The following is a 250665-nucleotide window of genomic DNA, read 5'->3' as shown; positions in this document are numbered from 1 at the left end:
ATGATCAAATATTTTCCTATTAATGTGTCATATTGCAACCATGTCAACTTAAGCAAAATAACCACCAACAATTTAATACATAAATAAGCTAATATGTAAACATAAACATCCTAGAAATATTTTATCTTGATAAAAAGGGCAATTCCACCTGTAGATCTGGTGACAGTATGTAACAGGTAAATGTATGAGTTGACAGCTGTCTCTGTTGTGTAATCTCTCCATCTTTACCCATAACTCCCTGTGGCCAGTAGCTTGTATAATCAGACTTGTGTTGTTGTCATATGGGTTTGAGAGTCAGTGTATGTGTGTTTGTCAGTGAGTGTGTGATTTAGGAGAGTCTAATGTGTTTCTCTTGTAAGGGATTTGATGGGTCAGTGTGTGTGTGAGGGTTCAGGAAGGTTAGTGTGTTCCTCTGCAACTGTAAACCTACTTTCAGCTGCTGCAAACTGTCATCTATTCAAGGGGTCTGTTGATGTGCATGCACCTGTGTGTGTGTGTGTGTGTGTGTGTGTGTGTGTGTGTGTGTGTGTGTGTGTGTGTGTGTGTGTGTGTGTGTGTGTGTGTGTGTGTGTGTGTGTGTGTGTGTGTGTGTGTGTGTGTGTGTGTGTGTGTGTGTGTGTGTGAGAGAAAGAGAAATGATACAAGGAGGTCAAACTGAGGTTGATAAAACAAATAGCTCTCGGTTTTACTCCTACTGTCTCCTACAAATCAGCACGAGGTACAGGTGCCATCAGACACTCAGAATATTTCTGCAGTTTGCTTAATTTTCACTTAATTTATTGGTTAACAAAAATGTAATAATTGAACATTGCTTTCTAGCTTAACTGTCTGAATAAAAAAATGATTTACCAAAAATAAAAAACACATTAAAAAAATCATTAATAATAGTAATATTAAATACACTTATTGTAATTTATTATTATTTTAAAATTAATATTACATTAATACATTTTAATAATAAATTATTATATATATATATATATATAATTTCCTGTGTTGATGTATTTCATATTGAAATCTATTGCGAGAGTGTATGTAATATAATAAATGCTACTACTACTACTGATCATTATTATTATTATTATATAAAATACACTTATTGTAAGATATTATTTATTATTATTATTTAATGTTTTTAAAAAGATTGATGTATTTTATTATTTAGTGATTTATTAAATGATTATTTATATATTATAATGATTTAATCATTTACAATTATTTTATTTTTAATAATATATTTAAAATGCATAGTCTTCCTCAGACCTAGAAGGCCACAAATATTTTTTACACAAATATAAAATATTTTTTTAAAGCATTACTGTCATTAGTAATAGTAATAGTAGTGTTGTTGTTGAAATAGTAATTTAATTCTTAAAATATTTAATAATAATTCACATATGTTTAAAAAAGATTTGGTGTATTTTATTGTTTAATGATTGATTAAAATATTATTTATATATTATAATGATTTAATAATTTAAAATTATTTTTTTTTAATAATCTGTTTTTTTATTTTATTTACAGTCTTCCTCAGACCTAAAAGGCCACAAATATTTTTTTATAAATATCATTTTTAAAAATATTAAATATTAAATATTTAGTGTATTTTATTATTTAGTGATTTATAAAATTATTTATATACTATATTGATTTAATAATTTACAATTTATTTAGTTTTTTTCAATAATCTCTTACTTAAAGGTCCTTCCTCAGACCTAAAAGGCTACAAATAATACTTTTTTAATTTAAAAAAATAATATTTTAAAAGCATTATTGTTGTTGTTAGTAGTAGTAGTAGCAGTATTGTTGTTGTTGAAATTTACTAATTATTATATTATTAAATAATTTAATAATCATTAAGATATGTTTTATAAATTATTGGTGAATTTAGTATTAAGTGATTTATTAAATTACTATTTATATATTATAATTATTTAATAATTTTTTTAAATAATCTGTTATTTAAATTTACAGTCTTCCTCAGACCTAATAGGCCACAAATATATATTTTTTTATAATTAAAAGAAATATTAAATACCTAATATATAAATATTTTTTAAATAATTATTGTTGTTATTAGTAGTAGTAGTATTGTTGTTGAAATGTAATAATAACTTAATTATTCAACAATTAAATAATCATTAAAATATGTTTTAGTACATTATTGGTGTTTTTTTGTTATGTAGTGATTTATTAAATTATTATTAAATATATTATAATGATTTAATAATTTACAGTCATTTAAAATGTAGTCTTCCTCAGACCTAATAGGCCACAACTATTTTTTTTATAATTTAAAAAATATTAAATATTTAATATATAAATATTTTAAAAGCATTATTGTTATTAGTTGTATTAGTAGTAGTAGTATTGTTGTTGTTGAAATTGAATAATAATGTAATTATTTAGTGATTCATTAAATTATTATTTATATATTAAAATGATTTAATAATTCACAATTGTTTAACTTTTTTTTAATAATCTGTTATTTAAAATTTACTCTTCCTCAGACCTAAAATGCCACAACTATTTTTTTATAATGATATAAATATTAAATATATAATAATGATTTAATAATGTACACTTATTTAATTTTTTAATAATCTGTTACTTAAAACATACAAACATACTTCCTCAGACCTAGAAGGTCACAAATATTTTTTTATAATTTAAAAAATATTAAATATTTAATATATAAACTTTTTAGTACTACTAGTAGTATTGCTGTTGTTGAAAGTTAATTCTAATTTAATTATTAAACAATTTAATAATAATTCAAATGTTTTAATAAATTATTGGTGTATTTGATTATTTAGTGATTTATTTTTGTTTTTTTATATATAATATAATGATTTTATGATTTCCTCAGACCTAAAAGGCCACAAATATGTTTTTATATTTTTAAAAATATTAAACATTTAATATATAAATATATTTAAAGCAATATTGTTATTATTATTAGTAGTAGTAGTGTTGGTGTTGGTGTTGTTAAAAAAAAAAAAAAAAAATATATATATATATATATATATATATATATATATATATATATATTGCATTGTAATATATTATAATATATTATATTCTACTTAATTTTTTTTTAAATAATATATATGTCACAAACTGCCGTGGGAGATGAGCCAGAGGAACTTGGAGGAAACCGGAGTAAATAATAAACGGATATTTCTTGAAAACAAAGTGAACACACTAAACAAAAACCAGACCGAAGTAACACTTAATCACCGACAATGGGAGTGAGACACAATGAACATATATACAAGGAACAGGGGTGTGGTTACAAACGAGATAACAAGGGGGAAATACAAATATGGGCAAGACTATACCAAATGGATACAAAACCAAAGGGGACAACACGGACTAAACCAAATGCATAGGAAACATAGTGGGAAAAACCCTCCTGACAATATAACTAATATATTATTTAAAACATTTTATATTTAATATAACAATAAAAAATAATAATAATCCAAACAACCCAATATAATAATTTAAACAACCTAAAAAAAATTGCAATTTTATTATTATTAGCTAATAACTGGGTGATTGTTGTTGTTGCTGTTCTTGTAATTTCCTATGCTGATGTATTTCCTATAGAGACAGCAAGCAAATAGCAAATTCAGCTTTTCTGGCAACAATTTCTTGTGGTCTGTAGTATTACGTGTTCTTATATCGCTGAGTTTGTATCATACAAGCACAGTCATGGTAAAGGAAAGAAAACTTTTTTGAAACAAGAAACAAAAGCGCATTTCCTTCCACAAAACCAACTCCTTCAGCTCTCTCTTACTTTCTCTCTCCTCTTTTCACAACCCATTTCTGTCAGAAAGTGCCCCACCGTGTGTTGAGTGTGCGTGTGCGAGCATGACTCCAGAGACATGCCACGAGTGTGTATCCAGAGAGTAATCAGGTAATTGATCATACAGACAGGTAATCATTCCTGTGCCAGACTCTCTGGCTGCGAGTGGTCGGGCAGCATTAGAGAAACATGTCCTCAAACACAGCACACAGAGAAAAACAGTCGGGCAGGCCGGCGGCAGAGAGAGAATTAGATCGAGGACACATTACATAAATAGAGTCCCTAGAATGTTGCCAATGATTTGCAAGGCCACAACAATTCTAAGAATTCTACATGTGCAACTTCAGTTCTTAATCACCACAGTGATTCATACAGCGGATTTGACACCTTTTCTGTGTAGTGTGCTCAGCAGATGGCTGGTGAACCTAAAAAACTGACTACGGTAATATTTGTTTCTTATACTACGGCCGTTGTTCCAGGCAGCACTTGACCGCATTACATGTCTGTATCACTTCGCCACACGATTTCAGTTATTTCAAAGGTCCTTACAGCCTAAGGCCCCGATCAGACAGAATGTGTTTTTGCAGTGAGAGACGCCTTTTTTGAATGGTTTTCTGTTGGCAGTGAGCGTTCTGCGCGCTGCTTGTGCGCTCCAGGCGCCTCGCGTTTTAACCGCCTGCTGCGCCTCACGTTTTTGCAGAAGCGCTCTGAGCGCCTGAAGTTGAAAAAAAAGCAACTCTGAGCGGAAAACCGCTGACGTCATTCGCGTTTTTTTCTCATTGTCCAATCAATTGGCCTTCTGTTGTGGTGACGAAAGTTTACCGTTGCTTAGAAAGTAGGGGTTCCGTTTCGGTTCCGTTTTTTTTGGAGTCGACTCCGACTCCCGACTCCTAATTTTGGAGTCGGTGGAATCGACTCCTCGACTCCATTTACTTTGAATTAAAATAGGGTCAGGATTCAGAAGGTGCGTCTCAATATGCTTCCTCGTTTCCTCACTTCTCGCTCGTATGTCCTACGACCCTAAAAAATGACGCATTTCTATAGACAAAATGCATCTAAAAATGCATTTGAGATGCTGCAGGAGAGTTACCTGATCCAAGCTGGCCAAAACATGAGAATTTATTATTTTAAACTTGAAGTTTATAGCGTAATTGCTTGCCCTGTGATGCGCTTTGAGATCCGTTTGTAACCCTTAGCATGAAAACTTTCAGTTTACGGTCATATCCTTATCTGTAAATGTCATACATTCACACAAGCATTTCCATTTATGCATAAAAGTCCATTCTGGCAGTCTGTGTTAAGTTTAAATCTTTAGCTACTGAATGAGCGAGTCAGACTGGAACACAGAACACAGACAGGGAGACAATTAATACTCAGAAAAAAAAACATTCATTGTACTGAAACATCTGTCGTTGAATGTTAAATTTAGATTTAAATTCAACATGTAGTGCACGAATTTATGGAGGGTAGGAACGGCTGTGACGGTGGCAGATTTTTACCATCGCCGGTGATGCGGTGTTTTATATAAATAAATGAGGCTCAAACATTATTCACAATCATGCATGTTTATTTTAGCAATTCCGGTGAACAAGCAGCCCACAAAACGCTAAAATAAAAGAAATAATACATTTAAATAAGAAAGTAGCCTAAATAAGTGTTAAATAGGCACGTTAAATATAAACAAATATTTGTTGCAAAAATTCCTAACCTCGACAGCTCATCTGAATTACTGGCCGAGTTCTCTTTCTCTTGTTCTTTGTTTTCCTGGCATTACTTATTTTTTCCTCTCATTTCTTTATCTTTTTGTTTTAATTTCTGTATCTTTACATTCATTATAATCTTTTCGTTATAATGAACTGTTGCTGTGTTGAACTTGAAAAAAACACTCGACACTGGGAGTCGATTCCTGACCTGGAGTCGATTCCGACACTAGGGCTAGTGAGAGTCGAGGAATCGACTCTTTTGGAGTCGACTCCCCATCTCTATTAGAAAGTCCGGAGACTGCAATAACGGAGGAGAAACTTTTGGTATCTGTTGCGGGTAACCCGGAGCTGTATTTTTTTTTAAGGTTTCTACTAATATGACAGTTTACTTAACAGCAAAAACCAAAGATTTTAGAGCGCTGGCACTATAATCCTTTGATTTGACTGACAGGACAGCTGTTTTGGTCGTTGCTTAGCAACATAAAAAAACGCAGCACACTGCTCTTTTTTAAAAGTCACCAAAAAAAGGCAGTGCTGTGCGCCTCGCGTTTTCAGACATAAAAAACGCGTTTGGTGTGATCGGGGCCTTAAACAGCAAAATAACCAAAACCCACGGTTCTCCCTCACTCTTGCCGTCTGTCGGCTTGTCTGTCGGTCTGTCTAAACTTCATTATTAACTGCATTCGTTTGCTATCAACGGCTCAAGTGTCGTTGCTAGGTCTAAAATTACGTTTTGGAATTAGTAATGAAGGGATTGGATGAGCTGCGTGAGAAATTAATCCAACTCACAGTAGCGGTTTAAGGACCAAAAACGGACAAATGTCATGAAATATATAATCTGATCGATGTCTTGAGGTGTGGTAACCGGAAACGGAATAATTGACTTTGGTCCGTTGATTTCAACGAAAATAATGCTCCGCTTCGCGTCGCGGCCGCATCACCACCTCGGGTGTGCATTATTTTCTAAGAATTCAACGGACCAAAGTCAATTATTCCTTACTTGACACCTTTTCTGTGTAGTGTGCTCAGCAGATGGCTGGTGAACCTAAAAAATTGACTGTGGTAATATTTGTTTCGTCGAATGTCGTGCACTTCTTTAAAACATTTGCTTGGACGAACCCGAACAGAAGGCGAGGTTTTCAATGAGTGACTTGCGGGAGGGATCTTTAGAGAGCTGCTTAGACCCGTCAGTGATTTACATCGATCGATATTCTAGCAGAGGTTTATTTTAACAGCTGCATCAAACATTCCCTTGGATGATGATAATGTTTTATGTTGTGGTATCTCGACAGTCGTTAAATATAGCATGTTTTATTTCTTGAGCAGGACAGGACTGTAATGGAAAATGATCTCACCGAACTTGAGTGGCTGGTAAACCTGCTTTTACTTGTGGAGTGATACTCAACACACCCCAGTGACTAACATCTGCCAATGTTAAATTTGTTATGTGCAACAAAAAAATATATAATGTAAATAATGGATGCTGTATTTCTGCAGAATCTGACATTTAACTAGGCCTGTTCTCTTCCTCTCCATCAGTTCTTCCAGAATATAGAATTTAGTAATTTAAGCATATTTTATTAAATATTATTACTAAAATATGATATTTTATTCTTTTGTTACATTAATAAATAATCCAATTATGTACTTTTTTAAATATATAATTTAATATTTATGTTATATTAATATTACATTTATTATTTTATGTTTTATAAATATGCTGTTTTTAATTTTAAGTATTTAATCATTTAATTTATTTTAGTCATTTCAGTCATTTTATTTCAATAATAAATAACTTTTAGGATTAAGGCAGTTATTTAGGAGATAATAATAATAATAATAATAATAATAATAATAATAGTAGTATAACAATAACAAAGTTCTTTAAGGTTTTTTGTTATTACTAAAAACTATATTTTATTACCTTATAAAATAAAACTTATTTTGTTTAATAAATAATTAATTCATTTATGTAATTTTAAATATTTACTTTAATATTTATACTGATTGTTAAAAATGTAGTTATTTCAATAATTTAACAAATGTATGTAACTTCAGTAACTTAACAAATAACTTTTGTTTTGTTTTTATTTCATTTAATTTAATATTTAAATTTGTTTAAAATTGTTTGAATAAATTATTGATGTATTTTATTAGTTATTTACTAAATTATTATTTATATATTATAGTGATTTCATGATTTTTAAAAAATATTAAACATTTGATATATATTTAAAAAGCAATATTGTCCTTATTATTATTATTACTAGTAGTAGTAGTAGTATAAGTAGTATAATAATAATCATAATAAAATTGTAATACTGTATTACTATTACTATTGTATTACTATTGTTGTTATTATTAGTAGCATTAAGTATTATAAAATAAATTTAATGTTTTTTTCTTAAAACAATAATAAAAAATACAATGAGTATTATTTCTTAAAACACTTCATTTCATTCATAAATAACTGTTTTAAGTTTGAATATTTAATAATTTAATTTAGTATTTTATTATTTAATATTAAAATTAATTAAAAAATGAAGTAATGTTATAAATTAACAAGTAACTTGTGTTTTATGTTTCATAAATAATTTTATGTTTTTAATTTTGAACATGTAATCATTTAATGTAATATTTAAATTGATTATTAAAAAATAAGTAATTTGAGTAATTTTTAAAGATTTTGGCATTTATCTAGGAGATAATAATAATAATAGTAACAAAGTTATTGTTAATAATAATAATAATAATAATAATAACAAATTTGTAATACTGTATTACTATTGTTATTATTAGTAGCATTAAGTATTATAAAATAAAATTTAATAAAATGTTTTTTTTTTCTTAAAAAATGTAAGTTCATTTATAAGTAATGTTATACAATTGTTTAAATTTTGAATATTTAATCATTTAATTTAATATTTAAATTGATAAAAAATGTAGTAATGTTATTTCAATAAATTAACAAGTAACTTTTATGTTTAATGTTTCATACATAATTATATGTTTTTAATTTAGAATATTTAATAATTTAATCAACTAATTTTATTATTTTTTTCAATAATAAATACATTTTAAGATTAAGGCAGTTATATTAATAATAATAATAATAATAAATGTATTATTATTGTTTATACAATTTTTAGTGATAAAAACACAAATATGTTATGTTTATTATTATTGTTATTGTGTTTTGTTTTGTTATTATATACGTTTTATAAATAAAATTTAATGTACAAATTGATTATTTAATATTAATAATTTAATATTTAATTTAAACGTAAAAAGTCATTTTATTTCAATAACAAATAACTTTTTAAGATAGTTTAAGAGAAGTTTCTATTCAAAGATGTATTTTATGGCCAGTACTGTACTTCTCCTTTTAAAAGCAGTCTCACGCTGCCATTTCCCCTGTGGCCTTAGGCATTAAAGAAGAGATCCACTGGTTTCTCCATCAACCCACATTTGCCCTGCATTTTTCTAAAGGTAAGTGACAGAAGCAATCTCAGCACATACAGTACATTCAGGCCGCCCTATGCCTTATTTACGAGCCGCACGAGCACAGCGCCTCGTCCCATTTGTTTCTTGTCATTTCACTGTCTGTATACTTCAGATGCCTTTATGTTCTTTTAGGAATGATTCAGTCCCTGGTAAAGGGCTTTTACTCTTACTGTCGGCAGCAAGGATGTATTGTGCGCACCATAAAAGACTTACTATGAATTTATAGCATATTCCCAACTACTAGTTGCAGTTCTTTTGCACTTCACATAGTTTTAAAGAAACAGATTAGAAGAAGCTAGTTTGTTCAGGGCTTTCTAATGAATGTTTGTATATCAGAGGACTATTTTTCTGTGGTGTTTTTCATCTTATGAGAGTTTTTCCTCTTTCTCTTCTGGCACAGATTCCCACTGGGAGCATGTTCTTACAATATTTGACTGCAGGATAAGATCACTGTCTGCCAAACCGAATTGCCAAGTCTAGCATGAAACCGGGGCTATGGACTAATCACGAAGTTGAAAAGCAACAAAGGAAAATAAAGAAAGAAAGCAGCGCCGCCAAATTAATTTAGCCTCAGCATGCCGCCGCTGCACACAGGAGAGAGTAAGACTTTAGGCTTCGACAGGAGGAGAAATATGGGCGAGAGAAAGAAAAGGAGGGAAGATGGGAGATATTGAAAAGGAGGCAGAGAGAGAGAGTTGCTCCTCCTTTGTGTCTGTTGAGCGTGAGACGGGGGGAGAGGGCACCGGGGGGTCGTGCTTGTGTGTGTTTGTGTGTCATGAGAAGCCTGCAGACGCTGCCCGCTGGGGGTCTGAGACAAAGTTGAAAGGAGTTATTCCCTGTGTGTTCAGAGAAATAGCACACTCTTCATTAATTATGTATTTCTCCCATAGAAAACCTGGCAAACTCACTCCGACACCCAGCAATAAGCCGGCTTCCTCTAGCCATTTTCAAGGAAATAAAGGAAGAGAAAAGAAGATCACCAGAGTTGAATTGGAATGTAAGGAAAGTGACTTTTGTAAGATTTTAAACACGTGAAAAATGACAAGTCATTGTGGTACAATATAGTTTGCCATACTTTTTTATGAATTGTGCAATGCAGATCCACTATGCAAAAGTCATTTTAAGCCTCTTGGCACCAACTAGCTGGAAAACACACTGCTGGGAAGATGAATTGTCCCCACAGAGGACGTGTTTCACCATATCCCCGACATATTAAAGCTATTTGCTTAAGGGTTATTAGAGGTTAGACTTATCAAGGAAACCTGTGTGTGATTGCGCTGGCCGTAGCTGAAATATGGGTTGACTGCTGTTCCCATATCTCTAAGCTGCTCTTCATGCTGGAATGTGTGTGTGTGTGTGTGTGTGTGTGTGTGTGTGTGTGTGTGTGTGTGTGTGTGTGTGTGTGTGTGTGTGTGTGTGTGTGTGTGTGTGTGTGGGGAAAAGCCTTCGAGCAAAAGTATTGTTATGTAATCATCAGTAATGTGTGATTGAAATCAGCAGAGCCACATTAATGGTTTGAACATGATCTGGAGATCCTGGCACTGGACCCACATTCAAGAGACACACTGAACAATTCAGTTCTTCATCAAAACTATTGGTGGTTCCAATCACACACTGATTACGCAATGTTTTTGCTTAAGGGCTCTCAGACTCACAACTTTCACTGAGCACGAGGTTATGAGCTGTATGTTTTGTGTGGAAATGCATTTGAAACGATCAAAACATGATAAACATCCTCATGATGCAAATGGCAGTGACAGTTTTATAAAAAACACAAAAGGAGGAAATGCTGAAAAGAGAGAAGTTTTTTCTTACCTGCTTAAACAACAACAATAATATTAATAGTAGATATTTATGTATAATTAATATTCATAAAATATTAGTTATTAACATTATTATTACTACTAATATTAGTAGTAGTAGTTATAATAATTGTTGTTATTGTAATATAATAAATCATATTAATAGTAATAATACAAATAAGAGTAATTATTATTCTAAATATTAAATCTATTAAGAATTAATTGTCATTTTAATTATAATAATAATAATAATATTGTATAATTATATATTAATAATTATAAATATGTATTATTAATATAGTTTATTTATGTATATTTAAAATAATATAAAAACAAATAATAGTTATTATTCTAAATATTAATTTTAGCAATAATATATTAATTGTTATAAATTATTGTTTTTAGTATTAGCATTATAGGTTTTCTTTTTGATCTTGTTCAACTATAATGCAATAGGGCTGGGTAAAAAATATCGATTCTCCGATTTTAATCGATCTTCAGTTTGACGCAACGATATCGATTCGGGAAATCCCCGAATCGATTCCTAATGCACGTGCTTCACGTAAGAGGATATGAATATTCTCCTCTCCTCCTGAAGGTGTCACTAGTGTTCCTGCTGAGAGAGTTTTCTCAACTGCTGGTGATCTAATCACAGCGCAAAGGAGCTATCAGAACATGTTGATCAGCTGCTTTTTTTGCAGAAAAATCTGGTGATCAAAAATGATTAGGCTGTAGTTAAGAACTGTTAGTTTTATGGACAGTTAGAATGTTTTGTATACGCAGACAAGGGCTTTATGATGGGCCTGTTTTGAATTTAGAAAAATGTTTTATTTCTTAAACATGTTTGAAGTTCTTAATAGATTTCACTGTTGCACATTTAGTCTTTTTATTTTTTACAGTAATGTGCATTTTGCAGTTTGTTTACATGGTGTACAATGGATGCACATATTTATGACTTCTTGTTACAGTGTTCATTTAAAATAAAAGTTGTTTAAAATAAACCCTATTATTAATGTAGATGTGTATTTCAGTAATAAATTTAAGTAGGGGAGTTTCAGTTACCAGCATTTATATCAAAATATGGATCCCATGTCTGCAAAACTAACATTTTAAATGAAATATTGATAGCTAATCGATATCGAATCGAATCGAATCGAAATCGAAATCGAATCGAATCGAAACCATAAAAATAAGAATCTAATCGAATTGCCAAATTGGTCACAATACCCAGCCCTATAATGCAAATATAAATAATGAGCATGATTATTATTTTTATTGTAAGCAGGTAAAGTCTATTATACCTGTTTATAAAATTATAAATTATTTTTTGTTATTACTGTTGTTATTATTATTGTTGTTGTTGTAATATTTTAATAAATAATAATAATAGCAATACAAATAATAGTCATTGTTCTAAATGTTAATTTTATTAGTACGTATTATAAAAATATTATTGTATTATTATTATGTTAATAATAAATATTTATTATTATTAATATAGTTTATATTTAGAATAAAAATAATATAAATACAAGTTATAGTTATTATTCTAAATATTCATTTTATTATTTAGAATATTAATATATATAATATTAATTATTAATATATTAATTATTATCAATTATTTCTAGTAGTAGTATTAGTATTGTACTTTTTTCTTTTTGGTCTTGTTAAGCTAGTAGTATTAGCATATTAGATTTTTTTTCTTGTTAGTCTTGTTCAGATATAATGCAAACATATAATGCAAATAAGTCCATAAGCATTAGGGGTGGGAATCTTCAGGCACTTCACGATCCGATCCGATTCCGATTCTGGGAGTCACGATCCGATTCCAAAACGATTCTTGATCTACATTTTTTCCCTAATTAATTCTTCTGCTGTGCAAATACAACTTTACAATTTTAAAAACATGTAAAATTGCAGTTTCTATGCTTTTTGTTTATAGTTGGAATCTCTGTAAAAGTAGGTGTGTCAATCTTCACCGGTTTCAAGATTCAAGTTAATTACTGTTTTCATTAACAACTAAATATCACGATGAACACATTCTCAGTTTTCAATAGTACTGCACATGGCTACATTTTCATATTTGTTTTATATCAAATTTAATTTGGGCCAACTTTACTTTATTTTTTAAATTATGTAAGCAAGCTACTTTTTAAAACAATTACTTATTTAAAATAAGTTTTCTTCAGGTATCCGAAAGTTTACAGACAATAGTTGAAGTGACACTTTTATTTACCAGGTATGCTGAGTGCTAAAACCACCAGTAATACCAAAAATAATAATATCTTTACATTATTTAGACACCAATAAAATCAGAGACGAAATCATATTTTAATATTTCCTCTTTTTCCTGTTTATTATTATTTTTAAAAATATATATATACATTTTATATAGGCTATTTTTTTCTGTGGACTTTAAACTTTTGAATTGTTGAGAAATTATGAAAATATACATATTATATATAATATACAAAAATACAATACATTTTTGGCAATCAGGATCTGGCAGCAACAGCGCGTTTTTCCGCTTGGGCGAGCGCTTCTCGGACAGCTTACCCCGCGAATGAAATCACGCGCATGACAGCAAAACAGAATGCGCATCAATTCTGAGGAGTCAAGGAAGATCCGGAGAATCTGCTTGCTCAGAAGATTCAAATAAGGGATTCATTTATAAGCATGTTTATATTATTTAACACGTGAACGCATTCTCTCTGACAGCCTGAGTATGCAGGGCATTAGCAGCTTACTGTATATGGACGGAACGCCAATGATGCACAGATCTATTTCGATATATCAGATGTTTTGTCCTGCTCTGAAAACATAACTGACTGTATGTACAGTTTCGTTTGAAACTATTCCAAAATGCAAGTGCATTTAACCGCATCCGCAATCGAGCTTTAGGACGAACAAACACAAAGCGCACGTGAGTCTGTCAGTGCAACAGTTTCTTGCATTCCAGACGGCAGAAATGAAGGCATATCTAAAGTAAAACACGACGGATGGAAGCACACTGTCAAGCATTATGCGCACGTGTCTCACAGTGCAAATTCTGTGCGCTGTAGCCAGCCGCGTCTCTAGCGCGCACACGTGCCATATGCAGAAAAAAAAAACAAGCTCAGAATCGATTCTGAAATATTAGGAATCGATTCAGAATCGTTGAAGAGAGAATATCGATGCATCGATTTTTTCTCCCACCCCTAATAAGCATAAATAAATGAATAATAATAATAATAACAATTATTATTATTCTAAATATTAATTTTATTCATAATTATATAAATGTTATTGTTATTATTATTATTATTATTATAGTTTATATTTGCTATATTAGAATAATATAAATACAAATAATATTTATTATTCTGAATATAACATTTATTCATAATACATTAATTATTATAAATTATTTTTAGTAGTAGTATCAGTATGATATACTTTTTCTTTTTGCTATTGATAAGCTGTAATAGAAACATAAATAAAATCATGATGATTCTTATTTTTTATTTTTTAGTTGTAGTAGTATTAGCATTTCTTGTTAGTCTTGTTTAGATGTAATGCAAATATTAATAAAATGATTATGATTATTGCATTTATTATGTAAACTGGTAAAGTCCATATAATAATAATAATAATAGTTGTTGTTGTGGTGATATAATAGATAATAATAGTAATACAAATAATATTTATTGCTATTCTAAATATAAATTTTACTCATAACTATATAAATGAGGTTATTTTTATTATTAGGTTCAAAGTAATTATAAATATTTATAATTATTAATTATATGGTTTATATTTAGAATAATATAAATACAAAATATAGCCTATTCATTATTATAAATTATTTTTAGTTAGGTAAGCAGGTAAAGTCCATGATAAATTAGTAAAATTAGCGTTTAAGATTTTTCCTTGTTAGTTTGGTTTAGATATAATGCTAATATAAATAAAATGATTATGATTACAGCTTTTATTATGTAAGCAGGTAAAGTCCGTAAAATAACTACAGTTATATAGTAAAATATTATTTAATATCATAAAGATAAACTCGGATAAGTCAGACACACACATACTTCCATATATCTGTCAAGTAAGTATGAATTAGTATCAAAGGTGACTTTACTCATGCAGTTATTAAAGCAGCTTACAGTACAGCGCTCTGCTGCCGCACTGATATGAGCATGCATTATTCATAAGCACTGAGCAAGTGTGTAAATTGCTTTGCCAGGGTGCATGTAGAAACAGTTTATGGTATATCTCTCCATGGCTAATGCTATAATACCCATATTGATTCCGAGCGTTTTCAATTTTACACTCACGTGCGCGCACACAGCGCCAGATTGCACATCCTCGTCATATCCTCCACAGAGCGTATTACTATTTATCACCACTGTTTATCGCACACTTGTCGCACTTTATAGCTCTTTGTGTTAACACCCGTTAAATTGTGCCTTTTGCTATTGCGGTTTCACTCCTTCCTGTGGCCTGCCTGACGCACAAGAAGTGTTTCAATGATTCTATGTGTCCACCGGCCATTCTGATAAGAGCCAGTCTGTCACACGCAAACCATCATCTGCCCCAGTTAGGTTAACTCCAGAAATACTGATAGAAACTACAAATGTAATGTAACAATCTCTATGAATGATATTTATAGACTAAAAATGTGAAATTTGCAGTAAAAAAGGCAGCTGTGGTTCCCAAAACTTTACCGTTAAAAACAGTAGGATGTTAAACCACGCCTACTTTGATTTGATTGGCCATCTCAGTTATTTTGACATTGACGAGCGCTGTTAGATGAGGCAGAGCAGGCTGGACATGTAGGCTACTTTTTTAAAAGATTTTTGTCAAAAAGCGCTGTGTGATAGAGTGCAGAAGATCAGTGCAAGAATTTCAAATTCTGTGGGGGACAGTTTGGCCATTTCTAATTATTGTCTGACTCCTCCCAATATCTATAGTGGTTACGGCCCTAATTGAAATGATATTTACAGTAAAAAGAATATATTTAATTAACTGAAAAATTGGTAATATGCTAAAATACTAACTTTTTTATAATATACTAATAACAACCTTTTACACTACCAGTCAAAAGTTTTTGAACAGTAAGATTTGTAATATTTTTTTAAAGAAGACTCTTCTGCTCACTAAGCCTGCATTAAATGGTCCAAAGTACAACAAAAAAGATTTAAAATAACTTAAAATATATTTTTAAATGTAATTTATTCCTGTGATCAAAGCTATTTTTAGCATCATTACTCCAGTCTTCAGTGTCACATGATCCTTCAGAAATCATTCTAATATACTGATTTGCTGTTCAAGAAACATTTATTGTTATTATTATTATCATCAATATTTCAAGTACATGCATACATTTTCTTCAGTATTCTTTAATGAATAGAAAGATCCAAAGATCAGCATATATCTGAAATAAAAAGCTTTTGTAACATTATACACTATACCCTACCATTCAAAAGCTTGGAGTGAGTTTTTCGGGTTTTTTTTTTTTTTTGTTTGTTTGTTTTTTTTTAAAGACATTTATAATGTTACTAAAGATTTCTATTTCAGATAAATGCTGTTTTTCTGAACTTTCTATTCATCAGAAAAACCTGAAAAAGAAGCAAATCAGAATATTAGAAAGATTTCTGAAGAATCATGTGCTAAAAATTCAGCTTGTGAAATCACAGGAATAAATTACATTTAAAATATAATCAAATAGAAAACAGTTATTATAGATAGTAAAAATAGTTTGAGTCTTCTTAAAAAAAACTAACAATCTTACTGTTAAAAAACTTTTGACTGGTAGTGTAACACACTGAAAAAACTTTCACAATTTTCACTCAGAAATTGCTAGTAAATTTTACAAACAATTACAAAGAAACAGCAAGTTGCTTGAATTAACACGCATTGAATTAAAAATGAACTTTTTAAGAAAAATAAAATTATATTTTCTTGTCAAATATACTTTGTCCCCCCCCCCCAAAAAAAATGGTTTATTTTTTTATTAATTAATTAATTTATTTATTTATTTTTATTTATTTTATTATTTGTTGCTAACCCACAACACTAAACTATTCCAATAAACATTCATTTAACAACAGGAGATAACAAAAAACCCTAATGTACATTAAAATACATAAATAAAACATACAAAATACCATCAGAACTTTTGTTTACTTCCTAAAATTGTAAATTTAACACCGTTTTACTGTAAAATTACTGAAAAATCTATTTTATTTTATTATTTATTTTCATTTTATTTGGGAAGTACAGGTTCCTGTCACAGTTCTGTCTGTTTATGTCTTTGGTTTCGCCCATTGTCTCCCCCTGTTGATTCTGTGTGATTTGGTTTTTCCCTCGTTTGCCCTGATCCCCGTCACCTGTGTTTGATAATTAGTCTGTCTTTATAAGTCTGTTTGTTTCTTGAGTTCTCTGTCGGTCTTTGCTTATGTTATCTGTGATTTCGTGTGTGGAAGTATTCTGTGTTCTTGCCAGTTCCTGTTTGTATCTCTGAAGACTTTATTAAATGTATATATTGTTAATTGTTCATCTCGTTTCGTCTCGTTTCGTCCAGCACGGTAAAACCGTAACAGAAAGACCGACCGAAACAGTTTGACCGGCACCTTCCCCTACGTTTATTTTTTCGTTTTGTCAGCCTCAGTGTTTAGTTTTTTTTGGTTTTCATCTTTCTTCATGGACCCTACTGTTCTCCTGATCCTCCTGAGGCAGGGGGAACGCTCTCTTGAGGACCACACACGTGAGTTTCTCTTCCTGGCAAACCAATCACACTTCCCGGATAGCAGCCTATGCGTCCACTACCGCCTAGGACTGAACTCTGCCACCAAGGCGCTGCTATCCGGGGAGGGTCCTCAAGAGAGCCTGCCGGATTTCATCGAGTGGGTGCTGGCGTCCTGCCAATCATCCTGGACTGTTGACATCGTCAAGGAGGACGTCAGCCCCACTCCAGACCCAGAACCCAGCCAACCATCACCCCGACAAGCGGAGTTACAGCCCGAGCCCACCGCAGATGGAGTGCCAGAGCCGAGAGCGACAGAGCCTGACCCATCTGACCAGGTGCGAGAGCCGGCATCAACATCCGTGACGGTGGATTGTCACGTGGAGCAAGAGAGGGCGATAGAGAGCCCTGCCCACTGCACCACCGCTGAGGGTGAGCTTGGACTAAATTCTGGGGATTTAATAGACTTTTTCTCGGATCTCGTCGAAGATAACTCTTGTGACTTAATTGACTTCAATATGGAAATAGCCGTCTGTCCTGTCTGCCCGGAATTCCCACCCACCCACCCTCTGTCATCCGATGCCATGTTCGTCTGGCCGCCGCTGTCCCCTGACAGCCCCTCAACTCACCCTCAGCCCACCACCTGTGCAGTGGGCTCGCCGCGGGACTGCCAGCTTCCATCGGCGTCTCGGCTGGAGGATCCCTCAGCTCCGCCTCCAGCCTCCGAGTCCAGGACTCCGCCTCGGCCCTTCGACCCCGCGGTTCCACCACGGCTCTCGACGCCCTCCTCTTCACCGTCGCCCGTCGATCCACCAGCTCCACCGGGCTCCATCGTCTTTCCGGCTCCGCCCTGGTCAGTCGTCACCCCATCGGCTCCTCAGGACTCTGCTCCTCCGGCTGTGCCTCGTCGCGCCATCCCACCGGCTCCTTGGGACTCCTCCTTCCTGCGGGCACAGCCTCCATCCTCTGTCGCTCCGGCTCCGCCGCGGATCTCCGGGACTCCGCCTCCGCCTCGGGCGCCAGAGCCTGTTCCACCTTGGCCCTCCGGATCCTCGGCGTCACCCCGGATCATCGGCTCTCCGTCTTCGCCTCTGGCTCCTTCTCCATCTGCTCCGCCTCTGTCGGTCGGCCCCATGGAGTCGGCACGCCTTCGTCCACCATGGTTCCTCCCTCCGTCGGCTCCACAGTGGGCTGTCATCATGGCTGCGGTCTGGGTCTGTTCCTCCTGCCTTAAGCCCCACCCATGTCCTCCCTGGCTCCTCCCTCCGTCGTCGCCCCTCTGGACTGTATTGTCTGTCACCTGGACTTTTGTTTTGGTCCCCTTCCTGGGGTGGCGTCCTCCGCCGAAGCCTCCATGGACATTTTCTGTTTTTTTCGCCCCTCTTTTTCTACGGCGCGAGGACGCGCCTATTCGGAGGGGGGCGTAATGTCACAGTTCTGTCTGTTTATGTCTTTGGTTTCGCCCATTGTCTCCCCCTGTTGATTCTGTGTGATTTGGTTTTTCCCTCGTTTGCCCTGATCCCCGTCACCTGTGTTTGATAATTAGTCTGTCTTTATAAGTCTGTTTGTTTCTTGAGTTCTCTGTCGGTCTTTGCTTATGTTATCTGTGATTTCGTGTGTGGAAGTATTCTGTGTTCTTGCCAGTTCCTGTTTGTATCTCTGAAGACTTTATTAAATGTATATATTGTTAATTGTTCATCTCGTTTCGTCCAGCACGGTAAAACCGTAACAGTTCCAAAGTAGCTTTTCCAGAAACCGAGGTAAATATTAATATAAAAAAAAGTGTACAGTGTCATACACACAAATACAAATCATGCTAACATACAACACTAAAAAATCCAATAAACATTAATTTAACAACAGGATATAACAGTAAACCTTAATTTTCAGTGAAAAGAACAACATTAAAAATGACCATCAAAACTATACAGAGAATTCTGGGTCAATTTAGGTTTATTTACTGTGAATTATAAGATTGAATTTTTTTTACTTCCAAAAATTATACATTTACCACAGTTTTACTGTAAAATTACATTGTATTTCTTTTATAAATACATTTTTTGAAAGACTATTTTAGTTTTACAAATTGAAATTACATTTACAGTAAAAAAGAATATATTAAGAATATATAAGAATATATTAGAATATATAAGTGCAAAACAAACAGTGTTGTGGACTTTCGCTCTACCTCCCTCACATCCCTGCACCAGTACGAAAGTCCACAACACCAACCCCCTGACGCTGATTGGTTGGAACACTGTTTGTTTTGCTGTGGAATCGTTGGTAGCACCGATTGTTTTTTTGGCATATCTCGGACCCTAGGCTGACCAGAGAGACGCGTTTTTTTCACAGACAATTTATGGGGCAGGCAGCGAGCGGATCATGAAGAAAGGTCAGCTGAATTTGACACTTTATGTTTCAGCCTAGAATCGCTGATACAACCTTTAATGTACATAATTTTCTATTAAAAAAGTCAATTTAAGTTTATTCACTGTAAATTAAAATATACTTTTTTTATTCCAAATATTTTACATTTACCACAGTTTTACTTTTAAATAAAACTTTTTTTTTTTTTTTTTTTTTTTTTTTAGAAAATACTATTTCAGTATTGGTACTTCAAAATGTCATGTTTAATTTTGTGTATTACTTGCTGTTTCTTTGTAATTATAAAATTTACTAGTAATTAATTTTTCAGTGTACGTGAAATTAACATGAAATGTCCCATTAAATCTATAACAGTTTTCAACATACGGAGTGAGAACTTACCTTTAATTTGTATTATTTCTTTAACAGTTGAAATTACAATCATTTTATATGATGGATGTTGGGGATTTCCCATTGTATTGGCTGTGTAAATGGCTACATAATCTCATGTTGAATTATTGTACGGCTGTGGTCAGATGGCCAACCTGTGGCTGTGTCCTCTGTGGCAGCATCCGAGCCCCTCCTCCTATAGGCCTGCCTCTGTGACGCCTGTCCTTGATGATAACCTGGCAAGGACACGGCTACCCACTGCTTCATGTCTAATTGGCAGCCCCTGTACCCAGACGCAAGGTGGAAACTGCAGCGTGTGCACGCTTTGATTTAAAGGAGGGCCGTGGTTTTCATTTGTCATTGATTCTGTCCTTTGAGACGAGCGGAGGGAAAGCAGGGCCAAATTGTGTGGGTGGCTGATTTCTCAGTGTCTTGTTGGTTGTGGACGTCTCAGCATGTTTGGACTTCTGCAGGCTTGCTGAGGTGATGCTCACGGGTGTTATTTCTGGATTCCACAGAATGCTTGATGCGTATCTGTTACCGAGTCCCTCGAGAGACACTTGTCAGAAATGTCAGGAAATATTCTAAATTTGAGGTTGTGCTATTTTAATCTGTTTTATTTGACATCTTTCAGTGCTTTTACTTTTATATTATATCTGTCATGTGTGCTGCAGATTTGACTGAATGTCAAAAGGATTTTAATCCTAGGGGCTCTGTCCCCTACCTGAGCATATGCTGATAGAGCTCAGAGGAATATGTCTTGCCTTCCGTGTAAAAGGTGACAACTAAGTATTTCACACATGTGTTTGTCAGTATGTACACTTGTCATTCAAAAGTTTGGGGTTAATGTTTAAAAAAAAGTCTCTTATCCTTGTTGAATTAAAACTATTAATTTATTTTTAAAAATTGTAAGGCCTTATGTAAATCTTATGAACACAGCTATTTTTTATTTTATTTTATTTTATTTTATTATGATTTCCCTGGAACAGAAAGTGAATGCAATGTGTTTATTGTAGATATACTCTGAGATACACTGTAAATATAAAAAAAAGTAAATATATTGCAGATATTATTTTTATAATTTGCTTTGGCTTTAGTACAATGACAAAGTGGGGGGAAAAATGTTAAGGCCCCCAAACTTGTAGACATAGCTATTTTATTTTATTTATTTATTATTATTATTATTTTTTTTTTTTTACATAGCTGTGTTTTATTATTTTATTTTATTTTATTTTATGATTTCACTGGACCAGAAAGTGATTGCAATGTGTTTATTTTAGATATACTTTGAGATTAAGTAGTATTAAGTAGTACTTTGAAAGTAAGTAGTACAATGATAAAGTGAACAAAAAATGCATCCTTGTTTAATAAAAACGCCCCCAAATTTAATTTAATTTTATTTTATTTTATTTTATTTTATTTTATTTTATTTTATTTTCACTGGAACAGAAATTGATTGCAATATATTTATTGTAGGTAGATATGTACTGAGATACACTGTCTTAAAAGTAAATATTTTCAAGATTTTATTTTATTTTTTATTGTATTTTATTTTATTTTACACTGTCTTAAAAGTAAATATTTTCCAGATATTATTTTTATTATTTACTTTGGCTTTAGTACAATGACAAAGTTAAAAAAAAAAACTTTTAGAATTTTTTTTTTACTTGTTTTATGTTTTTATTTTATTCAATTTTTTTTTTTTTTTTTATTATTTACATAGCTGTGTTTTATTATTTTATTTTATTGTATTTATTTCACTGGACCAGAAAGTGATTGCAATGTTTATTGTAGATATACTTTGAGATGTCTGTCTTAAAAGTAAATATTTTCCACTTTCATTATTTATTTATTATTTTTTTTACTTTTCTAATTTTTTTATTTTTACAATTACTTTGGCTTTAGGACAATGATAAAGTGAAAAAAAGCATACTTGTTGAATAAAAAGCCCCCCAAACCTTTTTAACATAGCCGTGCTTTATGTTTTTATGTTTTTTAATGTATTCTAATTTTTAAATAATTTAATTTAATTTAATTTAATTTAATTTAATTTAATTTAATTTAATTTAATTTAATTTAATTTAATTTAATTTAATTTAATTTAATTTAATTTAATTTATTTTAATTTTCACTAAAAAGGAAATTGATTGCAATATATTTATTGTAGATAGATATAAACTGAGATACACTTTCTTAAAAGTAAATATTTTCCAGATATTATTTTTATAATTTATTTTGGCTTTAGTACAATGAAAAAAAAAGTAAAAAAAAAAACTTTTTGAAAATTTTTTGACTTAACTTTTAAGGCTCTTTATACATAAATATATGTAATTGTCTATATGTTAAATTATATTATTTACTAAAGTGAATCATATAAAAACAGAAATTGCTAGTAAATCTCACAATTAATTACAAAAGAGGCACACAACACTGAATTAAATGTCAAATTTAGTAGAAAGTAGAAAGATTAAAATAATATTTTCTTGTAAAGTGAACTCCAATAATCATTTACAGTGAACATGTGGGGAGGATTTGTGGTTGCAAAAGGCTTGAAAAAATGTCCCAGTTGTTTTTTCCCTCATAATGCAATAAATTAACTTTATGCGATACTAGTTTTAGAGTCAAATCATGTACAAGTGTTTGTCCTTTGACTGCAAAAATGTGTTTTTGTGCCCATATTGTGTCAGATGTAAATGTTGATGTGTTTATTGGTAGGAACTGCAGAGAAATGACAGAGTGAGCTGCCACAGAGGAATCTGCAGAGGTCAAAGTCTGTCTGCGATCCAGGGGCTGTTTCTGCTGACTCCTGCTTTTCAATGGTGCTACTTACATTCTCCTCAGACGGCAGAAAACACAGCTGAAAGCGAGGGGGAGAGACTCCTTTCATTAACTCTCTATTCATATTGAATTTATTAATCTCATGCTGTTTCTGCAGCTTAACTAAAAGAAGCCGTGATACCGCCGCTTTTCATCCATCTGCTCGTGGAGAGAGGGGAAGGGAGAGAGAGAGACGAACAGAGCGACACAATTTCTAACAGTGCTGAAACGCCAATAGACTGCAGAGAGAGGGAAAGTGTGTCAGATTATTTAGCGGCAGGGATGTTCAGTTGTAGTTGTGTGTCGCTGGGAGAGGCAGCAGCCCTGCAGAACACCCCTCCCCGCGTCAGGTGCACAACAAAAGCATCTGTCATGTCTGCATTTGTGTACGGGGGAATGTTCCTGCTAATCTCCTGTGTGTTCAACAGTGCTTTCCAGTCTTGCAGCCCTGGCCTCTACTGTATACCACAGCAGTATCACACAAGCAATCCCGGCTCCTAATGCTAAGTGATAGACCCAGATGGAATCTGCAGACTTTTTTCAGACTTTCTGCATTGACCTAAGAAGTAAATCTGTTTATATTTTGCAGAACATGGTAAAATGTGTCAAAGAGAGCTAAAATACATTACACTGAGTGCTTATTTTGTGTCCCTTCTGTACAACATTTCACCCAAAAATGTATTCACCCTCATCCACCTAAGATGTTTCTTCATCTGAACAGATTTGGACAGATCACTTGCGCACCAATTGATCCTCTGGAGTGAATGGGTGCCATCAGAATAAGAGTCCAAATAACTTATAAAAACATCACAATAATCCACACAACTCCAGTCCATCCTCGTATGAAGCAAAAAGCTGCATGTTTGTTGAAACAAATCCATCCTTAAGGTATTTTCACTAAATTTTCAGTTCATATCCTTTCGTTTAAATAGGAAAAATACAATTCATAGATACCATGAAATGTATACAGCTCAAAGATGAGCATCTTTTACATTTCTGAAGTAAAATTTTTTTGAGATTTTTTTTAGGTGTGCATAAAGTACACCTAAAAAAATATCTGTATAATGCATTTGTCCCGATATCCTAAGAAACAACAACAACATTAAAGAAACTTTGGCATCTTTAGTATTATTTGTAATAGAAATCTTTTGTAACATTATAAATGTCTTTACTGTCACTTTTTATTAATTTAATTCATTCTTGCTAAATAAAAAGTATTACTTACATGTTTTTTTCCCAATAGTATTATATAGTATCCTCCAATAGTATTATATAATACTAAAGAATAGTAATATGTTATTACTATGTAATTAATATGTAATGTAATTTATTCCTGTAATTTCAAAGCTGAATTTTTAGCCTTATTACTCCAGTCACATGATCCTTTAGAAATCATTCTAATATTCTGATTTGCTGCTCAAAAAAACATTTGTTATTATTATTATTATTATTATTATTATTATTATGATTTTTTCAGGTTTCTTCGAAGGTTCAGAAATAGAAATCTTTTGTAACATTATAAATGTCTTTATCATCACTTTTGATCAATTTAAAGCATCCTTGCTAAATAAAAGTATTAATTTCTACAATAAATAAATAAGTGTACTTTATAATGTCTTTTATTTCAGATAAATGCTGATCTTTGGATCTTTATATTCATTAAAGAATCCTAAAAACAATGTACTCAACTGTTTAAAATATTGATATTAATCATAAAAAAGTGTTTCTTGAACAGTAAATCAACATATTAGAATGATTTCTAAAGGATCATGTGACACTGAAGACTAGTAATGATGCTGAAAATGTATCTTTGATCACATAAATAAATTACATTTTAAAATATATTGAAATAGAAAGCAGTTATTTTAAATAATAAAAATATTTAAGACATAAACTGCAAATAAATGCAGGCTTGGTGGAAATTTTACTGTTCGAAAACTTGACTGGTAGTATAGTAGAGTTTAAGGTGAATATACTCTGTATATACATGTATTCAAAGTGTAAGAAAAGTATGTTGTTTTTTGTGTGATTTTTCATGTTTTTATTGTAGACAAATATTGAATAAAAAAAATAAAAAAACAAGCTAAAAGACAGACAAAACAGTGACCGTTTTTCCTCCTGCTAACAACCTGCTGAAAACTCCCTGTGTGAGTAATTGAGCTTGTGCTATATTTTTTTTCTTAGAGCAACAAAAGAGAAGGCTTTCCCAGAGTTCAGCTGAAAAGGTATTGAGCTTGACTGACACAATCTTACACGGTTCAGGGGAGGTTTATGGTCAGAGGCAGCTTCCGTCTGTGGTCAGCAGGTCCTCTCTGCAAACAGAAACAGCACAGGGCATTTTCCGAGATGAGAGGGGCAGAGATGCTTGTTCAATCCTTCAGTGTTTCTAAACAAGGACATCCAGCGGAGAACTCAGCCAGGGCCACAATTACCCCCTAAATGACCCATTCAGTGGTTTGGAGCTCTTACCAAAATAACCGTGAACCCTTACTGTGTACTCTGGTTCAGCTTGAAGAGCTAACAGGGTATTAGGCTGATTGTAGTGGTGGGAAGAGCAGAGAGGTCCTCAAAGACTCCTCGTACAGGGCGTCTCTGGTTGCTGATCCGCACACCTGTGATGATAGGAAAGAGTGCAGCTGAGATCTGGAACCAAAATCAAGAATAATGTTTGAGAACCTTCTTTGGCTGAAGAATTTGACCAAATGATGGAAATTATTTAGTTATTTATGTGAATTTTTTTTTTTTTTTTTTTACATGTAAACTACTGAATTTTTTTGAAATGAGTCTCCTATTCTCACTAAAGCTGCATTTATATAATCAGAACTGCAGTAAAAATAAAGTAATAAAAGTATAAAAGAAATGAATAAAGAATAAATGTCACATGATCCTTCAGAAATCATTATCCACCTTATTTTTCCTGTAAGAGCAGACACACCCATTTGTAAATTTTAAGGGTCTGGCTTTTGATCTCATCTGCATCTAGCTATTCTTAGCCATACAAATCATTTTGCTGCTTATTGCAAATTGGTGTGTCTCACCATATTATTTTAATGTGTAATATTTCAGTGGAAAAACAGTGATACACGACCTTTCAAAAGTTTGGAGTAAGTAGATTCAAAATATATATTTAGGGGTTCAAGCGCATAGCACTAAAACCCTATTGTAATTGTTAGAATGGTCACGGATCAGCAATCTCCATGTAAAACTGATTGTGCAGACCAAACTGTAAGTCGGAGAGACTTGAAACTTGGAGGTATGGTAATACTCCCACCATCGATAATGTGACCAAGGCTCGCCCTAATTGGCCTTACGGGGGCGCTACAATGATCTAAAGTATAAAATCGCTTATAACTCACAAATCGTCAGTCGTAGGCTCGAGTGTTTTATGTTGTTGGAATCCTTGGCTCACATCGTTTTTTTCAGGTATTTTGAATTTTTTGCAAAACTTACTTACGAACTAGTCCTAGGTTTTTCACCTGATCGGAACCGAACCAGTGCAGAAAGATACACTGGAGAGCGAATATCAGAAATAATCAAAAAAATGTCTAACTTTCGACTTAACATCTAAAAGGGACGCCAAACATTCAGGGGCAGGAACACTTTTAGTAAAATGCCTATAACTCCTGAACGGAATGAGATATCTTCAGCAAACTCAGAAACTTTATGGACAAAAATCGCAAAGCTTGGCCACTTGGTGGCACTATAAGAGGGAAAAGACTTAAAAATAGCTATACCTAGATAACTATTTGTCCTATCAACATGAAAATCGCTGTGCACAGTCTTGGTCCAAAGTGCCACAAGTGTCTGTAAGGACATTTGTGTATCCTAAAAAAACATGGCCGCCACTGGCCGATGTAGTTTGAGTACCTATTAGACATGGTTAACGGAGGCTGATCAGAACGAAACTCGAAGGGCCTGTTTGACTCACGGCCCCAAAGATCTGTGAGAAAACAAATCGGCCACTGGGGGTCGGAATCGCGTTTTTCAAGGGCGTAAATGACTGCATTGTGCTGTTTTTTGCACATACACATAATATTCGTATAATATGACAAAACTCTCCATTCCGGACAACTTTGCCTCTAGAACCACTGTTGTCAATCAAATCGTTTAATAAATAATTGAGAAGATGTAAAAAAATAATAATAATACTTTTGCGAACTAGTCCTAGGTTTTTTGCTCAATCTGAAAAAACAAACAAACATGGCAGTACATTTCTCTAGACTCTCTAGGCCAATAATTATCAAAAAAAAATGAAAACTTTGGAAGCTATAATGGGGTCATTTAGAAAAAGGGCCTGTCCAAATTTACCCAAAAGCCTATAAAGCCTTAACGAAAACTCAAAACTTCACAAAACCTAGTGAGCCCATGCAACAGGTGATTCTAAACAAGCATGCAAAGTTTTAAAGAGATCGAACCACAGTTGCCGCTATAACAGTCATAAACATTACAAAACACAATATTTTATGGTAAATTACCTGTATTTGCAAAAAAAGCCTTGCTACATAATGTATTTTTCCATATGTGCTTAAATGCCTTAAAGTGCTTGAACCCCATTAATCGCTGTTCGAAGCTTTATATATGCTTCTATAAGGACGCTTTAAATTAAAGTGACAGTTAAAATGTTTACGTTCCAAAAGGTTTCTACAGCAGATAAATGCTGTTCTTTTGAACTTTCAAATCACAAAAAAAAAAAAAAAAAATTAATAAACAAAAATATTAATCAACAATGTTTTCAACACTGATAATGATTTTGAAGAATCATGAATTGCTGAAGATTGCAGTAATGGCTGCTGAAATTAAAACATATTCAAATAGAAAACTAAATGTAGCCTTGATGAATTCTTTCTAAAACGTTCAAAGTGATGACCTTATGATCAGTAATGTAGTTTATGGTAATGGTATTAACAAATTGTAATTTTTTTTATATTGTTAGTACTGTGTTGAGTTGTCATTTAACATCCACATGTGTGTTTGTGTGCTAGTGAATGCATGTCTGCATATATTCTTATGTGTGCACTGAAGGAAGCAGTCAGACTGCTCCTGTATTTACACGCATTGCCCTTTTTGAACCTCTGAATCCCTCCTTGACTCCACTTTTGCTGAAAGGAGCAGGAAGGATATCACCACTTAGCCTGTGTAAACAGCAGGTCTGCTGTTGAACTGTGGCCCTGCAACTCCTATTGACACACATTCCACTGACCACTGATGAGTCCTGGGTCTGCTAGCGGCATGTCTTATGTGCCCCGTGCGACAACGTGTGAAAGTGTGGGTGTGTGTGGCTATCAGACAAACTTTAAAAGGAACCTGTCAAAGAGGTGGCGAGTCAGCTTTGCAGGCAGGCCAGTCAATGGATAAAATGCATCTACTTATTGATTGATTAATTGATAAAAATGAACTGAAAATGAACAATTTTTAAATAATTGTACAAAACAATTTACGTAGTGGGTGAACAGTGGAAATATGCAAGTGTGTGAGGGAGAGATGTGCATGGCATTCTTTGACAGATCTATTGTGTGTTTAGGCATGACCTTGTAAATCATTGCAGCCATCAATCCACTTAATTCTGTTTGGATCCATCCTTCCCCTTCACATCAAAAGCCTTTATAATTTTACCTCTGACAAATATGCATTATCTAAAGTAAAAGTGTGTCATTTAGTGGATGTATTATTTGAATATTTGTACAAATCTATAGACCTGAAGTAATTTATTGTGAAGCACCAATGTGGCTAATAGGTTGTGCGCTCGTCAATGAAGTTTTCATTTTCTAAATGCACTTCAGCCAGACAAACCCCCGCTACCATTAGAAAAGCAGCGAATGAAGCTGGCATCTGATTATTACATCCATGGGAATACATCTCACTTAAACTCTTGAGTGAAAGTAATCTCATTCAAGCCAGCTGCTTGTCTAACTATGCCTAACACTCTAGTGTGTATTACATTTTCTTGAAAAAATGTCATGGAACCGCATAAAAATGCAAAGACATTTTCAAAAAGGGTAAACAACTTTATTGTGCAGTTACTTCAGCCTGTTATGTTTACATGTGTGAAATTAGTTAAAGTTTCTTATAAATAATATTGATTGATTTTTACAAAGAGTATCAGTACAAGTCAAGTCTGTTTTGATTTCATGTGAACATTGCTGGTTTAAACAGTCCTATACATATGTGTAACTACATATTGGATACTTTTAAAATTTAGAGTTATCAACATTTGAAGTGGATCAAAACTTTTCATCAAAGTTGTCCTAAAACCAAAACAATATCTGTTTCAGTCTTAGGACAACTTCAATGAACTTTTTTGATCTACTTCAGATGTTGACTACTACCAGAAAAAAGTTTTTGAACAGTAAGTTTAAAGAAGCCTGTATTTATTTGATCCAAAATACAACAAAAACAGTAATATTGTAAAATATTTTTACTATTAAATAAAAACTCTGTCTATTTGAATATATTTTAAAATGTAATTTATTCCTGTGACCAACGCTAGATTTTCAGCCTCATTACTCCAGTCTTCAGTGTCACATGATGCTTCAGAAATCATTCTAATATGCTGATTTGCTGTTCAAGAAACATTTTAATTATTATTATTATCATCATCAATATTTAAAACAGTTAACAGTTAGTACATATTTTCAGGATTCTTTTATGAACAGAAAGATCCAAAGATCAGCATTTATCTGAAATAAAAAGCTTTTGTAACATTACAGACCCTACCATTTAAAAGCTTATAAATGAATACTTTAATATTTTTATTTAGCAAGGATTCTTTAAATTGACCAAAAGTGGTGATAAAGACATAATGTTACAAAAGATTTTTATTTCAGATAAATGGTGTTCTTCTGAACTTTCTATTCATCAAAAAAAAAAAAAAAAAAAAAAACCTAAAAAAAGAAAAACTCCGCTGTTTTGTTTTTTGAGCAGCAATTTAGAATATGAGAATCATTTCTAAAGAATCATGTGACTAGTGTAATGATGCTAAAAATGCAGCTTTGAAATCACAGGAATAAATGACATTTTGAAATATATTCAAATAGAAAACAGTTATTTTAAATAGTAAAACATTTCAAAAAGTTACTGTTTTGCTGTACTCTGTGCAGACGAGACTTATTTAAAAAAACATTAAAAATCTTATTGTTCAAAAACATTTGCCTGGTAGTGTATCCCAAGTGTATCAAATATATTATAAATATTTGAGATTTATTTATTTATTCAAAATATGTAGTCGTTGGGCTATCTATCCAATGAGTAAACAAGTTCTCAACATACTTAGCCTGGGAATAACTTGGCACTAAATGGGTTAAATGACCACTAGATGGCGCAGGGTTAAAGTCTGCCAGGCGTAATTGTATTTGCTCGGCGGCGCCTCTAGCGGCAGCGGCCGTCGCTTACAGTGTTGTTACGCCCCTCATGACCGCCGAACAGCCAATGGGCTCCGGGAGGCAGAGTTCTCCCTGTGGCCGCCATTAGAGAAAGGAATCCATGAATTCAAATGGAAACCAGCAGGAACACAGACCGAGTATACGCTTTTAAATGAAAATGAGCCATTTCATGTAGTTTCTCGTCACCTTTCGACGCTTTTACCGCGGAATGTTTTTCGTTTTTAAGCCGCTTTCGGTGGGGATGGAGCTATAAGAGAGTCGTTTTTAAGCTAAAACCGTTTTTAAGCCAAGGGGGAGGGGGGAGAGTTGCCTCTTTTTGCTCTCCTTTTTTCTATTTTAATAACACATTGCTCCTCTATTTTTACATGTAATCTATTCCCTCGCAGCCTCGTCGACGGTTGAGGCCGTGCTTTTTTTCGATTCTAATTCGGGCCGAACGCGGGAGGCGCGAGCGATCGAATGGGGCTGTTGAATTCCATTCCCCCACCGATTGTTTAAAAATAATTCCGTTCACATTCGACTCGAATTCGGAGAAACCTTCTTTTTCTTTTTCCATGGAAAGCCCGATGATGGGATGTTCGAGCCCGCAGTGAAAGGATGAGTTCTTGTTTCGTACCGAACGGGGCCAGCTTGGAGGACTGCCATTCCAATCTATTCTATCTGGTAAGAGATTTAAAAACTAAAAGGAAAAAGCAGCCATTTTTAGCCGCTTAGCATGCTAACATCAGCCCCAGTGGAGAGAGAGAGAGAGCGAGCAGGATCAGGGCCCAGTGTATGTATGTGTGTGTGATTCAAACACACGCTGCTTGTTTATTTGCTTGTTTGTAAGCTTTTCTAAAGAGATTACACGTTTGTAGTGTTTTGCACCAGATGGCTTAACGCAAACCGACTGTGTTTTGTTTTTATGTGTTTGTAAATTGCACGCAACCAAGAGCGTTGGCAGAATGAAAGTTAAAGTTTCATTTTAGCAGTACTTTGTGCAAGTATAAATCACTCTGCTAATGTTTTTTAAACATACTGTTTTAGGAGTTGTGTAAAACAAAACGTTTAGGCTTCAGTTCAAACTCCACGTTCTTATGCTCGGGGTGTTTACATGAATGTTTACACGCTTCTCTGCAGGATTTTTTTGAGTCATTCCCCGAAAAAGTGCACTGTGTGCCCCTCTAGTTTAGCAATTAAAACGCATTTTTAACAAAACACAAAGATTTTTATTTTAATCTTTGTTTTCAAGTTTTTGCTTTATTGGAAAATATATATTATTGATTGACAGAACTTTCTTTATATTCAATAATGAAGTAAAATCGAGGACGCAACGTCTTTTTAATAAAATGCTATCAAAAAGTTAGCTGTTTTCATCTTATTAAAATGAGGTCTTTGTCATAATGACATCTTTTAATTATGTTTGTCAGTACCCACGATACCTTAATTTTGTATACTAAGCGACTAGATATTTGCATTAAATTCTGTTTTACAATAATAAACATTTTGCACAGTCATGACCTTGAGCCAAACTCTAAAAAAAGCTAAATTATACTGAAAAACTTTGCATGAAATGCATAATTATATTCCAACATTGCATTTAGGTGGCATGGTATAATCTATCAACACTTGAAAGGATGTTCTTTAAACACTAATTATGGAATCGCTCTTTTACCTGATAGTTTTTGCAGATTTGATGCGTTTACATTAATCGTGTGAGCCACGCATCAGTTGTTTGGCTTAAAATAACCAGTGCTTGGTTTGGGGTTTACCTCATGTCTGCAATAAGAGACATGGAGTTTGAAATAGATGGGGCATTCCTGAAGCCTGCAGGCTTGTTTACAGCACTTTTCTGCTCCTAACACACACATACTGGCGTCCCATTGACTCCTATTGTTCTTAGATGAAGCTAATTATAATTACTATGGAGCTGCCCTGCGTTTTTAGATTCAAAAGCAGACGTTATTTTTTTTTCTGTGTGTGCAGGTTTTGCTATATTTGACATTTCCAGAACCTTGTCCTTCGCTAGTACAACAAAACAAGTACACAGACGCACTCTCACGAACAGTGTCAAGGCCTTGTGGTGAATTATATAACTTCAGCTTATCCAGTTTAATGCCTGCTCTGTTTTATTACTGCCACAGCACAATCTCTGATATTGTCTGAAGATGGATGGCTCCACTGAGAGCTTGTTTGCACACTTTGTTTGAATGTATTGCTTGATGATTTGAATATGAATAGTTGCAGTTTTCCAGAAACTCGTTTGCGCTTTCAGTCTCGAAGAGGCGCTTTTTTTTTTGTTATTTAGTTACAGGTGTGCCAAGTTTTTTTTTTCCCTCGTCACATTTGTCAATTACTTTTGTTTTACATGAGGTGTGTGAAACATTCAGATGATAGGAGCTGCACTATATGATCATGCAGAACAGCCCATCTGCATATTTCTCTGTACGTGTAAGCTGTTAAAGTGTTTGACCCCGTTTTGTTTTGCTTGGTGTAATTTTAGCACACCACTGTAAGGCTCGGCTCATGGGAAACTCTGTCTCACCTCAGCACACACATTTGCTGCCTCATAACACACGCTCATCTAAGTTTTAGTGCATAATATTAGCCAAGCAGGTGGAGTAAATATGATTTCAAAATTGAGCGAGGAACTTTAATAAGCATCAGCCAACATCTTTTACCCGAAGAGATTTTATTAAATGTTTGTTTATTTACATCTAGCGCAAGAAAATGCTTGCCAGATGTTGTGGCATGCATATTTTCATGCAGTAAGTTGCAGATAAAATGTGGCTTCCTGAGATTGACATTTCACGTTTTGTTACACTAGTTAGGTTAGTGAGGCCTTTATGCTTTTTGAAGATGAAATCTTTCAGTTAAATGGATTGAAACAGTCACACGTTTTATCTGTAGTGCATGTGAAGCTATTTTCCTGTCATTGGACGGTCTCCAGGGGCTATTGGTCTTCAGGCGCTGATTGACTTTTTTGAGTGGCTGAAGCAATGTGAGACAGACGCTATTGATAAGCATCTCTTGGGAGCGAGAGCACCAGAGAAGGCGTCCGATAGTTTGGGGCCGTGAGATGGAGTGTGTCTCAAGGAGGTTGTTGGTGTCACTTCACCTGTAGCTCAGCTGTTTGCTTTGATTCTCACGAGAAGCATCTGCCGTCGTTCCTGGCAGCGCTCGGAAGAGTTCTTGTAAAACTTTTGTGAGAAAGGGAGAGAGAGAGGAAGGAGAGATGTTGTGACAAAGGAGGAAGTTATGTGGAAGGCCGTGACCCAGCAAACCACTCAAGTTTAAGTGGAAAGTCAAAGGCGCCAGATTCTTCAAGGCGAACATGACTCCTGCCCTTAAAACACGCAGTCTTTCCGTTGATGTTTTTGCATATTGTGGTCGTTTCTAATTTTAGAACATTGAATTCCATCAAAAAAAAGTCTTTTTGGAAAACAAGAATGTTGTGCTGGAAAAGTAGACCGCTTCGTGAGGTTGTTTACTTTCCTTTTACGTTTCTGCCAATTTCGTCTTCATGACTTTAAGGTCATTCTAACTTTTTTTTCCTCCCCCCTCGTCAGCTGTCAACGGTTGTCGATTTGTCCCATTTTTAGTTTCACTAACAAGTGTGTAACAGCTTTTGCTGCTGTACTTTTTTTTTTTTTCTGTGCATCCTCTGCAGATGTTCTCTTTGCATATTTTGCAGGTGTTTGATCTGCACTCCTAAGTCAGATGGAAATATTTTCCAACAGCTGCAACAAGTTTCACTTTGCAGCAAATGAGCATTATTGTGAACATGACCATAAACGACGGTCTTTTTCCATCTCTGATTTTAACTGGCAGTGCACATGAGATAAAGACAGTTTTTTTTAGCTTGACAGTGGTCCAGATTTACAGTTTACAACTATTAATAATTGTTTTTGTCCTGATCAGTTTATAAATGCAGTTGTCCAGTTTATAAAAGCTAAGGTCTGCATGACCTGTTCTGCAAAGTCAATTAAGAATGTGCAAAACATCACTCCATGCTTTATTTGTGGCCCTGGACCACAAAACTAGTCATAAGGGTCAGTTTTTTTAAATAAATAAGCTTTCCATATATGTTTTGTTAGCATAGGACAAATTTGGTCTGAAATACAACTATTTGAAAATCTGGAATCAAAATATTGAGAGTTCTTAGCAATGCATATTACTAATCCAAAGTTTTTATATATTTTACGGTAGGAAGTTTACAAAATATCTTCATAGAACTTGATCTTTACTTAATATCCAAATAAAAGCAAAATCAATCATTTTGACCCATACGATGTGTTATTGGCTTTTGCTACAAACATACCTGTGCGACTTAAGACTTTAGTTTTGTGGTCCAGGGTCACATTTAGTAATTTGTGCTCATAATGTGGTTTTTATGCCTTCAGAAACACAATTTTATTTAATTTTAAGCCATTTCTTTTGATTCCATGCTTCACTTATTGTTTTTCTGATCTATCTGTATCATTCTGAGTATGGCTGATCTTACAGCGGATCATTAAGGCAGGATTAACTCCTGGGCTGGGGTCCATTAAGTATTTCATAGCTTGAGTGCTGCTGGTCCAGCGTCTGTTCCATCACATCAATGCCGTTTATCTTCGGTCTTAAAACCAGATAATAGATCAGCACTAAGATTTTAGATGCTGCAGAATATGTGTGTCTTTTCGCAGGTGGTGAGCGGTCGTACTTACAGTAGCTAACGTGGTGATGTCTCTTTCTCGCAGGCTGATTTGACAGGAATAAAATGGAAGAGGTATGTGTGGCAAGGTCCGACCTCGGCGCCTATCCTGTTCCCGGTCACCGAGGAGGACCCCATCCTCTGCAGCTTCAGCCGTTGTCTAAAGGCGGATGTGCTGAGCGTGTGGAGGCGGAGCCAGAGGCAGGGTCGCCGGGAGCTCTGGCTCTTCTGGTGGGGCGACGATCCCAACTTTTCTGACCTCATCCACCACGAACTGACAGGTAAGCTTTTGAGCGAAACCTACCTAAATAGCAAGTACTGGTGCAAAAAAAAAAAAGATGTGGCGATAAGGTATCAAGTACCTTTTCATGCTTTCTAGGTAGGCAGCTCACTGCGTTTCACTGAGTCTAACGAAAAGTCCTTTTGTTTTGTGTTTTTCAGTTTCTTTTTTCCTTTTCGCCCACTTTATCTCTCTTTCTCTATCGACTGTGGTCTCTCTGAATTTCTTCCTCCTTCTTCCTCTCTCACACCCACACACTCTTTGAGTGTGCATTTTAGTTACTTGTCATCAAAATGTGCCGTAGGCCCAAGCAAAGATCTTCGGTTATTGTTTTTGCAGTCCCAGTTTAGCAGTCAGTGTCTGTCGCTTGCGGATAAACCTAAAAAGTGTGCCATTAAGTTTATACACGCTACAATATTTTTAATGTTTACAAGAGCTGTTAGAGTGATAAATATAGATCAAGCTCCTTCTGTTGTGTTTGAACTGACTGGTCTGAAGGTGTTTTAGAAGTGATCACCTGTGGATCTGTGAGAAATGCCTTTATAATTGTGTTTTCTTTCAAGATCAGTTCTCGCTCTGCTAACTCAGACCTGAGGGTTGTTGTTTTGGGTTAGTGTTGCGTTGTGTGAAACAGAGGAGTAGAGTCTGTGTGACGCCGTCACATCTCATACGACGTGTGTGAGAGCAAATCCCTCGGTTTGATAAAAGACAAAAGAAAGGAATAGGAAATATCGAAGAAGTTTTGGCTCATTTTTATTTCTTAAGCCCTTTGAAGGATGGAATAATGAAGAGCATCGAAGCATGAACGAGCAGAAAGCATCATGGATGTCTGCGGAAAAGCTTTCATTTTCCACCTTTTTTTCCCCCCGTTCCTTTATGGACCAAGGAGATGGACCTGTCCCATCTTTATTCATGCCTTCTTTTACAGTGAGAAACAGTAGGAATGAAAAATGGGGTGATATAGAGAAATTGGAAGAGGCGATTTATTTTTTTTTCTTTTGTCCATTGACCCTTCCTCATTACCGTTCATTGTGCTGGAGGAGGGACAGAAATGGAGCCTTATGGTCAAAACAATGACCAATTCACCCATTCCATAATATCCCTCTCCACAAAAGATATTGCTGTATTTTTCATTCGTTTGTGGGGATGTTTGCTATAATGGCTGCATCCCGGTTGTGCCTCATGACTCTCAGAGGAGAAGTCTGACATTTGTGTCTCTTCCTCTTGACACCTCTTCTTTCTTCACGTGTTGGTCTCTGGAAAATTTCAAGTGATTTCAAGACCTGAATAAGTGATTTTTAGGGTGAACATAAATTTTTCAAGTCAAACCCAGCTTTAAAATATTTATTTGGGAAGAAATTGCTGATCTTGAGCGGCCAGAAAAGTCAAGGAAGACTTTTAATTGCTTTTAAGGTGTTGGGAAAACTCTGGAAAGAGCGCTAAATTTATTGCAGATGAAATCGTGTTTCATTTGATCTAAGTGCTGTGTACTTTTAATTTGTTCATCTTGTAGGCATCTGTGGTTCTCTGTTTGTCTAATTCAGGATCAGATAAAGTGTCAAACAGCCTGTGTTTCAGGACTAAATGTTATGCCTGCGGTCGTCTTGAGATCAGCAGGGTCATAACCACTTGACCTTCTCTCCTTGCAACAGACGTGTGAACCTGCTGCTCATTCGACATCCCCTTGACACGCACTTCTTGATGTCTTTCTCACAAACACGCATGCGGTCGTCTTTCTTCTGGCCCTCGTACAAACGCAGTGGAAGCCCATGGGATGCAATAAAGATTAAGCTCTGAAGAGACACACACGCATAAATATATTCACCCGCGCTGGACCGTGGAGCACCTGATTTAGATCCCAACTGGCACCCTGGCAGTGAAGGTGTGAATCAGTGAACAGCAGGTCCAGGGAGACTTTAAATGGGATGGAGAGAGAATGAAAGATGGCACTATCTCTGTTGTACGCTTCACTTGAGGAACACATGTCTCAGAAGGTTTCAAGAATGAAAGTGAATGGACCAGACTTCATGTGTCCTGTCATAATTAAGCCTTGTCAAAAATACAGCACAGGAGACGTAAAAAAGCTTGGATGTCTGAAGATTTGCATTGGAAGTAGTGGCTAGAGCTGCGGAAGTTTTCAACACCATATTCTCCACTCTGTCTCAGATGTTAAAACTGTTTACACCTCAGGTTAACATGCATCTCTTGTGAGCACTTGTCACACATTTTGGCAGTGTTACTTAATGCTGATAGTCAAAACATACACTACCATTCAAAAGCTGAATTAATTTTAATGAAAAATACAGTAAAACAGTTTTGTAATTATTAAAATTTAAAAACAATACTTTTCTATTTTATTATATTTTAATATACAATTTATTCTTTTGATGGCAAAGCTGAATTTTAAGCATTTCTCCGTTTCTTACAAATTTTTCGAGTGATTTTTCAGTGATTTTAGTAACTTGACGTGATGTGTTAAAGTAATCAATCCATTCAGATCTGCAGTGTGGTCACATTTTTTTGACGACTTTTGAGTGTGGTTTCAATAATGTGATCCACAAATGTTTTATACCACATTTACCCCAGTATTCAGCTTCACCCACTTCTGATTGGATGTTAATCCTAGGGATGTAACAATATCAAAATATCTCGATATGAAGAAATTTGTTTTAATTTTGTACATTTTAAAGTTATTTTATCAAATGCACTTTGAGAGTTAAAAAATAAGATGTTTTTAACTAAAAAAAAAAAACTTAATTTAGAAAAAAGTCAGTGAATTGACTTGTACCTGAACTTTAAAAGGGAACTCAAACCTCCTTTATTTGTGGTATACTGTCTCAGTCTCAGTTATGTTCACACTGGTGTTTTAGGATGCCAAACAAATTAGAATATAATAATATAATAAAATTTTTAATATTTTTGTTATTCCTATGTTAGTACTAGCCATATATCGTAGAAAAGTTGCACTGTGAAATAATTAAAAATTGATATTTCATAACTATATTTTTTTTAGGGATGCACCGAATATTCGGCCACCGAAAATGTTCGGCCGAAAATGGCCCAAAAGGGCATTTTCGGTGTTCGGCCGAAAGACTTTTATCACCAAAACAACACGGCCGAAACAGTATGTTGACGCAAACAGAAACCGCAGCCTGCTCGTGCTTGTCTGAAGCAACACATCTGCGGTGTGGACGTATATCAGCGTATCCGAGAAAGACCCACAGATAGCGATTTGCAAAACATGTAATGCCGAAGTTTCAAGAGGGGTGTGTCTGCAGTCGTGCGGGCAGCCAGTGATGAGAGCAGAGAAAGAGACAGATGTAGCTTTCAGTGAGTGAAAAACAATGGCTTTACGTTGGTGTTACATCACAATATTTTAAAGATTTGTCCTTTCTATATACTGTATTTTTATAAATATTTATGTTTTAAACCATGGAGGTGAGCTAATGGATATCACACAAGCAACGTGAAAACTGCGCTATATGTGAAAGTGAAAACTGACAGTGCTTTCAGCATCTGACGTGCATTCTCTCAGAGACAATAAGAGGCGATTATACTTTATATGCTGATATTAATTTAGTCCCCTAATATTTTTCTTGTGCCCTGAACATGGCGGGAAAAAAATAAAAAGAAACGTATTTTGTGTAAGGTTTGTTTTTTGAAAGACTTAAATAAAGCTCTTAATTTTCATTGATGACTGCAGTTTTATTTAGAGGTTAAGAAAGTCTTAATTATGAGTTCAGGTGGTCTTAAATGTGGGGACTGAAAGACAAGAATTGCGATGAAACTTCAAAAGGCTATCCATTGAATAAATATGAGCGCTGCACGTTTCAAAGTCATTTGCTGCGCTGCTTTGTGTAATATTATTCTGACAGCGCCTCCTGCTGGAAGAGAAACGCATAGAGTTGTAAATGTGAACTGATGGATCCACAAGATAATGTTATAAAAATGTAAACAATTTAAACAAAGGCAGTAAAATATATGTATATGTTATTTAAGTAATATAGTATTTGATTGATAACAATTGGTTAAATTAATATAATTGATTTATTCTTTGAAACTTTAATGTTAATTTCTAGTAAAAATATTAATATTAAAAACTAGTTCAGTGTTAAATAAATATTTTGAAATTGTATTTTTGTCATTTTATTTCTCTGAAAAGCAATGCAAAATAGTAAAAAGCAAATTTTTACTATTTAATTATTGTAATGGTGAAAAAATTGGCAAAATAAATGGAAAAAAATGCGAAACACCACGTTCGGTATTCGGCCTTCGGCCAAGCATTTCATTATTATTCGGCTTCGGCCAAGAATTTCATTTCGGTGCATCCCTAATTATTTTTGCTTTACAGTAGGGAATTACAATACTTCTGTCATAATTACTACACATTTGGACTTAAGTAACGTTACCCGTTTAAACCGGAATTCCTACTGCATTTTTAAGCTTTTATTTTGACAGAAACTGCAGTAGAATTTTTATTTTAATGGAAAACTCTAGCTTTAGTGAAAACAGGCTTACAAAACTGCATCTCACTACAGATCTACTGAAATGCTGTAATCATTTGCCGCGAAAATAAAGCATAACTGGTGGCTGTTGTGTTCCCAAACTCATGCTAAACTTATGGCACATGCAATAAACGAGTTCACTGCATTCACTGTGAACTGAGCCGTTCTGAAGTGCAGAAAACACCGGATCATGATGTTTAGGCTAATCGCCTAAACGAAGTGCGGAAGCAGACTTGAAGAAGGGATTAAGCCATATTGTGCTTTTGGTTTTAATTCGTTTGACAGATATTGTGCCAAAACATAATAGCCCTAATAACTACACTTTTTGCCTGAAACATCTGCCGTTTCATATCATCATGTGACCACGATGATATCGAGACAGTTTTGCTATCGCAATACCACAATATTGCTTATATTGTTACATCCCTAGTTAATACAATGATGTAACACTGAGTCTTTGTCTGGGGCTGTTTGAGCTCATATGTTGGTGTCTCCACATGTTTATCCATCCATGTTTTGTTCCCTCTCATAGTTTACCCCCTCGTCAGAACTACAGCTTGTTAAAGTCTTAAAATTTTGCGGCAAGTGCCATTCCTGTCTGCTAACTAATCACTCCTGTCCCAAGGGAAAAAGCAAGTGAAGGAAGAAGTTGACGGATCTTCTGAAGCCTTGTATTTAATCACCGAGCGAGTGGAAGAAAACAAGGAGTGCTGTTTGGGAGATGTAATGAGACAGGAGGCCATTTGGCTGATGTTGGAGAGGCAACTTTACCCGACTCTGAATGGAACGCGGGAGAGAACCAATCCCAGCGCTCCGCTTACTCTGTGATGGAATGATCTGGAATAACCGAACTGCCATTGGAGTAAATGAGCATCTCCTCGGTAGACCACGGCCCTCTATTTTTATGTAAATGTCCGATCGCCTCCCCTCCCCCTTCCTGCTCTCTGTTCCCGTCGGTGGCGCTTGCTGATGTCGGTTCTATCCAGGGGCATCCACAGAACGAGACATGAATAAGGTCTTTTTTCCCTCCTCCTTTCTGTCTCTTTCTCTCCCTCCCCTCTGCTTTTCCTCTCTCTCCCTTTTGCCTCCCTCTTTCTCTTTTTTTTCCTTTCCTCTCTCTCTCTGATCTTTTTTGCATAGAAATTAAGGAGCTGTAGTCTGTCTGTAAGGGTAATTGCTGTAGGGCTCATTTCTTCCTCATTTTTCCTCCTCTGACACTCGTCTGCTACACTCTCTCGCTCCCTCCCCCGTCTGCCAGTCTCCCTGTGGTGCGAGTTGTGCTGGCAGCTTTTCTCTCCCTCTCTTTTTCTTCCCGTTCTCTCCCCCGTTCTCTCTCTCCCTCCTCTGGGTTTTTTCGCGAGGGCTACCTGTTTACCGCATAGCTCAAAGACAGCTGCTGGTGATACCCATTATGCTGAAGGCTGACGGGCTTTCAGGCTACAAAATTAAGGCTCATAGTCATACTGACTTTTTTTTTTTATTCATGATTTGAGGAAAAAGGAGGGCACAGTCTTTACTAACAGAGTATTGTCTTCTGTTTATTGGCTTACGACATAAAACGCTAATTTTTTTTAGGTTTAATGTGTTAAAAATGAATAGAGATGCACCGATCTGGATTTTGGGGGCCGATCACCAAAAGCAGTATCTGCCGATCCCGATATTACCGATCACAGCGTCAAATCCATAAATTCTTCAATATTGTTGTCTCATGTACAAACATTGTCATTGTATTATTAGTATAAAAAGTAGGAAATGAGAAAGTATCATGAATTGACCAGTTTTATTGCAGGTTGAGGCAAATTTCAATATTTAACACTCTCGAGACTCTCAGAGACAACTTGGACTCAGCTTACATAGAGTAAAACTGTCTTTTGGCAGTAATTATGTGTACAACACATTTCACTCTTTTAGAGTTGACACAATTTGTAAACTATAAACCTTAGTTTTCCTGTGGAAAAAGGAGTTAAATCTTAAAATAAAAAAAATTATGTGCAAAACACACATGTGCACCATAATAAACATTTAACTCCCAGGAGGCTCTTTCTTAGAATCACAATAGCAGCAAGCTTTTTGTGGAAAAATAAAATAAATATGCCATACATATGCATATAAATATACAGGGTGCGACAGAGGGGGGGATGCTTTTGAAAACTTTTTTTCTTTCTCTCCATAGGCAGAGGTTGACCAAACTGTTAGTGTAATCTGTTAACAACGCGCATTATATACCCGTCTTTTGAGGCAAGAACCAGATAATGAGTGTTAGGTCATGAAATGTTTTTAATACGACGGAAGCTGTATTATGTGATCACAATTTAATAAAAACATCGTAAGTTAGGCCTATTAATAGTAATGATTTAATTTCAAACAATGAATACATTTTATAGAGAAGGTGAACAAAGTACCAATGGAGCTTTTTGGAAACTCCGAATCAGTAAACCACTGCGTCGCAAAAAGATTCACTGTTTCGAAGCGCTCCAATCGGATCGCGAATCATTTGATTCAGAGCGTTCAACTTCAAAGTGCGTATGGCGAATCATTTGATTCAGACGACTTTAAAGCGCGTATCGCGAATAATTTGACTTAGATCGGGACGTAGGAGCGGCTTCACGGGACGTTTTATCCCCACCGTGGATAAAAATAATTCAGCAGAGGCAGGGATGCATAGACCAGAGGGTGGGAAATCCCCCCATCCCCCCAGGCAAATCGCACCCTGTACATATACATGCACGCCCCTTTTTTTTTTTTTTTTTTTTTTTCTCCTTTCTCTGCCTTATCAGAAGCTAAATTTGTAAACTCGGTATACTCTTTAATGTGAGAAACTTTCAAATGTCGTATCATGTTCGTTGTGTTAATTCTTTTGTAGCACTCCTCCTCGGGGTTAGCCTGGGTTTCCCCATCCTGCCTTGCGCAGCGCGATTTTATTCACGCTGCTAGTCTAGTCTGGAAACCATGGACCTAATTTTCACCTAAGATAGGGAACCAATCACAGAACGGGGAGGGAGCAGCAAGACGATGACGCCTTCTATGCGACTCACCGAAGCAGTTTGTTACTATGGATCCAGCATGGCAGCAGACGCAAAGTTATCTTTCGTGTCTACACTGGACGCGAGCGGCGCGACCAGACTCAACAAATGACATTAGAACCTATTATGCTGTCTACACTGGATGCGGCGCGACACGGCAAATCTCTGACAGTAATCTGCTGCCGCGTTCTATTTATGACGTGCTCACACAAAGTTTAAATGATTTGCAACGGTCGCCTTGTCGCGTCCAGTCTAGACAGACTTTAGCTGTTGCGGCGCGGCAACTGTCGCGTCCGGTGTAGACACGGTATAGTGTTCTAAGTAGTTTAGAACGCAAGTTTATTTTGAAAAAATAGCAACATTTGGCGTTCGCTCTACATACGTCATCCGGTATAATTGAAACGATTGGCTATGAGCTACGCACAGGCGCTTTTGATACACATTCGTATCGCCCAATAAACGGCTCTGGGCATTCGTAAACCACGCCTCAAATACGAGAAAATGAACATGTGGTTCCCAGACCACGAATCATGACGAAGTCATAACGTGGTCTGGCGTTAGCCAGGCTACCTCGGGGTATCTCCTTTGCACACACCTTGCAAGCGGCAAATTTGTTGTCCTTCTCGGACATGTTGTAAAAAACCCATACCGGCGACGCCATCTTCAGTGTTAATGCGTTGTAGAGACAGCCACGCCCATTAGGAGACCCTAGTCTGAGAAGTGGGAATGCATGCTCTGGCGGCTGTTTGTTGTTGTAAACGTCATCTGATCGGCCTGCTCTGATCTATTTTGAGAACTCCGATCAAAACCGATAGCGCCCCTATCGGTCGATTGCGATCGGATGCCGATCGATCGGTGCATCTCTAAAAATGAAGTGTGTTTTATGAGACACTAGCGGCTCAGTTTTTTTTAAAAACTATTACTATTCTTACTGGTTTTTTTGTCTTTTACAACCTAATTTTACTTACTACTTAGATTTTTAGTAAAAAAAAAAATTGATTTCTCGATTTAAATCAATTCTCATCTTTACAATACAATATTGATTCTTAAATTCCAAGAATCGTTTAGTCTACCCTGTTTTCAGTTAAAAAACTAACTTTCTAGCGCACCTCCTATTCAATAAATCTCAGATTTTAAATTCTTACCATTTTATTACAGTATTCAAACAATAAATGCCATTTTGGCATTTAATACCGGTTTCAGCACGAAAGAAACTTGAATGAACATCCGAAGGTATGTTAAAAGAAAGTACAACTTACCGAAATCCATATCATGTCTCATGTAATCGCTCAATTAGTGTTTAAACCATGGAAAGACGTCAATAACAGCTTGTTATGCTACACAATGTCATGTAACGTCACATTTACCTCCGAAAAAAACATTCAGTAACCATATATTTGTTAGTCAGTTAGAAAAATTAGCTCCAGCGAGGAGCATTTTGCTAAATATATGCACCATATAACATATTATAATTTTAAGACCATCAAGTTTTTATGACAGCCACCATTTAAATGTTTATATTTAAAAACAAAATGAATTGGAGTAGAAATATAATTATGTAGTTGTAACTTTATTATTATAAAAATATCATTGAATGTAATTTAAGGGTTTGCATACAAATCAGTTAATTTTAACCTTCAGTATTATAGTAATGTAGTAGCAAAGGACACTTATTTATATTTTACAGCAGCTGTGAGATTTTTTTTTTTTCCTTTGAGAAAATTTCCCATGTATTGTACCTGATATACAGTAAACCTTTCATCAAAGTTGTCCTAAAACCAAAACAATACCCGTTCTTGTCTTAGGACAGCTTTGATGAACTTTTTTGATCCACTTCAAATGTTGACTACTGTATATCCAAAATAATCAATATCAAATTGAATCAGAAATCGAATCGTAAGATTGTGAAATTTGTCAACCTAGCCCTCATCATTTATTTACAACTAAATCAACCAATTATTCATTAATAACAGTCAAAAATACTGGGCAAACTTATTTTGAGTCAGTCTTTAATTTTTGCTGTGTGGGGCCGCTATAAAACTCACTGTGCCGTGCAGTATAGAAATTACACACTGCACCTTTAATATGTGTGCAAGTGTTAGTCGGAGCAGTAAGCCAAGTACACCGAGAGCCCGTCAGTCGTAGTAATTACAGATTGGCCTCAGAGAGTCTCCCACCAACATAATGACAGAAGTTGTGATGAACACACTTCATTTAATATTTGTCCTGGTGTCCCGTAGGCCATGACTCTCAGGGACACTGGTGATGTGCTTGCGGCTTGACTGGAGCTGCTTGTCAGACACATGAGCTGTGCATTTAAGAGCAGGAATCTTCTATTGGCAAGCTGTGTGTAGTGTGAACCCTCGGGCCACAGAGCTGAGCCGCTCAGAGAAAAGGTTCTTTGAAAACATGTTGGATCCCATCGACACCAAGAGAACTGAGTGCGCTGGAGGAGATGATGTCTGCTGCTGCCTTTCCCTGACATCACTGCGTGTCTGAAGACCGTAGGGGCGGTTGTGAGTGAGATCATCCCCGGAAGGCCATTTGTAAACCCTCGACTCGCTGCGACCTTTGACCTGTGGCTGGAGAGCTTTGCCTCCAACAGGAAGTGATGTCCGATACAAAAGGAAATAATACAAGTTCTTTTGCTTCAGAAGGTGCGTTGTTGTCGTTCTCAATTTCCCCCGACCTTCCGCTGTTTCCTCAGTTTTAAACAGACTTCGGATACCATAACAGTTGAGAAACGTGATCAGACGATCACACATCGTGCCAGATGCCTACCAGAAAACAGCATGGGTCTTGTACAGACACATTCTGTTTGGTAATAAAAAGACATTTCTGGGTCACCTGAAATTGGTGTTATTTCATTTGTTTTATTGAAGGAGAAAGATTTGGGTTGATTTACACTGCTGGTGGTTTGCTGCTCGGCATAACGCGCAAAGCTCCTCTTTGTTCTTCTCGCCGCGTGTGTGAGGTCTGATTTGTATTTTTCTCCCTGTTAATCTTGTTGTGCCGTTTGACAGGTTAAGGGCTTTGTTGCAAGACTGTGTGTTATTTCTGTAATGCAGGGCTTTGGTTGTTTCTGTTGAAATGTGCAATTGCTGTTGTCAATAACAATCTATTTTATGCCCTTACCGGTAATGCTTGCAAACATCAGTTTACATTGTGCTTGAAAGTAGCTTGTGTTTGGCTTAATGGTCAAGACCTGCAGACATGTGAAATGGATCAATGATTATCTGTCGCTTTTAGTGGGAAGGAACCTGTTCATGGTGGTTTTTAGATAGTCGATGAGAAGCATTTTCAACAGGGATGCACCACTAGAGAATTTTTGGTGGTGATGTTTTTTTTTTTTTTTTTTTTTTTCCCCTCAGGATTCTTTCAATATAAAAAAAGTTAAAAAGAAAAGTGTTTATTTGAAATGTATACTATGGGGCTTTTAAAGGAGTAGTTCACTTCCAGAACAAAAATTGACAGATATTGTACTCACCCCCTTGTCATCCAAGATGTTCATGTCTTTCTTTCTTCAGTTGTAAAGAAATAGTTTTTTTGAGGGAAAACATTTCAGGATTTCTCTCCGTATAATGGATATCTATGGTGCCCACAAGTTTGAACTTTCGAAATGCAGTTTAAATGCAGCTTCAAAGGGCTCTAAACGATCCCAGACGAGGAAGAACGGTCAGTTATTTTCTGAAAAAATTGACTATTTATATACTTTTTAACCGCAAACGCTCCTCTTGGTCTAGCTCTGCGTGAACTGTGTGTATGTATTCCTGATTATGACAGTTGGGGTAAGTCAAAAAACCAACTCAAAATTCAAAATAGTCCTACATCGCAGCAGAAGTACTGACCCAGTGTTTACAAAGTGAACATGCAAAGAAGATCAAACACCCTTAACAAAAATGGTAAAACAGCGATGTAGGGCGATTTTTGGGAGTTTTTCGGCATACCGTAACTGTCATAAACTGTTCACGCATTTGTTGTTAAGTTTATAAATTGTAAAGATAAGCTATAAATTGTTGCTAGATAAGACCCTTCTTCCTCAGTTGGGATCATTTAGAGCCCTTTGAAGCTGCATTTAAACTGCATTTTGGGGCACCATAGTTTTCTATTATATGGGCCCGAAATCCTGAAATGTTTTCCTCAAACAATATTTTTTATGACTGAAGAAAGAAAGATATGAACATCTTGGATGACAAGAGGTTGAGTACTCTGAATTTTTTCAGATGTAAATTTTTGTTCTGGAAGTGAACTACTCCCTTTAAATAATCTGATTGGTTGATGAACATTCTAAGGTTTGCAGTTATTTTCAGGGAAACTCATGGCTAAAGTAGTTCCAGGCAGGTCTTGACCGCATTATCATTTCACCAAATGATTTCAATTTTTTCAGAAGTTGTTACAGCTTAGAGCAAATAAACCAAAACCCACAAAGGCACTGACCACTGAATATAGCAAACAATATTATAAATGACACATTATCACAAGTTGCGTTTTATTCTGTATGGAAAGCACATACTCTGCCTTTAAATGTCTTTAAATACAACATCTGAACAATATTTGAGGTGTGGTAACCATAGTATAATGGAATAATTGATTCTGGTCCTTTGAATTATTGGAAAATAATGAACAGCTGTGGTGTAACTTGCCATTGCCACATCACCACCTTGCATTAGTGAAAAATAAATATACCAAAATGTATTTAAAATACAATTATTTCATACATTTACATATTATATACTTGATAAAAATACCCTGAAATTGTACTTTTAGTATACTAAACTGGTTTATTTAAATAAACCTGTCTGCTAAATTGGAACAACTAATTTTGTACTTAATGCTTTGTGCAAAAGTAGTGCTGAAGTACAGCAAAATATATATACTTATGTAATTAAGTAATTGTGTTAAAGTGGAACTATTGCAAGTATGCTTAAGGTACAATTTATATTTTTTGCATTTAAAGACTGATAATATTTAAAGATCATACACTCCTCATCAATAGTGACATTAAAACATATCATACATCAGTAAGTCTCAAGCGATATGCCAGCAATTGTTAATCGACTTGAACTATACTTAGTATAAAATTAAATTACATATTATTTTGTAACAACAAAAGTCTGTACAGTCACTTTAGATAAAATTATTGCGTCTTTGTTGAATGAAAGTATTAATTTCTTTAAAAAAAAAAAAAAAAGCCTTGCTAACCTCAAACTGAGCGGCAGCTCAAACTAACCGAAAACTTAACTACATTTATTTTAATGTGGTGACAAATTAGAAGTGTTAAGTTTCGTAATTTATTAAATATGCTCATAATGTTAGAACTGGAAGAAATGTCATAAGTGGTATTGGCTGTAATCAGTATTAATGATTATTGTTCTCATTAATCTGTCTCTGAAATGCACTTACAATTTTTCAGCGAGTGCTGTTTGTTGTGTCTGCGCCGCTGTAACTATGGTGTGGTCAGACTTGTTCACCCTGTACTGATGATGCATTGGCTTTTGTACTTAATTCCCCAAACCAGGGAAGAGGGGGAGCCCTGCCTTCTCTTCCCTCCATCTTTATGCTTCTTTTCTTTGCGTTCTTGCTGTGCTCTTCTGTCATCTTTGGAAATAGTCATTAATTAGTAATTGAAGCTCTCTGGTCCTTGTATGGCTCTGCTCTCAAATTCAGAGGAAAAGAACAAACGAGAGCAAGAGAGAAAGAAAGGAAAGCCAAGGGCATGAGGAGAAGAGAAAGGGATGGAGGTGCATATAGAGAGAGAGAGAGAGGGAAGACAGATTACAGCAGAGGATGAAGATGAGCTAGAGAGAAATAAAGAAAGATGGAAATGGGAGGGGGGAAGAGACAACACAGAAAATAAGCATGGAGAAAGAGAAGAGGCTCCTGTAGCGCATGGCTCTGGCTCTTCCCTGGTCTGGCTCAATCCCCTGGGGCCAATGGTTGAGCAGACATTAATCTCTCTGTTTAATGACCCTACAGCTGATCTAATGACTCCTGCATAGGAACCTGTGGCTGTAGGGAGCAGCTCTACACTAAGGGGCAGGGCTCGCTGTCCTGCTATTATGAGCCCATGTGTCTGAGGGATGATAATATGGTGCTCACTGCTGGTGTACTCAATAATACAGGGAACTGCTGAAAAGACCAGCATGTTCTGGCCTCATGGATGTGGTTAGGTTAGGGTTAAGCTCTGTATTTCTCTCACCCTCTCTACACATGGAATGTATATATTTGTAGAGCCCTATGATTTAAACGCAGACAGAATCGCGGAATCCAGTCATAAAAATGGAATTTACTGTAGAAGGCAGATTGTCTCGGAATTTGCTAAATTTGGGATGAGTAAATCAAAAGTAGGTCAGTACACTTAAATCAAAACGTGATATGACTAGTATCTGTAAATATTAACCTGTAAATATACTATCCTGTCTCTTTGTGAATGAATGGCGCAGATGCACGGTTTCATTGACTACACACTACTGAAGTGCTCATGACGCAGTGTTTTTAGCATTTGCCACCTCAAAATATAAGAGTACATGAACACATCAACTCACTTGATAAGCATTTTACTGTCGTCATGTCATATACAAACAGAAACTTAAAGGTCTTCACTAGGGCTGTGCAATATGGACAAAATAATCATATTGCGATTTTTTTTTTTTTTTTTTGAACGAATATTGCGATTGCGATTTTATTTGCGATTTTTTTTTTTTTTTGCTTTTTCAAACAAGCTACATACATACATTCTAAATGTATTCAGTGCAACATTTCACAATGAAATAACATAGTATTAAGTTTAATAAACAAAACTGTAGTAAAATTGTCTTAAAAACAGACAACATAAAATAAATTAGCCATGTTGCTTTTTTCCCGGTACTTTAGCCTACTTTGTGTAATAACAAAAACATTCATTTCAGTGGAAAAATAAGTCCAAAACTCTGCAATTTTTTTTTTTTGCGATTGCGATTAATTGCACAGCCCTACTGTACACAATGAAACTTCACGACAACCTGTCAAAATTAAAGTATGGTTTAACATGTAACAGAACAATATTAGTCTTGTATTACTTTTGTACAGTATAATGTACAAAACATACATAAAACAATATATGATAAAAAAAATTACAACAAGATTAACCACTTAATTGTAGAAAAAAACTACAATTATTATTTAAACATTTTAAACTGAATATATTTTTTCTTCCATGTATTGATTTTAACAGTAAACTTCTGTTTGTTTGCCAAAAATTAAAAGGGTTTATTTTTCATTTGATTAAAAATTATCAGAAAAATTAAAACACACAAGAATTTCTAAAAAAAAAAAAAAAAAAAAGCAAAAGTTTGTAGAGCCCTCAAAATGTTAAAATGGAGAGTTTTGGACTTATTTTTCCACTGAAATGAATGTTTTTGTTATTACACAAAGTAGGCTAAAGTACCGGGGGAAAAAAGTAACATGGCTAATTTATTTTATGTTTTGTTTATTAAACTTAATACTATGTTATTTCATTGTGAAATGTTTTGTTATGCACTTCTTGTGCACTGAATACATTTAGAATGTATGTATGTAGCTTGTTTGAAAAAGCAAAAACAGTTGCCAAAATCGCAAATAAAATCGCAATATTAGTTCAAAAAATCGCAATATGATTATTTTGTCCATATTGCACAGCCCTAGTGTACAGTATGATATGATATGCTAGTTTTCTCAAATGAAACAGTGAAACTCACAGCAGGTTTGGAGATTTTATCTGTTCATGTGAGATGCAAATGCCAAAAATTAGCGGGAGCGTCACGTGTGCTTCAGTATGAGTGTAGTAAAAAAATGAAACGCGTCTCCACCATTCATACATACAGAGGCAAACGGAACATGCAGGATTCATATTAAAACGGTCTTTTTGCATTTCAGTTTTCACAGACACTATTCAATATCGCGATTTGAATTAAGTGACAGACCAACTTTTGATTTATTAATCCAAAAATCGACGAATTACGTGGCATTCCGCGCTATAGTAAATTCGTTTTTTATGAATGGAGTCCGCGATCCAGTCCGTGTTTTCGCGGAGGAGACATTGTAAACGTGCGACCATGTAGACAGAAATGACATGCCTTCGTGTAAATAAGATAAATAACATAAGGCTATTTAGTTTGTTTAATAAAAGAACTGTGTATAGACCTGTTCTATAGGAAAGATAACCTTAAATGACTTCTATTGTGATCTGGTGCTATATCGAAAATAAAATGAAGTTGACGTTCAAGGGGGGCGGGGTTGCAGTTGGGGGGGATAGGTTTTTGTTAAACCTTTAAATTGCTGTTAAATTGTGTATGTTTCATGATTTTAATTAAATAGACATGCTTTTTGATTAATAAAATTTAATGTAACTTAAATCGTGATCCAGAAAAATTTAAACAACGATAAATTTGAAAAATAAATAAATAAAATGGAATTTGGGGAAAATAATAAAATAACTGATTTCATAGGGCCCTATATTTGCAATAATAATTATGTTTATAATGTATATGTGTAAGTGTATAAATGTATAATAATGGCTGGTTTTAAATATTAAAATTTTAAATGATATTTTATTAAATCATATGCTTTTTATTTAAAATTGTAGGAGTGATAGTCTTGATTCATTTTCCATTTACACTTGCTTTTGCAGCCTAGTCTAGATATTTTATCTAGTAAAGTTACATTTATATTTGTAATTGGAATTATTTTTTATTTATTTTCCCTCTTTCTTATATGTATTTAAGTTGACCCATGATTACCCTGGCTGGACTGTGGGAACCATGTGGTTTGTGTGCAACTCTTACACTGTTACGGGTGTTGTCCTGAAAGTCGAGTCAGTTGTTTCCTCTGATAACTTGAACTTTGAGTTCTTAAAAAAAAAAAAAAAAAGTGTTCAGTGTCTTACCGTTACAAAACAAACACAGTCACCGTCAGTTTAACTGCTTCTGTTGCAGCTCAAATTCCATGCATTTAAAATTAAGATTTAATGTGTACTCTTAAAGTAAATTCTATTCAAGTATGCATTTATCAGTGTAAATATACTTTTAGAGGCAGCACTGTTTATGCATTTATTTATTATGAATTACTCCCTAATGTTGTTTGCTCTCCAAGCTTAATGTGTTTATATTTCAAGGGTGTTTTAGTGCTGTTTACATCTTGCAGTTTTCTGTGCGCATGTTTCTTTGTAAGTCAGCTATCTTCCTCTCTTTGTGTCTCACGCTCTGTGGGCAGTGGTTAGACCATAAGAGACAAGGTCATAGGGAACGCTTGATACAAACCAGGTGCCTCCTCCCCACAGTAGAAATAGTGAACACGATGGTTTGGTTTAAAGGAGGAGCAAGTTGCCATTGATGCTTAAAACAGCAGATTTTACGGCAGCTGTTTATATAAAAAAGTAAGATGCATGATTTGTGTTATCTAAAGTGAAAGTGACAGTGATGCCTTCATCAGTTTTCCATCTACTTGCCTGATGTCTTACAATCTGAGAAAATGTGTCACATATAGCTGAGATTTCATATTAAAGCATATAGTTTTAAATCTAGAAAAGTTAGTAATTTCTACACCATTACTACATCATTAAACCATCTTTTTAAACGGGTTTCCCAAATACCACTCCTTTCATCCATTGGTAGGCCAAAGGCTTATAGTTGTCATTTGCATAATCAACCGGTTTTATGAAATTATCACCTTTAAGTGGTAGGCATATAATGATTAATGCCTTTTTTTGTAGGTGTTACATGAATGTGAGATTTTCATAGACTCTGATGTTAACATTTCTTAGCATGAATGATTCTGTCAAGCGCGTGTGTCTGTGTACAGGTGAAAAGTAGCTGGCACCCTGTACTTAAGAGTATCAAAAGATGCATGAGACAGCCAAAACCACCTCATTTTCTCTCTCATTCTCTGCCTCTCTTTCTGCTTTGACAAAAGACAAGGTGTTTCATTGTTGCCAAGCTGTTAGTCAAATCAATGACATCCTTTAAAAGTGAATTGTGCTACTTGCTGCCTTTTCAGAAGACATCAACGAATTATAGATTAGCCTTCTGGCCTGATTCCAGGTCTTCAGCTGCGTTCAGTCTGTGCTTATTTCACCATATGCAGAAACACTCTGACTGAATGACCTTATGATTTGGATGACAATTATCTTTTATGCTGAATTTGTAGGAATGAGCTGAATGTACTGTACTCTTACTGTTGGCTGATGGGTTGATGATAGCCATGAATTACAAAGATTTGCGTTTTAAATATACACACATGGCCAGAAATATGTGTGGAAGATGTGGTTAAAAATTCAGCTTCTTTCTAAATGCAAATAATCAAGTCAGTTTTGTTGTCACCTAAAATGAAACGTGTCTGATTTGGGACACAGTGGCAGCAAATGTGTTGTCAGACGTCTGCGGTGTCGGGGAATCCTATCTGAGCTGTTTGTTGCTGTTTTATCAAGTGGATTTGCTGTGTTTCCATCTGCAGACCAGCGGGCGGGCAAGTGTGGGTGGGTGTGTGGTGTAATGCGTGCAGCCCCTGGGTGCTCATGGGAGCTGTGCTGCACAGAGACATGTTTGAAAGGAGCTTAAGAGCTGCCAGGTTTAAGCAGTGACTCCTAATGAGATTACTGAAGCATGGAGGCCACAGCCGAACGTGATCCAGAAACAAACCAGCGCTCGGATTTACAGCCCCGTTGGACACTGTACCTGTAAGACTAGCCAGTGCAAGGCAAGATGGCGTTTGCTAGAATCAGTGCATCAGGTTAATTAAGACTCGAGTCAAATGAGAAAGACAAGTCAAATTCAAAGCTTCACTAGATATATCATTTTCAGTTTTTTTTTTTTTTTTAACCACGGAAACAGAGGCTGCTTTCAAAATCAGTTGAAGGATTACTCCACTTTCAGAATATAAATTTTCTGATAATTTTGCAGAGAAATTTAAGGTTTTTGAGGAAAACGTTCCAGAATTTTTCTCCATATAGTGGACTTCAATGGTGCTCAACAGATTAAAAGTTGAAAATGCAGTTTCAGCGCAGCTTCAAAGGGCTCTACATTAGGGGTGGGCGATATGACCTAAAATTAATATCACGGTATTTTTCATCTTTTGAACGGTGCCGGTATAATATCACGGTATTACTTTTTTTGGTACATTTTCGGAGAAGTAGCCTGTCCTGTCCATTTAGTATGTGAATAAAGTTAATCTTTTCATAATATAATAAGTATATGGTAGGTATCCTTATCAAAAAGAGACATGGGAGAGCATGTATTCTCAACATATTTATTTTGCAAACAACCTAAAGATCTTACTTAACAGTGTACAACAAAACAAAAATTATTTTTTTAAATTTAATTTCTGCAATATTTAAAACCTTTAAATAACTGGGGGAAATCAACCCATGGCAACAGTTTAAAAGTAGACCAATTCTGTGGGGAAAAACGCGGACTTGGCAACCCTGCATCCAACATGAGCTGCTGGAGTTAATAGGTGCGTTCGACTTCATGCGGCGCCGAAAGAAATCGGCTGCCGCCTTACAAAACAATGCATTCTGGTAAGATCATTTGTCCGACTTTGATCGGCGCTGCAGCCGCCTTTCGATCACGTGTGCCATCAAAGTACCGTGAGAGCAAAACGAGACCAGCCGCAGAGGTCAGGCGCTGCAGCTGCTTAAAACCGGCTGCGAAAGCCTTGATGACGACACACTTTATTCTCATTGGTCAGATTATGTGACGACAAGCACGACGTGTGCTGCGTGTTTATCTTAAAAAAGTTAATGTATGTAATCAATCTTTATATAGAATATCTGATATTCAAACAAAACATTAATGATGAAAATGAAGATTAGGCGATATGGTAAATATATATTCTTATTGTATAAGAGTTAAAGTTTGGAAAAAAATTGTCAACCAGAGGCCGTTTTTTTAATGGATGCTTTGCTTCACTACACTGAATAAACTGCTTATATTTGAAAAATGTCCTATAGCTAACTACAAAACCAAGATGCAAATAATAAACGTCATATTGCATTACATTAAAGTAACTCACGTACCTGATATGATCAACAAAAAAAGCAAAACGATTGTATAGAATAAATGATAGGGAAACGTTTTTCTTTTATTTATTTATCTCATGTAGTTTAATTTCTTAATTTTTCTTTATTCCTTTTTTGTGTATGTTTGGAATACAGTTTCATCCTCTATAAGTGTCCGACTTGACTGCCGTCTCTTTACTCCTCCCCCGACTGCAAGCGGCTGCTCTCGCCAGCCGGCGGCAGGCTAGTGTAGTGCATCTCGAACGCACCTAATGTCTTTGCACACGTGAGTACGAAATTTTCGTCCGACATTTTTGCACGTTAAAAAAAATACAGGTTATGTTAATCGAGTTTACACACTGCCTCTGAAACTTTCATCCGTCATAAAAAATTTGGATCATGTTTGATGTTCTGCATTTTCACATCCATAATAAGCATTTTGATAAGGATGGCGAATATGAGAAAACTAAAAAAAAAAACATACGAAAATCGGACTCAGTGTACAATGACCTTTAGATTTGAACGATCACGGGTCGAAAGTAAAGAGAGATGACAAAAATAGACTGGAGGATTTGTTGCAATCTTGTACTCACTGACAAATATCTATTATAAGATGTGCTGCTCCCTTTACAAAATCGAAAGTAAAAGTAAACAGGCCGGTCGCGTTCGCCTCGCGCCTGCTCAATTTGTGATCCGCTGTGTAAATCCTTTGGCCGGCCGACCGGGAAAAGTCCCGGTCGTCCCGATTGCCACTCCGCCCCTGGTATAGGCTACAGGGCCGACCTTTCTTCACGATGTTTCACCAGCCGTTTAATGGCCACTCCCCTTTTACCTACCACCTGCAAAGCTGATACGAATATGTTTTACTTTTTTATTTACAACAAGATATATAGTATAAGGACAGGTATTCAGACCACAACTGAACGTTTGAAGAAAATTTAATGTTTTAAATATACCGGTATTGACGGTATTAGAAAATCCATGTCGTGGCGCTATCTCACACCGGTGATGACTATGACACCGGTGTACCGCCCACCCCTACTCTACATGATCCCAGCTAGTGTTGTCACGGTACCAAAATTTCAGTATTCGGTACCAATACCACTGAAAATCCACGGTTCTCGGTACCAATTTCGGTACCAAAGCAAAACACAATAACATATTAATTGAGCAACACACTATTTTTTATTAATAAAGTTAAACAAAAATAAAATGTACAAAAAAAACTTGGTAAAAAAAAATTCTTTATACTTACGCAAAATTTTGTTAGATTTTCCACAGGTTAAAAAAGTATTTCAAGGATTGTAAACATTTTAGTAGTTAAATAACATCTAAATAAATTACAGGCATAAAAAATGTAAACAAGCTTCACCCAAAACTTTTTGTCATATTTCTGCTGCTGCGGAAAAACATCTGTAACTGTTGTCTGTTTTAGAGTTCGCTGGGGTCTTTCATGATCTTCTGCAACTGTAAAAAGAAAAAATAATATACTTAAGTAAAGCAGTGTGCTAAGTCTGACCAGATGTGACATTAGATCATTGACACCAGCAAAAATATTAATTTTCAGTAAATAACAAACCTCAGCTGTTATAATAAATTTAGATAAGATTACATATATTAAGACCAGTGTCTATCACAGATGAAAACTGCAGTATTTAAAACACTTTACAATTTCCATTAGTTAGATAGCATTGCATTGCCTAACAATAAACAGTAGTTACATGGCAATTATTCTTCGTGAGTTTAGGCTAATTTCAACATTTACTAATGCATAAAATCATGTTAATCTGTTAAATATGAACAAACATGAATGATCATGTGTTTGTATTAAATAACATTCACAAACATGAATTAATGTTGTAAAAATATATTCACTTACTTTAAGATTATGTTAGAATATGATGCATGAATTTGATCTTATTGTAAAGTATTACCAAACTAAACAGGGAATAAAACGTGTTTTATTTGATTGTACTTTTATTCAATCCAAACTGCATTCATATTTATTATTAATAAGCTTTTTAAACCTGCTAGAGTTATCCAGCCAAGAACGTTTTCTGACAGACTGATATTAAGGACATAAATCAACGTCACATTTGTACATTCTCTAACACACATATTTTGGATACACGGGTCATTTGTGTGTAAAAAATAGTAAATACATGTCCTTATTATTATTTTTTTTTTTACTCTAACAAAAGTTATAGGAGCGTTGTTTCAAATTCATTAAGGCCCAGCATTATGCGTTAGCCGCGCTTATGCTAACGATTCACTACACAAACGGTGATGTTTATTTCAGTCTGACATTCAAATTAAAATACGCAACAATGCTCTAAATATGAAATTAAAATGAAACTTACCTTACTTGAAATCTTTTATTTGATGGAGTCGGTCTTTGAGGTGTTTTAAGTTTGATGTGTTTCCTCCTTTCGAGAGAACCTAGACGACATCCTTTGCAAATAGTTTTTTGATGATCTATGATGTTCGCCTTGTTCAGCCGCAAATCCAAACTATTTGGAGCAAGCCTGGCTCTTCTTTGTAAACAAGTGGAGTCAGAGCCGCGGCATCAGCAGCAGCGCTGGTGTTTTAATAAAGAGAGCGCAACTGCGCAGCGCGCACCTTTTGTATAGCGTATCAAGAACCGGGTTGACCGGATAGTCGATACCACCGGTACTTAAGAAAACCTGGTACCGTAACGTTTTATTTTTTTTAGTACCGACTTGGTACCGAAGTACCGGGACTTTTGACAACACTAATCCCAGCCGAGGAATAAAGGTCTTACCTAGTGAAATCGATTTGGTTATTTTCTATTTTAAAAAAAGTACAATTTATATACTTTTTAATCTCAAATGCTTGTCTTGTCTAGCTCTGGGATGCGCATGCATATTCTGTGTACTCCAGTTCAATACAGTTAGGGTATGTCGAACTCCAATCTTATTTTCTCCTACAATTTCAAAATCTTTCTACATCGCTGCAAAAGTACCGACCCAGTGTTTACAAAGTGAACCTGCAAAGGTGGTCAAAAAGGAGTTTTTCAGCATACCCTAACTGTCTTGAACCGGAGTAGGCATGCACATCGCAGAGCTAGACGAGAAGAGCATTTGTGGTTAAAAAGTGTATAAATGAACATTTAAAAAAAAAAAAGAAAAGAAAATGACTGATAGTTTCACTAGATAAGACCCTTATTCCTCGGCTGGTATTGTGCAGAGCCTTTTGAAGCTGCACTGAAACAGCATTTTTAACCTTCAATCCGTTGAGCACCATTGAAGTTGACTATATGGAGAAAAATCCGGCAATGTTTTCCTCAACAACCTTAATTTCTTTGCGCCTAAAGAAAGAAAGACATGAATTTCTTGGATGATATGGGGGTGAGTAAATATTAGGATATTTTTATTCGGGTAGTGGAGTAATCCTTTAATGGCCCAAGCTTTTAATTAATTTAAATTCAGCAAAATTGTTTCATATTTGAGTGATTAGTTGTTGCATTGTTTGTTACTTTTGGATTAATGTAGACTTAAGAAACAGCCCAGTCCGGCTGGTGATGTAACAAAAGCATTCATCCTTTTGCTGTATCGGAGTAAAAGAGATGACTTGAAACCTTTAAGGTGCGTTCACACCGGACGCGAATGAAGCGGCAAGCGCGAGTGATTTACATGTTAAGTCAATGCAAAGACGCGAATAGCCATCCTGCGGCGCGAATAGCGAGAATGAAGCGGCACGCATTGAGCGTTTCAAGTGATTGCCGCGCCATTCGCGCGAAACGCGCGAGTACAAAAATCTGAACTTTGGCGAAAATCCGCGCCGCGTTAACCAATCAGGAGCTTGCTCTAGTAGTGACGGAGGCAGAAATCAGAAACAACAATGGAGGACAAAATCACCGTTGCTGTCTGTGGTTACTCGGAGCTGTACGATACATATTTGGACTTTTGTAGAAACAGGAATAAAAAGGATTTGGCTAGGAAGAAAGTGGGTGAATAGGTCGGACAATCTGGTTAGTTTTAAAAAACGCTCTTTACTCAATTTGACCTACATATACATACATATTGAGACTACAAGCAAGCTAAAGCTGGCAAATTGAGCTCATTCACCTATTTTACAACTACTTTCCCGCTGACGAGTGGCAGAAGCCCCTCCCATGACGCGAATTCGCGTCTGTTGTGAAGAAAATGTCACGCGCGAATGACGCGAATTTTACCGCGCGAGTAAACTCAAATGTTCAAGCTTTCAACTACACGCGAACAGCGCGTTTTTTTCCGCGCAAGTCGCGTCCGGTGTGAACGCACCATTAGAATGTGTGTTTTTTTTTTTTTTTTGCCCTGGCATTGAAGAAGGATCTTGTTTTTCTTGTGGCCTGTTAAAAATGTCAGATATTTTTCTCTATTCTGGTGAGTGGGGTTGGAAATTAATGAGGGCTTGTGTCAAAAATGCCACCAAAATGAACAGAAATGCCAAATAAATTCAAGACGAAGCGGGAAAAAATGACCCTGTATAATTAAACTATGTATTAGGGCTGCTCGATTTTGGCAAAAATCATAATCACGATTATTTTGGTCAATATTGTAATCACGATTATTTAAACGATTATGACAGGCTCCAAAACTTTACATAGTGATTAATTTACAGATAGCAATACAGCGAGAAAAAGATACAAATAAAAAAACAGTGCTTTAAAAATACTGAATACTTTTATGCAAGTCTAAAGTAGTCTAACAATACTACAGAAATTGAATTTGAATATAAAATAAAACAATGTCTTCACTCTAATAGTTAAACATGCTTTGTTTCTTATTAAAACTAAAAACGTCCTTCATTCAAGAGCAGTGAGTGATGTTTCTCGTATAAAACGTATTTTTACGTTTTATTCATATTAAGCACAGAGACGCCAAAAGGAATATTATGTGTTGCCGCTTTAACCACACGGACCCATTATACTGTTACACACGGATTTTCATTCTCAACGGTTTATGTTCATTTAAGACATAACTGACAAGAATTTACATGAATAATCACCAAGCCCCTCATTTTGAAATATTTTTGCATGTATTTGACCGTTTAGGTGCGCACCTTGAGCTAAACTTTCATGTCCGTGTTCCGCTCCATCTCTGAGCGCATTAACAAAGGACGCGCAAGTTTTCTTACGTGCTATTAAAAACACAACATCAAAGAAACATTAACAAATCAATCACGTCCCATTTTATGAAAGCCACCTTACATGATTTAGCTGATTTGCATGTGAAATTTGGCTTTTATGGAGGAGCGAAAGCGCACCACTGGTAAAAGGGCAGAATGGGGCGCAATAATCGTTTCATCTCGATTACTGCATTTTCATGATTGTTTGAAGCAGAAATCGAAATCGAAACCAAATTTCGATTAATTGCACAGCCCTACTATGTATTATGGCTGTCGCGATTTAAAATGAAATGTGAAAATTAATGAAAAGTGTCAATTCGTGGGATTACATTTAGATTTGCTCTCACTGAATTAGCTTTTACATGCTGTTTTGTGCAGCGTTGTGCCTTATAACCAATCAAACGCATTTCTGTTAAACTTAGGAATGCATTGGCCAATCAGAGGCACTTAGATTACTCAGCGGCGAAAAACGCCGAAGTTGCGTGCAGTGTACACACTTGCGAATTCTCTCATTATAACACAGTGCAGATACGATGAAAATAAAGATTAATTTCATAGCTTCAGTGATTATAACAGAAGTTTTTGCATAACTTGTGCTAGACTACACTAACGTCATGGACCGACATGTTTGTCTGTGAAGCCAGAATGTGACATGCTCAAAATGAAGACATAAACAAACTTTTTTTGTGTGTTTTCTGTATCATTATTAATAATCATTATTTGGATATAAAGCGCAGTAATCTACAATAACGCTTTTTTTTTTTTGTTGTTGTTTGGTTGTGTTCCTTCGCTCACTTCTGCAAACTGCTTTTCTGTACTAACGCCATTTCAGATGTTTATAGACAGCAGCAGGTTGGTGACCGGGTCTCTGTGTGTTTGTCTTCTCCACAGGCGAGGATGACGGCGTGTGGGAGAGCGGTCTGTCTTACGAATGTCGAACTCTTCTCTTCAAGGCCATTCACAACCTGCTGGAGCGCTGTCTGATGAACCGCAGTTTCGTACGCATCGGAAAATGGTTCGTCAAACCCTACGAAAAGGATGAGAAGCCCATTAACAAGAGGTAAGAATACTATTTTTGTTCAGATGTTCTTTCATTTACTCACATTGTCCATAATTGATTTTCTTATTTCTAAGGATAAGGGTTAATTTGATTACATCTTTTTGCAATTTTTGCATCCTCCACTGAGGAACTTGCCTCAGAGTAAGATCTAGACCAGGTGGCCTCAAATCAGCCACACTTTCTTCACAGTCTGACACCGTAATGTGAATATCATTGCTGTCATAGCATATTTACACACCATCTCAGTGGGGATTTGAATATAGACCTGGATGCATATCCAGAGATTGGCTACTTGCGCGACAGTGCAATAATAATTTTATTTTTAATGCCGTTCTCAGGCTGCACTATGCTCTTGTGTGTTTGTGTACATTAGCTTCTTGCAAGCGTGCAAGTGCTCTGTCTCCAGCGCTGGATTTCTCCCTGTCAGCATCTGTGCTCTTTGATAAGAAACTGAGACGACGTGTGTAGAGGTAGAAAAAAAAAAAAAGAGCAGCTTGGCTTTACTCTGCCCTCTGCCACAGTTCTCTCCTCACAGTGTCATTTATTTGCGCTCTTCTCTTATCTTGCTCAAGGTCATTTATACACTCTATTAGCACAGCCAGACAGCTTTCAAGTATGTTCAGAATACTTTCTTTCTTCGTCATGCTACAACTCGCAGGAAAGGTTGATCGTTTTCAAATGCAAAGGAAGATATGATTTTGAGATCTTTAATACTGAAATTAATTTTAATCCTAAAGTCCTTGATTTTTCTTCTTCTTTTATTTCTTTAAGGATCAGAGACTGTTTGTTAAACATGGTTAAAACTCACATTCCTTTGAGGTCTGTTAACAAGGCTCTGACTGTGAGTCTGTGTGTGTTATAGCTCTGTCTGTCTGCAAATCACTGTGAAGTGACACAAAAAAGGAACAGCAGTGTTTCCTCCTTCAGCTCAGCCTCTTTCACTCACACACAGGCACTTTCCTTCCCTCCCTCCCTCTATTAGTAGTTTCCTTTAGTGTTGTGTGTCTTGAAGATCCAGCAGTCATAGTCAATTTCTCTAGTTTTCTAGTTTTTTTCGCTACTAGCATTTGAAACCAAATAACTGCCATGCCTCGACATGCATTAACCACAACGTGCAGACTCATTATTTATTAATTGCACACTTGCAAATTTACTACATACTTTTAACACTTTGTCTCTCTTTCCTATTGTAAACTGATAAAACATATAGACTCCTTCATTCATTAGATGTTTGAAACAAAGTTATGGTAGAAATTTAATGTGGGGCTTGTAACATTTGCTTCTTACATTATCGTTAAAATGTTTGTGGTCTGTAATGTTTTTGAAAAGTGTGTTATGCTTGCCAATGCTGCATTTATTTAGTCAGAAATAAAGTGAAAACAGTAATATTGTGAACTATTACAATTGTAAATAGTGCTGTTTTCTTTTTAATGGTGTAAAATTGCATTTATTTCTGTGACAGAAAAGCAGTCCAGTTTTCAGTGTCACAAGATCCTTCAGAATTTTTTTTTTTCATTAATATCAATGTTAAAAATTGTTTTGTGCAGTTGTGCTGCATAATATATTTGTGGAATCTGTGATGTGATTTTTATTTTAGGATTGTTTGATTAAATAGAAAGTTAAAGAACAATTTATTTGAAATAGAAATCTTTTGTAACATTACGTGTCAGTATGTGTCTTTACTGTCACTTTTGATTAATTTAATACACCTGGCTAAATAAAATAATAATAATACAGACTTTTGAATGAACAATTTATACATTTAGGCACAACATTGAAAGGGATAGTTCACCCAGAAATTAATATTTTATTTACTCACTCTCATGTCGTTCCAAAGCTGTATGAGTTTCTTTCTTATGTTAAACTTTTATATTTTGAAGAATGCTCATAATCAATCAGTTGATGCTCCCCATTGGCTTCCATAGTATTTCTTTCCCTACTATGGAAGTGAATGGAGACCAACAACTGTTTGGTTCTTCAAAATATGTTTTGTTTAACTTCTACAGTAAATGATGACAAAATGTTCAAGCACTGGTCTGTGTTCAGCTTTAATTCATAACACCTAATTTCTGGTATTGGGAAAATCTGATTCCTCATGTTCTCATTACGAGTCAGACTATGTGGTAAAACATCTTAATGCGTATAAGTGGTCGTTTTGTACGAGTTTTCACTCCCTACATCCCTATGACAAGATAATATGAACTGAAGGGATCTGATTCTCAATCGGTGCTCACTGAGCCTTTTAAATAACAGACTCCGAGGCAGAGGAGCGGAGAACACGGTGCAGTAATGGGCTGTATGGTGATTAGCATTTCTGCCTGCTACACTGATTCCCAAAGCCTGCTTGCGTTTCTCTTAGTGCCAAATCCCTCAGTGATGGTTTGTGTGTTCAAGTCTTAATCATGTGTGGGTTTTTTTCCACCAAGGAGGTGTTTAATTTTGTCCCAGAAGAGCCACCTTAGCAGAACACGCATGTGTCCCTTAGAGGATATCACCTGTCACAAATATGGCAGTGGGTTCCTGCGTGCCATAGAAACTCAAAACACCTGATTCCTCACAGGACTCCATTCATAAACTGGCAGGGGCATCTTAACTGATTGGCCACAACTTTGCATTCGTTTTTGAAATAGTTTGATTTTCTTTTCTTTTTTTCTTTTTTTTTATTAATACTTTTAAATTAATCAAAAGTGACAGTAAAGACACATACTGACACGTAATGTTACAAAAGATTTCTATTTCAAATAAATTCTTCTTTTTCAACTTTCTATTCTAGGGCTGGGTGATTTGGCCTAAAATCAAAATCTCGATTAATTGAACATTTTAACCCGATTACGATTAATGAACGATTATTTTATTCATTAATAAAATTATATTTAATTATATTTAAATATTTATTTTTTTTGCCCTCATAGTTCACTGACAAGTTTTGTACAGTAAATATGCTCACATATTACAAGTGAGAGCTATTTGAATGAAGGGTGCACACACTATCTACTATCTATGATTATTTATTGAACATCAGTGTTGAACAACTGAAATTAAAGCACACATTGCTTAAAACAAAAAGTCACATTTTTCTTAAATTAGTGAAAATAAATAACTTGCACTTTTGGAAACAAAATAAATTATGTATAAAACAATAATAAATATTAAAAGTAGAAAATAAGCAGTATCTCTTCTAAATAAAATTACTCTTGTATATCTTGTAAATACTTTTTACTGTATAAATACTGCTTAAGCTCTCCATCGACATGTTGGCAGAATAACGTAACGTAACGTAACGGGGTCACCTGACTCCACACGCAGTAGTGTTTTTAAAGGGAAAGTAATTGAAATAATTGACCTGGAAAAATTTGATCGATTATAGGTTCTGAATGTCGATTTCGATTACTTTTCGATTAATCGCCCAGCCCTATTCTATTCATCAAACAATGAATACTTGTATTTAGCAAGGACATATTAAAATGATCAAAAGTGACCATAAAGAGAAAAAAGGTGTTTTTAAACAAATGCTGGTCTTTAAAATTTTCTGTGCAGACAGACAGATTTACAGACAATTTACTACCCCCCTTGTCGTCCAAGATGCTCATGTCTGAGGAAAAAGGGTCTTATCTAGTGAAATGATCGGTTATTTTAATTTATATACTTTTTAACCTCAAATGCTTGTCTTGTCTAGCTCTGTATGTACTGTGTATTTCCGTTCAAGACAGTTAGGTTAGATCGGAAAAAAAGCTGAAGAAGGTTGGACATGTGTTAGGAAATTATCTTTTTATTATTTTTTCTTAAAGTGAACTTATCCTTTTAATAAACAAGAGTTTTAAATTGGTTGAAATAGTTTAGTTATTATAAATTGTATTATTGGTTTTACTGTATTTTTGATCAAATAAATGCAGGCTTAACAAGCAAAAGAGACTGCTTATAACTTTAAAAATTGTTTACGGATCCTCAAACAGTAGTGTAAATGTTTTATGATTGTTGTTTTTAACCTCTGTGGACTGTTTAGATTAGGTAAAGGTGTGTTTAAGGAGTGGAGCTTTACTCGCGGCGCAGACATTCACGCTTGTGTTCTCTTTCGAGGGATTACCTTAGTAAACCTGTTAGACTTCAGGCTTGTGTTGTCCCCACCTTTGCTTGTCCTGACGCCCGCCCTCTAGATCCTTCCGCACGGAAAACACAGACAGCCTCCGCAGCGCCGCTGGCTTCCTCTCCCTCTCTGTGTCTCTCTCTCTTTCTCTTTCTCTCTCCCCGCAGGTTTTTTAAGAATTCCAGCTCGTGAATAGACCCAAACCCTTCCTGTTCTGTTCTGCGCTGTGTTGTCTTGCGTATGAGCACACAGTGTCTTGTGGTTTCGCTATAATTAGAGGATCTGTGGGGAAGGGAGCTCGGAAGCCAGGCTCCGAGGAGCGCCAGAGAGCTTGTTATGTTGTATTAAATTATTTTTTTATTTATTTTGAAATGGTTAGCACACTCCAGCCTATGTAGTTTATGCATGTGTTTGTTGTAACTATGCTCAGTCACTAGGCGGTTCTCTCATTGGCTGGCTGTACTGTCACACGGCGCTGCTCTGTAACCAAACCCCGATGTGTTTTAGCTGCTTACATCATCCTTCATACAGGTCAGAGCTGTGATCGTGCGCATTCTCTTTCTCTCTCGCTCACGCTCTCTCTCTCTCTCTCTCTCATGGTGGGTGTGAGCAGCAGATCTGTTACCATGGCTAATCCACAGATCCAGTGTGTTCTTTTATGGGCAGTGTTCACAGGGGAGCTGGGTGATGCGTGAGCCAGTGCAGAGCATGATGCATTCCCTGCTCGTCACTGCACATTACTCAACAATTATTGTGGCGTAATGTCGCAGTCATACTGTAAAGGGTATTTAGGATGCGTCTGTGATTTCTGTGTTTAGTAGGGCGGCGGAGGAGATAGACTGCGGCTGCAGCGCTGAATATATCCATCAGGGTACCTGCCTGTGTGAAGCCGCACACATTTCTGCACATCTGTACACACCCACAGAAAGCTCACGTAATAAAATCATGCGCTCGTGTAGGCACGAAATCATTTGCATGCAGAAAGTCTCCCTTGACATGCACACCTATGACAAACTACTAGCTGGGATGCTTTTATAGAGGTTTGCACACAACTGTCACAAATGCATTCTCACACTGGTAGATGCAGCGACAGGATTCTGCAGAGAATGAAGCGGCATGCGATCTGGTGTGTTTATCTATTATGAATGAACTTGCTGTAGCTATACTGCTAAAAGGATGAATTTGTCCACACCAGGTTTCTTTGTCTCGGTCACAGCCAGGCCCACACAGAATCCTTGCTCTCATGTGACACCTATAATTTGCAAAGTTCAAATCATCCAGACTCAGGTCAGACATTAGTGATGCACTGAAATGAAAATTTAGGACACACTTAGCTGAAACTGAAACAGAAAATACATATTATATAATAATCATTTTATATAATACATATATAGAAACTATTTATATAATAAAGTAATGAATCAACTATACACTACCAGTCCAAAGTTTTTGGATAGTAACATTTTTTTTTTTGTCTCTTCTGCTCACCAAGCCTGCATTTATTTATTACAGCAAAAGCTGTAATATTGTAAAATAATTGTACTATTTAAAATAACTGCTCTCTATTTGAAAATATTTTAAAATGTAATTTATTCCTGTGATCAAAGCATCATTACTCCAGTCTTCAGTGTCCATCAGAAATCATTCTAATATGCTGATTTGCTGTTTAAGAAACATTTATTGTTGTTGTTAATATTATCATCAGTATTTAAAATAGTTGACTCCATTTTTTTTTCAGGAATCTTTGAATAGAAAGATCCAAAGATCGGCATTTATCTGAAATAAAAAGCTTTTGTAAAGTACGCTATACCATTTAAATGCTTGGAGCCAGTATAATTTTTTTTGGCAAAGAAATTATAGAAATTAATACTTATCAAGGATGCTTTAAATTGATCAAAAATGATGGTAAAGACATTTATAATGTTACAAAGCTGTGTTGTATTCATCAAAGAAACCTGATAATATATTTATAATGTTTTTTGAACAGCAAATCAGAATATTAGAATGATTTCTGAAGGATCATGTGACTGGAGTAATGATGCTAAAAATGCAGCTTTGAAATCACAGGAATAAATTACATTTTAAAACATATTAAAATAGAAAACGGTTATTTTAAATATTACAAATATTTCACAAGATTACTGATTTTGAGCAGAAGAGACTTGACTGATAGTGTATGTATGTATGTAATAAACATTTTAAACAGTGGATGTAGTAATTTTGTGACAGATTTGTTAACATAGGCTACATTAAATAATGAAAACAACAGCTCAAAATATTCATTTAACATCATCTCATTTTCCAGCAATTCTCAAATGATTAGTTCGAAGCAGTTCAAAGATTCAGTCTCACTAAATGCCGTTTTTTTCCCGTGAGCCTACTTTGCTCTGATTGGTCAGACATCCCAGTCTGTTCAGAGTCTATTCTTTTTTTTTTTTGGGGACCATAACAACTCTCTAGCTTGAGAGTAAATCACCCATGTATGCGACTAAATCTTCACTCTGGTCGACCAGATATCTAATATTAGCCAGTGGCTAATAAATTCTTAGATTTTATTCGCCAGTGTGTGAGTTGCAGTGTTAATTTTGTTTATACAACGCGTGATCAGTTCTCAGTGCTCAGATACACACAGTAGTCAATGTCAATCGTATTGAGTATCTCACATAAATACAGTCAGTTATAAGTTAAGTGAACGTAAACAAGTGGGTGAAAACTGAATGTGTGTCAGTATTACATGCATGCCTTCCATCTTAAAGGGACAGCATTCCTAAAAAATACCAATCTGTGTCATTAATGTTAACCAACAAAAGATGGTAAATAAATGCATGCATGTTAAGTAAACCTACTGTATCTAAAAAAAAATTTGTTTAATTTGTTTCTCTACCCAGAAATTAAAATTGATCATTTATTCCATTTTTTCCAAATTCAATCATTGATTCAAATTTCCCATAAGCTTAATTGATTTGGTCTAAAGTGAGAAGAATTAATGACTATTTTTGTTTGAAGACTATGAAATAGCCACCAAAATAAATGTTGGTAACTGCAGTTTGACTAAAAGTAATGACTAAATGTTGACAAAAATGCAATGATTTTTGGTATAAAAGATTTAAATGACTAAAATGTGACCAAGACTATTAAGCATTTTCGTCTCAAGATAGACTAAATCAAAAATGTCTGTTGGAGGCTAAGTATAAGTTTAGCGCAGATATATTTTTACTCGCCGAACGCGCTAATCGCTTTCCGAGCCTTTTTTGTGTCATTGCAATATGGATGGGAAACAAACAGTAGATCCAGTTTGTGCTCACGCAATTGATTCATGCTAAAACTTCAAAGTCGTGTCCAGATTATGTCATTTATATCATCTGATAAACATTTTTCTACCCATCAATCCTGGACACCTTCAGATAAACTCTTTCTATAGTAAATCTAGGCTGTTGTAAATCTAGAATCATGCTCATCTTCTCTCTGCAGCTCTCTGAGCTCAGTTCCACAAGACTGATGTGAGATTCCTGACATTCCTGAACTCCTACTCTCTCACTTCCCATTCCTGTTCTCCACACACACACACACACACACACACACACACACACACTCACTCACTCGCTCACTCGCTGACACTACATACTGGTCATAAATATTGGTCAGTGCTGAAATGTCAACTCGCTTTCTCCATTTTTATCCGTGCTTCTCTCGCCTTTTCTTTCTCATCCTTCTCGCCTTCCTCTCCTCAGATGCTCGCTACACTCTGGCCTTGAGCTGTAGATTGTCTTCATCAGAAGCTCCTATCTTTGCTCTAAGGGGGTGTGTGCGCATAGTGTGCAAAGTATCCGTTGTGGAGAGATTTACAATCCGTGGAGATGTTCCAGGGTCTCCGGTCCGGCACCTCCCCCTCTTTTAGAAAATCATGTTGATTAAAATAGTCCTTTTTTCCTGTAAAGTTTAATTTTGAGGGTGAAAATTTATGGGCGGTGCATTGAGGAAGTCAGGGTGGACTGGCCTGCTTTAGAGGGGTGTGTTGGCTCAAGAAGCATTATGGAGTAAATCTACATTTTGGATGCCAAAAATCAGTCTAGGTGTGAAAAAATAAGGAAAAAGTAAAAAGTTATCTATTTTTGTGGCTTGAAAAAGCTAAATACAGTATCTAGGGAGCATCGGTATTGATTGTTTTTTGTTTATCAGTTTTGAAAACAAATTTTGCATTAAAGTGTGGTTTAAAACCTATCCGTGTGTGGCTGTTGTGATCATCTTTGTAAAGATTGAAAATCTCTGAGGCATGCTTCAAATAAATGCGGAATTGCTGAGCAGAAGAGACTTCTTTAAAAAAAATTACAAATATTACTGTTCAAAAACTTTTGACTGGTAGTATAAATGCCTTTATTGTCTCAGGGATAAGGTGTCTTAAAGGAATAGTTCATCAAAAAAAATTAAATTTTGTCATTTACTCACTCTCATGTTGTTCCCAACCTGTATAAGTTTCTTTCTTATTTTAAACACAGTAGAAGATATTTTAAAGAGCCTAACAGTTACTGGTCCCTATTGACTTCAGTAGTAGAGAAAGAAATAGTATGGAAGTCAGTGGGAACAATATACCTTTTTTTATGTTAAGCATAAGAATAAAACTCATACAGATTTGGAGCGACTTTTAGGATGAGTAAATGATGGCAAAATTTTAATTTTTGGATTAACTATTACTTTAAGTTGTGACGAGTGTTGCTCCCTTTATTTTCTCTTAAGTTTAAAGAAGCATTATGAAGTAAATCTACATCAGCTTGGATTCAAAAATCAGTCTAGATGTGAAAAATAAGTAAAAAGGAAAAAGTTCTCTATTATTGTGGCTTGTAAAAGCTAAATACAGTATCTAGGGAGCACCAGTATTGATTCTTTGTTGTTTATCAGTTCTAAAAACGAATTTTGCATTAAAGTGTGGTTTAAAACCCATCCGTGTGCGGCTGTTGTGATAATCTTTGTAAAGATTGAGAGTCTCCGAGGCATGCAGCCAATCAGGTCCTCTTTTAGTTAGAAAGTTGGCTTTGTGTTTAGTGAAAGCCTGTTACATAAGATCAATAAACATTTAATTAGCATAAGTGACTGTTGACTAACAAACGTTTTGTTTGAGAAAAGTCTCGCTGGGTTTGTTCAGCTGTTATGACGAGGCAAACAGCTAAAGCGCAGAATACGAGCTCTAGTCATCGAGTCTAGAGGCTTTTTAAGTTCTGTTATTGACTCTAAGCGCTTCGTTTAAAGGCCACGCTTTGTGAATGAGTGAGAGGATGTCCTCCTCTGTGTGTATAAAGGCTTTGTTTGGAGGATCTTTGATGGATGCAGCAGACCGTGTGTGTTTGTGTGTGTTAACTGTCGTTGCCCTGTGGTCGACTGCTTTAATCTGAAGGTATTTCAGAGAGTCTCAGTTCTCTATTTGTGGTAAATACTCTGCTCTTAGCAATGCACTTCAGTACTGTGGCTGACTTCTTCCAGGGGTTCGGTTTGGAGAGAGGGTGTGTAACGGCATGTTCAGTTGATCACCTGATCTTGCTACTGCTATTGGTCAGGTGATGGAAGACAGACAGTTTGTCATGTGGCTTAGAAACGTAATGTCTTGAAGGGATAGTTTGCTCAAAACTAAAAATGGCATGTGAGGAATAAATGACCACATCATTTCTCCTTTCACACTAATAGACCAGTGATTTTTAGTGTTATTTATATGCTATTACAGCATTTGTTAACATTTTAAATTAGCTTTTATTTTTATATGTCCTTTATATGTTTCCATTTTAATTTGAGGTTTTTATTTCCAGGTTTCATTTAGCCAGTTTAAGTACGTACTTCAGTTATGTTTTTCCTCTAATATTTATATTTTATTTGTTAACAGCTGCTTTTGATGGTTTAAACGGTTTAGCTTTAGTTAAAAATAACACTCATATGACTGAAGCGGGATCCAGTATCTCTTTCAACGCGCAACATGACAGGACAGTTAAATGCAAGACAATTAGATGTAAAGCATTTTGGATGCTTTTCAAAGCACTCGGCCTAGGGGCCACAGACACCACCTGTTTGTGTGCCTGGGTGTGCTACGTCTATAAAGTCGTTGAGATGTGAAGAAGTGTGTTTGTGGGTTTTGTAGTAGGAGTTTGCTACGCCCTGACCAGAGCCACTGCTTTCAGGAAGTCAGTAACAGCCCAATACTACAGCTGTGGAATGTTTCCTCTCTTCTCTTACTTTCTCATGCTGTTTTTCTCACCACAAGCTGGTCTTAATTTTGTTAATGCTCTTTTTCATTAGTCTGGTTCTTTTTCCCCCCCCTCTCTGAACCTTACAAATAGGGTCATGTTACCTACTTGTGACCTTATGCTCTTTCTTTTCTTGCTTTTTTTCTGGAAATGCGCAGTCATCAGGAGTAGTGGTGTCCTGAGCTCTATTTTTGGCCTCTGTTGACTAGTGCGGAGACTATAAAACTGTTTTGCACTTGCGTTTGTTAAAAATACACTGCCGTTTAAAAGTTTGGCATTGGTACTGTTTTTTTTAATAAAAGTATTTCGTGCTCAAGACTGCATTTATTTAATCAAACACACAGCAATAGTAATATTGCAATAGCTTATTTTTTTTTTTGCATTGAACATTTTTTTTTTTTTATTTGTCCTGTGATGGCAGAGCTGAATTTTCAGCATCATTACTCCAGTCTTTAGTGTCACATTATCTTTTAGAAATAATTCTAATACGCTGACTTGCTGGTCAGAAAACATTTGTTATTATCAGCATTGAAAGCGGTTGTGCTTCTTAATGTTTTGTGGAAGCCATGATGATTTAAGGTATTTTTTTGATTCAAAAGTAAAAAAGCAGATCTTTTGTAACAATATTCACTACTAGTCAAAAGTTTTTTAACAGTAAGATTGTAATGTTTCTTCTGCTCACCAAGCCTGCATTTATTTTATCTAAAGTACAGCAAAAACAATATCATTTTGAAATATTTTTTACTTTTTAAATTAACTTCTCTATTTGAATACATTTTAAAATGTAATTTGCTCCTGTGATCATCATCACTCCAGTCTTCAGTGCCACATGATCCTTCAGAAATCATTCTAATATGCTGATTTGCAGTTCAAGAAACTCTTTTTTTATTATTATTATCATCACTATTTTAAACAGGTTTTTTTTAGGATTCTTTGATTAGAAAGATCCAAAGATCAGCATTTATCTGAAATAAAAAGTTTTTGTAACATTATACACTATACTATTCAAAATCAGTGATGCTTTAAATTGATAAAGTGATAAAGACATTTATAATGTTACAAAATTTTTCTATTTTAGATGAATGCTGTGCTTCTGAGCTTTTTATTTATCAAAGAAACATGAAAAAATTCTAACCTGAAAAAAGTGTTATTGACCTTTAACATAATAATAATAATAATAATAATAATAATAAGAAGAAGAATTTATATTTGTTTTGACTGAAGGATCTTGTGACTGGAGTAATGATGCAAAAAAATTTGGCTTTGAAATCACAGGAATAAACTACATTTTAAAATATACTAAAATAGAAAACATTTTTTTTAGTAAAAATGTTTCAATTTTACTCTTTTTGCTGTACTTTGGATCAAATAAATGCAGGCTTGGTGAGCAGAAGAGACTTCTTTAAAAAACATTTCAAAACTTTTGACTGGTAGTATAAATGTCTTGTCTCTCTTTACCAATTTATTACCTCTTTAAATATATATTAAATATATATTATAATAAAAAATATATATACTGTCCCTACACTTTTGAATAGTAGTGTATAAGTATTTTTATTTGGCTGTTGATGAGTTGCACAGGGATAAGGTGTCCCTTATCCCTGTGCAAAGGAATGGTTCATCAAAAAATGTTGTCATAATTTACTCAGCCTCATGTCATTCCAAACCTATGTAAGTTTCTTTCTTGTGTTGAACACAAAAGAAGATATTTTGAAGAACCAAACAGTTGTTGGTCCCCATTGACTTTAATGGTAGGGTAGGTAATACTATGGAAGTCAGCAGGAAGCATAGAACTTTTTTTATGTTCAACATAAGAATGAAACTCATACTCATAAGTTTGGAACGACATGAGGATGATATAATAATGAATAATAGCAACATTTTCATTTTTTAAAGGAGGTGAAGTGAGGCCAAGTATGGTGACCCATACTAGGAATTTGTGCTCTGCATTTAACCCATCCAAGTGCACACACACTGTAGTGAACACACACACACCGTGAACACACACCCGGAGCAGTGGGCAGCCATTGCTGCGGCGCCCGGGGAGCAATTGGGGGTACGGTGCCTTGCTCATGGGACTCACCTCAGTTGTGGTATTGAGGGTGGAGAGAGTGCTGGTTATTCACCTTCCCCACCGACAATCCCTGCCGGACCTGAGACTCGAACCCGCAACATTTGGGTTACAAGTCCGACTCTCTAACCATTAGGCCACGGCTGCCCCCGTAAAAAAGGAGGTGAACTATTCCTTTAAGTTGCACAAGTTGCGATGAGTCGTGCTCCCTTTATTTTCTCTGAAGTTTAATTTAGTGAGTGTTACTTTTGGATCCTGGTCTGGTGTGAACTCAGGGAGGAACAGTGGTTACAGGTCATGTTTTTGTTTTGGGGTTGGCCAGTGATACACACACTGATTGCTCTGTCTGCTGCTGAATGGAGAACTTCAGGAGCATGCTGTTATTGAGCACACTGTGTGTAGACCATGTGATCAAATGTGATGGTGCAGCAGTATTAAGCTCGCTCAGAGCCTCCTTTTGTGCGCGTTGTTGTTGAGAAAGTTTAAGACCGGTGTGCGACTGAAATAGCGGATCGCAGTTGCGATAATATCTCTACAGAGGGCAGCCTGCTGCAGAACATTCTCCCTAGCAAAGTCCGAGATCTGTAGTAATGCATGGGGTCAGTGTGGCGTGTTTACTCTGTTCAGATGTGACGTAGTTGCAAATCAGTGTCTGTCTCTGTGGGTTAGTGGCTGAACCTCTTCTATGGTTCTCTCGCTCTCTAAATGCAGATGTTTGACGAGTGTCCATACTGATGGCACGCTGCCTATACTTTGTTTTTGGAGAGACTCTCTTTGGGTTTATGACCGTCGTTTAAAAGCAGTCGGAGCAGCTAACACTGTACTGTACAACGGCTTTCTAATATATTCACATCAAGTGTTGTGGTAGTTAGGGGTCAGAAAATCAGAAAAACCCTAGATAACATGCAAGTTGTTGTCATTTCAGCATGTTTCTGGGATGAAATCCGATTGCTTAGAAAACAAATAGCACACCTCTTCTCAACAAATCTCAAAAAAAGTTTAATACTTGGGTTTAGGGGCTTGTTCAGATGTCTAACCTTAAGTATGAGCAATAGTAAATGCGGAAATTGTTGTAGTAAGCATAATTAATTCATGCAGGAACTTGTCTTTATTTTACAAACGTTTCCTTTTAAAGCTTAATGCAATGACATTTCATGGAAAACTAGAGGGTTTTTCTGGTTTAGTTATTTTGCCAATGGACTAGTTCTGCTTTAAGATGCTTTAATGCCTGCAATGATTCCAGATCAGCAGGGCAACTCTAATGCAGCGTGGAACGAAGGATTTTAAGCACATATTAGGAAGCTGGCGTAGTTTAGACTGATTTTCACAGAGCTCAGGCTTTACAAAGCTCAGAGTGTGACTAATGTAGAAGAAGTGTTATTGTCCTTTTACATATATTAAAGGTCCTCATGCATATTCATGAGGAGAAGGGTCAAACACAGTGTAATCCTTGAGGTCAAAGAGCAGACACTTGCTTCTCAGTTACGTGTGATGTTTCTCACGCGTTTGAGATATTGACAATACTGTTTTTAGAGTTACACATGAATCAGATTCTGTTTTAAGCATTTCATGATCACATCAGATGGCGCTGAAATGATTCACGAGAGTTCACTGGTGCTGATTATATGACTCACAAAGTATGTTCGAAATCCAGGCAGATGATCCATAGTTGTTGGGTCTTTATGGTTAATCAATGTTTTGTTTTTTTTTCTTTTTGAGGCACATGTGCTGCTGCTTAACTTAAACACCTGTCTTTCTTTCTTTCTTTCTTTCTCAGAGAACACCTGTCTTGCTCTTTCACGTTCTTCCTGCATGGAGACAGCAATGTGTGCACCAGCGTGGAGATCAACCAGCACCAGCCCGTGTACCACCTGAGCGAGGAGCACTTGACACTAGCCCAGCAGGCCTCCAGCCCATTCCAAGGTGATAGAACACTCTTTTCTTGATATGCTTTTTAATTTTTTTTTTCCTGTCGGTCCCCTTCTTTTGTTTCTCCTCTCCCGCTTTCTCTTTCTAGCATTTCCTTTTTTATCAAAAATATGAGGGTTTTAATTAGCAAAGCCCAGTGGCATCCTGTCTGCCCCCTCTATCTTGAAAAATGTAATAAATAAAGTACAGGAATAGTGTTAGAGACCTTTTCCTGTTTTAGGTGCTTGAGGAAGAGGAAAGTGTTCTTCATTACCGGTAACATGAGCCGTGCTCAACGTACTAATGGTGATTTCATAAATATCTGCACATCCTTAAACATGACCCTGGACCACAAAACCAGTCATTAGATTCAGATTTTTTTTGTTTGTTTTTTAATTAATTAATTCACCTGAAAGCTGAATAAATAAGCTTGATGTATGATTTGTTAGGATAGGATGATATTTGGCAGAGGTCTAACTATTTAAAAATCTGAGGGTGCAAAAAAAAAATCTAAATATTGAGAAATCGTGAGAAAACTAATCAAAAATTAGATTTGATATTTACAGTAGAAAATTTACAAAGTATCTTCTTGGAACATGAGCTTTACTTAATATTCTAATGATTTTTGGTTCACCCAGAAATAAAAATTCTGTCATTAATTACTCACCCTCATGTTGTTCCAAACCCATAAGACTTTCATTCACCTTCCGAACACAAAATAAGATATTTGATGAAATCTGAGAGTTTTCTGACCCTGCATAGACAGTGAAGAGGCGCTTTCAGTGCGAGCGCTTCGGGTGAGGAGCCTGGTTTATATTTTTTGTTTTTGTGCACAAAGACAAAAAATATAAACCAGTCTCCTCACCCGAAGCGTTCGCACTGAAAGCGCCTCTTCACATGATCAGTAAAATCTGACTTCTGTTACAATGTGCTTTGCAACGCACACTGTCAAACAGCTAAGACCATGCATTTGCACAAATACAACCACATCAAATTTAATGCAACCTTTTTGGTCACAGTCTAGAGCTCTGTAGTTGTGTTGCTGTCTATGCAGGGTCAGAAAGCTCTTGGATTTCATCAAAAATATCTTAATGTATGTTTCAAAGATGAACGAAGGTGTTACGGATTTGCAACGACATAAGGGTGAGTAACAAATGTCATTTTTGGGTGAATTATGCCTTCAAGGACCACATTTTGCCGTTAATCATCATGTGTATCATCTGAGTGGGAAATAGTTGCACTTCAGGAGATTTAGGCCTGTTTAAAGTCACCATAAAATCGAAATGGACAATTCTCATTTTCTCAATCACATCTCAAAATCTTCAATAAAAACATTAACAGCATCATCTAATCTCTGATGACTTGTGTTGACTGGTGTGAGGGTTAGGCGGTAAAGCCTTCCCTCCAGCAATCTGTCACTCACATGAGATTGCAGCAATTAGCAAAAGACAACGATCCAATCCATTCCCGAGGGACAAAATCAAGACCCACCCTCCTCTTTTTTTCCCCCCTTTCTTTCTTGTTTGGGAAGCCACTTGGATTTACGTCACTATAGGGAGGAAAATTCGATCGCAATTTACATTTCATGCTGACTTAAGGACCTTACCTGGGATTTCAAAGCCCTCAACTGCTCTTCTGTACCCATCAGTGGGAATTACTCCTTATAGTTTTAATGCTGTGAAACATACTTTTGAATGAAATTCATCCAGTATCATTCAGTTCAGCTTAGCTGGAATGCCATATTGACCAATCTACATTATCCACAGCAGTGTTTTGCATAATTGAGATTGTTTGCAGTTCCTGCAAATTAACGTTTTAAAACACAATTCATCCTTCTGATAGGGGAATAACCTTTGCAGTGAATCAGGAATGTGTGATGTGTCAATTGGAACCAGCTGACCTTTTTCTCGCTCGCCCGCTCTCCCTCGAACTCCTTTGGTCTGCTGCTCACCGTTTCTGACAGTCTCGGATTAGTGAGCGTGCGAGTGTTGCGACTATGACCTCGTAAAGAGCAGTGAGAGGGGTGTAATGAACTCATAGCTCACTTAACCGAGCAGAAGAGAGAGAGAGAGACTGGTAGTGCAAAGATTGCTTGACAGAATAAATGTGAGGTGAACAGTGATATTGGAATACATTTGTTTGGCTGTTTGTCTGAAAATTGCTATTATATCTGTGTGATGCCCCCAATCAAATGTGTGCCAGAGCAGCAGACCCCTTCTCTAATGATGGCCGACATTTAGTGGATTCGATGCTTTGAACTCCCCTGCCATGCAAATTCAGATCTTCTGCTCAACGATGGCTTTCTTTCTGTAAATACGAGCTGGCCATTCTGAGGCAAAATGAATTCTGCCCTCCTCACCTTGGCTCAATCAGATATTAAAGGCCGTTTTTGCCTGTAGAGTTGATCTACAAACAAACCCTGTATGGTCAGCTTGTTTTTTTCCAAATAATGCAGGATAACGATCCCTGTTAAAGCATTTAGATTTAAGACGCCGTAACCCATTAAAGATGAATCGTGCCTCCTTTCCATTTGTATAGCATCCCCCTGCCCCCATTCCCTCTTCCCATACCTCTTCCGGATGGACGGAGGTGTCCTCTGTCATTGTGGCTTTTATGGATTTGTGTGATGAAGGCCATGGAATGAGCCGACTAATGGAAGGACACAGGATGGATTCATCCACTCCCCCCTTTTTTCTCCCTGGAAGCTCCTTCCTCCTCCTAACCCCTAATATGTGGATCAATATATCAAGGCAGTTAAAGAAACACACAAGTACAGAATGAGATTTCCTTGGGAAAATGTGTTACTACCTACCTCAGTTATTTTTTTAGGCGCTCTTGAGAAACTGAAGTGTTTTGGTAAGATACCAGTAATGTGAAAACCGATGCCGTTGCTTCCACCTTGTCTTGCGCGTTTTCCTTGTCTTTTTCTTCCACTCGTTTCTGTCTCTCTCCCTCTGAGTGACCTGTTTATTTAAGTTGGTTTATGGGCTCTGAATGAGCGCTGCTTGGCAGTAACTGGAGGCTGTGTTGATATGAAAGGCTTTTGGAAAGTGTCTGAGAGAAAGGAGGAAGGAAAGAGACCCGGCTGCAGTGGAGGAGTCATTTAAGACCACAGTTAATGAGGAACAGAAGTGGAGGGAGCGGTTGAGAGAGAGCCAGGCGGGAGTGTTTGTACAGTGTTCCCCGCTTCATAGACTCATTTGCTTTGGCCCTGTTCTGATTACACGCTCCTTAGTCTTCATGTGTTTCTGCTACATATGCTGGGCTTTCTACATTGTAAGAAGCAGTTTGGGGCAACTTTCCAAGGACAACTCCAGATAAATGCCACTTGATTGTATTTTGTAGTTCTTGTGACACTATCATGTTAACACAAGTGCTTGAATCCGTGAACAAAAACTAATTAGGATCCTAGGATAGGTGAATTACTCAAGAGCAAAAATGGTTATTCAACGGTGCATGTTACACAGTCTTGGTGACTCACCTTGTGTACCTTTATTAACTATATTATTATTTATTAAATATCATACAGTTAATTGCACTTAACAATTTAATAGCCTTTTTGCTCACGTCTTTCACAGTGTAAGGATAATGCACATTTCCTTTTTAATTTTATTTTTTGTCTTCTGTACAGAAATAGTTTGAAATTAGAATGGCCTAATATGTTAAATGTTTATGTTAATTGTATTGTATAATATATACATATTAATACTTAACATTAAATTTATAGTAATATATTTGTATTTATTTCAGTTTAAGGATAATACACAAACGTTTCCTTATGGGGTTTTTTTTGTCTTCAGTACAAAATGACAAAATTAGAATGACCTTATATGTTAAATGATTATACAATTAACATATAAATAATATATAATATACACAACCAGTCAATTGTTTTTGAACGGTAACAATTTTAATGTTTTTTTTAAAGTTGTATCTGCTCACCAAGCCTGCATTTATTTGATCCAACGAAACTGTAACATTTGTACTATTTAAAAGAATTATTTTCTATTTCAATATATTTTAAAATTTAATTTATTCCTGTGATTAAAGCTACATTTTCAGCAGAATTACTCCAGTCTTCAGTGTCATATGATTATTCAGAAATCATTATAATATGCTGATTTGCTGTTCAAGTAACATTTTTAATATTATCATCAATCATCAATGAGTAAATTGTTATTGTTTTTTTATTCAGGATTTTTTTAATAGAAAGATCCAAAGATCCGCATTTTAAAAAAGCTTTTGTACCATTAGTCAGTGTAATTTTTTTTAGGATAAAGACATTTATGATGTTACAAAAGATTTTTATTTCAGATAAATGCTTTTCTTCTGAACTTTCTGTTAGTCAAAGATCCCTGAAAAAATAACTTGTTTTTTTGAGCAGCAAATCAGAATATTAGAATGAATTCTCAAGGATCATGTGACTGGAGTAATGATACTAAAAAGTCAGCTTTGAAATCACAGGAATAAATTGTTTTAAAATACATTCAAATTATTTTCAATTGAAAAATATTTCAAAATTGTACTGTTTTTGCTGTACTTTAGATCAAATAAATGCAGGCTTGTTGAGCAAAAGAGACGTTTTTAAAAACACAATCTTACCATTCAAAAAACTGAGTGTATATCAATATTTTTACATGTTAAGATGTTTAAAATTACTTAAAATATATTGTATAATTTGTGCTAGTAATTTATTATTTTATCTTTTCATGTTTTGTTTCGATTTGATTTTTTTGTGTGTGTGTGTGTGTGTGTGTGTGTGTGTGTGTGTGTGTGTCTGTAATAACTCCATTTCTGTTTGAACTGTTGTTTTGTGTGGCCTAGTCTGTTTTAATTCTATTTATATAAAAATAGTGATAATAACAAAAAAGCATCTTAAACTGAAGATATATTGATATTTGTATAAAATTTCCTTATTTGAGTGGCAATCTGTGATTGGGATTAAAAGAGCACAATGATTATGAATATATCAAATAATCTCGATTAGATTAGATAATCGTGACAGGCCTGCGTCCCAAATTCTTGTCCATTATGCCAATGCTACCCAGTATCTCTTGTGTTTTGTACTGTACATAGGGTGTATGACTAAATCGCTTCTCTTATTCTCACTGTAGTGATTCTGAGTCCATTTGGACTGAACGGGACATTGACCGGTCAGTCCTTCAAACTGTCTGACCCTCCGACGCAGAAGCTCATTGAAGAATGGAACCAGTTCTATCCCATCAGCCCGACTTCCAAGGAGAGCACAGAGGACAAAATGGAGGACATTGACTGGGAGGACGACTCCCTGGCAGCAGTGGAAGTGCTTGTTGGTGAGTTGGACCAAAATGTATTTTACTTAAAAGGCTGGTAAATAAACCTATTGCGTTGTGGGAGCAATACGATTGCTGAAAATACTGGAGAAATCATGTTTTTTTTTCTTTCACCAAAAGTATAACATTTATAAGATGTTAATATGTGGCCGTTTCTCCAGGTGGGGTGCGCATGGTGTATCCTGCATGCCTGGTGTTAGTCCCACAGTCAGACATCCCCACTGTAACACCAACGGGGTCCTCGCACTGCACCGCTGTCTATTCGAACGGCCATCAAGTGCCTGCTTCAAACCGTGATCCCGCCATTTCTTCAGTGACCCTGACTCCTCCCACCTCACCTGAGGAGGCTCAGACAGGTAAACATGCCCCAAACTCGACTCAAACCCATGCCCATCTCATTTTACGGGCAGCATCCGTTACACTCTCAAACTTTTCGTCTTTTCTTTCTTTCTCTAGTTCACTCTCACTCGGCACAGAAGTGGATGCGGTTGCCGGTGGCGATGGATGGATTCAGTGTTGACAGCACCAGTCATCACGGTGGCAAGATTCCACGCAGGATGGCAAGTCAGGTGGTTGAAAGCGTTTGGCAGGAGTGCAACATCAACCGAGCTCAGAACAAGTGAGTGTGCTCAGACATCCTCAGATGAGCTCAGAGTAAATCTGAGATCAGATAATCCCATTTCACAGTTGTGATAAATCAAGCGCAGAGCAACAATGCACTGTTGAAACTGGTACAATGGATATCTGAACCACAGAATGTTTTATTACTGAATATTGAAGGGGGGGGGGCAAATAGGAGTGATCAAGATTAGTTGTCTTTAAGGTTTTGAGTCAAAACTTGCACAGATGTGATTGTTTGATGCTTTTAACATCAGTTAACCTCAGACGTCAGTTCAGTCCATCTTGGGAACAGTTTTTGGACACTGTCCAAACTAAAATTTCTTTAATTTTAGGTCACGTTGTCACTTTATTTCAGTTTGTTTACTTTATTTGAACAATGTATACGTTTTTTTTTTTTTTTTTTTTTTTTTTTTAAGTGACTTTTTTACATTTCATACTTGTCTTATTGTTGAAATTAAGCTGATAATCTTATAATTTTAAAAAATCTTATAACTATACTACCTATAGTGGCATATCTGCCTTTACTCAAAAAGGTCAATGCGTGTTCAATAAAATAGTTTTTTTTCCTGGGCAATAACAGTGAAAATATTCATAAACATTTGTTGTAACCACAACTTACCAGATGTATACTATTGAAGCCCTTTTGTGGCTATGAATAAAAAAAATCTGAAAGTTATTGCTCACAATTCTATTCAAATTTTATTCTCACAAATTGCAAATTTACATCTCACAATTCTGACTTTTTTTCTCAGAATTGTGAAAGGTAAACCCGCTGTTGTGAGTTAGAAGTGAGTCAGAATTGTAAGAGATAAACTCGCTATTGCAAGTTATAAAGTCAGAATTGTGAGAAATAAAGTCAGAATTGTGCGATATAAACTCACAATTATGAGTTACAGAATCAGATTTGTCAGTTACAAAGTCAGAATTGCAAGATATAAACTCACTGTTGCAAGTTATAAAGTCAGAATTGTGAGATATAAACTCGCTACTGCAAGTTGTAGTCAGAATTGTGAGTTGTAAAGTCAAAATTGTGAGATATAAACTTGCTATTGAGTTATAAAGTGAAAATGGAGATATAAACTCCCAATTGTGAGTTATAAAGTCAGAATTGTGAGATGTAAACTTGGAATTCTGAGAAATTAAGTAGGAATTGTGCAAGATATAAACAGTTGTCAGTTACAAAGTCAGAACTGGAAGATATAAACTCGCTATTGCAAGTTATAAAGTCAGAATTGCGAGATATAAACTCACAAATGTGAATTACAAACTCGGAATTGTGGGATATACAGTCAGAATAGTGGGATATAAAGTCAGAATTGCGAGATGTAATCTCAAAGTACCATAGATTTTGTGATTTAGAAGCCATTCAGAAGATTCAGAGTTTGATTCCAATCTTGTTTTATTGTGTGTTTGCAGACGAAAATTCTCTGCCACAGCCTCCAATGGGACCAGCGAGGAGGAGACGCTGATAAAAGTGGGCACCTGGGACTTCGTAGACTCCACACAGAGATCAAGCTGCAACTGTTCGAGGTACAGACTGTGTACATTCTCTCAGTCCTGTATTCTCATAGGCCGCTGTTTAACCATCCCACACTGCTGTTGCCACTAATCGCTTTTCAGCTCTTGTAGTGTCATCTGTCACTCTGTAAAATGACAGGCAATACATTTGTCATGGAGTATTAAATAAGCTCTTTGTGAAAACCGGAGAAACCGGTTGTCTGAGTGATGGTGTTAAGGTGTCATAAGCCTGCTCTGATTCTGATAGACAGGAGAAATTAACTTGCTTAGACATTCAGAGCCTACATGTGTTGAATGTGTACGTGACCATCGGCCACAAAATCAAATTTCCTACCGTAAATATATCAAGTATATATATATTTTTTTGATTAGTAATATGCATTGCTAAGAACTTCAGATTTTCAGATAGTTGTAAACAAACCTTACGTCCTAACAAACCATACATCAATGTAAAGCTTATTTATTCAGCTTTCAGAAAATTGATCCTTATGACTGGTTTTGTGGTCCAGGGTCACATATCTGTATGTAATGTATCAGGCTGTACCTAGTCTTGCAGCTCATTTTAGTCCTTCCACTTGCATGTTATTGTGTGGTTTTTGTGACTCATGAGTATTTTACACACTCCTACATGAACTCTTTCTGTAGTCAGATTTAGAAGTATCTGGAAACTTTTTTAAAGAGAACTTTTGGTCAGATATATTCCAATGTAGCTTTGCAGCATAACAGCTAAAATGCAATTTAGAATTTGATTTTGACATCAAGCATGATCAAAGAATTCTGAGTATGTATGCATTTCATAATTAAAGAGGGCAATATCACCTTGAATGAATGTTTATATGAAGTATTAGGTTAATTCTAAATGAAAGCAAAATATTTAGTATTACAAAAAACATAAGGCTGTCATCTCTTATAAGAGTCTGCAGATATTCCTATTGAGTTTAATGATGTAATTAATCTCTGACAGACTGTTCATTCTGTCACTGGTTACATGCTACTAATAAAATGATATCTTGTGTTTAAAGATTATAGACTAGCTTATAGATTCACTGACCAATTCAGTGGTAGATTTCTGGCTTGCAGTGATGGGATTTGAAAGTAGATGGACCTTTACTATCGACATAGTCCAGATCTATCAGTGTCCACTTTAGGTAGATAATGATTGTATAAACCAGAAGCAAGTACTAAACTGAGCCCAAACACTCATTGAGCATTGTAAGTAGCATTAACAGAGACTACCGTCACATAGCGCTGTGTGGTCTTGCTGTTAGTCGTCTTCTCTTTCTCTTCATTGAGTAGCTGTTCAGTTCAGGCCAAGAGAAGGCCAGGCGCCATGGGACTGTTGTCATTTGCCAAATATGTTTTTTGGAAGAGACCCAGCATGAGAGGTGTGATGAAACTCGGAGTCCCCCCGTGAAGTGAAAATGACCATGCGTCGACCAAGAGTTTTTCTGCTTGTTTAGCATTCTGCTTGTGTGACTGTGTTGTTGTGTGTACATGTGAAATTGTTTTGAGTGTGTGTAAGAGAGGGTGTAATTTTATCCTCGACTCCCCTGTGTTCTGGACATCTGGACGTAACTGTTTTTAGCTCTTAAGTTTGTGCTGTTTAAGTTTGTCAGAATATACCACTCTGCGTATGTACTATATGTCTTACTGACTCCTAACTGTCACACAGGTCTACATGCTCACACCATCTCAGTTCCAACCTCAAAGTACCCTGTGGTTTCTTTGTTTACATACACAGGCTAAATTAAGTTCCTTGGCCCCCAAAGTGCTCACACTACATGTGAACTATGTGACCCTGAACCACAAAACCAGTCATCAGGGTCAATTTTAAAATTGAGATACAACTATTTGAAAATCTGGAATCTGAGGGTGCAAGAACAATTTTAAATATTGAGAAAATCGCCTTTAAAGTTGTCCAAATGAAGTCCTTAGCAATGCATACTATTAATCAAAAATTAAGTTTTAATGTATTTATGGTAGGAAATTTATAAAATATCTTAATGGGGACTTTATTTAATATCTTAATTATTTTTTGGCATAAAATAAAAATAGATCATTTTGACACATGCAGTGTATTTTTGGCTATTGCTACAAATATACCCAGGCTACTTAAGACAGTTTTTGTGGTCTAGGATCACATATGGTTTAGCCTCTCTCTTGAATGCTAACATGTGTACTTGTACAGCACTGTAAAATAGCTGAAGCAAACTAAAGTTTCCTGGCTTTGTGACGTGAGTGGTTGTAGTGAAAGCCTGGCATTTTTAAGGGAGGGATGAAAGCTGTGTATTTAAAGCCTCCGTTTGTAGCTACAGGCTTGTGTGTTGAGATACTGTGGCGCTTGAGATGGTGACTGCCTCTCAAGAACAACATTATAAAAGAGAGACACTGTACAAGGAAACCCACAGGGTAACTCTGGCAGCTGTTGTGCTTTACATATCTCTGAGAAAGTGTGGACACACGTTATCAGGTCAGACAGACTCTGATAGGAGTGGAGCGCTTGTTGTTAAAAGGGTGGTTTCTTAAACCTGTCCTTGGACTCGACAAGCAGAGAATCTTGATTCAAAGAGTGTTTTTTCACAGATCCAATAATAGTTAGAGAATTCTAAATAATGAGCTAATTAAGAAACTGTTACATTTCTCTGTTACGAGTCTCTGAGGCCTATTAAACCTGAAAAGAAATGTTATGAACTCTCACAGTGAAAAGAAATGAATAAAAAATATGGTTTCTGGTAATGGGCTTTCTTATTAATGATGTCATCAGTTCATAACTCATCTATCTGTTGTATTAAAATACTTCTTTATCTTACCAGGCACAAAACGCAGAAGCAGAGAGCAGGCAGCACGCCTGGTCAGCCGCCCACCGCCGGTCAGACGCAGCAGCCGCCCATCAAGCACAAAGCGGGGGAGAAGCCCGAAAAGGGCGACAAACAGCAAAAACGTCCGCAGACGCCCTTCCACCATCGCAACTCAGTCTGCGAAGATGTCTCCTCCATGGAAACCGACGCTTCTGCAGGCCAGCGCTTGGCTCTTAGAGGTCAAGAGGGTGGACGGTTTCCTGGGCTTCGCTCATCTGATGTGAGCTCCAGCTCGAAACCTCCACAGCTACACAGCGGAGGCGGAGCTACCGTGGGCAGCAGCGGCCCAACGGAGATGGGCGGCTCTCCTCAGCCCCCGCCGCTGAGTCCTCACCCCTGCGAACGTGGTGAGGAAGGCTCAGATGCCATTAAGAACCCCTCCACACCACACAGCCAACATTTTTACCCTCCTTCAGCAGAGCCATGCCTCCTGCCCCAAAAGGGCCCAGATGATGCCCGTTTGGAGCCCCTCACCCAACCTTTTCCCCCTGCGTACCCCGAACCCATGGAGCCCACCCCGTACGTCAGTGCAGCAGTAAACCTGGATGACGACGGGAGTCACGCGCCGTGGAGGTTCTTCAACCTGCCACGTAGGAAAGATGCAGAGTTTCCCACGCCGTCACTGCCAGGAGACAAACTCAGAGAAGAGGCGTCACTCGGAGCTGAAGGGATTATGTCTGTTACTGAGTGAGTATCGCACATGATTTCATGCGTCACACACAATTTAATGCAGTTACTTGAAGGCAAATGATGTCATTTCTGAGCCACCAGGCAAAAATAAGAGAAAACACCTCCCTCTGTCTTCCATTGTTTGGATGAATAGGGTCCTATGAAATCAGTTTTATTTTTTCCCAAATTCCTTTTTTTTTTTTTTTTCCCTGGATTCCTTTTTCTTTTGTTTTAATTTGTGTAGACTATTTTAATTCCTAAATTAAATTGTATTAATCAAAAATCATGTCTATTTAATTGAAATCATGAAACTTACACAATTTAACAGCAATTTATTAAGTTTAACAAAAATCTAATTTTTAAGGTCTACACATTTTATTTAATTTAACAAGTTCTGTTTTAAATTATAATGTTTCCATTTTAATGGTTATATTAAATTAATTAACAAAAGCATTTCTGAATAATTTTTTTTTTTTTTTTTTTTACAAAACTATGGTTTTATTTACAGCGACATGTTAAAATAAAAGACGAAGTATTTCTAGAATAAAGTCAGAATGTTTTGAGAATAAGGTCGAAATGTTTCAAGAATTGAATCGTAACAATTAAAGTTATAATATTTTGAGAGTATAGCCCGCGCATGCAAATGGCCCGGATTGAGAGCACCGGGAGAAGTTTCTGGGCTACTGTAATTTATTTGAATATATGTGGGATTATTAGCAGAAATCATAACTTGTTATACTCTTAGGGACAGTATGCTTGAAAAAAAAAATTTCACATCTGCGATTGCATTAGGCCTATTTGTAGTGCACCAGGCACCCAATAAACTGTGCTTTTGGCACTTTTAATATAAAACAAAGTCTTATCTTTATAGCGAAATACAAACAATGCAATAATGTTGAGATTTTGAAAGATGAGACTTTGGAATATCTCCTGGTGCTCTCAATCCGGCCATTTGCATGCGCAATAGGCTAGAATATATTCTCAAAATATTTAATTTAAAAACTTGAATCTTGTAATTGCTACAAATTAATTCTCAATTTCTCAAAATATTTCTCAAAATATTTAATTAATTCTCAATTTCTCAAAATATTTAAAAAAAAAATTTTCCCAAAACACTTCAACTTAATTTTGATTTTATTGTCGAAATATTTCGACTTTATTCTCGTAATATTTTGAATTTATTCTTGTAATTTCGACTTTATCCTTGAAATATTATGACTTTAATCTTGTAATATTTTTTTATATATTTTTTTTAATGTGGCACTACAGCAAAATCATAACTATTACATTCAATAATATATTTCTGTCACATTTCCTTTAAGTTAAACTGAACTTTTATTTTGACGCTTTGCTGTGAAGAAATTTGAGTTTCTGTTTGGATATGTCAATAGTTTTTGTCACAAGAAACAGTAAATTGCTTATGAAGTGACTCTCAGAGCAGTTCTAGAGATTGTTTGTGTTCATGTTCTCATATACTGAGACGGCAGAGGCTGAAAACACTTTGAGCGTCACACGCGCTTCAGTTTGTAGTAAACTAAACGTGTGTCTGTCATTCACACAGACATGCAGAGCATGCAGGATTCATATTTAAAGTCTTTTTATGGTTTATTATTCACAGACACTAGTCCATATCTCATTTTGATTTAAGCATACTGACATTGTTCAGCAGGATGGGCCAGTTTACTGAATACCGAATAGATGTTGATAGGCAAATTTGGGTCGTCATACCCATAACCTGATTTCTGAACAACCCATTTTTGCAGGTTAGTTTAAGTGAGCTTTTTGACTGGAGAGAGATGTTTTGTGATTCAGCTGCAATGTTTTCAAAAGGAAGCCAGTTTTTTTCTTCATATGTCCCATTTAAGACACAATCTGTTTACATTCTCTTTTAAAACCTTCCTGAAGTCTCTAACAATGCAGTGAACTGAAAGTACATATCTTTAGAATTTAGAGCTCTCCATAACCTGTAAACAGCCAGGAGGATTGCATTGTGCATTTGTGTTGTGTAATAACGGCTTAAGTAACTGTGTTTCTAAAGTGAGCGTGGGACCACCCTGTGGACCCCCTTAATCCCCTCCGCTCACGGCTTTTTATTTCCAGCAGCCAGAGTTTGTTAGCGAGAGCCCCCAATACAGAACCTCAAATGTCCTTGTCTGTTTGTGAGCTGTGTTTGGAAATAGCTGTGATGTAGCCTCGTGCACCACTCACTCAGACACATACATAAACACACACTTGTTCTGTGTCGAATGTTCTTTCTCTGAACACACAATCTGTTAATCTCTCGCGATGTGCCCTTTGACATCATACTTCACTAATGTGCAGGCCCAGCACTGTTGTGAACTAGGAGATTATGAGTCCATCTCACACGTGCATACAAACACTCAGGGGTTTAAGTGGGGATTTAGAGTAGAAATTAACATGGTATACTGTTTAAATCCAGCTTGTGGAGTTTAAAGGGATAGTTCACCCAAAAATGAAAATTCTGCCATTAATTGCATGCCTTCATTTTTTTGATGAAATCCTAAAGCTTTCTGACCCTGCATAGACAGCAATGCAACTACCATGTTCAAGGCACAGAAAGGTAGTTAGGACATTGTTAATGTAGTCCATGTGAATTTGACATTCATGAGTTTTAAAATGAGATTGAAAAGTCACATGAGTACACAGGCAGGATATGTGTGAAATAGACCTTCACAACCTACGGTAATTACGTTGTTAATATTTCTGTGAAACTGTTTATATTAATACATGAAGGGTGAAATAAGGTTGCGTTCATATCCACACATGTTCAGCACTGACACTCTTGCGACATGCACAAACCCTTCAGACTTCCAAGAAAAGCTCCAAGGGAACTTGCCTCCCATGTGGCTACCTTGATTTAAAAGCACAGTCATTTGACACCGGTGCCAGTGCTGTTTGATGACAGTCTCCAACCAAGTCGTGATGTGTTCACTTGTGTGAAGAATATCTGCTAAAGTGTATGTCTTATCTGCTTTCTCCAGAAACTTAAAGGATTACGAAACCCCAGACAACTTTTTCTGAGATTTTAGCATAAGTGTTTGTGTTGCACATCATAGAAAGCAACGTTGGCATCTGTTAATATTGATTGTTAGAGATAACTAGTTAATTTTGAGCTTTTTTGCGCTATTTTCATCTTCCGGGTTTAAAATCTACATTGGGCTGACGTCACCGTTTGTGACGCGGCGATGGACTATAGTACATCGATGATACGTCGGTGTCTCATAAATATTCATGACGCTGCATGTTCTTATCCTATGAGAAGTTGATTCGCTTAATTATTCACGACAGTGTGTGCTGATTTGCTGTGGCAGGCGCTTCAGACTGTGAGATTGCATACATTAGCTGAGAGGAACGTTCATGGATGAAAGAGAGTGTGTGAGTTCGGCACACGCGATTCATTCATAAAGTAAGTGTAAGCGGTTTTCCTTGACGCAACCCATCAAAAGGCTTATATAAACGCGGCAAAATAAGCCTTAATAAAAATAATAATAATAATATGTTTTCGATGCATAGTGCAAATGGATGTGCTTTTATTTGTGTTTTAAACTCGTGGGGAGCGAAATGAAACCCAAAGTTGTCTGTGTTGTTATTCTCCCCTCTCCTCCACGCAGCGCAGTGAGCGCGCCACGCCCACTTTTGCAGCATTTTTCAAAACTGTGGTGAGAGTAGCCAGTGCTGAAACTGGGGGGATTCATTACCCCTCAACAAACGGTTACCCACACTGCTTCCAATAGACGTAAAATTGTTGCAGTTTGTTCAGTATTTGTGCTAATATACATGTAGGTCATGCCTACACTACCAGTCAAAAGTTTTTGAACAGTAAGATTTTTTTATGTTTTTAAAAAAGTAGTCTCTTCTGCTTACCAAGCCTGCGTTTATTTGATCTAAATAAATAGGAAAACAGTAAAATTTTGAAATATTTTTACTATTTAAAATAACGGTTTTCTATTTGAATATATTTTAAAATGTAATTTATTCTTGTGATTTCAAAGCTGAATTTCTAGCATCATTAATTACCAGTCACATGATCCTTCGGAAGTCATTTTAATATTCTGATTTGGTGCTCAAAAACCTTTATGATTTTGAAAACAGCTGAACAGAACTTTTTCAGGTTTCTTTGATGAATAGAAATTTCAGAAGAATAGCATTTATCTGAAATAGAAATCTTTTGTAACATTATAAATGCCTTTATCGTCACTTTTGATTAATTTAAAGCATCCTTGCTAAATAAAAGTATTAATTAGTAAGTATTAATTTCTATAATATCCCCCCCTCCATCCTCTCAACTGTTTAAAATATGACTGATAATAATAAAAATATTTATTGAACAGCAAATCAGCATATTAGAATGATTTCTGAAGGTTCATGTGACACTGAAGACTGGATTAATGATGCTGAAAATTTAGCTTTGATCACAGAAGTGAACTAAATTTTAAAATATATTTATAAAGAAAACAGTTATTTTAAATGGTAAAAATATTTCAAAAATGTACTGTTTCTGCTGTGCATTGGATCAAATATCGCAGGCTTGGTGAGCAGAAAATAATAATAAAAAAATTACTGTTCAAAAACTTTTGACTGGTAGTGTATGCTGTTAGAAAAATGCACATTCATCGCTTTTGCGACTTTGTGTCCTAAAAACGCAAACATTTGGTTTTACATGTAGTCCATAATGCCACATCTGTTAACATGAGATGGCGTTTGTTGAATCTGTTGAAGGGGGAACATTTGTTGGTCTTACTGATATTTGGCTCTGTGTGAGAATGTTTGGACACGTTTGTGTGAATGATGTTCGTGTAGTATGAACTTTTCCTCTAAACCCGTTGCGGATGAGAGCTATTGAAAGCAGTGACTTTATGCCTCTCGTAAATTCACGAAGCAGCAGTGTTATGACAAAATATAGTGTACACATCGCTCAGCCGTGCCGTTGTCTTCCTGGAAGAATGCTTGTTGATAGTACTAAGTTAAAAAATGTGCGCTCCTAATCCTTCACTAGAAACAAAAATGTCTGGTTTGAATATGTTGTTTTAGTGTGGGTTCTGGACAAATATTTAATGTTTTAAATAATGCAACAGTTTTAGACGCACGTGAACATTCCAGTACTTTGCATCTGTGATGTTTTCACTCAACAATAGTTGTTTGCCTGGAGTTGCCCAACATCAGGAAAGAGAGGTTTAGAGGTCTGTCTCAGTTGGCTACAGTGAGATGTAATGGTATGCAGTGCAATACCAGTATGCACTTGGCTGGTGTCCTCTTGTGTCTTTTCTGCTGTTGTGGCCCAGTGTAATCCCTGTGCTCTCTAGGGCCTCAAAATGGGTTTAATCTCTGGCCAGCACCACTGTGCGCTGTTACCCCCCATCAGAGCTACAGTGGTCTGATCTGTGTGAGAGGACAGTGGCTGGTACATACCATTTAACCAACACAGAAGGGTTTTATAGAACATACACAGAAGTAAAGATTTGAAACTTTTTTTGATAGAAAGTGTGTAGATGGCATTATAATTTATTGTACTAATATAGGTTTCTATTATGCTATGAATGTTAATTTCACTTAAATAATCTTTCAATCCCAAATATTGCCCACTTGATTGGTCAGGATATATTTATCTCTAAACAGTATAATGTTCTGAAATTTTAGTCATGGTTTGACCTATTTTTCTTTCGTCCTATCCAGGTTAATGGTTGCCTCCAAAAGGCCGCTCAAGGTCTCAGATGAACGGATCCAGACGTACCTGCAGCGACAGAACCAGCACCTGGCTGCAGCCATCACAGACGGCGACCACGAGCCTGAGGTCGATCCCTATGCTTTTGTCGACGGAGATGTTAAGTTCACCTTCTCGGATAAGAAAGACAAAGCTGGGGGAGATAGAGAACCGGGAAAGAAACACAAGGTAAGCAAAGCAAATCCCATAATGCACTGCTATTTGTGCAAAACTAATGTTCAAAATTTTGGGGTTGGTAAGATATTTTTTTTTTTTTTTTTTTTTTTTTTTTTTAGTGTTTCTTATGCTCACAGAGGCTGCATTTATTTTAGGGCTGTCACTTAAAGGGATAGTTCACCCAAAAATGAAAATTTGATGTTTATCTGCTTACCCCCAGGGCATCCAAGATGTTCGGTGACTTTGTTTCCTCAGAAAAACACAAAGATTTTTAACGAAAACCGGTGCAGTCTGCCAGCCTTATCATGGACGTGGATGGGCACCAAACCTTTAAGAGTAAACAAAAACATGCACAGACAAATCCAAATTACACCCTGCGACTCGTGACGATACATTGATGTCCTAAGACACGAAACGATCGGTTTTTGCGAGAAACTGAACAGTATTTATATAATTTTTTACCTTTGATACACAGCCACGTCCAACTGTCATGAGCACGAGTTTGGCATCAGTCACGTCACATGTGCACGCTCTCTGGCGTAGAATACGCAAACGCCGTAAGGGGAAATCAGTGAAAAGTCCCGGATGCAAACGTAATCTTTTAGCTTTAAATCGGTTTAAACAATCAGGATACGTGCAAGTAATTACCATTTTGAATAGCCGCTATACCCACAATCTCTGTGCTCTGTGTAAACAATGAGTGTCGTATAAATGCAACAGATCGCTTCCGGCGTTTGCGTATACTACGACAGTGCGCGTTCACATGTCACCAGCCGGATGCAAAACTCATGCTCATGACAGATGGACGTGGCTGTGTATCAAAGGTAAAAAATTATATAAATACTGTTCAGTTTCTCACAAAAACCGATCGTTTCGTGTCTTAGGACATCAATGTATCGTCACGAGTCGCAGGGTGTAATTTGGATTTGTCTGTGCATGTTTTTGTTTACTCTTAAAGGTTTGGTGCCCATCCACGTCCATGATATGGCTGGCAGACTGCACCGGTTTTCATTAAAAATCTTTGTTTGTGTTTTTCTGAGGAAACAAAGTCACCTACATCTTGGATGCCCTGGGGGTAAGCAGATAAACATCAAATTTTCATTTTTGGGTGAACTATCCCTTTAACGATTTTTTGACCGAAATGCTACAACCACTGTAATTTCTTGAATATGTGGATATCGAAACGTGTAAACGCGAATGAGGGTTTGAGCTTTTATTTTGAATTTGCGATGAGCATTTAGCATATTGAGAAAGATAATGATGTATTCTCCTGTTTTTGAGTTGCTTTATAAATGATTTTCCTTACAAATCTGCTGAAATGGTGAACGTTGCATTTCTAAATGAACGTTATAATATGCAGAGATGGAGCTTGAGATGCTCCACACATGTAAATGTTAACTGTTCGTTTGTTTGGAGCAGCATTTACTGTGAACTAGTGTTGGGTGATATGCTCAATTTTCATATCGCCCTATCATCAGCCTGTGAGATTGCCGATACATGATACTATCGTGCTAATTTATTGAATTATCTGTGTACTTATTCGTTTTGTAAGGGTAGTCTTTTTGTTGGGCATGTGACTTGTTGACATGTTGTGTGTGTACAGAGCGCTGACGGTAGTTCTGCCAGAGAGGTTCCAGGTTACTTTCAGTTTCGTTCTCTGCTATCCGCTGTCTTCAGTGAGTGGTAAATGCGTGGTGTGCGCAAATGAATGTAAATGAATTCTTTCTTTACCCGTCATATTGCGATAATTTTATCGCTGTATGTCTGATTGTTGTCATCGGTTCATGTTGTAGTTTAGTTCATATAAAATGTGGAGAAGCGATGCACGTCTAATTCACATGCATATTTTAGCGCCATTTTAGCGCATCATCTATTGGCACAACTATACTCTGAACGGAGCTGCTCTGAGACGCACATAGGTAAAGTTGGCTTCAATAATGTGCATATGTTAAACTTGCATCGCATGTATCTATTTAATTGAATTGTAGCGTTTGTGAATTCACAATAGCACTATGCTTTTTGATTTAAATGGGTTTAAAATGTGCAGCCTTGGAAAACATTCTAATAATGTGTTTCATGGATTCTCGTCTGTGAAATTTCTGGTAATTTGCTGGTTACTTGACACAGGCTAATTTAGAGTCAAGGATTTTTAAGTAGAGTACTTGAATTGAATTAAGGAATTGTGACAGCCCTTATTTATTTGATTGAAAGTACAGTGAAAACTGTAATATTGTCAAATGTTATTACAAATTAAAATAATTATTTTCTCTCTTAATGTACATTTTTTAAATATAGTTTATTCCTGTGATGGCAAAGCTGAATTTTCAGCATAATTACTAAATTCTTCAGTATGACATGATCCTTCAGAAATCATTGAGAATTGAATTGAAAATTGGTACTTATCATTGATGAAAACGGTTCTACTACCTTGAAGAATTTCAAAAGAACAGCATCTATTTAAAATATAAATCTTCTGTAGCATTATACGTGTCTTTACTAGTACTTTTGATCTATTTAATGTATCCTTACTGAATAGAAGTGTACATTACTTTAAAACAGGGGTGTCTAGTAGTAGTATTAAATAAAGTCTATGTAAGGGTATTCGCGGCAATATTATCTTTGGTTTTATAAATTTTTTATCTTAACGTTGAGTGTCTCTAACACGCATTCTAAAGCAGCACGTCGGCTAACTGAGTAACTGAGCGTGGCAAGCACCCGCGCGCATGGTAAAGGCAGCGGAGCTTGTGTGTCCTGAGAAAAAACAGGCTTTTGCCAGTATTATCTTGTCAAGAAATACTGTGGCTAAAAGAATTGAGGACCTTGCAAGAGACTTGAACCGTCTGAAAGACAAAGTTACTTGTTGCTTGGACTGACGTTAACAGCTGGTTGCTGAGGTTGATGCACTGTTTTCCTTTTATTTGATGATCGCGCATGATGTGCCCGCGCCGTCCGGGAGGCGAGTGGTAAAATAATAATTATTCTTGATTACTAATTTTAATCAGTACATTATACCTAAAACAATACCTTAAAAACAAAAACTTAATTTTACGATCTGAAATTACTTATACTGGTGAACCCCTTTTAGTCCAAGGATCCAGTATGCGATCATATAGTAAGTTCAGAACGGCTCTAAAATAGAGAAAACCTGACCGATTTCATCGGAGATTGCGGAGAGTCACGTCCATATGTCAGTTAAAGTTATTCTTTTCAGCATGGATTTGGTTTAAAAGCAGGGGTGATTAAGCTTATATAAGTGTGTGCAGCGATGTGCAGATCAGCTGTTAAAATGAACCATCCATTCATCATACCATCATGCAAAACTAAGAATTAGAATAATTGTAATAGGAAAATCGGGTACAGTTAGCTAAATCAGAGAAATATATAGGTGCGGGTGGGTGGCGAGCAGTTGTGGATTCAGGTGACGTTTGAGCTCATCTGCGCATCTCTAGTACGTTTGTATACGTATGTCAAACTCAAACCTAATGCATTACAAATGCATTCTAGATTTTTATTTGTTAAAGTTCTCATTTCTAGTGTACAGTTCATATCCGAAGTATTTTTTTTTACATTTAAGCTTTTGAGTTGGAAAATATGTTAAAGGCAATTTTTTTTTTAATTGTGAAGTGTTATAGTTTCTAAATTATACTGTAGCATATAGCTTTATATTTAATGCAATTGTCTGTACACATAAACTTTAGCATTTGTTATTTCTTATTTTCTCATTACTAAAAAGTATCTGACAAATAATATTGATGTTAAAAGGAAAGGGCTTGCCATTACTTAGACAACTTTGTTTTCCCAAAAAGGAATAAGAGTGTTAATGAACCGTTTCTTAGGACTTATTAAATGCAGTTGTACAGAATATTGTGTCTTTCTAGTGTTTCTTCTTTTTTTGCAAATTAATTGGTAATTTGGTGAACTATGATTTGAAAGGAGATTCTATGAAAATATGGAGTTTCGGCCCGCACATGGTCACATTTCTTCTCATCTGGCCCTCACCCTAAAATGACACCCCTGCTTTAAAAGAAACATCTTGAAGACCCCAGACTTTTGAATACTGAATGTCAGGGTGCCCTTCACTTTTCACAAGCTGGTTTTATTTTCACTTGAAATGCAAAACGTTACAGAAGTACAAAGATTGTGAATACCGTTTCACATGGACTCTTGTTCCATGCGAAAAGGAATTTTAGCCACCGCAAGATTCTCCATTGGCACTGTAGCGTGTAATGTGCTGGCATCATGTCTGCTGTCTTCAGCTCATGGGAGATTCCCATCTGAGATCTGAATCTGACACCCTCAAACATGGAGGAGAGAGCATGAATAGAGGGGGCGAACACAGTCTCTCCTATTCCTGTTGGATTTTCACACATACTTTAAGTGTCTTTTTGGCAGATGCGATGGATTAACAAAAATCAGCTCTGTCCTTCTGTACTCCGTTACTTCATTGTTTCGTAAGAGCTTTTTTGGTACCTACTCTCAGAATCACACGTCATTTGTGTGTCTTGGTAACCTTACAGCCACTTTATGCTGTCACAGGAGAGGTTTAAATAATGTAGGCCATATGGCGCAGCACAAACTCATTTATAACACACGTGTCTGTTACGAGTAAACACGCAGCCGCATTCTTTTGTTGTAAAATACATAGTCTACATAGAAAATTGCCTTCGTAACTCCTGTACTCCACTCCAGGGTTCTGCTATCGATTACGGGGCGGAGTGATTTGCATGTACAGGCGTTTATTACAGAGTTGGTCATTAGGATGTGAAGTGTGTGTACGGAGGAACAGATTACACTCTTTATGCAGAGAGACGGCCTGCAGCGTAATGAAATTATGCACGGCGTAATGAATCTCTGCATAGCGTGCGGCTTGCATTGTAATGGTGGCTCTGAGATGTGCAGGTTGCATGAGGGGCAGGTTAAGGGTCTGGGGTGGGTTCGTAAGACGCAGAGGGAAAGCTGCAGTCCCATTAGCCTGTGCCATAATCTTATATTACAATGTTATTTATTATTCTGTGCGTGGAAGATATCATTTGGTGGTAAAATATAAATATGCTTCCACACTCACTCTGCTGTTTCTTTCACACTCTCCCTCACTCTTCTTTTGCCGCCACATTTTCTGATTGGTTGGCTGCTTCTAGGTGATTGTTAACCAACATGAGATCATGAACCAACGCACTCTGGACTGTTTTCGTCTTGTGTTTTGAGGAAGTTAATCAGAGTGTGCCTGATTTTTATATATCACCTTAAAATATAATATAATGAAATACACTGCTGCTCAAAGTTTGGGATCAATAAGACTTTTTAAAAGTTTTTAAAGAAGTCTCTTAAGCTCATCAAGGCTGCATTTATTTGATCAAAAATACAGAAAAAACAATATTGCAAAATGTTATTACAATATAAAATAATGTTTTTTATTTTAATATACTTTAAAATATAATTTATTCCTGTCATGCAAAGCAAAATTTTCATCAGCTGTTTTAAGTGTCAAATGATCCTTCAGAAGTCATTTGAATATGCCAAATATTTTTTTTTTTTTTTTGGAACGTGAATTTTTTTCTAACAATGTGAATCTACGCTATCGCTTTTTATTAATTTAACACCCTTGCTGAATAAAAGTGTTATTTTGTTCAAAAAATAAAAATGTACTGCCCCCAAACTTTTGAACAGTAGTGCATATTGTTAGAAAACCATTCTATTTTTCTTTTCTTTTTAACATTTTATTGAATCCTGAAAAGATATCACAGGTTCCCAAAAAAATATTAAGCAGCACAACTGTTTTCAACATTGTTAATAAATCAGAATATTATAATGATTTCTGAAGGATCATGTGACACTGAAGACTGGAGTAATGATGCTGAAATTTTTTTCTTTGTATCACAGGAATAAATTACATTTTAAAATATATTCACAAAACAGTTATTTTAAATTGAAATAACATTTCGCAATATTACAGTTTTCTGTATTTTTGATAAAATAAATGCAGCCTTGATGGGCATAAGAAACATTTAAAAGCCATTTAAAATATTACTAATCCCAAACTTTTGAGTGGCAGTGTATATCACTGAAATACATGAATCCGTACCAAACAGAACTATTTTAAGGGTTTAATCTAGTAGAAATAGTTCTTAAAGGTAGCATTTGCCTCAACCCATTTGCGATATACACGTGTCAAAGTACGTTTTGGACCATGCATATCTAATCTAACATAACCTTTGTGTATCTCTGCATTACATATTATCCATTTTTAAACATTTGCTATGTTATTTTGCTCTCTTACAGGGAGAAGATGGCAATGCTGCACTATCAGATGGTAAGGACTGTCCTATTACACTCCAGTGACTTTCATGAACCCCTCTCAAATCCTGAGTCCATTTATTTTATTTGAAATAGTTTCCCTGTTGACCAGCCTGGGTCAGTTTAGTGTATTGTTGCCCATAAAGGTTAAATGTGTTCGCTGAGGGAGGGAAAGGGCTCGTCCTGATATTGTCTCAAGCCCAGGCTGTGGTTACGCTGGAGAAGAGGCCTGTGTGTTAAGCTTTCACTCTCTTTCTCTCTCTCTCAGATGCTCAGCGGGCTGCGGCCCATAACCGTGCTGCTTCCACCAGCCTCATACATGATTCAGACCTGGCAGTCTCCTTCAAAGACCTGGACAACCTGTTCAACTCAGACGAGGACGAACAAACAGTTAGTATCAAGCTGTCTTTCTATCATCTCTGTCTATTTTGTGTCCCCTTTGCGTCACTGTGTGAAAATAAATTCTGTTGGTTTGGCAAATTTTTACAATTTCGGGCTCGGAGGTGATTGCCGTGCATAATTAGATGTTAAAATGCATCATCAATATGTAATTACTGTTAAAATTACCATTGGAATATAAGGGCATGTTGCAATGGAAATTATTTTTTTTTCTTCTTCAGAAAAGAAGCTGTAATTTTAATGGAATCATAGCACTGATTTTTGGCTAATTTGTGCGTTTCTCCATAGCCTGGGGCGCGGAGAGCTGTAAATGGAGCAGATGAGAAGTTTGGCAGCAAGGAGTCGAAGCCAGCCACACTGGACCCTGTCTCCTGTATAAGTGAGCACAGTCTCTGTCTCTATAAATATACAGGGTTTGCTTCATCATTCAAACTCAGTATACTGCTCCCTGCTGGTCACTGTGACAATTTTTACATTGCCTGCAAACAGGAACATCATGCACATATTTCTTTGAGTGGGAACAAGGTGTTATTTTTTCTTAACATGCAAAAATGACTGGTTCTTAAATACTATATGCATTTTAATAAACCAATCAAAGCAAGTTCTTTGTATAGCAACTTTGACATTTTAACAATAAGTCCTTTTGATTTCCACAAGAATAAGTAGGAAATAGGTTTATGAGATGACTTGCATGTATTGTACATCATCCCCTGCATCCTTCCACTTACATGTCATCTTTCCCTCTGCTCATGCATCCCTCAGGCTCGGCTGATCTACACCAGATGTTCCCTACGCCTCCGTCTTTAGAGCAGCACAACATGGGTTACTCTCCCATGAACAAAGAGTATGGTTGTATGGAGCCCGGCTCTGGCCTCAACACTCTAGATGGCCCTACTGCTCTGAGTGGCCAGTTTAAAATCGAGGTGGAGGAGAGTTTCTGCAGCCCCAAACCTTCTGAAATCAAGGTGAGACGAGTAATGCATTCATCAATACAGTCATATTTTCTGTCCTCACTGAAAGCAAACTGCTGTGCAAAGCAACACTCCAAATCACAGCCAATCAGAATGCACTTCATCTTTGATAATTTACTTATTAAGATCATTTACTCACCCCCCTTTGTCATTCAAGATGTTCATGTCTTTCTTTCTTCAGTCATAAAGAAATTGATTTTTGAGGAAAACATTTCAGGATTTCTCTCCATATAGTAGACTTCTATGGTGCCCGTGAGTTTGAACTTCCAAAATGCAGTTTAAATGCAGCTTCAAAGAGCTCTAAACTATCCCAGCTGAGGAAGAAGGGTCTTATCTAGTGAAACGATTAGTTATTTTTTCTAATAAAGAAAATTGTCAATTTATATACATTTATCTGTTATTTTTTTGTTCTGGAAGTGATCTTCTCCTTTAAGCATTTTTTAATAGCTAGATAAATGTTCTGTGATTTTCTAAACTTGTGTTGAAAGCTCTAAACTTGTGTTTTCTTTCTTGTTAATCTCTCTCCCCAGGACTTCTCATTTGTGTACAAGCCTGAGTTGTGTCAGCCGTTTGTGGGCTGCTCCATGTTTGCCCCCCTGAAGTCTTTGCCCAGTCAGTGCCTGCCCCCTATCAAACTGCCTGATGAGTGTGTTTACAGGCCCAGCTGGACAGTGGGAAAACTGGAGCTACTCAACTCTGTACCTGCTATGACCATTTTCAGCAAGGATGGGTGAGTTTCACATCTGGGGTGAAATGTACTGAACCTACTCTATGAACAACACCGATGTCTTTACAAAGACCTTTACACAGGATCTGGTCCCACTTTATATGTGACCCTGGACTACAAAACCAGTCTTAAGTAGCATGGGTATGTTTGTAGCAATAGACAAAAATACATTATATGGGTCAAAATTGTCGATTTTTCTTTAATGACAAAAATCATTAGGATATTAAGTAAAGTAATATCCTATGCATTAGTAATATGTAATAGTAATATGCATTGCTAAGAACTTAATTTGGACAAGTAGAAATTTTCTCAATATCTTGATTTATATATTTTTTTGCACCCTCGTATTCCAGATTTTCAAATAGTTGTATCTCGGCCTATCATAACAGACAGCTTATTGATTCAGCTTTCAGATGATGTATAAATCTCAATTTCAAAAATTGACCCTTATGGCTAGTTTTGTGGTCCAGGGTCACATATTAGGTGGCCTTAACTACTATGTACTTGCATCAAAAAATAAGTACAATGTACTTATTGTGTTCATATTGTATTGCAAAACATTTTTGCTGCTATTGAGGTGGGATACGGGTAAGGTTAGGGACATGATTGGTGGTAAAGTGATGGGTTAACAGTGTAATTTTAAGTGTAATTACATAAATTAATTGCAGATGTAATTACATGCAGGTTTTTTAAAATATGTGCAATGTAAAAACATGTATGTACACAATAAGTGTATTATAAGTACTTAGTTAAGGCCACTTAATATAAATTGGGACCGAGGATCTCACGAAGAAATGTCTGTGCCATATTTCACCCCCGATTCAAAACAAAAATGATAAAATATACTTTGCAATTAAAATTTTGTTCCTTCTGACAGTAAAGCACATTTCCTTGACATTTGCAATTCTCATAAATTATAGAACAATGCAAAAAAGTTTTTCAAAGTTTATCAGATGTCTTTCCCTTTTAATTTGTGGGGTGAAATATAATTTTCTGCAACATTCACCCAAGAACTGTAAGTACAAACCCGTGTTCTGTGGAATCAGTTACACCCACACACCTCTTGTTCTTAGTAATGGTGAATAGAGAATAAAAGCGAAGAACAGGTGTTAACACACTGGTAATTAGCCTGTCAAATCCATCTGCTGCCACTGTCCTTTTATTTTCTTATATTTAGAAGCTGCTTATCTCAGAGCTTCTTCAGTGTCCACACTCAAGCTGCTCTGTTTCTCATGGACTGGTTTATTTGAATAGCCGGTGATTGCTCAGACGACCACATCTGATTGTTATTCACATTGTGGTATTCATAATCTTGTTGTCTGGTTTGATTTTTTTTTTTTTTAATTGTGGCGGTATGGACCTGTGTCAGATTGAACTTCAGCAACACTCTTTCATTCTGTTAGTCTGAAGTTAGAGTTACGCTGCTTGTATTGTCTTTTTACACTGATGCTGTATTGAAACAGATGAAAAAATAATCTGATAAAGTTATTTTCATACATTAATCTCAGAGAGCAAAAAGAACACTGTGTTCTTCAACGTTATATTTGGTGTCAGTAGAAATTTAGTGAAATCAAGAGAGGAGAGGGTGTTGCGAATAGTCGATGACAGGGCGATAAGTCTAGTCGTAAAGTCCACGTTTGTTTAAGTCAGTCCAAAAGCCCTTTATGAGCTGGTTAGGCTTCTTTTATAACCCGCAGCAGCTGGGGGAGAGGGCCACGTCTTCAAATGGGGGACCTTCAAACGCCTGCCTGTTTTTAAAGGCCACCGGGAGCCACACTCTGCATTCTCACACTCACACAAACGCACACACGTATGGTCCATGTGGCACAAGCTGTGCTTTCATTTCTTGCACAGCTGCCTGTTGGACCGTCTGTCTAAAAATAGTTTCTCCCTTCCTCCCCCCTAGAGGTCTTCTTAGGATACAAGTACAATACTGCAGCTCATGATATATGTCCACTGTTTAATGTCCAATAATCATCAATGGTAGTAAGATTAGATGAGATGTTTTAAGTATAGTCCCAATTAACCTCACCTTTCTGTTTTTTGCACTCTAGTGAAAACAATGCTATGGAACAAGAGTACATCCAGACGTACACCCCTCAGACCCACACGCCATTCTTGTCTAACAGCGCTCCGCCCAGCAACAGTGGCACGAGCATCCTTCCATCTCCTGCCACGCCTCGCTTCTCAGCTCCCACCCCTCGCACCCCACGGACGCCCCGGACCCCCAGAGGCCCAGCCAGTGTGCAAGGTTCCCTCAAATACGAGAACTCGGACCTGTACTCGCCAGCCTCGACGCCTTCCACCTGCAGGCCGCTCAACTCTGTTGAACCTGCGACGGTTCCCTCCATCCCTGAAGCCCACAGCCTATACGTCAACCTCATCCTGTCGGAGTCTGTCATGAACCTGTTTAAGGACTGCAACTTTGACAGCTGCTGCATCTGCGTCTGCAACATGAACATCAAAGGCGCCGATGTGGGCATCTACATCAGCGACCCCAACATGGAGGCCCAGTATCCCTGTGGGTGCGGCTTCAGCGCCGTCGTCAACCGGCGCTACGGAAATGGCTCCGGACTCTTCCTGGAAGACGAGCTGGATATCATCGGACGGGGGTCGGACGTGAGCCAGGAGGCGGAGAAGCGCTTTGAGACAATACGAAGCATGTCGCTGGAGAAGACAGGGGGTGGAGGCAAGGATCGAGTCCCGGACGAGCTTATTTTGCTCCTGCAGGATCAGTGCACTAATCCCTTCTCCCCCATGCTGCCATTGGACCTGGAGGGACCCTCTTCCCAGGGGCCAGGGGGCGCCACTGTACCACCGTGTGTGCGTGTGGAGGAGAGGGACTTCCACAACGACTGTTACATGGCTCTAGAACACGGGCGCCAGTTCATGGATAACATGTCCGGTGGGAAGGTGGACGAGACGCTGGTGAAAAGCACGTGTTTGCACCATTGGGCCAAACGCAGCGGTGAGAGACTAGAGCATGTTCGCCATTTGTTTATGCTTCATTTCTATTTACAGTAAAAACCAATGCTCTTCATTAAGCGGGTACTTCAATTATCACACATATTACCATAAAAGAAGGAAGACATTCATATTTACTAAAGAGTAGATGATAACGTGAGGTTAAAGTTGACCCTACTTACTTTAATATACTTTCCTGGTCTTTATGTGAGCAGTTAATTGTTCTCGGTCCTTCCTTTTACAGTTTTAAGAGTGTGCTGACAGCCTATTACCATTTATGTGTTCTGCTAGTGATGCCCTGACAATTCAGAAACCAAACATATTCAGCCAAAACCGCAAAAATCTATTAGAATTAGAGTTCTTGGTAGGGATGTAACGATATTATCAATATCGTGGTATCACGATAGCAAAACTGTCTCGATATTATCGTGGTCACATGACGATATGAAACAAATAGGTGCCGAAAGCACAATATGACTTAATCCCTTCATCAAGGCAGTTTTTGCTGCATGTTCCAAAGCGAAGCAATGCGTTTTTGTAAGCCTGTTTTCACTGAAGATGGAGTTTTTCTTTAAAATAAAAGCTGTACTGTTGTTTCCATTAAAAAAAGCTTAAAAGTGCAGTATGAGTTGTTGACAGCTAGATGGGTAATGTTACTGCAGTCCATATTCAAAACAGTAAAAATAATTTTCATTTATTTTACAGTGCAATTGTTTACAATATATGACTATTTCTGTCATAGGAATAACAGTATATAAAATTGTTATTATATTCTAATTTGTTTGGCTTCTAAAACACCAGTGTGAATGTCATTTAGACAGTATATCATAACTAAAAAGAGGGTTGAGTCCCCTTTAAAGTTCACTGACTTAAGTTTTATTAGTTAAGAGCATGGGTTAGAACTCTTAATTTTGAACTCTTAAAGTGCATTATATAGAATAATTTAACTTTTAAAATGTACAGCATTTAATATCTTTATCACGCATTATGAGATTTTGATATTGGTACTAGGGGTGGGCGATATGACCTAAAATTTATATCACGGTATTTTTCATCTTTTGAACGGTGACGGTATAATATCACGGTATTATGTTCCTGGTCCCTTCAATGCTGACAAATAAGAGTTGGTAGAGTGAATTCACTGAGATGTGGCTTCTCCAGTCAAGTCAATTTGCTTCATTGAACTGAAACCCCTGTGAGGTAGTGCCAATAGTTCAGCAAGTAATAATCATCAGCAAGATTTCTGTCTTTATTTGTATAGTGTCGTCCATGAAAATGAGGCTCAGAGGTGCCATGAATGCAATCAAATTTATAAATTCATGTTGAGATTTAGTTTTTTTTTTTAATAAAATTTGGAATACACAAGTAGTATTTAAGATTTCAATAACTGAAAGGATCTGCCAGCAGGTGGCGGCAAGACACTGAAATTAATTACTGAATCGTATTGTTCATTTGATTCGTTTGAACACATGGTTCATTTAAGTGACTCTTTATGAATGCGAAATTGAATCATTTCACTAGATTAGTTTAAAAACGCACGTTCACTTATAAACGAAACACCGTTGTGTTTGATTGGAGAACGCATCTTCATTTAAACACAGCGGTGTGACTTATTCCAGAATAAATTTTGAAAATGAAACTGAGCAAAATCGGGTATAGTGTTATTCTCAGTAATGTAAGTCACTTAATAATAACTTCTTGTTTATTTAACGGCTGTAGTAAATTAATATCTCATTTACAAACTCCCATAAAAATATTAAAAGCTGTCCCTCATCTTAGTTTGCGATATCACAAAGCTCTATTATAATAATCAAAGACGCTCTCTGTACTGCAATCAATCTCTTATTTACTCTCTCTACACTTTGTTGATAGAAGGAATCGTGAGATATGACTGTGATACATTACTGTGCTGTGAACCTAGACAGGTCGGTCGGCGTTTGGCTTTCCGGTGCATTTAGAAATTACACAACAGGAACAAACCAGCGATCGTATTTATCTCCGCCATGGTCGATCGCACCAGTGTTGTTATTCGCGCGAGTGATGGGGAAACCTCCCGCGGATAAACTAGTGAGTGACGCCATGCGCATGGTGTGAACGCACCGACTATATGTGCGCACGTAATTGACAAACGGTCACAGGCAAATTAAACTTAGGTGTAGCTTATTATTTAGAATTAGCTATTATTGATGTAAATGCAGCCGTTCAAGGCACATAATTGATTTATTACGGTATTGACGGTATTAGAAAATCCATATCGTGGCGCAATGTCACACCGGTGTTAACTATGATACCGGTGTACCGCCCACCCCTAATTGGTACATCTCTAGTTTTTGGACAAAATTGTCTTAGAGGGTTGAAATCATACACTGAAATAGTGTTTTAGCAGTGGAAGTGTCTATTTTGTGCACATAATGTAGATAAGCAACATCAGGTGAACATCTCAGCAGTGTAGACACACTTCACAGAGACCAAGAATGATTGTAGAGTAGCAATATGTAAAATTAGTTTGGCTGAAATTTCGAAAGAGGCCTTGTTTCTGAACTTTATTATTTACTAAGTTTCTTATTTTTTTGCCTAAATGAAAACTCAGTTTTGATTTTTTTTTTTTTTTTTTGATTCAAAGATTTCGGTGCAAAATCTGTGTTCTACTCATGCTTACATATGGTAGTAAATGTTGAATATTGACAGATTTGATTATATGTAATAAACCCTCCCTCTCTCTTTCTTTCGCTTTGTAGCAGTGGATGTGAGCGGACTGTGCTCTCAGGATGTGTTGAGGGTTCTCCTCTCTCTTCAGCCTGTTCTTCAGGATGCCATCCAGAAGAAGAGGACTGTTCGCTCATGGGGAGTCCAGGGACCTCTCACCTGGCAGCAGTTTCACAAGATGGCTGGAAGAGGGTCTTATGGTGAGCACTTGTTGAGCTAAAAGGCCATCTTGGTTTTTGGAGTGGAAATGTTCAAAATTACACTTTGACAAGATTGTTAGTGGACTTTGAAATTAATGCCAGGGGCCACCTTGATACTACTCACCTCTCAGTCTGACTGTAACTTAATTTCCTTCTTTGCTCCTCTCCAGGCACTGATGAGTCTCCAGAGCCACTGCCCATTCCTACCTTCTTGGTTGGATATGAGTATGACTTTGTGGTGCTGTCTCCCTTCGGTCTGCCATACTGGGAGAAGCTACTGCTGGATCCCTTTGGCTCCCAGAGAGATGTGGGATATCTGGTCCTCTGCCCGGACAGCGATTCTCTCCTCGCTGGAGCCAAAAGCTTCTTCAGAGAGCTGACAGCAGTCTACGAGGTAAGAGAGTTCATGAATTTTTAGTTTTTCAAAAGACGTTTTATCTCACACTTTCCACCTTATTTTTCAACATGGACGTTTTCCTTTAAATGGACGAGACTTCCAATTCATTAGCCAATATGGGTAAATAACTAAAAGAATACAGTAAATGGTCAAATATTTTAGCAACAAACCAGTGTTCTGGTTACAATAATGAATTCAAATATGATGTGACTGACAATGGAAGCCTGGCAAATCCCAGTTAAAAATTGTTGCACCTGCTGTTACATTAAAAATAAAGTGGACCACAAAACCTCATATGGGTCAAGTTTTTGAAATCATCTGAAAAATAAGCTTTCCATTGATGTATGGTTTATTAGGATAGGACAATATTTGGCCGGGATACAACTTGAAAATCTGAAATCTAAGGGTGCAAAAAAAATCTAAATATTGAGAAAATCGCCTTTAAAGTTGTCCAAATGAAATTCTTAGCAATGCATATTACTAATCAAGAATTAAGTTTTGATATTTATGGTAGGAAATTAACAAAATATCTTAATGCAACATGATCTTTACTTAATATCCTAATGATTTTTGACAAAAGAAAAATCTATAATTTTGAGCCATACAATGTATTTTTGGCTATTGTTACAAATATACCTGTGCTACTTAAAACTGGTTTTGTGGTCCAGGGTCACATATGATGTACAATGATTTTATGTCCACTGCACTTTTTTTTTACATTTCCTGGCTTCTTTGTCCTGCTTTCTGATTAGTGTCTTTCTTTTTCTGCCCAACAGTCTTGTAAGCTCGGTCAGCATCGACCAATCTCCAAAGTGCATGCTGATGGCATTGTTACGGTGGGTGGAGCTGCTGCCAAGAAGCTCTCAGAACAGCCAGTCAGTGATTGGTTCCTGAAAGCAGCTAGTGGCGGCAGTGATGCGTTCGCCAAGCTGAAGCTGTTTGCCCAAGTCTGCAGACATGACCTCGGTAAGACCCATCTCTCTCTTTCTCCGTAATCCCTGCTGTCACAGAAATATATCAACGAGTACTTGTCTCACTAATCTTCATCTTATGTTTCTTCAGCTCCATACCTCGCTACACAGTCATTGGACAGCTCTCTTCTCATTCAGCCTGTCCCTTCTTCCACCCAATCATCCTCTTCGCAATCCTCAGGCTCGGCTTCCTCCAACTCCCAAACCTCAATGGCCTCCGGAGGCTCCGCCCTCAACAACAACAGTGCTGCCAGCAACAGTGGCTCAGGCCTGCCAGGCAACACCAATAACACCCCCTCCTCCGCCTCAGGCCCTCAGGGCAGCAGCATCCAGTCTGCCAAGCCCAGCTCGTTCCCTCCCTTTGGAAGCATGGGAGTCCAAGGTAACAGCTCCCAGTCTGGGGCTCTGGGCCAGCAGGCTGTCACCCAGAACTCAAGCCTCCCTGGAGACAATTCAGCCGTCAACAGCCAGACTCAGGGGCCATCTGAACCACCAGAGAGGTACACAATGTATTCATTGCCTTTTCCTGTCATAATAGTAGCATCATGTATCAATTAAAGTCCTGTCAAAATGTGAAGTTGTAAAACACATTAAAAACTATTTTTTTCCCTCTTTCATCAGCACTATGGAGAGAGAAAAGGTTGGAGTTCCTACAGATGGAGATTCCCATGCCATCACCTACCCACCTGCCATCATGATCTATATTGTGGACCCTTTCTCGTATGAGGAGGCAGAGCCAGGAGCGTCACAATCAAGCATGTGGACGCTGGGACTCCTCCGCTGCTACCTGGAGATGCTGCAGGGCCTTCCAGCTCACATCCGCAACTCTGTGTTTGTACAGGTAGGTACAGAAGCTGATGCATGACATCCTTTACAGTGGACACATCATTAAAAGTCAGTTTAGCATTTCAGGGTGATGTTCACATGCATGCAAGTGGAAGCCGATAGAGCAAAAAAGTCTAGCACAGTGGTTTTCAACTAGGGGCACCAAGATGTCTTAATTATTGGAAAGAAGACAAAACAAGTAGGGATGCACCGATATGTATCGGCCGATCACTTGCGCGTTTTGTCAGTAAAGCCGGTTCTGTAATCAGCGGTAAATGCCATCAGGTGCGTGATTTCACGTTGAGCCGTATATACTACACACAGCCGTTGTTCACTGAGGAGCTGCGCACATTCACACTGATAATGAACATTGATTTGCGCAGCTCGTCGGTAAACAACGGCTGTGTGTAGTATATACGGCTCAACGTGAAATCACGCACCTGATGGCATTTACCGCTGATTACAGAACCGGCTTTACTGACAAAACGCGCAAGCATGATTGGCCGATTCGTATCGGTGCATCCCTACAAACAAGCATTAAAATCTGCTATTAAATTTTTTTTTCTTTGAAGAACCAGGAATCCCATTGTCTTTAACCTGGATATATGAAGAACCCCAATCATAAAAGTGTGATTTCTAGATCTTGAAAAGTCATTTGATTAATTAATAATCCTAAAATCATAATTTCCTCTTTCCTCCGCCATTCATAAGTTCTCGTCTTTAATGAAAAAACTCTTCTCCATCAAAGACGAGATTTTACAGCTTTCCGTGTTTTCAATGTTATACGCGCAGGGCGTAATTATGCATCTTCTATCGATCCAAGACGCTCCCGGTCAAAAACACAGGCAAGGAAGACAGAAAAAGCTATCTTAAATGTGACCCTGGACCAGAAAACCAATAGCATGTGTATATTTGTAGCAGTAGCCAAAAATACATTGTATAGGTCAAAAATATTTGTTTTTCTTTTATTCCAAAAATCATTAGAATATTAAGTGAAGATCATGTTCCATGAAGATATTTTGTAAATTTCCTACCGTAATTTTTGATTAGTAATATGCATTGCTAAGAGCTTCATTTGGAAAACTTTAAAGAGGATTTTCACAGTACAGTAGTTTATAAAGTAGTTTGCTAACTCTCGGCCAAATTTCGTCCCATCCTAACAAACATATGAAATAACATACATCAATAGAAAACTTACTCATTTAGTTTTCAGATTATGTATAAATCTCAGTTTAAAAAATTTGACCCTTATGACTGGTTTTGTGGTCCAGGTTCACATATATAAACTGAAAAATAATGCAATCAACAATAAAAAGCATATAAATGAAAACTGCCTGATGTTGCCAAGTAAAATATTGATCCAAGAAGTGCTAAAGGACTGTGAATCTTTGACTGAATCTTTGATAAAACTTGCTTTCTCAGCTCAATATGTTGCTTTTTTTAATGAAACTTACCTACATTCGAGTTTTAAATTAAAAAAAGAATGCTTAAAGCTAGAATAAAACTTTTTTGTTTAAAAGTAGAGGCTCTTTTTTTAAGTATTGCATGTTCAGATATTCATACAACTAAATATTCTGGGGGCCATAAATTTGTCAAAATGATCAAAAATGCTGGCAGTGGTTGGCAACTTAAAAAAAAAAATATGCTGGTGGGAGAAGTTAAATTATTAAAATTCCATGGGCACTTTTATAATCAATATCCCCTGGTTTCACAGACAAGGCTTAAGCCTAGTCCTAGACTAAAATGTAAGTCTGAGCTGTTTCAACTGAAACAAAATTGCACTGATTGATCTTAAAATATATTGGTGCCTTTGTTTTGTCTCAAGATTCACACCAGTAATGTTTTTTTCTAAGCATGTTTATAAAAATTACTTAAATGTCCTAATTGAACTATGGCCTAATCCTGGCTTAGTCTAAGCCCTGTCTGTGAAACCGGGCCTATATTTTTTTGTAGTTACGCCATGTTCCCAATTTTTATCAGGTCGTGAATTGCGAGTAAAAAAAAAAAAAACTTTTTATCCAGTAAATTAATCCTAATCCTACGGTTTAATGTATAGAAACTAGGGGTCTAGAAGACCAAAAGGTTGAGAACCACTGATCTAGTGTGACTTCAATTCCTCTGGTGTCAAACAGCAGATATGATGTAAAGACAATAGTGAAACAAATCACTGTTTTAACATCAGTGCACTTTGTGTTCCTAGATTGTCCCCTGTCAGTACTTGCTCCAGCCTGTGAGGAGTGAAGAGAGGTACCTCTACGCCCAGCACCTCAAGTCTCTGGCCTTCTCCGTCTTCACCCAGTGCAGAAGACCCCTCCCAACTTCCACCAATGTGAAATCACTGACCGGTTTCGGTCCCGGCCTCGCCCTCGACACTTCCCTCAGGAACCCAGATGTGAGTTGAGGGCTCAGCAGATTGATTGGTTGACAAATACAAAAGCTATTCTTTTTTGTGTATAGAAATGGGTAGCTCAGACAGTCTTCAAAATAATATACGTTAGCATTGCGGAAGCTCTGTCAGTGCTCTAGACTGACAAAGCTTTCGCTCTGCCATGTTAAAGTGCTAGTCTCCAGTGCCAAAAGTGTCAAAATGAACACCCTTATTTGAGGCTCCCAGAGCCCACGGTTCTGACCTCCTCCATAGAGCTCCCACTCTGGCAGCCCATTCAGGCTCTTTAACGGCTCTCAGTGCTGTATGAGAACTCGGTGACGTGTGGAGACTGTTACACTGACCTCCCTGTCCTGGAACAAAACCAATGGGGACTCGCACAACCCAACAGTTCTCTTTCCATTATCTGCTTGGGCAGCTCCGTGAGACCTCCCTAATGGGATCCGGCTTGCATGTTTTGGCAGAGGAATCCGAAAGCTCCACTTGCTCTCCTTTCTTCACCGAGCTATTTGTAGAATCCAATTTTCTCGCTACGCTCACTAGCACTGTTTCTCCCACCCCACTTCCTTCCCCACTCACAAAAGAGATGTGACTACTCGGTGGGGTTTATTGATTTCATAAGGGAGGAAAAGGTTATGTTGACGTGCCCGGGTATGGCCACCATTAGTCTGAGGTTGATGCTTCGACCTTAGCTCTTCACTTTTTTCCTCTTGTCCTGATCTTTGCTGTTTTTATAAGGGAAAAATTCACTATTTTCTATTGACATATGACTTTTTTTGTCACAGAGACCGGAGTGTCTGCGATTGTACACGCCACCCTTCATCCTGGCCCCAACGAAAGACAAGCAAACGGAGCTGGGTGAGACTTTCGGAGAGGCGTCACAGAAGTATAACGTCCTGTTTGTGGGCTACTGCCTGTCACATGATCAAAGATGGCTGTTGGCCACCTGTACGGACCTTTTTGGAGAACTGCTTGAAACCTGTATCATCAGTGTAGACGTACCCAACAGGTGAGCTACGTAAAAACTCCTCACTCATGCAGGTGGTGTAAACTATGCAGGATTAATTATTCACTCAACACTTCAGAAAAGTGTAATATCTGGAATTATTATCACTACCATAGCCATGACAAGTGAAAGACCTGACACCTTTGTAACACTTTTATTTGCATCCCCATGATGTTCCTTTCAAGTATAACAAATTTACACATTTAACTAGTTTCTTATCAAATTATGGGTGTTTAAAAAATATATTTAAAGCATTTGTGACTAGAGGATTTCAGGGTTCTGAGAGATACTTGAATAGTGCTTGAATTATTGAAAGACAATGTACCTGAATTTTTTCATTTTGTCAGTGAGCACATCTTTTCATGCAATTCAAAAAAAAATCTACCTTTTTCGCTTATTTCAGTTAATGTCAGAAAACAGTCAAGCTAAGCAAGTGCTGCTCTAATTGATTCAATCTCGTGACTCGTTTTTAATTTCAATCGATTCACTAGCAAAAACTAGATCAAATTAAAAGAGCCATTAATTTTCGAATTTCAACATCGCTTGTAATGATTTTAAAAAGCTCTTAGTTATGGGTGAAACAGCTCTTCGAAATTCCGAATCAGTTAAACCATTGTGTCGCAAAATGATTCACTGTTTCGAAGCACTCCAATCGTATCGTGTATTGTAAATCATTTGTTTCAGATTGGGAATTCAAATCGTGTATCGCGAATCATTTGATTTAGATTGGAACTTTTGTTCATTTGTTTCAGATCGGGACTTCAAATCGCATGTCGTGAATCATTTGATTTAGATCAGAATGGGTTCATGAATCATTTTGTGAATTGAATGATTCAAATCAAATGATTCGATACAAGATTTGAAGTCCCAATCTAAATCAAATGATTCGTGATCTGTGATCGAGTCCTGATCTGAAATGATGGTTCGCAAATCATTATGCAGAAGAGGACTTCAGAGCGTGGATCACAAATCATTTGATTTAAATTGGAACTTCGGAGTGGGTTTGTGAATCTTTTGTTTTATCGTTTCTTCATAGTGCAGATCGCAAATCATTTAATTCAGATTGGGACTTAGGTGTGGATTCGCCAATCATTAGTTTCATATGAGGTTTTCAGAGTGATTTCGTGAAATTCTTTTGTGTTTTATTTTTTCTTAAACTGTAGAAAACATCAAACCATTAAGGCAATACAGTTATAAAAACAAAACAAAGAAAACTATTGTTTTACTATAGTAAAAGTGTAGTATACTTTGTAATACTTTAGTAGTGACACTTTATTTAGCAATTTTTTTCGAATTTGAAATAGAAGACAAAAGTGAGATTGAAGTCCTTAAAAATCAAAAAAGTAGTCCTTGAAAAAGTCCTTGAAAAGTAATTTTACAGTATCTGTTCGAACCCTGGGTTTTAAATGTTTTGCATTTGTCATCTTAGAGCAAGAAGGAAAAAGGGATCTGCCCGGAAGCTGGGTTTACAAAAGCTCTGGGATTGGTGCCTAGGTTTGGTTCAGATGACATCATTGCCATGGAGAGTGGTGATTGGCCGGCTTGGACGAATAGGGCATGGAGAGTTGCGAGGTAATGCTCATGTCAATGTTTTTTAGATGTTTAACCATGATGATATTAATAGTTCTAACTCCATTTTCTTAATGCTTTTGTAAAAATGATTGCTACATAAGTTTATTATTATTATTGATGACATTGTAATTTTATTTATTATTATTATTGATACCAATCTAGTGGACGCACTGTAGTTTTTTGCACATAGGAATGAATTGGATTTTTTTTCTTCCTCTTGTCAGACTGGAGTATTTTACTGAGCAGACGGAATCTGCAGTCAGTGTCTCGGAGACTGAAGGAGAACTGTAAGCTGTGCGGGATCTCAGCATCTGACACTCCCAGCATCCTTAGCGCCTGCCTGGTTGCCATGGAACCCCAGGGCTCATTTGTCATCATGCCAGGTAGAATCACACTTCCTGTTACTCTCCGTATGGTGTGCATGTTGTCGTCCTTATTTTTATGGCTAGTTTGATGCATTAGCTGTAATTAGTGTGCATAGTTAGTTAGTTAGTTTCTGCTCTATTTGTGGCACAAAAGGGAATTGTAAAAGTAATGACTCTTTAAAAACAGGTTTTCCGAAAACTCTCCATTTGTTCAGAGTTCAGACTCATTATTAAAATGCCCATTAAACCAAACTGGATTAGGATAAAATAGTTAAAGATCAAAAAACACACTTTATCTTTAAAATATATTCCTTCACTGCTGTAGTCGTGCGTGTCTTTGCTGTGGATGTGAATGATAGCCCCAGCGTGTCATAACGCATGTGTCTGCTGTCCCAATCTGATATACACCCCTGTGTGTGTCTCGATCTCATAAAACACTTTTCTGCACTCCTATTGATTCCTGTGCTGGTGTGATGATACTGAAGATCGATGACTTTATTTGACAAAAGCTTTTCATTCTGTCATGGTATCAAGATGTATTGCATCTGATGGATTTTGCCCATCACTCCTAGAGCTTAGAGAGTGACAGCATTTTTTTTATCCTAGGATGCCTATGCAAGGAAAAAAACATGCATTTTTGTATTGGTTTTTGAGTTATTAAAAGTGAATGTCAATTTTAGTCAAACCTGATTCACTAATGAAAATAACAGCTAATAAAAGCTTGTACTTCCATCAGTTTTTAATCTTTTCTGTCTCTTTGTTCAGACTCTGTGTCAACAGGTTCAGTGTTTGGTCGCAGTACGACTCTGAACATGCAGACGTCCCAGCTGAGCACCCCGCAGGACACGTCTTGCACACACATCCTGGTGTTCCCCACCTCTGCTTTTGTGCAAGTCAACAGCTCCAACTACCCACACGAGAACATTGACATTGCCTTCAACCCTGGCAATGGTGAGGAACAAGAGTTTATTTTACTTGGTAGCCTGTGTACTTGGAGATTTTGCCATGTCAATACAAATAAATGATACTGAATCCTCACTTCGTCTCCAGATGGATCAGATCCAATGGGAGGAATCTTTGACCTTCTGGAGCAGGAGAATGACCTGGTTGATCCTGACCTCATAAATATCCTCCCTGCCTCACCCACCACGTCACCAGTCCACTCACCTGGATCCCAGTACCCCCATGGAGGAGATGGGAGCAAGGTAGCGGAGATTCATCACTAAAAAGCAACAAATAATTAGCATGTTTTCTCACAAGAGCTTGTAAAGAAAAATGGCATGACTGAGTAGCAGACATTTTAGTTCAAATAAGTTCAAATAAATTTACTCGCCTCATTCTAAACCCAGACGGCAATGGCAAACAATAGTCTTTAAATTAAGACTTTAATTTTACAGCGTGATCTAATCCTTGTTTAATATTAACTGAACATTTAATTCAACTGTCCACTTTATCTTAAATATATGGCCATTTCTTATTACAGCCACTGTAATTTTGTGAATATGTCGACATCAAAATGTGTAAACTCAGAGCAAGGGTTTAAACCAGGGGTGCCCAACCCTGTTCCTAGAGATATACCTTCCTGCAGAGTTCAGCTCCAACCCTGATCAAACACAACTGAACCAACTAATTAGGATCTGAAGGAACGCTTGATAATTACAGACAGGTGTGTTTGATCAGGGTTGGAACTAAACTGCAGGAATGTCAATCTCCAGGAACAGGGTTGGGCATCCCTGGTTTAAACTTCTATTTTGAAATCATAATGAACAGTTCGCATTAGGGCTGTCACTAACGATTCAATATTGACTAAACATTTAATTCAACTGTCCACTTAATCTTTAATATTGGGCTATTTCTTACAATAGAAATGCCACTGTAATTTCTTGAATATGTGGACATCAAAACGTGTAAACTCAGAGCGAGGGTTTAAACTTTTATTTTGAAATAGTGATGAACAGTTTGCATATTAAGAAAGGTATTTATGTATTCTCCTGTTTTCATAGGTTTATAAATGATTTACCTTACAAATCTAATGAAATGGCACACGCTCAGTTTCCAAATAAACATTACAATAAACTCACAACAATATGCAGAGATGGAGTATGAGACGCACTACACTTGTATATGATAACTGTTCTTGTGGAGCAGCGTTTCTTTTGAACGCAGTTGCTCTACCCTACACGCATGTAAATAATTAAAGCGCATATATTTATTTTATTTAATCATGGTGTTTGTGAGTTCACAATAGTATTGATTATTATGATTTTAAATGTTTAATTATATTATGCCGTCTTGTAAAACAGTCTGATATAGCGTTTTAATGGATACTCGTCCAAAAGTGCCATTTCCGGTAAGTTGATGGTTACTCGACACGGGCAAAATGCAATTGAGGATTTTTTTAAATCGAGTACTCGAACTGATTCAAGGAATTGTGACAGCCCTATAAGTGTTATTTTTGCTTTTTTGTTTGCATTTTTGACGCTCATCTCCATATCTTTTCCTCTTTTTCAGGGTCAAAGTACAGACCGCATGGAGTCTCATGAAGAAGCTCCCAATATCCTCCAGCAGCCATTAGCTCTGGGCTATTTCGTGTCCACGGCTAAAGCAGGTCCACTGCCTGACTGGTTCTGGTCCGCGTGTCCTCAGGCACAGAACCAGTGTCCCCTTTTCTTAAAGGTAATTGCTCCTTGCTCAAAATGCAGAAATTTTTCTCTTTGGATTTGTACAATATTGTATCATTTCCTTAGGAAAAACTGTGCAAAACGGCCATTTTTAACTGGTGCAGAGCCAACGAAATGTTGTCCAGAATGTAATTTTCTTTAAAAAGAAAATGACACCCATCTACCTGTCATGCTTTATACAGGTCACATGACCTTTTGTTTCCTCCTCATGCAGCATTTATAGAGAATCCTGCAATGGGGGATTTTTAATAATTCAGTACTCAGGGATTGGGCCAGACTGCTGTTGGTGTGTGTAAGAAAGAACAGGAGAGAAAACAGACCGATATATATGGAGGGGAATTGAGCTCGCAAAATTTGTCAACATGAATTAAGGCAAAGCGTTTGATTTGATAAGCAGCTGTTTATTGCTGACTTGTTGACTTGTACACAATTAAAAAGTCTGGAGCAAACCGTTCCCTAATAAAGGAAACTGTAAACAGGGGTATGAAAGTTTCTGGCGTCTCGTGTTTACTCGTTCATGGGCTTGTCAATTTAATTCATAACAGGCCCTGACAATGAGAGGAAATGCTCGGCTTTGTAGCTTGTTTCGGGTGGGCGTAGATTAATGGATTCTGTCGACTGAAAAAAATATCTCTCTTTCTCAACTCGCAGGCCTCTCTACACCTCCATGTGTCTTCAGTGCAATCGGATGAACTTTTGCACAGCAAACACTCTCACCCTCTAGACTCCAATCAGACCTCTGATGTTCTCAGGTAAAGTGTCCATCTTTTAGTGATTATAATTCAGTTTAATTTGAGCAAATACTGAATATTCTGAAATGATTTTCCATCACAGATTTGTGTTGGAGCAGTACAACGCCCTTTCCTGGCTGACCTGTGACCCTGCGACCCAGGACCGCCGCTCTTGCCTGCCCATCCATTTTGTGGTGCTCAATCAAATGTACAACTTCATCATGACCATGTTGTAACACTCACAGAGCAGAACTGAGAGCAGGACCTTATCAGGGAACGAAAAAAGAGGAGAGTGAAGAAAAGGTGGATCTGAAAACAACCCAACAGATAACTACAGTGCTGGACTTTATACGTACGTGGGTAGGCCTTCACTACACCTGAGACCCAGCACTGTGGAGGAGAAAATCAGGCGTTTGGTGTTCATAACACTCACTCGAAGAGAAAGGGAGGAGAAACGAAGGCCTCGTATGAGTTTTTCGGCAACGCGGAGGCCAAAGAAGGAAGACGGAAGTGCTGACTGGTGGTGTTCTACATCCCTGGATCCACAGCCGCTACGACCATAGCGCACGGTTCCTCGGTTAGCATGGATTCGGCCAGTTCTATAATCAATGTGTATGGAGAAGAAGTAATCTGTATAGAATCTGATGGAAAGGGACTTTGATGCTCTATGAAATGAGAGAATGAATTCTTGGTTTTAAAACCTCTAATTCCCTGTTTCTTTTGGATGGGATTATATCCAAATGAAATGCCTGCATCTGTCTTATTTATTGTAAGTTTTTAAATGTATAATTTGTCTGATTTCTTAACCTCTTTTATATATAAAAGTTCTAGAAGGTTTGTATCGCCTTCCTGCTTTAAAGCAATTGGTCAAAAATATATGTAATCGTCTTAATTACAAAAACAAACCAACAAAAAAAACCCACTAAAAAGATGAATAAAATAAAGTTGCGGTAGGATGCTTTTAGAGTATTATTTTTTGTAAGGGAGACAGATTATTTGTATTGTCACGATGTACAGAGGAGACCGGATAGGGGGTTTCTGTCCGCGCCTTTGCGTGTGGACACTATTACAGCTAAGCTTTAGCTGCACGGGACTTGTACAGCAATGAAGTTCACTGTGTTTAAAAATAAAGAGGTACATTGTCGTATATTGTATTTTATACCACACATTTAGACACAAAAACGAAAAACTGCAATATATAAATAATTATATATGAATGCCGCACCAGCCTTGGGTGGCACTGCTTCTGTTTTAGGAATAAAAAGAGTCAACTTCATGTTTTTCCTGTGCTTGTGTTTTTTGGGGGGGAGGTACTATGATGTGAGACTTGCAGCTTTGATGAAGATAATAGAGACCTATAGTCTATAAGAAGTTCATCCATTTCACTTCACCTCGCCCTCCCTGATTGGCTCTCATTCTGAGTGATCATGGACACTTTTAGACCAAAATCACTTTTCTTTGAGTGTGACAAATAGACTGTGTGGTGTAAATAGACTTTACAAAGCTGATCTGATGCAGTGTTTGTGCACAGAGAAAGATCTAGTTTCTGTATCTTACTCTGTTCAGAATAAACTGTATGCTGATATTCAAAGACCCTGGGATTTCTCTTATCTCCCACACCAGTTCCACATGCTTTCCAAATGTACAGCATGTAAAGAGCTATAGGGTCAAGCACTCCAAGGTCAGAGTTTACACTGCATGTGTGACCCTTTCACAGTTTAACCACAGTTTGAAAATCAACTAGAGACAGAACTTTAGTATTTTAAGGGAAGCATTCATATTTTAAGGAAATATGTGACCCTGGACCACAAAACCAGTCATAAGTAGCACAAGTATATTTGTAGCAATAGCCAACAATACATTGTGTGGGTCAAACTTACATTCCATGAAGATATTCTGTAAATTTCCTACCCAGATACATCAAAACATAATTTAATGAATTTTGATTAGTAATATGCATTGCTAAGAACTTAATTTGGACAACTTTAAAGGTGATTTCCTCAGTATTTAGATTTTTTTTTTTTTTTTGCACCCTCAGACTCCAGATTTTCCAATATTTGTATCTCGATAAAATATTGTCCTATACTAACAAACCATACAAAAATGGAAAGCTTATTTATTCAGCTTTCAGATGATGTATAAATCTCAATTTCAAAAATTGTTTTGTAGTCCAGGGTCATTTTTGCAAACTTCCTCGGTAAAAAATCTTGACATTTTTGTGTAGGTTGCATCTGTTTACTGTGGTCTTACTAGGAATGCTACATTTAAAATATAGTTATGATAACTAGTAAATCTAAACACATAGTTAGGCCACATTTACTGTGCTAAAACTATATAATTTAATAAAAACAACTCATTAAAGGTAAAACTACATGTTCTATAATTAAAATAATTATTTAAAATACGATACATATAGTTGAAAGGGACAATATGAATGAGAAATTGACCTTGCTATTTGCAGCTACCTTTTAATGGTTAAATACGTCTCCGTTGTCCTTTCACGTTTGTGTCTCAAACCCCAGAAAGCTGTTTACATAGATATAATTTTTGGCCATCACAGACACGTTGTAGTTTTATTTGTGTAAATATTATTATTTTTTTAATCTTTACCGTAATGTGCTATATTTGTTGCGCTGTTGCCATAACTTAACTATGAACGCGTCTGTGGTGGTCAAACAATGGTGTCTAGGTAGGCGGCTCACTAGGTTTTGAGACGCAGTCAGAGTTCAGCATGCACACTGAAGGCAGATGAGCGCTTGTGCTAAAACAATTCTATCCATTCTACCTTTTAGCTTGCTGTCAGTAAACAGTCTGGAGGATACAGATGGTTTTATACAGAATAAGTAAATTATGTGAAGCACATAAATATTAATATTGGAATTACAGTGCTTCAGATGGTTAAATCTTGATGAATGGATCTCAGTTTAACAGCTCTAGCAGCTAGCCTGTTAGCTCACCGGTGAACTCTACTACCTTGACCGACGACGCGCGACTTCCTGTGGGCGTGAGAATCGCGAAAGACCGCGGTCTCGCGGGCCTCATCGGGGCTTGTGTTTCTATTCTAACCAGCGGCTCTGGTTAACTTAAGGTAAGTCGGTTCCATTACTGTTCCCTTGTGATACAAAACATAGTTTATCAGATTCTATTTAGTTATCGCGCAAGCTAAAGAGTTTGATATATTAAGTATAAGTTTGTATTTGGTTGTGCTGTGCATCTAAGGGCGGTTCTTTCCATAGTGAGCTTTCAGAAGTGTTTTAAATAGTGTTTTTAAACATTTTAGAGCGACAAATGTTAAAACCGGACCATTCTTACAAATACACCAACAAATTCAAGAAAATTCACTGTTATATCATGGGACTGCTCTATTACCATATGCATATGCTATAGTATTTACAGACGTTTGCTAAATACTTTAAAAAAATAGCATAGTATTACCATAGTGCATGTCCAGAACCTAGTTTTACTATGGTAAGTCTAAAAAACACGTTAAAAATATATGACACAAAATGAGTTATACTGTCATTTTTATTAAGATTTTATAGTAAAATCAATAGTTGTATTAACGAATACTGTGTAAAATATGGTTATTATATGTTTTTTTAATGTAAAACATTTCTTTCTCTGTCTTTTGCCTTTATTCCTTGCAGCAGAATGACGGACAGTGCCAGTCTTCAGTTTGTGAGCCCATTTGCATTTGAGGCCATGCAGAAGGTAGATGTGGGCAGACTAGCAGCTTTAAGTGACCCAGAGCTGCGGCTTCTGCTGCCCTGTCTGGTGAGGATGGCTCTCTGCGCCCCTGCGGATCAGAGTAACGCCTGGGCTCAGGACAAGAAGCTCATCCTGCGACTGCTGTCAGGCGTGGAGGCAGTGAACTCCATCGTTGCGCTACTGTCTGTGGATTTCCATGCTCTGGAGCAGGACGCTAGAAAAGAGCAGCAGCTGAGGTGGGTTCAGAAGCAAGAAAGCTGAGGTGGCTGTTCTGTAGATTCAGTTCATTGGCATAGTAAATCTGATAAGTTAGTCTAAACTAAGAGGTGTTTTGGAAGGGAGTTTTGCTTAAATATCTGATGATTCTAATCACATTTTCTCCATAAAGGCATAAAGCTGGAGGCTCTAATGGCGAGAGCATCCTGGTCTCTCAGCTGCAGCATGGTTTGACTCTGGAGTTTGAACACAGTGATCCTCTCAGGAGACTCAGACTGGCTCTCAGTGAGCTGCTGGCCATTATGAACAAGGTGTGCTTTTATTTATGTCTGGATAATGATCATTGTTGCCAAGTCTGCGGTTTTCACACAGAATTGGGCTACTTTCATACTGTTGCCGTGGCATGTTTCCTGTCCGTGGGTTCAAGCGACCACAATAATGTAATATTTAGGTCATACAAATGATAAATTTACCAGAGGAACCCCACCACAAAACGTATATTTTACCCCTGGGGACCACCCTCAAAACACAATTGGGCTACTTTTGAGCAATTGGGCAGGTTGTTGTGAAAACCTGGCAACCCTGATAATGATCTGTCTTTCAGTTTAACAGCAAAGTGTGTTATTTGTAAGTTAGTCCAGAAATGTGAAATTATTTTAATATATTTATTTCAGATAATCAAAAAAAAACACAAAATTTGGGATCAGAAAAAAACTAATATTGTGAAATATTATTACAATTTAGGATAACAGTTTTCTATTTTAATATACTATAAAATATAATTTATTCCTGTGATTAAAGCTAAATTTTCATCAGCTGTTACTCCTGCTTTCAGTGTCACATGATCCTTCGAAATCATTCTAATATGCTGATTTATTATCAGTGTTGAAAACAGTTGTTCTGCTTAATATTTTTTGGAACCTGTGTTTTTTCTTTTTTAGAATTCGTTAATAAATAAAAAGTTAAAAAGAACAGCATTTATTTAAAATAGGAATATTTTGTAACAATATAAACTACCATTAAAAGTTGTATTTTTTTTTTTTTTTTAAGAAATTAATATTTGTTAAATTGATAAAAATTGATAGCGAGGACTTATATTGTTAGAAAAGATTTCTATTTTGAATAAGTGCTGTTCTTTTTAACTCTTTATTCATCAAAGAATCCTGAAAAAAAGAATCACAGGTTCCAAAAAAATATTATGTTAAATATAAACGTTTCCAACATTGATTTTTATAAAAGTAATAAATTAGCCTATAATGATTAAATGAGCTAAAATGATTTCTGACACTGAAGACTGGAGTAATGGCAGATGAAAAGTCAGCGTTGCATCACAGGAATAAATTACATTTTAAAATATATTAAAATAAAAAAAACATTTATTTTAATTTGTAATAATACTTTACAGTATTACTGTTTTTTTTCTATTTGATCAAGTAAATGCAGCCTTGATGAGCATAAGAGAATTATCCAAAAAAAAAAAAAAAAAAAAAAAAAAAAAAATATATATATATATTAGTGGTGGGCCGTTATCGGCGTTAACGTGCTGCGTTAACGTGAGACTCTTATCGCGCGATAAAAAAAATATCGCCGTTAATCTATTCTCAAATTTGGGTTGGGAGCAGGGTCTAAACTACGCAAACTATGATGACTTTCACCTTGATAGTTTAACGCGGATGTATACCGAAGACTGTAGAATATGCTCGCGCGTTTAAGTCTCCTCCGCCAAAACACAGACGGGGGTCGCGTCGTCCTCCATTCATAAAAACCGAATCTACTATAGCGAAATGCCACGTAAATTCGTCGTTTTTTGGATTCATAAATCAAATGTTGGTCAGTCACTTAATTCAAATCGCGATATGGACTAGTGTATGTGAAAACTGAAATGCAAAAAGACCGTTTTAATATGAATCCGATATGTTCCGTTTGCCTAGCTGTATGTATGCATTGTGGAGACGAGCTTTTACTACACGCATACTGAAACACACGTGACGCTCCCGGTAATTTTTGGCATTTTCATCTCACATGAACAGATAAACTCAATCTCCCAAACTGCTGTGAGTGTCACTTTTACCGTTTCATTTGAGAAAACTAGCATCATATCATACTGTATACACAGAAACTTCACGGCAACCTGTCAAAATAAAAGTACGGTGTAACATGTAATGGGCTGGGTAGGTGTTGACGTTAAAAAAAAACACAATCTAATAGGGAGAAAAAATAATTTCATTGTTAGTTAGTTAGTAAACACAAGTACATCTAATTGAACATAATTTATTTTCATCAACAAATTATCATAGAACAGCTTTATGAGCTTTATGATCCATTCTCAAAGACTTTAAGTCATTTTTTGGGTAGCACACATATTCTGAATGCCTTCTGCAATTCAAATTAGCCATTTTAATCTAGATTAATCTAGATTAATTCCAAAATTTAATCTAGATTAATCTAGATTAAAAAAATTAATCTATGCCCACCCCTAATATATATATATATTCATTCCACAAAAATATTTAGCATTACAACTGTATGCAACATTGATGAATTTCTGCTCAAGAAATGCATGTTAGAATGATTTCTGAAGAATCATGTGACGCTAAAAACTGCAGCAATTAATGGGTGCTGAAAATTCAGCTTTTCCATTGCAGGAATAATATGTAAAATAATATCAATCAAAAATATATTCAAATAGAAAACAGTTATTTTAAATGTAAATAATGTTTCAAAATATTAGTGTTTTTTTTTTCAACTAAATGTAGCCTTGGTGCACTTAAGAGACTTACTTTCAAATTATTACAAATACCAACCTTAAATAATATAGGTATTATGATCCTTTTAGCAATCTTAAATACAGGAAGAACTAAAGTAAAAGGCTATAATATAAAAGGCAATATTTCTTAAAGATTATCTTTCATTTATTCTTTCACACTTCAAAATTGTATTTTAATATTTTCCTGTGTTCAACAGGTGGTTGACTCTAATGGAGAGTTTTTCCTCAAGTCTTCTGAGTTGTTTGAGAGTCCCGTATACCTGGAGGAAGTGGCCGATGTTCTTTGCATCCTACAAGCAGGTGAATGATGTAACGTTTTTATTACACTGTTCTACGACACAACCATCTTTATATCAGTAAACATTTTCTTTCAGCATGTCTACAGTAAAAAAAAAACTTGCTAAAACTAAACTTAGCTTTCCCTGTTATTTGTCTCTATCTGATATTTTGTTCTTTATTTACTGTCTTTGAAAATAAAACTATAAATCCGTCTTAAACAGAAAATTATTTGCTGATTTATCTGCTCCCAACAGAGCTGCCTTCTTTGCTGCCCATCATTGAGGTGGCCGAGGCTCTGCTTCACGTGAGGAACGGAGAGTGGTTCCTGTGCCTGCTGGTGGCAAATGTCCCAGACAGCTTCAGTGAGGGTATGTCCATCATCTGCTGAAATAAAACAGTTCAAAAATGTAACTTTTAATCCATTTGCTTTCCTATCCTATAAAGACAACTTGAAATCAACACTTATTAGATGTACTTACTAATTACATGTTAAATTAGAAATATTCCAAATTATGAAAGTTGATTGATTTGTTTAAAATAGTTATACATAGTTATATATAAATAGGTTTAAAAAGTTGCATTCAGTGTGTTTTTTGGGGGGGTTTGGATTAGGGATATGTACCATTTTTTTTTTTTTTTTAACATACCAAAGTATATTTTGTTTTCCTTCATTGACTATTAAGCTTCATGAAGTTTTACTTTACGTTTTATCTGCCTTATGTGGCCGTTGCACGATCAACAAAGAGGTGTGAGTTTCCATTTTGATGAGTTTGCCCGCTTATTATTTGCAGTTTGGGCATGGGTGTGTTTGTGCACCTCGTCATGTGTATATGTGGGTTTTCCACAGAGTTGCTCTAAGTGGAAATAAAAACATCTCTGAGGCTATGCTATCTTTTCATCACTCCCAGGTCCTTGTTGAGTCAATAGCTTATTTGTGTGAGGCTCCATTCAGAGCCAGTTTGAAATGTTTCGTATTATTGAATGGCCAATTCTCAAGGCTCATTACCTAGACAGGATCTTTCATTGGGAGAATATTCTGCTCAAGGCTGAATCATTAAGGGAAAGAGCTTGTCTATAGAGATGCACTGTAATCAGATGCAGCATGAATTGTGATGCGTTTTCTCTCAATCAGGCATTGAAACTAATATAATTCTGGCACTCAGTCAGAAAAGATTCTCTGTAATTCTAATCATTCTGCTAGGCGAAATGTCACCTGTGGTTAAAATCACATAATAAAAGGTAAACAGATATTTTAAATCAAGGCGAGAGCTCAATTCTAAGCTAAATAAAGAAAGATATTTGTGGAAACTGTTTTAAAATAATCTCACTAGAGCCATAACATAGTAGTTAACACAATTCAGGCAAGTTCAGTGTTAGCATTCCTATTTATCTAAGTCAATTAAGACTGAATCATGCTTATTCTTGATCATTTTTTGTCCTGATCCAATGAGTCTTTCAATAAAAAGTGTAAAAAAAAAACAAAATTAAAAATAAAATTATATATGCAATACCAGTCAAAAGTTTTTGCACAGTAATACTTTTTGTTTAAAAAAAAAAAAAAAAAGTTTGTAACATTTTAAATGTCTTTATCATCACTTTTTATTAATTTAAAGCATCCTTGCTAAATAAAAGTATTAATTTATATAATTTCTTTCCTAAAAAAAGTAACTGACTCCAAGCTTTTGAATGGTATAGTGTGTATAATGTTACAAAAGCTTTTTATTTCAGATAAATGCTGATCTTTTGTTCTTTCTATTCATCAAAGAATCCTGAAAAAATGTACTCAACTGTTTTAAATATTGATGATAATAATAATAATAAAAATGTTTCTTGACCAGCAAATTAGCATATTAGAATGATTTCTGAAGGATCATGTGACAATATTCAAATAGAAAGTGGTTATTTTAAAAAGTAAAAATATTTCTAAATTTTACAGTTTTTGCTGTACTTTTGATCGAATAAATGCAGGTTTGATAAGCAGAAGAGACTTCTTTAACAAAAACATTCTAAAATCTTACTGTTCAAAAACTTTTGACTGGTACTGTACATACATCATTTTTTTTAAACAATTTTTTTTATCATATTTACTGTCACTTTTGATCAATTTAATGCATTCTTCCTAAATAAAGATATGAATTTAATCATTACTTATCTTACTGACCCAGACCTTTGAACTGTACTTAGTCTGAAATGATAATATAACAATAGTAGTATCTTTTATGTGGTTCATAGGCTGCTTAAAGTTAAAAGCAGCACATTTAATCAAAATTGCTTGTGTGTCTTTATGTCTCCAGTATGCAGGGGATTGATAAAGAACGGAGAACGGCAGGATGAGGAAAGCGTGGGTGGGCGGCGCAGGACAGAAGCTCTTCGGCAGCTGTGTCAGATGAACCCTTCTCAGGCTCTGAACATCAGGGCCATGGTGGTGAGTCCCCAGCCCTAGACCACCTGTCATGCTTGGTAATGGACCGCAGCTAAATTGATCAGAACGATGTGTCATATTAAAGTCAAGCTCTCGGTCCTTCCACAGGTGGAAGAGTGTCATCTTCCAGGTCTGGGCGTTGCTCTAACGCTGGACTATAAGCCAGACACGGCAGATGAGGCGGTCAGTCCTCTTGTGTCTTATGTCAGCGGCCTACTTCTGGGCACTAATGGAAAAGTGCGCACCTGGTTCAGCATGTTCATTCGCAACGGTCAGCAGGTAAGAAGTAACAACAGTTGTACTCAGACACTTGATGATTAGCTGCTTTGTAAATGCATGCAATTCATGTCTTACTTCAGAGGAAAAGAGAGAGCAGCTCAGTGCTGTGGCAGATGCGGAGGCAGCTGCTGTTGGAGCTGGTGGCCATCTTACCGCGTTCACGCAGTACCCACGTTCCCAACGACAGTGACATGGACTCGGAGAGCAGCTCGGGGTACTCTGGTCTGCGAGAGGAGCACGTGGTGAAGGCCAGTGCGCTGCTGCGGCTCTATTGTGCGCTTATGGGGATAGCTGGTCTTAGGTGTGCTACAAGCTTTTAACTACAAGTAGACAAATAAAGGAATAGTTCACCCCAAAATGAAAATTCTATCATTGATTACTCACCTTCATGTCACTCCAAATCTGTAAGGCCTTCGTTCATCTTCGGAACACAAAATGTTTTGATGAAATCCAAGAGCTTTCTGACCCTGCACAGACAGCAACACAACTGACATGTTCAAGACCCAGAAAGGTAGTAAGGACATTGTTAAAATAGTCTATGTGACATCAGTGGTTCAATTGTAATTTTATGAAGCTACAAGAATAATTTTTATGCGTAAAGAAACTTGAGGGTGAGTAATTAATGACAGAATTTTTGACTAAACTATCCCTTTAAGGAGCTCAAGCTAATTTTCCTCTGTGAGAAGTTCCTGGCATACAGATTATGGAAATTAGTTTGATTATATTTAGTTTCTGATGACACTGAATGCCTCGTCCTAGTGTCGCAAAGTTTTAAAGGTGTATACCAATGTGTTTTCTCTCCACAGGCCCACAGATGAAGAGGCGGAGCAGCTGTTGCAGTTGATGACCAGTCGTCCACCAGCCACGCCTGCTGGAGTGCGCTTTGTCTCACTGTCCTTCTGCAAACTGCTGGCGTTCCCTACCCTCGTTAGGTACACGCTTTGACACTAATACTCTACTAACTCCGCCTATTCAGATAAATTATGATTTAATGTTTATCATATCATGTATTAGGGCTGGGCCATTAATCGAAAAGCAATTGAAATCGACATTCAGAACCTATAATCGATCAAATGTTTCCAGATCGATTATTTCAATTACTTTCCCTTTAAAAACACTGCCGCGTGTGGAGTCACGTGACCCCGCTCCGTTACGTTAATCCGCCGACATGTCGATGGAGAGCTTAAACAGTATTTATATAGTAAAAAGTATTTACAGGATATACAAGAGTAATTTTTAGGGCCGGGACTTTAACGCGTTAATTTAGATTAATTAATTACACAAAAATAACGCGTAAAAATTTTTTAACGCATTTTAATCGCACTTAGTTTTACACCGCGGAACATTTCTCTCTGGATGAGATTCGGTGGACCGATTATACTGGAGCACCAACTAGCGTTCAGACAAGCTGCGTCCGTCCTAAATAGTATTGTATGTCCCAAATCGTAGTATGTTTAAAAAAGTATTCCAAAGATTCCCGGATGGTCTACTACTTAACGATCAATGCACACTCTAACGGCTAATATTGCAGTCAATACACTGCGCCGTGAACGAGGATTCGATTAGAACTACAAACACGCATAAAAAGTGTTAAAAAACTACAAACATGGAGGATATGCGCGACCAACGGACAGGTAGAGAAAGGGGTTTGAGTGATAAATAATCAGTGTGTAACCTGATAAAAAATATTTTTTAAATGTAATCCGTGTTATATTCCATGTGCAGCAACATTTATAATGATAGGTTTGGTCATTAACGTTTAAATGCATAATTAAGCAAACACAAGAGCAGAGTTCTCGGCATGAAAGACTCGTTAAAGAACGTGCCTCTTAATTTCTCTCTAATACGGTAGGAAATTAAATTTAAGGAAATGTAGATAATGTTAAGCTATGCAACAAGGAAATCGCATATCACCGCAGCACATCGAGCCTATTGCTACACTTAATGGCAATATTGCACTGGTCTGTTGGACTTGGTTGAACAAAAATAAACAATATTTTGTTGCTTAAGCTTATGTATTCAGTCATTATTTAATGGTATACTAAAAATCCATATAAAAAAACTTACTTCTCACTGTTCTCAGGTCAAATATTTATATGCGATTAAAATGCGATTAATTTCGATTAATTAATTACAAAGCCTCTAATTAATTAGATTAAATTTTTTAATCGAGTCCCGGCCCTAGTAATTTTATTTAGAAGAGATACTGCTTATTTTCTACTTTTAATATGAAAAACATTGAAAATAATTTTTGTTTCCAAAAGTGCAAGTTATTTATTTTCACTAATTTAAAAAAATGTGACTTTTCGTTTTAAGCAATGTGTGCTTTAATTTCAGTTGTAGATAATGTGTGTTTCTTTCAATTATTTTAAAATCAAGTAAGGCACCCTTCATTCACAAATCTCTCACTTGTAATATGTGCGCATATTTACTGTACAAAACTTGTCAGTGAACTATGAGGGCAAAAAAACAATTATTATATAAATATAATTAAATATAATTTTATTAATAAATAGAATACTCGTTCATTAATCGTAATCGAGTTAAAATGTTCAAATAATCGAGATTTTGATTTTAGGCCAAATCACCCAGCCCTATCATGCATTTAGTTTTTCTCCTTGAGATCCGGTTGTAATGTGGCAAAACAACATTTTACGCCTTCATTTTAATCTCTGACATCAGAAACCCATTATTTCAGTTCAATACATTTTAGCTGCTGATCTTTCTAGACTTCTGAAAGGTTATTGGGACTTTTTGTTTCACAATTCTGACTTTTATTCTCAGAATTGCGTGATATAAACTCACAGTTGTGAGAAATAAAGTCAGAAGTGCAAGAAAAAAACCTCACAATTCAGACTTTTTTTGTGAATGTGAGTTTGTATCTTGCAATTCTGACTTTTTTCTCACAATTCTGACTTTTTTTAATCAGAATTGTGAGTCCAATTTTGAGGGGGAAAAAAAGACTGATATGTTCTTAGAATTGCGAGTTTATATCTCACAATTCTGACTTAATAACTTCCAATTGTGTGTTTTAAAATCAGAACCGCAAGATATAAACTTGCAATTCTGAGAAAAAAAGTCACAATTGCACAATATAAAGTTGCAATTCTGAGGGAAAAAAGTCAGACTTTTGAGTTTATATCTAGCAATTATGACTTAATTTCTCAGAATTATAACTATTTCTCAGAATTTCGAGTTCGTCACGCAATTCTGACTTTATAACTCGCAATACTGACTCTATAACTCACAATTCTGACTTTATTTCTCAGAATTAAGTTTATATCTCACAATTCTGAGAAAAAAGTCACAACTGCGAGACACAAAGTTGTAATTCTGAGAAAAAAGTCTGAATTTTGACTTTATTTCTCAAAATTGCAACTCTTTCTCAGAATTACAACTTTATTTCTTAGAATTACGACTTAATTTCTAAGAAATTTCAAGTTCGTCACGCAATTCTGAGTTTATAACTCGCAATTCTGACTCTATAACTCGCAATTCTGACTTTATAACTCGCAATTCTGACTCTATAACTCGCAATTCTGACTTTATAACTCGCAATTCTGACTTTATAACTCGCAATTCTGACTTTATCTCTCAGAATTGAGTTAATATCTCGCAATTCTGACTTTATAACTCACAGTTGCGAGTTTATATCTCACAATTCTGTAAAAAAAAGTCACAATTGTGAGATATAAAATTGCAATTCTGAGAAAGTAATTATTTTGCATGACATGACCTCCTTAAATATAAGTACTTTGTATTTTCATTAAAATGTCAAGATCAGCATTTTAATGTTCTGTCACTCAGTTATGTTCGATACAAAGCTCAATTCAGTTAAACTCATCTTCAGTAGTTTAATTTACTCAAAGTCCGAAGTAAAACCCAGATGCGTCTTCAGTGCTGTTGTTTCTTCTCTCTGCAGTACTCCAGAACAGGAGCAACTGATGGTAATGTGGCTCAGCTGGATGATAAAAGAGGAGGAGTATTTTGAGAGGTACAGAAGGCTTGGATAAACAAGCCCTTCAAACCCATAACAACCAATAAATGCATTTTACAACATACTAAAAATGCCAGTTATTTTATGATCGGCGAGAAGGAAATCTTCTGGAGGAGTTTACAGGAAACAAAATTGTTCTGCTCATGTACCAAACGTCTGTTTATCCTTTAATCCAATTAGTTTTATTTCAAAGAGAAGTATTTGGAATTAAGCTTTGATTTATTTTCACATTCTTTATGTCTGCAATTACTAGTCCTCTGAGGTCTGCCCGATCTGGAGCATTCAGACCCACTTCTGTTCTAGACATGGGCTGTATGCATTTTACCATCAGGCCTTTTTTTTTTCTCTTTTTGTGCTTAAAGGCCACTTTGTTAGTAAACAGGGACAAAATAAAATGTGTTGTGCAAGCACAAAACATTTGTAGTAAAATGTGCTCAGTTTTCAATATAATACTTAATTTTAGAGGGAAGAGGGAGGGGAAGAGCACAATGACAAAAGGAAAACAGATGGGGTTATGCAGAGGTTAGGCAGTGACAAGCCTTTTCAATTTAATAACTAATAAGCAGCTAATGGGTTATAAGTCATCTCTACCGTAGCTTGTGCTCCTCGTGACCCACTGTGATTGGAGCGCTTATCCACACTCTATAAATTTGCAGATAAATGTCCATTGATGTACAGCAGTGCATGTTTGCGCTTAGTGTTATCATATATGTGAAGCCCACTGTAACCCTGGGGGTTGGTATGTGTTTGGTATCAGTTTGTTCTGTATAAAAGATGTATAAATATGGACTCTTTTAATGCATTTTCCCATTATTCCCTCTATTTTGCTTCTCAATCTTCCTCTCCTCCTCCTCTTCTTCTCCCTTCTCTAATTCTTTCCAGTGCCGCCGGTGTCTCTGCCTCTTTTGGAGAGATGCTATTACTGGTTGCCATGTATTTCCATAGCAACCAGCTTAGTGCCATCATCGAGCTGGTTTGCTCCACCCTTGGGATGAAGGTGAGTTTAAACAATCAGTTGGTCAGCATTAGCAGCCTATAAACACAATAATAAAGTCACTTTAGCACTATTCTTGGGGGGAATAGTGAATGTGAATGTCACAAAAGTTTTTGGTGTATATACATGTGCCACAAAACCCACTGAAATAAACTGGACTTATATATGTGATTAATTATATTAGTATAGTAGGTATAGTAAGGTTTCTTATGCTTACCAAGGTTGTATTTATTTGATCAAATATTCAGTGAAAATAGTAATATTGTGAAATGTTATTACAATTAAAATTAGTAATATATATATTTTTTATTTAAAAGGGATAGTTAAACCAAAAATTAAATGCCAAGTTCTTTCATGAAACTCTAAATGGCGCAAGCTGATGGGTTGTTAACGTAACTGATGATATTCACAGCCTTCCATGACTTGGCACAAGCTGATTGGTTCATGTCGCGTACGCAGCCAATGAGTTTGCACCGTAACCTTTAAATGGCTTGTCAACATTCACTTGAGTTCCTCTGAAACCCTTCATCTTCCCCAGCTCCACCTGTATATATCTGCTAGGGGTTGTTTTATATGCTTCTTGTGCAGCAGCAGTATGTCTTAAATACTCACAGCACTGTATCGCCATATGCTTTGGCAGCAAGTTTCTGTACTTGCCTGCAGCAGCAGCAGCAATAATCTACAACTACAGCAATAACCAACAGCAGCAGCAGCATAGTAGATCTATTCTGCCAAGACCAAAAACATTAACATTGTCATTTCCATTATCATGCTAACATCTTCCGAGAGTTGTCATGACAGAAATGTATTTATTACTCACCCTCATGTCGTTCCAAACCCATAAAACCTTAGTTTGGTTGTGAAGCTACGTGAACATGCCTTGACCATCTATGAGGGGTCAGAAAGCTCTCAGATTTCATCAAAAAGATCTTAATTGGTGTTCCAAAGATGAACGAAGATCTTACGGGTTTAGAACGACAAGAGGGTGAGTAATTAATGACAGAATTTTTGGTTTAACGATTCCTTTAATATATTTTAAAATGTAATTTATTCCTATGATGGCAAAGCTAAATTTTCACAAGTGCTCAAAAGAGTAAAATTTTTTATCAACTTGATCCATGACACCTGACATGATTAGTCAACTAATTACCCAATCATCCAATAAACGAAAACGCAGGGGGAAAAAAGTAAACTACCAAATCACAAAAAAAATTGTGTTTTCACAATGCGCGATCAGTCGGCCATATTGGTGGCACTGAATGTAAAACAATGACACTGAACCGAATAAAACTTGCATATTTTGCTGAATGTGTCTGCTGAAAATTGTCATTTATTGTCATGTTTTGGGCTGTACTAATTCAGACTAGGAAAAACATTTGGAGTACTGTAGACTGTCAAACGATATAACAAATGAAGTAGAAGAGTGCTAAAAACTGTGTGAGGAACAAAAGGCATTTGTGGTTGGCCAAACTGAACCAGGATTTCCACAGCAATAATCTTGACAACATTTGTGTTTGTTCTTATTATTTCCGGTCAGATAGGTGAAATATTAAACTAATATCTTAATTAATACTGCTTGTATGTATCTTTACCTCTTATTAACTTTAGTTTATATATAATATTAAATATTGTGTCCTTTCCTGCTTACTAAGTCCTTCCTTATATGATTTAACAGCTTCCACACATTTTTTCCGTGGTTTAGACAACATAAATTAGCAGAACAACATATTCAGTAGTACATTAACCATGCAATCCATGCTGTTGTTTACATCCGAGTATCGCCAATATGGCTACGCATCCGGGTAACTGACCAAATTGTGACATAAGTACAAACCCTCTATTCAAAAATACACCTGCCTAAAGTTTATGGATGTGTGCTTATTACATCATCTTCAGATTTAAATCTGAATTTTTACATTCTTCAGAAATCATTTAAAAATGGTGATTTCATTTAGGATTCTTTGATTAATTGAAAGTTGAAAAGAACAGCATTTATGTGAAATATAATGTCTTTTTGGTCACTTAAAAACAATTCAATGTGTCCTTTCTAGATTTCTGCATGTTTCATACTATCCCTAAACTTTTTAACAATAATGTATATGATTAGGGAATACTATAATGAATGTGCACTAGGTAGTGCATTTAGTGAGAGTTGTCCTTTTAGTATACAGTAATGAGTGTATAAATAAATGAGCGTTAAAAATACATTCCACAATCGCAGATGTTTCTGTCCCGGTGGGTTTAATTTCACAGAGGACCCTGAAGATAGCCGATGACAAAGTAGCTAATACACGCTGTAATTTTTTACCAAAGTTGTGTGAGGACAAACAGACTGGAATTGAAATCATAAAGTACATCTGTGAAGCACATAATTCAAACAAACCCACCTTAATAGGGATTTTAGCTGGATTTAACTAGACAGCCACTTTGCAAATTCTGAACATTTGATTTTCACTTATAATGAGCAAACATGCTTTATAATTAAGATAATTAGTTTTTGGTTAGACAAAATCATTTAATGCTAGTGCCTACAGCAGTAGGTCAGTCTATCCATCAGTAGTTCACTCTAGAGGTATTGGGTTTTTGCTTGTCTTTTTATACAAACAAGTCAAATTTAGAGCCAAACAAAGGGGGTACTTAGTCCTGTTTACTTTGGGGCTTAAATGCCAACATGGGTTAAATTCCAGAATTAGTCCTCTAGGTGTAAACATCCATTATACTTGGCTTGCACTGTAAAAGTCACAGAAGAGAGGGTGTTAATTGGTGGATTTATTGATTGTTAGTGTCTAGGAACGTGCACATCCCAGAGAAGGCTAAAGTACGGCTGTGTAATATGTAATTGCCCTTAGCTGAGTCGTGCTTTATTTATGTGGTACAGATAGATGACTCATGGAGGGTTTGTTTAGCCAGAATGAGTCACTTTTGGCATTAAAAAATGTAATATTTTGTTGACATTTGTCAAAGTTTTTAAATCTTGCACAGAGTTATGAAAAAAGCATATTTTGCTGAATTAAACTCCTCATCCTTCCACAGATTGCTATCAAACCCAGTTCGCTGAGCAAAATGAAGACCATTTTCACTCAGGAAATCTTCACAGAACAGGTGCCTCTTTACTTACAGTGGATCGATGGTGTTTTAATGAAATACAGTCGTTAGCCTCTTCTAATAAGAACAGTGTTTTTGTGAAAATAATTGTGTGCCTCTGAGTTTGTGCAATCTATTTGACATATTGCAAGAACTGTCTAGGCACCAGAGCAAACATCTTAATTACTAACAGCTTGTCATATTATTACGTGCACTATTATAGATATCCTGTCCTAGCAGATAACTTTGAGAACTGTGTGCTTGCCATCTGTTGAACATGGCGGTCTGACGAATGGAAACATAGCACGTTTTGTCATTATGGATAAGACATCTGCTGAATATCTTAAATGTAAATGTAGCTGCACAATTATGGCATCAAGATGGATATAGTGATAAGTGGATTTTTGTGTTGTCACAGGTGGTCACGGCACATGCCGTGCGAGTGGCCGTTACTAATAACCTCAGTGCCAACATCACAGGATTCCTCCCCATCCACTGCATATACCAGCTCCTGAGGAGCAGAGCCTTCACCAAACACAAAGTGTCCATAAAGGTAACCCTAAGGATATTCTTCTGACTGTGCTGTTTCTGTTCTGTTGTGTTGTATTCTTTTTTTCATCTGCTATGTTTTTTGCACTCTGGTGCTGTGTTCCAAACTATTTTCTTGCATTCTCTGTTACTTTATGATTTAATTTGATTCTATTCTTTTTGTTTCTGTGCTGCTCTTTGAAAGCAAACTTCCAGGGGCAGCACTGAATGACTTAAAGGGCACCTATTATGCCTCTCTTTACAAAATATGTGACCATGGACCAGAAAACTAGTCATAAGGGTCAATTTCTTTAATAAATAAGCTTTCTATTGATGTGTGTTTTGTAAGGATAGGACAATATTTGTAGTCCAAAACACATTTTTAAAGAAGCCTCTTTCTGCTCACCAAGCCTGCATTTATTTGATCCAAAATACAGCAAAAGCAGTAATATTGTGAAATATTTTACTATTTAAAATAGCTGCTTTCTATTTTAATATATTTAAAAATGTAAGTTATTCCTGTGATCAAAGCTAAATTTACTGCATCAGTACTTCAGTGTCACTTCAGGAAGAAAGAAAATATAGAAATGAATACTTTTATTGAGCACGAATGCTTTAAATTGATCAAAAGTGTTAATAAAGACATTTATAATGTTACAGGCAATTTCCACTGTAGATAAATGCTGTTCTTCTGAACGTTCTATTCATCAATTTCTATTTATCTTTCTATTTCAACATAATAATAATAATAATAAATGTTTTTTGAGCAGCAAATGAGAATATTAGAATGATTTCTGAAGGATCATGTTACTGGAGTAATGATGTTAAAAATTCAGCTTTGAAATCACAGGAATACATTACATTTTAAAATATATTCAAATATAAAACGGTTAATTCAAATAAGAAAAATATTTCAAATATTTGTTTTTGCTGTACTTTGGATCAAAAAATGCAGGCTAGGTGAGCAGAAGAGACTTCTTTAAAAAAACATTAAAATCGTAGTGTCCAAAAACATTTGACTGGTAGTTTATGTAAATTAGATTGTATAATTTTGAAATATGAAGCAAAAACAGAATGGTCTTACCTTAACTTTGTAAAATTATGCTGAACAAAACAAAAACAATTCACTTTCACTTTTTAACAGCAGGTGGCGCTTATGGAACAGCAGCAATACTGCGTCTCATTGGTTACTGCTGTAAACTGTAAAATCTTTATGATAGATTCGTATAAACCTTTCACCCCAATTCAGTATTTAGAATTTTCTTTCTATGTTTTGTGCATCGTGAACAGTTATTTTGATCTGCCTGCTAGAGTATTTTCTTCTCTTTGCATTATTCATTCTTCTGTTAACGGCTGTATACAGTTGAGTTATTTGCCCAGTTAAAGAATTAGTTGTTTGTTATTAATAGTTCTTAAAGTTCTCAAACCATTCGTGAGAAGCGTATGCAGTTAACAGGGTTCATTCATGACGCTGTCTACTGTAATTCTGTAATTCTGGTTTGAACCGGTATATCTCCCAGCACTATACAGTTCTGTTTTCTTTCCTACATGGTTTTGTTTTTCCTCTTCTGTTCTGTTAAAACTCGCTCCTCAGTAACTACACTACATTACTCTGTTGACTCTGTTCAGCGCTAGTATCGACTTGAATCCATTGGGTTCTATTATCTGTTTGACTGGCTGGCTCCTCTCCTGACTCATGGAAAGACACTCCATTGATTTAATTAAGGATGTGGTTTTTGAATGTGGTAGTGCATCGGCCGGCTGATCAGAATGTTTCCTCACAATTACATCGTCAGCCTTAAAGACTGGAATCTGCCTCCTCTGGAGTCAGTAAGCCATGTTATAGCTATTGATCTGCTCAGCTGGAAAGATGATTTAATCACCAAAGTGCCAGAGGTAGATGATTGGATAATTCACTTATTCTGAATGATCTCTGAGTGTCTTACTCTTTTCCTTTCTTTGGATTTTTTTCCTCCTTTTTTTTCTTAGGACTGGATTTTCAGACAGCTGTGTGAGACGACTACTCCACTCCACACTCAGCTGCTTCCGTTAATTGATGTTTACATTAACTCCATCCTGACCCCTGCTTCCAAGACCAACCCTGAGGCCACCAATCAGCCAATCACAGAGCAGGAGATCCTTAATATTTTCCAAGGCTTGGCAGGGGTGGGTGGAGCTTAAGCATCTTTTTGATCATGATGAATGCAAAATCTCAAAACAGAAAAAAATAACTGTGATAAATGACTGCCCTGCAGTAGAAAAAATTGAACTACTCGAATCAGTGGCATAGATATTATTGAAGGTTATTTTTAGATCATCGTCATCTGGATATTGCGGTATGCACAAGCCAAATATTCCGATTTTAGAAGACTGATATATTTATATCAATCAGAAGGCACTTTAAAACAGATGATAAAAAAGTAATATCAATTTAATTGCACTGACACTATTGGATGAGAGCAAAATTTGAACTGAACTGAGCTGAAAAAAGAAACTAATTTTGCAACATCTACACCTGTTTTTGAACTAAATTGAATCAACTTTGAACCGACTTAAGCTTAATAATTACACTGTTGTCTTATTTAGAGCTGTTTATAGAAAAATTATACTCATTTCAAAGTGAATAAACTGTGCATTACCTTGACTGAACTGAATTGAAACATTATTATCTTCTGCTGCTTTATAACTCAAATTTAATTTGTTTCATAATTGATGAATTTTACATGAACACTGTTTTATTTTCATGTTTATTCATGTGAAGCTTCTTTGAAACTTTGACACTATATAGCTCCAATTCTGTCCGATTTAGATCAAAGCCATTTATTTCTGTACTGTTGCATTTAACCTCAGTTTGACGTCTCTTCATCTCCCCCTCTAATCTTTCTGTCTCTTTCAGGGAGATGGAGGGAAAGTCCGTTCTCAGTACACCATCACCACCCAGTTGCTCATTCTCTATTACATCCTGTCGTACGAGGAAGCTCTGCTCGCTAATACAAAGTCGTTGGGTCAGTATATTAAACATAGATATTTGAAATCCCACCTTATATTAAATTAACTTTTGATTTTATATGCAATTTTTTTTTACTTTATTTATCATACAATTTTATTTACTTTTACCTAATTTATTTATATTGTAATGTATTTAATAAATTTCATTTCATTTTGTTGGACAAGGATGGAAGAAGACTTGAATGTTAATTGAATATTGTTGAATATTATTCCCTGTTTTACATTTCCTTAAATTAGAATTAGAATTCACTCATTCCAATCAATCCATTCTATTCAAATTCCAGTTTCAAAAGTTGAAAGTTGTGCTGTCAATCAACTAAACAAATTAACTAATTAATCGCACATTTTTTTCTGAAATTAATCACGAATAATCCCACCTAAAAATTATTTCACATACAGTCTTCAAATTAATGTTGAAACAACATAAAGACAGTATATTTTTAATATTTGTTAAACATTTTTCTGAGTATCACTGATACCAATATTACTTAGACATTTTTCCTAATATTTAACCATTGACTATAGCCATTCAACATTACAGTATAATTGAGAACTATCAATTTTTATATTTATTTTATATTTATTAGACCTGTGCCCTTCAGCAAGTAGGAAATATACAGAAATGGAATGGAAAATCAAACACTAAATACAACTTAATATAGACAGATCTTTTAAAGCTACAAAAGTTATTGATTTCCTCTTTTTTTTATTTCTTTGATTAATAGACATCACAGCAGCTGGTTTATCAGGTTATTTACAGAGGCGGACAGTAGTGAAGTATTTTTACTCTGCTTTGAAAGTTTTGTAAGTGTTTGTACTTTATCAGAGTGTTTTCTTTAGAAAACTTTACTTCACAACATTCCAAAACATAATATTGTATTTTTTTTACTGCACTACATTTTATATTATATACAGTTCAATACTAGCCTGGAAAAATCCAGACCCTAATCTATTAAGATTAAGGGTCTGGCATCGAGCAATGAAAAGGGTCTAACTCGAGGGGCGGCACCAAGCGTGCATTTGAAACTCTCACTGCACGCAATTGGATAATGTAAGTTTTCACTAAGCCCCACATGCTTAGCTACCAGTGGAGCTAACTGATGGATTAAACTCTTGCCGTATCCAGTCGGCAAAACAGCAAAAAAGTCCTTCTTGCAAAGGGACGATTCGAGCGTGGTTTTCTGTTCCTCTTTTATATGAAAAGCCAAGTCTAACTCGTTCATTGTAGCGGCCAAAGCCGTTTCAAACATGTGCTCATCTGTTTACTAAATGATTCCGGACGTCGGAGCGCTGTCGTCATCAGTTTAGCTCTCCTCTGACCCGCCTATATCAGATACACCGATTTGATTGGTTCCCAGAACTGCTTACGTAATGCAGTAATGTGGATCATTGCTCGATGCCAGAGTGTCTTGCAGAGGCAATTCAAATTGTGCTCTCGCGAGACCTCTGGATTTCCAGGGTAGTTCAATACATAATTACATTAGAAATCTAGTACTTTCTTACTTTTACTCAAGTGAAAGTAATTAAAAGATTTACTTGAGTACAAGAAAGTACTACATTTTTAATGTTCTTAAGTATTAAGGGTAAAAAAAAACAGCTTTTATTTATGAAATATAATGCAATAAAAAGTATGATATTATGCTTTGGAATGCAGTGAAGTAAAAGTTTTCACACTGATCAAATACAAATACTGTCCACCTCTGGTTATTTGGCTGCTATTACTTTAAGAGCTGCCTCTGCTGAACATGACACGGATCAGCTCTCAGTTTCTTTTGTGCATTAATATGAAATGAAACAGACTAAAAACGTGCACTGCTGTATTTGTGCATTCAGTTGAAGTGTGTGTGCTTCGAGCGGTTGTGTGGGGTGGCTAACCCAAGCCTGGCCCCTGCGTTAATTCATTTTAATGCCGTTAAACTGGAAAAATTAAATGCCTGTGTTAACACACTAATTTTGACAGCACTAGTTAAATTTTCTATTGTTTTGTGTTTTTGTGTTTTCTTACAGCCTTTTTCTTTTGTTTAATTTTAAACACTTCAATTATTAAATGCTAGTCTCTGCACAACAGGACTTAATCATTTTATCTGCAGTTAATCTGGTGTATGCTCGCTTATGTAAGTTCCTGTCTTGCCACCCAGAGTACTGTTATAATATTAGGATGAGAGCGATACAGCTTAGCTTCCTGCGCTCTCCTCTGCATATTAAATTGCTTCAAACTTACACCAATCACCTGCAGTTTGACTTTGCTTTGGAAGCCTCTCATCGGTTATTAGAGCGGTTACTCTCTACTGTTTATGCACACAGCTCTTCCCAGAGTGCTGTGCTTATTTAATCTCTCTCTCCCTCTCTTCTCCTCTATCATTCTAGAGTAATGATGCCCTTTGGCTGTGCTAATGAACTGGAATACAATGAAAAATCACCTGTACATGAGCTGCACCACAGAGGCCTATTTTTAACAAACAGCCTGATAACCATGCGTTCTCTCTCCTCCCAGCACTTATGCAGAAGAAACCAAAATCCTACTCTCCTGCCCTCATGGACCAGATTCCCATTAAACACCTCATCCGCCAGGCCCAAGGACTGCAGCAGGAGCTAGGAGGTAAAGGACACCTATTAACCCTCTTTTGCACTTCTATTCAACGGAGTAGTTTTAAAATATGTGATAATACAGCCATATTTAGTTGCATCACTAGATGCAGTTCTTTATGTGCATTGATTTACAGGTTGTATACTTGCAAACAGTGAAATGTTATAGTTCTGTTATGCTAAATAAAATAAAATGAATATCAAAAAAAGATACATTTGGTTTTGTACTTAAAGGAGAAGTTAATTTCCAGAACAAAAATGTACAGATAATTTAATCACCCCCTTGTCATCCAAAATGTTCATGTCTTTCTTTCTTTTCTTTTTTTTTTAAATTAACCGATGTTTCGCTAGATAAAACCCTTTTTCCTTGGCTGGGATCATTTTGGGTCCTTTGAAGCTGCATTTAAACTGCATTTTGGTAGTTCAAACTCATGGGCACCATAGGAGTCCACTATATGGAGAACATTCCTGACATTATCTGAGATTATCTGTAATTTTTTGTTCTGGAGGTAAACTTCTCATTATTATTATTATTTTTTTTACTTTATTTTATTTCATTTTTTCAGGCCTACATTCTGCTCTTCTGCGTCTACTGGCCACAAACTATCCTCACCTGTGCATGGTGGAGGACTGGATCGGTGAAGAGGAAGTGACTGGTACTCTGCCTTTACTGAGGAAGATGTTGTTGACATCCTCATCCTGCAAATACTCACAGACACAGCTACAAGAGGGTACAAGAAACTCATTCAAACTCCAAATCTCCCATTTAGTTAAGGGGCGAAATGTGGAAATCTTATTTCTGATGTAACAGAGTGCATTAAAGATTTTTTGCCGTTTACTTAATTTTCAAAATTTTACTTAAATATAAAATGATTTAAATCGTTTTAATGTATTAAAAAAAACACAGTAAAGAATATTAATAGGAATAAAAGTGAAGAAAAGGGAATATATCAAAAGTCAGTTTTGGTTATATCGTCAAAAAGTCAAAATATGAAAATCAGTAAGAATTTAAATGTTTATTAAAGAATTCTCTTGTGCTTGTCAAGGCTGCATTTACTTGATCAAAATACAGAAAGTAATATTGTGAAATATCATTACAGTTTAAAATAATGGTTTTCTATTTTAATGGATTTTAAAATATAATTTATTCCTGCAATGAAAAGCTGAATATTCATCAGCCATTACTCCAGTCTTCAGTGTCACATCAGTGTCACACACTTCAGAAATCATTCTAATATACTGATTTATTACTTTTATCATCAATGTTGGAAACGGTTGTGCTGCTTAGAATTTTTTTGGAACCTTTGATTCTTTTTTTTTTTTAGCATTCTTTGAATGAAACGTTTAGAAGAACAGCATTTATTTAAAATATAAATAATTTCTAACAATGTAAGTCTTTGCTGTCACTTTTTTATCAATTTAACACATCCTTGCTGAATAAAAGTATTCATTTCTTTAAAAAAAAGAATAAAAATGTACTGACCACAAACTTTTAAATGGTATTTTATTTATTAAAGAATCCTGAATAAAACATTAAGCAGCACAACTGTTTTTAACATTGATATAGCATATTAGAATGATTTCTGAAAAATCATGTGACACTTAAGACTGGAGTAATGATGCTGAAAATTCAGCTTTGCATCACAGAATTAAATTACATTTTAAAATATATTCACATAGAAAACACTTATTTTACTTTTTAAATACATTTTTTTTAATTTGTTGATCAAATAAATGCAGCCTTAATCAGCAGAACAAACTTTAAACATTAAAAAAAAAACATTAAAAATCTTACTGATCCCAAACTTTTGGAACGGCAATGTATGTCTAAAATTTACAGCCATCATGGATAAAAATAGAAAAGCTGTCACTCAGGTGGATTCTACAAAAGCAATTAGCACATCTCGGCTGTACAATGTATTTCTCAAGCAGTTTTCACACTACAGTAAACCAAACCACTGAACTCTACATTGAGACTCATAAGGCCCTTTGGCACTGGAGGAGATCACAAGTGTTTATTATGGTCCATGATATGAATAGTTTGTTGTTGTAGTCTGACCTTTCATGTGCATGACTCAGTTTTGCACCTACGGAGTAATGAGCCTGAAGGTGTTTCTGTATTCATACATCGCTGCTCTGACAGGCCTTTTTCTCCACAGGACTCTTGTATTCACAGAAGGTGACAGGCTTATGCTATATTTAATGAAATGGAAATATAGCAAACAAATATATTGTCGTCTGAAGTCTTTGAATTAAATATAGTCAGATATTTAATATAAGCAATTATTTCCTTTTTTTTTTCCTTAGCTTTCCAGAATGTTCTCACCGGCGGGCCCCGACTGCTGCGTATCCTGGAGCACCTGACGCTGCTCTCTGCGGGAGACCTGATCCCATACGCAGAGACTCTGACTGCCAGCATGGGGTTGCTCTTAGAGGACGGCATGTCTCGCAGGGTCTTACAGACTGTTAACAAACTCTGGATGGTACTTAATACAGTCATGCCACGCAAGTAAGACTTCCTCTGTGTTTTCATACTATAGTAAAAATGGAAGGAAATCTTGCACTTCAGCACTCGTACTAAGTCCCTTTTCTCTGTCAGGCTGTGGGTGATGACAGTAAATGCACTGCAGCCTTCAGTAAAGCTCCTGCGACAACAGAGATACACTCAGAATGATCTGATGGTGGATCCTCTCATCGTCCTGCGCTGCGACTCGGGAGTCTTCAGGTATTACCTGCTTAGAAATACCTGATAAGACCCTAAAGAAATACTATAATTCATGCTAATTGTTATGTGGTTAATATAATTTGTAAAAAATAAAAAATAAAAATAGGAAATAAAGTATTTAAAATATTACACTACAGTTTAAAAGTTTGGGGCTGGTAAGATTTTTTGTTAACACTTTAGTTTAGGGACCAATTCTCACTATAATTTAGTTTCTTATTAAAATACACATTACTAGCATATTTGCTGTGTATTAGTTCTTATAAAGCGCATATTAATGCCTTATTCTGAATAACCATATTTTAGATCCCTACTTTATATTTAAACTACCTTTATTAATTATTAATAAGCAGCAAATTAGGAGTTTATTGAGGCAAAAGCCATGCATAACTAGAACTAACCCCCAAACTAAATTGTGACCAATAATTTTTTTTTTATGTTTTTGAAAGAAGTCTCTTATACGCATTAAAACTAGAGATGCACCGATCGATCGGCATCCGATCGCAATCGACCGATAGGGGCGCTATCGGTTTTGATCGGAGTTCTCAAAATAGATCAGAGCAGGCCGATCAGATGACGTTTACAACAACAAACAGCCGCCAGAGCACGCATTCCCACTTCTCAGACTAGGGTCTCCTAATGGGCGTGGCTGTCTCTACCAAAGAGTATAGAAGTACTTTTTGTCTCTACAACGCATTAACACTGAAGATGACGTCGCCGGTGAGGGGATTTCCTCCCCTCTGGTCTATGCATCCCTGCCTCTGCTGAATTATTTTTATCCACGGTGGGGATAAAACGTCCCGCGAAGCCGCTCCTACGTCCCGATCTAAATCAAATTATTTGCAATACGCGCTTTAAAGTCGTCTAAATCAAATGATTCGCCATACGCGCTTTGAAGTTGAACGTACTGAATCAAATGATTCGCGATCCGATTGGAGCGCTTCAAAACAGTGAATCTTTTTGCGACGCAGTGGTTTACTGATTCTGAGTTTCCAAAAAGCTCCGTTGATACTTTGCTCACCTTCTCTATAAAATGTATTCGTTGTTTGAAATTAAACCATTACTATTAATACAATGTTTTTATTAAATTGTGATCACATAATACAGCAGCTTCTGTCATATTAAAAAAAATCCATGACCTGACACTCATTATCTGGTTCTTGCCTAAAAAGACGGGTATAATGCGCGTTGTTAACAGATTACAGTAACAGTTTGGTCAACCTCTCCCTATGGAGAGAGAAAAAAAAGTTTCTAAAAGCATCCCCCCCTCTGTTTTTTTTTTTTTTCACAAATTGCACCCTGTATATGTATATGTATGTGTATATGCATATGTATGGCATATTTATTTTATTTTTCCACAAAAAGCTTGTTGCTAAACTCTAAATTGTGATTTTAAGAAAGAGCCTCCTGAGAGTTAAATGTTTATTATGGTGCACATGTGTGTTTTGCACATAATCATTTTTTTATTTTAAGATTTAACTCTTTTATTAGATTTAACTTTTTCCACAGAAAAACTAAGGTTCATAGTTTACAAATTGTGTCAGCTCTAAAAGAGTGAAATGTTGTGTTGTACATAATTACTGCCAAAAGACAGTTTAAGATAGTAAGCAACACTTACTCTATGTAAGCTGAGTCCAAGTTGTCTATGAGAGTCTTGAGAGTGTTCAATATTGAAATTTGCCTCAGCCTGCAATAAAACTGGTCAATTCATGATACTTTCTCATTTCCTACTTTTTATACTAATAATACAATGTCAATGTTTGTACATGAGACAACAATATTGAAGAATTTATGGATTTGACGCTGTGATCGGTAATATCGGGATCGGCAGATACTGCTTTTGGTGATCGGTGATCGGTGATCGGCCCCCAAAATCCAGATCGGTGCATCTCTAATTAAAACTTTTATATGATCATAAATACCGTAAAAACAATATTGTAAAAAATGTTGCTGTTTGAAATAACAGAATTTATTTGAAATAAATTTTAAAAAGTTTAGAATAAATGTTTTTGTAGCTGAATAAAATATTTAAAAAATATATACAGTTGCAATCAAAATTATTCAACCCCCCAGACATTGCAGTACTTTACAAATAAAAGCTTGTCTGAAGTTTCAGGACTTTATAAAAATTGCATCTACAACAGTGTACTGGCATATTATAAGTGACAATGTCAATATGTAATGTAATGTGTTTGAGTTCTAGGATTTTTTTTAGTAACACAGCTGTCATAATTATTCAACCCCTATTCAACATTGCCGTTTTAAGTCATTTATTTTTGTGGTAGGGAACAAAATTGTCCTAAAACACAATTAAGCCTTTAGAAACTATTAAAAAAAAACTGAATCAGCTTGAGATGTTACACATCTATACATTTATCCCATGCATGTGCTGAAGTTGAGTAGCAAATATGGTAAAGTCAACAGAGCTTTCACAAAAGCTATAGAGAAGAAATAGTTTTATTGTATTAGAAAGTCTAGGGCTACGTGAAGATTTCTAAGACATTAAAAGCCTTATTCCTTAGTTTAAAGTGTGTTGTACCAGAAAACCTTTGAGGGTGTTGAACCAAAAATGCACAATTTCATAAAATTTTTGATCAGAGCAACTGAGAAAAACCTGCAATGTACAGCCAAAGACTTGCGAGATGACCAGACGAAAGGAGGAAAAATATTTAATTCCAGAGTAGAAGATGAACATAAGACAGGCATGGCCTTCATGTTGGGGCATCTTGGCGAATACCATTCTTGATCAAGAAGAACAAAAAGGTCAGCTTGAATATGCTAAAATTTATTTGGATAGACCTGTGGAGTTCTGGAAGAATGTTTTATGGAGTGATGTGGCCAAACTAGAACTTTTTGAACGTATAGTTCAGCGGTATGTCTGGTGCAAAAAAGGGAAAACTAATGAGCAGAAGAACACTATCTCCATGGTCAAGCATGGAGGTGAGCTGATCCAATTATGGGGTTGTTTTACTGTAGCATGAAGTGGAAAACATGACCGTATGAAGGAAACCATGGATTCTTCGAAGTATCAGGCCATTTTGCCAAGAATTGTGATGCCTTTGGAAAGGAAGGAAAGGGAAAGGAGATGACGTGAGGCCAAGTATGGTGACCCAGACTAGGAATTTGTGCTCTGCATTTAACCCATCCAAGTGCACACACACAGTAGTGAACACACACACACACCGTGAACACACACCCGGAGCAGTGGGCAGCCATTGCTGCGGCGCCCGGGGAGCAGTTGGGGGTTCGGTGCCTTGCTCAAGGGTCTCACCTCAGTCATGGTATTGAGGGTGGAGAGAGTGCTGTACATTCACTCCCCCCACCTACAATCCCTGCCGGACCTGAGACTCGAACCCGCAACCTTTGGGTTACAAGTCCGACTCTGTAACCATTAGGCCACAGCTTCGGCCTTTTGGTACAAAGACCGAAGATGATGATAAATGGACTTGCCTGCAGGACAATCATCCCAAAGTAAACATCCAAATCTACTTCTGCTTGGTTCAGGGATCAGTCACAGAATGTTCTTGAGTGGCCTGTTCAGTCTCCAGATTTAATTTTCATTGAAAATATTTGGTTGAATTTGAAGAAAGCAGTGGCAAAGTGAAAACTAAAGATTATCTGTGATCTAAAAGTTTTTTCATCCGAGGAATGGTCCAAGATTGCAGTAGAGAGGTGATCAACGTTTCTAAACACTTTCAAACAGCGTTTATTCGTGGTTTTAAATAATAAAAGATTCTGCACCAAATTTTACTTTTGGGGGTTGAATAATTTTGAACATGAACCTTTGAGCCAATTTGATTTGATCAATTTATGTTCTCAGAATTACTCAAATGTGTATTAAAATACTTTATCTAATAGTGTCCTAATGCCTTTGTAGATTTGTTTTTAGAAAAACAAATTATCTGGAACAAAATGTCTTGCATGTCAAGGGGGTTGAATAATTTCGATTGCAACTGTATATTACTGACCCCAAACTTTAAAATTGTATATTATATTATATTTAGTGCTGGGCTACGATTAATCAATTAATCACGTACAAAAAAAATTACCATAAATTGTGTACGTAATATATATGTTTGTACTGTGTATATTTATTATGTATATATAAAGACACACACATACAGTACATATTTTAAAAATATTTACATGTATATATTTATATTCATACAATTTATAATTATTTATTAATATATAAATGTAATATATAAACATAACATATTTTTCTTATATACATGCGTGTGTATTTATAAATACATAATAAATATACACAGTACACAGATATTTTGTACACAAAAACTTTTATTTTGGATGTGATTAATCAGAAAAAATAATAATTAATAGCACATTTTTTCTAAAATTAATCATGATTAATCGCAATTAATCCCACCTAACATTAAAGTTTTTAAATATACTTTTATATTGCAATATTTCACATTAAATCTTCCAATTAATGTAGAAACAACATAAAGACAGTATATTTGTAATATTTGTTTAATGGCATCTTTTTTATGACTAAAGGCGAGTATCACTGATACAAATACTACTGATGTCTCTAGGATTTTTTTTCCTAATATTTAACCGTTGTCTATAGCCTTTCAACATTACAGTATAATTGAGAGCTATCAATTTTAACATTTATTAGACTTTTTAAATAAAACAACTTCTAATTTAAGTGAATTAAAAATAGTCAAAAACCCATTATTTACCTGTACACTTCAGCAAGTAGGAAATGTACAAAAATTGAATAAAGTTATCAAACACTAAATTCTAAATTAAATATAGATGAATCCTTAAAGCTGCAAAAGTTATTGAGCGCATCTGGAAAGTCTCCCATTTGATGTGGTTGCAAAGATCTTCTGTGTCTAAATAAATGCAATTCTTGTCAAGAAAAAAGACACAGAATCAGCAGGGGTGGCCATCCCTAGCTCCCACCCTATGTTAAAGGATAACTGTTGCCAAAAAGCAACCTGTGCTGTTTTTTTTACTGTAAACGAGACAAACTTATATCTAAAAGCATAATTACGACAAACGAGCCGTTTTTGAGATTGACCGTGATTTAGTTTTGTGGTCAGTGACCGGTGAATGGGAGTACTAGGGGCATACATTTGAGCGCATTAAAAATCAATATTTTTACAACACTAAGAAGGCTCGACACACCATGACACTTTGCTCGAAGTATCATCTGGGTCTCTACACATGAACTCGAGCATTGAGAACATTGTTCGTGTACACAGAGTTTACTAAAAAGAAAGGTTTTGAACAACTCACTTTCACTGTTTGAGTTTCTGCTCTCGCGGCCGTCTTGCCAGTCAAGAGGTGTCGATCTCCGAGTGCGAGGATGGATAGCTCCTAAAGCATATTTCCATATAAATGCACGGCTAATTCGTTGTTTTGTCGCAAGTTGTTTTGTTACAACTTCTAGTTGTAAAAAGAGCCTCATATAAGCCTAATATTTTGTCCTATGGAGTCCATTCATTCTCATTCGGAGATCGACACCTCTAGACTGGCAAGACGGCCGCGAGCGGAAACCCAAACAGTGAAAGTGAGTTGTTCAAAACCTTTCTTTTTAGTAAACTCTGTGTACACAAACAATATTTTCAATGCTCGAGTTCATGTGCAGAGACCCAGGCGATACTTCGAGCAAAGTGTCATGGTGTGTCGAGCCGCCTTAGTGTTGTAAAAATATCGATTTTGATGCGCTCAAATGTATGCCCCTAGTACTCCCATTCACCGGCCATTGACCACAAAACTAAATCACGGTCAATCTCAAAAACGGCTCCTTTGTCATAATTATGCTTTTAGATATAAGTTTGTCTCGTTTACAGTAAAAAATAAAAACAGCCCAGGTTGCATTTTGGCAACAGTTATCCTTTAACTTAAATATTTTAAACACTTTTAAACTGGGAAAGTTAATTGTTTGCGTTAACACGCTAATTTTGACCGCACTAATTATATTATGATGTATCGTACTCTTACTGAAGGAATGTGTGTGTTTGTTCTAATGAAGGTGTCCTCCACTGATGGACATCACTCTTCACATGCTAAACGGGTACTTGCTGGCATCTAAGGCCTACTTGAACGCCCACTTGAAAGAGACGGCTGAATTTGAGCGACAAGCTCAGACCGTATCAAACCTTGGGATCAGTGGCCAACCTGACACCCCTGAGGTCACCAGAGAGGAGCTGAAGAATGCTCTGCTGGCTGCTCAGGTAGACACATGCACATACACATCTCTAATACTGATCTCTGAATCATCATTTTGAATTTGGCATATTTGTGTTGTTTTTGTCCACCTTCAGGACAGTGCAGCGGTACAGATCTTGCTGGAGGTGTGTTTGCCATCCCCTCAGGAGGAGCTGCAGCTGGGAGGAGGTGGAGGAGCAGACAGCCTGTTGAGGAGCGTTCAGTCTGCTCCAGGTATTCCCATGCGGAAGCAGGTGGGCGACGCGGGGGCTGGGCGGGGGGCCCAGGGGGAGCGCGAAGCAGAGGGCGGGCTGCTCAGTGACCTGAGGGAGGTGCAGTGTCTCATCTGCTGCTTGCTGCACCAAATGTTCATCGCAGACCCCAACATTGCCAAACTAGTACACTTTCAGGTAATGAAGTCTCTGTTACTGTAGTCATCACCGTTATGATACATGCTTTATACATGCATACAAAATTATCAGTGATTTAACATTTATGACATTTATTTCAGAGTGAAACAGGATATTCAGTGGGAAAAATGTGGGGCGGAATTAAATTTTATCCAATGGGAATTGATTAGATTAATTGGTGACAAGTGGTCTCTGTATGACAGGTGGTTGGAGGGGAGGGTTGGTTAGTCACTAATATATTTTTTAAAGAAAAAATACATTGTATGGGTTAAAATTATCGATTTTTCTTTTATGCCAAAAATCATGTTCCATGAGGATATTTAGTAAATTTCCTACCGTAAATATAACAAAGCTTAATTTTAAATTTGTAATATGCATTGCAAAGAACTTCACTTGGACAGCTTTAAATTTGATTTTCTCAATATTTAGACTTTTTTTGCACTCTCAGATTCCAGATTTTCAAATAGTTGTATCTCAAATATTGTCCTATTGTAACAAACCATGCATCAATGGAAAGCTTATTTTTTAGCTTTCAATTGATGTATAAATTACAGTTTCAAAAAATTGACTGACTGGTTTTGTGGTCCAGGGTCACATATTACAGTTTCCACAAAAATATTAAGCGGCGCTGTTTCTTAAGCAGAAAATCTGCATTTTTAGAATGATTTCTAAAAGATCGTTTGACACTAAAGACTAAAGAGATGATGCTGACGATTCAGCTTTACCATCACAGGAATTAATTACATTTTAAAATAAATAAAAAATAAATGTTTTATTGCAATATTTCACACTATTACGGTTTTAATGATGTTTAATGAATCCTGAAAACACACATCACAGTTTCCACAAAAATATTAAGCTATGCTGTTTCCTGAGCAGAAAATCAGCATATGTAGAATGATTTCTGAAGGATCATTTGACACTGAAGACTGCAGAAATTATGCTGAAAATTCAGCTTTGGCATCACATGAATTAATTACATTTTAAAATGAATTTTAAAAAGCAGTTCTTTTAAATTGTAGTATTTCACACTATTTCTGTTTTTACTGCACATTTGACATTTGATAAATGCAGCCTGGGTGAGCATAAGATAATTATTTCAAAAACATAAAAAATGTTCCCAACTCCAAACTTTTCAACGACAGTATAACATTTTGTGACACTATGAAGGCTTCTTTTTTTCAATTATGTGCACCAGTAAATAGTTAACAAATATAGCAGGAACATGTATTAAGAAATTAAATGGGGCATTTTCATTTTGAACAATTTTAAAATAAAGTCAACTTGAAGTAAGTTTTAAAGAATAAAACAACTATTATCTTTATGTGAATTAGTTTCAGGTGAAGAAAACAAGTTCAGAGAAATCTCTAATTGTGTTCTAAAGCTCTAATTGAGTTCTGAACGTTCTTTAAATGTTTCTTCAGGGTTATCCTCAGGCTTTGCTCCCTCTGACGGTGGCAGGAATTCCTTCTATGCACATCTGTCTAGACTTTATCCCAGAACTCCTCGCTCAGCCACAGCTGGAGAAACAGGTAAGTAACTATCAGTTTGTCCATCCATATTAGGGGCTTTCGCACCATGTAGTTCTAAGAACTTAGTTCTAGGAACTATCCAGCAGGGTGGTTCCTAGAGAACCAATTTCCCCCCTCTGGCCCTTTTCCTGATTGCATTTAAACCAGCAGCGGGAACTCAGAAGATAATATTTTTGCATGGCTTTTTAAAAATGTTGGTGATTCTTATGTGTTTGGCCGCATACTCTTATGTCACTGGTAGTTCCCTACTCTGAAGTAGGAGCTAATTTAGTTCCCCCAAACAGAGTTCCTAGAACTAAATACGTTCCTAGTTTTTGCAGTGCGAACACTCCTTAGAACAGAGGTCTCAAACTCAACTCCTGGAGGGCCGCAGCTCTGCAGAGTTTAGCTCCAACCAGCTCCAACTCACACCTTCTTGGAGTTTCTAGTAATCCTAAAGACCTTGATTATCTTGATCAGGTGTGTTTGATTAGGGTTGGAGCGAAAATGTGTGGAGCTGTGGCCCTTCAGGAATTGAGTTTGAGACCACTGCCTTAGAAGCTTGAATTTCAACCAATAGTTCTAGGAACTATGAAAAAGTTCCTCTGGTGCGAAAGCCCTTATTATGAGTCAGTACTAAATTGATAGTTGCCACTCCCAAATTCTGGAATTCTGCATTTACACTGAATAAAATCACTCCTGAACCCTTTATGGTTAATAAAACAATGTTACTACAACATAATTTTGAGCTGTACAGCTATAAGTTGAAGTATTAAGAGCACATATTATGCCAGTCGAATCACAGACACATGGTGAGCCCTCAGGCTTGACCTCTGGGCTTGATGCTAATGGCAGTTTTGTTTTGTCTGGCACAGATCTTCGCCATACAGCTGTTGTCCCATCTGTGCACCCAGTACGCCCTGCCCAAATCCCTCAGTGTGGCACGTCTTGCCATTAGTGTGATGGGTACACTCCTCACAGGTAGAAATAACTCTTTCATCTGTTGCTTTATCTCTTTCTTCCATTTTCTCTTTACCTTGGTCTCTGTTCTTATTCATTTATTAGGGTTGGCATTTTATTAAAGAGTGTCTAAAAATAACATTGATAATTGAAGATATTAGACCATTACCTTGACTTTTTTTGTAATAAAAACCAATGTGTGCAAACTTGTCCCATTATCTTTGTGCACACTGCCCTCTGCTGGCCACTTTGTACTGTCAATGACGAACCTTCATCTGCAGTGTTTATAAATTATGCATCAGCCATCCATTTATTGTTTTATTGAATGAAGTCTTGAGTACTGTTAAATCCTGCAGTTCCTGTGAGATTTTGTATTGGATCGTTTAAGTTATCTTCCGTTAATCGTTCTGCTAATATCTAGTGCATCTGTTCTCAAAAACAACCAAAGACTGCATGTGATTCTGTAATATTTTCAATTAAGTAACTAATTTTTGCTATCTTTCACAGTGTTGACCCGTGCCAAGCGCTTTGCATTTTTTATGCCGACGCTGTCATGCCTGGTTTCGTTCTGTAAGGCTTTTCCCCCACTCTTTGATGAGGTCATGTCCCTGCTGATTCAGGTGGGACAGGTGTCCGCTGCTGATGTGACCACCAAGGCTAGAGATATTGACCCTCTCATTGCCAGTGAGTGTATTCTTGTCTTATTTGACTTAATTTTGTAACGATCAATGACTATTGTGTAGGATAGGGGCAGGGCGAGATTTTTTCAGGTTAAAAAAGTCTTAAGAGCTGAAGAGTTAAAAGCCAGGAACGTGATGAGATTTTGCCCTCAGCCAAAACTATTTGCTCTGGAACAAATAAGAGATTAATGAGACTAAAGACTGCTTATTAGATTTATCCAAAACAAATTATATCTAATGTTTAACCACTATAGAGACATCAGATACAGCTGCAAATTCCAGTAGATCTGGCCGAAGTAAGGCTGCTTTTGGTGGGTTTATGAGCGTTGAACGGCCGCTGATGCCTTGAAGCTCACATTTCTGAAAACATTGACGCTAATTTTGATACAAATTGTGAGTCGGTTGGAGTTCTGATATTATTAGAATATCATACTACTTTCAGCCAATCAGATTGTAGGACCAGAAATATATATACAGTGGAGGTCAAAAGTTTACATACACCTTGCAGGATCTGCAAAATGTAAATTATTTTACCAAAATAAGAGGGATTATACAAAATGCGTGTAATTTTTTTTTATTTAGTACTGACCTTAATAATTTACATGGGATTGCTTCTTAATACTGTTATAATACTTTTTGAATTTGAAGATCAGGGTAAATTTCACTTATTTTGTCTTCTAGGAAACATCCAAGTATCTTCTGTAGCTTCTGCAGGGCAGTACTAAATGAAAACTGTTCAAAAGTTTTCACTCCTGGTTCTTAATGCATTATTTTTCTTCCTGAAGCATCAGTGAGCGTTTGAACCTTCTGTAATAGTTACATATGAGTCCCTCAGTTTTCCTCAATGTCAAAAGATGCATCTCAAAATCTTACAGTCATTATTGGAAAGGTTCAAATACACAGAAATGCTATAAAAACAAATAATTTGTGGGACCTGAAGAATTTTTCTAAAGAACAGCGGGCAGTTTAACTGTTCAGGACAAACAAGGGACTCATGAACAACTATCACTAAAAAAAAAAAAAAAAGCTGTGGATCATTCAGGTAACAACACAGTATTAAGAATCAAGCGTATGTGAATTTTTGAACGGGTAATTATTATTTTTTTTAATAAATTTAACTATTATTTTCTCTTGTGGACTATATGTAAATGTGTACTGTATATGGTCTTATGTGATTATTAAACAACAAAAAGCCATGATTCACATTATGATTCACAAGCCATGATGTCAAATCAAGTCAACTTGATTTATATAGCGCTTTTAACAATACAGATTGTCTTACAGCAGCTTTACTGTATTAAATAGGAAAATACCGTGTCAGTAATGCAAAAATGTGGTTAAAAAAAGATGTAGACATTTGAAATATATTGAAGCACATATTGAAACTACATATTGAAGCTCAAAGGCCTTCCTTCAGTTGTTTAATTCAGAATATATGAATTATAATAATATTAATACTTGTTAGAGTAAAATTGCATTTAAATATTAATTATATTAAAACTTTTATATATTTTATTATTATATTACAACCGCCTGAACCAAATTCAGGTACCCCATGAATCAAAAGTTAACTAGGTTTGTTTTCACTCACTTCACTTTTGGGTCAATTAAAAAAGATCTGAGATTAATTTTCTAGAGTAACCGTTTCTGCACACTTTGTCAGACAAACACATGACATTCTTTGCCAGTTTATAGTTTTTGCACATTGTCTGTTGAGCATGTAAGCTTCTGTTCCAGAGTGTTCTGTGCCTTTTTGTTCTTTTATCTTTTATCCAAGCATCAGCAATATGAGGTTATCTTCTCACAGTTCATTTCTCTGTATTTATCAAGATATGATGACAATATTTTGTGGCCAAATCATGTAGTCCTAGATTTAGATCTAATGTGCTGTGCTCTGTGCTTGTGTTTAGGGCTCCAGTATCTGAGAGAGAAACCACAGGAAATACCACTGTCAGAATCCAAATACTCTCTACGCAAGAGGTCTGCGGAAGAGCTGGGTGGAACCGATCCTGATGTACAGCTGTGCTATCAGATAGAAGCCACCTTCATGGACATCATCAGCTCGAGCACACAGGCACTGTGACAGCACAAATAGACAAATAGAAATGTTAACAGGACTATGCATAGATTGAGTTTTTTTGTCCCATGTGAAGGTTAAGCCTCATGTTACAGGACTCTGGGTTGTAGAACATGCAAAGCAGTATAATGATAGATGACTTACAGCTGTTGGACTAGTTCTGGGACCATTTGAGTTTAAAGTCAGTCCACTCGAAACACCGAACATGAATTTTCTCCTCCAGTTTGACATCCCAATACCACAAGTTATGAAAACATCTGGAATGAAGGTAACAAAAGAAATTCTAATTTGATATAGTTTTACCTAAACTGTACTTATATGGTATATATGAATCGTCAAATCACGGGGTACCATTTTTCAAAACAAAGGACATAATGTACTGAAAGATCAAAATACAGATTGCAATTCCATATTCTGTTGCCAGTGAAACCACCATCTATATATTTGACTCAAAATAATGTTTGCCCTTCTAGAAAGCATCTTTTGAGTCTTAAGTGAATTGGACATTCATTCTCTGGCCTGTCCTAAAGGATTGGAGTAATTCTGGTCACAAAGCAGCTTGCTGTAGAAGTAGTAGACATTTTCTAAATAGCGTGCTAGTTGAATGTGTATTTGAGTGTGCGACAAAATGTGTGTCCAGGGCACTTAACAGTGATATTATTGGTCTGTTTTCTAGACCACCATTTAAAAGAGGCTCAAATTCATCTTTTCTTAAAGCGTGATGACTGAATTTTGTTTGTTACTTTGGTTTTGAATACATCATACGTTTTGAACATTTGTATTAAAACATCTTTTTGGAAACTCTTAGTTTTGATTATAGCTTACTTATAGTTGTATATTGAGTTGGGATTTTAAAATTACACACTGTGGGTTTATTTAGCACAAATCAAGGACATATGGACCACAAAAGCAGTCTTAAATAGCACCGGTATATTTGTACCAAAAATCATTCGAATGTTAAGTAATAATCATGTTCCATGAAGATAATTTGTGAATTTCCTACGGTAAATGTATCAAAATGTATTTTTTGATTAGTAATATGCATCGCTAAGAACTTCATTTGGACAACTTTAAAGGCGATTTTCTCATTATTTTGGTTTTTTTGCACCCTCAGATTTCAGATATTTAAATAGTTGTATCTTTACCACATATTGTCCTATCCTAACAAAACATACATCACTGGAAAGCTTATTTATTCAACTTTCAGTTGATGTGTAAATCTCAGTTTTAATAAACTGACCCTTATGACTGGTTTTGTGGTCCAGGGTCACATATTACTGCTTCCACAAAAATATTAAGTTGCACTTTTTTTCCTTGAATAGGAACCAGCATATTTAGAATGATTTCTGGAGGATCATTTGACACTTAAGAATGGTGAAATTATGCTGAAAATTCAGCTTTGACATCACGAGAATTAATTACATTTTAAAATAAATTAAAAATATAAAAACATTTCTATAAATATCAATTTCCAAAAATTGACCCTTATGACTGGTTTTGTGGTACACCTTAATTTATTTTTTTATTTATTCATTTATCTCTTATCTCTAGTGCTAAAATAACATTTAGATCCATGTGGGGGCGCTCTTGTCACATATACAAACACAGGTTCCACAGCCTGGAGTACACATGGAAACGCTTACGCATGTTCAATGATGACATGATCAATGATTGAAACATAACAAAAAACTTGGCCAATCACATGCTCCTTTTGCTCCAGAACAATGGTTTTCTGTGTTATGAGAGCTTTAGAAAATGCTCTCATTTTAGAAAATGCTTTCATTTGCAATCAAATTTGGCTCACAATACTTCACATTAAAGTAGAGGAATCCAGTAAATACAAAAATGTACTTTTTCAGAGCCAAATTACACTATAAAGCTTGACCCAACCTTCACATTACCTTTTTTGGGGTGGTTTAATGAAATTCTGTCATTTGTCATTCTTCCCCATATGTTGTTCCAGACACGTTTGACTTTCTTTCTTCTGTGGAAACCAAAAAAAACATGTTTTGAAGAATGTTGGTAACAATTTTGGTTCTAATTGAATGACTGGTTTTGTGGTCAAAACATGTAATGGAAGTCTCTTGAAGGTCCTTCAAGAGGAGGCGGGTGAATAAATGACAGAATCAGCCTCTGATATTTTTAGATTTTATGTGATTTTATAACATTAATTCATACATATTTGTACTGTCCCTTTAAGAAGCTGTGAAGTTTCTCTTGTCTGATGTGCTCCTATAGAAGAAAACATAAAAATAACTACGCCACCCATGGCTTCCAAAGGCACTACTGCCTATAGGGTGATCGTAGATGTTGTTTTGTGTGATAAAAGTTAAAGAAAAGGCTCAAAATATGCATCCAGAGCGTGTAAATGCTTTTCACCGCAGGTCTTTTGCCTCTACAGAGCTCTGACTCTGAGCCGCTGTTAACGGCCTCAGGCTAGCGAAGGCGAAATCACAGCTCAGTTTTGTTTCTCCTTTCAGGCGCTGTCAAGTTTAAACACCTTTTTTGCAGACAAAACTTCAGTGCTCTTTTCTCTCTTTCACCTTTCCTTGCACCTCTATTCTTGCGCAAGTGTGCGCGCCAGAGAGAAAAGGAAATGTTTATCACCTCCCCAGCAGAGCCTACTTTTTTCTGTTCTGGGGCCATTTCTCGTTACTTGCTCATTTGACCTGCTATTGAGTTATTTTCCTCACTTCTGGATGTCTTGAGTGGGAAGTTTGCCGTTGCGCGCATCAGTAAATCGAATTGTGAGACAAAGGTCTGCTGAAATCTAAAAGCGTCGATAATGTAATTCACGCTTTGATTTGGTAATTGACATCTGTTTAGTGTTGTGCTCCTCGCTGCACCGCATCCATTTGTGAAATCCGCCGTGGCGAGTGCCAGCTTTCCATCTGGCGGTGGCTGGCGGGCATGTGCGCGATACAGATCTTTACAGTAAACTTGAAGATTGTAGGTTGCGACCGGTCAGGCTATCTTTCCTTGCATCTTGTTGCAAGCGCTCAAAGATGGAGGCGATTTTTCAAAGGAGTTCAAACGGGAATGTCAAGCAACTTTGTAAATCCTGCCAGTTGGAAAGGCGAGCGAAACTGAGCGAATTTGTCTCTTGCCCAGATAGTTATATCAAGTCTCTGATCTCGGGGACCGCAGCCTTTGGTGAAATTCAAAACATCTCGCTTCAGAACGCAAAGGCTCTGCAGTGAGTTTGTGTGTTTTATTTCCCACTGAATCAAAGCAAGCTGTGCTGCAAATCGTGTTGTCAGCGTAGGCCGACTGAACTGGCAAAAGCTATTTACAGACGCTTGCAATCAAATCACCATATTTCAGCTCCGGCCCCACGGGCTCCATCTAAATGCAATATGCCTCAGCGTTCATGGCACCCTGGAGCCTTACATCATGTCTTTAGTATTGTTTATGAGATTAGAGATTGCACCATGTAAAATACTTCTTCCTTTGTTAGCTGCGGGCTCACGGTTGAAAGGTACCATATGCCGGCATGCGGTCTGCGGCGCGCTCGATCTAATTACCCCCGCTATTACAGGCCGAGCTGTGTGGCCCTGGTATGTAACCCCTCTGCTCCACGGTCGACGTTGTGGGCAGAATGGGATGCGGAGAAACCTTCAGGGCTCTTCAATGCTATACCATCTGGAGAGACGGGAGAGTGTATTACATCCCACACCTGGTGAATGTGTGATTAGCTTCTGCTCTGAAGCATAAATCATTTGCAGCCGCTTGCTCTGGGCCCACATTGACTTCATCAGTCGCTCTGAGTGACTACGTTAGTAAAGGCAATAAAGCTATTGGATAGATGGTCTGAGGTTACAGCCGTGCGTTACAGGTGTTTATCAGACAGAAGAGGCTCTCTCATATATATGAGCTTAAAAAAGCAGTATTGTGAACTGAATTCACAATGGGAGCAGGGAATGACTGATTTAGCAGCATTTTGCTGTAGCATCTCAATATATTTTATATTTTTGTTCATAAAATGTAGTAGTGGGATGTTTGTTTACTATATACTGGTTTAGGTTTCCAATATTCATAATTCTGCTGTTGTTTTATGTGCCATATTTGCTTAGTATGGTGCTGTCAAATTGATTAATTAATTAATCATGATTAATAATTGATTTAACTATTAATAAATAAATAATAAATTACCTTAGTTTCCATTGATGTATGGTTTGTTAGGATAGGACAATATTTGGCCGAGATACAACTATTTAAAAATCTGAGGGTGCAAACAAATCTAAATATTGAAAAAAATCACAGTTAAAGTTGTCCAAATTAAGCTTTTAGCAATGCATATTACTAATAAAAAATTAAGTTTTGATATATTTACGGTAGAAAATTTACAAAATATCTTAATGGAACATGATCTTTACTTAATATCTTAATGAATTTTGGCATAAAAGAAAAATCAATAATTTTGACCCATGTATTTTTGGCTATAGCTACAAATATACCCGTGCTACTTATGAGTAGTTTTGTGGTCCAGGGTCACACATTATGTGAACACAAACTTTTATTTCGGATCCAATTAATCGCGATTTAATCGATTTGACAGCACCTAGCTTATTTCTTTATTTATCCCGTCAATTTTGTGTTAGGACAGAAAATTATCTAGTACAGTGATTCTCAACTAGTCTTTATTAGGGCATTGCATGTTGTCGCGACAGTAATGTAATTGTTTATCACACAAACGTGGACAAAAATGTTCATAATATTATATTTTTGAAGGTCTCTTTTTTTTGTTTGTGCTTTTGTTTGATTAAATAATGTTAGTTTATGTATAACATATTATATATTCAAATTTACCTGTGTAGTTTAAGTATATAAAATGTTTTTAATATACTTTTTAAATATTAGATTGTAGTTTATAATAATTCATTTAAATTCTAAAATATGGTTAGGGTTAGAGTAAATGAGTAATGGTAATTCGTGAAAATAATTTAAACAATATTAATCTTTGTAACCTATACAGTTAGTCAAAAGTTTGCATACACCTTGCAGAATCTGCAAAATGTAAATTATTTGACCAAAATAAGAGAGATCATACAAAATCCATGTTATTTTTTATTTAGTACTGACCTGAATAAGATATTTCACATAAAAGACGTTTACATTATAGTCTACCAGAAAAAAATAATAGTTGAATTTATAAAAATGACCCTGTTCAAAAGTTTACATATACTTGATTCTTTGGTTTTTCAGCATTTCTGTGTATTTTAACCCTTTCCAACAATGACTGTATGTTTTTGAGATCCATCTTTTCACACTGAGGACAACTGAGGGACTCATATGCAACTATTACAGAAGGTTCAAACGCTCACTGATGCTTCAGAAGCAAAAAACAATGCATTCGGGGGGTGTACATTTTTTGAATTTGAAGATCAGGGTAAATTTAACTAATTTTTGTTTTCTGGGGAAACATGTAAGTAGCTTCTGTAGGGCAGTACTGAATGGAAAAAATATATAATATTTAGGCAAAATAAGAAAAATTTACATATTTTCATTCTGTTCAAAAGTTTACACCCCTGGCTCCTAATGCATTGTTTTTCCTTTTGGAGCATCAGTGAGTGTTTAAGATGTGTCTCAAAATCATACAGTCGTTGTTGGAAAGGGTTCAAATGCACAAAAATGCTGGAAAACCAAAAGAATTTGTGGGACCTGAAGGATTTTCTGAAGAACAGCAGGCAGTTTAACTGTTCAGGACAAACAAGGGACTCATGAACAACTATCACTAAACAACAACAACAACAAAAAACAGTGTGGATCATTCAGGTAACGACACAATATTAAGAATCAAGTGTATGAAGTGTATGATTTTGGTAAAATAACATTTTGTAGATTTTGCATGGTGTATGTAAACTTTTGACTTTATATTTCACTTTACAAAACATATTGTGGTCAGTACAAGTCATGTTTTTTCTTATAAGTAGTCATGAATTGAATACACAACCTATTCTTGTAGGTGTTGCCTTATTTGCTCTAAATTAAATCAAGTGACAGACGAATTTGCGCTATAACACTGTCATTTAAAACGGATGCAGAGCTTTCGACTTCAACAACAAAAGATATTGATAGTGTTTTCTCCTAACTTTTTATAAGCCTGTTTATTTTATTGCTTTTTATATTATATGGTTTGTTGCACTGAATTATTTAGATTTAGCATAGTTTTCCCACGAGAAAGAACTGATTCACCACTGCATTGATTTTATAATAAAATTATGACATCAGTATATTATTGTTCATTTGTTTACCTAATAAGTGGGGTAAATTAGATTTTGATTAGCACTATATAAATGGCCTTATTGAATTTTTTTTAAAAATGACAAAAACAAATCTTTGTCATTTGTCAGAACCAGGGACCATCGTTGATGTCTCCAAAGCTGACTTAAATACACTGTAATCTTTAATTACCAGTGCTGACATGGCGTATTACTTTTCACTGTTTCCCCTCAGAGAGTAAATTGCTCTTAACCAGCCAACCAGCCATTTAACGCCCTCATTATATACACATTTGACCTCATTCCTACGGCTGTAAGCTGTGTAACACGTCCTCTTAAAGTGCTGAAGAGCCTTTGAGCACCTCTCTCTCTCTCTCTCTCTCTCTCTACACAACAGATGGCTGCAGTGCTGAGAGAGTATACATATTAATAGCACAATTACAATGCTCTACATCAAGATTGTGTCATTATCATTGTGATTGAAAAAGCAATTATGGTTCTTGATTATCATCAGCCACTGTAAATCTCTGTTATTTTGTTGTTGCCTCTGGGCACGATCCCCCATCCGCTGTCAAAAAAGCGATCTCTGTGGTGCAGGGTTTGGGAGACGAGCACTCCTCTTTGACTGCCAATTAATTAGCTAGCCTTGCATTTGCATAATCGGCTCCTCGGGTGGTTTTGGGAGATTGCTCAGCCTCGTTCTGAAGATGTGGCGACAGTTTGAAGGTGTAGATACTGTTCAGGGATCAGCTTGCCTGGCGCAGGAAGTATGCGCTTTGAAATCTGCTGTCTTTGCTCGGGGTGGTGGCATCGTTTACGCAGGTTGTTTTAAGGCAATCACTTGAGCTATAAATGCTGAACGCCTAATAAAAGAACAAAAACTAATTAAAAAATGTACTAATACATAAATAATAGATATGAATAATAAAAGGAGAAAAACAAAAGCTTGTGTATAATCTAACAGACACACAATATGCATACTATATACTATATATATTATATAATATACAGTCGAGGTCAAAAGTTTATATACACCTTGCAGAATCTGCAAAAATAAGAGGGATCATACTAAATGCATGTTCTTTTTTATTTGGTACTGATCTGGATAAGATATTTCACATTACGATTACAAATAGTCCACAAGAGAAAATATTAGTTGAATTTATAAAAATGATCCTGTTCAAAAGTTTACATACGCTTGATTCTTAATACTGTGTTGTTACCTGAATGATCCACAGCTGTGTTTTTTTGTTTAGTGATAGTTGTTCATGAGTCCTTTGTTTGTCCTGAACAGTTAAACTGCCTGCTGTTTTTCAGAAAAATCCTTCAGGTCCCACAAATTCTTTGATTTTGCAGCATTTTGTGTAGTTAAATTGTTTCATCTTTTCACACTGAGGACAACTGTGGGACTCATATGTAACTATTACAGAAGGTTCAAACGCTCACTGATGCTTCAGAAAGAAAAACAATGCATTAAGAGCTGGGGGTGTAAACTTTTGAACAGAAAGAAAATGTGATTTTTCTTATTTTGCCTAAATTAAATTTTTCTTTACTGCCCTTCAGAAGCTAAAGAAGATACTTACATGTTTCCCAGAAGACAAAATAAGTAAAATTTACCCTGATCTTCAAATTCAAAAACTTTTCACCCGTCTCTTAACGCATTGTTTCTCTTTCTGAAGCATCAGTGAGCATTTAAACCTTCTGTAATAGTTGCATATGAGTCCCTCAGTTGTCCTCAGTGTAAAAAGATGAAACGGTTCAAATACACAAAATGCTGAAAAACCAAAGAATTTGTGGGACCTGAAGGATTTTTCTGAAGAACAGTGGGCAGTTGAACTGTTAAGTACAAACAAGGGACTCATGAACAACTATCACTAAAATTTTTTTAAAAAACACAGCTTTGGATCATTTTTGGAGCATAGTATTAAAAATCAAGCGTACATAAACTTTTGAACGGGGTAATTTTTATAAATTCAACTATTACTTTCACTTGTGGACTATATGTAAACATCTTTTATGTGAAATATCTTATTCAGGTCAGTACTAAATAAAATAAAAAATAACATGCATTTTGTATGATCCCTCTTATTTTGGTAAAATAATTAAAATTTTGCAGATTCTGCAAGCTGTATGTAAACGTTTGTATGTAAACAATTCTATTTTATAATTTTACATTAACATTGTAATCAATATTCTGTTTATTAAAGCCAAGTATGAATCTCATCAAGTTAGTGTTTTTAAGCATTTTACATTTATTCCAAAATAATAACTCAAGTAACAATATAAACAATATATTTTCTTTGTGAACTTATGTTCAGCTATTCTTTTTAATATTTAATTTATCATCATTCATTAGAGATCTTAAATATTGGTCACCAAGCTGATTACTCACTAAAAACTCCCACAGATCATGTTTTCAGGTCATTTTAAGTCTTACTTTGACGTAACAAAGTGGTTCTATGTAAGTGTTTGAGTTGTTTGTTTACTTTTTAAAATCATTTTAATGAATAATCTTCCCATTAACACCATATATTGTTCTTTCAGACTGAATTACAGATGCGGAATGCACACAAACACAAGAGGCGGCATTTATCACATGAACCAATCACAGCCGAACATAACCTGTCTCTCACTTGACTTTCCCCCATTCATTCTCAATTATCCCCCAACAAACTCACCGCATGCTTTAGGGGGTCTGTTAAAACTCAGTGGGCTCAGGGGAGGTGAAAGAGATTCCCGCTGTAACTTTCCTTGCTGGTTTCACTGTTGGACAGTGTTTCTTTAGAAAAACCAGTGATTTATAGACTTTTTAATGTTATATTGTGTAATACATCTAATATGCCCCTGACAGCATCTACCAGAAGAGACTACTATGGCTGTGCTAACCAGTCAAATTGTAAATTTTGTGCTAAGATGCACTGTTTGTACTGATCCACATGTTTTAGTGCTGGTAAATAAATCAATGTGTTTGCTTTACCAGCACAATCATTCCCAGAGCTGCATCTCCATCACATTATCCAAACGATTGGTGTAGATCCATTGAGGGGATATGTACTCTTTTGTTAGGGGAGGCGGAGGTTGCTCAAGGGGAGTGCGCATACCTTCACTTTGTAAAGTCACAGATCCAATCTGTAACGCTATTGTAACCTCAGGTGTGAAATCTCGTACAGCCCACAGCTCAGTGGCTTTAGCAGCTCAGCTGTGAAATTGTATCTGTTCTACCTCTTGAGAGCTCCAGAGAGGTGGGATGTGTGTGCGTGTGCATGTGTGTAGAAGACTGTTAGTGGTCTTTGTGAAAAAGAACAGAGAAGAAAAGAAGGAATAATAAGCGGTAGGCCAGATCAAGAGTAAAAGCTGTTTAAAATCCATATGTATTCCTCACCGCAGGCCTTGCTAGTGCTTTCCACAACTGAGTGATTCTCAGCCTTCAGCTACTGTCTCTGTGTCCTTGGAACAGCCCAACAGAGGAACAGAAACAAGCTGTGAGGTTAAAGTTCTCACCCAAGGTGGCTTGTACTGCCAACACTGCTTTTGGAAAATGGCAGAGTAAAAATATAGTAAAGAGGCAAACAATTTGGACACTCTAGTCAAACATTTCAAAGGGATAGTTCACCCAAAAATTGAATTCTGTCATTAATTACTCACCTTTATGTCGTTCCAAACCCGTAAGACTTTCGTTCATCACGGAGCACAAATTAAGATATTTTTTATGAAATCCGAGAGCTTTCTGACCACCTTCAAGGCCCAGAAAGGTAGTAAGGGTAGTAAAATAGTCCATGTGACATCAGTGGTTCATCTGTAATCTGTAATTTTATAAAGCTACGAGAATACTTTTTGTGCACAAAGGGGGAAAAACGATTTTATCTGTATGCAGGTGAAAAGGTTCCTGTAAAAGGTTCACAACAGCGATGTTAAGATCCGTTGCATGCAATGATGGCTAATCGGTTGCATGACTGGATTTTGGAATGCCAGACACAGCTTTATAAAATGAACCATGAAAGCTAATTAGATTTTTACTGCAAGGATGATTTCATTTTGTGCAGAACCAGTGTGGTGATTAACTCCAAATTGCATTAAAAAGGCTGCTTCACACTGGGGATAATGAAATATGAAATCGGTAGTTTTTCAGTTGATGGAGAGCGTGTAGGTGGATGGGAAGATGAAGGAGAAACTCTGTGGATTTTGGGAGCACTTATTTGGAAAGCCTTTGTTATGATTGGAACGTCTACCAGCTGTCGTCACCTTTATTACCACCTGTTTATTGTAGCTCTGGGAGTGATGAGACAATTCAATTTTTTCCTTCCAAGCACATAAACACATGAAATGGGCTCTTTATGACACTTCTAATCCTTTATGAAGTGCACGAACAGACTGTCTGGACAAAAAATATTAGGTTTAAGGCCTCTGAGAGACAAAGAAAAGGGGAAGATTGAAAAAAAAAAACCTGTTGTTAGTTTTTTCATTCAGGTTTGCTTGTATCCGTGCCCTTTTTGTAATCACTTTAAGTGGTGTCAGATGCAAACAGACACATGAAACATGATCCAAGCCTAATTGCTCCTCAGCTCATTTAAATCGCTAATGGGATAACTTGAAATCATTCCCATGCTGAGGTGAAGAAGACAACCAATTCGATGAGGGAGAAGAGCAAAGGCCCTTTTATGTACAGTCAAGCCCGAAATTATTCATACCCCTGGCAAATTCTGATTTAAAGTTACTTTTATTGAACCAGCACGTTTTTTTTGACTGGAAATAACACAGGCTTCTCTCAAAAGATAATAAGATGATGTACAAGAGGCATCATTGAGAAAAAAAAATGAGGCTCCAAATAAGGCACACAAAAGCCCACTTGGCTTTTGCAAATGCTCATCTGAAGAATACAGAAGTAGACTTCTGGTCTTCTGTTTTATGGTCAGATGAAATGATGTAGCCTTCATTTAGCATAAAAAAGGAGAAGCCTTCAACCCTAAGAACACCATCCCCACTGTCAAACATGGTGGTGGGAACCTAATGTTTTGGGGGTGTTTTTTTTAGCCGGTGGACCAGGGAACCTAATCACAGTAAACAGCACCATGAAAAAAGAGCAATACATCAAAATTCTCATAAACAACATCAGGCAGTCAGCAGAGAAACTTGGCCTTGGGCACCAGTGAACATTTCAGCACGACAACGCCCCAAAACACACAGCAAAAGTGGTGAAGAAATGGTTAGCAGACAAAACATTAACGTTTTGCAGTGGCCCAGCCAGAGTCCTGACATAAATCCAATTGAGAATCTGTGGAGGGAGCTAAAGATCAGGGTGATGGAAAGGAGACCCTCCAACCTGAAAGAGTTGGAGCTCATGGCTAAAGATGAATGGGCAAAAATACCAGTGGAGACATGCAAAAAGCTGGTCAGCAATTATAGGAAGCGTTTGATTGCTTTAATAGCCAATAAAGGCTTTTCTGTTGATTATTGAGAAGGGTATGAATAATTTTGCACATGACACTTTTTGTTCAAATGTAAATAAAAGCTGAGAAATATTTCCACAATGATGCCTCTTGTACATCGTCTTATCTTTTGGGAGAAGCCTGTGTCATTTCCGGTAAAAAAAAACTTGCTGGTTAAACAAAGGTAACTTAAAGTCAGAATTTGCTAGGGGTATGAATAATTTTGGGCTTGACTGTATATATGGGCCAGTTTACAGAATTGGTGCAAACTGCTGTCCCACAACCAAAAAAACAAAAAAACATTTAAAAAGCATTTAAGTATTTAAATCTTAGATGTTTACTAAGATCCTTCTGTTATCTATTGAAACCCACAATAATCTTTAATATATTTGTAGACTTGATATGTTTAAAATCATCATTTATTAGCTACTTTCAATTGGGAGATGGCTGTCCCGAACCCTAACCCATAAATTTCAACTTATGAAAAAATTTTCCATTGTTGTTTTTAAAAATATCTTTTTTAAATCTTTTAAAAAGTTCAAATTATTATTTATTATTATTTGCATTATTTTATATTTTCTTTGTAAATTAGGAAACTCATTAGGTCTCATAATTTTGAGGTAAATGTGTTCAAAAGTATGAAAACTCTTGTGTGTAACTTTTAATGGAGCGTCACTACTGAACACCATTTTTCTATTATTAAGCACACTTTTTTGGTAGTTATTCCGTAACATTTAGTTTTTATATGTGTACAGACTGTTCAGAACTGCACTAGCTAACCATGTGCTGATTAGCATCTTTGAGCTAGGTTCAAAAGTATCTAAAATTGTCACTACCTAAACAGTCACAACCAAAATATTTGGTGATGTTTTGGTTGTGTCATCTTTGTTTTTTTGGATGTTATCCCATACAATTATCACTACCTTAACAATTTTAGTACAGTTATGTAAATTTTTAGTATTTTAGTATGTTTTAGTAGTGTTTTAGTTAAAAGTTTGTAATGTGATGTGGTCGCTACCAGAACATTCCTGTCACAACCGAAACATACCGTTTTGTCAGAAATAAAATATTCTGAATTATCAACTAAGATGTTATGATAGTTTTTGGTTCAATGTACATTCAAACTAATCAATCCTTAACTTTGAAATCAGTATAATTTTTTTGCCTTTTACAAAGAAAAATTGGATTAAAAATATCATAAATTACACTTGAAATACTGTTAAAAGTGTAATTTGTTATTGATTTACCTCTGAATTGTTTTTTATAAAAATATTTACAATGTAGATGTAAGCAAAGTCAATCTTAATCAAAGTCAATATAACCCTTCTAATTAAATTAGTATTACTATGTTTCGATTGTGACAAATTTGGGGAGAGGACAAATATTCCAAAATTAACTGCACAATTACTAGAAATGTGTACCGTGAATATTATACAATTTGCATACATACAAATCTTTTGGAAAAATATAAATATATTTTTAAAGACATTTTCAACTCTTTGGACTTTGGATCAATTCTGTAGAGTGGCTCATATACGATAACAGGTTATGAAAAACAATAATACTTTTCATTTTAACGACGTTAATGGTATTTATGTTTAATTTTAACAACACTGCTTTCTATACTTGTGCTAAGACCGCTATTCTACACCAAATATTTCTCTGTATTATTGCGCTGTAATTCTTTGTCTTCTAATACCCGGTGCAGACAGGATATGCCCCTATTAGGTGAAGGTGTGGGGGTCGTTTCTTTTTAAGAAAAACTGTGTGCGCTCTTTAAAACCTGCAAATGAAATTCCCAGGTTTTAGTGTGATAAAAAGTCTGTTAATCGGCTTCTGAAAAATGCTCTACATTTGTCTTCATGAACTAAGCCGGCGTGTAATTGCTCTTTTGACACATGAATGTGTATGTGTGTGTGTGTGTGTGTGTGTGTGTGTTTGTGTGAAAGAGAGAGAGCTCTTTAGCGGCCCCAGAGGTAATTTTCACCCGTCTTTGCATGATTTTCTCTCCTGGTGAGATGTAGAGTAACACGGAAAGTGTAATATCACCTTTCGGAGGTATCAGGGCAGCTTTTATTTAACACTCAATAAATAGCACCAACAATTTTCAGCATTTATGTGCTACTTTTTTATCAACAGTGCCTGAAAATCATCTCAGATTTCTTTTTAATAAGCGTTCACACGTAATAATAATGGCATAGCTGATAAATTGTTACATGTTGAAATAGGCAAGTAAACAAACAAACATAAATGAGCATAGCAACTTGTAATTTCATTGTAGTTAAAAGAATAGCTCACCTAAAAATGGACATTTGCTGGAAATGTATTCACCCTCAGGTCATCAGAGATGTAGATGAGATTGCTTCTGCATCAGAACAGATGTGGAGAATTTATTATATATTATATTAGAGTATATTAGAGTTTATTGCTTTGTCCAGTGAAAATGATGTCTTGTCTGAATCAAAAGAGAAATATACACAGATCAAGCACTATTAACAAGAAAAAACTGTTCTAAACAAATATGCCAGTGGATTTTGATAACAGGAAATAGGAGCATTATTATGAATTATGGACTTTTTGGCCAGAAGTGACGGTTTGAGGTTAAAATGCCTTAATGCTGGATTTTTTTTTCTCACAAACACACAGCTTTTCACTTCACAAGATGTTAGTTGATGGATTGGAGTTATACTGCCCTCCAAAAGTTTGGACACGCCCTAGAAAATGGACAATTTGGACAATATTGGCATGAATCCTTTTTAATTTGTGATAATTTTGCACTAATAAGGGACAACACAAACTACGAAAACACATTTTATTACATAAACATAGAAAAAACGTCAATATGATATAATCAAAATATCCACCATTAGCAGCTATTAAAGCTCTGCATAATCTGGGCATCTGAGCTGTCAGTTTATTCAGACATTGACTTGATATATTACTCCAAGTTTCCTGAAGGATTGCCCAAAGATGATTCACACTGTGCTGATATCATCCAAAACCACACTTTGCCAAGGGGGGTTCCAAACTTTTGGAGCGCAGTGTATGTGGATTATTATGTTTTCATCAGCTGTTTTGACTATTATTCTGACGGCACCCATTCACTGCAGAGGATCCATTGGTGAGCAAGTAATGTAATGCTTAATTTCTTCACATCTGATCAGATGAAGAAACAAACTCATCTACATTTTGGATAGCCTAAAGTTAAGTAATAATTTGTTATTTTTTGGGTGAACTATTTCTTTAAAGAGCAGGTCATGTTTTTTTTTTTTTTTTGACAGTGTCCTAATATTGTGTTGGAGTCCCCTACAACAGGTTTAAATGCATCTAAGGTCAGAAAACATTCTAATTCTCTCAGAATGTACATTTATACATAGTCAATTGTCAATGCTTTCGAAATGGCTTGTTTGAGCAGCTTTGAGCATAATGTCTGTAAACCCCTCCCTTCCATAAGCCTACTCTGCCCTGATTGGTCAGCTGGCCAAGTCTCTTGTGATTGGCACAGAAAGGAGTACTTGAGCAAGTTAGTGAGCGCTACCATCTGCGTTGCCAAGTCTGCGGTTGTTTTTGATGTCCGCGGGTTGAAGTGAACCTAGTAACGTCATATTTAGCCCCTGGAGTGCAAATTTACCAGACGGACCCCGACAAAAACCCCGGAATGCAATTTTTTAACGGGGGACCTCCCTCGAAATGCGATTGGACTAGTTTTGAGTAGCAATTGGGTGGGTTTTGTTGTGAAAACCTGGCAACCCTGAGCACCTTTACATAAAACAATAACATAGTGCTCCAATCCATTCTTAAAATAATGACATAAAAACATTTTGTTTATCACTTATGCAAGCAAATTATGCCCACAGCTAAAGTTTAGCTGCTAAACTGTAAACACATAACAAAACAATAATGGTGGATATGTTAGCTGAGTGCTAATGTGACTAACTGATGAAACAACACAGTTTGTAAACCAAAATATATGTCTAAGTTACATTCTTTATTATTAAACGAAGTAATTAGAACACAATCTACATTATTCAACACATTCTTAGGAAATACAGCGTTCTCAGCGAATTATCAGATCTATTCCGGTAAGACAGTAATATCGTGGTTTACCTCGAAACCTAAAGCCGCACTAGTTAAACATCACATATTAGCACAAAAAAACTTGATATTTTGAGCACTCAATTGAAAATGGACAGATAACGTATCAATCGTACTTATAGGTTGTGGTTCGGAAGCACTTGTTGGTCCAAATAAAGAAGATTAGAAGCCAAAGAAGATAATAGCCAAAAGAAGTAGTCCTTGATAAATTAGCAAGCACACAACAAACGTTTAATTGTATTGCTGTGGTATCTGGAAAAAAAATTATTTTAATCACTGATTATCATCTTTCAGCAATGAAAACAAAACAAACAACTCGTTAAGGCGATTCTGAGTCGACTTTTTCTTTTGAGAGACCTTATTTTTATGTATAATGCACTTTTTGGATTAACAGCTTTGCAGACATTGAAGGATAGCTACGTTACAACCTGCAAAAAGATATTTTTCGAAAATCCATATGACCTGCTCTTTAACAGTGCAATTTGTAGCAGCTTTCAAGACATTATTGCCTTTGAATAACTGGTTGCCTTTATATTTTGGGCTTTCTGTTCTTTGTGTGTCTTACTGTAAGAGGAAATGAGCTCAGTGGTGTGTGTTTAGTACCCCAACTGCTGCTGTAGATCAGGCTAGTGGCTCTCCGAGGGGCCGTCAATATGTCCTGTGCAAAACAGCATCCCGTCTCTAGCCCCCGTGACTCTAACCCTGATAGCTCATGTCTCTCACAGTTCATTCGCAGAGCTGTGGATGAAAAGTGTGTATGTGTGTCAGGTATATTCCAGCAAGGGTGAGTGTGTTTAACCAGGAGTCAGTCTGGTAATGATGCATCCATACACAGTATATTTTCTGCACTGGGGTTGTGATCACCCTGTCTCAGCCCAGGCTACAAAGGCAATATCTGCGAGGAGATTGCAGGTGACCTCACATCCTCTGACATTACGCATTCCGCCACAATAAGCCGTTTGTATTCCTCTCGTGTATGAAACTCCAGGCTGGCGAGATTACTTCCATCCAAATTATTTTTGTGACCCAAGGATATCCTATCAGTCCTTACCTTTTTAAGCCACTCTTTTTCCCTCCTTCCCTCATCGCAGGCTCCAGTGAGCTGGCAAAGGGAATGTGTGTGTGAGTAGTTTGACTTTTCCCCCCTCTAAGCCGTCTGTTTCCTTTGGCAAACACTGCCGTGTGCTTTCACTGTTTATTAACTGCCTCTCGGGTGCTCTAACTTTTTCTTGGAGCCCTGTTCATGAAGTTTAACAAGAGCTCTCTGTTTTAAAATCAGCTTGATTTAGTTTCCAGACGCTGCGGGGAGGCTGCGACCCTCCTCAGGCTCTGCTGGGTAAAGTTTTGTGTCCTTTAGTCAAATGGGTAACTTTCAAGGGTGAACAATTTATATACATGAGCTTTGGAGGGTGAAAGAAAGAGAGATTAATAATTTGCATATAATTGTCAATGTGGAACTTTAGTATAGTTAATCATTTAATATTTTGTAAGTATTTAATGCTCACCCAGGCTGCATTTATTTGATTAAAAATAAGTAAAAACAGTAATATTGTGAAATATTTTTACTATTCGAAATGATTTTCTGTTTTAATATATTTTAAAATGCTATTTAGTTCTTTGATGGCAAAGCTGAATTTTCAACAGCCATTACTTTTGGACAGTAGTGTATTTTAACATGTGGAATTAATTAATTAATTAATTTAATAAATGAACATTAATAAATGAAAAAGTTACACACATAAGCCATTTTTAAATAAATAGAGACAAACAAACAAACAAAATGTAATAAATATTTTATTAAATAAATATATTTAAATAAATGAATATATTTAATAATAAATTAATTCAATAAATACATTTAAATAAATTATGAATTTATTTAATAACTAAATAAATGTAAATAAAGAATTTATTTAATAATTATGTAATTAAACAATTTATTTAATAAACAAATTAATTAACTAAAAATGTAAATAAAGAATTGATTAAAAACAAATTTAAATAAAGAATTTATTTAATAAATAAATACAAGCAAACCAATTTAAATTTTAAATGTTTTATTTAATAAATGTAATAATAAATTAATTCAATAAATACATTTAAATAAATTATGAATTTATTTAATAACTAAATAAATGTAAATAAAGAATTTATTTAATAAACAAACAAATTAATTAAATAAAATGTAAATAAAGAATTGATTAAAAACAAATTTAAATAATGAATTTATTTAATAAATAAATACAAGCAAATCAATTAAAATGTTAAATGTTTTATTTAATAAATTAATTCAATAAATCATAAAGAATTTATTTAATAACCAAACAAATTTAAATAAAGAATTGAATTTTTTTATTTGATAAAATGTTATGTATTTTATAACATAAATACATTTAAAAAAAATAAATAATTGTAATTAATAAACAAAATTAAATATATAAAGAATGTATTAAATATTTTTTTAAATAATGAAATAAATAAATAATAAATAAAGATTTTAATAAATAAATAATTTTAAATAAAGAATATTTTAATAACTAAACAAATTTAAATGAATAATATATATGTAATAATAAATTAAATAAATAAATACATTTAAATAAATAATTTATTTAACAAGTAAATAAATGTAAATAATTTCTTTAATAATTAATTAATTAAATAATTACCTTAATAAGCAAACAAATTAATTAACTAAAATGTAAACCAACAGAATTTATTTAAAAACAAACAAATAATTTCTTTAATAAGCAAACTAATTAATTCAGTAATTTAAAATTTAAATAAATAATTTATTTGAAAAAACAAATATAAATAATTTATTTAATAAATAAATACAAACAAATGTAAATAATTAAATGAATTTAATAAAAGATTTATTTATTAACAAATGAAATTTAATTAAATATAAACAAATAATTTATGTAATAAATTAATAAAATGATTAAATAAATATTTTACTTAACTAAAGAATTTAAATAAATTTATTATTTAAAAAAATTAAATTAATTTAATAAATTAATTAATTTAATTAAACAAATAACTTCTTTAATAAGCAAACACATTAATTAATTAACTAAAAATGTAAAAAAAAAAAAAATAATTCAATAAATTTAATTAAGAATTTATTAAAAATTTAAATGTAAGCAAATAATTTAGGTAATAAATTAATTAAATTAATAAATAAACAAATAAATATTTTACTAAACTAAATAATTTACTAAATTTAATTTAATCAAGTATTTAACTACATTTTTATGTCACACAAATGGAGACATTTTGAAGAATGTTCATGCTGCTCTTTATACACAAGTTTGTAGAGTCCCTACAGGTCAGCATTTGGTTAAAATGACATTAGGGTGAATAAATAGAAGAATTTATAGTTTTAAAGGATTGTTAACTCTCCTTGAAACTAAACTCGTCCACTTTTTATTGCTTCTAACAGCTTACACAAAGCTTTCGTTCAGTTTAAAGCCGCTAAAACATTTTAGATTACAGCTAAATTGAGAATAAGCCCAGCAAACATGCTAAACAGCAGTGACAGCTCAGTTTTACACAGTCTTGTGTTTAATTCAGAGCAAAAAGAGCGAGAAAGACATATTGTCAGCGTGGTGTTGCTTTATAAACAGTCCCAATTAGCATGACGGATGGTCCCTGCCTTCCATTCTGTCCCACGAGAACGCGAATATACAAGCCCTGTAATGCTACAAACAAACAGGAATTTTTCATTCTTGCCGTCTCTGTGTTTGCCTGCTGTTTTTTATCATACCTGACAACGGTGTGCTATTTTAGGGAGAGGGCTTGTGGGACAGATCGACAATGGATTGCATGAGTAGGTGTGGTGGAATGATGAGCCGGAGATGGAAGTGTGTGTGTGTGTGTGTGTGTGTGTGTGTGTGTGTGTGTGTGTGTCTGCACTTAATATTGAGCAAAGCCTCTTGTGGGATAGAGCCGAGACGTGCAGTGATGTTTTCTCTTTTCCCAGGGGATCTTTCCACATCCTTCCTTTCCTTAGCCACTAACCAGACAGGATGCTCCTCTCACAGCCAATCTGCCTGACAAATGGGAAGCAGAGTTAAAAAAAAAAAAAAGGAAGTGCTCTATTTCATCTTATTCCAGCAGGTTTGACTTTGATATGCAGCAAAATAGCTCTGTCTCATTAAGCCCTGATTTTCTCTTTGATTTCTCTTCTGAGCAAATTCCAGCATATCTTGGCATCAAAAATTTAAATCCATAGCATTCAGTTTGTATCAAACTGATATTAATTTAAACAACATATAATGTTTTTTAACTTTACCAAAGTAAGAGTAAAACAATGCATCGATGTCTTAAAAAATAGTTACACTTGTACAGATCACAGTCAATAATGACGGCATAAAAAGTAGATCCAAATCATGCATTTTGTTTTCTAATATTTTTTTATTATTTTAAATAGAAATAAATAGTGCGTAGTTTAGAGGAATATTTGGTACGATGAAATCCCCTAAAAATTCAGACTATTAAAGAAATGTATTATAGAGCTAAAGTACAGTACATTCATTTAAAAACATACATACATTTTTTTTTTTTTTTTTGTATTTGGTCTGTTTTAACTGATAGTAATAAACAAGTATTAAAATTGTATACTGTAAATATTTCATACTTGTCAAGAAACTTTATTTAGAATATTTTATAATTAAAAATAATAATTTAATAAATACATGACTTTAAATAATTTATTTAATAAATAATGAATTTATTTAATGAAAATAAATAAACGCATTAATTAACTAATTGAATACATACATGTAAATAAAGAATTCAATACAAATAAATTAAGTAAATTTAAATTAACAAATAAATGATAAATTAAAAAATAATTTGTTTAATAAATAAATACATTTAAATAAAAATATTTAATATGAATAATTTATTTAATAAATACATTTAAATAAATAATTTACATACAAATCATTTATTAATGAATTATTATTTTATTTTTTTTTAAAAACAAAATAAACAGCACCAGATAGTTAATTATTAAAATTGTATTGCTGTAAATATTTCATACCAGCTAAGAAACTGTATTTAGAATATTTTTAATAAAAAATAATAATAATATATTTATATAATAATTTATTTAGTAAACACAAACAAAATGTAAAAATAAACAGGATTAAATAAATAAAAAATACTTTTAAATAAATAATGTGTTAAATTTAAATAAATTACTTATTTTAGTAAATAAATGTAAATAAACCAAGAATGTAATAAGTACATTTAAAAAGATTTAATACAATATTTTTTTCTAATATTTTTATTATTTTAAATAGGAATAAATAGTGCATAGTTCAGAGGAATATTGTTTAGTACAATGAAATTCCCTAAAATACAAAATATTAAAGAAATATATAACTAAAGTACAGTACATTCATTAAAAAAAACACAAAAAAATGTTTTGTCTTTGGTCTGTTTTGACTTATAAACAGTATTTGTGACCTCAGTCACAAATAATAATCAGCACCAAATGGTGAAGTATAAAAACTGTATTTAAAAAAATAAATATAATAATAATAATAATAATAATAATAATAATAATAATAATAATAATAATAATAATAATAATAAAAACATTCTGAAAAAAAAAAAAATATTTGAAACCTTTGTCCTTGTTGGAATTTTTAATAAAGTTACCAGCCACGTTTTACTCTCATTTGGCGTGTGTTAATTTTGGATCCTGCTTCAAATGCTTCATAATTATGCTAAGAAACTCATTATTAGGAACATACCCTGAGGACAGTAATGAGTTTGCCTTTTGTCATTCTATATTTATAAATTAATTTTGCTAGGGTCAAATTTAGCCCTGAGGACATCTGTTTCCACAGCTGTAAATCAGGATGATAATTGTGGTAAATGGCAAGTGATTCATCACGTGTGTGTGTGTGTGTGTGTGTGTGTGTGTCTGTGTGTCTGTGTGCGTCTGTGTGCATGCAAATATCTATCTACATGTGTGTTCTAAAGCATCTCATGTTAATTGGACGACTCAGTTTTATCATCATACAATCAAGTGTGTTTATACAATTGATTGAACTGAAACACACACCAGTGCTGTGTTTCCCATAAAACCACACTCATCCTTTTGACTGCTCATCTTGAGGTCGGATGCTTGATAAACAAGAAAGGAGAAGAAGGAAGAATTATCTTTAGTGATGACAAGAATTGATTTCCAATTTCCTCCAGAAAGCCTGCATTATTGCGGGCGACTCAGGCCATTTGGTCTACATTACTGCGCCAGCCCGAGGCTGTAGATCAAGCCGACAGCTGTCGTAACCTGGACTAGTGCTCACACTGACGACGGACTGAGAAAGATATGCAGTCTGAATAGCTCTATCAAACACACTCCGGAAACAGACCCTCAAGAGAAATAGAGAACTATTAATGTCAGTTTTTTTTTTCTTCATTTGCATAATAGGAGCTGCATACAATTATAAGAAGCTCTTATAAAGTTTTCTTTGGAACTTGCAGACTGGAATAATAGCCAAATATAAATTAGGTGTCATTGCAATTGACCCTTTGCAAAAACTCGCCTTCCTGAGTTATTGTTGCGATGTCCAAGTCCGACAAACAATGCCGCTCTTACACTGTTCATCATGTTCTCACATGTACATCGCAAATATGGAAACTCGTTGGTCATTTTTGAACGTGATGCTATTGGTCTAATAGGATTCAATGATCTATGCTAAGCTATGCTAAAAGTGATATCGCCAGAACAGGAGAACGGCTGAATGGATTTCAAAACGGTAAAACTCAACTAATTAACTCGGGGGGAGTTGGAGAATGAGCCTATTTCCAAAAAAAGTGGAGTGTTCCTTTAAAGCATGAAATAAACATGAATGAACATCAGAATGTATTTTATTTCAACCTTGGAAAGACATCAGCACACACAATATTTCATGTTTAAGTCCACGAAATTAATCTACTCTCCTGTCTGATTTGTTTGTTAGACAAAACGGTGAATTTGGCGTTATGATTGGTTAGATCATCTGTCAATCAAGCTGTTTGCGAAGGGTCAATCGACCAATCAGATGCAAGTATAATTGGTTAATCAAAGAGTCTGGTATTTTCTAAAATAATGGCGTCTGTGTGACTGAGGTACTCAAACTTTAATAGAACAAACTAACATGTGAATATGTCATTAAGTAATAATACATATTACACACCAGTAACACATAATACATTGTTTTTTACTCTAAAATATCATTTTTAATTTTAATTAATTTAATGGCTTTTGTTTCTTTCCCAAGCTCCACACCAAACATTTATTGTGGGAGTATGTATCCACCTTATTCTTCAACGTGAAAGTAAGCCTATGGGCAAGACTTCCAGTTCATTAACTGCTATTGGGAATTAAGAGAAGAATAACAACGTGCAGTGAACGGTAAAATGGTTTGCTCTACAAACCAATGTGTTCATAATGAAGATAATACATTAAAATAATATGATAAGATACACCAATTTGCAATATCAAGCAGCAAAAAATAGCTAGATGCGGATGAGACGGAAACAGACCTATAAAATGTACATAAGGCCATGCCCGCTCTTATGTGAAAAATACAACAGGGTTACCACGTTGTCACAACAAAAAATGGACAATTGCTACTCAAAACTAGCGCAAAACTAGGCAAATCGCGTTCCAGGAGGTTCCTCTGGTAACATTCATATTCCAGGTGCTAAATATCACGTTACTGGTGTTGCTTCGACCCGCAGACCTGAAAAACCACCCATGGCAACAGTGTTAAAGGTTTAGTTCACCCAAAAATGAAAATTAGCCCAATATTTACTCACCCTCCAGGCATCCTAGGTGTATATGACTTCCTTCTTTCAGACAAATCCAACTGGAGTTGTATTAAAAAGTATCCTGGCATTTCCAAGCTTTCGAATTGCATGGGCGGGTGTTTCTCTTCAACAGTCCAATAAAGTGCATCTATCCATAATAAAAAAAAAAGTGCCTCACATGGGCCCGGGGGGTGAATAAAAGCCTCCTGTAGTGAATCGATGCATTTTTGTACGAAAAATATCCACATTTAAAACGTAAGTATCACGTTAATCTAGCTTGCGCCAACTGGTACACAGAAACAGTTCAGGGCGGATGGCGTAAGACGGCGGCATGCGCTGCTTAGAAGTAGCAAATGCGTTGTGGAGAGATCAAAACAACGGTCACAAATTAGATGTACAAAACAAGGATTTGTAAAGAAAAATGTTGGAGGATTTCAATATAAGCCAAGAGCAGACTGGTTTTTCACTGCTAAAGTAAGGACACTTCCTTCCTTTGCTCCTGTAAACAAACGTTGCTTTGTGCGAGACTCACAGGCGCATGCGCAATGGCGCCGTCCTACGTCATCTGCCTGGAAGGGCTTCCATGTATGACCAGCTGGCGCAAGCCAGATTAAAGTGATTATCACGTTTTGAATATGGATATTTTTCTCACAAAATGCATCGATGTGCTACAGGAGGCCTTTATTCACCCTTTCGGAGCCATGTGAGGCACTTTTTATTAAGGATGGATGCACTTTATTGGACTTGTTTTGGACCGATGAAGAGAAACACCCACCCATCCAATTCTAAAGCTTGGAAATGCAAGGATAATTTTTAATATAACTCCGATTGGATTCGTCTAAAAGAAGTCAGTCATATACACCTAGGATGCCTGGAGGATGAGTAAATAATGGGCTTATTTTCACTGTTGGGTGAACTAACCTTTAGCCCAATTCTGCAGGAAAACCACGGACTTGGCAACACTGGTAAGTGGGTACGAAAAACCGTAAAAATGGCGGAGGCAACAGATGCGCTAACCTCCACTCATTTAACTATAAGCTTTAGTCAGGTTAGACATCATGCCACATTCACACAGCAGCAGAATAGAGTTGTCAGTCCTGTATTTTTCACACAGCAGCAGAATACAGTTGTCAGTCCTGTATTTGAGTCCTTAATGCGGTTACGTTCACACAGTACGGTTATTTACGGGTGTGACAAATGCATTTTATAACCGAACTCGCACCTTTAAATTTTCAGGACTCACAACCGCAACTTTCGGAACACGCGCACTGTGTAAACGAGACATGACTGGACAACTAGTTGCAAGAGAGCCGCTCTGCCGCACAAACGTGTGCCTACCGTGCTTTCATGTGTGGTTTAAGAATCTTACAGTGACGGAGAAATTAGCTTTGTGTCTTCTTAAAGTTTCACATCCAGTTTCCACCGGAGCCACTCCCGTCAGTTTTGCGTTCTGCCAGTGATTAAAGAGATAGTTCACCCAAAACTTTGATGTTTATCTGCTCACCCCCAGGGAATCAAAGATGTAAATATATCATTTACCTCTAAACCACCGGAACGTTCATCAGTATGGAGCGTGTTCACGTGACGCTGCAATGTAGTCGGTGAAAAGTCGACACTTCCAGATAAGTTTGCACAAGGAAACATAATCTTTTAGTTTTTAATCGGTTGCCAGAATCAGGATAAGCACAAGTAATTACCATTTTGAGAAGCCAATATGCACTATGTAAACAATGAGAGACGTAGGCATGACAGAACGCTTCCTTGCGTGCATCTACTATGGCAGATCACATTGACGCATCAAGCACTGCCTGTTGGAAACGCGCTCAGGCCAGTAGAATTTTGTGGTGAATCAGAGGTAAATAATGATATAAATACTGTTCAGTTTTTGCACAGACCGATCGATTTGTGTTATAAGACCTCAATGTATCGTCACAAGCCGCAGGGTTTAATTTGTTTTTGTCTGTGTATGTTTTCTTTACTCTTAAAGATTTGGTAACCATTGACTGCCATTATATGACTGACAGACTGCAACAGTTTGAGTTAAAAATCTTTGTTTGTGTTCTACTGAAGAAACAAAGTTATCTACATCTTGGATGCCCTGGGGATAAGCAGATAAACATCAAATTTTCATTTTTGGGTGAACTATCCCTTTAAAATGCTCTGCTCTCCACCCAAATATAAAAGCTGCTGTCGGTTAATGATACTGCTAAGGAATACGGGCTTGACTCCCATTGCACATTAATGCAGACAGTATTCGAGACGCTTCTGTTGCTGTGTAAACAGGACATTTCGAGACTCACACCCTGTAAGTAAATGCGCTTGTCAATCTCAAAAACGGACAGTGTGAATGTAACCTTAGGACGTTTCGTCAGGTGAACAATCGATATTGTAAAACAACAGTACAATCCACTGAACCCACTGTAGGCTACACAGTTTAGTCTTCACAGCAATGTTTTCATTCTTGTCAGCAATTAAATATAGTGCTACCCCTACAGGAGACTCCAAAGTCACAAAAAGTAGGCTACTACACAAAACTACATGTGGTATCTTTAATCTATTATTAAATTCACAAAAGTAAACAAAACTATGAAATGGTAAATTACAGCTATTTGCAAATCATAATATTTGAGTTTGAATGCTGCCGTTTTTCCCCATAACATCTTTCTTGTGTTCTCTTCTTTAGCTATCATTTCCAGGGGCAGCATATCAGGTCAGGCGTCAGAGTCAGATAGTGGCGCTCTATTAGAGTCTATTCTATATAAGAGTGTATTTTTATCTTGGGTTTTGGCAGGCAGAATAAATGGAGGCTCATTAGTTAGCTGTAATGTCTCTCACTCTGTGGTCCGTGAACACGCCGTTGTTTGGCATATTGAGGAATGACCTGAGCAGGGCTGTGTGTGTACAGAGCTGGAACTGAATACCGGCTTGTCTCTGTGTTGTCGCATCAGGGGGGGATTTAGAGTTGATGCAGGGATTTCGTGGCAGTGGATAAATGTGTGTATGTGCGCTTCTGTAAAAGCACTTTAACCTGGCTTTTGGGAAATTAAAGGTTGTATCAGCGATTTCTAGCCTGAAACACAAAGTGTCAAATTCAGCTGACCTTTCATCACGATCCGCTCGCTGCCTGCCCCATAAATTGTCTGTGAAAAAACCGCGTCTCTCTGGTCAGCCTAGGGTCCGAGATATGCCAAAAAAACAATCGGCACTACCAACCTTTCCACAGATAAACAAACAGTGTTCCAACCAATCAGCGTCAGGGGTTTGGTGTTGTGGACTTTCGCTCCGCCTCCCTCACATCCCAGCACCAGTAGGAAAGTCCACAACACCAAACCCCTGACGCTGATTGGTCGGAACACTGTTTGTTTATCTGTGGAATAGTTGATAGCGCCGATTGTTGTTTTGGCATATCTCGGACCCTAGGCTGACCAGAGAGACGCGTTTTTTTCACAGACAATTTATGGGGCAGGCAGCGAGCGGATCGTGAAGAAAGGTCAGCTGAAATTGACACTTTATGTTTTAGGCTAGAAATCGCTGATACAACCTTTAAGTATGTGTGCCTGATACAGCGCTTCTGTCTCCACAACTGTTTGAACTTCTGTTCTGAATGTCTGAACTTGTTTGAACACTAGTTTGGGACATTGGGGTGACACTAAGGGCCTAGCTAATAAACCGTTCTACAATATTAATGCAAAGTGGACTAAAAACACTTTTAAAACATAAATGTTTTAAAAATAATTAATAAAATAATATAGAAAATAAAATACATTTTTTATAATTTATTATTAAATTACTTGTAATTATATATCAAATAAAAACTATGTAAAAATATGTCTGTAATTTATTATATAATATCTTTACATCATTTTTATAATATAATATAAAATAACTTATGTAATGCATATATAATTAAAAAGTTAAAAGTAAAAAAGCTGTCTATTATATAAAATTATGTAAAAATGTATTTTATATAATAAATGATATATCTATAATATATATCTATATTATGTTTATTTATTATATAATACTTTTTACATCATTTTATATAATATATGCTAAAATATTAAATGTATAATAATACACATGTAGAATATATTATTTAACATTTACACATTTTATGTATATATTATTTTAGAAATTGTACATAATTTTATGTAATATATTTTGTTAGAAATTATAATAATTTAACTTCAATTTAGTCATAAGTAAATGACAATTATGTAAGAATGTATTTTATATAATATAAAAATACAAATATATTAGATATGTTATACATAGGTAAATATATTATTTAATATGTACATTTTATGTACATATTATTTTAGAAATTGTAAATAATGTTATATTATTTTATGTAACATCATTTTTATTTCTTAGAAATTATAATAATTTAACTTCAATATTATAAGTAAATGACAATTGCGTAAAAATGTATTTTATATAATTTATAAATTATAAATTTTTTACGCCATTTTAGATATGATAAAATAATAAAAAATATAATAGATAAATTATAAATCTAGTTACGTTTTATACCATTTTATATAATGTATAAATACAAATGTAATATATTATAATACATATTTAATAAATAATATATACATTCTGTATATATTATTTTATAAATTGTAAGTACTTTTATATAATATATTTTAATATATATTATAATAATTTGTAATAATTCAGTATTAATTAATTTATAATTATACATTAATTAAAAAGTAATGTAAAATTTAGTATATAATCTTTTTTAATGTTTTATTATATTTCATATATATATGATTTAACTTCAATTTAATTATAAGTAGTTGACTTTTAAATCCCTGTTCACAAAGTTTTGACAGAAAAGTGTTCATCCAGTGTCTTTCTGATTTCTCTATATGACTTGTTTCACTCCTGTAATCTAATTTTATGAGGTATAAAAAAAAAATTCTTCCACCCAACAGGCATAAAACACAAGCCAGATAGTTAAGAAAAGAATTATGACACCTCTGCTCAAAAAGCCACATTTACATCTGTAAAACAAATGGTGCACGACAAGTTAAAAATGTACTTAATATGTAGCTTCCAAACTGCCCTGTATCCTTTTACATCATAAATATCATCCTGAAACCTCAAAGGTGAGACAGGGCCTAGCAGTGTTTTTTATCGCCATGACTGAAAATAAAATCTACTGATATGTGAACAAAAGCACTTTCCATTTTATCAGGGAAATCTTATTTTGGAGGGCACATCAGGAGGGACATTTCCCTTAATGTCCTCGCCTCGCGACAGCTGCGATCTGATATATTCCCATATAAACCGATAAGACACGGACGATTCCTCTGTAAACCCTAGAGCTTGTCTGATAATGGCATTGCTGATGAACAGGCCTCTGTTAAACCGGTCTGGACTGTTTGCCACTTAATTCAAGAACATCAGCATAACCCATTAGTTTCTCATTTCAAAGGCTCCTATTTGTGTCGACAAGCATCTTGTGCGCAGGCTGTAATTTCCTGCAAAATGTCTGCCTGAATTTTACATCGTTTCAAATAATGACAGCCGCATGATGCATGAAAAGGGGAGAGTTAATACACAGAGCCTTTCAAATGTCAAGCAGTCTGCTGTTCACATAAACACAATGCCTGAGTCACTGCATAAAAGATTTTATGAAGGCGTCTAATGCAAATCCCTTAGATATTAAATCCTGTTAATTTTTAAGAGCATCCAGGGGGCTGCATTTAAAACACTTTCTCCTTATAATGTGTTTACTTTTATGGATCATTATGGATACAGCATTTACAATTGATAAATCCTAACCTCACAGCAGAATACTGCTTCGAAATGGACTTTCTTTTTAATAGACCCCGTTCGTATGTTACTTCAATTACAGCGGAGCTGCAGAGTGGCTGTTAACTGCAATGTGCACACTGACCTCGCTTAAGAGCACTTCATTAATGGAAGTTGATAATGGACACAGACCAATCTACCATCTGAGCTTTTTAAATAAAGAAGCCCTATGAAGGGGCCCTGAAAACAGAAGTATTGTTTTAGGATTTAATTTGACACCGAGTTCACAGTTCATTGACACTTTTGCCAGCCTGTTGTCATTTCTCAGTAGTGCTTATGCATATAATAATAAATGAGTTCACAAAACAGGTGGTACTACCGTGTTAGTTAGTGAAGTGAGATGTGCAAATGACAAAAAGCACATTAGAAATAGAAATGGAATGCATTTTTAGTGCATTCGTACATATATTTACAGTTATGCTGAAAAATAAAATGTGTTACTCTGTCGTGCCAAATAGCTAGTTAATTCACCTCATAAGAGGAAAATAAAGATTTATTATGCAACAACCTCTAATGATTGTTAGGTTATGAATTATAAATATAAAGAATACACAGAATTAAGATCACACACAATTACACACGTGACCCTGGACCACAAAACCAGTAGTAGCATGGGTATATTTGTAGCGATAGCCAGCAATACATTGTATGGGTCAAAATGACCGATTTTTCTTTTATGCCAAAAATTATGTTCCATGAAGATATTTTGTAAATTTTCTACCGTAAATATATTGAAACTTTATTTTTGATTAGTAATATGCATTTCTAAGAACTTCATTTGGACAACTTTAAAGGCGATTTTCACAATGTTTTGATATTTTGCACCCTCATATTCCAGATTTTTAAATAGTTGTATCTCTGCTTTTGTCCTATCCTAACAAAGCATATATCAATGGAGAGCTCATTTATTAAGCTTTCAGGTGATTTAAAAATCTCAATTTTAACCCTTATGACTGGTTTTGTGGTTCAGGGTCACATATGGTTGCATACTTCGAGTAAAAACAATATCATGGTTATTAGTGGTTCTTAGTATTATTAACAATTGTTTGTATTTACCCTTACGAAAATTAACCACGGTTTAAAAATAAAACCAAAAAATCATGGTTGTTAAACCATGGTAACCATGGTTTTGCTACACTAACCATAGTTTAATGATTTTTGTAGTAAAAATCTGGTTATCCAAATGGTAATCAATACACCAAATCCACAGGTACTCTGCTTTTACTATAATAAAACCATGGTTAATTTTCGTAAAGGTAAGCAATATTATGGCAAGCCGTTTTAGCCTAAAATATACTATGTGTTACTCGTCGTAATTGCATTTTTACTAGTAACAATTCAATTAGAGAGCTCTATAATTCAATTCTTACTAGTAACAGTTCCAGTTCCAGAGATCTCTAATTCAAATCTGACTAGTAACAATTCCAATTAGAGAGCTCTCTAATAGGAATTGTTACAAGTAAAAACTGAATTAGAGAGCTGTCTAATTGTAATTATTACTAGTAAATATTGATTCAGAGAGCTCTCTAATTTTAATTGTTACTAGTAGGAATTCAGTTGCAGAGCTCTCTAATTGGAATTCCTACTAGTAAAAATTCTGTTGTAGAGCTCTGTAATTAAAAATGAATGGAAGTCAATGGACACATATGACTAGTAAAAATTCATTTGTAGAGCTCTCTAATTGGCATTGTTACTAGTAGGAATTAAATTATAGAGCTCTCTAATTCAATTCTTACTAGTAAAAAAGCAATTACGACGAGTAACACTTAGTATATTTTAGGCTAAAACGGCTTGCCATATTACAGGAGTGAGAATGCTATTGTTTTTTAAATATCTGATACTCAGCGAAAACAGCATGATTACAAGTGTTGTATTGCTTTTTATACAAAGACAATAATAATCAAAACATTAAGATTAGGTAATGTTTATTTTAAACTTAAACTAACCGGTTATTTACTATTTTTTTGCTCCTCCAAACAACTCTAAACCGAATAAATTATATCTGAGCAACACACAACTAGTTTCTGAATAAAGCAGCGTTTTTAACAAATCTGTTAAGTGAATGAAAATGACTGGAACGACTTAAATACAGCAAATACAAAAATGTGCTGTTCACACAGACAACGACGTTCTGTCTTCTTTCAGTAAAGCACTATTCACACATGCGTTTCAAAATATCAGTAAATTCTGTGACATCAGTAACCAGAAATGACCTCTAAACGGCTGCACCTCCCGGTGTCGTGCTTGTAAACTTGGAGAGATAAACGCGGTCAGTGATCTTGTCAATATTTTTATTTTTGTGTCAAACGTTTCCATTCATGCAGCTGCTTTTGGCTAAGAGACCAATGTGTGAAAAGGGCTAAAGACTCACCATTATTACTAAATGAATCGCCGTTCAAATCTGTTAAAGGAATAGTTCACTTCCAGAGCAAAAATGTACAGATAATTTACTCACCCCCTTGTCAACTGAAATGTTCATGTCTTTCTTTCTTCAGTTGTAAAGATGTTTTTTGAGGAAAACATTTCAGGATTTCTCTCCATATAGTGGACCACTATGGTGCCCACGAGTTTGAACTTCCAAAATGCAGTCTCAATGCAGCTTCAAAGGGCTCTTAACAATTCCAACCGAGAAATAAGGGTCTTAGGATCTAGTGAAACGATCTGTCATTTTCTAAAATGATTTTCTGTTTTGACTCAGATCAGACTCTTGTGAGCCTTTCTAATGAATCGTTTTAAAACAAATGCAAACATTTGACTTTATCCAGCTTTTTCTTCCTGTAAGAGTGGGCGCATTTGTAAATTTTATGGGTCAGGCTTCCGGTCTCATCCGGGTCCAGCTATTTTTAGCTGTACAAAACACACGTTTTGCTGCTTGATATTGCAAATTGGTGTCACTTACCATTTACTCCACGTTGTTATTCTTGTTATTTCCCTATAGTGGCTAATGAGCCGGAAGTCTTACCCATATGCTTACTTCTGTGTTAAAGAAAAAGGTAGATACAAAAGAAAAGAAAATAATTTGGTCTTTAGATAATAGTAATGAGTATGAATCTGATATGAAAAAAATGTTGCAATGACTCAAATGAAGGCCTTGTAGGGGGGTCTCATAATGGAGGAAACAGCTCTGATTATTGAGTGATGATTTAGCTTATACGGCCAGCTAACATTGGATCGATCGAATAATAAAGACTGTGAGATTAAATGAGGGGCATCACACAGCCACAGGCAAAAAAAAAAAAAAGATAAAGTGAGAGACTAAAAATCAATGGAAAGAAATTTATGCTCAGCTGTATTTTTTAAAAGCATGTTAAAAACTCAGAACGGCAGAAGGAGCACTTATCACACAATGACTGACCCGCAGATATATGCCCGGTTTAATGGGGTGTCTGGGAAAGCCATTAAAAGTGCCCAGCCATCATTAATGGAGATCTCATATCATGTCAAATGGGCTTGTTCAGGCATCAATTCACACATTGTAACTGTTACAGCTAAATTCAATCAAAATCCAAATAACCTCTTTTAGTGGTACTTAATCAAAACACAATCAGAATATGGACAGGAAATCATCAACAAGTGTAGAAAAATGACTAAAAATACAGTTTACTCCTTGATCTGGAAATATCAGAGTTGTGGAGTTATGAACAGAAAGCTCCACAGCATTGTAATGTGTGTTATTTACAAAGTTGAACACATCCTTGTATGCTTATGAAATGTTTTGGATAGTGCTTTCATTTACCAATAAGAGAGCATTACTTTCAGCTCCATTCTAAATCCATTAGGCAGGTTTCCCCTCAAAATAAGCACTGAAAATGTGGAAAAATCCCACTGATTCGGTCTGGGCCTGGATGTGGAGTGCTGATGGAAATGAAGTCTGAGCTGAAGCTGTTTTTCACTGCGAGGGAATGTCATGGCCTGAGTTTGTAGCCTAGCTATATCCTCATTTTTTTTTGTTCTTGGCTTATTATCATGCAATTTATAGTGTCATATAAATGCTCTCTTGGTTTTAGGCCTGGTACTAAACACAATTAAACTGCCAGTTAGTTAGAGGTTGGAACTGAATGCTGTGTGACCACTTTTTCGCAATGATATTTTAGAAGTTTTTACAGTGGTGAGATAATGAGCACAACTCCTCTGAGCATTTCAGATCAAAAACCAAACATTACCAGTCTCAATATACTCTGGGTTACTTGTATGATGCATGAGGAGAAGGGGTAACAAAGATGAAAACTACCTCTATAGAGTGTTTTCACAACGCGTCATCAATCGGCCATATTGTCGGCACTGAATGTGAACAATGCCACTGAACCAAATGAAAATTTTGATAATTGCTGCTACAAAATTATGGACATGTTTTGGGTTGTACTAATCAGTTGGACCTAGAAAAACATTTGGAGTACTATAGATTGCCAAAAGTTATAACAAATCAAGGAGAAGAGTGCAAAAAAACTGTCTGAGGAACAAAAGGCATTTGTGGTTGGCCAAACCAGGATTTCCAGGGCAAGAATCTTGACAACATTTGTGTTTGTTCTTATCATTTCCAGTCAGGTAGGTGAAACATCAGACTAATATTTTAATTAACACTGCTCGTATTTATCTTTACCACCTAATAACTTTAGTTTGTCAAAATATTGCACCCCTTCCTGCTTACTAAGTCCTCCTCTATATGATTCGGCAGCTTCCACACATTTTTTCCCATGGTTTAGACAACATAAGTTAGCAGAACAACGTATTCAGTAGTAGATTAACTGTGCAATCCATGCTGTTGTTTACATCCGAGTATTGCCGATATGCCGTAACTGACCAATTCATGACATAAGTGAAAACCCTCTATACATATAGACACAAACACAGTAGTTTAAATACAGATATTTTGAACTCTAGACATCTCGGGCCCTTTTTCTCCATCTTTGCTGGACATACATCTTTTCACTTGTGAAGGTCAATTCATTTCACAAGTAATTGCACTTCAAGGTTCTTAATTTTAATGAGATAGTTAATCATTTAATTCCCAACCATATCAATAAACCCTGTCAAAATTATTCTTTATTAACCTCATAATTGTCAAACCTCATTAGAACAAATGGGCAGTTATAGTGTATACAGTAGCTGAGCCCAGGTAATGAAGGGTGGATCCAATTGCTGTTCAGGGCCTTTAATTCCTGTTTCTCATGCTGTGAATTATCCGTCCTCTGTGGAAAGCATTCTGATGCTGTAGACCATCATAAAGACCCCGGAGCTGGAAATTACATGTTCAAATCACAAAACATTAATCACCTTTCCTCATTAAGCCCAAATCAATCAGATCTAAATAGCTGTCCATCATTATATTCAAAAAAATTAGACAAGAGCAAATACTGTCTGCAGTCAATGTGTTAAATTCCAGAGAATTGCTGAATGAATGAGTATAAAAACAATGTACTATCTTACAATTATTACAATAAAAGGAGATACTTTTCTGTGTTCATTTTTAATAAATAGAAAATTAAAAAGGGTGACGAGTCAATCGGACATATTTGCAGCACTGAATGTAAACAATGCTACCAAATGAAACTTACATATTTTGCTGATTATTGCTGCTGAAAATGGTCAATTATTGTCATGTTTTGGGCTGTACTAATTGGTCAGACGAGGAATAATATTTGGAGTACTATAGACTGCCAAAAGTTATAACAAATCAAGGAGAAGAGTGCTAAAAACTGTCTGAGGGGACAAAAGGCATTTGTGGTTGGCCAAAGTGAACCAGGATTTCCTGGACAAAAATCTTGACAACGTGTTTGTTTTTATAATTTCCAGTCAGGTAGATGAAATATTAGGCCAATATCTAAATTAATACTGCTTGTACGTATATTTACCATCTATCTCCTGCTTACTAAGTCCTTTTCAATACGATTTAGCAGCTTCCACGCGTTTTTTCATGGTTTAGACAGCATAAATTAGTAGAACAACGTATTCAGTAGTACATTAACCATGCAAGCAATGCTGTTTGTTTACAGCCAAGTGTCGCCCATATGCAACCTAATAGTTGTTTTTTCCCTTGTTAAAACACTGAGGTGACCTACAGTCTAAAACAAGCGTATAAAAAGCCCATGATGTCAGGCCTAAAATCAAGGTGTCCTCATATATATAAGATTCATTCTTTATTCTGCCTTTTTGTTGAACTCCCAAAACGCATAGACTCTTAATAGATTTCATGTTCACCTGCGCATGTCAGCGGAAGTAAAAACCTGGTGAAGCACACGGCTCACACTTGGCTCCTGAATATTTCAGTATTTAGATTACCTGCAGCAGCAGCATTGCTGAAGATTTGTCGGAGCACCTCAGACAGGAGTGTAACGTAAAAACCAAGCAGGTGGGTTTTGAATTAAAGATGAGCCGTGGGGTTTAAGAAACGGATTCGACATGAATTTTTGATCTGAATCTGCCAGATGAGCATATTCCATTTACCAGAAGCAGTTACACGCTTGACCATTGGGTGGTACTGTTTACCCGTCAATATTTGTGTGAAGGGCAGCAGCACTGAAAACGCCGTTTTGTTTGCGCTTGTGTTTGGCCTGTGCTTGTTTTTCCGGTATGTTTTTACTTAGGAATTCAGAATAGTCGTATTCTTTTAATATAAACTAACAAATAAGTGTTAAAGAAATCCACCATAGTATTGTGTATGGCTCGTTATAAGCTATAGAGTCCTCAGTCGTGAAAAGACCGTATTTTAGGCCTGGTTTCTGATTTACATAACGTTACTTATGACGCAAACATTGCAAAGACGTTTAATCAGTAATCATTACTGATGTACAAAGTCATATATATTTGGATATATTTTAAAAGGGATAAAAGTGGCACAATGAAACATCTAGATGGGCTTTAGCTGCTGGTTGTTTTTAATACATTTTAATTTTTCACATTCATTTGAGAACAAACAATAATTGGAGTAGGGCTGGGCGATTAATCGAAAAATAATCGAAATCGACATTCAGAACCTATAATCGATCAAATGTTTCCAGGTCGATTATTTCGATTACTTTCCCTTTAAAAACAGTACCGCGTGTGGAGTCACGTGACCCCGCTCCGTTACATTACGTTATTCCACCGACATGTCCATGGAGAGCTTAAAAAATTTACAGGATATACAAGAGTAATTTCGTTTAGAAGACAGTGCTTATTTTCTACTTTGAAAGTGCATTTTCGGCTTTCGGCCGAAAGACTTTTATCACCGAAACAACACGGCCGAAACAGTATGTTGACACAAACAGAAACCGCAGCCTGCACGTGCTTGTCTGAAGCAACACGTCTGCGGTGTGGACGTTTTTCAGTATATCTGAGAAAGACCCACGGATAGCGATTTGCAAAACTTGTTTTGCCGAAATTTCTAGAGGGGTTGTGTCTGCAGTCGTGCGTGCAGTGATAAGAGCAGAGATCGAGACAGATGTAGCTTTCAGTGAGTGAAAAACATTAGCTTTACGTTAGTGTTACGTCACAATATTTTAAAGATATGTCTTTTCATACTGTATTTTTATTAATATTTATGTTTTAAACCATGGAGGTGAGCCAATGGAGATCACACAAGCAACGTGAAAACTGTGCAATGTTAAAATGAAAGTGAAAACTGATTTTCAGCATCTGACGTGCATTCTCTCAGAGACAACGAGAGACGATTATACTTCATATGCTGATATTAATTTAGTCCCCTAATATTTTCCTTGTGCCCTGAATATAATGGGGAACGTCTAAAAAGAAACGTATATTGTGCAAGGTTTGTTTCAGAAAATCGGTTCTTGAAATAAAGCTCTTAATTTTAATTGAAAACTGCAGTGTTATTAGGGGTTAAGAAAGTATTAATTATGATTTCAGGTGTTAAATGTGGGGACTGAAAGACAAGAAATGATGAAACTTCAAAAGGCTATCCATTGAATAAATCTGAGCGCTGCACGTTTCAAAGTCATTTGTTGCGCTGCTTTGTATACCAGTCTGACAGCGCCTCCTGCTGGAAGAGAAACGCGTAGACTTGTAAATGTGAATTTTTTTACAGTCTATGATGTGATGGATCCAGAAGATGTTATAAAAATTTAAACGATTAAACAATTTAAACAAAGGCAGTAAAATATATGTATATGTCAAGTACAAAATACTTGATTGATAATAATTGTTTAAATTAATATAATTGATTTATTCTTTGAAACTTTAATATTAATGTATGCAATTGCAATGCCTTGATTCTAGTAAGATTAGTACACAGTCATAGCCATAAATGGAATGGTACTAATAATTGGCAAATTCTTTCGGTGTTTCGGTTTTCGGCCTTGGTTTCCTCTTTTTCGGTTTCGGCCAAGAATTTTCATTTCGGTGCATCCCTACTTGTCAGTGAACTATGAGGGCAAAAAAATAAATATTATATAAATATAATTAAATATAATTTTATTAATAAATAAAATAATCGTTCATTAATCGTAATCGAGTTAAAATGTTCAATTAATCGAGATTTTGATTTTAGGCCAAATCGCCCAGCCCTAAATTGGAGGATACCTTACTGTTGCAGACCACCTGCTGAAGAACCTTTCATACAGGTAGGTTATCTATCTATCTATCTATCTATCTATCTATCTACCTATCTATCTGTGTTTGTCTTTCTTACTATCTATCTATCTATCTATCTATCTATCTATCTATCTATCTGCTGTTGTAGATGAGCTATTAAAACCGTGTTCTTCTGAATTTGATGTGCATTGATTCCTGTCAGTGTCTTTCATACCTTATTAGTTCAACCAAAACATGTAAATTATGCATTTTGTTTGATTTGGAGAAAGCAATATTGTGGAAGGAACACTCCACCTTTTCTTTTTTTTTTAAGAAATAGGCTCATTCTCCAACTCCCACCGAGTTAATAAGTTGAGTTTTACTGTTTTGAAATCCATTCAGCCGTTCTCCTGTTCCGGCAATATCACTTTTAGAATAGCTTAGCATAGATCATTGAATCCTATTAGACCAATACGCCTTATTCAGCCCGCTGCCATTTTGAATCGAAAACGAGGCTGTGAGGGATAGTAGTCCAGCAGCGCCCACTGTGGCGCATTGTTGCGTACCGGGATGTAGATCGTATAGCCGTAAAATAATAGGTTATTTCAAATTTTTCCACAGGACAAAGAGCTCCAGAAAACGTGGATTGTTCGACAGGACATATAACCTAACTTTCAGGTAACAATATTGCATTTTTTTGAGAAAATGACTGTGGAAAGACTGCTAATTTCTAATGGGAGCATGTTTATCTTCCTTTAAACGCTTACACAGAGTTTTTCAAATGATGTTATATAGATTAAAATGCTTAATGGTTTGTGTTAAGAGCCTGCAGCTAACGTTAGGTCATAAGCGTCTTCCCGACCTTTATTATGAAATTACGATAAACATGACATTTCCTTGTCTAAAGCAAGACAGAAACAAAAAAATAATGTTCTGAATATCATTTTGCGATTTTAAAAGGGGTTGACATCAAACACTACATGGCAAACTAATAAATAAATGTTATCTTTTGATCGCTTTGCATAAAAATAAACTTTCAACCCACTGTTTTTTGTATGACTTAACATGTTGTCTGAAAGAGGCTTACGATCTAACTGCAGGCTCTTAACACAAACTATTAAACATGTTAATCTTTAAAACATCATTTAAAAAGAATATCTTTTTCATTTACAATCGCAAGGTTTTCTTTTCGTGAGGTCTTAGAGTTCAGGTAAACACAGACGGAGCTGAACCCTCCTCAAGCGTCCTAATTCCAGTCAGTGTTTTTGAAAAACAATCCTGAGTAAAATGTTGAGCACTTTTGTGTTCTTTGTAATCTATACAAAATGGAGATATTTAGTTTAGTTGTTGTAGTAGTACATAACATGTTAGCTCTGCGTAAACGTTTAAAGGAAGATAAACATGCTCGCATTATAAATTAGCAATTAGCCAACCGGCTAGTTTCCACAGTCATTTTCTTAAATGCAATATTGTTACCTGAAAGTGAGGTTATATGTCCTGTCGATCAATCCACGTTTTCTGGAGCTCTTTTTCCTGTGGAAAAATGTGAAATGACCTATTATTTTACGGCTATACGATCTACATCCCGGTACGCAACAATGCGCCACAGTGGCCGCTGCTGGACTGCTATCCCTCACAGCCTCGTTTTCGATTCAAAATGGCAGCGGGCTGAATAAGGCGTATACGATCTACATCCCGGTACGCAACAATGCGCCACAGTGGCCGCTGCTGGACTGCTATCCCTCACAGCCTCGTTTTCGATTCAAAATGGCAGCGGGCTGAATAAGGCGTATAGCATCGCGTTCAAAAATGACTAAGGAGTTTCAAAATTTGTCCTATTTAAAACTTGACTCTTCTGTAGTTATATTGTGTACTAATACTGGCAAAAAATGTAAAGCTGCGATTTTCTAGGCCGATAAAATTAGGAACTACACTTCCATTCTGGCGTAATAGTCAAGGAAGTTTGCTGCCGTAAGGCCGCGATCACACGGAACACGTTTTTGCAGTGAGAGGCGCCTTTTTTGAACGGTTTTCTGTTGGCAGTGAGCGTTCTGCGCGCTGCTTATGCGCCCCGGGCGCCTCGCGTTTTCGCCGCCTGCTGCGCCTCACGTTTTTGCAGAAGCGCTCTGAGCGCCTGAAGTTGAAAAAAAAAAAGCAACTCTGAGCGGAAAAAACGCATGGTGTCATTCAAGTTTTTTCCATTGTCCAATCGAATGAATGGAGAGGCGGGCCTTCTGTTGTGGTGACGAAAGTTTACCGTTGCTTAAAAAGTCCGGAGACTGAAAGAAATGGAGGAGAAACTTTTGGTGTCTGTCGTGGGTAAACCGGAGCTGTATTTTTTGGGGGGTTTCTGCTGATATGACAGTTTAATTAACAGCAAAAACCAAAGATTTTAGAGCGCTTGCGCTATAATCCTTTGATTTGAGTGACAGGACAGCTGTTTTGGTCGTTGCCTAGCAACATAAAAAAACGCAGCACACTGCTCTTTTTTTAAAAGTCACAAAAAAAGGCAGTGCTGTGCGCCTCGCGTTTTTAGAACGAAAAGACGCGTTCGGTGTGATCAGGGCCTAACATGGCCGAAGCAGGCGGAGTAATATCAGGCAGCGCCTGAAATTAGTTCCCAGCTAGTTTAGCATTTGCACATGTGCTGTGATATTACTGCGCCTGATGCTATATCACGGCGGCAAACTTCCTTGACTATTACGCTGGAATGGGAGTGTAGTTCCTAATCTTATTGGCCTAGAAAATCGCAGCTTTACATTTTCCGCCGGTATTAGTACATGATATAACTACAGAAGAGTCAAGTTTTAAATAGGACAAATATCGAAACTTGTTGGTCATTTTTGAACGCGATGCTATTGGTCTAATAGGATTCAATGATCTATGCTAAGCTATGCTAAAAGTGATATCACCAGAAAAGGAGAACAGCTAAATGGATTTCAAAACGGTAAAACTCAACTTATTAACTCGGGGGGAGTTGGAGAATGAGCCTATTTCCAAAAAAGTGGAGTGTTCCTTTAAGGGTTCATATTATAGCCGGAAGCAACAGTTTGAAATTTAAAATGTAATGTTTAAAATTAATCTGCTTATGACAAACACAGCTATTTGTGTCACAAGATGTTAATGGGTGGATTAGAGTTGTGATTATTGTGATGTTTTTATCAGTTGTTTAGACTCTTCTGACGGCACCCATTCAAGGCAGAGGATTGGTGAGCAAATGCCTGAACAAATGCCTTCATCTCCTGATGAAGAAAGAAACTCATCTACATCTAGAATGGCCGGAAGGTGAGTCAATTTCCAGCAAATTTTAATTTTTTGAGTGAGCTATTCCTTAACGCAGGCTGTAAAAAGACATGTTGCAGTAGTTCGCCTAAATGTATAAGGCTGGACTAACTGTAATGAGAAATATTGTGTAGTTCACAGAAGAAAACGTTTTTTTTCTAATCTTACATCCTCCAGTACTATTTTTTGTTTGTCTTCATTTATATCCTACCTACCTGCTGTAATTATGATAACATATGCACTTTCCACAACATAACATATGCAGGTTGCTTTGGCAATCGTCTGCCAAGAAAATAAATGCAAATGTAATTAGGCGGTGTGATTGGATTATACAGTATGGCACAAATATCTCTGTACATGAATGGAATTAGAACAGCGCTTTATTGCCACTCTAGAGTGCAGTAGCTTTGGGTTTTCGAGCTGAACGCAGGGGTTCTGCCGGCCTGCTTGTCTTGGCACAGATGGAGTTTGTCTTGGATTGCGGAGTCGACCATCAGAAAATCAATGAACCGCACTGCGATCTATGAGTATAGTGTTCATTTCCATAATCACACAGGCTTTTAATGGGGGGTGCTGAAGGATTTTGTGGCCCTCACACATTCTCTCTCTCACTCTCATTTCCTTATGTAAACACGCATATTCACCCCCATTTTTGATTCTCAATTTAAATGAGTCTCAACAAACAGAATTCGATAATCCTGCCCAAATTCAGTGTGAATCCCAGCAATCTGTGGACCCTCTTTAGTCACACCATGTGGTCTGTGTCTCTCTCACTGTGTGTTTGCAGCATGTTCAATTCTATTTTGATTTGCTTTACTAATTATTTATTCATTAGCCTTTCAACTTTAATGAATTGATTAATGATATTGCTGGGTATAAACGTTTTTCAATTTAATGCGATTCACAAGCTATTGATTCAGTAGCTGTATGCACATGAAATATATTAATATACTGCACCCACAAGTAGTCACAGTTGAGGTCAAAAGTTTACATACACCTTGCAGAATCTGCAAAATGTTAATTCTTTTACCAAAATAAGAGGGATTATATAAAATGCATGGTATTTTTTATTTAGTACTGACCTCAATAAGATGTTTACATATAGTCCACAAGAGAAAATAATAGTTGAATTTATAAAAATGACCTTCTTTTTTCCTTCTTAAGCATCAGTGAGCATTTGAACCTTCTGTAATAGTTGCATATGAGTCCCTCAGCTGTCCTCAGTGTGAAAAGATGGATCTCAAAATCATACAGTCATTGTTGGAAAGGGTTCAAATACACAAAAATGCAGAAAAACCAAAGAATTTGTGGGACCTGAAAAACTTTTCTGAAGAACAGCGAGCAATTTAACTGTTCAGGACAAATAAAGGTCTTATGAACAAAAAAATCACAAAAAAACAAAACAAAAAAACACACAGCTGTGGATCATTCATGTAACAACATAGTATTAAAAATCAAGTGTATGTAAACTTTTGAACAGGGTAATTTTTTTTTAAGTCAACTATTATTTTCTCTTGTGGACTATTTGTAAACACCTTTTATACGAAATATCATATTCAGGTCAATACTAAATAAAAAAAAAACATGCATTTTGTATCATCCCTCTTATTTTGGTAAAATAATGAACATTTTGCAGATTCTGCAAGGTGTATGTAAACTTTTGACCTCAACTGTATGTCATCTTCATATCGAATCGGTAACTAGTTCAGACAAATTTTGGTTATTTAAGGAATCATCACATTTATTCAAACTGCTTTTTGAATGTTTCCAATAATTGTAGACAGTGTAGTCAGGCTACATTGGTTGCACTGTTATTGATTCATTGAAGAAAAAAAAGGTTCATAAAAGTTATTTGTTAGTAAATCTGATTAAACCGGTAACACTGTGTATATAACGTGAGGACAACTCCGTATAAAACTTTTTTTTGTTTCTGTTTATTGGTAAACTGTTTTTCCATTTATCACATTCTTACACCAACCTCTGGTAAAACCGGCGACTTTTGCCATGAGGCTGTAGATTTATCAGGCGTATTTCACAGGTTAAAATATGCAATTTCAGTACTTGCGTGATTGTGTTTACATGTAGTTGATGTCACTCATATAAAAAACTTATTTAATTAACTTAGTGTTTGAGGATGTTTTGTATTGACTAACATTACTAAATTTAAGCATTCTGATTGAGTTTTTTACGTTTACTAACATTAACTGACTAACATCCGCCTACATGTACTTCAGATTTAATTGTGTCTGACTCGATTAATTTGGTGCGTCAACAATGTTTGAGGCAAAGTATCAAAGCTTTAGGCAAAGCATTTTCTGAATAAATGAGTGTACACCACAAGTGTTACAATTATCCATGCTCCCTGCTTCGTAATCAATAATAATAAGCTTAGATAAATCAACTTCTGCTTCCTCACAGCAGGGACAGACGAGATGAAATAGGCTGCTTCAGATTTCCACAGCTGTAAATTCTATACCACAGCAGGTTGTTTAAATTCCCATCCAGTATGGCCACATCTCCTCTTCTCATTCAGCATTCTCTGAGCTCTTTCTGAAACCCAGACGGACAGGCAGACAGACAGATGAAGGTGTATTTGTCCGTAGGCTCCCTTTCTCTGCCTTCCTCCACCTCATTAAATACAGCGTATTGCTTCCCTTTATCTCTACTTCCTCCCTTTCCTCTGTTTTCTCCTCTCTGTCTGTATCTGTGTCTCATGTTTCCTCTTTTTAACTGATATGTCAATGCTGTATAAAGACGCTCTCTGTTGCTCTGAGGGGCTGTTTGCATTTGACTGCCGGTGTCTTCATCTTTGCTTGAACGTTCGTATTTCTTTCTCCACACGGATAGATACAGCATGTCTGGGATTGAAGCAAAATGTTGGTCGTTTGTTTTTCCCAGTGATCTTCTCAGAAGAGAATTTCTAGAGAATGCGGTGCATCTTTATAAAGCAAACCAGTCTTGGCAAAGTAGTGCTGAATGTTAAAGTCCTTTGTCAGCGAATACAGTGAATTTAAAAAAAATGTCTGTTCCATGTCATTATGTTGCATTTGGCTAAAAATTACATATTTCCATTTATTACAAATTCATTTCTTACTTATAGGGTCTATAAGAGAGCCGGAAGTGCAATGGAGAGAGCAAAACAAAACACAAGTCACATATTATAAGTAAAAACGAGGATTTGTAAAGAAAAATGTCAGAGGATTTTGATTTTCTGGTTTTCCTTTGCTGTAAACAAAACTTGGTTCTCATGAGCCTAGCATATTCTCACTGGAGCTTATGCTACGCCTACATCCTTTATTAACCCCCCGGAGCCTTGTGGAGTACTTCTAATGATGGATGGATGAATACACTTTACTGGACTTCAAAATATCAACACCCGTTCACTGCCATTATAACGCTTGGAAGAGCCAGGACATTTTTTAATATAACTCTGGTTGTATTAGTCTGAAAAACGTTATTGTTGTATCTGGATTCACTTGGTGTGAGTGTCAAATATTGGCCTTGGATTTAGAATAATCTTGTTTGGGTCATTTTGATATAGCCATAATATTTTGTTCTTGGTTGGTTAGATGAAAAGGAAGACAAAGTAGTCATTTGAAGCCAGAATAGCCCTATCCTATTTGCACTTAGTTGCTGTTGTATTTTGTATTTTGAACACTCATGCATCACTCCTGTGTGTAAAGTCTCCTTTAACCCGTGTAATGACTGCTGTGATATTGAGGTTGTTTGAATGATGGCTGGTTTGAGCCATGCTTTGATGCTCGTTGAGTGTTGCGGCAGCATCAGATGACCTGACAGGTATCAGGTAATAATGGAGCTGTAGACAGGGGCAGCATAGCAAGGTAGGATTGGTCTCAAGTGCGCTCTCTCTCTTTTTCATTGTTTCTTGTGGTGTGTTTCACCTCTCGGTTCTGTGATGAATTATATATAGGATTCAGTCTGGCTGTACATTGGCTTTGGATCAAAGCTCAGGCTTGTGCATGTGTGTGAATGAGAACGGTCTGTACCTTACATTTATATTACTATGATGCTTTTTAAAAGCATATTTCCAACACTGTTTATTTATTTATTCTCTTTCCAAAACAACATTGAACCCTATTGACTTTCATTGGTGTTGTGTTCTACAGCTGAGGTCAAAAGTTTACACCCCCTTTCAAAATCTGCAAAATGTTAATTATTTTACCAAAACAAAAGGGATCATACAAAATGCATGTCATTGTTTATTTAGTACAGACCTAAATAAGATATTTCACATAATTTATAAAAATTACCCTGTTCAAAAGTTTACACCCCCTTGAATGGTCCACTGCTGTTTTTTTGTTTTTGTTTAGTGATGGCTGTTCATTAGTCCAATATGTGACCCTGGACCACAAAACCAGTCATAAGGGTGATGAGATATATACATCATATGAAAGCTCAATAAATAAGCTTTCTATTGATGTATAGTTTGTTAGGATAGGACAATATTTGGCCGAGATACATCTATTTGAAAATCTGGAATCTGAGGGTGCAAAAAAATCTAAATACTGAGAAAATCACCTTTAAAGTTGTCCAAGTTAAGTTCTTAACAATGCATATTACTAATCAAAAATTACATTTTGATAGGTTTACAGTAGGAATTTTACAAAAAATCTTAATGTAACACGATCTTTACTTAATTTCCTAATGATTTTTGACATAAAAGAAAAATCAATAATTTTGACCCATACAATGTATTTTTGGCTATTGCTACAAATATACCCCAGCGACTTAAGACTGGTTTTGTGGTCCAGGGTCACATATTTGTCCTGAACAGTTTCTGCTGAAAACTTTCTGCTGTTCTTCAGAAAAATCCTTTAGGTCCTACAAATTATTTGGTTTTCCAGCATTTTTGTGTATTTGAACCCTTTCCAACAATGACTGTATGATTTTGAGATCTATCTTTTCACAACTATGGGACTCATATGAAACTATTACAGAAGGTTCAAACACTCACTGATGCTTCAGAAGGAAAAAACGTGCATTAAGAGCCGTTGGTGTAAGCTTTTGAACAGAATGAAGATGTGTACATTTTTTTTTTTTACCTAAATTTTTTCATTTAGTGCTGCCCTTCAGAGGCTACAAAAGATAGTTACATGTTTCCCAGAAGACAAAATAAGTTACATTTACCCTGATCTTCAAATTAAAAAAGTTTTTAATGCATGGGTTTTACTTTTGGAGCATCAGTGAGCGTTTGAACCTTCTGTAATAGTTGCATATGAGTCCCTCAGTTGTCCTCAGTGTGAAATGATGGATCTCAAAATCATACTTTGTTAGAAAGGGTTCAAATACACAAAAATGCTGGAAAACCAAAGAATTTGTGAGACCTGAAGGATTTTTCTGAAGAACAGCAGGAAGTTTAACTGTTCAGGAGAAACAGGGGACTCGAGAACAACTATCATTAAACAAAAAAAACACAAAGCTAAACTTTTTACAGAAGTTCTCTAAGTCTCACTGTAATTATCATTTTACAAACAGGAAGGTAAATGTACCTTGCAGACATCCCAGGTCACACTATTTCCATGGCTGGGCCGCAGAGGATTGCATTTCACTCTTGGCCAAAGTAAATGTGTTGAAAGATTTAGAGCTGTCTCTATCCAAAAGAGCTCTTCAGTACTCCTAGGTTTCCTGTGTAAAACAGTCGGAGGATTTAATCTTCGTGACAAATGTGAACTCTTGGCTTGGTGCTGATTAGCCCTGTCAAAACATCTTTGTGTTTCATTTATGGCCCTTTCTTTGTCTCCTCTTCCCTTTTCCTTTCTAGTCGGTTTCAGTTTTGACCTTCCTGTGTAACAAGTGAACTCTTCATGCTGTTATGCTCTTGTTTTAAAGGCCTCCCGCCTGGGTTTAAATGTACAGGCTGCTCGTATGTGTTGTCTGCTGCCAATCAATGTCGTTACGTCCGCTTCTCAGAAACTCACGCTGACATCTGAAGTGCCGCCCCACCTATAGATTGTTCTGTTCAGATGAAGTGAGCCATTTTGCCTGGCTTTGAAAAATCAGATAAACTTAAACCGAGGTTGAAAGACCCGGTTTTCATGGTTGATTAGGAGATTGCTTTTTCTACTCCAAGCCTTTTCAATATCATGACTCTAATCAGTTGCTTTTGAAAGCTAATTATGGTTATTCCACTGATAGCGTGTGTGCGAGTCCAGTTTCTCCTCATGTATTTGTTTGTTTAATGTGTGAATAATCTGAGAATGGTTTGTGAGTGCGTGTGGAAAATTGTGTGTTAGCGTGTGGGTGAAAATTTGCTACGCGGGCCTCTGTAAATGGTGCGATTGTCTCTAGTGACAGACAATCATAATGAAAAATAAGGCAGGGACAGATAATAAACATATTGTTTGTCATCAGATATTAGAGGTTGTTTCTTTCATGATTTGGTTTTAGATAATATTTGTATTTTTTCATGCTGATTTTCCCTATTTGTACATTTAAATTACTACAGTTGAAATCAAAAGTTTACATACACCTTGCAGAATCTGCAAAATATTAATTATTTTACCAAAATAAGAGGGATCATACAAAATGCAAGTTATTTTTTATTTAGTACTGACCTGAATAAGATATTTTACATAAAAGATGTTTACATATAGTCAACAAGAGAAAATAATAGTTGAATGTATAAAAATGGCCCTGTTCAAAAATTTGCATACACTTGATTCTTAATATTGTGTTGTTACAGCTGTTTTTTTTTTGTTTTTGTTTTTTTTTTTTTTGGCGATAGTTGTCTGAGTCCCTTGTTTGTCCTAAACAACTGTCTGCTGTTGAAAATCCTCCAGGTCCCACGAATTCTTTGGTTTTTCAGCATTTTCCAACAATGAGGGTATGATTTTGAGATTCATCTTTTTACACTGAGGACAACCAAGGGACTCATATGCAACTATTACATAAGGTTCAAGCGCTCACTGATGCACCAGAAGGAAACACAACACATTAAAAGCCAGGGGGTGAAAACTTTTAGAATTTGTTAGAATTTTTAGAAAAATGCTAAAGTATAAAAACAATAAAGTGGTTTAACATCTCATATGTCATTTTGCTGTAAAAATTAGAGGTCGACCGATCTATCGGTTTTGCCGATTAATCGGCACCGATAGTTGATTGGCCGAACTATCTGTTATCGGCAAAAACCCTTGCCGATAGTTTTTCTGGGTTGCGTTCTTTGCTGAAGCGCTCATGCTCCGCTGTCTTAGAGTAGAGGTTAAGCCCCAGACCAATGTTTAATGTCAGGATTGTTACCATATATTTGTATTGATTTATAGTCATATTTTTAGCCAGCAAAGTTGTAGATTTAAAGATGCGACGTGACAAAGCAAACTGTGTTCATTCAGCCGAAAGAATCCTGCCGAGTCACAGCGCGCCATAGTTTTACATTACACCATATCTGTCCAAAATCATTGTTAATGTTCATAAAGACTTGACCCTGGGCTGTAAGATTGAGTATTGTGCATTTCAGCAAAATATTTGTTTTCTGTAGCGCTAATAATGTCTGTATGGTTTATATAGAACTATAATTTATGTTTTAGCCTTTTCTTCAGGCCCTTAAAGCATAGGCTTGCATCTTGTTACGCACTTCATTTCACAATGCCATTTTCCTGTTCTTATTTGATTTTAATAACTCTGATCAACAAAAATATATATTAGAAATTAAGATAAAAATTATACAAAACGAAATTCGTTTAAAGAGGGATTTTCCACAAATAAAAACGTACGAAGTGGTCAAAAACTCCAATTCTCCCGGCGTATTTTCGTCCTATTCATAACACGTCCGACATTTACAAATAACACAAACTTCTTTCGTAATTAATATATTAAACTGAAACAAAACACAAACAAATAATATTTAAACATAAATGTAAAACAGAAAAGACATTGTTTCTGAAATGGCTGCAATTAACGATATAGATCTCACTTTCTCTTTCCGTTTAATCTGTCTAGACTAACCTTTGCTGGTTTTTTGATCTTTCTGGAGGTAAACATTTGCCCGTTTGGTGATTAAATAAACTGTTTTAGATTTCTGCTTGAACTACACGCGACGCGTCTTGTGTGTCTGTGAGAGAGATACCTGCGAGTTGTCCGCGCAACGCAGCGCTGCACTTTTGTCCGGTTGAGCTTGTGTTTTTCCCGCACATGGCACGTGTGCGCGCCAGAAACGCGGCAGGCTTCGTTGCACAGAATTTGCACTGTGAGCTACGTGTGCATTGTTTGTTAGTGTGAGCTTTCAATCGCAGTGTTTTACTTTAGATATGCATTCATTTCTGCTGTTTGTAATGCAGTACTATTAGATGCACTAAACTCGCGCACTGACGGACTTTCACTTTCTCTTTGTGTTTGTTCGTCTTAAAAAGCTTGTTTGCAGATGAGGTTAAATGCACATGGATTTCCGAATACTTTCGATGTACACACAGTCAGTTATGCTTTCAGAGCAGGACAAAACATCTGATACATCGAAATAAATCTGTGCATTCGTTTGAATGCAGCCTGTTAAAGCAGCGACTGTCTGTGATCTCATCAGTAATAATCAAACGAAAAAGAAAAAACAATAACTATTTTCTGTAAACTTGCCGACACTTAAAGAACGCTTATTTTAAATAAGTAAATGTTAAAAAAAGTAGCCTGCTTATATAATAAAAAAAATAAAGTAATTTTTGCACAATATAAAATTTATATGAAAATGGTGCCATGTGCATTGAAAACTGAGAATGAGACGCATGGTTATATTTAGGTGATATTGAAAATCGTAATTAAATTGAATCTTAATTTTAAGATGGCAAATATAAACAAAAAGCATAGAACCTGCAATTTTACATATTGTAAAAATGTAAAGATGACAATGAGTCCATTTGTAACATCAAGTAAGATTAATGAAAGCTGTAGAATAGAAGTGTTGTTCCTTGTTAGAGGGTGTTAATTTCAACATTTACTTATATTTTGTTAACATTAATTAACTATGAAATAACTTTAATGATCAATATATAATAAATAATATTTTTATTCATTTACATGGTTTAGTATTTAAAAAAAAATAGTAAATCGCTATTTTAAATGCTGTTCAGTATCCATTTTCAAAAACTATCGGTTAATTAATCGGTATCGGCCAGTGTGGTCCAACCTAGCTATCGGTATCGGTAAAAACCAATATCGGTCGACCTCTAGTAAAAATACTGCCAAATGTATGGTTTTTGGACATGTTTTGTACCATCTATATACGAATGTTGGTCATTTTAAAATATAGATGTAATCTGTAAAATATAAAGGGCTAATGTAATACTGAAAGTCTACACTGAATTTCTGGCAATCACAGCTGCCAATTTTACAATCTTAAATTTAATAGGATATTTTTTACAGTGTACTAGATGTAGTCGTAAAAGCGGTTTCTCTTTCAGCAAGCTAGATTTTGGAAAAAGCAGAGGGAGGTGAAAGGGGGTGTTTGAAGAGGGCGCTGAAATAGAATTCATTAGTTCTAACAATTCGCCAGTGAAAGCGTTTCCTCCATTTCCCGCTTGCTCCTTTTCATCCAGATGGAACGTAAACAAACACAATCAGAGGCAAATGGGTGCAAATGCGATGTGGCAGAGGAATTGAGCTTAATTTATTAGCAGTGTTTACACGGCCCCTGTTTCCTTCACCCAGCTAACACAGCTGACTGAGTGTAAATGAAGGAAATCATCAGGTTCATGCAAAATGTAAATAATTAATCCTGACATAAATAGATGGTGCCATTATGACAAGCAGCTCTGAGCTGATTCAGCCTGGCTGCTTTAAACGAGAGTATTGTGCAGTTTGACAGTGAGAATTCAATTCGGAGCTCTCGTGTGGTGTATAATATCGCTTGAGGAGCGAGACATCAATTGGCCTTGAAGGTGGCGGTAATGATGTTTTTCCTGTCAGAGCTTTGAAAGAATAAGAGGTCAGACCTGCCCGTGATTATTTTTCATGTAATGGTGCAGCCAAGAGCAGCAGATCCAACAAACAATTTCAAAACAAATCATACTTCTTATCATTCTCACGCTTAAAATTCATGGAAAAGATTAGATTATAGTGTTTGTGCTTTGAGACATAATCTTGTTATTACAGAGGATGAAATGGCTTAGATTCGCAGGGTCAAGCTAAATGACTCCGCTGAGGGAAAGTGGTTATTGATGGCTCCGGCGTTTCCTCATCAATATTTGTTCCCGGCAGAGAGGCACTGTGTGAAATATTTATTTCGGTTCCGTTCCATCAGTGGCATTCCATTCTCATTCACATTCCACTCCATCGTGTTCCATTAGAATTCTGGAGGGTTCCAGCCTTCCGCGGGGTCTTGATCAACTCTGTTTCCATGGGAGTCTTCGCTTTCTCTGGCAGGCTCCAGCTGAGAGAAGAGCTCTTCCAGCACATTCTGTGCAGCCGTCGTCTCACAGAGAACCCAACGAGTGGTATTTCCTGCTCTCTTTCTTTCTCAACCTAAGCCCTATTCACATACTCTCTGCTTTTCATCAGAGAGAGAGATTGAGAGAGATTGGGAAGTCAGACCTTGGCTTTTCTGAAAAGACTGAGAATACACTTCTGGTGAAGCTCTGCAAATATTTGATGTCAGTGGATTAATTGACACTAGATTAGTATTAATTTACAAAATAAAGTGTGGGATTTCTTGGATTGCAGTGCTGTGAATTTCCACAGGCGTATCTGACACCTTGTTCTTTCCTCTGTTTTGGAATAGTTCTTTAAAAATGCTAATTATTATTTGACTTTCTTCTCTCAGATGAATACAAATAGTTATATTGAAAAATGTCCTGGCTCGTCCAAGTTTTATAATGGCAGTGAATGGGTGTTGAGATTTGGAAGCCCAAAAAAGTGCATCAATCAATCATAAAAATGGCTACTATACACCTGAGGGTGAGTAAATCATGGGGTAATATACATTTTTGGGTGACCTATCCCTTTTGGTACTAATATGTACCATTTTTGGTGGGTTTAGACATGCAAACATTTGATTCCTATCTCAGATATTAACCACTAAGCCAGAAGTTTCAAATGCTGACTGATGCTCCAGGAAACACTATGCATTAAGAGCCTTTTTGAACTTATTTTGTCTTTTGGGAAACATCTAAGTATCTTTTGTGACTTCTAAAGGGCAGTACTAAATGAAAAAAAAATATGATATTTAGGCAAAATAAGAAAAATGTACACACCTCCATTCTGTTCAAAAGTTTACACCCCTGGCCCTTAATGCATAGTTTTTCCTTTTTAAGTATCAAGTGAGCATTTGAACCTTCTGTAATAGTTGCATATGAGTCCCTCAGTTGTCCTCAGTGTGATAAGAAGGATTTTTCTGAAGAACAGCAGGCAGTCTAATTGTTACGGACAAACAAGGGACTCATGAACATCATGGATCATTTAGGTAACAACACAGTTTTAAGAATCATGTGTATGCAAATTTTTGAACAAGGTCATTTTTATAATTTCAATGTGGACTATATGTAAATGTCTTTAATGTGATATCTTATTCAGGTCAGTACTAAATAAAAAAATAGCATGCATTTAGTATCATCCCTCATATTTTGGTAAAATAATTAACATTTTGCAGATTCTGCAAGGTGTATGTAAACTTTTGACCTCAACTGTATAAGATTTGTCTCATGCTTGTCAAGACTGCATTTATTTGAACAAAATACAGAAAAAAATTGAAATATTACAATTTAAAATAAAGTTTTTCTATTCTAATATACTTTAAAATATAATTTATTCCTGATTTTTCATCAGTCATTACTACCTAGTCATATACACCTTGGATGGCTTTAGGGTGAGTTAATCATGGGGTAATTTTCATTTTTGAGGTACTAATATGTACCATTTAAAGGTAAATAAGGTACAGAGATGGCTTTGTACACTTTTTGTGGGTTTAGACATGCAAACCTACAACTAAGACACCCACATTTTGATTCAAAAACACTTGATCATTACATTGACCATGCAAATAGTGATATTAGTCATGCTAGGATTTTTAAAAAGCTCCCCCCCCCCCCCCCCCCCGTATGCAATTTACTGTTGGGAAACAGTTGCGATTTGGCAAAATGTTTAATTGGCTGAATTAGCATAATAACAGGTTTGATTGCACATGAAAACATCAGAAAAACAATGAAACTGAATTAATTAGCTTCATGAATATTGTGCCTATCATGTCCGGTTGGATGAGATTGTATTGATTCAGAGCTGGTACACTGATCTTAGAATGACTGCTACTTTACAAAGGGCGACATGCTTGGTTTGTAGTGAACTGAATATACTAATAAAAATAATCACTATTGGGATGCCAGATCGCAGCTCTACTGCTTTGGATGGAAATTAAAATCACAGAACCCTGTATTTGTCATAAAACAATAGGCAGATTAGCTATAAAATCAACTATGCACATGTAAATGCTGAAATTACATCACATCCCCATGTAAATACAATTACTAGTTGTGAATGTACACTACACAGCTGCGATATGAAGTCTGTAGTGTTCATTATCTTTATTGCCATAATATTTACTCCTAAAGTACTGTGTGATTGCTTTCATTACTTGCTATCTGAACTTCTTATTCCACCATGAGAGTATCAATTTTTCACTTGAATTATTCTTACATTGCTGACCGTAATAACATGCAGGATCACACACACTCATATAGGTATAATTGTAATCTCCTAATATCATTCACAGTCACGCGACATTATCCGCCGTGAGACATATGTAATCAATCATCTGATTTTGAACTAATCAAAGATGTGCTTTGTGTTTTGTACTAAATCTGTAATGACAGATAAAGTTTTTTTAATCTTCTCTGCTAACTGAATGTAACTCCTTGGTTATTGTTTCCATTGATGCAAAAGTGAAAAAAGACAGTTGACTGTGCTGGTAAAACTTCTCAGCTATAATTAGAGTAACTGAATGCTTGCTTAAATCACAAGAGGCTTACATTTCTTCTGATCTTTTATTACAGAGAAACATTTTTGCTTCACTTAGAGTCACCGCGTCTTTGTTTACAGTGCTGGAGAAACTGACTGGGTGGTTTTACTCTCAAATGAAAGAGATTTATTTATTTTTTTATTCTGCTTCCCTACCAAATCATTTAAAGATCTTGCCTCTTGATCTTGGTTTATCTTTACCATATACCAGACTTGGCCAAATTGAAAGCTTAGTGATTGGCTTGAATGCTTGATTTCATGTTTGATTCTTTGTGGGTACTCTCTTATGCAACTATGCACATGCATACTCAAAAACAGCACATATTATTGACACTCTGATACATATATCATTTGTGTATGTGTGTATATAGATACAGTTGAAGTCAAAAGTTTTCATACACGTTTTTAGAATCTGTAAAATGTTAATTATTTTACCAAAATAAGAGGGATCATACAAAATGCATGTTATTTTTTATTTAGTACTGACCTAAATAAGATATTTCACATAAAATATGTTTACATATAGTCCACAAGGGAAAATACTTGAGTTTATAAAAATTACCCTGTTCAAAAGTTTACATACACGTGATTTTTAATACTATGTTGTTACCTGAATGATCCACAGCTGTGTTTTTTTTTGTTTAATGATGGTTGTTCACAAGTGTCGTGTTTGCAGTACTAAATGAAAAAAATATATTTAGTCAAAATAAGAAAAATATACACATTTTCATTCTGTTCAATAGTTTTTACTTCCCAACACTTAATGCATTGTTTTTCCTTAAGCATCAGTCAGCATTTGAACCTTCTGTAATAGTTGCATATGAGTCTCTCAATTGTCCTCCATGTGAAAAGATAGATCTCAAAATCATACAGTCATTGTTGGAAAGGATTTAAGTACACAAAAAAGCTGAAAAACCAAAGAATTTGTGGGACCTGGAGGATTTTTCTGAAGAACAGCAGGCAATTTAACAGTTTAGGACAAACAAGGGACTCATGAACAACTATCACTAAAAAACAAACAAAAAAAGAACAGCTGTGGATCATTCAGGTAACAACACAGTATTAAGAATCAAGTGTATGTAAATTTTTGAACAGGGTCATTTTTATAAATTAAACTATTATTTTTTCTAGTGGACTATATGTAAATGTCTTTTATGTAAAATATCTTATTCAGTTCAGTACTAAATAAATAAAAAGTAACATGCGTTTTGTATGATCCCTCTTATTTTAGTGCTAAGTACTATTTTACATAAAATAATTACCATTTTGCAGATTCTGCAAGGTGTATGTAAACTTTTGACCTCAACTGTATATAATAAGATGTGTCTTGTCGAGGTTGCATTTATTTGAACAAAAATACGGTAAAAACAGTAATATTGTGAAATATTATTACAATTTAAAATAACGGTTTTCTATTTTAAGATTCTTTTAAAACATAATTTATTCCTGAATTGTCATTAGTCATTACTGCAGTCTTCAGTGTCACATTATACTTCAGAAATCATATATTTATTGAAAATATATATATTCAAGAGCCTACTCTTTTTAAATCCAAGTCATACTAACAAGAAATTGTCGTTGGAAATGTGGTTTTGTGAAATGATGCAGAATCATTGAAATATGGTGATAACAACAAAACCATAATTGGCTAACAGTGCAATGGAAGAAACGTGTTCTTTGTTTTTTAAGTTTGGTGATACAAAGAATAATTTTAATTTAATTCAAAGATTGAAATTACATTTGTTTTGTTAGATTAAATGCTGGGGGAAATCTCAGTCTCTTTCATCCTTACTATTTCTATATCAAAGTCTCCTTCATTCTTTGTATTTCTATGATCTACAACATATTTGTCCTCACATTTATAATCACCAGTTGAAATGCATACTCTGAGAATTTCTTTCTCTAGGCTTGTGTGTAGTGATGTAGTGGTGCTTTGCTTGGGTGAATTGGGCCTAGTTACATGGTGAATTTGTAAAACCGTAGAGACTGAACTAATCTGGGTTAGTAAGATTCTCATTTAGGGGTGAAGAATGATGGAATGAGCGTTTGGGGACTATGAAGGACAAATATAATAGATCACACTCCTAATTTCTGTTCTCTCCATATTCCTGTTTTATTTACAGAAGTACCATCTATTGTTTTTTGTTGACATAGATTTATTTTATACTTAAGTAAATCCTTTGGGTGTTCATCCCAAAAGTCTGAATCTTAGCCGCGTGAATCTGCGCCTCAGGACCCACTGATAGTTTTTAGCGAATGCAACCTTTTCATATCTAACATGGAATTAGTGTAAATTCTCAAATGCTTATCTTTGTTTGTTTTAAGGACGTAAACTAATGGCCACTTTGTCGGTGGCTTTTTCCAAGTGGGATGCACGTTGGAGGCGTCAGCTAATATTCGCCTGTCTGTTCTAATTCCCCGCCCTGCTTTCTATTAGCCTGCAGACGGGGTGCAGCGTGCAAATTACTCATCGGAAATGATTAATTCTGCACAAGATTAATAGCTCTGGCTCTATTTCACCCAAAGCTAATTTAGCAGCCAGGGAGGAGATTGGCTTTATTGCTAAACGAGGCTATTTTCTTTCTTCTCTTGTTTCTTAGCGACAGGTTTAGAGAAATCACGCAAATTGGCTAAAGAAAAGAAAAGATTTTGGCTGCTTCGGCACAACCGTTTGTCATAAACCCTGCATTTTGCTGCTTGAATTCATTCCTACGCTCGGATGCAAGTCCTGCATGATGATATGATACAAGTGCTTTGTAGCTAGTGTTTGTGAGGCACTTTCAATGAAAGTAAATAGTGCAAATTTTATAGAGAAATATGAAGCTTTTAATAAAAAATAACAAAACACTCGTCTGTTAAAACATGCATATACAGTTGAGGTCAAAAGTTTACATACACTTTGCAGAATCTGCAAAATGTTAATTATTATACTTCACATAAAACACATTTACATATAGAGAAAATAATAGTTTTTTAGTTTTTTATTTTTAATAATGACCCTGTTCAAAAGTTTTCATACACCAATGCATTAAGAGCTGGGAGTGAAAACAGAATGAAGATGTGTACATTTTTCTTATTTTGCCTGAATATTGTATTTTTTCATTTAGTACTGCCCTTTAGAAGCTACAGAAGATGCTTACATGTTTCCCAGAAGACAAAATAAATTCAATTTACCCTGATATTTAAATTCCAAAAGTTTTCACCCCCCAGCTCTTAATGCATCATGATTCCTTCTGAAGCATCAGTGAGCAATTGAACCTTCTGTAATAGTTGCATATGAGTCCTTCAGTTGTCCTCAGTGTGAAAATATGGTTCTCAAAATCATACAGTCATTGTTGGAAATGGTTAAAATACACAAAAGCTGAAAAACTAAAGAATTTTGGGACCTGAAGATTTTTTCACAACACAGTTGTTACCTGAATCAAGTTAAGAATCAAGTGTATGTAAACTTTTGAACAGGGTCTTTTTAATAAATTAATCTATTATTTTCTCTTGTGGACTATATATAAATGTCTTTTATGTGAAATATCTTATTCCGGTTGATACTAAATAAAAAAAAATAACATGCATTTTGTGTGACCCCTCCCTCAGATTCTGCAAGGTGTATGTACACTTTTGACCTCAACTGTAATTTAACCTCTACAACATTAGATAACATTTTTTTGTATAACCAAAATCATATTAAACAGATATACTGTGCATGAAACAAGACTTAAAAAATGGAGAAATTTAACATTTATGAATTTTCCCAATTCAATGGTACTTGACCCAGAATATTCCTTGAACATTTTACCTTTGCCAGAATAGTGTCTTTTATTTGTCATATTGAAAAAAATCTGAAGTACATAACAACTCTACAGCTTTGGATAAAATTATCTGCCAAGTGCTTGAATAAAAAAATGTAAATTCTCATGTGTTTTATGACCTTGCGATTTTGACTCTTTAGGCATTCCTGAAGGCCTTCTCTTGCGATGCACTCTCTCTACCTTTGTGGACAACCAGATTCATCCTTTCTCTGTCCCCGTCCTTCATGGCAGACACCATATTGATCCCTGCCGCCCTGTAATAGCTCTAATTGAAGGCCGTCACGCTCTGCGTGTGATATATATCCGTCCATCTGACCATTAAAAGGCGTTTTAGCTGCTGTCATGGACGCTGGGATGATCTGTGATTCGGTATTGATGAAACAGCGCACCCTTTAGCCGTAGCTCTGTGTTCAGACCATGACCTCCCGATGGTCACAGACGTCTGGCCGTGTGATTTGGGAGGGTGGCTTTTAGAGCAGTTAGTTACAGCAGTTTGCTCCATGCTGTTTTTTCGCTGTGTATGATGGGGTCAGAGCTTGTCTTTTCAGCGCTGTCAGGAAGACTGATCTTTGCCACGCTACTCTGGGAGATTGTGTTCTCTTGATGTTGCCTAGTTGTTGTTTAGAAAAGCTCCCTGGGGATATATGAACCTGGTCCCTGCACACCAATTCAAGCTTTGTGTGTGTGTGTGAGTGACTCTCCTCTCCTCATACCTTCATAAAGGTTTCTTGCACTGAACCTGGTTTGCTTTGTATTATTTGATTCAGTGTGGCATTATAATTGAGTTCTGCTGCATTATAATTAGGGCTGTCAAATGAGTAAAATATTTAATTCTCATAATTGTTTTTGTAGTTAACTTGTTAACACATTCACTTCCTCTTGAAAGGGATAATTCACCTGAAAATTAAAATTCTGTCATCATTTACCAACCCTCATGTCAAACTTATTTTTCTGCGGAATACAAAAGGAGATCATTTAATTAATATATTCAGTTAGTTAGTTAATATATTCACTACAATGGCAATACAATGCATTTTGCTTGGTGGAAAATGAGCGGCACTTGGAAAGTGAGCAGTGCACCGCATATATTTTAAAATGACACTCCTTCAGGTGTTAAAGTGAATTTAGAAGAACATGATGACAGAATTTTTCATTTTGAGCTGAACTTTCCTAAACTTTATGCATTTAAAATTAGGCTGCAGTGCTATGATGCACTTTTCATTAATGTTTGTCCCAATGACAGCGTGTTTGCTAATGGGTGGCATTTTATTTGTCTTGACTGCATTAAAATTTTAATCTTGGCAGCCTAGTAATTAATGTGCAACAGCAGTGAGCAAAATGCAACATCTAACAATATCATCACTTTGATGAAATCTGAGAGCTTTCTGGCCAACATAGGCTCATTGGAAATATTTGTCTCTATATACATTTTTGCAAAACTGAAAAAACGTACCTATATATATGAATCACTGCAGTTTCTAGTTGAAATGAACACAGTAAAACTTTCATACCTTTTCACACAAAGTGTTATTTACAGGTTCAGAGTTTTGATTAATAAAGCCTATTTTTTACACAGTTACTTGCAGAGTATTATATTATGACTTCAAAACAATTTTAACATCCTGCGGTAGGGCTGGGCAATTTGGCTTAGAATCAAAATCTCGATTAATTGAACATTTTAACCCGATTACGATTAATGAACGATTATTTTATTTATTAATAAAATTATATTTAATTATATTTTTATAATATTTATTTTTTTGCCCTCATAGTTCACTGACAAGTTTTGTACAGTAAATATGTTCACATATTACAAGCGAGAGATTTTTGGATGAAGGGTGCATTACTTGATTTTAAAATAATTGAAGGAAACACACTATCTACGATCTATGATTATTAATTGAACATCAGTGTTGAACAACTGAAATTAAAGCAAGCATTGCTTAAAACGAAAAGTCACATTTTTCTTAAATTAGTGAAAATAAATAACTTGCACTATTGGAAACAAAATAAATTTTCAATGTTTTTCATATTAAAAGTAGAAAATAAGCAGTATCTCTAAATAAAATTACCCTTGTATATCCTGTAAATACTTTTTACTGTATAAATACTGTTTAAGCTCTCCATCGACATGTCGGCGGAATAACGGAACGGAGCGCTAGTGTTTTTTAAAGGGAAAGTAATTGAAATAATCTTCCTGGAAAAATTTTAACGATTATAGGTTCTGAATGTCGATTTCGATTATTTTTCGATTAATCGCCCAGCCCTATCCTGCGGGATTTGAAAACTGATACTTTTGAACGTTGACGTCTCACATACGCTTCATATGACTGAGATGTCAAATTCAGTAGGTTTGCTCGGTAGCTCACACGGTACGGCGTTGCACTACAGTTCAACAAAACAGCTAAAATCTGCATAAGGAAGATAAAGCAGCACAGCTGCATCAACAAATGTGTTTTTATATCTCTATTGCATTTGTTAACACTATCAAGTGGGTTTAGGGTACATTTCAACACGATAGAGCATTAACCTTTAGCAGTACTCCCCTGATATTTGAATTCTGAACAGCCGCAATACGTACCTCAAGCAGCATAATAAAAGTGCAGCAATACTTGCATATACCAACATAAAAAAAACGTGCAATGGTCACGTATTGAACGTGTTTTAGAACCACTCTCTGGACATTTTACCTTGAAACTGCCGTAAAACGTGCAGTAAGGTACATAATTACAGTGTTGCAGAAATGTAAATAGAGGCACATATTTTTATGAGCCTGAGTTGTTTTTGATCCTTCGTAGACAGCAACGCAACTACTATGTTCAAGGCCCAAAAGGTAGTACGGTAGGGTGACTATACCTCCTCTTTGTCCTCTTTTTGGACTAAGTTGGCCAAAATGTCCGGGATTCGGCTTTGGCTTTCTACAGTTGCCATTCATTGTGTGTTTTTGTATTAAAGGTTGATTTTTCTCCTGTGGGTTAAAAGTTTGAAATATTGCATGAATTCCATTTGACTGAAATGCTTGTATTGAAATATTTTGCATTCTACCTGTGATAAAAGCTTTTTAGCTATGTTTATAGCATATCTGCATAATGGTGAGTGTAAAATATGTAGTTTTGGTATAGAAATGACATATATTTTGATACCAAAACTAGGACCTCAACACCCCCCCCCCCCCCCCCCCCCCCGCTTCCTAAATGCTCTTTTTTTTGAAAACTAAAATATGGTCACCCTAAGTAAGAACATTGTTAAAATAGTTGTTGTTTTTTAACCTACAAGCATGAGGATTGTTTAAAACATGACAAAACAGCTGCTAAATACTTGAGTTTTTGTGTATGCACAAAGATCTTACTGTCATGTCTGCCCTTTTCAAAATGGCACCCAAACATGTCAGATGAAAGGTCAGTGATCTCAGAATAGCATTGAAGACATCGCAAACATTTGACTTTCATGTTAGTGTTATTAGATAGGAGTCATGTTCGTCTTGAACTGTTTATTTCCCACGTTTTCTACTTATTTTATGTTTTATCTACGCAGGGATACATAAAGCAGAGTCTTTCTGAAAAGAAGTCTGATCTCATTTGTTGGGAGCTGAAATCCCCAGTGCCCTGTCTCCCCTCATGTCTCCATTTGCCTCACCTCCCTCCATGGGTAGTTAAAACAGATAGCATGTCCCTGCAGCACAGACACAGCGGGTCAAGTGCACCCCGCGAACAGACCACCGTTACCTTCACTCTCTGAGCAGATGTGGACGGTTGTAAATCACACTAAATGGCACTCAACAGCAGAGCATTTTCAAAAACATCTTTGTTACCCTCAATAATGCATCGGCAAAGGCTTAGCGCTTGCATTAGGTTCTGGGTGGAAATATAATCGCAGGCCTGTGGAAAATTCGCTCTGTACATTTAGCCTCTCAGACAATAGCACACTGCTTTTTTGTTTTAAAGGTATTGTAATAATGCACCTCAGCATAATTTTTTTGCTAATATTTTATTTGTACATAATAGCCTATCATCGGTGTGAAATAACACTGTTTGCACAGTGATGTTATTTGCATAATGATATTCTGTTGGTATGCCATCATATTACTATATATATACAACAAAGAGATTGTGCATGATTTATTGTTTGTATGTTAAAGCTTTGTTTATACTCCATAAAATATTTTTACGTTGTAGTTAGCTTAAATGCTCAGATGTGGCAACATGCACCTGGTTTATTAATTAGTTAATTGATTTTTTGATTAAGAAAAGAAAAACCAAATGTGGGAAAAACTAACTTTTTATTTAAATCTTGACTTTAAAACAAAATTTTAGGGAGGTGAATGTGTACTTTAAAATTAGATGTTTCTCTGGAATAAATTTGCTGAGAGTTTGGTGTCTTCTCTTCCATCCTTACAGTGGAGGGCGCTATTACTCTGTAGGATCAGAAGGAACAGTTTTTCCTCTCTTCACTTTGTCCTTTGCATTACTTTTGACCTCTGTACACCATCAATGCTGTGAGGCTGGACTGTGAATCTGTTTTGCTCTGTTTGTAGGAGAAATGTTCATCTTACGTGTCTTAGTCATTAAAATGGGTTTGTTTCTCTCCCAAAACTCACATACATATACTACAAAAAAAGGTACAAAAACTGTCGCTGAGTACCTTATTTACCCCTAAAGGGTGCATATTAAAGGAGTAGTTCACTTCCAGAATAACAATTTCCTAATAATTTACTCACCCCCATGTCATCCAAGATGTTCATGTCTTTCTTTATTCGAAAAGAAATTAAGGTTTTTGAGGAAAACATTCCAGAATTTTTCTTCATATAGTGGACTTTAATGGTGGGCAGCAGGGTGAAGGTCAAAATTGCAGTTTCAGTGCAGCTTCAAAGGGGTAATTTTCTTAAAAAAAAGAGAGAGAGAGAGATAGTTTTTAACCACAAATGCTAATCTTGCACCAGCTTGACCTCACATATTACGTAGTCACATTGAAAAGGTCATGTGTGACGTAGGCAGAAATACCTACCCAGTGTTTAAAAAGCAAACATGCAAAGTAAGTCAAATGCTCTTTACAAAAAAAAAGGTAAACAATGATGTCGGACCATTTCGAAGTTGGAGGAGTTTTTCACCCTACTTTTTTGAACCTGAGTACACAGATGAAGAATAACCATGGGTGATCTTTCCAAAGTGATAATGTAATGGGTTAAGTCGTAGACGCACATCACAGAGCTAGTGCAAGACAAGCATTTGTGGTTAAAAAGTATTAACTTTTTTTTGTTTTGCTAGATAAGACCCTTATTCCTTGGATGGGATTGTGTAGAGCCTTTTGAAGCTGTGTTGAAAGTGCAGTTTGGACCTTCAACCTGTTGACTCCCATTGAAGTCAACTATCTGGAGAAAAATCCTGTAATGTTTTTCCTCAAAAACCTTTCTTTTTGATTGAAGAAAGAAAGCCAGGAACATCTTGGATGACATGTGGGTGAGTAAATGATCAGGAAATGGTATTCTGGAAGTGAACTAATCCTTTAATACTCAAAAGATACAGTTGAGGTCAAAAGTTTACATACACCTTGAAGAATCTTCGAAATGTGAATTATTTTACCAAAAATCACACAAAAAAAAAATCCTTCAGGTCCTACAAATTCTTTGGCCCAGGGGGTGAAAACTTTTTGAATTTGAAGATCAGGGAAAATGTCACTTATTTTGTCTTCTGGGAAACATGTAAATATCTTCTGTAGCTTCTAAAGAAGCTTCAAAAGTTTACACCCCTGGCTTCTAAGGAGCATCAGTGAGTGTTTGAACCTTCTGTAATAGTTGCATATAAGTCCTTCAACATGCATTTCATATGATCCCGTCTTATTTGGGTAAACTAATTAACATTTTGCAGATTCTGCAAGGTGTATGTAAACTTTTGGCCTCAGCTGTATATATTAGTAACTAAGGTGTACGTATTAGTTTCTAAATTGTATGTATTAGTACATTTTAAAAAAGGGTACTGCCCACTGACAGTTATTGTACTTTTTAGTGAGTGTACGGTTTAATTTTTTACTTAGATGTCCTTTATATAATGTATGGAGGGAAAAAAAGTTTTTTCATCAGTATCCGTTTCCTGTTGTCAGTAATGTTAATATTCTAAAAATAGGGTCAATTTAAACTGTGTACAAAAATAAATGTTGAATTTGAATAATGCTTCAAACAAGAAAACAACTATGTGGTAAGAAAAATACACTAATTTCAGGTCTTATGTTGCACTCAGACTTAATTAAATTAAATACATTTTTCTTTAACACAGTGGCAGATAGTTTTTTTCATTTCTTGTTTTAAAGGAAAAATCCTTTTTACAATACATTTATGCAGTTGGTAGCCACATTTATTAAGTCTCTCTGACTGCATTTTTCTGTTCCTGATCCTGATTTCTGAACCTATGACCTTGGCATAGCATTGTCCTTTACTGTTTGAGCTGCAGGAAAGCTATTTCATGATTTTTCATCAATGCAAAAAGAAAAATAAACTGAACGTAAGACATTCTGTGGAAAGTCTTATTTTCTTACACCATTACATTTATTTAGTTTTAAGAATGACAAAAAATGATTTAATAAAATGTGTATTACTTCCTTGCTGATCTCTGATCCATTGATTTTCATCATCTTTTCATGCTCTTTTAAAATTGATCCAGGAAAGCTGTATTTTTGCTAACTCATTCTAGAGGAGCAGATTGTAAAAGAAGCAGTGTAACAGCAGTTCTCTAGGGAATTGAGTACGGTTATCGGTCTGATTAACAGTGAACTTGCAGCCGGAGGATGTTTCTTAAGGATGCAGACAGCTGTTCAACCTTCCCCTGAGAGGAGAAGTGATGGGGTTCGGCCTCACTGAGGAAAAAAGGAACCCTTGCATGATTAAACCGAATATTACATTTATTTAAAGTTTGATAAAGTCTTATTAATCTTTAATGCTCTTACATCATCTATTCAGTGATAATTAGCACCCTTTTTCAAGCTGAAGGCGCACTGACTTGCGTACATTAGCTCTGTGCTGCTTCTGCTGAATGAAGGATGTTTGATTGACACGTTCCTCGACTGCTTTGTTTCTGCTGTCAACTCAGGAAGAAGTGAATGTGTGTACAGATGCTGTCTGTCAAAAATCATGTATTTTGAGGTTAAATAAGCTGTTGGAGAAACGGTTCAACCGAAAAATGAAAATTCTGATAACATTTACTCAACCCTCCTTTCATTTCAAAGCTTTCTTGGAGCACAAAAGGATATGTTCTGGCTGCTGTTTTCAATGTAATTACAATTAATTGGCACTGGACCTTTCAAGTTTGAGAAAAAGACGCACAAAAGTGGTCCATGCAAAAAATTTCCAAGTCTTCTAAAGCAGTTGGTTATCTTTGGTCGAAAAACAGTTCATAGAAGGCAAAATAAGTGAATAATGACTTAAAAGGTGGGTTTGGAATGATGTATAATTATCTAATTTTAATTTTTGCATCAACTTTTAACTTGAACATCTAGTTCTGCAAAGTTTTTTGAACTGATACAATAGTGTTACAAAGTTGACAGTCCATTAACTTATTTTTATTAAGCAAGAATGTGATAAATTTTAAAAAAATTATAATAAAACATTTGTACAACAGTTACAACTTGTCCTCAAATCTGATTTGCTGAGAGCCTTTTCCAGGAGTGCGATATTCTAGTGATAACAGCGCTTCAAACCATTTGTATTTTCACAGCAAGTGTCATGGATGCCCAAATTCACTATAATTAAAAAAAAAAAGTTTTTTTAGGTGAGAATATATTTTAGACTTCAAATATGCTGTTTGTTAATAAAGAAAATGTCTATTTGAAACATTGCTTCAATGTTTTCGGAGATGTGAGCTCCAGGGTGTCAGCGGAGAGCAGCCTTACCTTGGCCAGATCTTCTGGAATTTGCTGCTGGCTCTGATGTACTCTATAGTGGTTAAACATGAGATATAATTTGTTTTGAGTAAATCTAACCGTCTTTGGTCTCATTTATTTATTATTTGTTCCAGAGCACATAGTCTCGGCTGAGGGCAAAATCTCGTCATGTAATATTTTATGTAACTTTCATGCTATATATCGGAGTGCTGCCTTTGTAATTTTGACTGAATTGCCTACTAACTTTATGGTGGCTGCTGTTATTACATATTATTATTATTATTATTATTCAATAAATATTATTTTATAGAAATAATAATCATATTTAATAATAGTATTTAGTATTGGAAAACTGTGTGTGTTTATGATGGTGATTAGTTACATTGTTCCGCCGTTAGATGTCGACGCAAGTTTTTATGAGTGAGTCAGCAGTAAAAACCTTTATATTGAAAGAGACAGAAATGCTGTTGTAAACAAAGAAGTTATATATAGTTTCAACAAAACATTTTGAGACACAGCCAACAAATGCACTGAGCAGCGCTGTCTTTGGAAACACATGAAAGGATAGTGTGACAAAGATATCGCTTTCCTAAGCGGACATTGAAACAAATGATTTATTGTGACAGTTTGATCTGAAGAGTAATAAATGTGGTAATCACACTCGCTCAGTCCATCTCTCTCATAATGCTCTACGTAATACTGAGCTTTTAATAGTAATAAAATAAGCGCTTAATGAAGCAACTCAGTGCTCCTTTGTTACTAGTTCTAAAGTGACGTTTTGGAATTAGTAACAGAGGCTTGAGCTCAGCTATTAAACCGTCAACTTGAGATTTGAATCTGTGGCGGAAGGAAGTAGTTTGCACAAAAAATGTTTTTTTTTAAAGACACTCCATTGTTGTTTCTTATGCATTTACACACTCATGCCATTGAACTGTTGTATAAATGCAGTATCTCACTCATAGACTGGCGATATGGTGATATATCGGCACACTATGGCATATACAGCCATATCATCCTACGATATTTAAACGGTAGTGTTTTTAGAAAATTGGGTTCACTACTCCAATGATCTTATCTTGAACTTTCCCCTAATTTGTGCTCTAGTTATTATCTAGTTATCTAGTTATATAAGTCTGGGGTTTGATCAAATGATATTCCATAAATGGATACGACTTACACGTCTGGCATCAACGCAGTATAGGAAGAAAAGAGCTTGTAACTGAAGGTGTGAACAAAAACGTTAAGTGCTACTTCTGTTGTCCTGTTACTTAAGCTCTCCACACCTTTTCCCCCTCTTTTCCTGTCTTTTCTCTCAGCAGTCTCTTCTGGTTTTGTCTGTGCCTCTCAGCAGCCCTCCATCCATCCCCTTGGGTCTCCTTACATTCCTGTAGTGATAAGTCACTCCTGGCTCTTATTTCCCACTGCTACCCCTGTAGAAAACACACTCCAGACAAACACACATGGACATGGTTATGTGTACCAGAGGCCATGTAATTCGGCCAGCTTCCTTTTGATTTAAACCTCCCCCTCCCCTTTCCTTGGATCAAACATGCGTCGTTTGATTTGTTGTTGGTTCAATCAATGTTCAGTACCAGTCTGTGGCTTAAGGTCCTCACCCTGGTAGAAATGTCATCAAGGTATTATTTGCAGGCATTTGTACTGCTGAAAGAAGAGATCACAGGTATGCAAGACCACCTACACCCACAATTCAATACAACAAAAAAAGACCTCCATTCTGTGTGGGCAGATAGAAAGGTTATTCTGAATGGAGAGCGTGTTTTGTTAAAGCAAGCTTGTGTCTCGCTTAAAAGAAAATATTTTAAGCCTGCAAAATCAAGCTTGCAGTCACTGATTATGGAAGGTAGACGTCAGCTTACTTCATGTGGTTTCACTTTGGGTCATTGCTTTGAATAGAGATGTGTGTTTCCACACGTCGTGGCACATTATTGTCTGTTTTGAATGCTGGAAAACTATCTTGGAGCAGCTACCTGCTGATGGAATTTATGTCATAAAGAGGACCCTTGCAGACCCTCATCACTTTTTGTCAAGGCCAACAAATATTAGCTAATTTGGTCTTTTTATGCCAAGGCAAGATTGTTCAAGGTTGCAAATGTCATGTTGTGCAACTACTCAGAAACTTGAAACACAAGTTTCTGAAGAATAAATACTTCATGATAATTGGGGGGAAAAACCCTTGTAAAATATATAATCGAAAGCTTATAAGGTAGAGTTCTAGTTTGGAGTCAGTAAGATTTTTTTTTTAAACACTTTTATTCAGCAGAGTTGTATTAAATGAACAGTAAATATTTTTACATTGTTATTTAATTTCCAAAAAAATGCTTTTCTTTTCATTTCATTTTCTTTTTAATTAAAGAAAAATAAATAAAAACAAAAGTAACATGGTTTCTATGAAAATATTAGGCAGCACAACTGTTTTCAACATTGATAAAAACATTTTGAGCACCTAATTAGCATATTAGAATAATTTATGAAGGATCATTTGACTGGAGTAATGACTGCTGAAAGGAGTAAATTTTTATTATTATTAATTTATTTGTTATTAATTAATTGTAGTAATGTTTTACATTTACTACTGTTTATTTTTGGTCAAATAAATGCAGCCTTAGTGAGCATAAGAGACTTCTTTAAAAAACAAAACAAACAAAAATAAATAAATAAATAAAAACCGACCATACTTTTGAATTATAGTGTATTCTTAAAATGTTTATTTTAGCTTGTTTACATCCTCATAACATTTAAAATGTTTCATATCACTTTTATTTCTTTCAAGTTTAAAGGCAGATATTTGTAAGTGAAAGCTGTAGAAACCAGACCATTAATTGTGGTTATAAACTACTCTTTATGGTCAGAATGTGACAAACACTTCATGTTTTTGAATTCTTTACACATTTCCAGTCATAAAAAAATAATTTCTTAATTTCTGCATCTTCTATTGAGAGATATTGTTTCAAATCATGAATCAGATTTGTGTTGCCTGACTTTGAGGTATATCTTCAGCACAGTTTCCAGCGCAGGCAGCAATATTATTAACTTTTCATATTTGTTAATCGGTTGAGAATACCTGACGTAGAGTATTATGAGAGAGATGGACTGAGCGAGTCCATCAAACTCATTCACAATAAAACATTTGTTTCAATGTCCGCTTAGGAAAAAAAAAAACGATATCTTTGTCACACTATCCTTTCATGTGTTTTCCGATGACAGCGCTGCTCAGTGCGTTTGTTTATATTTTTGCCTCTTAAAAATGCACATTTGACAGTAGCTTAAGTTGACAGTAGTAGTAGCTTAAGCTACTAAAACCTCATATTTATTATATGGTGAAATTTAAGTATTCTGACATTCTCCATAGGATCATACATTTAGGTCATGATAACCACAGTTAAAACCAAACATATTGCACCTTGATACCATGGTAAAATGTAACTATATGGTTTCTAGGTATTTGTATGAAAAACAGTACTGTAATTATATTCCATTACTCATTTAATACATTTAATACATGTCTACATTAATAATATATTGAAATTCGATGTGATTATCCCACATTTCTGTCACAGTACCTTACAGTTAATGTTACTGGACTAAATCCATGGTAAATGATGGCGATTTGTAGATTGAAAAGCCTCGGTGTCGTAGCGTCGTTGTGTGTTTCTCCTGTTTGTCAGCACTTTCATCTGGCTTTAAACTAGTATAAATCAGAGTCATTTGTGTTCTTTATTGAATTCAAACACTTCAGACTGGATCTCACAGCGCTGTTTAGTAAGGATGTAACGGTATTATCAATATTGTGGTATTGCGATAGCAAAACTGTCTCGATATCAACGTGGTCACATGACGATATGAAACGATAGGTATTCCGGGAAAAGTATAGTTTTTTAGACTTCTTATTCTAACATAAGTCTTTAAAGTTGTGTTTTGGACCATTATGCTTTGGCACAGTATCTCTCAAATGAACTAAAACGGAAAGCAAAACATATGGCTTAATTTCTCTGCCTGGTGTTTTCTGTGCCTCAGAACGGCTCAGTTCACAGTGAATTCAGCTTGTTTATTGCATGTACTGTGAGTTTAGCGCACGTTTAGGAATGCAACGGTTTTGTAAGCCTGTTTTCACTGAAGCTGGAGTTTTCTGTCAAAATATAATCTCTACTGCCTTTTCCGTCAAAATAAAATAATATAGCAAAAATAATATAGATATAAAATATTCTTTTCAATTTATTGTACAGTGCAGTTGTTTTACAATATATGGCTATTACTGTCATTGTTGTTATTAATATTTTTATAATTTTTTTCTAATTTATTTGGCTTTCTAAAACACCGGTGTGAATGTAATTTAGAATGAGACAGTATACCACAAATAAAAAGAGGGTTGAGTTCCCTTTAAAGTTTAGGTACAAGTCAATTCACTGATTTTTTTCTGACTTAAGTTTTCTTAGTTAAGAACATGGGTTGGAGCACTTCATTTTAAACTCTCAAAGTGCATCAAATTAGAAGAATTTAACTTTAAAATGTGCTTTAAAAATGACTTCATATTGCGATATTATCGTATCGTGAGATTTTGAGATTTTGATATCCCTGCTACCAGCTTCAGCTGTTTTTTTTTCAGTGAGGAGAGGTGGCAGGTGCCCCAGGGCCTTGTGCAACCACAACTCGCCCTTGATTGTCCTTGACCCTAATTCAGATCTGTGGGTTGTATGACTCTGAATTCTATTTGGGACACTATTCGCTCTGACTTCAGATCACGTCTGCCGTTAATTTGGGGGTAATGCTACCGAGGACCTAAAACTGTCACATTCTATCCATTTTGTTGGATTGATTCAACTGGTTAAAAAAAGCCTAGAGGTGAAAAACGATGAGTCTCTCCTGAGTACAGCTCATTTCAGCAAACCGATGAATTGTTCTCTATAATTATTTCCCTTTGCCCCATTAACCAGTGTGCGGTAAAGGTGATAGTATAAATGTAGACTAAAACACATTTGTTTTGATCAACATGACCTCAGATAACAAAACGCGCCAGCGGGTGAATCACTAGTGCTGCTGTTATAACAGCATCTCTGCGGCTCGACAGCAACAGCTGTGTTGATTTATTATTTTATTTAGAGCCTCACATGTTGTAATTTCCACAACAGTATAATTGCTTTTGTGTTCTCTTGATATGAATTGACAGTCTGCTCTGAATGACTGGTGTTTAGCGTCTTTAAGTGGATTCTCTCCAGGTGCTAAAGTGCTTGTGACTGACTCATATTTTTTCACTTGAAGTAACCGGTGCTGTGCAGTTTGTCTGAGAGCACTTTTGAGAACTTGTCAATCATGTTTTCTCGTCGGTATTTAAATCATAATGGTGGCGAGGGCCTTTTGGTTTTGTTAAAAACTATGCACAAATGTGACTACTTGCTTTAAACCATTTGCTGAAGTGCATAAATGCTCCTTCTCTTTCGCTTTCATTCGTGCTGAAGTGGGCTGCCAGTATTTCATCTACAGTATAATCCTCTACAATTTTAACATTGTGCTTTGGCAGTCTTTTGAGCCCAACTGTTAGATGTTCTTCTTAGTAACCAGTGGGGCTCCATTATAAAATATTCCTTCACTTTCCTCCTACTGTTAGGTTGCCACACGACTGAATTCAGCTTTACCAGTCTGCCCAAGGGGATTGTGGGGGGATTATGGTTGGTCTCTCTCCACTGGAGAGGCCCTGAGGCTGATGTTTCGGCTTGTTTACCAGTTGAATCTCTGTGAAAGAGCAAATGGTGGATTGTAAGTACTTGGTTCATTTACTAGTGCGTGTGTGTGGTGGTAATGGGGCGTAGGTTACACTTGATAATGTTGATGTGAAGTATATCTGTATTGCAGGCCAGATTATTTTAGTACTGCACTTCTGATGAGATGAAGATAAGAATTTTTATTGAAATAGTCAGAAGTCAATTGGCAATTTTGATTTTTTTTCTCTCAGAATTGTGAGATGTAAACTTGAAATTGCGAGAAATAAAGTCAGAACTGCGAGAGATAAACACAAAATTCCAAGAAATAAAGAATTGCAAGATATAAACAAAATATTCAGAGAAATAAAGTTAGAATTGCAAGATATAAACAGAATTCTAAGAAATTAAGTCAGAATTGTGAGATATAAACTGGCAATTCTGACTTTTTGTTTCTCAGAATTGTGGGATATAAACTCGCAGTTGCGAGAAGTGCTGGAAAAAAGTCAGAATTGTGAGATATAAACTGGCAATTCTGACTTTTTGTTTCTCAGAATTGTGGGATATAAATTCGCAGCTGCGAGAAGTGCTGGAAAAAAGTCAGAATTGTGAGATATAAACTGGCAATTCTGACTTTTTGTTTCTCAGAATTGTGGGATATAAACTCGCAGTTGCGAGAAGTGCTGGAAAAAAGTCAGAATTGTGAGATATAAACTGGCAATTCTGACTTTTTGTTTCTCAGAATTGTGGGATATAAATTCGCAGTTGCGAGAAGTGCTGGAAAAAAGTCAGAATTGTGAGATATAAACTTGAAATTGCGAGACATAAAGTCCAAATTGCAAGATATAAACACAAATCTCAGAGAAATTAAGTTAGAATTGCGAGATTCTAAAATTCCAAGAAATAGAGAATTGTGAGATATAAACTGGCATTTCTGACTTTTTGTTTCTCAGAATTGTGGGATATAAACTCGCAGTTGCGAGAAAGTCAGAAGTGCAGAAAAAAGTCAGAATTGCTGAATAGAAACTTCTGAGAGTAAAGACAGAATTGTCATTAAAGACATTTAAATGAGTAATATTTAAGAAGTAAAATTGGCCATTTGGAATTTATTTTCTCAGAATTGCATGATATAAACTTGCAGTTGCAACTTATAAAGTCCAAATTGAGAGAAATAAGGTCAGAATTGCAAGATAAAAACGGAAAAATCCAAGAAATCAAGTCAGAATTGCAAGATATAAACTGCCAATTTTGACTCGTTTTTTTTCTTTCTCCGAATTGTAGGATATAAACTCGCAGTTGTGAGAAAGTCAGAAGTGTGAGAAAAAAGTCAGAATTGTGAGATATAAACTTGAAATTGTGAGAAATAAAGTCCAAATTGGAAGATATAAACACAAAACTCAAAGAAATAAAGTTAGAATTGCGAGATATACTCGAAAGTGTGCCTTTTTTGTGACTTTATCTCTCGCAATTTTGATTTTATAACTCTCACAGTTCTGAGAAAAAAATCTTAATTGAAAATTGTGAGATAAAAAGTCGCAATTAAATTTTTTTTTAATTAAGTGGTGAAAATGGACTTCCATAGTCACTTTCGATTAATTTAATGCGTCCTAGCTGAACAAAAATATTAATTTTCTTAAGAAAAAATCTTTCTGATCATAAACTTTTGAATGCTAGTGTACATACACAATTCTGTAATATTTTATAATAACTTTGTAACTTATAGCCTAATAATTAGTTTTGGCTTCAGTACAGTGACAATATAAAAGGTAATTATTTATTTTTGGAAACTAAATTTTTTGTCGTCAAAATGTTTTTTCTTAGAATAAATGGATTTTATTCATGCATATATAGCTGCCTATTTATTATAGGAAGGGGTCACTTATATTTGACTTATATTTTTTTATAAGAGTTATTAAACATCAACCAATCAACCAGACATTTTAATACAGGTAGTAGATAATGGTAGTGTTTAAACACACCATCCACTTACCTGCTCCCCACAGACATAGTTTATGCCATAAACTTGGAGACTTGGAGAGATATGCATGTATGAAAATAAGTGTTTTGCCCTCTGTTTGTATTACTTTTATAAATATTTGCAGGTACACAGTTCTGCAACGCAGTTGGCATCCATATTTCTTTCATCTCAGCTGGCTAGTCATGAGTGGCAGTGTGATGTTCCCATAGCAACCCTGCTGTTTGGTTAATGACTATTCTGCTGTTAAATGGCATGGGAAGACTGACTGCAGGCGAGACGAGAAAGCAGGAGAAGCAAAAAAAATATGATGCAGGAGAGGAGAGAAAATATGCTGTTGCATCTTAGGGATAACTTGATTATTTTGGTGGATTTGTTTACGAAATTCGTTTTGCATGCAAATGAAGGACGCCTTCCAGAAAACACTAACAAATACTTTCTCATGGGCGTCATATTTCATTCAAACCAACGAAAAGTTCAAAGCTTTGAATCAAACAGTTTCAGCAAACAGTCACACCATTATCTCTTACCTCTAAAAGCACTTGATTGACATCGATCTGACTCCACCCACTGAGCTGAGGGCTGCTGGAATAGAACAGATGGACTGAATCAGATAATGTTGTAGGTGGATTCTGGCTGCAATGCTGAGAAAATGAACATCCAATACTAGAGCTATGCACCCAGTGTAGGTATAATAGAAAACAAGCCTACACGCACCTTCATCGCCCATGTACTGTTTTATCATACAGTCTTATGATATTTTGTGCTGGTGTATTTCATATCTTTTCATTTGCCATAAAGGTACCATCTTCAAAAAAGGCCTCTTCCATTGTATTTTAGACAGTACACTATTTTCCAGTCAAAAAATGGCAAGGAGTGTTGTTTGATCTATGATTAGAGATTCAAGTGTCTCGAATACAGGCCTCGTTCGCCTTGCAGGTGCAGTATAATGGAAACATTTTGGATCACATTGTGGCTCATCCTTTAGTTTAATGCTTGTAAATTTATTCCACATTTTGCCCTCTCTTCATTTCTTAATATCACAGAGCGTAAAACTACAGTAAGTGTGTGTTTTAGAATTGAAGTTAGCCTCAGCATTCTAGGTTAAGGAAACCAGATTAACGTTAAAGCAGGTAAATCCAGGCCGTGACCAAGCGGGAGCCAATGAGATACTGAGTTTTGTGAATAGCATTGGACCCTGGGGGACAGAAGCGCTGAAGGGGAATCAGGAGGAGTAGCGAGAGATATTGAGCGGAGGAATGAGGCTTTAGATGGTTTCCAGGAACCCCTGAGCTCCCCAATCTCTGTCACACTCGCTGTTTTAGACACACATCCTCCAGGGGATGGACCAGGGCTTGGTGTCTCTGTCTAGCATTGTTTCTTTCACATAGGATCTCATCCTACATTTTTAGTGTGCTCACCCTGGGTAAGTTTTTTTTTTTTTTTTTTTTTTTTGATTTCTTTAATTTTGTTTAATACATTTCAGAATGTTTGGTTGATTTTGCACTTGCTTATCAACTAAACAGTTGTTTTTGTCAAATAAATAGGATGCCATTTTAGTTTAGTGTATAAATATGACATGATATGGAATATTGGCTAAGTTTAAAGGAATATTCTTAATTTAAAACCTAGATCAAGTTACCCTCAATCAACAACATTTGAGATATAATATTGTTTACCACAAAAATCACTTTTTTTCAACCTGATCTTATGACGAAAACGTACCTGTGGAAACTTTTTCGCAAGATGCAAAATGTATACCGCCATGTAGGTTTTGTGACATTCAATGTGAAATGTCCACTGAGTGGCGCTCAAAGGGTGTTCAGTTTTTTTTCCTGGAACAGATGAACGAACATATGGTATGTTTTATGTGACATTGATTTTGTACATGTCACCGCAGTTCTGACTTGAAATCAGTGTTGCCAGTTCTGCGGTTTTCCCGCGGACTTGGGCTACTTTTATACTGTTTCTGCGGGTTGTTTTTCATGTTTGCGGGTTAAAGCGACCCCAATAATGTAATATTTAAGCCCCTGGAATGCTAATTTTACCAGAGGAACCCCACCACGTGTATTTTACCCCCTGGAACGCAATTTTTACCAGGGGACCCGGTAAGTAATTGGGCGGGTTTTGTTGTGAAAACTTGGCAACCCTGCTTGAAATGTCCGTTGAGTGGCGCTATAACTCTAATGCCCTGTGACGCTTTAAAATAACGTACCATCTGCACTACACCTAAACCTACACATAGTATGAACAAAAGCGAATGTGACGTAAAAACGCAATCTATTGTATGTGCATAGAAAACGTACCTGTGGAAAATTTTTCACAAGATGCGAAATATATACCGCCATGTAGGTTTTGTGACATTCAATGTGAAATGTCCACTGAGTGGCGCTCAAAGGGTGTTCAGTTTTTTTTCCTGGAACAGATGAACGAACATATGTTTTATGTGACATTGATTTTGTACATGTCACCGCAGTTCTGACTTGAAATCAGTGTTGCCAGTTCTGCGGTTTTCCGGCAGAATTGGTCTACTACTGGCTATTGTATTCTATGCAAATACAATAGCCAGGCGGCAGCCAATCACGTACCTGTCTAATTTCATTGGCTGACGCTGCTATGACCATGGCGTCAGCCACGCCTTCCGTCAAGCGTTGACGCTGCCTCCCCGTGTGAACACACCGTTACAGCTGTGTGAGAGCGAGCTGCTCTGTGAGACAGCCAATCGGAGCAGAGCTCCTCATTAATATTGACGAAGCTTCCAAATAAGGCAATAACAGAGCATTTCATTCTAGGGACAAATCCTAGGGTTGTAAATGGACCTGTAAAACCATTTTTTGGATAATTTTTGCTCTTTTCTATGCCATATACCTTCTATGTAGATGTCAGAACAATTTAAAATATTGTTTCAATACATTCTATGGCCCCTTTAAAGATCTGAAACAGGTATGACATTTTTTTATGGGTGGCTATAATCAAGTTATAAAGTCAGAATTGGGAGATATAAACGTGCATTTGTCAGGGAAAAAAAGTCAGAATTGTTAGATAAATTAAATGTTATGTAAAAATGTTAATAGTAATGACTTTAAATAATATACTTCATGCTGTAACTGTTGGAGCTAATACAATACATCCCCTACGAACAGCATATGTGAATGTGAATATTATGTAGACCTATTGTTTAAATCAAATTTATGCTTTAAAAGTAACTGTAGCAGTTATCATCCATAGTATGTCCGTCTGCGTTTCTCTTCAAATGGCATCTTTGATGACAATATTTTTATAAAAAATGATTTGCATTTCAAATTTTCACATTAAAAGGCACAACATTTTTTTTCTCTTATTCCTTGGATTTTACCCATTTACCTCCACTTGTTACCAGTGTTTTTTTTGCAACCAGCTGCAAGTGACGTAACTGTCATGTCTACACTAAATTGGTCTATATAGCTTAGGTTAGCAATGTTAAAGGGATGGTTCACCCCAAAAAAGAAAATTACCCAATGATTTACTCATCTTAAGCCATAGGTATATGTGACTTTATTCTTTTAATGTAAATCTTTTACAAATGCACTTTTTTGGACTTCAAAATTAATTATAAAGCTGGAATGTACCAGGACATTTTTTAATATAACTCTTAGTTTTCATTCATCTAAAAGAAGAAAGTCATATACGCCTAGGATGGCTTAAGGGTGAGTAAATCATGGGGTCATTTTCCTTTTTGGGTGAGCTAACCCTTTAACAAATGATGTTGAATCCAGAATATTCCTTTTAGGATGTTTTTGTCAAAAGGCAAAAAAGTAATAACTGGTAGGGAGTGATGGAGGAGAGAATCTCCCCAGTGCTGCATCATTATGTTGTCTGTGTTCATCCCCAGTGACTGTGCAGGATCCTGGGGGGTCTGTGTGGTCCTGTACATGTTAATGGATGATGCTGCTGTTACTCACATCCCCTCTGGTCCTCCTCACACACTTCTCTCTGCAAAAGAGGCCAGTATTTGGTGGTCTGTGTGGTAGTAAATCAACCCTAGCTATTCCATTAACTGGATTTGTGGGTGGTCTAATACCCATGAGTAATATCTTAAACAAAGCTTTTTAGCCTTGTAGCTCATTTTGGGAATGTGTGTATTTGTGTGTCTGGTAAGAGTGCCACGGGTAATGATTGTATTTGAACCGGTGAATGGTGCTTTCAATCAGAGCTTGCACTTTGAGCTCAGATTCGTATCCTAAAGCTGGTTTGCAAAAATAGGCTATTGGATGAAACACAGGTCATTGGGTTTGTACACCGGGCAGTGGCTGTAACAGGCACAGTATTGAAAAACCTTCCTTTCGTGTTGCCTAGCAACCTTGCCCAAAAAGTTGCCCCGTGTATCATCACCTTATAAGACGCAGAACTATAGAACTGTGTATTCTTCCCTTGCAATTCAGGTTTGCGATTCTCCCGCCTGTTGCTTCGGATTATTGTGTGGTCTTAGTGAGTTTAGGCATCTCTTCACATTACTTCATTGTTTCAGCATTACTAAATTTTTTTGTCTGACAGGCATATTACCTCATATTGCATCAGCGCAGTTTGTGATAGCAAACTAGTCAGTCTGGAGTGAAAAGACTTCTGTGCACACCTGGAATACACTCATACATGCCTCAAGGTTGAGAATTTGAGTCCCCTTCTTCTGTAGAATAACTTTTTTTTATGTAACTCAAAAAGAGATGTTTAGCTAGATGTCTAAGCTGCTCCTTCACAGATATCTCATACAATCTCCTTTTGATTTCCAGCAAGAAAGAAAGTCAAAAGTTTACATACGCCCTTGCAGAATCTGCAAAATGTTAATTATTTTACCAAAATAAGAGGGATCATACAAAATGTTATTTTTTTATTTGGTATTGACCTGAATAAGATATTTCACATAAAAGATGTTAACACATAGTCCACAAGAGAAAATAAGTTACATTTTTAAAAATGACCCCGTTCAAAAGTTTACTTATGCTTGATTCTCAATACTGTTTTTTTTGTTTGTTTGTTTAGTGATAGTTGTTTATGAGTCCCTTGTTTGTCCTTAACAGTTAAACTGCCTGCTGTTCTTTAGAAAAAGTTCTTCAGGTCCCACAAATTCTTTGACTTTTCAGCATTTTTGTGTATTTGAACCCTTTTCAACAATGACTGTATGATTTTGAGATCCATCTTTTTACACTGAGGACAACTAAGGGACTCATATGCAACTATTACAGAAGGTTCAAATTCTCACTGATGCTTCAGAAGGAAACTCAATGCATTAAGTACCGGGGGTGAAAACATTTTGAATTTGAAAATCAGGGTAAATTTGTCTTAAATTTGTCTTAAACATGTAAATATCTTCTATAGATTCTGAAGGGCAGTACTAAAAAAAAAAAAAAAAAAGATATTTAGGCAAAAAAAAAAAAGAAAAATATACACATCTTCATTCTGTTCAAAAGTTTACACCCCTGGCTCTTAATGCATCGTGTTTCCTTCTGAAGTATCAATAAGCGTTTGAACCTTCGGTAATAGTTGCATATGAATCGCTCAGTTGTCCTCATTGTGAAAAGATGGATCTCAAAATCATTTAAGGTGAGCCCTGATTAATCATGTGGTTTTCTATTGTAGTAGTTTTCAGTTGATTTTGAAAAACGTGATTTTGGTAGTTTAGGTAGCTTAATATATAAGCATTATATCACTCAGCAGTGGCATGCCATCCTTTAAAGTTCACCCCCATGTCATCCAATATGTTCATGTCTTTCTTCAGTCACAGAAATTAAGGTATTGGGGAAAAAATTCCAGGATTTTTCTCCATAAAGTGGACTTCAATGGGAGCCAATGGGTTGAATGTCCAAATTCCAGTTTCAATGCAGCTTCAAAGGGCTCTACACGATCCCAGCCGAGGAATAAGGGTCTTATCTAGCGAAACGATCTGTAATTTTCTAAAAAAAAAAAAAAGAAAAAATTTATGTACTTTTTAACAACAAATGCTTTTTCAGTGTGACTATGTAATGCCTGAAGTCGAGCTAGTGCAAGACGAGTATTTGTGGTTAAAATGTACAGAAATTTGTATTATTATTTTTTAAATGATCGATCGTTTCGCTAGATAAGACCCTTATTCCTCAACTAGGATTGTGTAGAGCTCTTAAAAGCTGCATTAAAACTGCAGTTTGTACCTTCAACCTGTTGATCCCCATTCCACTATATGGAGAAGAATCCTGCAATGTTTTCCTCAAAAACATTAAATTATTTTCGACTGAAGAAAGAAAGACATGAACATGGATGACATGGGGGTGAGTAAATTTTCAGGAAATTTTTATTCTGGAAGTGAACTAGTCCTTTAATATCTAAAACAGTGTCACAGTATTTTACAGTGAGTTTCTGACATGTAGCTGCTCCTTATTTATTTATTTATTTTTTGCTGTTAGCTTAACAGGATAGTATTTAGTTTTTACAGTAAGCAGACTCTTAATGACAGTTTAATACAGATATCCCCATTCTTATTTCAAATGAACTGATTGTTCCTAATTATCATCTCATCATGCATGCATATGATTTTTAGTTCTAGTTTAGTGACTGTGCTGATTTAACAGCCATCTCTCTTGTTTTCCAGCCCCCAGAGTGTGCCGCGCTTTAGCTGTGTCTCTCTGGTGGTTTGTTAGATAAGATGTAGGTAAGGGGCAAAGCTCTCCTGTGGGGTCTCTCGCTCTCTGCTGGGAAAGATTCTCTCACCAGCTGACACTTCAAGGGATTCGCAATCTTCTCACCCACATCCCGAGAGAAACTCCTGTCTCTGTGAGACATGGGGAAGAAAGAAAGAGAGCATCTCTGTCAGGCAGACTGAGAGCAGTTTTAGTGCTTGGATTAGGGTGAATAGATTCATATAGTTATGACTATAAAGATAAAAGACAGATTTATTTAGCTGTCAAGTTTGTCTTTTAGTGTAATTTAATCTAAATGCTTATACTGTGTACAGTTGTGGCCAAAAGTTTTGTGAATGACACAAATATTAGTTTTCACAAAGTTTGCTGCTCAACTGCTTTTAGATCTTTGTTTCAGTTTCTGTGATGTACTGAAATATAATTACAAGCACTTCATACGTTTCAAAGGCTTTTATCGACAATTACATGACATTTATGCAAAGAGTCAGTATTTGCAGTGTTGGCCCTTCTTTTTCAGGACCTCTGCAATTCGACTGGGCATGCTCTCAATCAACTTCTGGGCCAAATCCTGACTGATAGCAACCCATTCTTTCATAATCACTTCTTGGAGTTTGTCAGAATTAGTGGGTTTTTGTTTGTCCACCCGCCTCTTGAGGATTGACCACAAGTTTTAATATCTGGGGAGTTTCCCAGCCATGGACCCAAAATGTCAACGTTTTGGCCCTGAGCCACTTAGTTATCACTTTTGCCTTATGGCACGGTGCTCCATCGTGCTGGAAAATGCATTGTTCTTCACCAAACTCTTGTTGGATTGTTGGAAGAAGTTGCTGTTGGAGGGTGTTTTGGTACCATTCTTTATTCATGGCTGTGTTTTTGGGCAAAATTGTGAGTGAGCCCACTCCCTTGGATGAGAAGCAACCCCACACATGAATGGTCTGAGGATGCTTTACTGTTGGCATGACACAGGACTGATGGTAGCGCTCACCTTTTCTTCTCCGGACAAGCCTTTTTCCAGATGCCCCAAACAATCGGAAGGAGGCTTCATCAGAGAATATGACTTTGCCCCAGTCCTCAGCAGTCCATTCGCCATACTTTTTGCAGAAGATCAATCTGTCCCTGATGTTTTTTTTGGAGAGAAGTGGCTTCTTTGCTGCCCTTCTTGACACCAGGCCATCTTCCAAAAGTCTTGGCCTCACTGTGCGTGCAGATGCGCTCACACCTGCCTGCTGCCATTCCTGAGCAAGCTCTGCACTGGTGGCACTCCGATCTCGCAGCTGAATCCTCTTTAGGAGACAATCCTGGCGCTTGCTGGACTTTCTTGGACGCCCTGAAGCCTTCTTAACAATGCAGTGGAAAGTTTTTTTCGGGATTAAGTTAATTTTCATGGCAAAGAAGGACTATGTAATTCATCTGATCACTCTTCATAACATTCTGGAGTATATGCAAATTGCTATTATAAAAACTTAAGCAGCAACTTTTCCAATTTCCAATATTTATGTAATTCTCAAAACTTTTGGCCACGACTGTATATTGACTATTTGAGCTCTATAGATGAGTTTTCTGTTGTCTAATTCCAACATGTAACAATGTCATCGTAGTATTTTTTTATATACTATTTAGTAGTATTTAATACTATGTGGAAAGCTTATTTATTCAGCTTTCAAAATCTCAAATTCAAAAAATGTACACTTATGGCTGGTTTTGTGGTCCAGGGTCAGATTTTTTTTTTTCTTTTCCTACATTTTCACTTTTCATTGTAGCTTTAGTAATTTTATGAGCCTTTATAGTTTTTTTTATATTAATATTTTAACGTTTTTAAGCTTTTATTTGAGTTTTTATTCATTTTAATACTTTGGCTTAAACTTTTTTCAGTTAGATGTCACGTTAACATTTCTAATTTGTAATTTTTTGTCTCATATTTATATATAATAGTTAAGTTTTAAATTGAACTAACAACACTGAATGCAATATGGAATCCATATGGATCATATGCTTTTTTTGAAAATCTCTTCATCTCCTGCAGCTGTTTTCCAGCTTTCCCTTCATCTCGATTACTGCTGAGTTATGTGGCGATACAGATTTAAATGAAACGAAACTCCATTGTTTCAGTGTTTCCTTAATTGCCCCCTCCACCAAATGTCATTCTAGAGAAATCTGGCATCAGCTGCAGGGCTCTTCAAAAAGAAATAAACTAGATGTAAAGTCTATTTGATTTTCTTTGCCAGTCTTAAAACCCCAAACAGTCTTGTTTACTGTGGGGAGGAAGGGCTTCATTGCCTTCATTTACAGACTTAACAACTGAAAGACGAACAGCATGTACAATTTAGTGACTTGAGGGCCTTTTACCCTCATTTTTACAGTGGAAGTTTAAACACATCAATCTATAATATTTGTCCCTGCTTCTAAAACCATCACGTCCTCCCTAATCTCTCTCCTAATGCCTATTTCTCTCTATCCACGTCTCCAGAAGAGCACAGCAGGAAGAGTAACCTTGTGGAAAATGACATTACGTGGAGTAAAGTGTCTATAATTTCGCTGTGGATATGGTTGAATGAGCTCTGTCTTAAGCATGTGTTTTATGCTAATATGAAGATTACTTCTGTAATTGGTCTTACAACACTTACTGCGCATTACTGGAGTTTTAGACTTGAATGGAACTGAAGGAATGTCGAGGGTGGATTATGATATGATGATACAGGTCATGACGAATGAACACACTGCTTTGTAACTGGGTGTTCAACACTCAAGGATCTAAGGTGTATAGAAAATGAAAAGTTTACACCTTGCAGAATCTGCAAAATGTTAATTATTTTATCAAAATAAGAGGGATCATATAAAATACATGCAATTTTTTTTTAATTTAGTACTGACCCGAATAATATTTAACATAAAAGATGTTTACATATAGTCCACAAGAGAAAATAATAGTTAAATTTATAAAAATTACCCCGTTCAAAAGTTTTCATACGCTTGATTCTTAATACTATGTTGTTACTTGAATGATCCATAGCTGTGTTTTTTGTTTAGTGATAGTTGTTCACAAGTCCCTTGTTTGCCCTGAACAGTAAAACTGCCTGCTGTTCTTCAGAAAAATCCTTCAGGTTCCACAAATTCTTGAATTCCTAAATCGATCCACCGTTTGAACAAATTGGTTGAATGAATGATTCAATGAAACACTCATGCAGTGATTTGCCACCACCTACTGGCGATATTACCCCCCCCCCCCCTTTTTTTAAAACATCAATTGTAACTGCAGTTACATGTGTAAATGCATCTAAATGCCACTTAAGAAGCAGATTCTGTGCCACCTTTGCATTGCAAACACAAATTTTGTTGATACTGATTTCATTTGATTGGTAGCAGCCCTATAGTGTCTTACTATTTGAATTTATTGATTAAATTTAAGAATTTGACACAAAAGACATGCATACATTTAATTAGGTTAGAACAAATTGGCCTTATAAAGGTAAAAATACCCATACAAGGTAAAAAGAAAAATCTATTTAAACTTATTGGAAAAGTTAATTTCTGTTACTCCTGCAAACTAATTACCAAACATAATATGAAGAATATCAAAAGCTTTGGGCTTTTTTCATTATTCTTTGAATAGAAAGAAAAAAAAAAGCTACACTTTTGAATGGTAGTGTATGTTTAGGTGCTTCGATCAACAGATATGTTAGTAAGTTGTCATTTAGCAGTGTTACAGTAAAGTTATTACAGTGACAACCCTTCTGGAGCAACTTGAGGTTAACACACTTTCATAAACGACAAGATAAGTGTTTCACATTGAAAGTGAGAATTCTGTACGGCGCAACACGACACAGTCTCAGTCAATCAGAACATATTTTTGAAGCAAATAGACAAGACTTCCTAGCATGACACTGCAGAAAAGTGTAAGAGTATATTCCACCAGTTTTGACAGGTTAACCCTCCTTTTTGTCCGTTTCACCTTAACTAGAAGACGGTCATGTGGCATTCCTCCCCGTTTCCATCTCAGGACCCAGGAGCTGCTGTGATAGAGTGAGGGGAGGGGGCCTTCTGCTGTGATTGAGGATGTGCAGCTGGCGTCTTCGTCCTTGCCCGAGTAAAAATCCATCAGAGTATTAACCTTGTGAAATAAATCAGGAGATGCAGGCAGACAGGATGAATAGCACCGTCTGAATATAGGCTGTCATGTGAATAGCGCAATGAACAATGTCCGTGCCACCGAGGGGCCGTCTGAATGCTGTTGCTGCACTATTGTGTCATACACAATGGACAAAGCTACATCAGGGCTTCATTGCGATTTCAGCTATTTTGACATTTTGACTGCTTTTTTCTCTTTTACGTTCTGGATCACCTTTAAAAGCCAGAGCGGTACAATGTGGGGAGGCTCATTCACAATTAGGCACGCACTCCAATAGTGTTAGAGAGTGAAATCAGAGAAAGAAAGTGGAAGCGATACAGAGGGAGGGCTGGGAAGGGTGAGAACTTGATTGATCTGGATCCTTTTGACCTATTTTAGTAGTGGTTAATGGTGCTGCTTTAAACCAGAGAGTAAAGGAAAACACCTGTTCTTCTTTCAATATACACTTTGCTCTCTGCCAGGTGCAGAATAAGAGGATTTAGAAAAGATCTTGGATTGGAGGCACCTGGTTGGGGAGAGAGCAGCACCTCTCCTGGCTATTGCTAAAATGTACAGAGATATGATAGACACTTGTTCCCCTTAAATTAGGATCTCTTTCAAATGAGATGGAAAGACAGTTCTATGTGAGCTAAAGGGATAGTTTAGCTCACATAGAATGCTTTGAAGAATGTGCTTAACCACCAAACACGAACTATTCTTAATACTATTTTGTTACTTGAATGATCCATAGCTGTGTTTTTTTGTTTAGTGATAGTTGTTCACGAGTCCCTTGTTTGTCATGAACAGTGAAACTGCCTGCTGTTCTTCAGAAAAGTCCTTCAGGGTCCAAAACTTACTTGGTTTTTCAGCATTTTTGTGCATTTGAACCCTATCCAACAATGACTGTATGATTTTGAGATCCGTCTTTTCACACCGTGGACAAATGAGGGACTTGTATGCAACTATTACAGAAAGTTCAAACTCTCACTGATGCTTCAAAAGGAAACACGATGCATTAAATTTGAAGATCAGGGTAAATTAACTTATTTGGGAAGCATGTAAGTATCTTTCTGTAGCTTCTAAAGGGCAGTACTAAATGAAACAAGAAAATGATATTAAGGCAAAAAAAGAAATATTTACACACCTTTATTCTGTTCAAAAGTTTTCACCCCGGATCTTAAAGCATTGTGTTTCCTTCTGAAGAGTTTAAACCTTCTGTAATAGTTGCATATTGAGTTCCTCAATTGTCCTCAGTGTGAAAAGATAGATCTTTTGCCCCCAAATGACTTTTATATGCATGTTATTTATTTATATGTTATATCATCTGATGTAGTTAATATCACATGAAGAGTACAGATTTTTTATTGATTTTATAAAACAGTCCAATAAAGAGGAAGCTAATATTAATGGGCTTAATATTATTAATTATTAATTCTTGTTTTTGCTCTGTTTCGTCAATGAAAATAGTTTCAAACAAAGCCACAGCAGATCTGTTTAGCGTTTCTGAGCTAAATTTGAGCTAAAGGGATAGTTCAACCAAAAAATCTTTGAAGAATGTGTTTAACCAAACACTTTTTGGTCCTCATTGACTGCCATAGTATTTTTTTACATGAAGTAGTAGTCCATAGCCACTAGAATTGCCAAATTGCAAAAAATGCTCCATGTGCATCAAGAAAGTTGTGTGACTTTGCGCTATGGGATGGTGTAACCTGACTAACCAGAAGACCGATCTTGTTGCACAGCATCTGAAATGTTGTTATGGTCATTCTGAAATGCCTGAACAAAGTCTGTTATCAAAGTATTTCTGTATAATTGCTTCCCAGAACTTACACGACTGCATTTCCAAACAGCAGGCATCCACCTCTGAAAGCAATTGTGTTTATTGTGTTTCATCTGCTTGCTCTGAGGTGCGAGTAATTTATTATTTATGAAACGCATTATATCCAGTGGCTTTTCCTATTTTTCTTAGTGATACTGAGTGCCAGTTTATCTGGAAGTGACGATTTAGTTCTCTTTGACGCATTGGATGAAAACAGTGTTTATTCGCAAATGTCTCCCATCGCCCATGTGTTGATTGCTCTGATGTAGAACACCCTTGGATGCAGCACCACCTGTGGTCTCCAATAACACATCTCTCCTCCCCTCTGTCCTCATGTCTCTCCCTCCACCCGCATCCACGCCTCCACCGTGAAGCTCTAAAAGGCCTTTGCAATCAAGATTTTAATTAGTATGGGGAATAGAAGGCAGATGAGACAAGAAACAAGCTCAATCAGCTGCCCTGTGGGGTCTGTAATGGAGGTGGATGAGGAGGCCCTGGGTGGTAATAGTTCAAGGCACATTCTTAGAGCCTCTAGTTCCTGCTCATGAACAAGCCTAACTAACAGCGCTGTCTGTCCGCTGTGAATCCTTTATCTGTGTCCTGCCTTCACCATACTGTTTAGACAAGGGCACTGGATGCTGTTAGAGTGGTTTACTGGTATATGAATCAGATATAAAATAGAAAAGTGTTTTAAGTGTTGCTTTTAAAATGGTAATAAATGTCACGCAAAAAGCACATCATCATTACCTGAGATTATCGTTGTCATATAGTTTGTATGTTGTTGTTCCAGCCACGTCACAGAAATCGAAACCGTTAAAGGGAACCCTGGGTGTTATTTATATGGCTTAATATAGTGTAACTTACGTCTCTTACTGAAATTATGTTAATGACTGAAAACAATTTGGACAATAAAATACTCATGCGATGCCACATTGTGTGGCTTTTGGTTGTAATTTCACAAGGGCAATGAGAAGTGAAGTAAGTCTTTCAGTAAGTTTTTCCAAGCGATAAGAAGAGGAGCAAAGAATGGAAAGATGCCTGTGGATAAATAAAACTTCCTAAAGACCTGCGTCTTTGTTCTCTCCACTTTAGTCCTGATGCCTTTGTGGCTTTTAGTAGACCACCGCTACTGAAAGAGCTTACAAACGTTAGAGACAAGAAATGCAAGATGCCATCCTGGCAGGTTGTAAACATGCTGAAGCATGTCATGACACCGCAGCCACTGAAGGAGTTTCTCAGTGCAGATTTCACTTGATATCCGGGGCGTTTAGATTCCTTGTGAGGAAAATCGATGGTATGACATTTGGTTTAAGCCTATGCTTACCTCCATTGCCACCTATAAGCTCTTTCAGTTGATGGTCATCGTATTAGTATTTAATTTTCAAAGCTGTGTATTCTCAATTGTGTTGCAGTAAAAATAGCATCAGGTAGCGTAGGTCACTGAGCGCAACCATTTTATGTCATAATATGTATAAAACGATGTGGATTTTGAAAAGAAAAAAAAACTTATCTCTTACATGGGTTTTCTACTACATATTTCAGTAAGAGACATCATTTACATTATATTAAGTCATACATGTATAATACCCAGGGTTCCCTTTAATAGAAACAACTGTCACAACCGGTGTAGACACGACATAAGCGAATAGGGTTCTTTATTCTCACCTTTTTGTTTTTCAAATCTGTAAACTGTCAAAGCAACCTCCTTACTGATTTTCTGGAACTCAGCCATCCAACTAGAAAGACTGTCAAACACACTCTCAACAGGTAAAAGATTTCTTTATCTTAAAATATCTCAATTTTAACTTAAATTTTGTATCTAGTTGTATCTAACTTCAAATTTGTATCTCTTTTTAGTTAGCATAACATGTAAAATGTAGCTACCATTTAGAACTATTTTCCTAAAGGGAACTCTGTGTTTATGATGTATGGCTTAATATAATGTAGATGGTGTTTCTTACTGAAATATGTAGTAGAAAACCCATGAAAGATTTACATTATTTAAAAAAAAATCCACATCGTTTTATACATATTTTGGACTATGACCAGCACCAATATGATGTGAAATGGTCGCACTCGGTGAGCTACTGCCGCTGTCTGAACACAATTCAGAATACACAACTCTATTATGAAAATACTGATACGATGATCACAGCTACTGAAAGAGCTTACAGGTGGCATTAGATGTTAGTGTAAGCTTAATACAGATGTCATGCAATCTTTTTTTTTTTCCACAAGGAGTCTAAACGCCCTGGATATCGAGTGAAATCGAGCTTAGAAACTCCTTCAGTCACTGCAGCGTAATAACTAGCATTGCCATGTTTACATCCTGCCAGGATGGCATCTAGCATTTCTTCTCTCTGCCATTTGTAAGCTCTTTCAGTAGCTGTGGTCTACTAAAACCTCAAAGGCATTAGGGCTAAAGTGGAGAGAACAAAGACAGGAAGTTTTATTCATCCACAGGCCTCATCCCATTCGTTGGTCCTCCTCTTATAGCTAGAAAAATCGGTGAAGACTTATACAGCTTGTCTTGTTGCCTTTCGACTGAAAATTACAACCAAAAGCTACACAATGTGGCATTGTATCAGTATTTTATTTTCCGAGTTGTGTTGTGGTAAAACTAGCAATAGGTAGCAGCAGTAGCTCAGTCATTTCATGTCATTGAAATAATGGCGCCTGCCCTAGTCCAAAATATTTATAAAACAATGTGGTCTTCATGGGTTTTCCGCAACATATTTCAGTAAGAGACATCATTTACATTATATATTAAACCATACAAGTCTTAATACCTGGGGTTCCCTTTATGAGTGTATGCATGTATGTGAACAACCAAACAAACCAGTAAATTAAACAACAACACTGTGGTTACGTTTTTGCCCTGGAGCTTATTTTCAGTGTAATTCATCATCTTCGGATGGCAAGGCACCCACTCAGGAGGTGTTGATTGAAGTTGGTACTTTCACTGAGGTAGGGGTTGGTCGGCTAAAGCCTTCACTGGGCTGTGACCGATAGCGGCAGCAGAGGCTAATGCCCGCTGAATGCCAGTGCACTCTGTATGTAATGCAAATGGCCTGACATTTAACTGCTGTGGGCAGGGTGTAATTAAAGATGTGGCCTTTAACAGCGCCTGTCCTCCCCTACTGATGAGAAAGAAAGAGAGAACAGGCTATACTCCTCACTTACAATGGAAGCAGGCTGAGGCATTTCTCATCAGTGTCTTTGAACAGTTTAAGAAAACGAAAATGGTTAAAATTACCTTACATGCCAATTATTTAAGCCTGATGTATAGCCTCAGATAGCTGAACTTGAGTGCATGACCAAAGGCCAAACCCAATGTTTTTTCATGCAGGTTTATAGAGTAAATTATAAAAGATCTCAGATTTCAGTCACTTTTTCTGTATGTTTCTATGGTGATAAGTGTTGAACAATAATTTATGTGGAATTAAATCTTCTATATATGGCTCTATATATCCATTGTCTGCACTTTCTACATTGATAATGATAAATGTAGTTTCCTTTATCATCAGCCTGCTTTCTCCTTTTACTCGGATACTGAACCTCCTAGAGTTTTCCGCAAGACATTATGAAACAGATGGATAGGTATAATAGAGAAGCGCAAAATAAAACTGAAATATTCATGTCTGATTTTGCCTTTAAAATGAACCAAGATGAGCTCCTCAGAGGGAGAGGACAAGTCAGGCCAAGGAGAATATACTGCTCTCGTTATAAAGGTGACATAACATGGCTGTCCCTCTGTGTCTGTGCGCCACTACCAGCCATATATCACACAAGTGAAGATGTACGAAGAGCCGAGCGAACAAATCAAGGGCAGAGACACAAGGGAAATCTACTGCCGCCGAGTCACAGGCCAGGTTAAAGCCCTGCTCATCTATACGCGGTTTCTCCATGGCCAGTGACCGTGTCGAGGGCTCAGGGAAAAGAGCCGAGCAGATTCTCAGATAGCGTCCGTGCCGAGGGATGCTGAGCCCACAAGAGGGCAGCTTAACCTTGAATCCCCTTACATGATGCTCCGTTTAGACTCTCCAGATAAGTAACCAAGAAAAATTGCCTCTGCCAAACACTATCTGCACTGTTTTACTGGATCTGAAGTATATCTTACGTTCAAAGTTGCACAAAACTGAATCTTACTGGATAGCATTGTGGATTCAGAAACCTATCGTTCTTTTTAGGCTGTTTTTTCCAGTGTAAATGTTGATTAGATATAAACGTTCAAAAGTTTTGAAAATCTTATGCTCAGTGAGAATAGTAAGTCAAAAGTTTTTGAACAGTAAGATTTTTTTTGTTTTTTAAAGTCTCTTCTCACCAAGCCTGCATTTTTTTTTAAAGTACAGCAAAAACAGTACAATTTAAAAATACTTTTGCTATTTAAAATGAGTGTTTTCTATTAAAATATATATTTTAAAATGTAATTTATTCCTTTGATCAAAGCTACATTTTCAGCATCATTACTCCAGTCTTCAGTGTCACACGATCCTTCAGAAGTCATTCTAATATGCTGATTTGCTGTTCAAGAAACATTTATTATTAATATTATTAATATTATCAATATTTAAACCTGTTTTACAAATAATAATTTGCAATAGCTTGAAATTTTTACAACATTTGTACCGTTAAAACCTGCCATACTAATAGATTTGATAATTTTATCACATTTTTAAAACCATCAAAAGTCTTTCAGAATCAATATTTAGAAAGATCATAATACAAGGTTAAAAAGGAAAATAAAAAAAATAATTTCTATAAAAATATGTATACACTACCAATCAAAAGTTTTTGAACAGTAAGATTTTTAATGTTTTTTTAAAGAAGATCCTTCTGTTCACCAAGCCTCTTTTATTTGATCCAAAGTACAAAATTCAAATATTTCAAATTTTGAAATATTTTTACTATTTAAAATAACTGTTTTCTATTTGAATATATTTTAAAATGTCATTTAATCAAAGTTATCAAAGCTAGATTTTCAGCATCATTACTCCAGTCTTCGGTGTAACGTGATCCTTCGGAAATCATTCTAATATGCTGATTTGCTGTTCAAGAAACATTTATTATTATTATTATTATCAATATTTAAAACTGTTAAGTAATTTTCTTCAGGATTCATTGACGAATAGAAAGATCCAAAGATAAGCATTTATCTGAAAACAAATGATAGAAATGAATACTTTTATTTAGATGATAAAGACATTTATAATGTTGCAAAAGATTTCTATTGCAAATGAATGTTGTTCTTCTGTACTTTCTATTCATCAAAGAAACCTGAAAAAAAAAATCTACTCAGCTGTTTTTAACAATTTTTTTTTTTTTTTTTTTTTTGAGCTGCAAACCAGAATATTAGAATGATTTCTGAAGGGTCATGTGACTGGAGCAATGATGCTAAAAATTCAGCTTTGAAATGTGAGATAGAAAATTATTCAAACAGAAAACTGTTATTTTAAATAGCAAAAATATTTCAAAATGTTACTGTTTTTGCTGTACTTTGGCTCAAATACAAATGCAGACTTCGTGAGCAGATGACACTTATTTAAAAAACATTAAAAATCTTATTTTTAGGATTCTTTAAGTATAAAGTTAAATAGAATAGAAGTTATTTGAAATAATATTTTATTACATTATAAATGTCTTTAATGTATGATCAATTTGTCTGCTGAATACTAGTGTTAATTTCTAAATAAAACTTTTGAACAGTAGTGTATATCGAAATTAAATTAAAAACGTTTCATTCATGCTCATGAGTTGGACTGAACACTGATAAATGATCTGGTTTTAGTAAAATGAATTCTCTTATCATTTACTGACCCTCATTTTACAGTTTCACAGCTTTTGGGTAAACTGTCCCTTTAAGAACTCACTAAGGAATTGTATGGTTTCAGAACACTTGGCATATGTGACCCTGGACCATAAAACCAGTCAAAAGGGTACTTTTTTTAAGTTGAGATTATAAATCAAGCTGAATAAATAAGCTTTCCACTGATGTATGGTTTGTTATATGACAATATTTGGCTGAGATACAACTATTTAAAAATCTGGAATCTGATGGTGCAAAAAAAAAATCTAAATATTGAGAAAATCACCTATAAAGTTGTCCAGATGAAGTTCTTAGCAATGCATATTAGTAATAAAAAATTAAGTTTTGATGTGTTTACGGTAGAAAATGTACAAAATATATCATGGAACATGATCTTTACTTAATAGCCTAATGATTTTTGGCATAAAAGGAAAATCGAGAATTTTGACCCATACAATGTTTTGTTGGCTATTGCTACAAATATACCCGTGATGCTTAAGACTGGTTTTGTGGTCCAGGGTCACATATATACAAGTTGTAAAACGTACTCTGATGTTGTTTGCATCCTCTTTGATGTTTGTAGGCTTCAGTTCCTATTTATTATGTCTAAAGGAGCAATTAGGACATTTAAGTGGTAAAGGGTCGTGCAATATGCATAGAGTTTATGTTTGCATGCTTTGTTTGTTTCAGCAGCCTTCTGTTACTCTCGTCCTCTCTCTTTGGCTCTGTTTATATGGTTAAATGACTTCTGTACAGTTTCAGTGGCTTGGTTGACCTTATCAAGATGCAATAATAAGCTGAGCTTATTACTAAGTTTATGTGTGTGTGTCGGTGTATGGAGAGTATTGAACTTGTGCTCAGTCTCTTGTAGCTAACACATTAGGACAGCTCCTCAGCAAACAAAGGGCACATTATTTTCTCTAGGTCTGACCCAGACGGAGGTTATTAGAGCCCATGGACTCTGTTATCATACTTCGGAAATCTCTGGCTATGCTGCACACTCAGTGTTTTGTGTAGGTTCAGCCTCTGCACAGGGATTGTTTTAATATGGTTTTGACACTTAAAGAACAAGCATTATTTGTTGTGGTTGAAATTTTATTTTATTTTATTTTATTTCATTTTATTTTATTTTATTTTATTTTATTTTATTTTATTTTACCAAAAATGTGATCACACTGCAAATTTGTATGAAAATTAGCATAATTTGTTTTCGTAATAATGTCATATTATTATAATAACTATATATAACTATAACTATATATATATATATATATATATATATATATGTGTGTGTGTGTGTGTATATATGTAATTTATTTCCGTGATGGCACAACTGAATTTTAGCAGCCATTACTCCAGTCTTCAGTCACATGATCCTTCTAAAATTATTATAATACGCTGTTTTTCTGCTCAAGAAACATTTCTTTTTACTCCCACAACAATTCATACAACAATGCATATTTACTGATAAGATGGATGGATGGATGGATGGATGGATATTTAAGTAGATAGATAAAGGTTTATATGGATGGATGGATATAGATGGGTGGATGGATATACATGGATGCATATAGATGGATGGATGGATATATACATAGTTGGATATACATCAGGTAGATATGAATGGATTTCCTTAGAATTTTCCTTAGAATTTAGTGAATATAGTTTAAAAGAACAGTATTTACTTTAAATGCAAGTCTTTCCTTTTACTTGTGAATGAAATTGTTTTAATCTGAGTACAATGCATATATATTTTTTAAAATGAATAATTGTTTTTAAGAAATAAATTACATTTGCAATAGTTGGAAATGTTTACAGATATAACTTTTACAGATATACATGTTTGTAAAACCATCAATACTCAGAAAGGATAATAATTTTTTAAATGTTGCTGTTTTACACATAAATATCTCTATAGCTAAAATTTCTAGGAATATAGAGATTAATGTAAAAAAACCTTTTTTATTATCCTTTTTTAACCTTAAATTTTGATTTTTCACAGCTTTAGACTGCACCATACACTGCCGTTCAAAAGTTTGGGATCAGTAAGATTTTTGATGTTTTTTTTTAAGAGACTTTTATGCTCACCCAGCTTTATATATTTGATCAAAAATATAGAAAAAAAAAAAACAGAAATATTGTGAAATATTTTTGCAATTTCTAATGTTCTAATGTTTTATTCAGAAATAAATATAATTTATTTCTGTGATGCAGTGCTGAATTTTCATCAGCCATTACTCTGGTCTTCAGTGTCACATGATCCGTTAGAAATCATTTAATATGCTTATTTATTGTCAGTGTTAAAACTGTTGTGCTGCTTAATTTAATTGTTTTACTTTTTTGGAACCTGTAATACTTTGTTTATTAAAAATAGATCAAATAAAGCTGTTCTTTTTAACTTTTTATTTATTAAAAAAAAAAAAAAAAACTAAAAAAGGATTACAGGTCCAAAAAATTTCTGATTTCTGAAGGATCATGTGACACTGCAGACTGGAGTAATGATGCTGAAAATTCAAATTTGATCACAGAAATAAATTATAGTATAAAGTATATTAAAATAGAAAATTACAGTCTTTTTCTGTTTTTTTTTTTTTTTATTAAATGAATGCAGCCTTAATGAGCATAAGAAACTTTAAATCTTACTGATCCCAAACTTTTGAACGACACTGTATATTGTACCAATTTTGATTATGTGGAAAATAACTTTTTAGGCCATTTTATGATTTTTGGTTTTGAGTGTGGGAACCAAATCATTAAGATGAATAAAATTATAAAATGACACTACCAATTTAGTTTCTTGGAACCATCTGTTCACATTTGGAATTTAAACTGCAAATGTTGTTAAAACG

General features: G+C 35.9%; 2 protein-coding genes across 2 annotated transcripts; both read left to right on the top strand.

The window, feature by feature from the left end:
• The first annotated feature begins 30595 nt into the window (after window positions 1-30595).
• On the top strand, window positions 30596-118818 carry med13a (mediator complex subunit 13a). The gene is made up of 30 exons (XM_073829374.1): window positions 30596-31163; window positions 35219-35453; window positions 61012-61180; window positions 75340-75485; window positions 80585-80782; window positions 80944-81138; window positions 81239-81401; window positions 82820-82933; window positions 85735-86466; window positions 92143-92359; window positions 98627-98657; window positions 98910-99031; window positions 99329-99419; window positions 99803-100005; window positions 100542-100741; window positions 102793-103706; window positions 106441-106608; window positions 106779-107002; window positions 107782-107971; window positions 108068-108476; window positions 108598-108817; window positions 111002-111193; window positions 111973-112196; window positions 113623-113765; window positions 113990-114148; window positions 114896-115081; window positions 115181-115335; window positions 116642-116806; window positions 117463-117563; window positions 117646-118818. Exons 1-30 carry the CDS (start codon window positions 31098-31100, stop codon window positions 117776-117778), a joined length of 6465 nt encoding a protein of 2154 aa, XP_073685475.1. The 5' UTR covers window positions 30596-31097; the 3' UTR covers window positions 117779-118818.
• A 1463-nt stretch (window positions 118819-120281) lies between these two features.
• Window positions 120282-157093, top strand: ints2 (integrator complex subunit 2). The gene is made up of 25 exons (XM_073829573.1): window positions 120282-120630; window positions 121190-121486; window positions 121639-121777; window positions 124431-124533; window positions 124767-124880; window positions 126807-126937; window positions 127043-127213; window positions 127294-127514; window positions 128020-128145; window positions 131136-131207; window positions 132093-132207; window positions 135238-135306; window positions 135707-135841; window positions 137806-137982; window positions 138713-138821; window positions 141320-141424; window positions 141978-142142; window positions 143719-143920; window positions 144011-144136; window positions 150141-150342; window positions 150433-150726; window positions 152151-152258; window positions 153113-153218; window positions 153705-153881; window positions 155788-157093. The coding sequence occupies exons 2-25, from the start codon at window positions 121194-121196 to the stop codon at window positions 155958-155960; spliced, it is 3633 nt and encodes a 1210-aa protein (XP_073685674.1). The 5' UTR covers window positions 120282-120630; window positions 121190-121193; the 3' UTR covers window positions 155961-157093.
• Window positions 157094-250665: the final 93572 nt, after the last annotated feature.

This window comes from Garra rufa, chromosome 23, assembly GCF_049309525.1.
Source record: "Garra rufa chromosome 23, GarRuf1.0, whole genome shotgun sequence".
NCBI classification, from domain to species: domain Eukaryota; kingdom Metazoa; phylum Chordata; class Actinopteri; order Cypriniformes; family Cyprinidae; genus Garra; species Garra rufa.
This window is presented reverse-complemented; position numbering and strand designations above follow the sequence as displayed.

Bases quoted from the DNA above. Each gene is read 5' to 3' on its own strand.
- ints2 (XM_073829573.1), top strand. From the start codon at position 121,194: ATGACGGACAGTGCCAGTCTTCAGTTTGTGAGCCCATTTGCATTTGAG. The intron at 121,778-124,430 runs GTGTGCTTTTAT...TGTGTTCAACAG, and splicing joins TGCTGGCCATTATGAACAAG to GTGGTTGACTCTAATGGAGA. The intron at 141,425-141,977 runs GTAAAGGACACC...TCATTTTTTCAG, and splicing joins ACTGCAGCAGGAGCTAGGAG to GCCTACATTCTGCTCTTCTG.
- med13a (XM_073829374.1), top strand. From the start codon at position 31,098: ATGAGTTCTTGTTTCGTACCGAACGGGGCCAGCTTGGAGGACTGCCAT. The intron at 80,783-80,943 runs GTGAGTTGGACC...CCGTTTCTCCAG, and splicing joins AGCAGTGGAAGTGCTTGTTG to GTGGGGTGCGCATGGTGTAT. The intron at 116,807-117,462 runs GTAATTGCTCCT...CTCAACTCGCAG, and splicing joins AGTGTCCCCTTTTCTTAAAG to GCCTCTCTACACCTCCATGT.